The 288358-nt window shown below is 43.7% G+C and overlaps 7 protein-coding genes and 2 long non-coding RNA genes across 18 annotated transcripts; 5 read left to right on the top strand and 4 right to left on the bottom strand.

Annotated features, from left to right (window-relative positions):
• Window positions 1-23969: 23969 nt before the first annotated feature.
• LOC309342363 lies at window positions 23970-44640 on the bottom strand. Its single transcript, XR_014156726.1, has 2 exons — window positions 44221-44640; window positions 23970-24883 (listed from the first exon to the last, which is right to left on the bottom strand). It is a non-coding gene; the product is annotated as an uncharacterized lncRNA (long non-coding RNA).
• On the bottom strand, window positions 43292-43983 carry LOC309342433. Its single transcript, XR_014156809.1, has 2 exons — window positions 43759-43983; window positions 43292-43507 (listed from the first exon to the last, which is right to left on the bottom strand). It is a non-coding gene; the product is annotated as an uncharacterized lncRNA (long non-coding RNA).
• A 205-nt stretch (window positions 44641-44845) lies between the features above and the next one.
• On the top strand, window positions 44846-51875 carry PFN2 (profilin 2). The gene is made up of 3 exons (XM_081862889.1): window positions 44846-45220; window positions 48188-48380; window positions 49841-51875. The coding sequence occupies exons 1-3, from the start codon at window positions 45089-45091 to the stop codon at window positions 49936-49938; spliced, it is 423 nt and encodes a 140-aa protein (XP_081719015.1). The 5' UTR covers window positions 44846-45088; the 3' UTR covers window positions 49939-51875.
• A 6657-nt stretch (window positions 51876-58532) lies between these two features.
• On the bottom strand, window positions 58533-115559 carry RNF13 (ring finger protein 13). 5 transcript variants are annotated; one of them, XM_081862686.1, is made up of 10 exons: window positions 115402-115559; window positions 100317-100443; window positions 97181-97261; window positions 87126-87251; window positions 79537-79624; window positions 76467-76554; window positions 76165-76270; window positions 72306-72399; window positions 62475-62555; window positions 58533-60006 (listed from the first exon to the last, which is right to left on the bottom strand). In XM_081862686.1, exons 2-10 carry the CDS (start codon window positions 100428-100430, stop codon window positions 59636-59638), a joined length of 1149 nt encoding a protein of 382 aa, XP_081718812.1. In that variant the 5' UTR covers window positions 100431-100443; window positions 115402-115559; the 3' UTR covers window positions 58533-59635. The 5 variants fall into 5 exon arrangements, with proteins under 5 accessions (XP_081718812.1, XP_081718814.1, XP_081718813.1 ...); XM_081862688.1 differs by lacking the exon at window positions 115402-115559 and adding an exon at window positions 114920-115014; XM_081862687.1 differs by lacking the exon at window positions 115402-115559 and adding an exon at window positions 114068-114201.
• ANKUB1 (ankyrin repeat and ubiquitin domain containing 1) lies at window positions 114947-137710 on the top strand. Of its 2 annotated transcripts, none has more exons than XM_081862541.1 (7): window positions 114947-115079; window positions 120840-121020; window positions 123391-123534; window positions 126081-126297; window positions 130015-130129; window positions 131085-132014; window positions 136930-137710. In XM_081862541.1, the coding sequence occupies exons 2-7, from the start codon at window positions 120931-120933 to the stop codon at window positions 136949-136951; spliced, it is 1518 nt and encodes a 505-aa protein (XP_081718667.1). In that variant the 5' UTR covers window positions 114947-115079; window positions 120840-120930; the 3' UTR covers window positions 136952-137710. The 2 variants fall into 2 exon arrangements, with proteins under 2 accessions (XP_081718667.1, XP_081718666.1); XM_081862540.1 differs by lacking the exon at window positions 114947-115079 and adding an exon at window positions 115794-116074 and having other exon boundaries at window positions 120936-121020; window positions 129976-130129.
• A 1658-nt stretch (window positions 137711-139368) lies between these two features.
• Window positions 139369-149110, top strand: COMMD2 (COMM domain containing 2). The gene is made up of 5 exons (XM_081862870.1): window positions 139369-139542; window positions 142132-142209; window positions 143572-143654; window positions 146081-146254; window positions 148580-149110. Exons 1-5 carry the CDS (start codon window positions 139476-139478, stop codon window positions 148775-148777), a joined length of 600 nt encoding a protein of 199 aa, XP_081718996.1. The 5' UTR covers window positions 139369-139475; the 3' UTR covers window positions 148778-149110.
• Window positions 149111-153354: 4244 nt separating this feature from the next.
• WWTR1 (WW domain containing transcription regulator 1) lies at window positions 153355-243222 on the top strand. The gene is made up of 6 exons (XM_081862718.1): window positions 153355-154867; window positions 207083-207219; window positions 223025-223230; window positions 233669-233805; window positions 235437-235549; window positions 236588-243222. The coding sequence occupies exons 1-6, from the start codon at window positions 154443-154445 to the stop codon at window positions 236770-236772; spliced, it is 1203 nt and encodes a 400-aa protein (XP_081718844.1). The 5' UTR covers window positions 153355-154442; the 3' UTR covers window positions 236773-243222.
• Window positions 243223-245062: 1840 nt separating this feature from the next.
• On the bottom strand, window positions 245063-253185 carry TM4SF4 (transmembrane 4 L six family member 4). Its single transcript, XM_081862869.1, has 5 exons — window positions 252820-253185; window positions 251688-251777; window positions 250990-251126; window positions 249285-249471; window positions 245063-246926 (listed from the first exon to the last, which is right to left on the bottom strand). Exons 1-5 carry the CDS (start codon window positions 252988-252990, stop codon window positions 246909-246911), a joined length of 603 nt encoding a protein of 200 aa, XP_081718995.1. The 5' UTR covers window positions 252991-253185; the 3' UTR covers window positions 245063-246908.
• A 6502-nt stretch (window positions 253186-259687) lies between these two features.
• LOC309342156 (glutathione hydrolase-like YwrD proenzyme) lies at window positions 259688-288120 on the top strand. 5 transcript variants are annotated; one of them, XM_081862451.1, is made up of 13 exons: window positions 259688-259960; window positions 261906-262011; window positions 262999-263096; window positions 263501-263654; window positions 267623-267776; window positions 268275-268481; window positions 274692-274844; window positions 279575-279662; window positions 280618-280789; window positions 283402-283564; window positions 284732-284902; window positions 285635-285719; window positions 286391-288120. In XM_081862451.1, the coding sequence occupies exons 1-13, from the start codon at window positions 259735-259737 to the stop codon at window positions 286627-286629; spliced, it is 2016 nt and encodes a 671-aa protein (XP_081718577.1). In that variant the 5' UTR covers window positions 259688-259734; the 3' UTR covers window positions 286630-288120. The 5 variants fall into 5 exon arrangements, with proteins under 5 accessions (XP_081718577.1, XP_081718576.1, XP_081718578.1 ...); XM_081862450.1 differs by having other exon boundaries at window positions 274662-274844; XM_081862453.1 differs by lacking the exon at window positions 261906-262011 and having other exon boundaries at window positions 259853-259960; window positions 274662-274844.
• The last annotated feature ends 238 nt before the right edge of the window (window positions 288121-288358 follow it).

Raw genomic sequence — 288358 nt, 5'->3', positions numbered from 1 at the left:
GCTCTCCTACACCACACCGGGAAGCTGTTTTATATCTGACCAGACCATCATCTAGCTTAGTATTGCCTACTTTGACTGGCAGAAGCTCTCCAGGGTTTTAGCCAAGTATTTGTTCACCAGCTACCGAAGACTGAACCTGAGGTCATCTGCATGCACATTGTGTATGTGCTTTACTACCGGGCAACAGCCCCTCCATGCTATTCTAAGCAACAGAGTTGAGAAGCAGCAGATTTTGTGAAACAATGATTTCTGCAGTGCTGAATAATGCTATTTGCATGTCCAACTGACATATATTTGTCATCCCCGATGCAGCAAATTCAGTGGCGTAGCGTGGGTTGTCAGCACCCGGGGCAAGGCAAGTAATTTGCGCCCCCTAACCCGTGGATTTGCGCCCCCTAACCCTACCCCTAACCCTAACACCCAGATGTTGCGCCCGGTGTGGCCGGGCCCCCCTGCACCCCCCACGCTACGCCACTGAGCAAATTCATACCCATTTCCCCTTCTGCCTTCATATCAAAACCATCCATACTTTGCAAATGTGTTTGCCAAAGAAAGCCATTTATTATCCTTGGTTTGAACACTGAAGGTTTGGTCAGCCAACATCCACATTAGTGAAATTGCTTTGCCGTGTTAGATGAACATACCCAAATGGAGACTCTTGTCATTTCTGCCAGTTGTGTTGCTTTCCTTTTCTCTCAAGTGTCTAAGAAGCATAATGCATAGCACAGGCACAAGGAAAGAGGACCAAAGCCTTTGCGGATACAGTTGGGTCGCATTCTTTAATCTTGACAGTTTTCTCTTCCAGTGTAAGCATGTTTCTCATTTGTGGATTCTAGGTTGGTCTCAAGGCACAAGGGAACCGAGCGAGATGCAGCCTGCACACCGGCTGACGTATGCATCACACCCCCCCCCGCCCTCAAGCGAGCATGCATAGATCTAGGGCAGTGTGTGTGTCACTACAGAGAGAGGTGATTCACAGCCTTGTAGACACACTGCGTAACAATAGCCAGGCACTTACGGTTCACCCACACAATGCAATTCACCCACATGTATAAGAATTATAGTGAGAAGTACAGATTATATAGGGGATCATCTGCTGAGAAAGGGATTTAATCACCTAGTAAGACAGATGTAGTGGGTAAGCGGCCTTTTTTCTTCTGGGCTGTTGCCTAGGTTTCAAAAAAAGGCTGCTTGCTTTTGATGCAATGCTCAGGCTGTGGGTTAGCTTGACATTTGAAGGGCAGATAGATCTCGTGGATGGAGGAAGCACTTGGCGTCCGGGGTGACAGATGTCTCTGGGAACAATCAGCTTGCTGCCCTTCTTTCAGATTTCAGTCTAAAATTGAGTCAACAGATCACAAGTAAAATACACAGAAAAGGAGGGAAGGTCTACATCCAGAGTAGTTCATGCTGAATTTATAGCTCAAGGGGATTTAATAAATATCCCAAAAAATTCATGGCTCAAGGGGATTTAATAAATATCCCAAAAAATGAGGGCGGGGGGCATTTGAAAGAGCTCCAATGTACTTCTATGTAGTTGCATATAGACAGGCACTGTGGTTATCCTGTTACTTTATTGCGGAAACTGCACTGCTACAGCATCAAGATCAGTTGATGATTAATTTCCCAAATGGCCTCAGCCCAGTATACCTGAAGAAGCATCTCCACCCACATTGTTCAGCCCAGACACTGAGGTCTGGCTCCAAAGGCCTTCTGTCAGTTCCCACAATGCAAGATGTGAAGTTACAGGCACAGGGCCTTTTCGGTAGTGGCACCCTCCCTGTGGAACGCCCTGCCATCAGATGTCAAGGAGATAAATAACAACTATTAGAATACATCTGAAGGCAGCCCTGTATCCAGAGGTTTTTAATGTTTGATGTTTTATCATATTTTCATATGTGTAGGAATCCACCAGGAGTGGCTGGGGCAACCCAGCCAGATGGGCGGGGTATGAATAATAAAGTTATTCTTAAATGACAGAAAATTCTCAAAGCATATTGTTTTAGTACGCTAATCAACCCCCTATGCAACACTTTTCTTTTTAATGTCAGAATGCTTTGCTGGCAGTATCCTATCCATCTGGGATCTCCTTGTGACATAAGTCATTATTATTTCCTTTTTAGAGAAAACCACCTTGAGTTACTCAGAGTTCACAGTTGAGATGAAATGAACGCAGGCCTCTAAAATTCAAAACTGCCACTAGGCCCCTCTAACTTTTATTCAGCTTGGCCCCACTGGTTTTTTTTAAAAAAATATCTGGCCAGAGGAGTTAACTCTGGGAAAACTCTGATGGAGATTAAGTTTGTTGGCTATTTGCAGATTAATTGCGCTGCAGAAGGCGTGCTGGGGAGACCACACATTACAAGGAACGCAAAAATAACTTTCGCCAGGTTTTAATAACAAAAACAAAAACTCCTTTTACAATATATCAATAAGCATGATCCACCAGGGTACTGAGAGAGCTAGGTGCTGCTCTTTATATACTATACCCAACAGCTTAATTAACACAACTTAACAGCACCTGCTATATTGCTTCACAGCTGTAAAACTAGGTCACGTTATTTGCTCTGGCCCTTAAAGAAATACACATCTTGTAGAACAATAATGAACCTTCAAATTTAGAGACCATTCAACAAAGTTAATCACTCAATTTTGATCCATATGTCACCTTCCAGTGATGAGCAATCTCCCAAAATTACTATTCCTTCTGGAAACTACAAGGAATAAATACCAAAACTTTCTGCGTATACAAGTTTCAGTTCTGTTATGGCATCAGCAGCCAAATTTGACTTACATTAAGAACACAAGGGCACAGGAGCCTGCTTACTCAGGTCAATGGCTCAACTAGTCCAGCATCCTGTTCTCACAGTGGCCAACTAGATGCCTGGGATAAATCCCAAAGCTGGACCTGAGCATAAGAGGACTCTGCCCACAGGCAAATCCCAACTGGTATTCCTTCTTCCCACACATTGCTGCATGAATCTACCGGTAACTGAGCAGCAGTTGCTAAACCAACAGTTTGCTTTGGGACAAACAGGCCCTTGGCTATCACTCGTGCTCTCAGGCAGCCACTGGCATTCAGAATAAAGTGGCAGATAAAAAAGAGAACCTTTAACAGGTAAAGGTAAAGGACCCCTGGACAGTTAGGTCCAGTCAAAGGCAACTATGGGGTGCAGCACTCGCCTCTCTTTTCAGGCAAAGGGAGCCGGCATTTGTCCACAGACAGCATTCTGGGTCATGTGGCTAGCATGACTAAACCACTACTGGTGCACAGAGGACCGTGATAAGTGCCAGAGTGCATGGAAATGCTGTTTACCTTCCCGCCGGAGCGGTACCTATTTATCTACTTGCACTGGCCTGCTTTTGAACTGCTAGGTTGGCAGGAGCTGGGACAGAGCAATGGGAGCTCATCCTGTCGTGGGGATTTGAACTGCTGACCTTCTGATTGGCAAGCTCAAGACGCTCAGTAGTTAAGACCACAGAGCCATTTGTGTCCCGCACCTTTAATATTTGTGTGGAAGTGATAATTTCAGGGGTTTATACAGGTGCGAGTGCCCTGTCCTCTTTTCCATCTGATCACTCTAACTCAGATGGATTTTCATTTCTTTATGGTATTTTTCAACTGCCTATCATCCTATGGGTTTAGGGTAGTTTGGGGCGATAAACCACCAGCATACAAACTAGTAGCAAATGATTACTAGTCAATATGCTGAAAAGTCAGGGGGGAGAAACAAATAGCACTGCTGCCACCAAGACATCCAAGTAAGTTACAGTTTGGACCCATTCTCCAGGGTTTGAGTAAAATAACAGAAATGATCAAACTGTGTTTATTGTAACAAACAGCTATTACTCCAGTTTGCATATCTGGTTCTTCTGCAAAGTGATTCCTTAGCTGTAGATAATAATATCCAAGTGCCAAGATCTTTGTGTAAAGAAATACCTTATGGATAGTCATAGACCATGGACAAAACTCTTACACTGGTTTGAGAGATTGATTAGGTTGAGCTATCTTTGCTTCTATGATTTATTTATTTTTTCATTTTAACATGGCAGCAACACTCAATTATTACTGAGCAAGCTTGGCATTCTAACCAGCAGAGGGCAATAGTAACCCAATTCACTACCGGGCAAACAGGTCAGTAGAGTTAAGGAAGAAGACAACTTTTGCTAGCTTGATAGTTCTGCAAAAGTTTGAATACTAACAAGCTGCACAAGCAGAGCTTTGTCTGTATTCAGCTTTTAAGTGCACTTGGCAGAGCATCTTCAGAGAGTGAATTCACATCCCAAGACCGCACGCCTGGCTACTCTAGTTTTCTGATGCTGGATTTCATTTATGCTCTCCGTAGCCCAGCTAATACTCTTAATCAAGGATCCTTCCCTATAAAATAGAACAGGGGCCTTAAGCTTGTACAGCTGGAATAGTTTCGTCCCCATCAGATCTGTGTGCATTTGATGAGCTGACACATGATTACTTGCACACCTTTGCTTAATTTCTTGGAATTAAATGTTCGTGTTATGGAACACTGGTGCAATAGATGCAAAAGAGGTTGGAATGATTGGTTGATTGCATGGCAAATCAGGGGCCTGATCTCTGAAAGCCATCTTGTGACATCCCTCAAGGATCCATTCTGTCCCTTCCATTATGTTGCTCAATATTGACAGTGCTTTTTTTCTATAAAAAAGTTTAAGAGTACTCTCATTTTCCTACTCATATTGAAATACTGCCCCTCAGTGAGGCCAAACTTAGATTCACAAGATGTTTAGGGGTATGTGTACCCCTGCATCCCCCCAGAAAAAAAGCACTAAATATTGATATGAAGCCACTAATAAAGGATGGGGAATTTGCTAAAAGAAAAAAGAAAAAAGGATGTTTATTAGAGATAAATCTGTAAAATAAGCAGCATGTAAAAGGGAAAGGGACGCGGGTGGCACTGTGGGTTAAACCACAGAGCCTAGGACTTGCTGATCAGAAGGTCGGCGGTACGAATCCCCGCGACGGGGTGAGCTCCCATTGCTCAGTCCCTGCTCCTGCCAAACTAGCAGTTCAAAAGCACGTCAAAGTGCAAGTAGATACATAGGTACCACTCCTGTGGGAAGGTAAATGGCATTTCCGTGCGCTGCTCTGGTTCACCAGAAGTGGCTTAGTCATGCTGGCCACATGACCCGGAAGCTGTACGCCAGCTCCCTCGGCCATTAAAGTGAGATGAGCGCCGCAACCCCAAAGATGGTCATGACTGGACCTAATGGTCAGGGGTCCCTTTACCTTTACCTAAAAGGGGAAGGATTGGAATATATCTGAGAGAGTGGGAAACCTGTTTTGATAAAAAAAATGTATTAAAATAATTTTGATTTGGTTTTGATGTGTTATAAATTTGAAAACGAATATAAATTAATTAGCAAGAAAGATAGAGAGATAAGAAGCCACTGACGGAGGTCATATGAGGATGTGGAGTTGGGTGTCAACAATATCATGATGGGACAAAACTAGAATTCGTTGGTTCTCCCTGCCTTCTGCCTTACCAGTCTCAATAGGCACCAGTCATCACTGTTCGTAGGCACCACCGCTGTTTAGATTCTGGTGTAGTTTTCTAGACAGGGACATCTCTATAAATTCCTATGCACTAGTCTATTTGGGACTCTAGCCCAGCTTATTTTCACAAGGATGTTCTATATTCAGCTCAAATGGTTAGAAATTATTGCTTTCATATTAAGTTGTACGTACGTTGCCTTTTGGCAAACATGTCAGCTGCTGCGGCATGGAAACTGTTGAGCAATGGAAGGCAATACAACCAAGGTAGATTAGAAATGACGAACTTGACCATAGCCCTTGCTAGGCATTGGAAGGGTGTCATTCATCACCCTTACTGCCTCTGTCTGCCACCTCTAATTGCTTTGTTAAATTAGAATAGCTCAGGCTCTCTTCATCTAACAGTGTGGGTTGCAACCCAGCAGCCGTCACTGGGGGGAGAATCTAATTTAACACCAGAGATCATGCCTATCTAATTCATTAAGGATCAATTTTCATTAAATTAAGTACTTCACTAGCATGAAACAATTGAGAAGCATAACAGTGCTAATTAATGTAACATACATTCATGGAACATGTGCCCCATGGCTTATTCCTGGCATATCTGGAAGGTACTATCCTGAGAGCATTTCTCCACCTTCAAACCATGAGTGGTCCATGTCTGTTTGCTTTGGTTAATTACACAGCTTTAGGTAATTACACTGGAAGTTATATCTCAGGTTCTCCCCCCCCTCCCATCCCACCCCAAAAAACCACCCTCTGTATTGAGAAATTGATGCAATGTCTACTTGCTTAAATTTAAAGAGCAGATGATGAATCGTCTAAAACATTTGTAATCAAATGTTAGCCCTAAAAGTGCTCATACATGATTCATCACAAATAATGTGTAACAAGCATTTCAAAATTCACTTTCAGAGTAATGACCACCATCAGATAGCATGTTTCAAAATAAAACGACCAGGACAAATTCATGGAAAATATGTCTATTAATAAATATGTCTATCACAAACCAAATGGAGCCACTGGCATTCGTTCAGAAGCTCTGATTGCATCAGAAAAGTATTGATACACTGATCTCTCATAAAATATCAGCATACAGCAATATAAATATAAAACATCAGCATGCAGCAATGTAAGAACCATTAGAAACAGTACTAAACCATCGTTAAAATGACTGGATATCCAAGAATTTTTTCAGCAACTGCACAGGCGTTAAAAGAAACTCAGGAGATGCTGACAAGTCCAAAGTGATGTTGCTTGCTGAACCTCAGCTAAAAGAGTGTTCCACAGCATGGGGCTAGCAACACCAGTGGTGTGTGGTCAGTGGACTAGGGGACTAGGCTAGTCTCCCTAAATGTTCTGGTAAATTAGAGTACAGTCAAACCTCGGTTGACGAACATAATCCATTCCGGAAACCTGTTCGGCTTCCAAAATGTTCGGCAACCGAGGCATAGCTTGCGATTGGTTGCAGGAGCTTCCTGCACTCAAGCGGAAGCTGTGTTGGACATTCGGCTTCCGAAAAACGTTTGAAAACCAGAACACTTACTTCCAGGTTTTCAGTGTTTGGGAGCCAAAACGTTCCAAAACAGAGGTGTTTGGGAACCAAGATTGTGCTGGGCCTAGAAATCATGGGTCTAAGAGGTTTTCCACTACGCCCATATTTTCTAGGTACAGGTCGGAGTGGTTTTTCTTTTGTCCCACCGCTTTCCCCTGGGAAAACCTGCTGTTTAATGCTGAGTTGGGACACAAGTCAATTCGCAGAAGTGTGGACCAGCCCTAAATATGCAACTTCTACTTGATGCCAACTGGGCTTCTTTAATGCAGTAGGAAACTACCATACTTTTCCGTATATAAGACGAGGGTTTTTAATTTTAAAATTATGTTAAAAATTGGGGCTCATCTTATACACGGATAGTGCATAGGGGGGCGTGTGATTGGTTGCTGCCGCGAGCTGGAGATTGCCAGTGGCTATTGTGCGTGTTCTTGGTGGCTGCAGCAAGGGGTGGTGCTGATTGGCTGTTTCTGCGGCAATTGGGCAGGTGATTGGCAGCTTCTGCCGACCAGGGGACAGATGATAGGTGGTTCTAGCAACGCATGTGGGTGAGCGATTTTTGGCAATCCCCTCTAAAGTAAGCTCCACAACTATGGGCAATCCTCCCCCCAAATAGCTCAGCAACTCTGGGCAATCTTCCCCCATTTTCTTAAATTGGAGTCTCCCAAAATAGGGGGCATCTTATACACAGGGGCCCATTATAGATGTAAAAATATGGTAACTGGGCCCCTCCAGATCATCTCAGTGACTGAGCTGGGATATAAATGGCTGGTGCAAAGAGCAAGTCACCGTGGGGCATCTCTGAAGTAGTCACTGCTGAAGCCAGAGAACCAGAATAGACGGACCTTTGTTCTAATAAAGGGATTTTTGAATCAATTCTGCAACCACGTACCAATCTATTCATAGCCCTGCTGTGCAAACCCCACCCCACCCAGAAAGAATGCAAGATGAGTAAAGATGAAACATTTGCCGAGGTTTTTCATAGCGACTCCTCCCCACAGCCCCTACAAAAGAACTGGCTGCTGGAACTTTCAAGCTTGTTTATTTCTAAACTTGTAGTGACGAAAGAGCAAAGCCTGATTATTATTATTATTATATTATTTTTTCTATACCTTTTGGCGCTGGCAGTGCTAAACAGCTGGCAGAATCCAAATGGACTGTTGAGGGTATATTTGGAGAAAGTAGCTCCATTGCTGAAACATGCTGGCATAATGATCGTAGACGCCTCACATTCAGAGGGAGCCAGCGAACTCGTGGATAGGACTCCTGTTTATTTGGTATTCCAGGGCGCTTCCACCGTTGGTTTGGGAAGCAATGTAGGCACAATGTTAACCACAATCCACATCTATCCTGTGCCTACCCTGTTGCTTCTCGTGTAATATTGCATTTTGGTGTGTTTTCCCCACCAAACCAGCTTAGATCTGAATTGTGAAAAAGAACAGCCTGGTGGATAGTGAAGACACAGCCTTAATGAAGATTGGGGGATGGGATAAGAGAGACGTCACTTAGGCAAGATGTCTTCATCTGTTGCCTGTCATTCATTCATTTGTTCGTTTTGTTTTGCTTTCTTTTCAGATGAGTGGCATTCCTGGCAACAGGGCATAATTTCAGGTCTTCCAAAAATGTCTAATATTGGAATTGTAAGCAGCTTTACTCTGAAGCCTCGCTTAGCTCAACAGGGCTCAATCCCTAGTAAAAGTACGTATATTTAGGATTCCAACATAAGGCTGACACTCTTGACTTGGGCAAGTGATAGAGATCTAGCCCATTTCCTTACTCACATGGTTGCAACTGCTCATTTTGAAGGCCAACAAGGCAACAATCAAGGTTTTCTTGTGTTTGCATGCTTGTCTCAAGTCAAAAACAAAAATGAGCTCTTTTATTACAGGACAGGAGAACTAAGGAGCTTCCAGACTAGCAGTGAGTAAAGCAGGTTTTTACTTATCAGACTTTCCATGGTAAGGGAAAATCTAGATTAAGCGAAGAAAATGTATGGGCTGGTGATTCTATGATGATGACAACATGTGGACCCTGAAAAATATATCTTCCTGTCATGAGTAGCACTGAGCCCACAATAAACAGCCCTGTGGAATCACTCTTGGTCTGTTACCTCCATTAGGGACACATTTTCACATTTACTGAAAGTGCCATTGTACCCCTTTTGGTTTAGTGTTCAGGCAGGTGCAGCAGCTTATAATGAGTTGTTTTATTGCTTCTGTGGTCTGCTAGCGAGCTCCCTTCCATATGTTCACAGAGAACAAGCAGATCAACCAAGCAGGCAGAAAGAGGAGAAACCAACAGCAGGTCAGTCTTCAAGCTCTTGTTTTGTTGCCTCTAAAGTACAGTGGTACCTCGGGTTACAGACGCCTCAGGTTACAGCCTCCGCTAACCCAGAAATAGTGCTTCAGGTTAAGAACTTTGCTTCAGGATGAGAACAGAAATCGTGCTCTGGCGGCGCAGCGGCAGCAGGAGGCCCCATTAATCAAAGTGGTCTTCAGGTTAAGAACAGTTTCAGGTTAAGAACAGACCTCCGGAATGAATTAAGTACTTAACCTGACATACCACTGTAGTTTTCATTGAGCTTAATACTTAGTAGTAACATTAAACTGACCGGCTTGTAAATTTTACATTATCCAGCCATCTTGGCTAGTCTTTCTTTTCTGCCTCTAAATCCTTGCACCCAGCGCTGCTACATCCCCAGGGCAATTCTGTCACGGGCAGGAAAACAATCCAATACAGAAAAGAAAAACAGGACTACTCATGCTTCAAGAATCCACAGAATGATTGACAACAGCAAAGGATCAGTTTCAAACACTTTTACCTATCTTTTACTGGCATGTTGTGTAGAGCTATGACAGTTTGGAGGGAGGTGGACTTGACAAGCCTGTCATTAAACTATTGCAGGCAGAAAAGTGGTGGGGACTACTCTCAGCAAATTATGCAATTCCCAGGGTCCCCCTCTATCCTCCAATCAAAGCACAGGATGCATCTTTAGGAAGCCTCACTATAGACTCAGCTACATTGGCAAAGAAAAAGCACTTTATATGCATTGTTTGTGCATTCTAACACTGTGACACCAGATGGCGCTGTGGAGTTCTGCTTTTGCTAACTCGATTTCTCATGCAAAGTTTGCAATGCATTTAACTGTAACACTTCTTTGATGTGTCTAGATCCAGCCTATGACGAAAATTAAAAGCCCTTGTGTTAAGGTCAACTCTGACCCAAAGTCTCTTCCACCACCTTCTGAAAGCCCTGAGCAGTAGTGCTCATGCCTACCTGTAGATTAGGGCTGCAATCCTAAATTTGCTTACTTGAGAGTAAATCCCACCGCACATAGTACAAGTAGGGCACACTTCTTGCACGTGCTCAGAGTTGCACTGTGAAAACACCAGTGCTGGCACCTAACCAATGATGCAGTTAGATAATGTCAGGTTCAGGGCTGGATTTAGGTTTGATGAGGCCCTAAGCTACTGATGGTAATGGGGCCCTTTATATGTCCAGCTGTCCTTTGTCAACAACAAATTCTCGCTGTTTATTGTGTTGAATATATGCTATATGGTAATTTATAGACCTAATAGGTATCTAAAGCTATTTTCACATGCAGAATGTAGGCACCCTATATATAGAAATGAGCAAACAGGGAGCAGGCTAGCAGGTGGGACCCATTACTTACATCATAGGAGCCTACAGAATACAAAACACTGTTGCTGTATGTAGGTTTTATTTTATTTGTTTTTTATCTTACTTAATCCTCTTATTGAAGAAGGGTGTTTTATGTGTATTAATTCACTTTTAAAATGTAGCAAGCCAGCCATGAAGTCTTTGTTGGGCCCTCCGGCTCATTTTGCTGAACAGGGTTCTCGACTTCTGCCCCAATTTTTTCCACTGGTGTGGTATAGTGGTTAAGAGCAGTAGACTCGTAATCTGGTGAACCAGGTTCGCGTCTCCGCTCCACCACATGCAGCTGCTGGGTGACCCTGGGCTAGTCACACTTCTTTGAAGTCTCTCAGCCCCACTCACCTCACAGAGTGTTTGTTGTGGGGGGGGGGAGGAAGGGAAAGGAGATTGTTAGTCACTTTGAGACTCCTTAGGGTAGTGATAAAGCGGGATATCAAATCCAAACTCTTCTTCTCCTCCTCCATTTAACTATACACATACACACTGTTGTCCTTTGGTGTCTTTCTTTTTGGTTTCCTCCTCCCCTTGTAACCCTACAACCAATAAAGAGAGGCAGAACTCGTTCTTCTCCCAACAATCTCCTATCTATTTCTGTATAGGAGGTGGAACTGGTGGTTGTTGCTTTGCTGTCCTAATGCCTAACCGGACTCTGGGGTTTAGGCAAAAGCTGGTGAATGTTTCTTCATGACTGTGGACAGCCCATGGATTCGCAGTTAATCTGTGGCTGTGTGCTGCGCTTGGCAGACCGTATGTGAAGAAGAAACAGCAATTTTCGGAGCAGGAGTAGAAGTCAGAAACTAGAGAAAGGTGCCATCCATCCTGTACATTTAAGTCGCATTCAAAGCATACGGTTTCTCCCAAAGAACCTTGAGAACTGTGATGGCTAAACTGCAGCTCACAGATGAGAGCTGAAAACTGGGAGCATCTCAGTGATGTAGCAGCCTGCCTCAACTACAGCTCCCATGACCCTTCACCATGAGTCATGCTGGATAGGGCAGATGGGAGTTGTAGTCCAAAACTCTTGGAGAGCACCAGGTTAGGGAAGGTTCAGAAATCTCACTCTCTGGGGATTTGTAGTAGATCTACACACACATATAAAAAAAATCCACTGTGAAAATGCTTTTTAAAAAACAACAACGTTGTTATATATATATGGAATTTGCCATTAGCTCACCAGTGCCTCTAGGATATAATGCACTTGAAACATTATATTTGCAGCTGTATAGCTGAGTCCCTGATGTAGAGTAGTGGATCTGCTTCCTGAAAGAATTGCCTCTTGCTAACTTCCACTTGGGCTCTCTTTGTATATGTGTAAACAAAGCAAATATTGCAAAACGTCACAAGTCTCCATGCAAAACCTGGGTTTTGCTGTCCCTGGAACATTTTGCCATTAACAGAAGTGAAGAGTGTACCACTCTATGAACCCTGTGTCACAGAATATAAAATCTAGTTTTCTCAACACAACCAGTGCTAGAATCTGCAGCAAATGAGGAACTTGGCAACCTGAAAGGTAGGGAACAATCTGTCACAGAAGCTTTCATTAAATTAAATATTGACACTCTTAATACAACTGTATATCATTTAAAATTCAGTGATCTCATTTTCTTAGTCTCTGCCTCTCAGCATGCTGTTTGCCAAATATAGAAGTTGGCAGCCACAGAAATTAGAAAGCTTTTATAATTAAGATTTAGAAAGCTCCTATCCAGGATCTTGGAAGCTGGGTTGAAGAAAGATATATACCAGCATTATTTGAGATGGATATATATCCATTCCCATCCTGTGCAAACTCTAATACTGGGGTTTGTTTGTTTTTAATGGATGGACTGTTAGACACCTAAGGTCCATCACATTTCTCCAATGTGGAACTGCAATGTAGCGCCTTGGCCAAATCAGTGTTTTCTATTATTCTTACACTGCAGGCTACAAGTCCTGAAAGACCCGCTCCCTGCCTTGCAGGCCTTTTCCCACCTGGGCTGGGAGAGCGAGGCCCTGACTGACTCCAACTACAAAAGCTGAGGCTGCTGAACAGGCTCTTGGGCTGGGGTGTTGTTAGGGGGTTTTGTTGGGGAGTGGGTTGTTGCTGTTATTGAAATTATTCTTTTACTCTTTATTTTAGTTATTATGATTTATGTGAAAACTGTTCAATTTGGTTATGCACTTTTTGCTGTTTTCTTTCTTGTTCAATACTACTTTTGTTATGTTGTAATCATATGCTTTTTATGTGGCATGCTGCCTTAAGCATGGTTTGAACTATGGAAAGGGAGGTCTACAAATAAAATTAGGTATGCATGTACTGGTGAAAGCATGGCAAAATAAGGGCCAGTGACAGCTTGACATGCAAGGTCTCCCTCTCTCATGTGTGCATGCGTGCGCATGCACACACACACAGAGTACATGCACATCATTTCTTTTTCATAGGCTTTGGGTAAATGCCGGGTTCTGCAAACAAATCAGAACGGTCTCAATAAAGACCAGATAGAATCTAAGCGCTGTGTAAGCAAATCAGGATGGATGCTCAATAAATAGGTTGTCTGGAGGAACCCACCATATGCCAGTGAGTGCAGCTGTAAGGGTGAATTGATTTCTTTTTTTTATATATATAAATATTTATTAAGGTTTTTAAATATAAATGCACACATAATAAACCATCTTACTTCTTTCACAACAATTTCATCACTTCTTTGGACTCCCTCACGTCTCCCGCTCCCATTTACATCGTTAAAAAAAAATTTTTTTTCCAAACAAATTATCAACTTGTTTACAATCTCATGTCCACTCATTCAAATATAATCTAGCACTTCTTCCAAAAAATTTTATATTTTCTTTAGTCTCACTTATCATCAAATTTAAATCTAGTTTAGTGGTGACCAGTTTTTTATAATCTAGCATCCTTCTTAACATTCAACCAAATTACAATGTTTTTGTAGATACATCTTAAATTTCTCCCAGTCTTCCTCCATCTTCTCTTCTCCCAGATCACGGATTCTGCCGGTCATCTCGGCCAGTTGCATATAGTCCATCAGCTGCATCTGCCACTCTTCCAGTGTGGGTAGATCTTGAGTTTTCCAGTTTTTTGCGATGAGAATCCTTGCTGCCGTTGTTGCATACATGAAAAATGTTCGGTCCTTCTTTAGCACCTTCTGGCCGACAATACCCAGAAGGAAAGCCTCTGGTTTCTTAGCGAAGGTATACTTAAATACCTTTTTCAGCTCATTATATATCATTTCCCAGAAGACCTTCACCTTAGGGCATGTCCACCAGAGGTGAAAGAATGTTCCTTCATTTTCTTTACATTTCCAACATTTATTATCAGACGAATGGTATATTTTGGCAAGTTTAACTGGGTTTCATCCTTTAAAAATGCCGCTAGAAAGAGGGAGGCTGCTGTTAGAGGTGAAGGCATGTGAGTAATTGTCAGTGCAGCAGCATATCATTAGCCTAAAGCTAGATAAAATGAATTACAGCGCATAACAGAAGCATAGTATCACAGAGAAGATCTTGTAGGACATCAAGTCCAGTCTTCTTCTTGATGTAGGGAAGCAAAGACACGGTCAGGTTTATATTTATCCTGCATTTTCCATAAACGCATCTGTGCTCAAAGCAGTTCATAGAAATTAAACAGGCTCTCAAAATCAGCTACTAGGTGTTTGGGGGATGGGCTTGTCTGTTCGCTTAAGTGATGTCTAGACGCATGGCAATCTTAGCCAATCTTTGCATGGTACTTCCTGAGATCAAGGAGCAGGCTTTTGTCTGTGTCTGGTTACAATTGGATGCAATTTGGAATAAAGATCATGGAATAATGGACTGGATCTTTCAAAACTGCACTGATTTTAACCCATGTTACAAAAGCTGCGGGACACAGGTGGCTCTGTGGGTTAAACCACAGAGCCTAGGACTTGCCGATCAGAAGGTCGGCGGTTCGAATCCCCGCGATGGGGTGAGCTCCCGTTGCTCGGTCCCTGCTCCTGCCAACCTAGCAGTTCGAAAGCACGTCAAAGTGCAAGTAGATAAATAGGTACCACTCCAGCGGGAAGGTAAACGGCGTTTCCGTGTGCTGCTCTGGTTTGCCAGAAGCGGCTTAGTCATGCTGGCCATGGGACCCGGAAGCTGTACGCCAGCTCCCTTGGCCAATAAAGCGAGATGAACGCCACAACCCCAGAGTCAGCCACGACTAGAACTAATGGTCAGGGGTCCATTTACCTTTACCTATAAAAGCTGCAGTGATCTTTGTGGAATAACCAGCTTCATAATAACGAACATGCTTAAGTCTGATTAACACATGAAGGTGATGATACCATTGAGTAAGCTGTCTTGCCAGACTCAGCTATGTCCACTTGCCTCATCTTGGGAGGAACTAGGTAATCAAGCATTTTGCTCTCCTCCAGCCTTCTCCAGCTTAGCTGCCATTCTTGTGTTCTATACCAATAATTCAGGAACTTACCCCAAGTTGCAACTGCCTGTGTTTTCTGAATGCCGTATGGAAAAGCACATGAACCTAACTTTGGGAGAGTTTGTAAGTAATCCATATCTAACTTACCAAACATGTGGTCTTTTCCCATGCTAGAGGAAGTGGCGCCTGCAAACAACTGACTTCTGTTCTGCCCTCTTCATTTCTCTGCCTCTTCTAGGAGATCACCGGGGAGGGGAGCTGGGTGCAGCAGGAGGGGGAGACTCCCTGGCTTCTTCTTCCTCTGTGTCTCCTGGCACCACACCTCTCCACCCCCCTCTTCTGCCACAGAGCCTGAACTGTCCTCTGCCACCAACTCTGCTTGCTCACTAAACCCTGTTACCTCCCCTGCTTATGGCACCACCTCCTCCTCCCAGTCTTCTCTTCCCCTCGCTGACCACCCGTCGTCCTGCTACCACCAATCCCTAGGCTCTTCTTCCCATGGGGACTCCATGGCTGGTGCCTCTCAACCCTCCTCTGCATCCAGCCACTCCATGACACAATATCAGGGGTTGATTTGATTTGTCATATTTCTATGCCAGGCAAAGACACTCAAGGAGGGTGCAAAGCTGGCTTGGTGAGAGCTGTGGCCTACAGAGAGTCATGAGGGACAGATAGAAAGGTTTGGAGGGCCAGAGGATACCCATCCCTGGTGGAGGGCTTTCACAGGACTGGGACTGCCAGTATCCCTGGCAAAGCAGATCCCACTATTCCTACAGGTAACTGGTTCCTTTTCACAAGAACGAAGAGTATTTAAGGAATAGCTTAAGGTCCAAAGAGTTTGTCACCAGAGCTTTGCTTATTGTGTCCCAGCGGTGAGAAGCGAAACAAGCCTGCTATAAGAGCATGGCTGGGTGAGCTTGAAATGCAAAGGCAGGCGGCTGATTTATTCCTGTAGCAGCTGAATCTTCCCCCTTAGCTACAGAAAAGGTGACACTGTTTTAGGCATCGTCACAATATGGTTGGTTTGTTTTATGACACAGCACACTTCACTGTCTTTTCTTTATTTTATTTTTTATTTTGAGAAAGTAACCATACATAAATAAGAATAAAAATGTGCACCCCAACACCGAGACCATTCCATTGTAACTATCCAACCTTCCAAAATATCAACACCTCTCTCTCTGGTTTGACCCCTTTCCATTTTAACAGTTCCACAAACACCCTCCATATATCCTCAAAATAATTTCTGCTACATATCCCCCATCTTACCTTAATGGCACATATTAATTTATCATTAACAGCTATTTCTCACACCTCTTTATGCCATTCTTCCATTTTGTATTCTGCTTGCCCCTTCCACTTCCTAGGTATAATCATTTGTGCTGCTGTCAATAAATTTGTGAACAAGTCCTTCATAGCCTGTGAACCTTCCACCTCATTGTAAATTGATAATAATGCTACCTCTGGACTTTTGGCCAGCTTTAACCAAGTGATTTCTGTTATCTCCTTAAACAACCTTTGCCCCCAAAATTGTGCATATTTACACTCCCACCACATGTGAACATAATTCCCTGTTTCCTGGCATCCCCTCTAACATAACACCAAATATTCCTTGTTTATTTGATTTAATCTGACTGGCGTTAAATACTATCTCCAAACTAATTTATAATAAAACAAATTCCTTCCAGTAGCACCTTAAAGACCAACTAAGTCAGTTCTTGGTATGAGCTTTCGTGTGCATGCACACTTCTTCAGATACGTGCATGCACACGAAAGCTCATACCAAGAACTGACTTAGTTGGTCTTTAAGGTGCTACTGGAAGGAATTTGTTTTGTTTTGACTATGGCAGACCAACACGGCTACCTATCTGTAACTTAATTTATAATAATTTTCTTTTAATTCTTATACTTCTTATTACATACTCCAGGATGTGATTAAATGATTTGATATTATAGGATGACATCATAAGAGAACGTGGTTGGTGGTAACCAGATACCAAAATTTGTGTTTTTAAGTGAGGCAATAGCCCACATTGACGTTTGCAACATGCAAGCTTGCCAGCAGTGCTACATTTTCTATGAGAAGGAAGAAAAAGGGGAAAGCAAATTCTCAACTGTAGTACATAGAGAAAGATGACCTACTGCAATGATGGAAACCTAGGAGAAATAAAAGTGCCCGGTTAATTGGGTTTTATTTGCTGTTTGTGACCTGGTTGCTGAGCTTTCTTTCGGACCAGTTTTGATGGTTGTAGAGTAAGCATGTAGATCAGGGCCTCTTGACTACACAGTTAATCTTCACTCAATTCAACATGCCCAAGCAAATGGTTAAAAAAACAACCCAGAAAAGAAGAAATGCATCTCCCTCCTGGCACTTCAAACTTTTATTAGAACCAATTTAAAATGAATAAAGACACTCCAAAATCCTGAACACCCCTGGTATCTGCTGAACTGATGATTCAGCCTTTTAGTCTGGCTGAGTGGTGTGTGTGTGTGTGTGTGTGTGCGCGCGCGCGCATATAAGCTAAGAAAGAAAGAAAGACTGCGTTGCCAACCACTGCCCTATGATTTACAAATAAAAGATGATCCCATGACTGGCAGTATTCCCCTCAGTGCGGGACAGCTACTTCTTCCTCAGTAAAGAGCAGCATGGCGTGCTAAGACTGGGAAGTCACAAGGGAGTACTGTAAAATTTGAAGGGGCCGTAACACATGAGACCCACAGGAAAAGAAAAACTTGGCAAAGAGTAATGACTCATGAGGCAGACTGACTGATGTAATGAATACCATTCGTAAAAATAAGTAGGTAAAATAATTGCCACTTTTTAGGGGTTTTTTGGCTGGGCCCTTATGAGCTGCACAGTAGCCAGGAATTCAACAGGTGAAACAGTACAGCTCATTGCATCTCAATGCAAGGAAGACTGTACTTGTTGAACAGAGGGCCATTATAACAAGCTTTGAATAACTCTCTCTCCTTGTAAATCAGAGGGGCAAGGTTGCAAAAACAACATACATTTAAAAGCAACCCCCCCCCAACCCACGAATCCTAGGAACTGCTGTTTGTAGTTCTGATGAGGGAAAACTACAATCCCCAGGATCCTTGCAGGCAGTTTTGAATATGCTTTGGATACTTGGTGTGTACACAGCCCAAGGCAGAATATTTAATTTGTATTGGTAAACCTTCTCCCTTTATTCTTTGTACAGTTTCTGCTGGCTCCATGACGAATCTTTTCTTCCCACTGAATGTTCTATGCAAAGACTCTTGTAAAGTTTGCTCTAAAATGGACTCCATTCAAAACCCTTTTGTACTTTGGTAAAAGAGCAAGTTATGGAGAGTAGATCTTGGCTGCTTTGCTTAATAGGTAGAAGTTTCTCTTGACCCAGAGAACACTCAATTAAATAACTCTAGACTGCTTGTTATTTAAAGTGGATCGCTGCTTTAAAAGAGAAGTTGTTTCTATTTGAGGGGAACGTTTTCCTTTCAGGACCTTTTCTTCTCCTTCTTTAGGCTCTGTTTGAACTCTGCTTATGTCGTTCTCTGGCAAATCTCACGCTAGGATTGATTCTTCTTCCCACTCCAGTGTAAATGCAAAGGGAAACCCAGTGAAGTTAATTGAGCTAAACCGGTCTAAACCTGGAGAAAGGCAAATTACCGAGAGCTTTACTTGAGCAAGGAACAACCCTTCACTGTTGCTTCTCGAAATTGTGACACGTAAATTATAGACTACAGTTTTACAGGAGAAAACAGGATTTGAGGGCTGGTAGATTCTATTCCTGGCCCTAGAAGAGGGTGTGTTCTCTAGGCAAAGCAAGGAGTTCCAGTTCTGAGAGGTCAGCTCTTCATTTCCAGAGTCTAACCTCTAGTCTTGTAGTCTTGTCTGTGCATTGGGGCAGGGATAGAACTACACCTGTTGGCCAGCCCCTAACACCATCATCATCATCATCATCATCATCATCATCATCATTATTATTACTATTCTGCCCTCGGTCAGAAGATATAGAAGCATGATTAGTCGCACCAACAGGGTAAAGAACAGCTTCTATCCATGGGCTGTTAGGCTGCTGAATGAAAAGATAACAACAGGGCAACTGACTTTCGGGTTTGGTGTGTGTGCGTCAGTAAACGAGGTGAATTAAGACTAAGAGCGCTGAGTGGGAGGTGCTCGTGTAATCTCACTTATACAAGTTGTACAAGTGACAATAAACTATTTCAATTATGCACCCAACCTCTGACATCCGGGGTCATCCAATGAAGCTCAATGGAAAGCAGTTAAGAACAGAGAGAAGGTATGGTGAGACAACGTGGTGCAGTGGTTAGAGTGCTGGACTAGGACCTGGGAGACCAGGGTTCAAAGCCCCACTGAGTCACAGATATCACCAGATGACCTTGGGCTAGTCACTCACTTTCAGCCTAACCTACCTCACAGGTTTGTTGTGAGGAAAAAACGGGGAGGAGAAGAGCTATGTATGCCACTTCGAGCTCCTTGGAGGAAAGGTGGAATACAGTGGTGCCCCGCAAGATGAATGCCTCGCAAGACGAAAAACCCGCTAGACGAAAGGGTTTTCCGTTTTGGAGGTGCTTCGCAAGACGAATTTCCCTATGGGCTTGCTTCGCAAGACGAAAATGTCTTGCGAGTTTTTCCGACTTTCCCCCCCTTTCCCCCCCTTTTTCTAAGCCGCTAAGCCGCTTATCCGCTAAGCTGCTAAAAGCCGCTAAGCCGCTAATAGCGCTAATCCGCTGATCCGCTAATGGGCTTGCTTCGCAAGACGAAAAAACCGCGAGACTCGCGGAACGGATTCTTTTTGTCTTGCGAGGCACCACTGTATTATAAAGGCAGTAAGATAAATAAACAAATGGAAGTCATTCATCACACAGCACATAGTTCAGTATGGAATTGACCCAAGCTATGTTCACCAGCTAAGGTGACTTTGAAACAGGACTGGACAAATTCACAGAGGATGAAGCCATCAATGGCTATCAGACATGATGGGTATCTACTATGTATACCAGGAGCAGAGTACCAGTTGCTGGGGAAGAACAGCAGGAGAGGGCAATTGTCATCATGCCTAAATATGAATGGTCTTCCCATATGCATCTGGCAGGCCAATGTGCAATGCAGGATGCTGGACTAGATAGGCCTTCAGCCTAATCCAGTAGGACTCTCCCTCAGGAAAGAGTTGAGTCAGATCAGAGGGCCCGTTCACTCACAAGTGGAACCTCAAGCCAATGGAGAAGCTCTGAAGCCCTGTTCTGACTGCACCGTACCCCATATGGAAATGTAGGTTGAGCCCAGAAGATGGAGCTGCTTTTGTACTAGAATGGCAATAGAATCAGGAACCAATTAACTTCTGAAAAGAGAAGTGTCCGTTCTAGCCTGGTCAGGAATATCTTATATCATGGGTAGGCAAACTATGGCCCGAGAGCCAAATCCAGCCCAATTGCCTTCTAAATCCAGCCCGTGGATGGTCCAGGAATCAGTGTGTTTTTACATGAGTAGAATGTGTCCTTTTATTTAAAATGCATCTCTGGGTTATTTGTGGGGCATAGGAATTCATTCATTTTTTATTTTATTTTTCAAAATATAATCCGCCCCCCCCCCACAAGGTCTGAGGGGACAGTGGACCAGCCCCCTGCTGGAAAAGTTTGCTGACCCCTGTGTCAGCATGCGGTCCCAAATGTGTGCATCACTGGTGGGCGCATTGTTTAATCTGGTGAAAGAATCCCTTTTTCTCTCTTATCCCACTTCCAACCCTCTGAAACAGGCAATGCTTCTGTGTCCTAAGGCTCCTCCCTTGAAGACAGGAAGGAACTGTCCTTGCCAGAAGAGGTCAGGGAGGCGGTCCTTTTTGTGCGACACACAACTGTTTAGGTTGCTAGCTCCTGGAGGACAGGAATGTGTCTTTCCTTTCAGAATACAAGTAATAATTATTGATTATTATTTTTTAAAGGAAGAAAAATGCTGTTTGAACAATATGCTGGCACAATGTAGTTAGTGCTAGAAGCTGCAAAAATTGAAAAAGTTTCTTGTATTAAATCCTTTCTTGGAGAGCAAGGCCTCCAATGAAGCTGAATATTGGAAGATTCTGGATGGTTAGTATAGAAATTTATTTATGTATGCTACTACAGCAGCAAGAATACAGCTTGCCCCAAAGTGGAAAGATGCAGAAGTCCCAGCAAAGGAAGACTGGATACTATGAAGACTTATGGAATATGCAGAAATAGTGAAACTCACTGGAAGAATAAGAAATCAAGATAACAAACATTTTATAAAAGAAGGGGAAATGGTTTATTGAATATTTACAGATAAACTGCAAACAGATAAAAACATTGGCAGGATTATTGTAATAACCTGCAGTTTCATAATGTAGGTAATTAAATGAGCAAAAAAGATATTAAAAAATAAATTTAAGGGACCGCAGAAAGAGAGGGAATGGAGTCAAACTTTGAAATGTTAAATTGATTGTAAAACTACCATGTCTCACAAGCATATAGTAAGGTTGGTAGTACAATAGCTTTGTAAACAAGCATTTTGGTTTCCCTGCGAATGTCCAGCATCCAGCTGGCCACTTTTGAGTATAGGATGCTGAACTAGATAGGCCAACTGGCCTGATCCTCCAGGCTCTTCTTACAAGGGCCAGCCAAACGCCTGTGGAATTCTCCCTGCTTCTCAGGCAATATATTGTGGGAATGGGTGAGCCAGCAAGCAAATCCGGTTTGACCTTAGTTTTGTTTTTGCTTGCTGGCCCTATCAAAATACCTACTATTTTTCTGGGGCAAAGTTCTTTGAACAAGAGCAATGTTGTCATCTCAGATGGGACAGAGTCAATCTGATGAGGCTGTTTTTTTCCAGTCGACAATGGGTTAACTAACATACCACTGAAAAACCAGAAGAATGGCAAAGGGGCCAAAAAGTCTAGTTAAAACTGGCCTAACATCATTCAACTCTCCCTGAATACAGGTATCTGTCAGGGCAGTTATTGTTTGGTAAGCTGATAAGTAGGGATGGGTGTATTAGTGTACAGATTGTTCCCTCTGTTTTTTATATTTAGGGTGTGAGTGCTATTGTTTTCTTAGCCAGAGCGCTGCCACCCACACAGACGAGGTATTTTTGCCAGGCTTGGCAGAACCTGAAGATTTGCAGAAATACCAAAAGTATTTTCGGGGGAATACACCTAAGGGCGGGCCCCTCCCCAAAAGAGCTCAGAAAGAAATGAAAGTGTGCAGTGGCTACAGAATATTGACTGCCTGGAAGAAAGTAATAAAAACTGGGTGATAGCGGCGGCGGAATGTAGAATGGGTAGAATACTGAAAAGAAGCACTCCGCTCTGCAACATTTTGTTGTAGTTCATTTGTATCCGAAGTCCATGACGCTGACAACCCTGACATTAATCTTCTTCCCCATGTAACGGCTGGGAAAACAGCCCCATTTCATGCCTGCAACCCATGTCCCAACTATAACCCCCTTTTAATGCAGAAAAAGACTGGATGCACCCTTGCCAATTCTCAAGTTTTCTCAAATGTACACCACAGGGTTTTCTCAAGCACCCACAGCTTCCCCTCATTGGTTAGCAGTTGAATGATGACATCATCTGCCAATCATGTTTACCTTGATTAAAGAAGCATAAAATACAGCATGACGTCTGTGTGATTTATCACTCATGCTTCGGCCAGGGGCTAGCAACTGCTGAGCTGAGTCTTTTGTTACGTTAGGTTGCCCAATTCACAGGTTGCTGGTCTAGATGGGCATTTGGCCTTCTTATGCTCTTTTGCTATTCTTATTTTTTCTTCTTACAAATTCGTCTGGTTTAAAAAAACCCAAGCAAACCACCAATGTACAGTGGTACCTTGGTTTAAGAACAGCTTAGTTTATGAACAACTTGAATTAAGAACGCTGCAAACACGGAAGTAGGTGTTTTGGTTTGTGAACTTTGCCTTGGAATAAGAATATGCTTCGCTTCCTGTTGAGTGTGTTCCATTTGTAAATTGAGTCCCCCGCTGCTATGGGAAAGCACACCTTGGTTTAAGAACACTTTGGTTTAAGAACGGACTTCTGGAACGGATTAAGTTCGTAAACCAAGGTACCACTGTAATATTGCTCAGTACAGATACAATGCCCTTTTCACCTTCTGCCTCACCTTAACTGTTAGTAAGAGCTTAACTGGGAGGCAAACCGAAAGCTGACACATAAAAAGGAGTTTTCCACAAAAAGTGGATAACTAAGTTTTTAGTTATAAGCTTCTTTCTTTAGACGTCTGCTGTTGCTATTGCTACTTCTACCTTGAGTGCATATCTTGTGTGTCTTCTGTCCCATTTCAGTTCTATCCTTGCCCTGGGAAAAAAAAATCTTGGTGCATTTGACATACACACAATTCTTCCACGTCTAGGAACGGTGGGTTCAGTTGCTGAACATTTTACCCCTTGAAATAGATACTGATAGTGTTGCCAAGAAGAAAAAAACAGCAGCAACAACCCAGTTTGGCCTATTCCCCCACTTTCCCTTTTAAACAGAGGTTTGCCCTGCAGGAAAAATCCTCCCAGGAAGCTTTTCAGTGGCACTGAGGTAAACGTTTATTGCTTGCTAATTACTGCAGATCAAACTGCTCTTAAAGGGACAGTTACAGTGGCCAGTTCGAAAGCTGACAAGGACTAAATGCTGAATGTGCACAACTGCAGCCAGGGATGCTCTGATAATTGAGATGTGCTGCACTTGGTGGGAGAGGGGAGAACGCTTGAGACTAGATAATGAGGCAACTAAGTTCCCAGGGCATGAAATATATAGGCTTAGCTTATCCTAAAACCTATTAGTAAATAAATGCAATGAGACATATTCACCATTCTTCTTTAATGTTGTCAGAATGAGGAATTAAAGAGGCAAGACTATGGCCAGAAAAAGAAACTCAGTCCATAACTGAGTTAGTATCTCTTTTCTCAGCATATTATCTTGGAAAAGGGGCTTTTAAACCCATGTTTGCCCAGAGATTGAAACTCTGAGGGTGGGCACCTGCCGGACAGAATCAGCAAACCCCTCTCGTGACTGCCATTTCTCCCATGCTAATGTCCACCCTCCAGTCATTTCCCCTGTCAGATTGGCTAACTTGAGAATTTTTGAGCCTGGCAGTGGCAAGGAAACATAAAGTAAGTGCAAAGTGAGGGCGAGGTTTGGTGGCATTTGCAGGTGAGAATATGCAGACAGAGGAAGAATTAGGCATTATCTTCCTCCTGTTTATTTTGTCCTGCAAGTACCCCCACTCCACAGCGCTTCACATTAGTCTTAGGAGTGAAAACACCAGATTCCCCTCGTCATATCTAGTTCCACATCAAATATTATGCTTTCTGTTGTTTATGAATCTTGATGAACCAGCAGGTATAGCATAAGCAAGCTACTACACTCATGAGACAGTGTGCCAGTGGTGTCATAGGCAGATGCCTTGATTCAAATCATAGGAGTCCTACTCTTAGTTTTCCTCCCACTTAACAATTTTTGGTCATTCTACAAGGAAAACATAAATGGAAATATTTTATTTTATGCAAGCAGGTGAGATCAAGCTAGCATGGAACTGGATTGAAAACTGGTTTAGAACAAGGAGCCATCTTACAACACAATTCCAGAAACAGAGAGAAAGAATCGGCAGCACACACTGCAACACATTTCCAAGGAACACGGAGATCACTCATTGCATTGCCAAGTCCTTCTTGAAATTTTTAGGATTTTGTTATGTTCTCCGAGAAAGGAGAAAATCTAAAAAGAAGAAACAAAAGAGGAGCAAAGTGAGCCAATTGTTTCATTTAGCAGAACATATTAAACATTTTCAGCAAGTTTGTCACAACAGAGTGTTTGGCAGAGGACATTTTTGCTGTAAACAACCAAGCGACTCATCCAGCTTCACCTGGTTACAGCATAACCTACAAAATAAGCTTCTGTAAGATGAAAAATTGTCTTTCCTTACATTGTATCTTACATACCAAAATCTTGAACCTCCTCACAGATTCTGCATAGATTAAAATCAACAACCTGACAGCTGCACTCTATAGCCACTTCCCTAGGAGTAAGTCCAATTTAATTCAGTGGAACTTACTCCTCAGCAAACATATATGGGGGTACATTGTAAAAAGGCAGAAAAGGTGTATATCTTAAAATAGCGACTGCACACCTAAATAAGGTCACCAAAGATTCAGGCAGAAAGGAATATAAACATAACCTGCAATTATAGTTTACCAGAGATAATCTATAGCAGGGATGTCCAACTGGTCGACCACGATCGACAGGTTGATCCCCAGGTGATAGTGGTAGATCGCAGGGTCACTTTTTTCAGTGGGGGAAAAGGGGCATCTGGCCCCGTCCCTCACTCTGCCCTTCATTCGCGCACGACCGCAAAAACGGAAGACGGAGTTATCGCTGCCGAGTTTTCTACTCAGTAAGCAATTTGTGCCTTTATGCCCCCCCCCAAGAAGCGGCTTGCCCCCCTAAAAAAAAAAGCTCAACAAGTTTGGGATCCTGCCGCAAATGGGTAGATCACTTCTAGGTTTTTTTTTATCTATGAGTAGATCATAGTCTCTTGAGAGATGGATGTCCCCGATCTATAGTACAGATTATGGTTATAGTCACAAACATATGCTAATGATCAAAACAAAACAAATTCCTTCCAGTAGCACCTTAAAGACCAACTAAGTCAGTTCTTGGTATGAGCTTTCGTGTGCATGCACACTTCTTCAGATACTGAAGAATCTGAAGAAGTATCTGAAGAAGTGTGCATGCACACGAAAGCTCATACCAAGAACTGACTTAGTTGGTCTTTAAGGTGCTACTGGAAGGAATTTGTTTTGTTTTGACTATGGCAGACCAACACGGCTACCTATCTGTAACTGGATATATGCTAATGATGTCAACAGGTGAACTTGTATGATTAGTACCGGAAGTTGAACAAAATGCAGTTCCAATGTATTACATCATTCCACCAAGAGGAAGGTCTAATTACCTGTTTCTAACATACATCTTAGTGATGAGCATCATTTATATGAAACACCTAATTTGTAAAGGAAGATCTCTTTACAGCAAGGGATACCGAATGATTTTCACATGCGGTTCCCATTTAAACAGTTGCTTCAACTTCATGTCGCAATGTGGCATGAAACAGAAAAGGACTATGGAACTCCTTATCATCAAACAAGGCAAGAAGGATGAACCACAGAATTATTTTATGGATTGTGCTGGATGGATTTATTGAATTGTCGACGTGAGATAACGTCTGATATTAATTGCAGGAGAGATATGTCTGCACCACTTTGGATGCTATAAAGATGTGGAATGAATAGCAAATGAAATGCCCCTTTACTTCCTTGCTCCTATGCTTCCGCATAACACACAAAGCAGAGCTGTCCCATCGCTTTGTGTGCAGAGGGTTCCCACATTAGAAGTATCCACATCTCACCATGAAGAAGGGCAAGGAGGGGAAGATACAAGGACCACTTCAGATGCTAAAAGTGAATTGCAGGGGGCAAGAGCTCTTCCTTCCCCTCCCACCAAGTCCTTGAATATCCAAAGCCAGGTTTCCCTTTTGCAGGACTGAAACTTGGGCCAGTTGCTGTTCTCCTGCTTTATTTTCAACTCAAAATGGTTTTCCATTTTACTGCAGCACGGGATAAAACAGGGGGTGCTTCCTCTGACAGCAGTGCAAATATGAATATAAAAAGCTGCCTTATACCACCAGGTCATTGGTTCATTTGGTCAAGTACTATCTCCTTGGAGGGCCTCCGACAGGTTTTTCCAAGGACAACCCAGTGTGGCCTATTCCCCCACTTTCCCTTTGACCCTTTTAACTGCAATGTCAGGGATTGAATCAGGGCCCTTTTGCATGCAAAATTTATGCATCATCACTGATCTACGGCCCCTCCTGTCTAAATGCTAGAAACAAAGTGAGGACTGTAACTGGACCAGCACTAAATATACTGCATGTGCACAGAGCAAATGATATGTGACTCCACTACAAAATTGTCTTCTTCTTTGGCGATCACTCGTAGCTGAGTAAGATTGTCTTCCATAAACACAGTTTTAACAATGAGTCTGTAAGTGACTGTGGAGGCCAATTCTGGATCCACACGTCCTTCCACAGTGGAGTTGAACACGGTATGGATTTGCCAAGCATGCCTTCCTCTTAGCACATTTCTCCCTTGCGTTCTGAGTTTGAGTGTCTTCAAAGTCCATGACACCTTTGATAAAGGCTGTTCTCCAACTGGAGCCAGTGTTTCCCAGTTGTTGGTGTTTATACTACATTTTTTTAGATTTGCCTTGACAGTCTTTAAACCTCTTTTGTTGACCACCAGCATTACGCTTTCCATTTTTAAGTTCGGAACAGAGTAGTTGCTTTGGAAGACAGTCATCGGGCATCCACACAACATGACCAGTCCAACAAAGTTGATGTTGAAGAATCATTGCTTCAACACTGGTGATCTTTGCTTCATCCAGTATACTTATATTAGTTCGCCTGTCTTTCCAAGTGATGTGTAAGATTTTTTGGAAACACCGTTGATGGAATCTTTCGAGAAGTTGGAGATGGCATGTTTCACAAGCATACAGTAAGGCTGGTAGTACAACAGCTTTGTAAACAAGCATTTTGGTTTCCCTGAGAATGTCCCGGTCCTCAAACACTACTGTCATATGAAAAGTAAACTTCAGAGAGGGATTAGAGAATGACAAAGTAGCTTGTAATCCCTGATTTGCTCATGAAAACCTTACCAAAACAGGACCAGCTGCTCACCTTCCTAGAATCTCTGTCTTCACAGAAGATGGCTACTCGCATTGTAAGAAGTAGTGCCAAGAATGAATACCTTTTGCACACCCACAAAATGTGATTCTCTTGAATTTTTTTTTAAGTGCATATAGGGACATAGGAAGCAGCTGTACTATACCAAGTCAGACCTCTCTTCCTTCCACCTCTGGGTTGTCAACCCTAACTGGTACCCACCATCCAGAGTTTGGGATAAGAATCTTCCCTAGCCTTGCCTAGAGAGCCCAAGGACTGATCACAGTACAGTATCTTTTGCATGCAAAAGCATGATTTCTAATACTGAACCACATCCCCTTTCCCCTAGTGATTATTTTTTAAAAAAATTAAATTTATACCCCATCTATCTTCTAAAGGGCTCGAGGAGATGTATAAGCTTTTTTCACCATTTTATCCTCATAACAACCCTGATCAGGCTAAGTGACTGGCCCACGGTGGGCTTCATGACTGAGTAGAATTTGAACCCTGGTTGCTATACCAAGTAGCAATACACACTCTCAAGAGTTAGAACCATCCTTGCAGAAGGACCATTGCTGACATTTCTGCAAATGAAGCCTAGATTTTTCAAGATACAGGAAGGTGGATCATTAAGAAGAGATGGAATTTCCAGGTGAACTGGTTATGGCAGAATAGCTTAGCTGAGGAGGAGGAAAGTTGTTTTTTTTTTCTTTTTCATTATCTGCGTGGTATATGTGGTAAGACTGTTTTGCCAGTGGCAGAGTACAGTGGTACCGTGGTTTAAGAACAGCTTAGTTTATGAATAACTTGGATTAAGAACGCTGCAAACCCGGAAGTAGGTGTTCTGGTTTGTGAACTTTGCCTTGGAAGCAGAACATGTTCCGCTTCCTGTTGAGTGTGTTCCATTTGTAAATTGAGTCCCCCGCTGCTATGGGAAAGCGCACCTTGGTTTAAGAATGCTTTGGTTTAAGAACGGACTTCCGGAACGGATTAAGTTCGCAAACCAAGGTACCACTGTATTCCCCAAACCACTTTCATTTAGCTCTTACTCAACCTCATTGCTGATAACTTCTTCCAGAATAATAGTAATTATTATTTAAAGGGAATTTGAGAATTCAGGTTTGTTGAGAATGGATCTAGCCAAAACATTAGTCGGAAGAGCGTGAGACTCTCCTTGAGCTCCTTGAAGATGGGATACAGGTGCAATAATACATACATACATACCTACATCCCAGGTAAGCATGCAAGGGACTGCAACTGTACCTAGGAATATTCCTCATTGAGTTTAGAAAGATTCCTCTCCCCCCAGCCCAAGTAAACATGTACAGGACCAGCCTTAATATCAGCTTGGGGAGGAGAATTTGCACAAGAGGACCTTGAGCACTCAACAAATTGCTGGCTCAGGCACTCACTTTGGAGAAGATTGTGTGGGTGCAACATGTGCTCCTTATTATTAAGCTTCATTTTATTCTGAGCACTGGAGAATATACCTTGTGGTTTTCTCCCAAGTACAGTCCTTTTCTTGCAGGGTAGGTTTTAATCAAATGGGAAAACAGCAAGAAGGAAACAGGGCATCAGCAGCAGGCTAAGCTTTCAATACTCCAGCAATTTGAACCATGCCTACAGCTGGGCTAGCTTTTGTCACTTGAAATTATATGCAACAATATACCTCTGCTCACTTTACTAGCACTTTCCATCCCTTCTGCATAAGAGGGGGACAGTGATTGAGCAGCACTCAACACCCAAGCAGCCATAAAAATGTATTGTTATTGTTGTTCTTTATGCTGAACGCGTGTTGGGAATGTTGACTGACTGATTAGAGATGGATTGCTGGTTTCAGTGAGGCTGAGCAGAACTGCATTAGCCATGGGAGATAAGCATAATGATCTGCAGAGCTGCCTCAGACCTTTAACTCTGAACTGCAAGCAGAAATTCCGATTGGAATTTGACATTATCTTTGTTCAATAAAGCTTAATTACATATCCAAGAACGCACTCACAGCGCCTTCCATTCACCGGAGGTATACAGAAAATGCCTCTCATGAGCATGGAGGGCTGAGGGAGAAAAAACCCAGCGAGGTGCCATGATGAACCAGGCAAATGTACCACCTGAAGTGAAGTGAATTTCACACCTATGCTGTTTGTTGGCAAAACCCTCCCAACTGCTTAAACAGAAGCAAGATGTGTGTGCCATTTGTCCTTGGTTTGAAAGCTCAGGCAAATGCAAAGCATTTTATACAACTCTGGGCTGGTTAACACTAGGACCTTCCTGTTAAGGAAATATTTTGGTGCCACTTCATAAATAACCTCCCTCCCTTCCTCTGCATCAGGGAAGAGGAAACTGGTGATCTCCAGAAGTTGCGCTTCAAACTCCCATCGTGCCTGACCATGGGCTATGCTGGCTGGAGCAGATAGGAGTCCAACAGCACCTCGAAGGCCACAGGTTCTCCCTTTCTGTTCTACATGGTTCCCCATCTACTGAAACTTGGTACACTTTAATAAAGATTATATCTTCTACTGGGACGCGGGTGGCGCTGTGAGTTAAACCACAGAGCCTAGGGCTTGCCGATTGGAAGGTCGGCGGTTCAAATGCCCACGACGGGGTGAGCTCCCATTGTTCGGTCCCTGCTCCTGCCAACCTAGCAGTTCGAAAGCACATCAAAGTGCAAGTAGATAAATAGGTACCGCTCCGGCGGGAAGGTAAACAGTGTTTCCGTGTGCTGCTCTGGTTCTCCAGAAGCGGCTTAGTCATGCTGGCCACGGGACCCGGAAGGTGTATGCCGGCTCCCTCGGCCAATAAAGCGAGATGAGCGCCGCAACCCCAGAGTGGGCCACGAATGGACCTAACGGTCAGGGGTACCTTTACCTTTACCTTATATCTTCTACTAAGGAGATAAGAGCAGCCATGTGGGAAGACATCTTTTTTTAAAAAAACATCCTTGCTCTAGAATTTTGGAAGCTCCTTAAAGGAACCCAGAGCAGGTATCTTTAAGATAAGAGACTGGAATATAGGAAGCTGTCTTGCACCAAGCTACATTATTGCTCCTTCAAGTTCAGTACCACCTACATTGATCTGGAGAGGCTTTCTAGGTTTCTAAACAGGGGTCTTTCCCAGCCTAACCTGGAGTTGCAAACTGACTTTTTGTATGCAAATTGGGAATTTTCTCATGCTACCGACTTCCTAGGTACTCCATATGTGAGAAGCACTGCTGCTGGGATAGATGGCCAGCCTCTTCACTCTCTAGAATGGGTCCTACGCTTTATCGTTATACAATAACCCTGTGAGGTAGGTCAGGGAGAGAGATCGTGACTGGCGCAAGATCACCAGCATGCCTCATGGTGAGTAAGGATTAGAATCCATGTTTGCCCATGCAACATCACACCAGCCCTCAAGAGAATGGCTCTCTTTGCCCTCTTTCACAGGATTATTATTTGGGGATTTGAACCTGAGACATCTCTACCATCAAAATCAAGAATCATATCTTGGGGCCAACATGCTTCTCTTGTTCCTTGTTCAGGGAAGTTTTTAATGTGTGACATTTTAATGTATTTTTAATCTTTGTTGGAAGCCACCCAGATGGGTGGGGTACAAATAAATTATTATTATTATTATTATTATTATTATTATTATTATTATTTTCAGTTTTGTTGATGGGCTCCTCAAAATAATGAGATTTGAAAATGGTAAATGTGAAAGTGATTTTATAACTTTTTTTTACTTTCAGGCCTACTACCTATATGTTTTTTCTGTGAGGTCTTAAAACCTGTTGAAAGAAAGAAAGAAAGAAAGAAAGAAAGAAAGAAAGAAAGAAACCCTAAGAATGTTGCTTTCTAGCAAGAGCCAATAGGCCATGAGTAGGTGTCTAGGCTAAGGCAGAAGGAGAGTAGAGACATACGACCGGTCACTGTTAACAGTGTGTTCTGAATTATCATGATTCCTACAAAAAATATTGCTCAGCAACATGGTTCAAAGAAACGGGAGATTTCCTCTAGCGATGGCATTGTTCAACAATGTATTGCGAAATGAATGTTGACACAGTCTCCGCTTTATTTTCAATACTTCTGCCGTTCTGTTGACATCAGCAAGGTTTCTGGGAGAGAAACAGACAACAGAATTTGACCCTAACGAAACAACTCCACTTGGAAGGCACACAATCCTGCTCCGATGCCTCCCATTTAAAATAACAACGTATCAAATATCTGAATGGATAAATTTGTGTGCCAGTTTCTCCTCTTTTCCAGCAGAAGGTATTTAGTGCCACCACCAGCTACAACCTATTTCCCTAATTAAAAGGGGTGTTTTAGTTAGTGCCTATGAAGCGCTCTGCAGTGTGTGCATGCTGCCAAACGACGGTTCATATTATTAGCTAATGTACTTTGCTCAACGACAATCATAGTAATAATGTTCTGAATTCTTATTACCTCCATATGTACTTACTATGGACAATTGCTCATATCAAAAGGTGAGCTGCGTCTTACTCATCGACATCACAAGTTAGATGACCTGCAATGTCATCACTTCAGAATACAGGGTGGGGAACGTAACACAGTGTGTGATTTAAATGCTTTTTGTAAGCCAGGGTAATGTTAGCCTTAACTTTCCCTACAGCTGGAATTAAAGAATAATGTTTTATGTAGACCTTTTAATAAGCAAAATGCTTTGGCATCTATCGCATTTTCAAAACCTTACAATTTGGTCGAGAGAGAGAGAGACTGCAAATGGGTGCTCTACACTACCCCTAGTAGAAGGTGGGTGGGTGGGTGGGTTTCAATTAAAGGAATCATTTCTTGTTAAGATGATGCATACAAGGAACAAGGGTCTATTTGGATCAGTGACATGCCTGAATATGCATTCTCAGCAGGGCGAGAGAGCAAAAAGTACACTTTCAGCATAGGTACCCACCAGCCACCATTGAACACTTCAAGAGAAATGAGTCGTTTGGTTTAACTTGCTTTTATTAGTGTGCTTCTTTGTTACAGTCTTTTGCTTGAACTCCAATACAGTGGTATCTCGGGTTACATACGCTTCAGGTTACATACGCTTCAGGTTACAGACTCCACTAACCCAGAAACAGTGCTTCAGGTTAAGAACTTTGCTTCAGAATGAGAACAGAAATCGTGCTCCAGAGGTGCAGCAACAGCGGGAGGCTCCATTAGCTAAAGTAGTGCTTCAGGATAAGAACAGTTTCAGGTTAAGTACAGACCTCCGGAACGAATTAAGTACTTAACCCGAGGTACCACTGTACTGTATATCTAGATGGAATTTGGTACACAAGATCAGGGCACAATTCTGTTTTCCATGTCTGAACATCAACCCAAATCCCATCTATGCCTGATTTAAAGAAGAAGTGATCAGGGGCACAATAATTATATTGTAATAATATACCAAGGGACACGGGTGGCGCTGTAGGTTAAACCACAGAGCCTAGGACTTGCCAATCAGAAGGTCAGCTGTTCGAATCCCCGCGACGGGGTGAGCTCCAGTTGCTCGGTCCCTGCTCCTGCCAACCTAGCAGTTCGAAAGCACATCCCAAAGTGCAAGTAGATAAATAGGTACCGCTCCAGCAGGAAGGTAAACGGCGTTTCTGTGTGCTGCTCTAGTTCGCCAGAAGCAGCTTAGTCATGCTGGCAACATGACCCGGAAGCTGTACGCCGGCTCCCTCGGCCAATAAAGCCAGATGAGCGCCACAACTCCAGAGTCGGCCACGACTGGACCTAATGGTCAGGGGTACCTTTACCTTTACCTTTTTTAATGATATAGCATGAAGAATAGCATGAACATTCAGGACCCAATTCTATGCTTCAAGTTTGAACCCTACTTTGATGCCTTCACATACTTTTAAGGGAGTCAGGAAAGCTTTGACAACATACTGGCCAGATTTAAATGTAACAAAACAAACCATTCGCCATTATGAGCATGAGCAGCCTCGAGTTCATACATTCTTTCCTCTCCTTCTCCCGTGCATGTAAGAATAAGTCTAGAAGCTGGTTTGTGCCAAACCATCACTTCTTGTTCAAACAAAAGGAGAAACCATGGTTTGCCACAAAGCCAGGAATGGGAACTTCTAACCTATTCTGTTCACGTGCAGGAAAAGGTGCATGAGATCAAGGCTACTCATGCTCATAAAACAAACTATGGTTTGCCATTGCATTTATAGCCGCTATAAAGGAAAATCTCCTTGGGTTTTGAGAAATAAAACTTGGTAAGTGTGTGCATCTGTTTTCTGAGATAAAAGATTAAAAACATGTTGGGTGATATCCAACTAAATCATGCACAGAGGAGACCTATTCCGACTATGACTAACTCTTGATATCACTCACTCTAATGTAGTATCTGAAGCAAAGCTTCTTAAACATTCCAATTTAATATTTTTGTATTAGGTTTGGTGCAAGTTAGATGATTTCTTCCCCCAGGTTTTGCTTCCAGTCCTAGCGTAATAACCCTTAATTATGAAATTAGATGTGAGGAGACATCCTGAAGAGCCTTAAAATACTGTCAGTCTTAATTCTTACATGGGCTTACAACCACAACAAAGCAAAATCTTCTCAAGTTAAGCATAAACAACTACAGTCACTTGAAGCTGTTTCAACCAACGTATTTCTATAAACCACTTGTGGTAAAGAATAGATAGGAAACAGGAAACACAATGTGGTTTAGAAAGAAGTATTTAAAAGCATCACCACAACTCACACAGGAAATAATGAGGGAAAAATTGAAAGTATGTTGGCTTAAAGGCAGGGGTGAGAAACCTCAAGACAACGGGCCAAATCAGCTCTTCCAAATGTCTTCTGGCTCCTTGGAAATTTAACTATTCCCATTAATTTGGTATCACCATGTCATCTGTCAGTTTCTAACCTATCTCCATGGGCCAAGTTCCTCAAGGGTGGGGTTTCAAAGTGATCTGGGAGGCTTGACTTAAGGGGGAGAGTTACAGTGGTAAAAAGCAGGGAGTCGAACTATTTTTAAGGCTTTCTGGGAAATGATATATAATGAACTGAAAAAGGTATTTAAGTATACCTTCCTTAAGAAACCAGAGGCCTTCCTTTTGGGTATTGTTGGCCAAGGGGTGTTAAAGAAGGATCGAACATTTTTCATGTATGCAACAACAGCAGCAAGGATACTCGTTGCTAAGCATTGGAAAACCCAAGATCTACCCACACTGGAAGAATGGCAGATGCAACTGATAGACTATATGGAACTGGCCGAGATGACTGGCAGAATCCGAGACCTGGGAGAGGAGACGGTGGAAGAAGATTGGAAGAAATTTAAGGACTATATGCAAAAATATTGTAAATTGTATGAATGTTAAGGAGGATGCTTGATCACAAACAATTTGGCACCATTGAGTTAGATAAAGTGAATTATGAAGACAAGTTAAATTTAGGAAAAAATCAATTTTTAGATAATGATTAGGCTAAAGTAAACGTTTTAAAAAGTGAAATGAATATATCTAAAATTCAAGATATAATATTGGAAATTTAGATTGTAAGGTGGGGATAAGGTGATAAATTGCTGGATTAATTTTTTATATTTTGGAACGTAGGAGCGGGGGATGTGAGGAAGTCCAAAGAGGATAAGAAAATATGTTATAAAATGTGATATTTTTGTTTGTTTGTGTTGTAATAAAAAAATAATAATAAATATTATAAAAAAAACAAACAAACTATTTTTAAAACTTGATTCAATTCTGGCTCAGGTTCATCAGCATTTCTAAACTCTGTGATTCTGTCCTGTGCAATTGTTTGGCACCAGTTAGTTCGTTTGCTTTCTCCCCCCCCCCCTTTCTCTACACTACAGTGTGGTATACTGGTTAAGAGCGGTAGTCTCGTAATCTGGTTCACATCTCCGCTCCTCCACATGCAGCTGCTGGGTGACCTTGGGCTAGTCATACTTCTTTGAAGTCTCTCAGCCCCACTCACCTCACAGAGTGTTTGTTGTGGGGGAGGAAGGGAAAGGAGAATGTTAGCTGCTTTGAGACTCCTTAAAGGGAGTGAAAAGCAGGATATCAAATCCAAACTCCTCCTCCTCCTCCTCCTCTTCTTCTTCTTCTTCTTCTTCTTCTTCTTCTCTCTCTCTCTCTCTCTCTCTCTCTCACACACACACACACACACACACTATATAATTGCAGTGTGACTCTTATAACATGACTACAGGGATATTTAATGCAGGAAAATGGTTGCTTTCTTCCCTAAACACATGCATACATACCAGATCTTTATGAAGTTCACTCTCCAAACATACTTTTTACATTGACTTCCATCCCAGAAAAATATACAGTGGTGCCCCACAAGACGAATGCCTCGCAAGACGGAAAACCCGCTAGACGAAAGGGATTTCCGTTTTGGAGGGGCTTCGCAAAACGAATTTCCCTATGGGCTTGCTTCGCAAGACGAAAATGTCTTGCGAGTTCCTGCGGTTTTTCCCCCCTCCCCCCCTTTTCTAAGCTGCTAAGCCGCTTATCAGCTGATCCGATAAGCCGCTAAGCCGCTAATAGCGCTAATCCGTCAATGGGCTTGCTTCGCAAGACGAAAAAACCGCTAGACGAAGAGAATCGCGGAACGGATTCTTTTCGTCTTGCGAGGCACCACTGTATATGTTATTTTTAGCTTACTTCGGGCATCTTTTATTTGTTGGCTTCTGTAATGCTACTATAGTTCAAATCACCCTACCTATTCTCAGAAACATACAGAAAAGCAATTAAAACGGGGGGGGGGGGGAGCTTAACCTAGCACATCTGGAGACAAGACAGAAGCTTTAAAAACTATACATTGTTGGACGCATAACACTGTTATGTGAGGGCTTATGGGATTGGAATGCTTACACAGAAAAAAGGACCCACTTCTCTGAATGCTTTCTCATGATCCTGTATTTACCTCACAGAACTACAGTTCCCAGCACCCTTAAACTACAGCTCCCAGGATTCTTTTTTAGAGAAGGGACGTGTTTTAAATGTAGAGTGTGGCTCCCCCCCCCCGCCTCTTTCCCTATTATTAGTCAAAAGAAATAAATATGGTGTGTACACAGCCTTACTGTTTGCCCTCATACACCAGGTCAAAGCATATGCAAGATACAGGAGAACAATCCCCAAACTCTTATTTTTCCTCCTCCTCCTCCAGTTTGGCCTGCCTGCCTAACGTTAGAGAAGAGAAAGGCCCTATTCACCCCCCTCAAAAGGATCCTTCGGACTATTGGTGAAGCACTTATTTTGAACTGGTTACTAGGTTTTGTTCTGGGGGGCTCGGCTCCAAGCTCAGGTTCAAAGCAACCCAACGAGTTCTGCGCCAGCTAAATGAAAAGGAGCAGGGTGGGAAGAGACAACCATCTGAACTGCTGTGCTTGATTTGACCTCCACATTTGGCAGAATGACTGCAAAGAGAACCAAGTGTTGCCAAGAGACCCCTGAAACTTCAAGGTTGGCCCTGCTGCTGGAACGAATTCCACTCAGCGCCACTATTTTTTTAGTCAGCGGCCAGTTCACATATTCCTTAGTTCCAGGGCCTGTAGAGGCACATCCCACTTACCAGGGCTGGCCCAAGACATTTTGGTACCTGAGGCAAACCACAAAATAGCACCCTTCCCCCACCAGGGAAAAAGGGGTGAATGAAGATCTACAATGGGTTATCAGTTCCTTGGCAGCCAGATCTGCTACACCAGTGGATCTTGCTGCTGGAGGCAAGGAGCTCGTCTTGCCTGAGGCGGGGGAGCAGCCCTGCCATTCATACTGCTGACCCCCACTGGGGATGCATAGGGTCTTTTGGATATGATCTGGCAGAGACCTGTAAGGGTTACGAGTGTTGCATTGAAAGAAGGGAATCAGAAGTGCAGATTGCTTGTGTTTCTAGAAGCTCCACAACTGGGAAATGTATGAACTGGCTTTAAGCCTCAAGGGCATTTTGAAACAAAGCTCTCCAGAGAGAAAACTGCTGCTGGAAATAAACAAGCACAGGACAGGCTCCTGTTCTTGGCTATCCAGAGCAAAGGAATAGAAGCTTCTTTTTTTGACCATTACTTTGTGTGTGTTTGGGTGGGACAGAGCGTGCATATAAGGAAGCACTGAGATGCACAAGTCATCATTCTTGCATGTGAATCCATGTGTGCAAAGAAGAAAACATGAAACCGTCGAAACTGAGCACAGATTTGCATGGTTGTTATTTTCTGTTAGCCTTGCTGGGCAATTTAAAATTGGCAACGAGGTTTCCTTATCTAAAATAGTTTCCCTAACCCTGGCTTAAAGGCACCATATCATTAAATCAAAAGCAGTAACCAAAACAACTCTAAAGAGTGTGGAATTTCCTGCATTCCTTTGTGTTAAGAGTCTCTGTATCAGTTGTTGGAATCTATGGTTCTTTCAAACGAAATACATTTTAAAGAAAGAAAGAAGGAAAAAAAGATCTGTTTGAAAAACCCACAGAGTGCCCTTCCAGAGTTAGAACACATGTGTAAAATTCAAGTTTGCAGAAATGTATCTTGCCCGGATTCAAGTTTGCTTTTGAGCATCAATGACATTTTGAACATAGCTCATTGCACTGAACACAGAGTTTTGGCACCATCACAAAAGCTACTTTGGGGAAAGTGCTCCATTATCCTTCTCTCTCTCTCACTGTAGGCAAACACTTCTGTGCATTGTCTTCCAGGCCTGGCTTTCATTCTCCCTGAATTAGGTTACTTGAACAGCACATTTGCAAAAGCATGCTTTTATTTAAAGGCACTGTGGAAAGTTTTTTTTACAAAGACTTTAATACATGGTCAGGAATTAAAACACCACAATTCCAAGTTGTTGTTGTTTTTAAATGTACCCTAAATTACAACACAGCTACTATAAATGTATCTTTGGCACGGCCATGGTTTAAAATTATGTTAATCTACTCTTGAAACATGTTTCCAAAAGTACAGCTCAAATAACTGTGTCAACATTAGAAAGAAAGCCTGAGGCACTGGCACCGATATAGCCTCTTCCCCTACTCCTTCCATTTTTCTGCAGGATAAGCTCACATCACATTTTTAATGAATAATGCTTTACTTGGTTTTGCTCTCTGTGTGTGGTTGTCTTCACTCTCACCCGTTCCATTTTAGGTGACTCCTTGTTCAGGATTATAAATATCCTCATGGACTCCACAGGTCTGTGCATGAAATTCTGGGTCTCTGGTTCTGCTTGTAGGTGGGATAGGACCTCTTGTCAATTCTGCTTCAGGGAACACTGTGCCTCTGTCTGTCACCCTCTATCAGGGTGGTGGTGGTGGGGAGGCAGACAGATATATTACTGTCATGCCAGCTACACTTCAGGAGACAAGAGGATGAGTGAGACCCCTTCCAGCTGGCTTGTTGTGACCATTTGTTCCTAGCTTTGAGGGGTTTTTTTGTCCTGGTGAAAAAGGCAAGCTATAAATGACTATCATTCAATCCAGTCGATTATGGATATGGGACCCAGAGCCCACAGGTCTCAATAGAGACTGATTTATCCCAAGTCAGATAGTATGTGCACCTAGATCAGGCTTCCTCAACCTTGGCCCTCCAGATGTTTTTGGCCTACAACTCCCATGATCCCTAGCTAGCAGGACCAGTGGTCAGGGATAATGGGAATTATACTCTCAAAACATCTGGAGGGCCAAGGTTGAGGAAGCCTGACCTAGATCAGCCACTCTCAAAAGGTTCATACATAAGTCTTTCCCAGCCCAATCAAGAGACACTAGGGACCAGAAGCCTTCTTTCCCTCCATCTTCTCTCTCTCCCCCTCCCAGCACTGCGAGCGCCTGTGCAAAAAGAGGTGATGCAAGGAATGGGAGGCCCACACACCCATCCCACGTCAAAATCTGGAGCCCTGTAGGTTACGCATCCTCTGGAACATGAGCGACTTGCATGGCACATGGCAGGAGGGCTGAATGAGGGTGCATTAAGGGTTCAAGGATATCTAATTTCCCATAATGCCCCTTGGCGCTGCTTATGTGCATGCCCTGATGAGCTTTTGGGACTCATCTGGGGGTAACGCACTGGAGCGTTTGACTTTGGCACTAGTAGCAGTCTGCCTTCACCTACTCCATCCTCTGCATTTCCCTGTTTGAATGTGAGAGAGCTGCTGAACAGCCACATCAACTTGTTTGGCAGTGAGGGTGAAAACAAAAGGGTTGTGAATGCCCAAGTGTTTGTTGTGTCGGATCATAGGCATCTAAGTTTAATGAAGGGGTGGGAAACCCTGGGCCCAGAAGGACATTCCCACCCCCCCAAACCATGCCTACTTGCCCCACACCTGACTTATGTGTAGGGCAGGTAAAAACATGGCTCCAAATAAGGAGTTGGGAGCTCCAAGTCAGCTCCTAATTGCTCCTTTGCAAGTGGGGCTCACTGGCAGCCCTGATCAGCTGACTGGCGGTGACAGCGAGCCCCAATCTGATCAACTGCACTGGGCATGCCTTCAAAGGGGCTTGCCTGGATTTAAGCCATGCCTGCAAACAGGCATTCTTCCTTTGCCAGCAGCCTGGCAGTCTATGGAGGGAAAATGTCTACTTGCAGGTATGACTTGAATGCAAGCCACACTTGCAGACTGACTTCCAAAGGGCTTGCTGTGAGAGTACTGATTGGCAAAAGAGCCACACTGGTGTGTCTGAGAGAAAACTACATAGGTGGCTTAAGCATCACTTCCTGTTTTGCTGCAGGATTGTAGAGCTTAGGCATTTTTTAAACAGGACAGGAAGATGTCTCTTTGGTAGGGATAGTTTCTAGGACTAGTGAAAACAGCAAGTGAAGTGTCATCTATGTAAATGGTTCTCTTCATGTGCCACGTACCTTTGTTGGAGCTGCACATTAATCCATAAACTAACAATACGTGATGTTGTTGTTGTTTAGTCGTTTAGTCGTGTCCAACTCTTCGTGACCCCATGGACCAGAGCATGCCAGGCACTCCTGTCTTCCACTGCCTCCCACAGTTTGGTCGGACTCATGTTTGTAACTTCGAGAACACTGTCCAACCATCTTGTCCTCTGTCGTCCCCTTCTCCTTGTGCCCCCCATCTTTCCCAACATCAGGTTCTTTTCCAGGGAGTCTTCTCTTCTCATGAGGTGACCAAAGTATTGGAGCCTCAGCTTTATGATCTGTCCTTCCAGTAATATATGAGATAGCAGTTATCAAATGGTTAAATCTCAGTTGGGACATATTTATCCCTAAGGAAATCAGCCCTGAGTGCTCACTGGAAGGACAGATCGTGAAGCTGAAGCTCCAATACTCTGACCACCTCATGAGAAGACTCCCTGGAAAAGATCCTGATGTTGGGAAAGATGGGGGGCACAAGGAGAAAGGGACGACAGAGGACAAGATGGTTGGATAGTGTTCTCGAAGCTACCAGCATGAGTTTGACCAAACTGCGGGAGGCAGTGGAAGACAGGCGTGCCTGGCGTGCTCTGGCCCATGGGGTCACGAAGAGTCGGACGCGACTAAATGACTAAACAACAACACCATAGGTCAGGGGCAGTTTGAGGCTGCCCTTTATTGTTATCATCTGGGCACACCTGTGCACATGCACCATACTGCAAACAGTAGATCTGAAGCAGGGCAAGTTGCTCAGTTTTAATGTGATCTACTAAACACTTATATGGATGGGAACAGGGTAGCCTGATGGCCATTTTCGGATGCAACATGTTCTCGGGGTTGCTGTCTCTTTTGCGTTTTCTCCCACTTTCTTGCCTATTGGTTTGGAAGGCAAGGATTTTTTTAAAAAAAAAAACAAATAACAAAACTCAGCTTTAAAATTCTGCTGTTATGATGAGAAATTACATAGAACACACCGAAGACGCTCATTTACAAGCAGGTGGCTTACTACATGTAAATGCACTAATTGCACAATACTTGAAACAGATTTGTGAGATGCTGAGGAGGCAGTTTAAGACATTTTGATGCTTCAAGCAAAACAACCAAGTGAGAGGCCTCACATGGTGGCAAAAATAAATGAATGAATGAAAGGATACCCTTTCATGGGTGCTGCCTGGGGTGAATTACCTCACATTGCCTAATAGTAAGATCAATCTAGAGATAGTCCATACCTTTTAAAAATGAGGCAACAATATTCCAGGTTAGCTGGAAAACACACCCAATAATCTTAACCTTACTTCCAGGAATGTGTGTGTGTATGGGGGCTGGCTGCAGTTACTCAGCGATGAATGAAATATCTCTGCACATATTCAAAGGGTGCCTCACCTTATTATTCACATATTCAAGGGCATGTGAACTGCCACTGAATAGAACTCATTTCTGTGCAGAGATGTGTATGATTGCACTGAAAAACCAGGTTGGTTTCTGCTGTCACTTCAGCACTGTGATGGGAAAAGATTTAACAAGGAAGGTTCTCCCTTCTTGGCAATTCTCGAAGTTGCAGCCTGTGGAGGTTTGGGGACCAGTAACCAACATGTCAAATGGAACCTCTGCATGTCACAATGCTGGTTTAAATAGTATATGGATTCCACAACACACATCATTTCGATAAAGAGCTGAGGCTTGAAAAAACTCCTGTTAATTCCAATGGGCCTGACTGCCAAACAAGTACCACAGCGTTAAAAGAGCAATCCAATTACAGTGGTACCTCAGGTTACAGATGCTTCAGGCATTTTTGGGTTGCGCACTGTGCTGAACCTGGAAGTAGATGAAACGGGTTACTTCCGGGTTTCGGTGCTTGCACATGCACAGAAGTGCTAAATCGTGCTTTGTGCGTGTGTAAAAGCACCGAATTGCAACCTGCGCATGCGCAGATGTGGCGCTGCAAGTTGCGAACGTGCCTCCTGCATGGATCATGTTTGCAACCCAAGGTTCCACTGTAGTCTATAAAGCAGCCTGCTCAAGTTTCATTGAGGGCTATGGTATTCTCTGGGATTTCCTGAGAGTAGTCACTTGTGGGACTGCTCTGAAGAAAAATTGAGTCCAAGTGCAACAAAAAGTGACACACCCACACCCACGTTTTTCAGTGAGGAAAAGAAAGTTTCAGTGAGGAAAAGCGGGAAAAGAAAGTTATAATTTACTCTCAGGGAATTCAATGGATGCTTCTTTTCAAATGCAGGCACATAACAAAATCTGCATAAATATAAGTCTTACAAACATCCAGAATTCTGGGCTGGTTCTTATACAGACCGAAAAGTTTAACCTGCAGCAGAAGTGATAAAATTACATGTGCCAAGCCTCTGCTCTCCTCCCATCTAAGAGGTGCTGAAGGGAAGTAAGCAAACACTCAAAACTTATTAAGCCTGCAACCTTTTCTCTTTTATTACAGTATGGTCAGATAACCATCTGGTGATCCCAGCCAAGAATATGACAGAGGCTCCAATTTACAAACTACTTACTCTTGCAGCCATCTCCTTGAAATCTCTCAGAGATGAAACTAGATTCAGTGCCCAAGGCAGCAAACCCTAGATGCTCTTGCTTGGAAGGAATTTTATTGAAATTAACTGAACTAAGTAGACATGTTTGGGATTTGCAGTGAAGGACTGGGATCCTGACCTGAAGTTCAACTCTTCACTTAAACCAGTTAAAGCTAGGGCATCAGCCTGCAGGGCAACTAATTTAGCAAAAGGGGGGGGGGTGTAATTCTTGTTCCACACATAAGCGTGTAGCAAGGCCAGGAAGAAACACCTTCTTTCTGCAGGACTCTAGGCAGCAGGATCCTTAGCAGGGCTTCAACCCTAACCCCACATATCTGGACAAAATAAAAAAATTCCTTCCAGTAGCAGCTTAAAGACCAACTAAGTTAGTTCTAGGTATGAGCTTTCGTGTGCATGCACACTTCTTCAGAGAAGAAGCTCATACCTAGAACAAGCTCATACCTAGAACTAACTTAGTTGGTCTTTAAGGTGCTACTGGAAGGAATTTTTTTATTTTGTTTTGACTATGGCAGACCAACACGGCTACCTATCTGTAACCCACATATCTGGGAGTAAGCCCCATTAACTCCACAAAACCTACTTCCCAGTAGACCGTGGTTAGGACTGCACTGTGTCACTAAACTTGAAAGAACTCCCAAGAAAACACGTGCAGCATCTCAGCCTGGGTACCAGTCGCATGTGAACCACCAGAAATAACGATTCACACGTCTTGCCCGCTTCCCGCACCTCTCCTCTACCCCAACACCTACACTGCAGGCGGAAAAGCCAACAGGTGAAGCTTCACTCGCCTCCGCCACTGCATCGCCACGCAGGGAACAGCTGCAAAGCGTTGACTTTTGACTTGCCTCATCTTTTTAAAGAAAAAAAAAAACTTAACGAAGCTTCAGCAGACCGCAAAAGTAGGAGGGGGGCGCCTAGCATTTCTCACCTCTCTTCCCCTCCCTCCTGCCCACCCCCCCCCGCGGGGCCCCCGCACATACCCTTGCTCTGCAGCTGCCACGACGCCTCGCCCCGCCTGAGCCCACCAGAGCAGCCACGGCGAAGAAGAAGAAGGCGCCAGCTGGTGTCCAGCAGCCCCCGCGAAGGAGGAGAACAGCAGCAGCAGCAGCAGCAGAGCGGCCCCCTCCTCCCCCTCGTGCTTGGGCCTCAGCACGCGGCAGCGCAGCGTATCCCTCCGCCGGGAGGACCCACAATGCCAATAGGCGGCGGCGGCAGCGGAGGGATCCTGCCGCGAAGAGAAGCGTCCCCGGCATTGAGCGAGCGGTGGAGGCGGCGGCGGCAGCAGCGGCCCCCCGCACTCTTTGGCTTGCCCTTCCCCCTCCTCCTCCTCCCTCTCGACGCCTCCACACGCGCCGTTCGTCGCTGCGGGTCGGTTGGGCGCTGCCCAGTGGCCGCCTCCTTCCTCTTCCTCGCCTCCCTGTGGGGGAAGCTGCCATTTAATAATAATAACGATAATAATAATAATAATAATAAAGGGAGAAAAGCGGGCGGGCGGCCATCGCGGCAGTGGTTGCCGCCGCAAGCGCCTCAGGTGGACCCACCCCCTCGGTCCCCTCCCCCGCCTGCCTTCTCCTCAACCGCCGCCGCCGCCGCCGCCTTCCCGTCCGTCAGAGAGTCTCGTCCGCTGCGGGGCTGCTCTCCCTCTCTGCCTTTTCTCTCTCTCTCTCTCCCTCCGTGTGTCTCTTTCCCCCGCTTCCTCTCGTCCTCGCCGCCTTTCCCTCCCGCCCGCCCGCCTCGAGTCCCGGCTTCCTCTCTCTCTCTCTCTCTCTCTCTTCCCCCCTCCCTTTCCTTTCCTTCCTTCTTCCCTCCTTCCCCGCCAACCCCCCATCCGCCAGGCGCGAGCCGAAGATGGCAGGCTGGCAGAGCTACGTGGATAACCTGATGTGCGATGGCTGCTGCCAGGAGGCCGCCATTGTCGGCTACTGTGACGCCAAGTACGTCTGGGCAGCGACGGCCGGGGGCATCTTTCAGAGCATTACGGTAAGGGCGGCCGGGGGTGGGGAGGTAGGTAGGTAGGTAGCGGGGGGGGGAGGGGGTTCCCGGTCACGGAGAGAAGCAAGTGGCGGGGGGTGGGGGAAGAGAAAGAGGGATGGATGGAAGGCTAACCCATGATTTGTAACCCTCCCCTTTTAAAAACACCAAACCCGGGCGGGCATATTTCGGCCCTTGGAGGAGAAGCGAGGGCGGGCGGGGGGTGTCGGCTAGGCTTGGGCTTTGGGGGAGGCGGCGGGTGAGCCCCACGGAGTTGCACCTAATCCCACGAGGGGCGGATTGCAAAGTGCAGCCTTTTTTCTTTTTTCCCATGCATAGCGCGCGCGCAGGCGAGGGAAGAAAAAGGAGCGCCGCGTGCGGCGGAGGCGACTCTCCTTTTCTCTCCCGCAACTAGGGAGTGGGGAAAGGGGGCTTTCTGTGTTTCTTGCCTCTCTCCCTCTTCTCCCCAGCTAAAAACAATAATTATTACTTATCTCTTGGCCCCCCACCTTGGACCAGTGGTGGGGGGTGGGGGAGCCGAGGCTAGGCGAGAAATCTGGGGGCGGGGAGCGCCCTCGTGCAAAAAGCTTTCTGCCCTTTTGCTGGCTTGCATTATGTGTATGTGTGCGCGCCCCCTTCCCAGCTTTGGGCCACGGCCGTAGCCCCCCCTCACCCCCCAAAAAAGAAACACAGGGGGGTGCGAGAAAAGGGAATAGCAGGAGAGGCCCAGCTGGGTGAAGGTGTAAATGGCAGCGAGTTTCCCTCCTTGCGGTGTCTCCTCTTCTTCCCGCCCACCCGCAGCTTACGATGGCCGTAAAAGCGCCTTTAATGGGAAGAAAGCAGCAGCCCGCGCCAGTTAGGCCCCGGGCATTGCTGCGCCTTTCCCCCTCGGATCCAAGGCTCCTCTCCCAAGTAGTGATTTGAGGCAGTGGGAGAAAAGGGCCCTTTATTTGGTGGCTGGGCGGGCGAGGGAGGAGGGGGCAGGCTGGCGTCTTGAGATCCCCTGCTGCTGGGCCACCTTGCAGCTCGCCCTCCCTAGCCTCCGAGGCATGCGGGGCCAGGTTGGGACGGGAATAGCCTCGGGCTTCTCGGGGGACCATTTTGTATGCCAGGCTGCGGGGCTCCTTAATTGCCACGGCAATTGGGCTGGAGCAATAGCCGGCAATACGGCGGCGGGAGGAGGAGGAGGAGGAGGAGGGAAAAGGCCGGGCGCGGGGAAGGGAGGCGATGATTCTTGGAGAGGCTTTGCGTAGGATTCCCTCGTCTCTGGTCCGCACTGCTGGGGAGAGACTTGCGAATCCAGCGTAGGAGGCTTTTGTGAATCCATTCCTCGCCACTGGTTCCATGTTTTTTCACCTCCAAGATGGCGCACTGCCGCTGATTTTTTTTTAACCCCTCCTTTTCTCTTCTCTCCCGAGATATTAATCACCCCGTTTCTGCACTGCAGTCTTTCTATCTCCTCTGTTTTTCCCATCTCTCATCTTTCTCTTGCCATAAAGTTTTCTGATCATTCGAGATAAGAGTTTATAAAAAGAAAGGGGGAAAATTTCCGTGAGAAGGTTGTGTGCTTGCCTGCTTAACTCACCGACATGGTATCGGTGTGAGAGTGTTGAAATGTGTATTGAAATTATATAAATTCTGTTGGCGCTTCCCCCTTTATTTACCCGTGCATTAGGTGTGCAATGTGATCTTGCATTACAACAGGGGTGGTGGCTGGCTGGTTTTATCCCCTTCCACTCCAAAATGCCATTTTGGCTGGTTGCCTGTCTATGCAGGCAAATGTCATGAAAAGCGAGCTCCCTTATTCTAAACAGCACTCCTCGCCCCTCTTGTCAGTGCCCCTTATCGGGAATAATACTGAGGGCTCTGTCAGCAGTATTAAAGCATGGCTTAGCTTTGTCCTGTCTGTAGGAGGCATAGGAATGGGTTAAAAGAAGTGGTGCCCTTGGTAGCTGCTGAGCCAGTCTCTTTGCTGCTAAGATGTTTATGGGTAGAATCTTGGCTTATGCTTTGGGAATGGCTGGGGCCTGCTATGACTCTGCAGTTCTACTGGAACAAGATGCCTATTCCATCATACAGTGCCGCGGGAGCATGTTTTCTTGCTGGACTGCCTTTTTCCATTTTGCTACATGAGTACACACACCTTGCACTATTCCTGAGAAAAGGGGGCTAATATGTAGCCACCATGCTCTTCTTACTATGTTACACATTTTTTTGGTATTTATATTGCAAATTCCTCTGCGATCATCGGATGAAGGGTGGCATAAACATGTAAATTTAAAAAATAATCAATTTCCCCCCTGCTTGTCTAACATTGAGCTACCATACCCAGTTTTTGAGGGTTCTGCAAAGCACGTGCATTTTCCACCTGAATGGCCTTATTAGCATTGGAGAAGCTGTAATGTAAAGTTTGTAATCTGTGTGGGAAAGAACAGAAATGCACAGTGTTAGAAACAATAACCTTGAGAACACTGTATTTTAAAAATATGGCTTAATAGCATCCCTGAAACTTACTGACAGCCATGTAGCTATAAGTAATGGAGGCTATTCTGCATTTTGTGCCTGTGTTGCATGTAGAACATAGACCCTTTGTACTTCTGCTTCTGCCATAGTGCTTTAGTTATTTGGCACATTGCAGGGAGTGGTCCTGAAGACAGCATGAAGCTCTAATATAACTTTTTTTTAATCTTCTCTCCCATAGATGTATATTCACAATCTAAAATCAGGGTCTCATCATTAATTGCATACTTAATGAAAAACATATTTGAAGACTACATGGGTATCATCCTACTTTGTAGTACTCATAACTACTTCATTAACTTCATACAGTGTTAGACTTTAGAAGCTACAGTTGTTTCTGCTAGAGTTATGTTCTCTTTTTGCTATTACATTAGTACATTCAGTGTGTACATTGACTCTTCAGAATCCAGGTATGAGAGCTTGCTCTAAAACTCTATGGACTTCTCTTTTTGACAGCCTGTAGAAATAGATATGATTGTAGGAAAAGACCGCGAGGGTTTCTTCACCAATGGTCTAACTCTGGGTGCAAAGAAGTGCTCTGTGATCAGAGATAGCCTCTATGTGGATGGTGACTGTACAATGGACATCAGGACAAAGAGCCAAGGTGGCGAGCCAACATATAATGTTGCTGTAGGCAGAGCTGGTCGAGGTAAGCTTGGAACTTTCACTAGTGTTTGATCTGGTGTTTTGTTTTCTACTGCTTAAAAAACATGTAGGCTTTAAATTATCTCAATTGATCTGTCCAACAAGATCTGGATTAGGTGACTGGCTGTCAAAATAGCTTTGTGGAGAATAAGACCATATTCTTAAGACTAGGCACCCAGGATGTTAATGTTTTGGCATTTGAAATTAATTGCTTCAGGTAGAATAAAAATGCAAGTTCAGGCTTCTAATTTTGGAGGTTATTGTACAGCAAAAGTATATGACAAAGAGCACATGTACCTGGTTGCTTATCTAAGCAGTTCATAGATGATTTATGCATATATCAGTTTATAAATATGGAATATCTGTTGCTTTACATTCCCAAGACATCCTCAATACTTCAGGATGCCAGTCCATGCAGACTTCTCATATAAACCTTCCATTAAATACGAAATGCATGTTGGATGGTGTTCCAAAAGGAACTTCTAACAACCTGATCCTATACAACAGGTGTGGGGAACTTGTGGCCTTCCAGTTGGTTTTGGACTCCCAGCTCCCATCCATCTTTGTCAGCATGGCCAGTAGTCAGAGATGATGGGCGTTGTGGTTGGCAACAGCTGAGTGCCACAGGTTTCCCACAAATGCTGCATACTAGTCTATTAAAAACCCAGTGCTTAGGATTTTACTTTTTAATTTGATATATGGTACTGATCATCATTCAGCTTGTTCAACTTCATATGTCCTAAAACTGCAGTTCTGTACCTATTTATGTAGGAGTAAGACTCATTAATTCTGTAGAATTTACTTCTGTGTTGACATCTATAGGATTGTGCTGTTTGATTTCTTTTTTTAAATTTACATAAAACGATGGCCTATTGGACTAATTACAAGTTACTTTGAGGCAAATCAACTAGTATAGAAGTAGAAGCATCAAAAGTGAGAGGACAGTGAGAATGTAAGATTGTTTTGCGCACAGAACTATAACACATTTTAGTGACACCTACTGGCATATAACAGTACATGCACTGCTAAAGGTCTTCAGGACTCTGCTGTTTTGGCATAAACACAATTGGATTATTTTTGTACTGTGAACAACTTTTGACTTATGAACTACTAGAGCAACTGAATATGAAACAGTAGGTTCATTCCAGTTATTCCAATTCATATTACCCCACATCTGCTTTATTTACTTTGCAAGAAAATGTAGCCAAAGCTTCCTGACCCCACAGTATACCCCATGTGTCTCATTTAAAAACGCTTGGTCATACTAAATTAACATCTGCGTCTGCCAAACATTTTTTTTCAATTAAACAAGGTAAATGTTCAAAACAATATAGTAATGCTGTGCAGGTAACTGTTCTGATATGCCAATATTTGAATATGCTTATTGTACTGCTTTATTAAAACCTGGAATATTTCCTTGTCTAACACACTCCTTTGTAAAACTTCTTTTCTTTTCTCTTTCAGTCTTGGTCTTTGTAATGGGCAAAGAAGGGGTCCATGGAGGCGGATTGAATAAGAAGGCATACTCAATGGCAAAATACTTGAGAGACTCTGGGTTCTAGTTGCTAGGCAGACTGTTAAGTATTAGGGGAAATTGCTATTAAACTTTCCTGGCCTCAAGCTACATTGTGGAAACTTTATTAGCAATGCAGGGTGATGGGGTATGAACCTGTGTCTCCTTTGTATCCCTCTATTGGTGGGGAAAGGTGTTATTCTTTCTTTAATTCTGTTCATCCTTGTTTCCTTGTGTACTCCAGCATTGGTTATGGCCATGGGAAAGGGAAGGTGTCCATGGAGGGACACTCAACAAGAAAGCTTATGAACTGGCTTTATACCTGAGGAGGCCTGACGTCTAAGCAGCCTCTCCCCATCCACATAGCAACTGTTTTCACCACCACCTCTTGTGTTAAAAGTACTACCAGCCTATAGATGGCGGTTTTATTTACACATTTCCCTATTGTCATGGCTCCAGTTACCCTTTTCATTTGTATGTTAATCACTGTTGTACCCATGTTCTGTATCTGGCACCATCTATTGCAACACAAAAGATGATATGCATGATACGTTGAAGCCTTGGGAGGGAATCATGCCAAGTCCAGGCGTTACTTGTCTTAGCAATTAGTGTGACATTGAGAACTAAACCAATTTAAGTTAAACTAAATAAGGTGCCGATTGTACAATCCAGATTGATCAATGCCTCCTCAGCACTTTGAGCATTTACACAGCTCATTAGTCTTCCTTTTGTAGAGCATGGTTGGGAGGGAAAAAGTGCATGCATATCTCTACTTTCCTCCCCCTTGTCCTTACCTTTAATCCACTCTTCTTTTTTGTTTGTTTGCTTCCATCTCTATCTATCTATATATATACATTTTTAAATACAGTGCCTGGTTTGTTTAACCAATTTGCTGCTTGAAAGCTGTCACAAGTGTTGCTTTAGTTTTGTTGTTGCTCTTCTGTGTAGACTTGCAAAACTCTTCATGGTGTCTGAAGCGCATCCTGCTTTTAAAAGGGTAACTGCAAAACTATGAAAAGGTGCCGATGCTCTTCTCCCCTCCCCCTCACCACCATCCCTATCTTGAATGAATCCCCAGGGACATTCCATCACCGCAATAGCTCAGGCACGTAATTTTGTTTTTGTTTTTGCCAGCTCCTGTTCTGTAGTTGAAATGTAAAAAGGCTGCCATCATGGACTTTAGATATCCCAGTGTAACCATCTGGAGTGTGTCCGGTTTCATTTTTTCATAGGACCAATTTGATTTGCAGCTTGGGTTTTTATATGAAACTGCACTGTCATTGTCAACAAACTACCACCTCCAGCTATAAACCTATAGCCTAGTCTGAGATCAGTCTGTCAGATCATCAACTGAGAAATAAGATTTGCTGCTCTGATATCAGTGTATGTTTTGAAGGTTGGTAGTTGTAAGATAAAATGGTCCAAACGGATACCATTTCAAATCTAATCTTCATTTGGCCTGTTATGCCCTTGCTGCAGAAATTGTGGAGTGAACTGCCTTGTGCACTAGTCATCCGAAACATGTGTAACCAAATTGTCAGTTTGAGCACAGTACTAACTTGTATGTCCATTTAAAAGAGAACTGCAGAACTCTGTATACAAAAGAGAAAATGGAAGATGGTCTTGGTTGGAATAACTGAGTTGGCTGTCTTGTGATGAATTTTTAATGTATTCTGTGCCATACTAATGTTTTAAAAAAATGAACTGTTGCTATTGTGAGATGGATTTTAACTGACAAGAAAGATTTCTTCTGAATGGCACTACTTTAGGGACACTAGTATTTGCTTCTATTGTTCGGGCCTTTGTGGATAATGTACAGACTTAAAACAAATTCTTGTTGCTGATTTGTCCATTTATTTCCCTGCACTTTGTTACATCTGGGATACAGTCTAACTCATCTGATTTAATATGCATTTCAAAAAATGCCATAACTATTAAACACCTTGTTTACAGACAGATGAAATAAATTTATTCCAACCAAATAAAGTATGAGTTAGTGTGTTATGTGGTTCTGATCTGCCCCTTGCATCTGCCCCTTATGAAGGTGTGTCATATTGCAGTGCCCTTGTGGCGACCTGACTATGTTAAGGGTGGGTTTAATGTTGTATTACATTTACTTGGGTCATGTCTTTTATTAATAAAGTGCATCCCATTCATTGTAATGGAGTCACTCTGGTGTAAAATTTGAGTATAATTCTTTATGGACCTGAACCTATAAAGATTACTTCTTGAACTCTAAAACTGTTGCATTAGCCTTTAGTAATAAAACGAGATGTTCCTATACCAGTTAAGATGCATTTGTGGGAGTGGGGTACCCTGAGGCAATACCCCTGGTATTATACAAAAACTTGTCTTAAACAATGTTATTTTTAGAGACTGAGTATAGCCTAGGATGGTGTTGCTCTGCTGAATTCTGCTTATGTTACAAATGAGAGAACTATGGTCTTGCACCCCTCAAGCTATTCCTTCTTAAAGGATGTACCATTTTTAAAAAGTAAAATTATGTAGATTTTCCTCTTTCTCTTATTGCTTTCCCCAAATTGCTGTAAGGCTGCTATAGATATCTTTCCACTGCAGCAAGCACTTATTTAGCCTGTGTGTCTCTTCAGACTAAGTGGTTATTATATCTGCATGTGGAGATCCTTTTCCCTTGTAGCCAGCAGCTCTTAGTTTGGAAGGGAGAGTTAAGAGTTGCACATGGAATCACCATATTGCAGTCCTATGGCACTTAGAGATTGTGAATAATGTTTCTTTCCAGAGCAGAAGAGTATCTGAAGGTAACAAACCATAGGCAAGAGCTAAATTATCATTTGTGGTCTGTTACAACTTTTCTCTACCCCCACCTTCCTACATAATTTTCTCCATGGTGATTTGTCAGCTTGGACTGAACATATGCATACTGTCTAAGACTGTCATTACCTATCCTGATCACAGCCTTGTGTGGCATGGAAAATCTGGAACCACTTCACAATGCATGTTACAGCTGGGTTAGGGAAATTGCCACAGCTTAAATATTCTTGAAATGGGCTTAGGAGTCAGCTACGTGATGTGTGTTTTTTTTTCCTTTTTAAAAGTCTGCCACCCGATTAAGAACCTTAATTGACAGTTGTGCAAAATTTGCATATAAAAATAGTTCTGAAGTGGAAAGCATACTTTGTTTTTAGATATGCACATGTGCTGTGGTAAGCATTATCATGAAAGTGGTATTGCTTCCTGAAGGGGAAAAAGGGGATTTCTCAATATCAGGGAACCGTTTTAGTTAATTACTCTTAATTAAATATTGCAGTCCTAGTTTAAAAACTTAGCTAAAGCTTTGTTTTTAGAAAGTTCCTGGTGGTATATATGAACTGTTTCATCACAAATTTTGTTTTTATGAGAAGTAAGTTGAAATACGAGTGGTGAGAAGTGAGTCAGCACGGGGAACAGCTATAATACTACCCCCCTTCCTCTCAAGGATATGAATGAGCCCTTGCAATCCCTGTTTGAAGTCTGCCTGTCGTTTCAAGAAATGAGTCTGATTTTGTCTAACTGATCAAAATGAGTTGATTCTTTTAAGCTGGGTGAAAGGTTGGTGAAGAATAGAAGTTTTATACACACTTTTGTCTTTTAACTTCACAATCTTTATTTTGTTAATAGCATTCCCTTTATTTTTAATATTATTCACTCTTCCTTCATAAATAGAAATAGATGATGACTTCAGTAGGTCTCAGATGTTTTCTTTTGTGCAGATGCTTCTCAAGCTCTTCTGTGAGGAATATATGTGTTACTTCTACAGAATACATGCAAAAATGTGTGGCTCAGATCCTTGCATTAAGGCGCGCTATAATTTACACCCTGATACAAAAAGCCCTGAATGGTTCTGGCTAGCGTTCCTAGGCTGCTGCAATATTGTAGCATGCAACATTTTTGCCTTCAAAATGTGTGGAACAGGTTATAGAATAGAAAGCTGTATCCAAACTGGTTGAACTTGCTGTTGTATAGTATCAGGGATATTTTCTGTTCTCAATGAACTGCCATTTTCCTAAACTTGCTTGACTATTTATACTAAAGAAAATAAAATGGGATAGCTAATCAATAGCAGGGGAAGGGCAGCAGCTCAGTGGTGGAACACCAGTGTTGTATGCAGAAGACCCCAGTTTCAATCTTGGTATCTCCAGATAAGGCTAGGAAAGACTTATTTCTGGAATCTTGTAGAGCTGTTCCCACTCATCATATAGTCAGTGCTGAAGTAGATGGGACAATGGTCTGACTTCTATATTACTAGGATGGCCACTGGGTATAGACAGTGCTAAATGAAGAAATCATGCTGGTTTTGGAAGGAATTCAGCGAGTCTCTGAAAGGATCCATCAGGTTGCTTTCCTTCAAAATAATTCCAATGGGGGAGATGCATTTACGTTTAAATTTGTACTAAGCAGCCACCTCAGTTACTTAGCAGTGGTTCATAGAACTGCTGGTCAGCTGTCTTCATTTACCCTTTTCTCAGGCGAAACAAATATGGAGGCAGGGAAGCCATTTGTGCACAATAATGCCTGGAGTGGAAGGACTTGTGTGTGCATTTTAGCTAATGCATCTAATGACAGGGACTCCACCATGCTGGCATATGACAGGCGTGACCTGACTGGCAGTCTGAGTGATGAATGTTGAAAAGGGCAGTTGAAGCAGCTTCTGTGTGGTTGGTTTCTACATGAGAAAATGTGTGGGATAGGCCACACAGGATTGTAGCAAAGCAACAGCTTGGTAGTGAGTGAGAGCCTTGGAAATGACTGCAGAAGTCAAATCTGCATAGCACAAGGTTTTGAAGCCCCAACTGTGGCACGTTTCATTCCTGTGTCAGCAATAGATTTACCACTTTTCTGATCAATTTTCTGTAAGTTGAAGTGCTTGAAACAGCTCTATAAAAAACCCCTTAACCGTCAGGACAGAGACCAAAAATATTATTGCATTCCCATTGTGAAGAAGTCTGTAAGGACAGTGAACAAGGGACTGTGTGCATGCATATGAGAGAGTGCAATCTTAGATCCATTTACCTAGAAGTAAGCTCCATCAAACTTACTACAGTGGTACCTCGGGTTACAGACGCTTCAGGTTACAGACTCCACTAACCCAGAAATAGTACCTCGGGTTAAGAACTTTGCTTCAGGATGAGAACAGAAATCGTGTGGCAGCAGCGGGAGGCTGAAATAACAGTTTCAGGTTAAGAACGGACCTCTGGAGCGAATTAAGTGCATAATCCAAGGTACCATTGTAATTGCTTCTGAGTAGTAAGGTTTTTTTTAACGTGAGTGTAACAAGGGCCATGTGCATGTTTGTTGTGGGGAAAATGTTAAAAAGGCTGAAAGTGGAAAGGAGAAGGATGTACAGAGAAGCTATGGGGCAGGGGACCTGCTCTACAACATTTTTAGTAGCTCTCTATATATACATTTAGTATAAAAACTTGCTTTTGCAGCCACTCTACTGCTTGTTGCATATCTCTCAAGAGTTAAAACCACCATAACCCTAAGCATTCTTAAACTCAAGTAGTTTTTGCTGTTCTGATCTTACTTTCATTCTTTTCCTGGTTTTCTCTAGATCTTCAGTACCTGACTTCAGTCTGTATTAGCCATTCGCTCTATACAGCACCACCTCCTGAAATCTTGCTCTCCTATAGCTAAAGGCTTGGTGCTGTTCTGCCATGTTCAGTATGCACCCTTTAAGTGTGTGAATATCTACCATATTTTCTCCTGCACTTTTTGTGGTTTCTCATAGCTCATACTCTTTGACTGCATAGAGATCCTCTCAAAGAGTCATAAAGATAAAACTCCCTCCCTGCCCCTCCATCAAACCCTATTACAGTCCAACTATGTTGTACTAGCTGGTGTGTTCTGTTGAATATTCTACACATTCCCTTGGGGCAGTGGCTGCTGTCAAACCATTGGTGTAACTGATAAACAGCTACATTTAATGTAACTGATAAACAGCTTCTGATGGGTGTATTCAAAGTATGCACCTTCAGTGACAAAGTAGATCAACATTCTCTCTAGTGCGTACACTTTAGTTTGATGCTTTGACTTCTGCTTATGACTGGGTTGTGTACTGATTGACTTTGATCAAACTTCCATATCTCTACAGAGGGTTCTTGCTGGGTAAAAAGTGGTTTTCAGCTCATAGTTAAGCTGTCATGAGCAGCGGTCAGCAAACTTTTTCAGCAGGGGGCCGGTCCACTGTCCCTCAGACCTTGTGGGGGGGGCAGACTATATTTGGGGGGGGGAGCAGGGGGAAATGAACGAATTCCTATGCCCCACAAATAACCCAGAGACGCATTTTAAATAAAAGGACACTCTCTACTCATGTAAAAACACCAGGCAGGCCCCACAAATAACCCAGAGGTGCATTTTAAATAAAAGGACACATTCTACTCATGTAAAACATGCTGATTCCCAGGCCGTCTGGGGGCCGGATTTAGAAGGCAATTGGGCCGAATCTGTTCCCCGGGCCTTAGTTTGCCTACCCATGGTCATGAGGAAGGAACCTGATTGATGGTTATTCAGCTCCTCTTCTGTTCCTGTCCTTATAAAAGAGTCCTATGTTATGGTTTGCAATTTCCACTTAGGCTGCAGCAGGGGCTCAGGAAGATTGGGAAGACATGTACAAGTTGGTAAAAGGCTGCAAAAGCCATTTCCCAAAATTGTCACCTGGCATACAGCATCTATCTCATGAACCACCTACAGCTATGAATTTTGTCAAAGTTTTTGATGTCTCTTTAACAGCCAACATAATGAAATGATGTAAATATTAGCCAGAACATGTAGATAACAAACATTCCAAAATAAACTTTGGATCATCAGAGTTCCAGGAGCATTTATGCTATGAGATGGTGTTGAAGCACATGTAGCTAGCTGTCTGCTACTTTCATGTGCCTATATACCAGTAATAGCCAAAATGCATTGAACATCATAAAGAATTAAACCACCCACACCTCTGTGAGGCTGCCCTCCTATGAGATAGTATTGAACCTCACCTGTGCCATTTGCCAAAATATGCTTTTTAAAAAATGAATTGGGGATATGCTCCCCCACTGTTAAGGTTTTTGCCACTCCAAATGATTCACTCAAGGTCCAGGAAAGCATCCCCTGCAAGACATTTGACCTGATGCAACCTGCACGTGAAGAACTATTGAATTTTCCCCCCTGACTAAATGAAGGTGTTATTTAGAACCACTGGGCCAGGGATGGTTATTATTGGTTAACTTTATATCCCACCCTGCCTACCAGAGGAGCCCAGGGTGATAAAAACACGAGTGATAAAACTAAGATATTTAAAAACATTTAAAGAGTTTATATGCAGTGAAAGATGCAGTGCAGAGCTACTGGTGTCCTCCAGCTGTTTTGGACTACCCCTTCCATAATCCCTCACCATTGGCCATGCTGGCTGGAGCCGATAGGCATTATAGTCCAAAAATCTGGAAGGCATGTCAAGATGGGCTGCTATAAGCTTTCATGGTGAAGAAGCACAAGACTTGAAATTAAGGGCTACAATCTATATTATTACTGCCCATTAGCTTTAATAGGGATACTGTGCACTGAAAGCTTTAGGACTTTAGTGATAATCTTTTATTTTGTAAGCAGGTTGTGTGTGTATGCATGTGTGGCGGGGGAGAGAAGAGTCCTTCATCTAATGATTGTTGACTCATTTGTTTGTCGTCGTTGTCTTCCCCCCACTATCTTAATTTTCCTCCAGTCATATTGAGTGACCTTTCCTCAGCTACCACAGTAACACAACTTGCAGAAATGATTTCTCAGCTGCTGTGAGAAGACTACTGACAGCATTTGCATTTCTTTTAAGTTGACAGAGGCTTCCCTAAGACAGGATATTTGAATATGATGAGGGCACTGATGCACTCAGGCTAAAGAGAGACTTATATTTATGTGTTGTTGTTTTTAAAAAACTGAACAATGCCTAACAAAGAAACTGCAACAAGTAATTTAGAATTGAGCATATTATAAATGACAAACATATACTGTTCATTTTCTTGGTTCTATATTGGTCACTGGACATGAAAAGCAAAATACGCTTTTCAATAGGGCTCTTGATTTCAACAGGCTTGCACAAGTAATTCTTGATGTGTTGTGCCCTAAAATCTATTTGCTGCAATGTGAGTGAATACTTAGGCATTCAACAGTTGAACTAGGTTAAATCTTCAGCAGGTAATATGGTTGATGCCCTCAAGCATTTCTCAAAAGTTGACTTTATTATACTGGCTCACAGCTCCCACTGACTGCAGCCTCTGCACCATTTCTTGCTTGAAAATAACAGAGAACAGCTATGTGACACTCACTATAAACAGGGGGTGGAGACTCCAGATGTTGCTGAACTACTGCTCCATCACCCCTGAGCCCTGCCCATGATGGGAGTCATAGTCCAGCAACACCTGGAAGGCCAGTTTCTCAATTCCTGTTGTAACTACTCGGAGATGGCAAAGTGTCTGTTCATGGAATGCTGCTGCCTGAAAGTGAACACACTTTCTCGCGCCTCCCCCACCCACCCCCCTTTGGATATCCTCTGGGAAGATTGCTTTTGTGGTTCTGTGTTCACAGCAATCCACTACATTTTGGTTCAACTGTAGTTTTTAAACACTCAGTTATGTAGTTCTTTCACAAACAGTATTAAAGTGGAAAACATGTTTTATTAACATCCTTTCAAACTTTCCTATACAAGGCCATATAAAAAAATCTCTGCAGTTTAATTATACAGAAGTGTGGCTACTTTCTACATAGTTACAACTGTATATAATTTATCTTTTTCCATGATATACTGTAAGTAGAATTCTGTTAGATATTTATAAGCACTCATTTTTCAAATCCAATACTTAATTTTTCTATGTGCATAGTTGTAGCAGACTAATGGATCTTCAAATGCTCTGTATAGAGGTATATATCCTTTGAGAATCAATAGCGCACACACAAAATTCCGTATTTCTATATGTGGTGTGGCCTGATGGTGCCTTTCTGCATTGGTCCCCACCCCTGTCTTAAGAATAAACTGAGTTGCTTTTAGCGAAGTGTGCCACATGAATACATTTGTATCCTGATTATTTTCCTCAGGAGATGTTTAAGCCTAAGTGATGCTGAAACTTCTTTCACTACTTCCAGCAGTTCTTGCAAGCACAATAGGATAATGGGAAGGGTAGGCAAATTGCTTTTCTACGGAGATCAAAGCCCATCTCCCTCATCTGTTGGAGAAGCTCTTGATAAATGAATACTAAAACAAGCCTACCTTGTTCTTTCATTGAGTACTAGCTGTTCTAGGAAAAGCCCTCACAGACACATAACCATATACTTTTTTTTGGTTGGATTTGCAGGGTAGAACGTACCATACATGTAATAAATAACGTCGTCAATATAACCTCTGCTTACCAACACACTGTAAGCAAGAAAAAATATTTACTGTCCTGGCTAAACTCCATTTTAACAAGGTGCTGAAATAACATCTCTTTCTGTGTGCATTGTCGTCTCTAGTGATGGGAGTGCCCCATGTTACTCATTACCATTGTGAAGTCCAGTTAAAACGCTTGTCTTCAAAAGACAAATGGGAACAAAACAACAACAACAAAGAAACCTGTAATGAGATTAAACTATATAGAACACTATATGAACAGCTGCTTCTACTGAAGCAACAGCAGGGTCACAATGTGCTTCCCTATGTATGTGTACATAAAAGTAGAGCTCTCTGGACAGAGGAGTTCAGTTAACACCATTTGTTCTGAAGTTCAAACGGTATTTGCCATTCTGTAATCCTGTTCATCATTGGGCTGTAGCTGGACTACTATACTCTCTTCAGTCATTCCATTCTCTGCATCGCTACTGTCGATATCTTCATTGTCGTCGTCATCTTCGTCCTCATAGTCTGAAGACTCGGTCATGTTCGGGTGAGAATAAGACTCTGACAGCGCCCCAAAGGACTGAGTGCTGACAGAAGCAAGCGGCCTAAGCAAAGGAGTGTTCTCGGAGACTTCATTTTCTTCCTGGCTGTCCGTTTCAGAGTCTGAATCTCCCTGGGAAGGGACCACTTTCTGTTTACAGACTGGGCATGTTTTCTTGGTTTTAGTCAACCAGGGATCCACACACTTGCAGTGGTATGCTATTTGAGGGGAAAGAGAGAATCACTTAACTTTATCAGTAGTTTTAGAAAGAGGGTGGTTTATATTTAATGATAAAACATACACAACACTGCCCCCAAACCCCTACCTGTTCTATAGCAGGTAGCTTAGTGGGGTCCACTCCCCCCCCCCCCAAAAAAAATCAACCATGTGCTGCTTAGGTCTTTGCTTAGGTGTTATCCTCAATGGAGGAACAGCAATAGAACATTTGTCAAGCTTCAATTAATTTTGAAAATAAGGGGATAAAGCTGAATATTAGGACATTTGGGTGTTCATCAGTATGCGGATGATACCCAGCTCTACCTCTCTTTTAAATCAGAACCAGTGAAGGCGGTGAAGGTCCTGTGTGAGTGTCTGGAGGCGGTTGGAGGATGGATGGCGGCTAACAGATTGAGGTTGAATCCTGACAAGACAGTACTGTTTTTGGGGGACAGGAGGCGGGCAGGTGTGGAGGATTCCCTGGTCCTGAATGGGGTAACTGTGCCCCTGAAGGACCAGGTGTGCAGCCTGGGAGTCATTTTGGACTCACAGCTGTCCATGGAGGCGCAGGTCAAATCTGTGTCCAGGGCAGCTGTTTACCAGCTCCATGTGGTACGTAGGCTGAGACCCTATCTGCCTGCGGACTGTCTTGCCAGAGTGGTGCATGCTCTGGTTATCTCCCGCTTGGACTACTGCAATGCACTCTATGTGGGGGTACCTTTGAAGGTGACTCAGAAACTACAACTAATCCAGAATGCGGCAGCTAGACTGGTGACTGGGGGCGGCTGCCGAGACCATATAACACCGGTCTTGAAAGACCTACGTTGGCTCCCAGTACGTTTCCAAGCACAATTCAAAGTGTTGGTGCTGACCTTTAAAGCCCTAAACGGCCTCAGTCCAGTATACCTGAAGGAGCGTCTCCACCCCCATCATTCTGCCCGGACGCTGAGCTCCAGCTCCGAGGGCCTTCTGGCGGTTCCCTCATTGCAAGAAGCAAAGCTACAGGGAACCAGGCAGAGGGCCTTATCGGTAGTGGCGCCCGCCCTGTGGAACGCCCTTCCAGCAGATGTCAAAGCGATAAACAACTACCTGACATTCAGAAGACATCTTAAGGCAGCCCTGTTCAGGGAAGTTTTTAACGTGTGATATTTTACTGAATTTTTGGTTTCTATGGAAGCCGCCCAGAGTGGCTGGGGAGGCCCAGCCAGATGGGCGGGGTATAAATTTATTATTATTATTATTATTATTATTATTATTATTATTATTATTTACAAGCAGAAGATTTTGGGTTCAAGTTTTGGCATCAGTGGGTAAGACTGGGAATATCTCATTTCAGAAATTCTGGAGAGCTGCTGCCAGTCAGTGTGGATAATACTGAACTGGATGGACCAAAGGTCTGACTTGGTATAAGCTCCCTTGTACCAAATCAAATAATTGGTCCATCTAGCTCAGCATTGCTGCTACTTTTAGAAGCCCTATAGAAATCCCTGATCCTGTACAGAATTCTAGGTGGCACTGGGTATCAGGAAAATACTTTTGTCGGACTGCTTAAAAGCACAAAGTGCTGTATAACATTAAAAGTGAAAGGGGGCCCTGTCTGCAGCTCTCAATCTAATCAAATGCATGTACTGCCCTCATTTAGATGTATACTTCAGCCTATTACTGAGAAAAGTTATTCTGGATTAAGGCAGACATTACACTGTCAGTCTCTCAGGTAGCAGAATTAATCAGGGAGGGAGCAAATTATGCAAACACCACTTTCTAGCTGCAATCAAGGCATTGATGTGTGTAACACTTCCTAACTTTTAGCTGACCTACCTGTTCAAATAAGTAAGAGTGCATAGATTTCCTCAGATTAGCATTTCCAAATGCAAGTAGGAAATAGCATATTTGAATGTGGCTCTATTCCTATATTAAAAAGAAAGCTCACTAGACAGGACTTCTATCTGGCTATTGCTGTTGGCCATTGTTGTATGCACTCCTTGAATTTGCTACATGACTTTCCTGGCATGCCAGTTTTTTCATAGGAAAGGGTTTTTGACATGGGAGAGCAGTCAAACAGAGCATATGCATGATCTGGCATATGCATTTGGCAGTGGTACAGACTCCAGGGGAGGGGAACCACCTGCTTCTTTGGATAGTGTTGACTGCCATTAGCACTGGGCTGCCTGGAAAAGTTACCATTCCATCTGTGCTTTTGCAGCAGTCTGCTGAACAAATAGAATTTTATTTGTCTGTTATAGTACTTTCAACTATTCTCCTGCTTAACTCCACATACTAAACAACCTGTTGAGTAGATGAAAGTAGGAAGGGGTGGTCCCCCCCCCCCGTTTTATTATTTTCAGAAGTCCCAACAATACCCTTGTATTTCACTGCATCTTGGACAACTAAAAGGATTTGTTAACAAAAACACGGGTTTTGATTTCTTATTCGTTGCATTTTTACATCAAGCCCAAATGAAGTTACTTGCCATGAGAACAAGGAAGGATTCTGAGCTTGTCCCCATCCTCATATTCATCCAGGCAAATGGCACAAACATCATATTCATCTCCTGCAGCAGAAAAAAAATGGAATAAAAGTTGCATTACGAAAGTGGAAACTCAAGTATAAGATAGAAAACTGGCTCTACGGGGAATTTCTCCTCAATCCTGCAAGGCTGTTTTAGAATGCAGGACAATTAATTTGATGAAATGTTGTCTCTTTTGTTTTTATTCTATTATTGTGTCTCATCTATTCTTCATGTTAAGCTATTTAATGCTATTTTCTCACATTCTTACAGGGTCACTTTCCATAACATTTTAAAATACTGCTAAAAGCAGGCTTCTCTCATAGAGTAATACTGAGAATGCTGAACTTTTGCATCGTCCTTGGAACCTCCAGAGAGTGCTGAAATCCCTGTATGAAATGGAGCCACAGCCAGTCAGTATTATAATGAAGCAATGTTTCGAGTGGGTTTAAGGTAGCTTCCAGTGCTGCTACCCCAATTATGGTAAGGTGTAAGAAAAATGGGTGACGATGGGCCCAAAACGCAGTAGAGAATAGTCATAAAGAGAGCCCTGTATTGAGATCTGCATAACACTAGGCTGCAAGGAAACTAGAGCTCTTGTTTCACTAGATGATGTTTCTGAGCTGCCAACAATACCAAAATTATTTCTGATCTTTTCTCAGAAAGAGCAATGTGTATCATTTCTAGTCCTGGAGAGAAACTATAATTGTAGAGAAGTTAAGCAATCTAAGACGTAAAAATATTACAGAATAGTAATTTGTTAATTGTTGGAGTCACGATTCCTAAAATTATTAATAAATAATAACAACATGACTGTGTGTGTGTGTGTGTGTGTGAGAGAGAGAGAGAGAGAGAGAGAGAGAGAGAGAGAGAATAAGTGTGTGTGTATAATATAGACATAAATATAAAAACCAACAATTTGATGAAAATACACAATTTGAAAGGGAAGATACCTATGGGTGAATTTATATTTGCTTGGCTATTAATTTATCAGGTTAGATGATTACCCTTTGGAGTTTACTAATTGTTAATGGGAATCGTTCTGATTCTTTTAACATAGTAAGACCAGGAAGTATGCATCCTTGTACACCAAGCCAGCATTTGTTATAAACATCCAAGCTCAGACACACGTACACAATTCCTCTATATACAATAGTTCTCCTTTCCCTATTTATTTCAACGGATGGGTACCTGACAAATACATGCACAGACTTGTTCAGAAGCTTTGTGTGTGCATCGAAGTGCACACAACACTTTGCATTGGGTGTGGTTTAGTATTTTGCAACGTTTTGTGTAACATGGGATGGAAACGCCAAAGCGCCTTCCAGGAACTTGTCTGGCGATCATATAAGAGTTGCAACTGTATGGTGTGCCGGCACGTACTGCTTCAAAAAAGAGAGCACTGGTTAGAATCAGAATTGTAGAGTTGGGAGGGACCATGAGGCTCATCTAGTACAACCGCCTGCAATGCAAGACTCTTTTGCCCAACGTGGGGCTTGAACCCACAACCCTGAGATGAAGAGTCTCATGTTCCACCAACTAAGCTATCTGAGCAACACAAGCAGGGGCAGCAGCCCCTAGTAAACCTTATATTGCTAAATGCCTGTATAGTTGAAGTGTTTTAAGATACTAACAATGGAAGCCATGAAAATAAAATTACTAAGACTTGAACCATATGAGGAGTTATACAGTATTGTGAAGTCAGGCAGATGGGCCAGTAATGGACAGTAACAGGATAAAGGACAATCCCATTTGAAAGAATAACACAAGTTCTAAATGACAGAATTGTACTTATATTACTTTAGTTTATAATAACACAAACTGTACACAAATCACTGTTTTCCTCTTTGTCAGCATCCTTAATATGACTTCCATGATAAACTATGTTCAACATTTCTTCTGATTTAACTATACCAGTTAAACCAGTTATATGAACATACGGAATTCTTCCCAATCTTGCCACATAAGGTTTACTTAGCGTAGAATTTTCAGCCTACCCTAGGCACCTTCAAACACCACCTTCTCCTAAAATTAGTTGTAGGTCTCAAAACCATGAATCCCCTCAGAATGGCTTCCCTATTGAATCCAACAGACATGATCAGCGTGTCTCTTCTTTTACTTCTACAGACAGAGCCTTCTGTTAAAAAGGTGGGCATGCGATGGAGACACCTGGTGCAGAACTCAGCAGCCAGGCTGCTCACTGAGACAAAACTGCCTAGCACTTAACGCCAATCCCGGCCCGAATGCACTGCCTACCAAACTGGTTTCTAGACCAAAGTCAAAGTACTACTGGCTTTGGCTTATAAAACCTTCTGTAGCTCAGGAGCCTAACACTTCAGGGACTGCCTCTCAACACATGAACCAACCCAGAACCTGCGTTCTTTACCTGAGACCCTTCTCAAAGTGCTCACTCCAAGCGAGGCACAGAGGATGGCAACACAAAAATGGGTCTCTCAGCTTACTGAATGCTCTCCCCAAGAAGGCCCACCTGGTACCATCACTATGTGTTTTTAGGTGCCAGGCAAAACATTCTTATTATCCCAGACCTCTGTATCTTAATTTTTCCATATTACTTGTGTATTTTAAGTTGTTTTATCCTTGTTTTTAGTGTTCATTTTTTTGCAAGTCTCTGAGTTTCAAAAAAAGCAACTAACAACAGCAATGGCAGTCTCTACAAACACTTCACAAGCTCTGTCGACAGGAAAAGCTGGCTTCAACAGAAAATGCCTGACCAAGTCTTCAGGCTCTACATCCTAAATGCTAAGAAATGCATCACATATAATAAAAGAAAGGTCTGATTCTCTTCCCTTATTACTGTGAGACAGGTGTAAGGCCATCCCTGCACAATACCCCTCATGCCAAATGCAAGCTACCAAGAACAGCCAAGAACTGTTGGCTCAGAATTAAAGTAAAAATCCAGCGAAGGAATAACTGGATCCCTCTCCCTTTCTAAAAAGTTTGACTAATTAGCCTCATCTGAATGCAAGGAATCACACAATGCTTTTTCGGCAAGCAGAGTAGGCTGCAGTTGAAAGAAAACCCAGGAATGCCTAATACCAAGATTACAATCCTCTGGAGCTGCTGCTTTATTTCCTATCCAAATAAGTACTAGGAAAGCCCTGAAAGGTTAATCCTTTAGCATCAACAGGGCTGAAGCTGTTGTTATTGGTGCTAATGGATTTTGCATTACTGTCCTGGGAAATCTTATCTAGCAACAATCAAGCCATTTTTATTCCTCTCTTGCCAAATCTGACAAAGAGCCAATATGGGTCTAGAGTTGGCCATCACACAAGTTTCCCTCTGTAGGCAACACCAGGGATAACTCAGGCTTGCTCTGTCTAGACGCCAGCATACTCAGAGCTACCACATTGTTTAAAGGAGCTTTGAAGAATAATGAAGACTGAAATGTGCCCTATTCCCCACCTCCCCCAACAGGCTTAGAGCTTTTTCCTTGGGTCTTCCTACGGGAAGGTGACACAGTTTTATATGCAACTTAGCAAATGGCATTAACAACCAGTGAAATACTAGCTTCTATCTTGATGCTTTTGAACTAAAGCAGTTTGAGCGGGGAGGGGGGTCACACTAAAGATGGCTGTTTTCCAAAATATCTATAAGAAACCTTGCACACACTGAAAAGTGGCAAGAAATATGTCTGCCTGTACATACAAAAAAGTTGTGTTCCTTAACAACATGCACGGGGGGGGGGCAGGGGTATGGCTCACTCAAGCACAAGCAAATATGCAAGGAGAAGCAGGGAGGAAGGGCACTGCCAAGTCTTAATAGTTTTGAGGGCGAAGGTCTATAGCAGGAAGCCTCCTCCACCCCGGAGACTCTGCCATTTAGAAGCCAACTCAATCCATGTTCTATTTTTTGTTGCCCTTTTCTTCACATTTTCCAGCTCTTCAGTATCCTTTTTGATGTACACGACCAGAATGCTACCCAGTATTGCAGCTCAACCATAGATTTGAGTAACAGAATTATGCTACTGGAAGTTCTATTCTCAATCTCTTTCCTAATGATGCCTCACAGGGAATTTTCTTTTTCACAGCTGTTGCACATTTGTTGCAGCGAGCAATCTACTACAATTCCAAGGTCTCATTCCTGCTCAGTAATGGTCAATTCAGGCCCCATTAGCATTTCCTTGAAGTTATGATTTTTTGCCCCAATGTACATCACTTAACCATTGCTTTTTCTGAATTGCATTTGTGATTTTAATGCCCATTTCAACCAATTTGGAGAGATCCTTTTGGAGTTCCTTGCAATCATCCCCCCCCCCTTTATCACCTTTAACAATATGGTGTCATCAGCAAGCTTGGCCACCTTACAGATCACTTCTAACTCCAGACTATTTATGAACAAGTTAAAAAGCAGAGGTTCCTAAACTGATTTTTGGACGAACCCACGTCTTACATCCCTCTGTTGTAAGAACTGTCCATTTCTGCTCTCTGCTTCTTGCTCTTCAAGAAGTTACTGATCCATAACTCCTAAGCTCACTTAGGAATCTTTGTTGAGAGACTGTATAGAAAGCATATTGAGATTCTTAAGTATACATGCGCTTATTGACATTCTCAAATAACTCTTAAGAGGCTGGTTAGATGGGTCTTATTCTTGCAGAAGCCATGCTGGAATTGCCCAGTGTATTAATTTAGTAGATGTTTGGTCCCTGTGTTCTAGATGATGAATTATATGAAATAATAAATGCATGTATTCTGCACCTCTAACCTGGCAGATTAGGGAAATATAAAGTATGCAACCATTATTTGAGAAGTAATGGCCACCATGTGATTGTAAAAGTATGCACTGGTTATAGGAGATGGGGAATTAATGCCAGCAAATGGGATGAATGCTGAATCTGAGATGAAACCTTTAACATCTGATTTCACAGAACTTTGCACACAAGCACATTACATTAGAAAGACAAGACTACATTTATCAAAATATGACTTCCATATATATATATGCTTTGATTTGTAAAACGAATTAATGAATGTGGCGGTCTACTAAGACCCATACCAAATCGTGCCATTTGAGAACTGCTGGTCTAAGTGGAGATCTACTCTATTTTTCACACACACTCTCTACTCATTTCACCCTCAGGAAGTTAACATTTCAGACTGAAAAATATATTTGTGGTTTCTCTGGCTTTTACCATGATGGAAAAGAGTCCCCCCCCCCCCAAGATGCTCTTCCAAACCTGTGAAAGACTGAATGATTTGAGTTAGCTGTGATTCTGCCTATCATGGAAGACCAGAATGAAGAGCTCTATGCCACTGTCTCCATCAATAATAGATTCAATACAGCACCTACTCAGTTGATTCCACAAAGGCCCCTTGATCAAATATTTATCACTTTTCCAGCGGTTTGTACAGTTAAACAATAATTTGGCAGTGTGTTTGAGTATAAATGGACTGCACCTTAAATGCCACACATTGGAGAGCTCCAGTGTAATTAATTAGCATTGGCAGTTAGTAATAGCCTTTACAATAAAAAAAAATGTAGTTGTTTACAAGAGTTCAGGAAAAGATGAGCAAGGGAAAGCAACAGAATAATCCAAAAGCTTTCCTTGGAGTTACGGAAGATTTCTGGGTTGTCGTCTTGCCTCCAAAGAACACAAAATATCAGTGTTGTAAAGCCTAGTCTATTTGCTGTTTTAAATCAATTGGCATTGGAATTTAATTTTTTTTATAGTAATTTGGAATGTGCTTTCCATTAGAAGAGTGCAAATATTCAAATAAAGTGGAAACAAATAAAAATAGGATGTGCCTGAGGACTTTCAGCTGGCACCCATCTCAGAAGCCTGTGGCTGTGTTCATGGGGACAGCTAATACAGCAGCTTATATGTGCCTGAAATTAGTACATAGAACAAGAACTGCCTGGAATCTAGCCATTAACTTGTGGCAAACCTGTCACCATGACAGGAGCACTACTCTTGTCAATGGTTAGACAGGGAAGAGAGTTGTGCCCTCCAAATACCCTCGCAGCAGCTCTGGCTGTTTAGGGCTAAACGAGATGTGACATTGGGAAGTGTGTCATGGGATCTCCTGCAATTGTTATTTTTTTAAGTTTAAAGGTCACCTGATCAGGACTGCAGCACCAGGAGGGGTATGTAACACATTATTCTATGCCACTTTTCTGATTAAAATCACAACACTCCAAAGCTACTACTTGCCATGTAGGGCAAAACACGCAAGTATTTACAGCGCTAGTAACACGTCAGCGTTTGCCCTGTAGAGAGAAAAATACCATATGGGCACCTGTGTGGCAAGTAACTTTGTCAGACTATTTTCATCAGAGGAGATGGGAGAAATATTCTCTCCCCCCGCCCCAAAGGCTGAGCATTTGCAGTGTGCCCCTCCATTAAGCCCCATGGATGTTATTCTTCAGAAGTGCTTAGGAGAATGTGTTTCTTCCACGATAAGTAGTGTTATTCCACTCATATTTCAAGTGTTCATATGTGTGCCTCCGGCAATATAAAGTACTAGACAGATTTTTTAACTTGAAGAGCCTTACACCTTGTCTTCCTTCCCCCATTGCTTTCCTCCTCAGTCAGTTCTTAGGCAAAGGGTTGACTTCCTATTCTAAGCACCCAGCAACAGCTTTAAAGATTTAACAGACTTGCCTGGCTGTCAAAATCAGCACTTACTCTAGAACTCAATTCCATATATAGACCTTCTACAGTTATATGTGCAAACTCGTGACAGCAGTTTGAGTTTTTTTCTACAATCAAGTGACATATAAATTTTGTGAAATAAATAAATAAATAAATAAACAAACAAACAAACATACGGTACACTTCTCAGAAAGAGGAATCTTTCATCTCCATGCCTCCCAAATTTTGGAAAAGCTATGTTCTCGTGACATTTCTATACCACTTCACATTTTGAGGTACCTCCACATGGCAGCAAACACATGCAAGGTGACTCTAGTTGTCAGATCTCTGCTAATGAAGGTGGTCAATTAAAAACTGGCAATACCTTAGGAGCAAAGGTTTGATCAGAGCAGTCTCCAGGTTTGAGGGGACCCTCAGCATGGGGCTCCCTATGTCAATGTGGCCTCCTGAACATCAGTGGGTGACCCTGCTCCTATTCATTTCCACCATGACACAGTGGCAGATGGGCAGGCATATAAATGAGAGGACAATGACTGCACTCCTCTCAGCTAAGGCAAGCTGCCATTATCAGCACCCACAATGCCCTGCAGTGAAATAGCATTATGGCGGGCAACTTTGAGCAATTGCAGTGGGGGCTGACTGGAAAACAAGGCCTGGGTCAGCAGAGGTCAGCCTCAGCGATGGTCCAAACATGCCACCTGCTGACATCAGCCTTGGGTATGATATTGTGGCCTATTAGATCTCTTCCACTTTTATGAAGCAAAGCAAAAAGCAACATGCTTACTAAACACATACATGGATACCATAATTCTACCACACCCCTCCCAGGCTCCATAAGCAAGGCATACTGGCAAACCCAGTAAAATAACATGCAATACGACAAGAAGAAAATAATGCTCCTTGCATATGTCCTCTTTAATTCATCTCCATCAGAAATCCTTATTAGGAAAAGAAATTAACACTCCTTTCTATTAAATTTTAAGCCCGAGAAACAAAAATATTCAGCAAATATCAGCCTCATTAATTTTTTTATGAGAAACTAACTTTGTATATGACACTGTGCACTCTTTTCAGCGGAACATCTGCTTTGCAATAATGGAAGACGGCAATCAAGGGCGAACAGCAAATAGGGTGCAGCTCTGCCCCGAAATCCAAGCCCATGTGTAAGCCTCATATATTCTTCATGTTGCCAATGCCAATGTTGTAGTTATCTTAATGTCAGTGAAAATCTCCCCCTCAGTTGTTTGCATGCTACAGGTTAAGGATGAAAGTCCAATGAATTAGGCAAACATGTAGAGCAAAAACATGGGCAAAAAGATACATACTCTTCCTCCCCAAGAACTGAAGGGCTTCATATTGGTTCAATGAATGTTGGAGTTGGGGAAAGGGTTGCAGATTGTGCCTGACTAATACAGTCATCACAGTCGTAATGGAAAGGAGAGACTGAAGGGAAACATGAGCCAATTCAAGCATAAGCCTTCAGTTCTTGACTTAATAACTGATTTGTAAAACACATACAACAGTGTGTATACAATGATTAAACAGATTTCCTTTTTTCAAAAGCAAAAAACCAAGACTCTCGTGTCCTCATGTGTCCAAACTATTAGGCTACATTAGCAGTCAGGTCATACTGCAACTGGCTCACACGCAAATAACTGCTTATGCAAGCTACTCATGCAAACAATGCTCTGTGGGAGTCTGGGACTCGCAAGCGATCATGGCCGTGCTGTTGTAAGTCACAGACTCACGGAAGAGGAACCGAAATCACACAAAAGTTTCCTTTTTTAATACCACACTGCTCATGTCTTACTCGGCTACAAGTGATCACCAAAGAAGCTCATGTGAATAGGCTACTTGCACAAGTTTTAATTTTAATTTTTTAATTAGTTTTAAAATACACAACACTGATCTGCAACCAACGAACTTGCCCAACCCACATAAACCAGTTGCTAGTACTAAGGTGATAATTATGTTATTCTTTCCTTTCCCCTCCCAACAGTAATGCAACATAATGTGTAAGTACAGTCCAGGAGACTCCAGAGGTGATTCAATCTGTCTATACAGATGATCAGGAGCACAATTAGTATATACAAAATCCTGAAGATCATATTTGTAAAGATGCAGCTGGCAGAGTGTTTTTCAACCTTGTGCCATTGCATTTCCACCACATAGCATAAAACTTTTTGTCTCCTGCCCCAGTTGCTTATTTCTACTATGGTATATGCTAGACACCATTGCCACCACTTACAAAAACCTTAGTAAGTCCTTCATTCTAATGCCCTCATTTAGCGCTGTGGTCTAAACCACCAAGCCTCTTAGGCTTGCCAACTAGAAGGCTGGTGGTTTGAATCCATTGGTGGTAAGCTCCCATTGCTCTGTCCCAGCTCCTGCCAACCTAGTAGGTCAAAAGCATGCCAGTGCAAATAGATAAATAGGTTCTGCTGTGGTGGGAAGGTGAACAGTGTTTCTGTGTGCTTTGGCACTCGTCACAGTCCTCTGTGCGCCAGTAGTAGTTTAGTCATGCTGGCCACATGGCCCAGAAAGCTGTCTGTGGACAAACGCCAGCTCCCTCATCCAGAAGCGAGATGAGCGCCACACCTCATAGTTGCCTTTGACTGGACTTAACCGTCCAGGGGTCCTTTACCTTTACCAATATGAATAACAGGGATAGTTGCACTGTAATGTCTATTGGTTCATGTAGTAATTTAGCATTTCAACATGCAGTGCCCTCAAAAATTGCACCCTGTACAATTTTTTAAAAAGTATAGCCTGCTTTTTTCCACAGTGGAACTTGGTTATTGTTAGTTAATGAACAGATTTAGCCAACTCCAGCAATATATGACCTGGTTCAGTAGTAATAACCTATACACTATTGCCAGCTCAACTACACAGAGATCTTTTCCAGTCCTGAGTGTCTTAACCAGAGAAGCTGGGGACAGAACACAATGTCTTTGTAACATCAAGTATGTGATGCCATTCAATCTACATCAAACCTGCTCCGGTTTGAAAACTCAATGTAGAGTTCTTCATTGCAATCCTATACCGGTTTGCACAGAAGCAAGCCCCACTGAATTCAATGGGACTTACTCCATGGTAAATATGCAGCCTTGGCAAAATTAGCCCATGTCATCTGTAGCTCTAAAATGGCGTAGATTATTCAATCAATTCTAAAAAGCCACACTTACCTTTCTTGAACTTATGTACCGGAAGCTTCTTAAGCTGATCTTTTTGAAGCCGATTCCTTCTTGCTCTGTGTCTGTCCTGGACAAATTTCGTGATCTTGAAAGAGACAGAAATAGAAGACAGAAACTTTTAAGAGTAATACACCACACAACTCAAGTCTCCTTTCATTCTGAGAACAGTTGTTCAAAAGAAGAAAGACAAAATCAGCCACACAGAAAACATGACTCAATAGTGGGAATGAAAAACCTATGTACATATCCTTATCCCGCACACCAACACCTCCACAAGGTTATATTGCTTCATCTTCTCTGAAGTCATCATAGTGGCCACTACTCAAGGCTACTATAAGACCAAAGCAGCTCTAGTATAGCTATTGGACAAGTGACAAGCTCTAAAGAAGTCTACCTAGTGCATTTAGAAGAACCAACAGGGTCACGCTCCCCAGTCTCCCTCCTACCATCAGGCGACCAAAGCAATCTCTGGAACAAACCCAGGCTTGAAACCTGATTGACACAGATCTACACAATTACTATAATTTGAGAGTTAGGGGGTTGTACAGCAACCATCTGCTCAAGCACCTTGCCTAGTGAATGGTTCTTACCCACTAGCCAAGCTGTTACAATCTTTTATGCCCAGGGATGACTTTTCCAGGAGTGTTTGCACTCCTACCTCCTTTAATGCAGGTGGGACTGACCCGCCTCCCTCAAAACAAAGCATTTATTTCTTGAACCAAGCTGGTCAGCTCTTACCTACACAATGTCATGTAGGAAAGATCTAACTTTGCCCATATCCTCAGGCCTCAACAAAATAATCCATCAGAACCAGATGCTCTGTGGATAAATCACAGACTGAACTGCCTCAATAGTGGCTTCCAGGCTGCGGCTGATGTGAGCAATTCCACCCTCAAAGTGCATATCCTATGAGGAGTCTTTCACTTCTTCTGCTGGGTCAAAATGCTGGTGTTGTGTAGTGGTTACAATGTCAAACTAAGACCTGAGAAAGCAAGGTTCAAATCTCCACTAGGCTATCTGGGTGATGTTCGGCAACTCACTCTCAGCCTAACTTACATCACAGGGTTGTTGTGGGGATTAAAAGGGGTGGGGGGAGAAACCATGTACAACACCTTGAGCTCCCTAGATAAAATGGTGGGATAGAAATGCATTTTTTTAAAAACAAAAAAAAGAGGAAGGACCTAAAGCCACTAAGAAAAGCTCAGCTGGACAGAACTATGAAGATGAAATGGCAATAGAGAAATAATGACCCTTCACCATCATCACTGCCACAGAGCAGGTTCAATAAACAGCTCTCACCTGTGTTCCATCAGATTCATTGCAAGTTTGTATTCAAGCCATCTCCCCATCTGCTTTATAGCCTTTAGCTATGGTTGCAGGAAAATAGAGCCACTGTGCTGTGGCCAGATGCGACAAATGACTCTGTTGCTCCCATGTGTTTAGAGTTGCTATGCGCTGAGTTTTTAAGTGGCTACTTATACTGAAAATGAGAATGTGTACCCATCCTTTGTGGAAAGATGCCAAAGAGGAGGCTGGGAAACTGCCCTTCTCTGCTACATCTCATGCTCTGGGCTCAATTGTGGCCATGGAAAAAAGTTGGGAGATGGAGCCTGCATAATCTTTACTGAAAGTTCAACCCTGGGTTTATCATCTTTGGGTATCACCTCCTCTTGCTTTGCCTCTTTTCTACGATTCAGATTGATACGTACATTAGACAAACTAGACATAGCTGTGTATTCCACAGAAACATTCTCCAGAGGTTTGCAATTCAGTGTCTTCCTTTAATTGTACATACAATAAGCTTATCAAAGGCAGCGTCCCCAGGGTTACAATTGTTTTTAAATAACATGTGGTGCTTCTTCCATAGGGAGTTTGAATTCCATTGTATTTGACCAGTTGTCTCCTAGCAGCTCTATTCTATGTTCTATGGTGTTACTCTTTGAGGCCAGCATTGTTTCTGGTTGTTGTTCTTTAATGTATGATAGAAGAACTGAAAGTGTAATTTCTAAAGTAAAAACATCTTTGTCCATTCAACTTCAGATGGCCAGCTCTGCTTCAAGAAATCCTCAGAAAGTTGAGGATTGTGTTTATCGCTTACATCCAGTACACTCCCACCACTGGTTTGGGAAGTGGTGGACACATGACGTTAGCCACAATCCAAATCTATCCTGTTGTTTCTTATTAAATACTGTATTTTGATGTGTGTTTTTCCCAACCCAGCTTTGATCTGAATTGAAAAAAAAGAATGACCTAGCTGCATTTTAAGCGAGTAAATGAGTACACAGCCTACTTTTTTTCCTTTTATAGATGAAATAAATTTTTAAAAAAGTAACTATGACATTGTAAAATCAGAAACGGAAGATCTAAAGTGTGTTCCTTTGTACAAGCAGATGTTTACCCCAATGAAATGAACAAGAACCCATGCATGGGCTACATATATGTGTGAGCATCTGCACTCACATAATTCTCTTAACTGGGGATATGTTGTTTAGGCTTCTTAAAAACCTATTTGTTTCTAGCATTTCGCTGTTATTCTGGCATTAATTTCTAAGCTACCCCAGCAAGGCCCAAAAGGCAAGGATTTTTTACATTGTTTTTAAAATCAAGGCATCACATGAGCATCTAACAAGAGCTGCAAGCACTTTAGGGACCACATGCAGCTTCTTTGGAAATTCTCTTTTGATGAAGGACTATTAGGAGAGTTGTAAAGGTTCCTTCTTTTTTTTCAAAATTACATACAAGGAAGACACTGAACCTGCAAGGAATCAATCTAATTAAAGCTGCTGTGTCTTCAACATAACAGCAGTACTCAGAAAAAAATCACTGGGTGTAGCCTAAAACATGGTATCTTCAAAGAATTTTATAAAAAAAAAGTTAGGTCTAAAATGAGTAAAAGAGTTTTGTCTCTGGAGCATCTGCTGTCATCTCATCCATGAAACTTGCAAATCAAGCATGGCATCAAAGTAACATGCTTGTGTCAACTGTGATGCAGAAAACTATCAATTTCACCTGTAGCATAAAATAATACAACTCCAACTGGCTTTATGGAGGGATTGCCTCAGCAGTCAGATCCCTCAGCAGTGATGTCAACGGATGGGCAGGTAGGTGTAGTTCGGGGGAAAATTCCTTGTGGGCCAAAGTGCACCCACTGATGGGTCATGACAGGCCCATGTGCTGGAGGTTCTCCATTTCTGCTCTACAGGATCAACTGCAATAACAATCCCTAAGTTCTAGAAGCTCACATGTCCTTGTTGTTCTGGGTCTCTAATTCTTTAACATTTTAATTTACCTATGTATGAACTTCCTCCAACCTACAGAGTCCCCCAAGTAAATCATTACTTTATTCTGGAGCAGCACTGTTTCACTTCCAAACTGATAAGCACTGAGTGGTGGGAGCGACAGCGTTGAATTTTGAGAAAAGCACCATTTAAACTTTCAGTAAGAAGGAAAGAAGGACATGCACTTTTGATCTCTTGTGGGCACCGAAGCAGATGCGCACAAAGAACCTCCAGACCCACACCAGCTTCCCTTTTCATATCGACAGATGCAGAACTTCATGTCTGCAGCTCGTTGCATACATATGAATACCCATTCCCACAGAATCTCTTATTGAACTGGTGTATACATGTCGGGGATCTCAATTGGCTGACAGCTTCAAAGCCATTTTTGGATATTTCTTAGTGTAGGTCTTAAGAGCTTTAGTGTGCACAACACCATAAAGTCTGATTTCATTTTTAAAAAGAAGAAGCACCCTATCAAGTAAGTCGTAGGCTAAACTGATTCCAGCAATATAACAGCAGTATGTTTATATCACTTGAGGAAGGGGAGCAGGAGAGAAGGTAATACTTACCATAAAAATAACAATAAGGATGAGACAGATTCCCACAATAATTAGGAATGGTATTAGGTAGTACTCCAAAGGAAGGCTGAACTCTGGGATTAACAGAATATGGCCTCTGTTAAAGGGGAAAAAAGGAGGATTGATTATGAAATTCATGTTAAGGTATCTGAATATAAATCACTCTTGCATATGTCCTATACCCACATTCTTCCCCTGACAAAAAAGGTTGTATTTAAAAATCCATATAAAGTTTGAAAAATCACTAGATAACAGTTCACAAACAACTAAAATAAAAGTAAATCTTTGCATACCCTTTCTCATAGGTGAATTCTTTAAGAGACTTAGCTGATGTTTCACCAATAAAGACAGATGGAATGTCAATCTTCTTTAAAACTTCAACTGTTCAACGAGAGAGAACAGAAAGGGAGAAAAGATGAGCAACAATATACAATTTATGAGTGCTGTATACTACTATATATGGGTATAATACTAGTGATAATTGGTGAATATAAGCAAATCACTGTGCAAAGGCACCTTTAATAAAATACCGTATTTTTTGCTACATAGGATGCACTCCCCCCCCCCCTAAAAAGTAAGGGGAAATGACTGTGCGTCCTATGGAGCGAAGCCAGCAAGAACCGCTGCTGCTGACATGCTCTGCGCAGCTCTTCCGGCTCATTGTAAAGCCAGAAAGAGCCACTGCTGCTGACCTGAGCCAGGGAGGAGCAAGGGAAGGGGATTCCGTCCGTCCCTCCCTCCTTCATGGCTCGCTTTGAAGCAGCAAAGTGGGAGGGGAGCCACTTTCACCCGTGTAAGCAGCTCCTCTCCCACTTTCCTGCTTCAAAGCAACCACGGAGGAGGGAAGGAAGGGGACCATGGATCCTCCACTGCTTGCAGCTGCAGCGGATTCCCTCCTCCTGGGCTCCCTTTGAAGCAGCAAAGTGGGAGGAGGGCAGCTTACACTCATGTAAGCAGCTCCTCTCCCACTTTCCTGCTTCAAGGCAACCACGGAGGAGGGAAGGAAGGGCATCCATGCAGCGGATTCCCTCCTCCCGGGCTCCCTTTGAAGCAGCAAAGTGGGAGGGGAGCAGCTTACACTCGTGTAAGCAGCTCCTCTCCCACTTTCCTGCTTCAAAGCAACTATGGAGGAGGGAAGGAAGGGGACCATGGATCCTCTGCTAGCGAAGGCAGCGGATTCCCTCCTCCCGGGCTCCCTTTGAAGCAGCTTACTCGTGTAAGCAGCTCCTCTCCCACTTTCCTGCTTCAAAGTGGAGGGAATCCATTGCAGTTGCGAGCAGAGGATCCATGGCTCCGCTTCCTTCCCTCCTCCGTGGCTTGCTTCGAAGCAGGGTGCGGGGGTGCAGGGGGGAAAGAGGGCAGGAAATAGATGCCGGGCAGGAAGACACAACCACACTTTGACCACTGGAAAGTCCACCTCAGCCTCCCCAGATTTCCACTGAGACGGCCAGGCTAATCTCAATGGCCATAAGTCAGGCTCAGCATTATTAACTGAACTTAGATAAGCCATGGTTCCCCTTCCTATCCTCCTCTGCGGCTCAATTTAAAGCAGCAAAGCGGACAGGAGCCGCCCGCTTTGCTGCTTTAAATAGTTTAGTGCAACATTTGATTCAGAATATTTTTTTCGTGTTTTCCTCCTCTAAAAACTAGGTGCGCCCTATGGTCAGGTGCACCCTATGGAGTGAAAAATACGGTAATTGTTCAGGTACTTTTTGCGTGGGTGTGCTGTGAAAAATCCATTTCCTTCAATAGTATTTCACATGGACACAGTAACATGTAAATGATCCTTACCCCGCATGACCACATAATAAGAATGTGTCCCTCTGTGGTCTGGAATATCCTAGCAATAGCCTGCATACAACTGTGCCTTGCAGTGGGTAATGAACACCCAGGTGCAATTGCTTCTGTGTGAACAGCCACAATAAGAAAGAACTTTCTGGTGGTGTGCAAGTAGGTAAAGTAATTTCTGAGCTCGATCAAAAGTGACTCCAAGTGTGATGGGAGATGCAGCAAGGAGGGGCTGCACAACAAACATGTCTCTCATGTTTCCTACTCCACACCACCTCTGTTACGTGTGAAATAGTGTGCTTTCATATCTTGCAAAAAGCTCTAATGTCAAGTGCAAATACAAGTCTGCTGCTCACAACTGCTTTTCTTGTTCCTATGCAGCCATTTTCCAATCACTTACAAAACCACATTTTAGGAATGCAAGATTTGATGACGTGATACACCAAAAGCAGAGTTACAATCTAAGACGGAGTATCTTGTTCGTCCCTTGCTTCAATACTTCCAAATACAAACACAGTTGGGAGTGGTCATAAGAGATTTTAGAGCAAGGTGTCCAATGATACTCAACTCTTAATTCTCTGTAACATCCGAACTGGAAATGGCTGCCGAATACTGGACTGGTGTCTGGATGCAGTGGTAGGCTGAATGAGTCTGAATCCTGGCAAGACGGAGGTTCTGTGGCCAAGTGGTTCCCAGGTTTCTAAGATTTGCTCATTTTATTATGTCCGTTACAGGCTATGCTAGTATGCCCTCTAGTGGTATTGCTAGTTGACTTACACCAGCTGTATGTACCTGCTCTGCAAGCTCATGGGCTTATAAGAGCAAAAGTATTGATCACTGCATAATGAAAGAGCATTAAATCTGCATTTATAGCAGCGTGTCAGGGTGTGAGAAGTTCTAGTATTTGACAGAACCCCAGTTACAAGGACTATTGATGGAAATGTGGGTGTCCTTTATGACCTTCACTAAAGCAAAACAGAACTGACATTCCAGGCCTAAAAGTTTTAGCAGCATTTTTATTATGCATCTGCTGGAGCACTTTGGCTGTGTAAAATGCTTGGTATTTGGCTTTGACAAGTTACTGTCTCCGAACTAGCCTTCTTACTGCAAAAGCTGGATTCCACACTTTACACGTTTGTACTCTACAACCACCACTACTTTTAAGAAATTCATGTCAATTAGTTCCCTCCACCCCGTTGAATTTTATTGTGATTTTAAAAAACCACTCAGAACAAAACAAAAAAAGTTTTAAAAACATGAAAGGAGGAAAATAAGTTATGGAAAATGGCCCTCAGGAGAACACAGCACTATAAAGAGTATTGCAATAAAAATAGCATATGGTATATATATATATATCTTTGGCATTTATATACCACTCCGTCTATTATGCCCTCTTGTCATACTGTTATATCTTGACCACCTTTACTGATTTCAGTCCTTTTTAAGGAGGAGGACTAAACGTCTGACAGGCTTACAATCTTCAAAACATTAGCAGGCCCGAAAATGTTCCTTCAACTGGCTGAGTTGGAAGTAAATGAATGGGAGAATGTCATCAAGCAAGATACCTGTACTTACTGTCTTGAGATCCCATGCTAATGAGGTCATCGGAATCAACATTGTGAACTATGGCTGCCTTATAGCCAGCTCTTTGTGCGTTCAGAACCTGTGAGCCAAACAAAATGCCTGTCAACAAAAAAACTGCACAGAACTGAGAAAATAACTCAGAACATTTTGTGCATAAGAGCATTAGCAAATTTTAAAGATATTAGCAAGTTCCCTTTCATTCATGCAGTATTCAAATTGCTACACAAAATATATCCATATATCCACCTTCCCTTCTTCCATTTTATCATCACTACAAGCTTGTGAAATAGGTAAGTTGGGCTGAAAGATAGTAACAGGCTCAAGATCACCCAGTGAGTTTATGAGTAAGGAGGGAATTTGAACTCTGGTCTCAGTCCAGCATTCTAATCACACCACCACACCGGAAGTATACTGTCCTTTGTGCACTAGTTGGTCTCTAGGGTGCTACTGGAAGGAATTTTTTTATTTTGTTCCGACTATGGCAGACCAACACGGCTACCTATCTCTAACTAGAACCGTTAATAATGTACACTATTCAGTACCCTGCATTTCCAACTGAAGTTGACTAAGTATATAGTTTATATATCAATTTGTTAACTCTGTAGAATACTTCCAGGAACTTCGTGAGGTACCGTATTTTTCGCCCTATAGGACGCACTTTTTCCCCTCCAAAAATGAAGGGGAAATGTGTGTGCGTCCTATGGGGCGAATGCAGGCTTTCGCTGAAGCCTGGAGAGCGAGAGGGGTCGGTGCGCACCGACCCCTCTCACTCTCCAGGCTTCACGAAGCTCTGCGCAACCCTCGGGAGACCGGCTCCGAGGGTTGCGCAGAGCTGCCTGCAGTCCCGGGCTCAGCGCAGCTCTGCGCAGCCATCGGGAGCCGGGCGCGAAGTCCCGCCCGGCTCCCGATGGCTGTGCAGAGCTGCCTCCAGTCCTGGGCTCAGCGCACTTCTCCCCATCGCCAGCCCCACAAGCTCGGGGGACAGCGGGGAGGTGGAGTGCGCCTTCCCGCTGTTCCCCGACCTGGTTCTTCCAGCCCCGCACCTGGGGGGAAAATAATATTTTTTTTCTTTATTTCCCCCCAAAAAAACTAGGTGCGTCTTATGGGCCGGTGCGTCCTATGGGGCGCAAAATATGGTATGTTACACTGTCAACAGAATTTGGTGTCCTACTTTTATACTACTGAACTAAAAATAGCTAACAGTGATCCTAGTAACAGTCTGTTTCTGCATAATCATGCAAAAACGTTAGGCTTGATCACATTCTTCTGTTAAGAGCTTTCCACTGGTGTAGGGAGGGAGGGGGAACTCCCTAATTTAATCACAGACATAACCAAATAAAATAAGCTGGTTAAAACATAAGCGTAACCAATCTATGGCTTAGCACAATTGTGTCGGGGTTCCTGGAGTCACCACTGAGTTCTTCCCACAGTTCACCTGCTGCTCCAAGCTAAGCTACAGTTTAATTTAGCGTGTCATCCATACCCAGGCTCATGGTTTGTCTCCTTCAGACAAGCCATGAGTCCTGGCTCGGACAACATACTAAGTCAAAGCATGGCTTAGCCTACAGCAGTGTAGCAGGTCCAGGGGAAGTGCAAAATAGCTGTAATATCTTCCTTGGAAGCTTGCACATTCGTGTCAAACCTCACACTCTCAAACTGTAGATTATTTCCTCCTCTTTCATGTGCACAGTGATAAATGGGTTAAAAATCCCTCCAAGCCTCCTCAAAATCTAGTCCTAAATCTTCATCACATGTGGTGATCTGAATTAGAACTATAAGGATTCAATGTAGCAGCATAGTAAAATTTTAAAAAATAACAATTGCAGTGTGTAATGCTCACTGTGCTAGAACAGAGCTCCCGGAAGGCAATGATGCTTTTAAATAATTTCTGTTTTCCTTTCAGGGTTTTAAAATGCTCTCGCAGCTCCAATGCATTATACTGCAAGTGCCAACTGATACCAAGGCTGACCCCAAATTCCATATCAAAACATGTTCAGTAAGGCTTGTGCCTCTAAGAGAGCAGAGGAATCTCTCTACACATGAAACCATCTCTCATTCTGAGCCACGGCCACATAATGTGTCTCCATCACATCCCGCAAAACAGGGGAAAATGTGTTCTGGATAAACCACCCTCTCTTACTCAGCAGTTATAGTGATGTCTCTCACAAGGACAACACAGGTTAAATATATGCTGTACAGAGCTGTGGTTGCTCCCCCCCCCCCAAAAAAAAACCACACACAACAACAACGACCTAGCTGGTCTAGGTTTATAGGCCAGCTAAGTTATGGGGTGCTGAAGGTGCCCATTAAACACCAATGCAAGGGGGGGGGAGGCCCTTTTTCCACCCCCAACAGTATATTCTTATGGTAAGCATTTGAGCCAGAGAGGAAAGATGCACCATGAGGTTAGCTCACTAACTTAATTTATACAGCAGGAGTGGAAAACCTTTTCCATCCACAGAACCAATTTCTATCCCACAATGCAAAAAGGTGGAGGTTTCTACACTCCATCTCTACCACCTTCACCATCACCTCTCTCCATCCAGGCAAACAAGATATATTTTCACAGTTGAAGGCCAATTCAAGGCAGCCAAGGAGCAGAACATGTGAGGGGTGTGGTCAGGGGAGTACAACCTGGGGAGATTAAGGGCCCCCTGACCTTGGGGTTCTCCACCTCTGCTATACCACAAATAAAAGTATTAAGGTTCAGGGCTGGCAGCCTGCCCAAACCATGAAGCCTTTAGCATCATTAAGCACAGCGAAGGAAGCTTTCAGCAGTTTTCTGTGAACCCTAAACAGCACTCCAAAGCTCCTGCTTCAATCTAGCTAGAGCAGAAACAGAAGCACTCTTGGTAGGGGCTGGGGATAAGATTGGAACACTTTGTTTCCAAAGTCCTCACAAGTAAATACATAAACACAAAACTGAACTGCTTAGATTTTGATGTCTAAACAACCATTTGATCTACCAGGCAGACATTCATGGATATTCATAACCTGCTGATCTACAAAAGAGGAAACACGCACAAAAGGAGCCAGCAAAATATGCTGAAAACTCACAAGTTCACTTACTGTTTATTCAACTTAATTCCCATATTTGTTTTCTGAATATTTCCTCTCAATAGATTGAAAGAGCTCTAAAAACAAAACTTTGTGGAAATGTGCTGCCTTTAAAAAAAACAAATCATGCAGGTTTTCCATTCAGGAATCAGAATTGATTGCAGTTGTTTTCAGTCTATTGTTTCAGTTATTAGACACACAACTTCAGGAGACTTTGCCCATGCCCAAGTTCTGTGTCATCCCCAATTGCCTGCTACTTATTCTATTAGTGGATAATTTACAACCTGCTTGGGGCTCAGTAGGCATTTCTCAAGCACAAATAACCCAACTCTCCTGGCAACTGTGCTCTGCAAAGTCAATAGCATTTCTTTAGGCGTGGGCTGTCTAACTGGATCCATCAGTAGAATCTGTCCTACATTGGCGCCTCGTCTGTTGCAGTAGGTTAACCATACTGCACTTTTTACCACCAGGTCACAGCAATTATCTCCCCTAAAGGAAACTGGCATTTACATTCCTACAGCTCTTGTTGCTACAGGCATCCAAATCCTTTGGGAGATGCATAGGTTACACTTCTGGATGCTGCACAGAGAAAGCTGTCATCTGTTCCCACGGCTTGCTTTTCCACTGCAGCAAGAGATCAAATGAATGAGCTACAGGCAGTTCTCATTACTGCATTCAGCTGTGAAGTTTTGAGGCGAGATCTGTTCTATGCTGATGTCACAGGATCAGAAAGCACACAAGATATGCTTCATACTTTTTCTGATTTGCGTACCACAGAACATTTTAAGTTGAGCTAATTGTAGGATAAACTATTACAGGAATATAATATATTATTCATTTTGTACAACACAGAATATTTTAACACAGCTATACGGAACACACAGGGTTAGATCAATCCTCCATCCAAGACTGGCTCCTTTCCGCTGGATAATGGGAACCGTTGGATGCAACTCACTGGCCCCATTTGGGCAAGCAATCACACCTCAGCATACTAAAGCTGAGATATTGGCAGAACTGGCACTTTTACAGGTGCCACATAGTACCTGCACTGCATCTATAAAAACTCAGTAATTTAGTGGCAGCACTGACACTTTGGAACTCCCTGCCCTTCACTGTATTATTTTCGGTGCCTTCTTACGTAGATGTGTCTACCCGTATGTTTAGAAAGCTTGTATGAGTTTTGATTTGTTTTAGTCTATTCTACTGTGGTTTTAACTTTCTGTATGCTTTAAATTTAAAGCTACAAACATGAGTCTGACCAAACTGCGGGAGGCAGTGGAAGACAGGAGTGCCTGGCATGCTCTGGTCCATGGGGTCACAAAGAGTCGGACACGACTAAACGACTAAACAACAACAAATGCTTTAAATTATGGCTGTAAATTTTGTAGTGGTCATTTTATTGTTGTAAACCACAATCAAGTGGTATATAAATTTAATGAAATAAATAAATATGAACATGCCTCACATAGCTTGGTGAGAAGGAGCTGGCACAATGGGACATCTCCATTAACTACAGCTTCCCATTAAGTCTGAACTAGGCATCAATGGGGAATGGTTTCCAAAAAAGCTAGAATATGAAGCCAACTTTAAAGCATGGCTTAATATTCTGGATAGTTTAGAACCATCAATAACCAGTTTTGGTGCAGCTGGAAACTATTCTTAACTAACTAACACTTCCTGGCTCATGAGAATGGAAAAACAAATCAACTGTGTGAGTGTGCAAGGCTCGTTCAAACGTAGCTACTATTTAGTAAGTACTTTCAATTAACAAGTTTTTTTGCCCAAGTAACTAGAACAGTACAGACAATGATAATAGAAGAGAAAATATGTGCAGTGTGTCTATATGGGTTGTTTGCAACTAAGTTTGTTTATACACATTTATTCTGTTTTAGGGAGATGTGCATGCATACCTTGGAGGTCCACAGAAAGTTTTGTGTAGTATGGTGTATGTAGTAGTACTATAATCCCAGAACACCTAGGTAATTTACCCAAGATTTTAAGCACTGAAAATTAAAAGGCAGTGGTGGGCCACAAGTTAGCCACTCCTGCTCAAACCCAACATTTCAGGCTTTGATTTGACAATGCTGTTTTGCTTTCCTGCTCTCACTTTCAGAGGTGACATTAGCAATGCAGCATTATAGTATTCCTTCCCATCTAACAAAAGCAACCCTAAGGCTGTCAAAGCTCCTGCTGTAAAAATGCATGCCATTCCTTCATCTACTTGTGAAAATTTATTCCAAGATTGTTCCAGCTTCAAAGTGGCTTGCTCTTATAACAAAAATAAAAGGAGTATGGGAATCAGAAACCTATTGAATAATGAATAGCATGCCATAGTGTTAATGGTATTCAGCCCCAGAAGGGAAAGGATAATACTACACAAAACTAAAAGAAAGGGGGAAAGTTACTTTCCTGTGAGACATTTCTCTGCTGTCATTAAAGTTTTTGTAAATTAGGATCAGCCTTCTCCTAATACATTGCATCTGTTGGAATTATAGCCACCAGTGTAGTACCTAATGCAAAGTGTTTATTTCAGTTTAAATTATTTCTAGAATACCGAGATGCTTTAGTTTTCCATCTTGCAACTGCAAGGATGGGCAGATGATAAGAGCATGTCTAAAAACACGAGAAGAGCTCTACTGTATCGGACCAAAGGTCCACCCACTCTCAACATCCGGTTCTCACCGTGGCCAACCAGATGCCTATGGGAAGCACACAAGCAGGACCAGAGTGCAAGAGAACTCTAAGCATGAGTGCTCCCCAGCAACTGGCATTCAGAGGCATACTGCCTTAAACTGTATTCAATGTGAACTAAGCAACAAAGTTTCGTTCCATGTATCTTAAAGTGGAATCTTTAGATAATGTTACATTTTATCTTTTATCCTAAACACTGTTGTATACTGCCACACAATGGGATGCCCTTCAAGCGTTTCTGAATTTTAATCCCCATCCTCCCTTACCATTGGCCATGCTGGCTGGAGCTGAGGGGAGTTGGGAAACCAGTACAGTCATACCTCGGGTTGAATGTGCTTCAGGTTGAGCGCTTTCGGGTTGCACTCCACGGCAACCCGGAAGTAACAGAGCGCATTACTTCCCGGTTTCGCCGCTCATGCATGCGCAAACACTCAAAATGACGTCACGCACATGCGCGGAAGCGGCAAAACGCAACCCACGCACGCACAGACGCGCTGTCACGTCTTACGTTCCATTCAGGATGCGAACGGGGCTCTGGAACAGATCCCGTTCGCATCCCAAGGTACCACTGTATATGGAGGGCACCTCGTTGGCTACAATAACATCCCTACAATGGCAGCATAACTTCAGGTGATTTGGTTTTTAATCAGTGTATGCCAACAGTAAGTCATTTAAATGGACTGCTAGGGGCACTCCACTCAAATATGGTACTCTCATTTTATTTTTTCCATTTGGGCGTGCACAATTTTTCATTAGGTTCAACTTTGTCCACAAAAAATAATAATGTAATATTTCTACCCACACTCCCAATACTACAGATGAGGTGAAAGCTATACAATATTCAACAAAAACATTTTATATATTATATAAGAACCTATCCGGATCAGGCAGGCATAAGAGGAAACCGTTGTTTCCTGCTACATCAGGGCTGGAGGATCTCTTTCAGTCCAAGGGCCACACTGCCTCATGAACAACTTCAAGGGGTCACATGCCAGTGGTGGGTGGAACGAGAACAACCAGATATAACTCTTTCCTATGTACAGTAAGCTACACTCCATCAAGTATGCCCTCATAAATGTGCTTCCAGGGAAATCATATGATCCTACCCTCTAATACAAGTCAACCCCCCACAACCCCACCCCCAGCACTGTTCCTTCTTTACAGAACAGAAATGTGGGGTCCACAACAGCAACACTGATAATACTGATTTTGCTGAGGGTAAGTATCTGCATGCAATCTTTTTTAGGACACAAGCCACTTTGAGGTTTTATTACAATCAAGTGGTATATAAATCTTGTGAAATTAAGAAAAATAGAGCCGATCAAAGTAAAGCACAAAATGTTACACTTTAAATGACATTCAGAACATTAATCAATGATGCAGAAAATGACTAAAAGAATATTTGTGTAGAACCCAAGCAACTACCACAAATGGTGAAAATTGGTAACACGTTCCTAAAGAAATGTGTATGTATACACCAGATCTGCATGGCTCTTTTTTAAAGAACAAACTAAAGATGATGATGAAGAAAAAGAGTTTGGATTTGATATCCCGCTTTATCACTACCCAAAGGAGTCTCAAAGCAGCTAACATTCTCCTTTCCCTTCCTCCCCCACAACAAACACTCTGTGAGGTGAGTGGGGCTGAGAGACTTCAGAGAAGTGTGACTAGCCCAAGGTCACCCAGCAGCTGCATGTGGAGGAGTGGAGACGCGACCCGGTTCCCCAGATTACGAGACTACCGCTCTTAACCACTACACCACACTGGCTCTCAGATTATTCTGAATCCTTAGAAACACTGTTCAGAATCCTTACGTATGAGAAATTACCTACCTTTATATCAAAGTTGCAATCAAGTCTTCTGATTAATACAATGAATTCATGAGATGTGTTGTCCTTCAGAGGTGGAGGAGTTATGGGCTCACATGCATTCTCGGGTTTTGAATTTATTAGAAAACCCTGAAAGACATTTTCAAAAGCAAATCAATCAGTTCTCAGTCACAAAATGGCTGCATAAGTAGAAGCTACTTGCCTCATATCATTGAACTCCAATGCAAGTTGCGAAAATTCTTAACACTGCAGCTAGTGAAAATAATTTTGACCAGATTGATACATGTAGCAGTGGTAGAACAGACTATACTATTTTAAGATGCTGGTGACAGCACACTTTTTTTCAGTGCCCCTGTATTTATTTTAAAGACAATTCCTTTAACTAGAAAACTAGTATGGAGGGAACAACATATTATATGTTGGTTTTGTATCCACAAGTAGTTGGTTTTTCCTTTATATGCTGTTCTCCATATCCTTTGATTAGAAGACGGGATCAGCACCCATTTGGTTTCAAATTTAAAGTAGGAAGTGAGCTGGGGGAAAAGTCAGCAGCCAGCACCAGTTCTGTTCAGCTGATTGCAGCCTTTGGGAGCTCATGGCCAGGACTTGTAAACGGGAATGCTGTCTCACAGTGTGCGTATGACCAGGATACACTGGTGGTGAGGGAGCTGCTGCAGTGACCTGCAACACCTGTGCCAGAGAAAGTGCAAAACTATACCTGCAGCAAGTGCAAGATGGTTGCCTTGCTGGAAGATACAGCAACTTAAGGCCCACCTCTCCACACTTGGAGCTATCGGAAAAGATGAGGAAATTCTTGCTAGAGCAGAGTGGACTGTCCTGGAACAGTGATGCGGGGCGAGGATGCCCCTAGAGAGGGAGAAGATCGCCCAGTGTAGGAGACAAACTCCTGGAGGAACGTGACACACAGAAGCAGGACTGTCAGGGGCCATGCTGTGTCACTGGAGCTGCAAAATCGATTCTATGCTCTCACCTCGGATACCAATTCTGGGCCAGAGGAACAAGGACAGCAGTTGCAGATCTCAGAACACACCGAGGTATACTTTTTAATAATAAATAATAATGTAGAAATTGAGAGGTATAAGCTATTCAAAAGGAATTGACCAGACAGGAAGGGAGGAAGAGGAGATTGGCAACTGGCTGGTAATTATTTAGATTTTCCGAGTTCAGGGTGGTGCAAATTGTTGTCGTCTCTCCATTTTATCCTCCTAAGAATGTTGTGAGGTAGGGAAAGGCTGAGGGACAGTGGCTGGCACAAGGTCAACCAGGGAGCTTCATGGCTAAGTGGAGATTTGAACCCTGGTCTCCCAGGTCATAGGCCCATCCTCTAACCCTTACACGACATTGGCCCTCTTACATTTGCCTATTTTTAGAAAGTTCTCGCCACAATGATTAGAAACATGGTAGATCATTCTATGACACCAGGAAACGAAGAGTTTATAATTTAAATAAAGTAGTAAGGGGGGCTCAAGTTCAGCAAAACCTAAAAATCATCAAAAGTCAAAGTATGGTACAACTTGTAATGACAACTTGTCAAGTATGAAAGAGATATGTTTCTAGTACCACTCCACCTGGGCATTAATCCAACAAAGCACTTAAGTGTTTACTTCGTTTTAAACATGCACACTGTCTCATGAAAGCTAAAGTTTAAAGTTAAGCATATGCTGAAGTGCTCTACTGGAGTGAAGCCTGCCAATTTCAGTGTTTTAAAAGCAGAACTCCACTAATAAAGCTTTCAGCTACTCTCACGGGCAGCATGATGGTAGGATTTTTATTGCAATCTGCATTTAAAACATCGCAGGTACTGGGTAGCATTCATTTCTATCACCTTGTTCAAGCAAGCCTTTCAAATCTGGAATAATTGCTGGATTTTTAAAGGAATCACTTTCAAGTGATTCCCTGCCTGCCCACCCCAACAAAGGAAAGCCAGGAAATGAAATATTCAGAACACCCAAGGTCACTTAACAAGGATAAGCTATTTCGCCAAATAAATGTAACCAAATAAATGTAACCAGATCAAAGCACCTGGAATTTAAAAAGAACATAGAATCATAGAATCATAGAGTTGGAAGAGACCACAAGGGCCATCGAGTCCAACCCCCTGCCAAGCAGGAAACACCATCAGAGCACTCCTGACATATGGTTGTCAAGCCTCTGCTTAAAGACCTCCAAAGAAGGAGACTCCACCACACTCCTTGGCAGCAAATTCCACTGTCGAACAGCTCTTACTGTCAGGAAGTTCTTCCTAATGTTTAGGTGGAATCTTTTTTCTTGTAGTTTGGAACCATTGCTCCGTGTCCGCTTCTCTGGAGCAGCAGAAAACAACCTTTCTCCCTCCTCTATGTGACATCCTTTTATATATTTGAACATGGCTATCATATCACCCCTTAACCTCCTCTTCTCCAGGCTAAACATGCCCAGCTCCCTTAGCCGTTCCTCATAAGGCATCGTTTCCAGGCCTTTGACCATCTTGGTTGCCCTCCTCTGGACCCGTTCCAGTTTGTCAGTGTCCTTCTTGAACTGTGGTGCCCAGAACTGGACACAGTACTCCAGGTGAGGTCTGACCAGAGCAGAATACAGTGGCACTATTACTTCCCTTGATCTAGATGCTATACTCCTATTGATGCAGCCCAGAATTGCATTGGCTTTTTTAGCTGCCGCGTCACACTGTTGGCTCATGTCAAGTTTGTGGTCAACCAAGACTCCTAGATCCTTTTCACATGTACTGCTCTCAAGCCAGGTGTCACCCATCTTGTATTTGTGCCTCTCATTTTTTTTGCCCAAGTGCAATACTTTACATTTCTCCCTGTTAAAATTCATCTTGTTTGTTTTGGCCCAGTTCTCTAATCTGTCAAGGTCGTTTTGAAGTGTGATCCTGTCCTCTGGGGTGTTAGCCACCCCTCCCAGTTTGGTGTCATCTGCAATTTGATCAGGATGCCCTTGAGTCCATCATCCAAGTCGTTGATAAAGATGTTGAATAAGACCGGGCCCAAGACAGAACCCTGTGGCACCCCACTAGTCACTCTTCTCCAGGATGAAGAGGAACCATTGATGAGCACCCTTTGGGTTTGGTCAGTCAGCCAGTTACAAATCCACTGAGTGGTAGCATAGTCAAGTCCGCATTTTACCAGCTTCTTTACAAGAATATCATGGGGCACCTTGTCAAATGCCTTGCTGAAATCAAGGTAGACTACATCCACTGTGTTCCCTTCATCTACCAGGCTTGTAATTCTGTCAAAAAATGAGATCAGGTTAGTCTGACATGACTTATTTTTTAGAAATCCATGTTGACTATTGGTGATCACAGTATTCCTTTCTAGGTGCTCACAGACTGTTTGCTTAATGATCTGCTCCAGAATCTTCCCTGGTATTGATGTCAGACTGACTGGGCGGTAATTATTTGGGTCCTCTCTTTTCCCCTTTTTGAAAATAGGGACAACATTTGCCCTCCTCCAGTCTGCTGGGACTTCGCCTGTTCTCCAGGAATTCTCAAAGATGAGTGCCAGTGGTTCTGAGATCACATCTGCCAGTTCTTTTAATACTCTTGGATGCAGTTCATCTGGCCCTGGAGACTTGAATACATCTAAACTAGCCAAGTATTCTTGTACTATCTCCTTAGTTATTCTGGGCTGTGTTTCCTCTGCTGAATCATTTGCTCCAAATTCTTCAGGTCGGGCATTGTTTTCTTTATCGGAGAAGACTGACGCAAAGAAGGCATTGAGGAGTTCAGCCCTTTCTGTATCCCCTGTTTGCATTTCACCATCTTCTCCTCTGAGTGACCCCACTGTTTCTTTGTTTTTCCTTTTGCTACGAACATACCCATAAAAGCCTTTTTTGTTGCTTTTAACCTCTCTAGCAAGCCTGAGTTCATTCTGTGCTTTAGCTTTTCTGACTTTGTGTCTACACGTGCTGGCTATTTGTTTGAATTCCTCTTTGGTGGTTTCCCCCCTTTTCCATTTTTTGTACACATCCTTTTTTAATCTTAACTCAGTTAAAAGTTCTTGATAGCCACCCTGGCTTCTTTAGGCACCTTCCATGTTTCCGTCTCATTGGTATTGCCTGAAGTTGTGCTTTTACTATCTCCCTCTTAACAAACTCCCAGCCATCATGAACTCCCTTTCCTTTTAGTATTACTGTCCATGGGATCTCACCCAGCACTTCCCTAAGTTTTATGAAGTCGGCTTTCTTAAAGTCAAGAAATTGAGTCCTAGTATGCTTGGCTGCTCCTTTCCGCTGTATAGTAAACTTCAGAAGAGCATGATCACTCGTGCCTAATGATCCTTCCACTTCTACCCCACTAACCAGGTCATCAACATTGGTTAGGACCAGATCTAAAATGGCTGTTCCTCTTGTTGCTTCTCCCACTTTCTGGACAATGAAGTTGTCTGCAAGGCCAGTGAGGAATCTGTTTGACCTTATGCTCTTGGCTGTGTTTGACATCCAGCAAACATCCGGGTAACTGAAGTCCCCCATTACTACTATCTCCCTTCCTTTTGCATTCTTGGCCATCTGTTCCAGGAAGGCATCATCTATGTCCTCCGTTTGGCTTGGGGATCTATAGTAAACTCCCACAATGAGGTCCCTGTTATTCTTCTCTCCCTTAATTTTGACCCAAATGCTCTCACTTTGGCTTTGAGGTTCTAAATCTTGGATCTCTTCACAGGTATACACATCCCTGACATATAACGCCACTCCTCCTCCTTTCTTGTCTGGTCTGTTTCTCTGAAATAGATTGTATCCCTCCATTATTACATTCCAGTCGTGGGACTTATCCCACCAGGTTTCAGTGATGCCTATTATGTCATATTTAGTTTGCTGTACCAAGAGCTCAAGCTCATCTTGTTTATTACCCATGCTTTGTGCATTAGTGTACAGACACTGAAGTCCATTAATCATTCCCCCGTGTCTCTTATTTAAGGATTTTTTCCTCCCATCACTAGGTCTGCGTGCTGTTTGCTCCATTCGGTCTATGACATTTGGATGATCATCTTCATCAATTGATAGACTCCCACCTTCAGGAGCACTGTCTCCTTCCTCCACATTAGTCAGTTTAAAGCCCTCCTGATGAGGTTTCTGAGATTTCTGGCAAAAACATTCCGCCCAACCGTTGTGAGGTGCAGCCCATCGCTTGCCAGAAGTCCATCTTCAAGAAACTGCAGTCCGTGATCTAAGAATCCAAACCGTTCCTGTTTACACCATTTGCAAAGCCAGCTGTTCACTTCCACTATTTTCCCCTCTCTCCCTGGGCCACGTCGTTCAACTGGGAGGACAGATGAGATGACAATTCGTGCATTTAATTGCTTCAATTTCCTGCCCAGAGCCTCATAGTCTTTTTTGATCTTCTGGAGGCTATTGTTTGCAGTGTCATTGGTTCCCACATGAACCAAGAGGAAGGGGTATTTGTCAGTGGGTTTTATGATTCCTTGCAGTCGTTCAGTTACATCTTGGATCTTAGCCCCGGGGAGACAGCACACTTCCCGAGACATCTTGTCAGGCCCACAGATCACTGCTTCTGTTCCCCTCAGTAGGGAATCCCCTATCACCACTACACGCCTCCTCTTAGGTTTGGTCGGGGTTCTTCCGTGAGCTGTCCGTTCCAAGGTCACCTGCACGTTCCCTGAGGACTGACTTTGCTGCTCGTCTTCATATACCTGATCGACTGTAATGAGGGAGAGATCTTCAAATGGAGTCTGCTCTTCGTCTTCCATGCTAGGGGAGAGGACCTCAAAGCGATTGTGTATTTCTAAACAATCAGAGCGAACCCTGGGCTTCCTACTTCTTTGAGTCACGTTTCTCCATATATCTGGCTCCTGTGTTGGTGAACTAGCCTCCTTCTCAGCGGAGTCCCCTGTCTCCTCCTTGGTGGAGACGGTGTGCTCTGTTGCTTCCAAGAAGAGCTCCAGCTCTCTAATTCTTTGGAGCGTAGCTACACGTTCCTCCAGTTGCTGGACTTTGTCTTTTAAGAGGGCAATCAACATGCAATTGCTGCAGGTAAAGCTGCCTGCAACCTTTGGCAAGATGGCAAACATCGTGCAGGAACCGCAGGCGACTGCAGCTGTTCCCTCACTCTCCATCTTGAGAATGTGTCGTTGGGGGTGGCTACAGCGGTCCTCCATCATAAGAAGCGTACAGACAGGACAAATAACTCCCCCCCAAAAAATACCCTAGGTCTCCCCCAACAAACGTTTGAGACTAGCTCCCCTAAATCTGAAAGATGGATCAAATTGTGCGCGCTGCTAGGCGCGCGCTGCTGCCCTGCAAGCTCTGATAAGCTCCTCCCACAGCTAATCACCTACCTCAACAGAAACCCTGCCCCCTCTGACCTTTGCACAGGGAGAGCAGCTAATCAGCCACAAAGAAACACACACAGGAGGAAACCCTTTTTGCTCCTTCTTCAGCTGCTGCCCTGCAAGCAACTTGCTCTCTTTCAACACAGGTTTAGGTGCAGAGTAAGGAATCTTCTCTTATTAGCAATTTGGTGACAATAGCTATTGTGAATCCGTATATTAGGAGCAGCATTATGGTTTTAGGAATAAAAAGCAAGCAGTGCATTTAGCCTTGTTTGCACATTGTCTTCACCCAAGTTTCATTGTTCAGCAGTTCTGAAATAGTGTGACCAGAAAACTTTATGCACTCTAGTGCTAACATGGATCTCTTGCATGACTGTTTCCATAGTCACTTAAACGAAGTGGAAGCTTCACCTAGAGCAGGCATCCCCAAACTCGGCCATCCAGTTGTTTTGGGACTATAATCCCCATCATCCCTGACCACTGGTCCTGTTAGCTAGGGATCCCAAAACAGCTGGAGGGCCAAGTTTGGGGATGTCTGACCTTTAGCAAAGCAGATGGAGCCATCTTCTCTATCAATATGAACACCAACAGTGATGAAATTCCAAGTGTCATCAGAGAACCCACTTCGACGTGTCACTACTTCAGCAAGCAAGCGTTTCCAAGGATATCTTAGAATCCTCATACAGATAGGTAGCCGTGTTGGTCTGCCAACACGTTGGTATCTGAAGAAGTGTGCATGCACACGAAAGCTCATACCAAGAACTGACTTAGTTGGTCTTTAAGGTGCTACTGGAAGGAATTTGTTTTGTTTAGAATCCTCATGTTATTTATCTACTGTGCTTTGTATCAAGTTTCGTATTCACTATAGGCTAACATACAATGGATACCTACAACCATACTTCCACAAAGGAGGAACATGTCTTCCAGGTGTATGACTATTTCATTATAGAGCAAGGAATTTCTATAAATTTGAATACTTCTGTCCAGTCTGTTGTACATTCTACATTCGGAAGTTCAGCTGCTCTCAATGAATTTAATATCAATATACATCTTACCATTCTCCACTGCTTCCCAGTTTCCCACATTAATAGCAGAAATTTCTGTGTAGCTTTCCTGAACTGCAAATCTGAATAAAGACTGGCACTAAAGCAAATGCTCTACTGATATATGGAAAAAAAATGAATACCATTTGGCTGTTGCGTGGTATGTTGTTTTGAAATTAATATAGATAGAATCTTCTCATAATAGCAAAATGGCAATTATCCCAATACCTCTATTTTTTCTTGCAATTCTTATTTCTTGCCTCAAAAATAAAATGAAAACACAATAAAATTACTGCAACTGTATTTCTACCACCTTCCTGACTATTAGGGCACATGATAAAAGCTTCTTTCAGATATGTCTGGATTTTAGATTTCTTCAGCAAAGCCCCTATATTTTGTAAAGTTACTTTAAAAAAATCACTATTAGAAAATATATGTACAAGACTCTCAGTAGCGAGGTTTGAAAAACACTGCTAGCATTTAGCATTCATACCACGGCATCAATAGTGACACAATCTGGTGTTTGCAACTATCATGTACTGATTTTAACCTTGAGACACTGAATGCTGCGGCTTGCTGCAATTACATTAGCAGGCAGAGGAGGCAGACCTCAGTCAATATCCAGAGAAACCAAAATGCTCTTGGAATATGTTGCACTACAAACAGCAGTACAATATACTGCTGCTTCCTAGTTCCCTTACGTACTGTTACACATCAGAAACTGTGAAGGGCTAGATGGTATCATATATACGGTGGTATCAAGTCAAAGATACTCATCAAATCCTGAAAGTCTTTGCATTAAATTCAACAGTAAATCAGCTCTAGGTGTTGCAGAGACATCTGAGGAGGATCAAAGTTGTGGGAAGTGTTCTCACAATCTCCAAACCACTTATTCTCAGAACAACAATACTGTCTTTGAGGAGATGTACAAGTGAGTTCAATACTGCAACCGACTGCCCGCTATTCTCTGCCCTAAGTCAATAGTACCACAAATTCTGGAGAAGACAACATCAGAAGAGGAGACCCTATGGCCCTCAGATGCTGCTGGACTACAGGCTCCCCTTTCCAGGTACATATGGTTGTGTCCATGTCTATCAAGAACAACCTGCTTCACAAGGATATATGGCCAGAACATGTGTCACCACAATTCTAAACAACAGCTGAAATAAACTAAAGTATGATTTTCCTATGTGCTTTCATAATTCAAATTGCCAGGGTTTGGGTGGGAGGCTACTACAGCTCTTAAACCAAATTGTTCCAAGAACATTGTTTGTCAGCATTGTTTAAAAAACTTTTTGCTAAGTTTTTGTATTTTGTAGAGGTCCTTGAGCATACACATTCATTAAGGCTATAAATGTTTAGAATCAACTGAAAGAAACACAAAAGATGACTCACGGCCATTGTTGGACAAGGGCATATTGTCCAAGAATGTCTAACTAAAGAAAGTGTTCAAAATGCAGAAATCACTTATATTTGACTAAGAGTCACTGGCTACAGCAGAGACCCTGAATCAAACTGCAAGAGATATTGGGGTATTGCAACAAGTGTACAATTGTTATGGGACAATCAAATAAGAGAAGAACTGCAAGCATGCATTAAAATATAGTATGGTTATTTATGCTAAGGTTTGTTTTAGACAGGATCAAACTTGGCTGTTACGTTTTATCAGTTTTAAAGCTAACTAACTGATAGCTTAGACCAACTTCATTTGAGGAATAGTTGCATATCAGAAGTATTATAAGCAAAAGCAGGAGCAATAAAAACATTTCCTAACAGGTCAATCTTTGCAGATTTCCTCAGGATTCAATCCCACTCAGTTACTGTCAAGCAACTAAGCACAGGACAACCACAGGACAAGAAATAAAGCCTGTGGAGTTAATAGGAGGACACTTATTTCAGGTAGGTTTAGAGTTGGGTCTTTGATGAAAGGAAGACCTACTGTTTGCCACAGAAGGAAGGAAAGGTGATTGCTCCAGAGGGAAGATCTAGAATCATTGGGTGAAAACTGCAGGGAAGCAGATTTTGATTAAACATTAGTAGAAGCTTCCTAACTGTAGGAGATGTTTAGCAATGTAAAAGGCTGCCTTGGAAGGTGGTGGAATCGCCTTCATTTTAGGTCAGAGATGTTGCAGTTGTATCCTGCACTGCAGGTCCAACATTGAGCAAGGGCTGACCTCCCACACTCCTCCCAACTCTGTGATTTTAGAGAGCCAGATACTAGATTAGTATCATTCTAAAGCCAAGCCTTAGTTTAAATGTTCTGGGCTCAGTCTTTTACTTGACTGCTTTCTAATAACATCTTCACATGGAAGTCCAGTGGTTGTCATAAATGCTTTTCTGCAGGTTTATCTAAGGGTTTATATCTCAAAGCTTTATTCCTCAACACCCTGTCCCTTAATTAATCACCAAGGATTATAAAAGTATTCTTGAAATCCTCCACACTAGAAAGAAAAGTCTTTGCATTGTCTTCTGTTGCTCTAGGCAACACTATTGGCAGAAAGTTCTTTCTTTTCTTTTCTTACTATAGGGACACAGTTTTGCCTACCAGCTTTTCCAGCTGATTTTGGATTAAGTCTGTTGCACAGTTGTAAAATCCATAGAGCCAACTGAGACTAAGCTACATATTAAGAACTCACAAAGCACCATGTTAAATTTTATTTATTTGCTCCTATTCTGTTACTTGCTGTTGCAAGCTGTTGCTTCTTACCTTCAAGCCTTCCGTCGGGAGTCTGTAGCCAAACCTTGCTGGCAGGTCATCAAATGTTTGTGTTACATTTTCAAAATTAAACTAAAAGCAAAAGGAAAGTGAAGGATTATATTATGTACTAAACTGGAAAGGGAACCATATAAAACCATTGTCATACTACTAAGAAATAAGATACCAATAGCACAAATCATTCATTTCTCAAAGTACAGTTCAACTGTCTCAACAAAATCTTGTCATATGCCCCACATTGTGCCCAGGACCAGCCCCTGAAGTTCCTTTCTTCACCTATTGACCTGCTTCAGTTTCAGTTTATAACATAGCTCAGCAATATTTTAATTCCCAAGGTTCTTCCACCTTCAAACATTTTTGCAATGAGTTAAATGCTGAACAACTCTTTGGAAGTGTTCCAGTTCCTTAAATTTCACTGTAAAGTCTGCTTTTACTGTAAAAAGAATGCACAGTAAACAGCAAAGAGTGGTTTGCAAAATGTTTTAACATTAAAGTTTTTAATCCTAAACAGTCTTTGCTAATTTTTCTACAACAGACTAACACGACAAGGCCCTGGAAATTGTTACAAAGCAAAATCAAGACTATGTCTTTAAAACAGACAAAACAGGCAGTATGTGTTTTGAACTTAAATTAGACATTGTAAAATGCTTTCTTCAGAGTCTACAACCGTCAGATTGCAGAAACCCGCTAAAATTATGTAATCTGGATTCTTTTGCCTGAGCTCTTTTTATGCTTCTGACCAGAGTCAAAAAAAAGGCCATTTTAAATGCAATTAAGTAAAATAAAAGTTATGTTTTCAACATATTGCAAGGAAGAAAATATACTATTTGTGAAAACTGAACTAGAGCCAACTAGAGCCCAGTGTGTTTGTGATAGTGAATCCTTGTCATAAGCGGAGGACTTTCTGGTCAAAAGAAATAAGGGACTCTTTTATTAAATACAGATTCCTGGGTTGACCACAGGCTTAATGCAGATGTGGGAAGAGCGAAGAATGGAGAATTTGCTAGGAGAGAACAGCTATCAGAGAAAAAAACACTTTTGTAAGAAACTAGTAAAAGGGGGAAAGGGGGAAAACAGAGGGGAAGGAGTAAGTTCTGCAATCACACATTATTGCTGGTAAAGATTTATTTTCTTTATAAATCAAGAGAGGCACTACAGCTCAAGGTTGCATGACAGTAATGTTATATCCAGTCCTGTAAGCCTGGATGACCTAGGAGGGGAGAAAGCTTTATTGCAGTGTATATGTTAGGGAGAAAGCAATGAGAGATTCCCCCTCCTCTCTTTCTCAGTACAGTAACTAAGGGCGTTGATTGGCAGGAGTTTCAAGACTAACAAAAGAACGGACGTTTCACATTCATGAATTTCTTGCCACAAGTGAATGGAGTGCAATGGTCATACAAAGGGAAGTGTGGGAGGCTGTAGATTAGAGAACACTTAGAAATGGCCAAAAGCAGGGACCACCATCATGTTAAACCATAGTTTGTTTTAAACTATGCTTTAATGTGAACAAGCAACATATTAGTTATATTTAAAACTTATATCCTTCCCTCATCACAAGACGCCTGTGTGAATTGCACACACAGAACAAGGTAATAAAACCAATAGTAGCAACAGTTCTTACTACACAAGCCAATCTTGCAGCTTTAAAAGGCCTGTTCAAAAACACAGGGGCTCAGGAGGTGCCTGAAGATATAGAACGTTGGTGCCAAAGTAACGTCCAGAGGAAGTATGTTCCAAAACTATGGTGTTACTGCTGAGAAGGCTCTCCGACAGGTCAGTGACCCCCAGATTCTACTTAAGCCTGGAACTACCAGCAGTGTTTCCACAGGAGTTATCGTGCCCCAGGCTGGATGGTATAGGAGAGGCATTCTGCAGGTAATCAGGTCACTAACCATTTAGGGCTTTATATATCAGAACCTTGAATTCACATTAAACCATTGTCTAACATAAACTATAGTTGAATTGAGATGCAAACTGGGCCCCTGACTAGAACTGATCAGCCCCAACAGACTGCTAGGTCACTATACACAGTAACTTAATCAAATGGAAACAGGAGATCAAAAGCAATATATCACCCCATGCAGGCATTCCTACAGCAATTCCTCTTTGCATTGGAGACATTTTACTACCTTCTATGCTAAATAATGCATGTTTACAAGTTCTAAGTGAGACTATTGCAAGTAGATGAACTAATGTAGTGAAGTCCTTTGATTAGAGTTTTACTATCTTAAAATAAGTGTAAACTGCCTAACCCCATACTCATAAGCAAGCATGTGAAAGAAAACAGGAAATGCATACAAATTTGCATTTTTTTGCACCCACTGCTTGTAACCTATTACTGCTTGTAACCTATTACATCCCAAATCAGTTTCCACCCGTTTAAAAAAAGGTAAAGGACCCCTGACAGTTAAGTCCAGTCGCAAACAACTCTGGGGTTGCGGCGCTCATCTTGCTTTACAGGCCAAGGGAGCCGACGTTTGTCTGCAGACAGTTTTTCCAGGTCACGTGGCCAGCATGACTAAGCCGCTTCTGGTGAAACCAGATAAGCGCATGGAAATGCCGTTTACCTTCCCGCCGGAGTGGTACCTATTTATCTACTTGCACTTTGACGTGCTTTCGAACTGCTAGGTTGGCAGGAGCTGGGACCAAGCAATGGGAGCTCACCCCATCACGGGGATTCGAACTGCCAACCTTCCGATCGGCAAGCCCTAGGCTCAGTGGTTTAAACCACAGTGCCACCCATGTCCCTATTACCTAAAAGCTAGCTCAGATTTTTCAAAGATATTCCTATGTCAGTTTAAGGGTTGAGAGCCCCTTGGATCCTTTGACAACCTCATTGTCTCTTTAGGAATGCTTTACACACCCATGGTGTAATTTAATGCTGCACTATGAAGAACACTCCATCTGCACAAGTATTTCAGCTTGCCAGATGGAAGAAGCCCCCCTTTCGTCTCCCCATGCATTGCTGTGATGCTTATCCAGCCCCTCTCTCAGCCAATTTTGGGGTGCTTTGGGGGGGAGAGACAGCCCTGCTGTACAAGCAGAAGTCCTTGCTAAGTGCTTCCGCTGATGGGGGCCCTTTGGGTGAATCCCAACCATAGGGGGAAAAAAATTAAATAATACTTACGGCTAAAATATCTGCTTCCACAGGCAATAGGTTTAAGAAAGCAAACAGCTGAACTGTGAGAATGGTGTAGATTTGAGTGGCAGACAACATTAACATTCCTATTGACAGCAGCATTTTAATTAAATTCCTGCAAGACAAAAACAAAGAAAGTCAAGACTGGCAGAAGGCATTAATACTCTGATCCAATAAATACACATAGCTGCTACTGCACATAAAGTTACTTAAGCAAGTGCAGCTCAATCAAGGTTTGGCAGCTCTTCTGCCAGATTCTACTTCACCCAACCCCAAAAGATTGTTCTGTTCATCAGGCACACAGGTTTGTTCTGATGAAATGCTCAGATAGAAAGCATGTTGTACTTTATCCTACCCCATTCTGCATTTTCCTCATCTTCAATACATACACTTTCTGCTCTATGGCTTCATATCACATAGTTATATCATACTTGGGGATGGGTGCAGTGACAGGCAGCAGAGGAGTGCCATTCTGTCCTCTGAGTTAATGCAAAGTGCTAATCCCAAGCCAAAGCACACGACAAGTGCAAAGATGAATGCTGTGGTGAGTTGCTAGAGCAGCAGACACTAAGCTGCACCCCAAACATTGTTCTACCAGTCCAATGGCTTATAGAAACAAGATCATAAACAGAGTCAGTCACCCAAGGACTATGCTGAAATATTTTGCTTTATTAATATGCAAGAATAACTTTGAATTTCAACTCCTTTATTATTTACTTAGAATTGCTAAAAGTTGCTAAGGAGTTGTACCAGACTTTGGCAGGTAGGTGAGATAATTGTTTTCTGCACACAAAGCACAATGGCTTCTAAAACAAATCTACTGAGTCATTTACAAGTTCTATCAATCAAGTGACACACACTCCTCCAGCCTTCTGCTTTCATTTACATTAATGGTTTCAGTCTTCCAAACACTGATTTATTAATTGAAATCTACTTGTACTAATAGAATTAGAAGGCACCACTAAACCATACTGAAATTGAAATGCTCACTTACATTCTGCTTCACACCTGAAAACCTGCATGCTGTACTTGATTGCCACAAGTCATTGCAAAATCGAAGTAAAGTTGGCTAACCTGCTGCAATCTGAGAGCCAATATAAATGCCCCTACATGTATGATTTGCCAAATTGTGGAACACAAAATGTATTGAAGAAGAAAAGTGTGATCCTCATAACTAGCCACACTGTGGCAGCTAGAACTTGTGCTAGCCAGATGCTAGCCTAGTACACAGAAGCAGTCACACGCAGGCCAACAGCGCACACAAAAATCTTGAATTTTAGCACATCCTGCAGGGACTACAGGCTCTTGCTTAATTGGATTGTGCCTCACACAAGTGAAAAATTCCAAAAACAGATGATGGATCCAAAGATAAACTTCGCTGGGCTTTATTATGGCCTCACTCTTGATTCACATTAGAGAAACTGAATGCACACAAATTCCAACATTTCTGACTGGATACATAGGTGCTTTTGTGTTTTACATGTTTTTATTATTTAAAATATTTCTTTTTTTTTAAATGATATTTATTGATGTTTCAAATAATACAAAAAAGAAAAAAGAAAACGGAAAAAAAAAGAAAAACAGTCAACCTTAACAATCCTTTTTTTCCCCAATAACTTCTTTTCTGCGACTTCCCCTCACCTCCCCTTCTTGTATTCCTTATCCAGATAATTATTCAACAAGTTCTTGTTCTTAAATTTTTAACCCTAATTTGTTATTATGTCTAATTCAATTTATATATCAAATTTTAACTTGTATACATTAATCATTATGCTTAAATACTTTTTCTAAGGTCGACCCTGTATCCCTTGCACGAATTCCCCGTTTTTACACTAATAGCAATACAAAAAAAAGAAACAATAGAAAGAATCAAAAACATACTTGTGCACCCTTCGGATTTCCAGATCCCACCCTCCCCTTCCCAGTTTCAATCCCCAAACCATTGTCCATTTGTCCTTATGCTGTCAGCCTGGGTTCCTCACATCAAAAGCCCTTAAATCTCTCTCAGTTCCTTTCTGCCGGTTTTTTTGAAAGTCCTCTGTAATAACCACCGAGTCTCGGAAGGGCTCTATCCCAAAAATGTCCATGTTCCATCCGGCCGGGCCTCCAGATTTAAAGGTGGAACTCAAAACTTGTTTCCTAATCTTTATAGGTCCAAATGTCCCAAATTCTTCAGCTCTCCACAAAGGGAGAACTTTCCATTCTTCCTTCTTCAGTTCAAACCAAATTTTCATCATCCAGTCCTCTTTTTCTTTTATATCCTTCTTAACAGGCCTCCGGTTCCCTTTTGCCTTCTGCAACATGTCAGCCCCTCCTTCCTGATGCTCCTGTTCAGCAAATATCTCTTTCTGCACTTTTTCTTGTTCAGCTGCCTGGGCTGTAGACAAAACATGGCTCTGCTGTACCAATTTTCTCACGAGAAAAGCAACCTCTTCCAGATCAGCTAGTATTTTTCGACCTATTTCCATTCTTGTAGTGTCCCTGAATCCCCTCTAGAGGGATTCTGGTTATTATGTATTCCTTACACTTCCAGCCCCAAAGTCCAGTTAGCTTGTTTCAATTCTTCTTTATTTTCAACAATTTCTCACTATATTGTAACAAATGTAGCCAGCAAAAGCATCAGAAACAAAGTTCTCTACTTTTCCCCACTTTGACAGCTAATTTGACAGCTGTCAAAGTCTTCTATGTCTCCTCAGCAGGCTCCTCTCACGGATCGCTTGTTTACAAGACTAGGGAAACGGACTTCCTCTTTGGTCTTCCCCGGTCGTGCCAAATTCAAGAAGATTTTTTCTTTTAGAAGTCCAATTTCCGTATTACTCACGGGTTGTTGCTTTTAGTCCAAATGTTCATAGGAAAAAGTCAGCGCTCTCGGTCGAACGGCATGCGGCTTCGCTCGTCAGGGGAAGCAGAGGACTCACAGCACCACGCCGCTCCCGTCCCCCGCTCCGCAGCCTTTAAAAAGGCTCTGTCGCGGGTCGGGGGCGCAAAACGGTGCCCGCCGAGTCACCAGGTCCACGGGCTTCCGTGCCCGTGGTTTTTGAGGGTCTCCACGTCGCCGGCGCGGCAGGACCCGACCCCTGTCGAGCAGATTCCCTCCGGAGCTCGGAGGGAATCCGCCATTCGGCTGTGGCGCCAACCCGGAAGCTCCTAAAATATTTCTAAACTGCCCTTTATCCAAATGGAATTTACACAACTTAGGTCCAGGATACCTCAGGGACCACCTAATCTCTTATATACCTGTTTGATTACTATCTTTTCTGAGGGAATCACTAGTGGTACCCCATGGCTCAGATGTACAGCCTGTATCCACAAGGGGCCATGTGTTCAGTATTTTGTGGAATTCCCTTCCAGTTGAGGTCAAATAGACTGCCTCCCAGTTGAACTTCCGGTGCTTACGGAATACTTTTTAATTCCAGGAGGCTTTTAAACTGAGTAATTTTATAATTTTTACTCATTTTAGTCTTAATGTTTTGCAGTTCCTATATGCCACTTAAGAGACAAGTATGATTAAGTGATATAAAATTATTCAAATAAATAAGATTAAAACAATTAAAAACATCAATAAATTAAAGCTTGGAGGCAGCAATAAACAACTGTTAAATGAATAAAAGAAAACCCTAAAATGCCAGGGTAAACAGAAATGTTTAATTTGTTTCTGCAAGGACTAATATTAGCACTAGTTGTACTTCTTGGAGAGGGCATTCCAATTTGGGACACTACCATTAACTTTACAGATGTCATTTGCCTCTGGTGTTCTGTTCTGCCTTAATTCTCCCACAAAATAAACTGGTCATTGGTGGAGTAGGTTCTTTGATTCCTTGGAAGATGATGAGACATTCTTCATCAGTGAGAAGAACAGCAATGGCTGTCAAACTTTCAGTTGCAGGATACTGCAGAAATTTACACAGGTCCCACTTTCAGGCTTCCCACAGACATCTGGATGGCCATGATGAGAACAGGGTGCTGGACTAGATGGGACACTAGCCTACTCTTGCAGGATCTTCTTACGTTAAGCTTCCCTGAAGAGTACTTTGCCCACCACTACTGATCTTCCCCTATAATGCAAAGTCACAGAGGTACACTGGACATTTGGGGGGGGGGGGCTGTTAAAACACACCTCTGTATGAATTGTGGAAATATTAGCAGAGCCCCACCATCCCTGATTTTCAAGAGATGTCTGGAATCATCAACACTGCCCAACTATCCACTTGGCAAGAGATGGCAACTGAGAGTTTCAGTAGTACAGTACTATGCTGGGTTGGAATGCATAGTTAATAGCATTAATTTCTTATCATTTCTTATTAATGTTCAAAGGCAAAGTCTGACTTTCAGGAAGAAGTTACACTCTGAGCAGTTGAATCATTCACACGATACATACTCACTTTTTTGGCTCTTGTTTAACTATTTTCCAAAAACTAATTTCAGGCCAGAATCTACTGCTCAACAATGCAAAGATCCTTTAGATGCGTTAACCACCTCAAATACTACAGCGTCCACTATCCTTACACTTCACCAAGTCTAGAGAGCCCTCACTTTTGAAAGCTGAAAATCTGCATTTCCCATTTGTCAAGGCTTCATACAGTGATCTCACAGATGTTCCAACTATCCTGCCTGTAGAAAAATCTCTCTTTGGAAATGGGACAGAGTCATCACATACATGAAGTATTGCACCAGAAATAGGTAAGGTAAAAAGGTAAAGGACCCCTGGATGGTTAAGTCCAGTCAAAGGTGACTTTGGGGTGCGACGTTCATCTCTGCTTGCAGGCCAAGGGAGCCAGTGTTTGTCTGCAGACAGCTTTCCAGGGTCATGTGGCCTGCATAACTAAACCGCTTCTGGTGCAATGGGACACCGTGACAGAAGCCAGAGCACACAGAAACACTGTTTACCTTCCCGCCACAGCAGTACCTATTTGCTCCACGACACACCTGTTAGCACCCATGGCTGTTGAAGTCCCAACCTCAGCTGTCATCATTAGCATCACAACACACCTGGAATGGACAGTTTGTGAATTAAGTCTGATTGGCCCATCTGAACCTCACTTTCTTTCCACCATCTTCCCTTAAGCTTACTATCCAGCAGTAGCTTAACAGATCTCCTAGCCCTGAGACAACTGAACAAATTGCCAGGTCACTGATCTTGCCACCTTATTTCTTCCTATACTGTTGCAATTCATCTTTTAAAGTAGGGCAAGCTTCTTCACGTTTGACAGCTATCAACTATCAGATGCAACCTATTTTCAAATCCCAGTTGCCTCTGAAACAAAAATCAAGTCTAATTAATATTCTGAAAGAGCCCCAAAGCATTCCCCTTCTCCAATACTCATTTTCACATACTTCTGTAAGTTACTTTTCTGAACCCTAGCCCAGTTACAGAATATAATTGAGGCTGTAGCCAGATGCGCTTCCTCATGAAACGTTGAACACAAGCAAAGTCAATAGTTTAATGACTCCACTTTACATGAAGTCCCATTTTTAAAAACCACTTACATTGTTTATAAATGCTTTTAAATACATAAAACTGACAGATCTCTGAAGGTTCTGAACTAACTTGTAGAGTATGAAAGAAAAAGGGTAAACTGAAATCACAAGAACTTTGACTGCAGAACAACTGTTTTCTGTATTAAGGAATATATGCTATTGCAAGTGTCTGGGCAATCTGATGATGTGTTCCTATTCCAGTCGAAGAAAGAAATAGATGCAAGGAACAAGAAAATAAAAGACTACAGTATAAGGACTTCATGAACGTGACAGCTCCAACTTCCCATTTTACAAATGCTACCACTCATTTTGAAAACAAAGGTAGCTTTTAATGTTTATTAGTTTTGGAAATCAAAGTATAGAATATTCTCCAACACAAATCTTGCAGCAGGAATGAGGAACTTCAGGACTGGGGACCTTCTATTTCTCCACAGCCCACAAGACTCACTGGCCCTTTTCTGCTCCTTCCTCCAGTTTTTCGGCCTGGCTGGAATGTGACCTTCAACTGCTTGCCTGGATGGGCAGATTCATACATACAAAACTCTGACTTGTGTGACTGGACTACAAAGATAAGAATCATATTCACTGTACCACCACCACTGGCATGTGGCCCCCAAAATGTTGCCTACTAGGGAAAGTGGCCCTCAAGTTGATAAACAATTCTCAACCCATCTTTCAATAACACAGCAGCATAGAAGAGTTCCTATCCTGTTGGAAATATGAAAGATAGATTAAAGATGTACAGATAAAAGAAGTACTGACAAGATGGGACACTATTAGTTGGCTTTCTTCCTAAATAAATGAGAGAGAAAAAGCCACAGCAGTTTCACCTATGAAAGATAACTGCTATCTTTGTTCTCAAACTAAAGGAAAAGCAGCCCACATTTTACGTTAATAAAAAAAAAAATCAAATTTGGGACAGAAAAGAAGTAGTTGGCATATCTGTTAGCTTTGGGTTAAAAAAAAATCACTGGTGGTAGGGAAGAATGGGCTGTGCATGCAAATTTTAATTTGCGATTACTATTTTAATAAACCAACCTACAAATATACTGATTAAAACTGGAGAGGCCCAGGAATAGTTATACAAACTCATTTTGGATCTTTTTCCATTATTAAAAATGCATGCATGCCTTTTTAAAACCTCAAAGGTGGCTAATAACCAAAAGCAAGAATATTAGAATAAATAAGAACATCTTAGCAATTTAAAATAAGCTATATCTATAATCCATAAAGCCACCAACCCTGTCAGACAAGGTCAGTCCTCAATAATTCAATGGTATACCTTTTACTATATTTAGTAGAAAAGCAAGCATCTTTATGATATGTGGGAGAGTAGTGCTATCCTTGAGTATGAATAGCACTTTACAAAGCATAAAAGTCAAATTCCTGCCCAAAGGAGTTACAATCTAAAATACAACACAAAGGAGTCAGAGTATGATGGAGGCAGTGTAAACAGTGGGAGAGTGTGTATTATTTGAGTTATATATACTTCAGGTTAGTTACAGTGGGATATGTAGACTACAGGGTACAGTGGTGCATCGCAAGACGAAATTAATTTGTTCCGTGAGTCTCTTCGTCTTGCGGTTTTTTCGTCTTGCGAAGCATGGCTATTAGCGGCTTAGCGCTATTAGAGGTTTAGCGGCTTAGCGGCTATTAGTGGCTTAGAAAAGGGGGGGAGAGGGAAAAAACTCGCAAGAACTCGCCCGACGTTTCATCTTGCAAAGCAAGCCCATAGGGAAATTCGTCTTGCGAAGCACCTCAAAAGACGGAAAACCCTTTCGTCTAGCAAATTTTTCGTCTTGCGAGGCATTCGTCTTGCGGGGCACCACTGTATATCAAATGTTCGTAGAAAAGTGAGTTTTTGAGAAAAGATTAGAGAGTTAGCAAGTGGCATCACAATCAGGAAGGCCAGATGAAGACTGAAAAATATTCTCTCCCCCACAACCACACCTCCTTCTTCCAATTAGGTCCTCTCCTCATCCAGCTCTATATTGGCTTGATCTCACTACCCTTACTGGGCACTTTTTTGTTGGGGCAGGGGAAGTTTAGAAACTTGACACTCCACTTTACACCTAGATAGAGCAGCCAATACCTAATTTTTGAGAGCAGCGCTTTATTTTCCTCCATAGGAATAACTCACTTCTTATATGAGAGAAAATAAAAGGCACATACTCAGGAACACTTAACCTACCCCCTAACCCAATGCCTAGACCAGGGGTCTGCAACCTTTAAGACAAAAAGAGCCATTTGGACCTGTTTCCGAAGAAAAAACAACTGGGAGCCGCAAAACCATTGCAACATAGAAAATTAATCAAGGCCCCAGTGTACCATAAATCATAATCAGTGCCTGATGTAAATAATAATTAATAATGAGGGCCCAATGTCATCCTCGTCATTATAAAAATTACTTTTTTGTCACTTTTTTATTATTTCTTTGTTTGACCCCTCAGAATTACTCCTCCTCATAGAAATAAACGTTAAATTAACAAGTTACCTTTTTGTGCGTGTGTGTTCTTCACTCCCCTTCAAAACAGTGACCTGCGTACATGCCCCTTACAATGTAGCGGGCGGGCGGGAAGGTGACGTCGGGACGGTGCGTGACTAACGCATGCACCGCCCCCATGCGACGTCACAGCCAGTACAGCGCCCGCCACAGTGGGGAGTGTTGGGGCGCACAATGCGCCTCCTCCCCTCGCTAGTATCTGCCCCGGAGCTGCGGCAAAGGTGTAAAAGAGCCACATGCGGCTCTGGAGCCGCGGGTTGCAGACCCCTGGCCTAGACCAACAGCAGGCTCTCCTTCCTCTTGATTGTAACCAGATGGAAGCCTGCTTACCCTGCCCTACAGAACTAAAAACAGACCCATCCCTTGTCTACAAAGTCTCATTCTGACTGCATAGACATTCCCTGACTCAAGCTTCAATATGACTCAATGTGACTTTGTGAGCACCTGCCAGGGATATTTGAATCCAAGTATTGGAGCATGTTTAGGTTCACTGGGCCAGGCACCTTCCACCTGAAAGGAAAGGTGGGCCAAGTATTTTGGTCCTGTCTTTTCCACCCCAAGACTTAAGTGCACCAATGGAAGGGACATTGTGCAATATTTGTGAAGCTACAGGAACTGCATCTACAAGCCGCCTAAATACAGGGGTGCTGTATTTTGCTTCTCAGTACACCTTTCCCTAAGGCAAAGCAATAGAAATAGATACTGTGCCTACACCCCATTTAGAAGGCCAGGTAGCTTCACGATACCCACTCAGAAGCCAAGTCACTGGCTCCTGAAATTAGCAAACCAAGGAGACTGCAAATTAGGTTAGGACATGACGAAAGCAACTGGAAGATCAGGCTGCTCAATACCATAACTAGGGAAACAGCTTAATCATTTTGCTCTCAGAATTTTCCTGAGCACCTGTGAAAACACAGGGAGCTGCCTTATACAAAGCCAGATCATTGGTCATCAACTCAGTATTCTCTACAGCAACTGAGAATCAGATGTCAAGGGTTTCAGACAGTGGTCATTCCCAACCCTATTAAAAGCTCTGAGCTCCAAGAATCATTCTTACCAAGGAACAATTATGTATGACACAGGAACACAGGTCTTCAGACTGTTGGGGACTCAGAAATGGAGGGTCATATTTGAGGCTAAGAACTGCCCACGCCTCTAGTGCAATTTACATATACCTTTAAGGGATTGATGTTTACTGACCTCCTCTTCAAATGATTTTTATATATAAGATAAATGCCCTGGCCTTATTCCATACTCTCCTGGTTCATGTTAGGCTGCTTCAGGGTTGCCTACTGAACAGGCAACAAAGCAATAGGGAGGACTGTTGGGGAGATGGAAGTGTTATGGACCTTGAATCCTTGCTTCAGGCAATATATACGGTATACCCAAACTGGTCCAATGCAGCTTGGAGCTCTAGCTAGAAAACTTGTAGCTTCCATCTGCCAAGTCAGAAGATCAGCTGACTCACAAGCTCCAGTATAGAGACATTTCTCATTTTAGAAGTTATGTACCGTAATTTTCGCTCCATAACATGCAGTTTTTTCCTCCTAGAAAGTAAGGGGAAATGTCTGTGCGTGTTATGGAGCGAATGCAGGGGAATCTGCTGCAGTTGTGAGCAGTCCATGGCTCGCTTTGAAACAGCAAAGCGGGTGTAAGCGGCTCCTGTCAGCGAGCTGAGCCGGGAGGAGGGAGAGAAGCAGAGCGGGCTTGGCTGCTTTAAAACAACCCCGTGCTCTATGTCCCTCTCTCCTCCCCACTGAGCTCGCTAAGTAGCAGCAAAGCTTTTCAGCCAGCCTAGCCGGGAGGAGGGAGAGAAGCAGAGCAGGGTTGGCTGCTTTAAAACAACCCCATGCTCTCTGTCCCTGCCTGCAGTTTTTTGCTGTCCGATTTTGGATTAGCCACTATAGGGGCTGTGTATGTGTATGTGTGTGCTTGAGCTATCGTTCTCCTCCTGCTGCTTCCTGTTCACTCTCCCAGCGCCCCTGCGCTCTCTTGCGACTTTAGGATTGATACTCTGTGTGTCTCTCTCTGTGTGTGTGTGAGCTATCGTTCTCCTCCTCCTGCTTCCCGTTCACTCTCCCAGCGCCCCTGCGACTTCCAGCGCCCCTGCAACTTTAGGATTGATACTCTGTGTCTCTCTCTCTCTGTGTGTGAGCTATCGTTCTCCTCCTCCTGCTTCCCGTTCACTCTCCCAGCGCCCCTGCGACTTCCAGCGCCCCTGCAACTTTAGGATTGATACTCTGTGTCTCTCTCTGTGTGTGAGAGAGCTATCGTTCTCCTCCTCCTGCTTCCCGTTCACTCTCCCAGCGCCCCTGCGACTTCCAGCGCCCCTGCAACTTTAGGATTGATACTCTGTGTCTCTCTCTGTGTGTGAGAGAGCTATCGTTCTCCTCCTCCTGCTTCCCGTTCACTCTCCCAGCGCCCCTGTGACTTCCAGCGCCCCTGCAACTTTAGGACTGATACTCTGTGTGTCTCTCTGTGTGTGAGGGATCGTTCTCCTCCTCCTGCTTCCCGTTCACTCTCCCAGCGCCCCTGCGCTCTCCTGCGACTTTAGGATTGATACTCTGTGTGTCTCTCTGTGTGTGAGGCATCATTCTCCTTCTCTTGCTTCCCCTTCACCCCCCCCAGCGCCCCGGAGACTTTAGGGTGACTTTAGCATGGATCCACATGGATCCTCAGGATTTTTGCATTGGGCTACCACAAACTCACCATCACATCACATGCCTGTGGCCACAGCATGAACCACAAAAATCATACATCCACTGTTTCGTTTAGAATATTTTTTTCATGTTTTCCTCCTCTAAAAACTACGTGCGTGTTATGGTCTGGTGCGTGTTATAGAGCGAAAAATATGGTAGTTGAATAAAAGATCCAATCTTAATTCTCCAAGTGCCTGACAGCTGTCCCAGAAACCTTCTCTCTTCCTGTGCATCTGATGGGTGAGCTTTAATCTGTTTGTCTTTTTATCCTTCACAGTCTCCCACAGGGTGCTTTTCCAGATTGGAGTTCCCTGCTCTTCTAGCAAGTGATAATCCTCTCAAACTGTTGACCAACTCCCTGAAACCCAAGTGCCTACAACGAATTAGATCATAGCTGGGCAGGGATCTTCCTCAGTTTGGTCAATGTTCCATTAACACATAAGGAGGAGGAGCTAGTCACCCAATACACATTTAACAGTAGAAATAACACTTAAGCTTATGTTTTGAGAAACACATCTGCTATACTACTTATCTAATAGAGGCAGTTTAATCTGGAAAGTATGAAAAGAGCATGTCCAGAACTTCTTTATTTTTGCTCTGACAGATTTAGTTGAAAACAAAGTGATACTGAACAGCTGACCTACTGTGTGAGAGACCTGTGGCTTCTTCACCATTTACAAGTTGATCAGCAGTGTGTTGAACTAACAGTAGTCTACCAAGCATGTCCCTGGCAATCTGTAAGAACTAAGAGCTCAGTGCTCTCTGAATTCTAAAGTGCATTAAATGCAAATAAAAATCAAAGTATCTTCTCAGTATCACATTTCCATCTAAGTAACAGCAATGCCAGGTGATTGGGAAGGACTATATAATTCATTCTTTAGAAAAGAAAGGATGCAGTGCCACTGTATTCTGCTCTGGTCAGACCTCACCTGGAGTACTGTGTCCAGTTCTGGGCACCACAGTTCAAGAAGGACACTGACAAACTGGAACGGGTCCAGAGGAGGGCAACCAAAATGGTCAAAGGCCTGGAAACGATGCCTTATGAGGAACGGCTAAGGGAGCTGGGCATGTTTAGCCTGGAGAAGAGGAGGTTAAGGGGTGATATGATAGCCATGTTCAAATATATAAAAGGATGTCACATAGAGGAGGGAGAAAGGTTGTTTTCTGCTGCTCCAGAGAAGCGGACACAGAGCAATGGCTCCAAACTACAAGAAAGAAGATTCCACCTAAACACTAGGAAGAACTTCCTGACAGTAAGAGCTGTTCGACAGTGGAATTTGCTGCCAAGGAGTGTGGTGGAGTCTCCTTCTTTGGAGGTCTTTAAGCAGAGGCTTGACAACCATATGTCAGGAGTGCTCTGATGGTGTTTCCTGCTTGGCAGGGGGTTGGACTCGATGGCCCTTGTGGTCTCTTCCAACTCTATGATTCTATGATTCTAATATGAGCCCATTTCATTAGATGTAGTCTACTGTTGTTTATTATAACAGTTAGCATCCTGCCTTTCTGAAAATGAAATGAGATGAAATGAAAAGAACAGATAACACCAAAGAGACCAATACGTTATCATAGAATCTCAAATGTTAGAAACTCAGATATATAATCTAATCACCAAAAATTGCACCTTAAACCTGGGTTCCAGTAGACACAATGGAATGTTTAGGAACCAGAGGTCCCCCCCCAGTGGGATTTATAATCATCATTCTTCATGTCGTTTCTATACTGCTTTATATTTTAAAGAACAAATCTCAAAGCAGTTTACAACACATTAAAACAACAAATAAAACAATCCAGAATAAAACAATTTCAAGCTTTAAGGGAAATATTTCAGATCCTTCTCTACGTGACATTATGCTTTTCCCAGTCACCACCCTGGCATCCAGAGATCTCCACATGGTCGCAATTTGACCCATGCCAGGAGCAAAACATGCCTGGCTAATTTCTAGCACTGCATAGAATCTGAATTGTAGAGTTGGAAGGGACCACAAGGGTAATATAGTCCAACTATCCTATGTCTACTATACCTAGCATAATTCTAGTATTTTTTTAAAAAAAGAACTCAAACAGGTTTTGAATCTTATTCTATTGCTTACAAATTCTGTAATTTATTTTCTAAACTAAGAAGAGAATTCAAAATTATTCTGATTATATTCTTACCATGGTGATTTCTTAATTATCTTGAACAAATCCCTTCTACTGGGGGACAGCTGAAGTCTGATATTCAGCAGATGATTTCTTCAAGGCTTTGAGTTCTTATCATGGCAATTACCATTTGGGAATTAGAAAAACAGAACAGCAGGGCCCACTCAATGGCTCAGGCTGCCTTTTGATTCTTCCAAGAGATAACACCAGTGTTTCCTTGCTTTCATCTTCCCTCACCATATCTTTACCACATGTGTTCTCTCCGATACTGCAGGCCTGTGTGCAGCATTTAAGTAAACTTTAGGCACTTTATCAATGAATGTTTTTAAAGCCTATTCTCAAGCTGCACAATCAAATAATGTTTTTAGGATATGCCATCACAATGACTGTTTCAGCTATATCAGTGCCACCAACAAATTTCAAATTGAACAGAAAAATCTGCTGTGCCAGCAGCTATCTGCTACAGCACAGAAACAAAAGCAGCTATAGATATAGCCTTCAGTGGCCACATAGTGGGATCCCTGTGTTTAAGATAATCATAACATCACAATAACATCACAAATAAGGCTCTTAAATTTATCCAATGACCTGGGAAAGGGAGAGGTTATACTACCAGTATAAGCAGCCAATATATTATTGGTTGTAACATCTCACAGCTACTACTATCTGCTACTACCATAATAGTACAGGCAGGTGCAGGAAGCACCCAAACAATAAGTATATTAAATAGAGGTTTTTAGTAGCAAAATTACAATGCAATGCTGAGTAGAATGGGAACTGCTTCCAGGGTGCAGTCTTAGCTGCTAAACAGCAAAAACTCAGGACAAGTGACAAAATTAGAAGTCAACTTGTCCCAGTACAGCCAGCACATTAATAAATGGTAAATCCCAATGTCTTAGTGCAATTGTAAAACTACCTACCCAAGTAAGCCTACAACACACTTGTAAAGGCATGCTCAGCTTTTACAAGATTTCCAGGAAGCTTGATAGTTGCAGAGCAGTCACTTTAAAACGCTTCCCCGCATATCCTTGCTGTCCAAATAGGGCATTATTGGCTACACAGAGGAAGGAAAAGCCCTCACAAATTGGTCCCAAGCCATTTATGACCTATCTCTAGCAGATAACAGGATGCGAAGGTAAACACTGCAGTATAATCCCATCATCTATTAGGCTTCACATCAATTTGGATGCACTCAACGCTAGCTAATGTTCCTTGAGATCATCCAGAGAAGCCTCACAAAGTATTACACAATTGTGGAACACACCCCAGCCTTGAGCACGGACACTCATACATATACAATGCCGGCTTAGGCCACTAGCACCAGAATCAGGCCATGTGGGTGAGATTTGGGGGGGGGGGGTAACACCTACCCAGCATGCTGGAAACAAATGACATTTACAGGATGAAGAAGAGGAGGAGGAGGAGGAGGAGGAAGAGACCCATATTGAATTTCTAACCCACTTCATGATTCAGTACGACCAAAGCGCAGAACCGGGCAGCAAACGAGACTCGCACAGCTGAGTGCCGCGCAAGCAGCAGCTACCCCATATCTGCTCCCCCATTTAACAACGACTAAGAGGAGAGCGTGCAGGATATATACATCCCTGCGCCTCCAGCTCAACCCCAACAGAGGCTCTGAAAAACCTAAGTCGTGTCATCACAAGCACCGGCTACATCACAAAACCCAGCTGACAAAACTACAAGCCGCCACCGCGAGCCCAGTTCCACCCCAGGTTAAGAACCAAGGCAGATGCAGCACACCTTTTACATACCTGGCACGGGGCCGCGTTAAACAAGGGGAGCGATTTTAAGGCCGGCGCATCAGACGCACTTTTGCGCAGACGAGCGTCTCGAAACCCGACGCTGCGTTGCGCGAGTTTCGACCCAAAGAGCAAAAAAAAAAAAGAAGAGGAGGGAAACGAGAAGTTGAAAGTAAGGCCTTAAAAAGTGAAGTGCAACTTGCCAACTTGGCTCCTCCCGATTCCTGGGTTGTCAACACGCGCCCGCCCTTCGCCCCATTCAGACGTGCGCGTATGACGCGTTTCTTTTTCCCCCCTCGCGAAAGCGGGCTCTCGGTGGATCAGGTAGGTGAGGGGGGGAAGAGGCGGCAAAGGCCCGCGAAGGGCGAGAGGGTCCGTTGGGCTCTCCGAACGACCCCGCGCAGCAGACGCCGGAGCCGGCAGAGCCCCGAGCCTCCGGCGCCCGCTTCCTCTCAGCCCGGCAGTGGCGGCGGCGACGCCCGCCTCTCGCTTACCCGGAATCCGGAGGCAGAAGCCGGCGAGGGGAGAGCGGGGTTTGCCCAGCGAGGGAAGAGCTTCAGGCGGAATCCATAGTCTAAAGACCCCTCTCTCTCGACCCCTCAGACGAAGCAGCGGCGGAAATCCCGCCCCGGGCGGAGAACGCGCCCACGCATAGGCGGAGAGGGAGAAGCGGGCGGCGGGGATTGGCCGCTCCCGGATGCCCGTCGCAGGGGGGCGGGCGGTGTTTTGCGCACGGATGCTCGCACGTGACGGCCGCCGGAGGGGGCGGGGCCCGAAGGGAGGAGGAGGAGGAGGGAGGATGCGGCGGCTGGTCCTGGCAGGAGGCGAAATGGGGTGGAGGGCGGGTGGCCTCAGGAGCATAGCTGTCAACTTTCCCCTTTTCTTGCGAGGAATCCTATTCGGAATAAGGGAATTTTCCTTTAAAAATGGGAAACGTTGACAGCTGTGCTCAGGAGCCTTTATTAAAGCAAAATGATGGCATAAAATAGACTTATGTCATTTGTTCTATATACGATATTATGTGCTGGAATGAAGCAGTTGCAAGCGATAGCAGAGCCTTTGAGCATGTGCAGAGTGGTTTTGGTTTGGTTTTGCCCTCATGAAGGCAACCATCAGGAAGCCACGCTGGTCCCTCGACAATGCATGGGATGGAAGCCCTTCTTGCAGGTGGGAAAAGATGGATTAAGATGCAAAGAAAGAAAGATAGACGCACCTTTAGTGACAAGGCAAAGAAGTGAGAGAGGCAATTGTTGAAGATGCTTGAAGTGCAGAATAAGGGATGGGAGTACTGGTAGAGTTTTGTGCAGGGGAGAAAAGCTAAGCGCTAATAATATAAAGGAAAACAAGCCAATGAGAGCTTCTGATAAGAGGAAACAGAACTCTGCAAGATGGAAGAAACACATATTGTGCAGGGTGGGAAGCAAAAGGAAAGAAGCTCCGTGTGGTTTGAGAGTAGGAAAGAGAGAAAAGATGCTGCAAAATTAAGACTTCTGTTGTACATCTATTATACATCTACATCCACCCCAGTTGGATGTAGATTCGACTGAATAACATTTGATGTCTACTCTGAAGTTATGCAAGAATAGTCTATGATTCTCATGCTAGCACTTTTCCATATGAAGCCCTTAGAAATGATGTACGGAATGTAGCGCGGGGGGGGGGAATAAATGACTTTTTCTTCTTTTCTTTCCATGCCTACCAGTCATACAAGAGGCTTTTAGGCAAGCCGTTACGAAACTTCCTTAGGTTCCCTCTCACCCCTTGACAGGAGTGGTTTCTGGGGATCCAAGGTACATACTTTGGTGACCAGAGAACATATAGCTTACCTTGGCTTTCCCCAAGCCCAAAATGGCTCCCAAATAGTCTAGGCACACAAAGGGTTAAAATAACCCTTTGAGGCTGATACAGATACACCCAAGACCAATTTTATGAAGCTTATTAAGAATTAAAGACAGTAAAAAGACAAATGGAAGCGACAAAATGTTGCTTCAGGAAAATAATAAAGAAAATGTTTTTAGTCTATTTTGCCTGTAGTAGCTACTTGCAAACCAACCTGGTCTCCTCACATGTAACATAGCAATGTAGATGCTCAAGTTGTTGCAATGTAGATGCTCAAGGGGTTGTTCAGCATTTCACTTGCAGAAAAACACCTCTGGATACAAGCCACTATATCTGCATAATGTGAGGCCTTTTCAACGCAGCTGTTTCTATGAAATCAGTTCACTCTTCAGGAAGGGGAAGACCTGCTTTGCCCCATCTATTGCTTGAATCAAGGAAGGGAGCTTCCTTCCTCTTTCACTGCCAGATATAACTCTGCTCCAGTTACCAGTTGCCGTGTGACTGCAGAACAGTTGAAGTACATTCTGAGTAAAAGATCACATGCCATTGTTATTACCATATCACTCCTTAGTCCTCTGACTTTCCCGTGGTGTGAACTGATTTCATAGAAAAGTAACAGCTCAGTTGAAAAGGGCCTTACATTATGCAGATAGGGTGGCTGGTATCCAGAGGTATTCTTCTGCAAGTAAAGCGTGTTTCCATCTCCAAAAGTTGGAGCCTCCAAATTTACACTAAGCCCCTTGAGCCATAGCACCCACTAAAAAGTTGATCTTGCAGGAGGGGGAGATCCTCTGATACATTATGCAAAGTGGTGCGGAGGCAGCAGTAGACAGGTGGATTGGTGAAAATAGGGAAGCCAGCCTTGTGTGAGCAGATGTGTTTTCTGTTTTTGCCAAAGTATTTTCCCCTCCATTCAAGACATTGTGCTTGGTATGACAGAAATTTATAATTCTGTTGGATATATCGGTGCTGCCCATCAACATCTTTAAGTGATCGTTCAGTTTTGGTAAAGAAAGTAGTAGTATGCATAGAAGTTCTCACTTGGTATTACAGTCGTCCGATGATAAAGCAAACCTGTGCAAACCAGCCTGATGACATTTTAAATGCCATTGGTGATTCAGGGTGTGACTGTGTGGTTAGGGCCCGATTCTTGCACCACCAGGAATCGCAGAAAGAGATTAACAGGTGACAGATGTAGGCTGTTATTGATCCTGACAGTGATAACAAAGTTGTGTGAAGGTTATCTGACTACTCCTTGATTGTTACATAGATTTTCGGCATAAATAGAGGTGTGTCAGTACAGCATTTAAGTTTTCTGATTCTGTTCTTGGAGGCAAAACCTACACTGGGCAGAACTTTAATAGCAAAAGAGTACTATGCTTGAATGTAGAAGATCTGAATTCAGTCCTAGAAAAGGAGAAACGCCATGGCATATAGTATATATATATATGGAAAGGCAATATTCTCAGTGGCCCATCTGTTAAAAAAACATAAAAACAAACAAATAGGGCCTCGTAACAAAATAATGTGTCGTATCTGTGGTGTGTGTGTGTATGTGTCCGTGTCCAGATGGCATTTTATTCCATCTTCACAATGTTTCCTTACCTGTTCATATTCACATTTCACATGATTTTTCAGACAAATAAAAGCCACCTCTGGGAATCTACTGGCATCTAGTGAATGTGCATTGCTCATTTCTGTGCTAACTGTTACTAGACAAAAATCCAATGGCAACCCCATTGGCTCAGAAAAATGCTGGAATGTTGCATTGATTAAATTTGGGTCAGAATATTGGCATACAGTTTTTCCTGCCATTTAAAATTTAGCAGAACATGGAGTCATCAAAAAGCCACCATTCCATAACACAACAACTTACTGCAATACAAAAGGAACATTAGACATCAGGTGGAGGAAGCCTGCTCTCGAAGTACCAGCTAGCTTACTATTTTAGGAATTGTTAGCCAGAAAAAATATTTTCAGTTTAAGATCCAGAACACAGGATTTGCTGTGTTGCCCTGTTGCAGCAAAACCAACTAAGAGTCTGGTGTACAGACAAGTTGTCAAGCATTTCAATTGGCTCTGGTTATATTTTATACATTTAAAATTTAAACATATGCATGCCTCTTGAATTCCATTGTCATTTGGCCACCTGATGATGACAACAACACTGATTTATTACAGTTATCAGTCACTTTATTAAAAAAAAAAGTCTTAAAGTGACTTGACAGGATAACATGCAACAAATAAAAGCAATTTAAAACAAGAAAAAAATTAAAGCAATGAACAATACAAAATACATAAAATGCTGATCTAGTGAAATTAATAAGGACATGTCCTTTCTACCCCACGAAAAGATGGGTACCACCCAAGGAGCCTGAGTAAGCAAAAAGGTCTTAGAATGGCACCTGAGGACTGACAAGGATGGCACCAGGTGCTTCTCCCTGGAGAAGTCATTCCACAGACGGGGTGAAGGGCGCCACTAAAGAAAGCCCATTCTTATGTAGCTACCTCTGCATCTCCTCTGAATGGCCTTTTGAGGGCACATGGAGAAAACATTTCCCACCTCTAATCCTATAAGTGCATTTGCAAGCATCCAACTAGGGACAACATGTCACACACCTAGTCCATGGCTCTAGTCCATGAAAGCTTTTGCCACAAAAGATTTGTTAGTCTTTATGGTGCCATAAGGGATGCGGGTGGCACTGTGGGTTAAACCACAGAGCCTAGGGCTTGCCGATCAGAAGGTCAGCGGTTTGAATCCCCGCGATGGGGTGAGCTCCCGTTGCTCGGTCCCTGCTCCTGCCCACCTAGCAGTTCGAAAGCACATCAACGTGCAAGTAGATAAATAGGTACCACTCCAGCGGGAAGGTAAATGGCGTTTCCATTTGCTGCTCTGGTTCGCCAGAAGCGGCTTAGTCATGCTGGCCACATGACCTGGAAGCTGTACGCCGGCTCCCTTGGCCAATAAAGCGAGATGAGCGCCGCAACCCCAGAGTCGGCCACGACTGGACCTAATGGTCAGGGGTCCCTTTACCTTTATGGTCCCATAAGTGATGTATGGAAGTGAGAGCTGGACCATAAAGAAGGCTGATCGCCGAAGAATTGATACTTTTGAATTATGGTGCTGGAGGAGACTCTTGAGAGTCCTGTGGGCTGCAAGAAGGTCAAATCTATCCATTCTTACGGAAATCAGCCCTGAGTGCTCACTGGAAGGACAGATCCTGAAGCTGAGGCTCCAATACTTTGATCACCTCGTGAGAAGAAAAGACTCCCTGGAAAAGACCCTGATGTTGGGAAAGATTGAGGGCAGAAGGAGAAGGGGATGACAGAGGACGTGATGGTTGGACAGTGTTCTCGAAGCCACCAGCATGAGTTTGACCAAACTGCGGGAGGCAGTGGAAGACAGAAGTGCCTGGCATGCTCTGGTCCATGGGGTCACAAAGAGTTGGAGACGACTAAACAAACAAACCTGGTGACATTAAGACATGCCTTTCCCAAGCTTGAAAGCGTATGAAATAACACAGGGATATTAAATAGTTCTTTGCCCAGTTCTCATGCACTTGCTTTTCAGATACCTATAGTTTCAAGCGATTAAGCTGTCTGATCCTTGTTGGGGGGGGGGGGAGAGTACAGTTGGCTTCTGATCCAAACTGGTGGAGCTGGCTTATAAAGTTGTTATGGTAACATGAGTGCTGAGATTAGATTTGTTTACAGAAAGTGCAAAGCTTACCATAAGCAATAAAATAAACACCAGACTCACTTATGTTCTGGCGCTCTGTGGTTTGAGAAGTGCCTGTTGAGCAAATACGACGGGTGTGATTAGCTTGGAACATGCATGCACATGCCTTGATCAATACGTGGTTTGCTGGTTTAATTAAGTTTATGGGTTGGAAAAGGGAACATTTTTTTTGCTTTTCAGTGCAGCCTGGGAAACAAATTCCGCTCATTGTTTCCTGCAGGGTCTACACTGCCTGCTTGAGCCTGGGTTTTCCAGGCTGCCTTTTGGCTTTTGGGAGGCGGGGGCAGGGTGGGATGTGCACATTTTGCTTGGATGTTTACAGCCTGCTTTAAATAGTTTTTCTTTTGCCTCCAGCGTGGAGATAAGATTTGCATCTGACATGGAATTTGATGGAGTAGAAAGACGTTGGAGGCGTTTCTAAAAAGCTTTCCCCCCCCCCCCCAAAATGAGGATTTTCATCGCTTTTGAAGGACTTTGGGAATCCTTTGACATTTCATCAGAGAACACAGTGAAAGATCTAAAACTGATGATAAAGGTAAGGGCTTGGCCAAGTTGCTTCGTTCTCTATTATTTTGATTTTAAGTGCTTGTGAGAATCTGAATCAGATAATATTCATTGCCAAAATGAAACTTCTAAGGAACGTCTTCCTACGCGCTGGGTTCTTTAAAAAAAGGAGAGTTCAAATTTAATGGAATTGTCTTCGTTGTATTTCATTTCAAGAGTCTGGTTTAAATTTATATTATCTGTTTTTATATTAGAGTATAATATTTTACATTTTAATCCATCTGATTAGGGCTGCATATACACCATACATTTAAAGCACATGACTTTAAAACCTTGGGAACTGTAGTTTTTAAGGGTGCTGGGAATTTATCCCTGAGGGGTTAACTACAGTTCCCATAATTCTTTTTGGAAGAAGTTATGTGCTATAGATGTGCATTAAATATATGGTGTGAATATGACCTCAGCTTCACTAGGTGGTTTTGAATCTGCATATATTTTCATGAGGGATGGTTAGAATAGTCTCTCTGAGGGATGAAAGCTGAGTAGACAAATAACTAAGGGCTCTGCTGTCTTGTAAGGTTCAGCTAAACCCTTCCAGTTGCAGTATGCAAAAGAGAAAGTTTAAATTTGTGTACAAGGATTTATGTATTTTGGCACAACCACCAAACACATTTGAGGGGGGCTTCAAATTCACTCCAGGGCACTGTAAGTCGATATGAAACAACACAAAATAAAAATACAGTTCAATATGTTTTAATTTATCAGAGTTTTAAATCCATTTTTACTATTAAGTATGTCCCATTGAATTATAAGGTGCTTATCCTCAAGTAAGTGTGCATAGGATTGCAACCCAAACACATTTACGGTCCAATAGTATGACTGTTTACTTGCAAGTATATCCCAGTGAATTCAAAAGGACTCTTGTTCTCCATCAGGGAAATAAAACTGAGATAGATAGATATATTTTAAAGCCTATTATAACCTCAAGCCATGAAGAACAGCATGAGAGAACCTGGTCCTGGTCCTGGTAAACAGAGCACAGGATCTGGCACTGAGTTGGGATAAGCAGCTTGTGGCCTCCCAGAAGTTATCGGGCTACAACTACCATCTTCACTGACTGTTGACCATGCTAGCTGGGGCTGATGGGAGTTGGAGTCCACTGGCGTCGGGAAGGTTGCCGGCTGTCCACCCTACACTAAGTGTCTCCCTACTGCAATGGGACCCCTTACACCAGTGTTTCTCAAACTTAGATCTCCTGCTGGTTTTGGACTACAACTCCCATCATCCCTAGCCAGCAGGACCAGTGGTCAGGGATGATGGGAATTGTAGTTCAATAAACAGCTGGGGACCCAAGTCTGGAAAACACTGCCTTACAGTCTCTAATACTGGGCTCAAGCCCTGCCTCCTGTACTGAAGCAACAAGTCGTCGCCAAATGCTATGTGGGTTAGTCCACATAGCTGTGGAGGAGGCAAGGATGGTGAGGGGGTGGGATCCACATAAATAATTATTTCCCATTTTAATAGGAAGCTGGCATTATACTGAACCACACCAGTGGTCCATTTAGCTCAGCATCATCTACACCAAGGTGGAGAAACTCGGGTCCAGCGACCAACTGTGTTCCTCCAGACCTTTCTGTCTGGCCCTCAGGACTGTGACAACCCCTTGTTTGCGTGGATGGAGGATATGCATGTGGATGAATGCAGAGAGACTTTTGCAGGGTTAGGATGCAAGTCTGCTGTAGAAAGGTCCAAGGCACATCCATGGCTCCACCCACTTCTGCCTCTCGCCCTGCCCACTGCTGCAATGCGGCCCCTGGAAAGTTGCCTGCCAGGGAAGGTGGCCCTCAGGCTGAAACTGCTCCCCACCCCTTGTCTACACTGATTGTCAGTGAGCCTCTGATTTTTTAGACAGAGATGCCAGGAACTGAGCCTGGGAAAGGTACCGTATTTTTCGCTCTATAGGACGCACTTTTCCCCCTCCAAAAATTAAGGGGAAATATGTGTGCGTCCTATGGAGCTCCTTGGCTTCAGCGATAGCAAAACGAAGCCTCCGAAGCGCAGAGGGAGCACTCACTCCGCACTCTGGAGGCTTTGTGTTGCTTTCGCTGAAGCCTGGCTTCAGCAGAGAGGTAGAGCTGCACAGCGCCCCTTCAGCCAAGCGGGAGGAGAAATGGAAGGGGCTCCGTTTCTCCTGCCGCTTTGCTGAAGGGACACTGAGCAGAGAGGGGGAGAATTTTTTTTCCTTGTTCTCCCTCTCTAAATACGGTACTTTGCACTTAGCAATAGGCCTTCCCTGTAGCTCCCTCAGTGGTGGGTATTGACTTGAATGCTAACAGGTTATTTGCCCTGGATGTAAGTGTTTACGGCTATCTCTAAAATAATTATTTCCTCCCCCTTTAAGGATTATTTTCACGTTCCTCTCTCGGAAGATAAGCAAGGCAGGCGGTATTTGGAGCTAATTTATGCAGGAGCAGTGTTAAAGGACAGCTGGATACTTGCTGATGTAGGCATATCAGTTTCTTCGACCATCAAATGTGTTGTTAAGGTATAGTACGGTTTTAAAACAAAAAACCTAGGCTGCCTAATTAGCACGGAAAGTCTCCATGCATGCCGATTTCCTCACTTAATTATAGATCTTGGGCTAGGATCACTCAGCAGGAATCAAAAGCACCTGATCTTCCACTGAGATGCAGTCACCTTCAGATAATGATGGCAGGAAAGCGCTAATGCAAGGAGAGTTAAACTTTAGGCTGTGTACACAACAAGGTGTTTGTAGCACAAAAATATGCCTTTTCTATCTGGAATTGTACATGCTTATCCTCAGCGTTTTGCTTTCAATCTGGATTGATTCTAGACCCTGCCATCCACAAGCATGGGTGTGGTTTCTTGATATTCCTTTGAAAACCCTCCCCTTGATTGAGTTATTATCCACACCTTGTCCTCCCTGCACATGTTCTAGGTGAAAGAGGAAGGAGGTGGCGATTGTGACCTAGTTAGATGCCCACCCACTATGTCATTGGGCAGTTATGTATACACACCCTGTTGCCAGGGCTGTCGACACTTGTTTTCAAAAGAACACTGTGTGGGGTAATCTATTGTGACTTTTTGGAATGAAATCAGTTTCTCAATACTTGCTTTTCAGGGGCAGGAAAATACGCAACAGATATTGATTGTGTGTGGCCTACGTTGGGGTGAGGGGAATACTCAGTCTCCACTGATTCTAGAATAAAATGCCACATGTACACAGACTTTAGCCTCACACTGATTTTTAAGGAACTTTGATTGCACAACACACACACCATACACTTCAATTCCTGCAAAGAATCATGGGGACTGTAGTTTACTCTTTGCAGAGCTATCATTCCCAGCACTACAGTTCCCAGGATTCTTGGGGGGGGGGCAGTCCTGTGTTTTGGATGTATGGTATGAGCACAGCCTTTGAAAGATTTCAAGGCTCTCTTTTAAAATGCAAAACCTTGAATATTCCGTATTGCTTAGTATCCCGTATCTTATACATTCTGTAGTTCTTCAGAAAAATGGAAACGATAGATCTGTACAGAAAGTACATTAATATGGTAGCCAGCTCCTTGCCTGGATGTGAGTGCCTGTGATATCTGAAAGGATGTTCTGCCTCAAACACTGTTCCTCTTTGCCCCTACCTGCTGCATCCAGCAGTATGCTTGTTGTTGTTGTTTAGTCGTTTAGTCATGTCCGACTCTTTGTGACCCCATGGACCAGAGCACGCCAGGCACTCCTGTCTTCCACTGCCTCCCGCAATTTGGTCAAACTCATGCTGGTAGCTTCAACAACACTGTCCAACCATCTCATCCTCTGTCGTCCCCTTCTCCTTGTGCCCTCAATCTTTCCCAACATCAGGGTCTTTTAGCAGGATGCTAGTTTTGCCCTAAGGGAGGCAGAGGAGCAGGGTGTTGTTGTTGTTGCTAATACTACTATTATTATTTACCCACCCATCATCAGCAGGTCTCAGAGCTAGTTAAAACAATTTAAAAATTGAGAATTAAAAAGAGTTGAAGCATCTTACAGTCACAAGAGTAGGATGAGTCCCAGAAACATAAATCTCAGGTGCTAATGGGGTGGCTGGCTGCAGTACTAGCTCTAGGCTTGAGGACAGCCAGCCTCTTGGCAAAGTTGGAAGGGGCCCTTAGTGACACCAGGTGGACTTACCTGGTGGCAGCGGCGGCAGCAGCAGCAGCAGTGCACTGAATCAGTACCAGGTGACTTGTAATCCGCCATTTAGATTTCCCCCAATGCCCAGAGGCAATTTTGAAGCTGATATGCAAACAGAGAGAATTTCTGAATTCAGCTTGGCTGTGGTTTGAGAATCCTGAAACAATTTATCTCAGGTCGCTTTGTTTTCTCAGTTTGAGAGTTAGTTTGCCAGAATTTTTTATTGTTCCTGGCACAGCATTACTAAGATCACTGAAGATGAGAACAAAGCATAGAACATTGAGAGCCACAATTCTCTGCCCAGTTACCTAGGAATGCAATCCTCTGATCTCAGTTGGAGTAAACAGAATTGAACTGAAAAAGGACTGTGCTCATATTGGGGCATCTACAGAGATGGAGAAACATAGCCAGACATTGTTCTCTTGGCCTGGAAATCCTGTATTAGAAACCATTATTTCCATTCAACAGGACCTTTAATCGTGACAAGTGTTCTACAAGTCCTGTTTTGTTTTCTCTCTGAACACCTCTACTTTGTGAGGTAGGTCAGTGGTTATTCCTATTTCACAGATGGGAATGAAGGTTGCAAAAGAAGGACTTGCACTAAGTTGTAACTAGGCTGATCTGGAATTCAAATCCAGCTCTTTGTATATAGGACAGTGCTAGGTCTTCATATCTTCCTGTATCTCCCCACTGTAGAGATTGTAAATTAAATTGAATTGAATTTTATAACAAAACTGATTGTTGCTGTTGTGGGCTATAGCATCATCCACAAGACCACATTCTATGCATTGGGAATGGATGCCCGCATGTCTTATAGTCAGAATTCTACATGGGCTATAAGCAGAATTTTACAAAGGATATTACCACTGGAATATTGATCTCATTGTTGGGTTTCCTTTCCAGGAAGAAGATAAGCCAGTTTTCTATGTTTACAATGCTGTCACTCGTGAAAAAGTGCCCATCATGGGGAAGATTTATCTCCTGGGGTTAAAGGTTTCCCAGCTCAAAAGCCTGGTAACCCTGAAGTGCGGCTTTCCAAACAGCATTTATTGTCTCAGGACGCCAGAGGGCAGAGAGATGTACGACTGCAATACCTTGAGTGATTATCAGTTAGATATAGGTATTAAGGCTGTTTGTGGGTTTTTATCTACTCCCATGTGATAACATAGATCTCCAGACTTTTCTAGAAATATCTGAACTTAAAAAATAGGTATCATTTTGGACTGTTTCCTTGAATAAAAATATTTTTTGTGTATGTTGGACAACACCATATTTTGCAATATTATTGGGCCTTCCCACGAGTGTCTACTTAACATCTGCAAGTGATATAGAATATTTGGAAATGTTAAAACAAAGAAAGCTGATAAAAAGCTAGTTAAGTTTAACTTTTTATAGAACCATGCAGTCAGATAATTCAGCCTTTGTTCAGAGATATTGCTGCTGCAATTTGCACATTAAAAAAACAACAACACTTTGTAGCAAGCAATCTATATCTAAGTAGCCTATGAAACGACCAAGACAATTTGAAAGGAAGCATTGTTGATACACTGGTTTGCCTCATAGAAAAGCAAAATAAGTAGTCATAGAGTAAGGCTGCAAGCCTATGCTCACTTACCAAGCTGTGAAGCCCATTGAACTCTGTGGGGTGTAATTCTGAGCAAAGATATATGTATAGAATTGCAGTGTAAGGCTACAGTCCAGTGCATACCACTCAACTATCCAATTTTAAGCGGGGCATTCCAGAAGGCATCTGATCCCAATCCTGTATGTCCCAGTCCCATGCTCTGGCCATGCCAGAGTGCAGGACCAAAACATTGGTGTATTTTTTGCTTCCGTGCTGTGATGCAAGTCAATTGGCTCACACCCGAGCACGGGGTCAAAAAACGACAACCCAGAAGCAAAACCCACCTTTTCCCCTGCACGTCTCTGCTCTTCTCATTTCTTCTGACCTGACACTTCTGGAAGCCAGTTTCCGGAAGTACGTCTGCAGTGCTGGCAGAGGAGGAAGAGGTGGCAGGCCAAGGGAGGAGGGCAGGGAGTAGGAGCAGCCTGAGCGAAGGAGAGCAGAGATGGCTTGGGCAGGTAGCGCCAGGATTGGGTTGGTGAGCGAGCGAAGGAGTACAAAGGTGGGACAGGTGAGATGGTGGGGGAAGGGGTGTCCTGCTTTGCCCTCCAATAATTTTGGAATGTATGCCATTGTACGCTCAGCAGAGAAGCCATTAAACATACAGTGGTACCTCGGGTTAAGTACTTAATTCGTTCCGGAGGTTGTTCTTAACCTGAAACTGTTCTTAACCTGAAGCACCACTTTAGCTAATGGGGCCTCCTGCTGCTGCCACGCCACCGGAGCCCGATTTCTGTTCTTATCCTGAAGTGAAGTTCTTAACCTGAAGCACTATTTCTGGGTTAGCGGAGTGTGTAACCTGAAGCGTATGTAACCTGAAGCGTATGTAACCCGAGTAAGTAAGCGTATGTAAGGAAGTAAGCGTATGTACTTACTTCCACAGAAACCTGCACATAAACTGGCCGCAAGATGTACAAAGTGTCACAGAATTCTACTCAGTATTGATCCAGAGTAGATTCCATTGTATAGTTAGCAGAGTAACAACTTAAACATGTTGCAGTATTCCCCAAAAATAGACCAGAAGCAGAGCTTTATTGGTCACAAATCCAATACATTCAGGACTGGCACTGTTGATAAAAAATCCAGTTGCAGCAGACTTAACTTAAACTTACAAGAACTTATAATAAGTCTAAACCTTCACTCTAAGCATACTATGTACATAACACCACACCAGACGGAAGAGAGATAGAAACAGAAAGTGAAACCCAGGCTTCTTCTGGCCCTACTTTTATAGTCAGCATGACCATGACAGAAAGAGATAAGAGAGCCAGTTTAAGTCAGCTATGCTCAGCTTCTCTGAAGGAATAACCTAAACAAGAACCTTCTGCTTGTTTCTTTGACACAGAAAGAAACCTTCCAGAACCCTCTTGAACTAAGACTACAGGAAAGATCTTGTAGCACCCTGCTTGTGGTTAACGCTTAGCTGGAATGAAATATTCAACGCAGCAATAGAGAAATTAAAATAGTAATTTATTTGTCAGACAAATAAATGAGAGGCTCAGTGGTACATGGTTACCAAGCTCTGGCCTGGCCTCCTGCCATTCTGGCCAGCACTTATATTTCCTTAATCCAGCCCCCTTGCTCCTCCTTTGGCTGCCTCTGTCCAATCAGCCTAGTTGAAATTCCTATTGGCTGTTTGCTAGAACCAATCACAAGAGATACACCCATTTCCTCGCCCTTTTATGGAACACAAAGAGCTATATATTGTTACATCTATAAATGACAAATAAGTAGTAATATATCTTACATATGTCTCAACAAGGAATCTTAATTACCAGCTCACCTCTTGCCCTCCTTGCCCTATTGCCTTCTAAAACAGATGGTTAATCTTAAATTTTTATCTTCAACAGATGTCAAGGATCTTGAGTTCACATCAACATTGAAAGATCTCCTTCATTTGATGGTTTCTAAACAAAAAGGCCTGACAACTATATATCAGGAGTGCTCGATGGCGTCTCCTGTCTGGCAGGAGGCTGGGCTCATTTGCCCCTCTGGTCTCCTATTGCAATATGACTCTATGAAATAAGAATCTAGCATTTCTTAAATCCTTTGCATAATTACATTTAAGCCAATATATTTAAGCTAATATATTTCATACATTATCATAGGTAGCCTTTTAAAAGGAATAAGGCCTTTGTAAAGTAAAAAAAGAAACTCAGTAAAAAACAGCTTTAAAAGAAGCCTCTTCAGTTTACACCCCTCCTTTCACAGCCAGCTAGATGCTTCTCCATTGCTCTTGGCCTTTCAACCTTAGGAAGAAGATATGGCTCATTTTACTGGGAGGCAAATGGTATTATTTTCCCCATTCCTAATGGTGTTTATCTCTGCTTTTTTTATCTTCTGTAACATGTAGGATCAGTGTCCTCGCTCTCAGCCTGTAATTTCCTTTTTTTTTTTTTACGACTTTGAGAATTGTTTTCTGCTATAAATCAGGGGGCCCCTTTCCTAGGAGGAAAAACATTGCCAAGGCCTTTTAGGCAGCTGGTCTTTTGCCTGGCATGAAACATTTGAAAATCTTTAAGCTTATTTTAAAATGCAAGCCCTGATTAAACATATAGAAGCTTTGATAAAAATGCAGGCTTATGATTAGATGCCTCATTCTCTGCACATCAGATCAATACTTTCTGTACAAAGAAATGCAAACTAACACAAAGAGTATACCATACTGGCCTGAATATTAGCCTCACTTTTTTTTTCCAAAAGCCGACTCTGAAAAGTTAAAGTGCGGCTTAAGTTTGCAATCTTACAAAAACTGGCTTTTACGATATTGCTGCTGAAACAGACATACGGTAAAACAGAATGGGTGTGAGTGCCTGCGGGAATTTAAGGGAGTGGTTTATATTTAGGTAATGTCTCTCCCCCCCCCCCTTGAATTTTAAAGGTGCGGCTTATCTTTGGATACAGCTTATATTCAGGCCAATACGGTATTAACGTTTCCCAACCTGATGCTCTCTCAATGTTTGGACTAAAGCTCCCATTGGCTATGCTGGCTGGGGCCGATGGGAGTTGTAGTTCAAAGCATCTGGAGGACTTGCAGGTCGGGGAAAGCAGAACTATATAGAATTCAAATAGGACACTTCGGTTGTGATGGCATCTAACAACAGTTCCCGCCAGCAAATTATCTTGTGAAAAGTCTATTGTAATATGTGAGATTTTAAAATTTTCACGAAAAAGCTAGAAGCAGAGCAAAGGACTGGAACTTTCTGTTGGCAGGCACAACTCTTCACCTGGATGTTTGGGATGGGTGGAAAGAATTCCTGACCGGATGTCTCTTAGGAAACAAGCCCAAGGTCCAGCGCTATCTTTCAAAGGAGGAACCAGTGCTCAGGTACAATCAATTTAAAATAATAGTTAACTTTATAAAGAGGTTTTCCATTTGAGACCGAGACGGTCAGTTTCAAAATGCCCCTCCCCTTAAAGAAAAAAAAATATTATTTGACCTAGGTTCTAATCTTGCTTTGACACCTTTATGAAAGGTGCTTCTCAGGCAAATTAGGTGCCTCCCTTCATGGATTGCAAACGGAGGGAGGGAGAGAAACAAAAACAAAATGTAAACCCCCAAACTACTTACCGTAGGACTCAGCTAGACTGGTAAAGAAAAAGCCTTTTATATGCGTTGTATATGCGATATAACATTGTGCCACCAGATGGAGATGTGCAGTCCCATTTTTCTCTACCCATTTTCCCTGTTTAAATTCACAACGCTTTAAACTGAAACGCTTCTTTGGTGTGTCTAGATCCAGCCTTAGATGGAGCTTGATCTGCACAGCCCTAGTGAGCAGTTGCTTTTACAGTCAGAAGCAATCTGCCCGGACGCTGAGGTCCAGTGCCAAGGGCCTTCTGGCAGTTCCCTCACTGAGAGACGCAAAGCGACAGGGAACCAGGCAGAGGGCCTTCTCGGTAGTGGCACCCGCCCTGTGGAATGCCCTCCCATCAGATTTCAAAGAGATAAATAACTACCTGACATTTAGAAGACATCTGAAGGCAGCCCTGTTCAGGGAAGTTTTGAATGTGTGACATTTTAATGTACTTTGAATCTTTGTTGAAAGCCGCCCAGAGTGGCTGGGGAAACCCAGCCAAATGGGCGGGGTACAAATAATAAATTATTATTATTATTATTATTATTATTATTATTATTATTAACTTTTATTCAGGGGTTTTCAGACTCATGACTTAAAAAAAAATTGTTACATTATCCTCTCTCTACTGCATTCCTAACTATGATTTTTGCAAAGGACTTGTTTTACTTTTCACTACTCATTCATGTTCTCTCTCTCTCTCAGATATCAAAAGAGGGTAGCTCTTTATATGGCAGCCTTTTTCGGGCACCTTCAGCTTTTGGCGTGGCTCCTGAAACAGGGTGTGAAACCCACTGAACCAGTTGGCATACATCCCTATCGAGAGTGGTGTCACGAAAGCAGCCAGCCGGATGTCACCAGTTGTCCAGTTCATGCAGCTGCTGAAGCAGGCCAGCTCATGGTTCTGAAAGCCTTTGTCAATTACAGTGTCTTATGCCTGGAATGCCAGAACTCTGCCGGACAAACTCCCTTGCAGCTATGTATCCAACACAGACACAAGAACTGTGTGCTGTATTTAGTCACCAAGATGTGGTCCGTGGTTTCTTACCCTAATTCCTCCCTTCCCATGAAAATCTACATCAGGTTAAAACTGTGGCTGCTTAAGGCTCAAAATAACATCTGTACGAAGAAGCGGCACAAGCAGACATCAGTCTTCAGGACTAGGGTTGGGGACATTGTCCTTGTGGATGGTTTCACAGAACCCAAAATGTCTTCCAAAAGTTTTTATTCGGCCACAGTCAAGGGCACAGGCCGCAGAGGCTATGAACTACCAAACATAAACTCTCAGTTCCAGCACGGGCAGGGTGACTGTTGCTTGACGATTTCAAAGGGGTACCTAGGGACAAATGTCAAATTGCCCCTGGTATCAGATGCATACAACAATGCTAATGCGGGCAGACTGGCACAGAAAAATAACGCCAGGCGGAAGATTCTGCACATTAGCAGTGAAGAAAATATGGACCAAAATATGTGTTTAGCAAGAGTTCCTCTACCCACTGTCTCTGTTGTCAAGCCCGTTTCTCGTTACTCCATCTCCAATGCAAAAATTCTGCTCAATTCTTCTGTCAAGTCATTTTCAGAACACAGTGGAAGATCACCAAGGGAGAATGCAATCTACTGCTTAGCCATAGCCAGGTATGTTTATCTTTGTTCTTACCAAGGGTGGGCAGTGCACCCAGAAACACCCCAGTCTAAAAGGCAGCAGCTAACCACACTATTGGTGTTGTATCCTTTTTAATTCTGCCCCCACCCCACCGTCAAGACTGAATAAAATATAAATAAATAAAAAGTGACATTTTAAAGTACATGGCTTCCCCCCAAAGAATCCTGAGAACTGTACTTTACCCCTTGCAGGGCTATAATTCTCAGCAGCTTTAATAAAATACAATCCCCAGGGTCCTTTGGGTGAAACATCATCTTTAAACTTAGGTGTGCTTTTGAGGACGTGGGTGGCGCTGTGGTTTAAACCACTGAGCCTTGGGCTTGCCGATCAAAAGGTTGGCGGTTCAAATCCCTGCGATGAGGTGAGCTCCCATTGCTCGGTCCCTGCTCCTGCCAACCTAGCAGTTTGAAAGCACATCAAAGTGCAAGTAGATAAATAGGTACTGCTCTGGCCGGCAGGTAAACAGCATTTCCGTGCGCTGCTGTGGTGTCGGTGTTCCGTTGCGCCAGAAGCAGCTTAGTCATGCTGGCCACATGACCCAGAAAAACTGCGGAGTGGACAAATGCTGACTCCCTCAGCCTGTAAAGGGAGATGAACGCCACAACCCCAGAGTCATTCGCGACTGGACTTAACTGTCAGGGGTCCCTATACCTTTACCTTTTAGGTGTGCTTTAAAGGCATATGTTTTATGCATTTTCCTGATCTGCCACAATATATTTTATCCCATCGATTCACCCAAGTCTATGTATCTTTCCAGTAACAAACTGCACTGATGTTCTTTACAGTTTTATTTAACATTTACCTCCTGTATTTCTATGGTGAGCACAGCAGTCAACTTAAGAAATTTCCTGGAAATAAGTTCCATCTAGCCATTAATCATAGTAGGATATCACTCATTGGAAACAATGGGACATACTTCTTGATAGGTAAGTGTAAGATTAGGTCCTAAATCATAAAACAAAAGCACTAGAAAAAGCGAGATACTATCAACCATACAGTTGTGAAGTATCATAAAAACAGCACAGCATCCAACAGAGAAAACATGCCAGCCTGGACTGTGAATTGAAAACACCTGTCAACATAAAATGTGCTTGATCTTAAGAATCTTCTGAAAAGAGGGGGCCAGATACACCTGATTTGGCAGGGTGTTCTACAACTAAGGCAGCACAACTGAAAAGGCTGGGCTGTCAGGATCTCTTCCAACTCAGATCCTGGGGAGAGCTGTTCAGAGAAAGAGGCCTGAGGTCTCACAGATAACTCTGTTCATCTGAACACCTGGAGGGACCTACAGTAGGTTAAAAGCAGCCTGAGCAGCCCCACTTCTACACCCCTGGCCTTATTTTTTGGAGTATGTACCCTGCGCTGAAATCAGTTGATATAACGCAGGACTGAAGTTTTTTTAAAACAACAACAACAACAACAATTAAATACAGTGGTACCTTGATTCTCAAACTTAATCCGTTTTGGAAGTCCATTCCAAATCCAAAGCATTCCAAAACCAAGGCGCGCTTTCCCATAGAGAGGAATGCAAAACTGATTAATCCATTCCAGACTTTTAAAAACAACCCCCTAAAACAGCAATTTAACATGAATTTTACTATCTAACAAGACCATTGATCCATAAAATGAAAGCAATAATCAATGTACTGTACTATAAAATATTGTAGATGATAATTTTTTTTAAAAAAAAAAATCTTACCTGCACTGATGATAGCCATTCTTTGGATGGGGGGGGGGGCTTTATCCATTTCCACAGTCACACAATCAATCAATCAATCAATCAATCAGTAGCTGAACTGGGTTCCACACAGTCACAAAAACAAATTAATTGAAAAAGCCTCAAAAACAAAAACGCAAAATAAATATAAAAACAAAAGTGCCAACCTTAATCCGTCTCGGAAGTCCGTTTGACTTCCAAAATGTTCAAAACCCAAGGTGCATCTTCTGATTTGTGCAGGTGCCCCAGAAACAGTAGCCGACAACCACATTGGATGTTCAGCTTCTGAAAAACATTTGAAAACCAGAACACTTACTTCCAGGTTTTCGGCGTTTGAGAATCAAGGTACCACTGTAAATGAAGTCTACAGCTTATTTAACAAATGCATGACAGCTGGATCTGAGTCAGGGTCTGGGTAGGCTACTTTATTCTGAGAAAAAACACAGAATACATAATCTCCCACTCTTAAAGATTTTATTTTTAATTGCATATGCAAGAGAGAGGTGCAGATGCAGTAACTGAATCTTCTTTATTAGCTGTACAGTGGTGCCCCGCAAGACGAATGCCTCGCAAGACAGAAAACCCGCTAGACGAAAGGGTTTTCCGTTTTGGAGGCGCTTCGCAAAACGAATTTCCCTATGGGCTTGCTTCGCAAGACGAAAATGTCTTGCGAGTTCCTGCGGGTTTTTTTCCGCCCCCCCCCTTTTTCTAAGCCGCTAAGCCGCTTATCAGCTGATCCGCTAAGCCGCTAATAGCGCTAAGCCGCTAAGCCGTCAATGGGCTTGCTTCGCAAGACGAAAAAACCGCTAGACAAAGAGAATCGCAGAACGGATTCTTTTCGTCTTGCGAGGCACCACTGTAATATTTATTTGGGGGAGACTCCTATAAAAAGGTGTCTTGGATAGACTTGAGAGTGAGACTCTCGCTGATGAATGCATACTGCCACCATGTGGTGGTAGTGATTTAAGCAATAGTAACCCTGGTGTTTCCATCTGAAGAAAAATACCTTTTTGCAGCTACAAGCTAAAGGATGGTAGGAAACAGCAGGAAACTGCTGAGTAAGCTGACAGCTGCTAAACTCTCCAGGGAAATAAAACAAGCAAAGAACTGGGTAATAAGCGTAGACAACATATAAAATGGAAGAGACTGATCTGCATCAAATGATGACCCAAACCATGGTTTTAGGTTAGGCTGATTGGGAAACAACTATCATCTACCTTGGCTTCTACATAACATCTGAAGTCTGGGAACGGTGGCTTGTTCTAACCAAAGGGAGTTAAAACCAAGCAAGAATCATACTGTGATTTCAGTTCCTGGATTGTTTACTTACTGAGGACATATCTACCTACATTTCCATGATGGACCTTTTAAGAGCCATACTGTTCACCAGTGGATTTTCCAGACCAACACAGGGATCTTTATTAGCAAGGGGAAGGAGGGCCAGAGGCAGATGCTTTGTGACATTCCTAGGCAGCCAGTGGTTAAGAGCAATAGCAGAGCCCTGATGGGTCAGAGCAAATGTCAATCTATTCCAGCATACAACCATATACCCATGAGACGTCTACAAGCATGACATGAGTGTAATTGCCCTCTTCTGGTTATGGTCACCAATAATTGTTATGCAGAGGTATATTGCTTCTGGAGGCAATACAGTCATATCTCGGGTTGAATATGCTTCAAGTTGAGCGTTTTCAGGTTACGCTCTGCAGCGACCCGGAAGTAAGGGAACGCGTTACTTCCGGGTTTTGCCGCTCGCGCATGTGCAGACGCTCAAAATGACATCATGCGCGGAAGCGGCAAATCGCAACCCGTGCACGCGCAGACGTGGGTTGCGTTCACTTCTAGTTGCGAACTGGGCTTCAGAACGGATCCGGTTTGCATCCAGAGGTACCGCTGTATAGCTATTAAGACTTGTAGTCATTTGATGTCCTCCATGAAGATATATGTTTTGCCCTAGTTTAAATGATTAGAGATTTCTGCAGCATAATCTGTGCCCATCTTAGGCGAAAGGTAAAAACTGTTATCACTGCTGTGGTCTGTGGTCTCTCTTTGATGATGCATGAAGCTGAAACAGCCTAATGTTTGCCATGGAAGTTTACTGAAATAATCTCCACTTGATAATCGGTCCCTATCTGACCACCGTATTTAGAGTTGTATAGATTAGGAGAGGGGATCCTGTGGCCCTCCAGATGTTGTTTGCCTGCAGCTTCCACATTCCTGATCATTGGTCATGCTGGCTGAGGCTGATGGGAGTTGAGAGTTGAGCATCTCATAACACATCATGTAGCAAAACTGTTCCCGGACTGCGCCACCTCAAGTTGCAAGTGGGGAATTAATAAGTCTGAATGTTTTCCCCGTTGGAAATGGGGTGGAATCCTGCACACAGGAAACCAACAGATCGTGGAGGTTGCTCCTAGACACTTTCTGTGTTCGGTAAATTATGAGGCAATGTAGGATCCAGTTCCCGTCAGCCCCAAGCAGTACGGTCTACGATCAGGGATGATGGGAGCTGTAGTCCCAACAACATCAGGATGGCTGCAGACTAGCCACCTCAGCATTAAGCCTTTGGTTTAATCACTCTGTGTTTGTCTCTTGCAGAAACAAACCCTAAATACATCTGAATGTAAATATTCACATTTATCCCTTTATCACCTTGCCTCTTTTTTCCGCTTTCCCCCCTGGTATCTCTCCCTCTGGATAAATTCCAATTGCAGTCCCTTTGGGGCAAGGAATTATAATTTTGCTTAAATTAATCTGCAAAGCTCTACGTACATCTACAGTACTACATAAATAAAAATAGTACGAGATGGAAATGCATCAACCAACTATAGCATTACTACATATTTACCGTATTTTTTGCACCATAACACTCACTTTTTTCCTCCTAAAAAGTAAGGGGAAATGTCTGTGCGTGTTATGGAGGAAATGCCTACGGGTAGCATGCCTACGGATTTCCCTCCTCTAAAAGCTACGTGCGTGTTATGGTCGGGTGCGTGTTATAGAGCGAAAAATACGGTATGTTTCCTTGATTTAAAACAGGGTGTTTGGGTTTGTTTGTTTGTTTGTTTGTTTTTATATATATTTAAAACTAGGTGTGATATGTACTTATTCTCTGCTTTTTCTTTGACAGTGAAAAGTAACATACATCATATCTAAATCTTCTATTGCAGTGCATTTAAAGAGAAACCTTGACTCGAACAACTTGGCATTGCAAGAACCCTGGCTAAAAAAAGCATATACAAACCTGTGTGCTTACCAGCCTCCATTTGAAAGAAGCATTTGCTGGAGATGATCCATCTTGAAAAGTTGTGTTCAGAGATCCTGACACATTTGCTGATAATTTTAAGCTATATTTCCCACCCCACCTATTACATATAAAGAGGATTACATCATGGAATATTAATAAGACAGATATATTGAAAATGTAATATATAATTTGTGACTGTATATTTTTGGCTCTTAGTATCAGGCACTGTAAATTGACAGGCCTTGTAAGTAGTCAGCATGCTACTTTACATAAATTTCATCTGAGGGGAGTAGATTGAGAGGGAATCATTTTTGAAGGCTAGTAAATTGGAACTGACAGCTGAACTTTCTCCCCCTGAGGACTGAAGTCTGGTTTTTTAAAAAACTAATTGCAGGGTTTTTTTAATGCATCAAATAAACCTATACAAAGTTGACGAAGACTTGCTTATATAAAAAACAAAATTAGTTAAAAACTGAAGAGTGAAGCCTCAAGAGAGATTGCGTGTGATTTTCACCTTGGAGCCTTTGGATAATGAGGACTATTTTCAGACTATCCAGTGTACTCAATGTGTACAACAGGTGCTGTCTTTGGAGAATTGGATTGAGGGTTAAATTTGTAGATTAAAATTGAAACCTTCTGTCTCATGTGTGGGAGAAATACAAAAAGTATACGGGCTGTGAAACCTTTCTAGCAGAGTAAAAGCACTTGCACATTTTGCAGCTTACTGAATCTTAGAAATTAAGCAGTTGTGCCTTTTTATCTCCTTTTTTGTTGTCTCTGGCCTTCCCCTCTTAACCACTGTTGTAGAGAATGAACCACACATGTATAGTAAGATAAACAAAAAAGGTCACATTTGGCTACAGAAGGAGCCCAAGCTTGGTGGAAGAATTCAGGTCCCACATGCAGGAGTCCTAGGTTTGAATCCAGGGTACAACCCCAAAGAAAATATTTCTTGGGGGTTGTGGGTGTCTCCACACTTAGCCACAGCTGAGCCAATCAGCAGAAATATGGTCCCTGTATGGAGCTCACCTAGGGGCAGCTGTGGGCAAGATTCTTACACTGCAGGGAGTTGGATTAGATGATCCTTGGGGTCCCAACTCTACAATTCTGATTCCATGGGCCAAGCTGCCATTTTGGCCTACTTGTTCCCTTGGCAACCCATGCGACCCAAAGCCCTCCCAATCAGGGAACTTACGATCCCACTTTCAATATCATTTGTACCTGCAAAAGTTTCAGGGCTGGCATGTGCTGCTTCATTTTCCAGCTGGTGCATATCCCACAACTTGCAACAAAAGAGCTGCAACTTCCTATGTCACAAATGTCCAGGGCAGGTTGTTTGCCCCACATTCGTTGCTCTTCAGAAGGCAGCAGTGCAGCAACACTGCAGATGTATCACAGAACAACTTATAAAGGGGAATGATGTGTGGTCCATTTTTCTGCTGCTCCAGAGAAGCGGACACGGAGCAATGGTTCCAAACTACAAGAAAGAAGATTCCACCTAAACATTAGGAAGAACTTCCTGACAGTAAGAGCTGTTCGACAGTGGAATTTGCTGCCAATGAGTGTGGTGGAGTCTCCTTCTTTGGAGGTCTTTAAGCAGAGGCTTGACAACCATATGTCAGGAGTGCTCTGATGGTGTTTCCTGCTTGGCAGGGGGTTGGACTCGATGGCCCTTGTGGTCTCTTCCAACTCTATGATTCTATAAATCCACCTCTTAATGCACTATTACCGCATCAACTGCATTATAATAAATTATAAATAATAAATTAATAATAATAAATTATTATTATTTATACCCCGCCCATCTGGCTGGGTTTCCCCAGCCACTCTTGGTGGCTTCCAACAAAACACTAAAATACAATAACCTATTAAACATTAAAAGCTTCCCTAAACAGGGCTATTGTTCTAGGATCAATCAGACTCACTTCCACCTGGAGCTGGATTGGGTGGCTCCTGTGGACCAATCAGACTGCTGCATTCTGAATCCTATTGTTCTAGGACCAATCAGACTGCCGCATTTGGGATCCTATTCAACTCAGTACTCCTATTCAACTCAGTACATAACAGCTCCCAAAATCAAGTTAATAAAAAAACGCATACCTAACTGAGGTTCCTCCACCCCCTGCGCGCGCGCAACATAAATCCTGGCTACGCCCATGTCCACATGTGTTATTCACAGCAGGCATTAATGAATGCAACTGAGGCAGCTGTCAGCCGCAGGAGGCCGCTTGACAACCGCCTAGCGATTCCCAAATGCCCCGCGAGGGGACGGATTGAAGTACAGTAGTACTGCGTGGGGACAGAATCAGGAGGCGGAACGCTTTGGCGCGGGAGTTGATTCCCGGCCGGGCAGCTTTGACTGAGGCGCCGCAGTGGCTGCGGGGGAAGCTTCCGCCTGACGCGCAGCCGCGGCGCCGGGGTTACGGTCGGCGTCGGTTTCGGTCGGCGGGGGGCGCCAAGCTGCGGAAGATGTTGCTGGTCCTGTCGGAGGAGCATAAGGAGCACCTGGGCTTCCTTCTCCAGGTGGAGAGCTCAGGTACGAGCTAAAAGACCTTCAGGTTAGGATTGCAGCCCAAACCTACCCCCTTTTTGGGGATGCGCGCATTTACCTGGTGAGACATCCCACCGAAGTCAACGGGGCTTGCTTCTGACGTGACTTAGACACGGGTCAGGATTGCCCTGTCGGTGTTAAGCCCCGTTTCTTTCAACGGGATTTGCTCCCAGGCAAGCGTTTAGGGGATCGAGCCCTAAAAAGTCAAAAAACCCAATTCGAGATTAGGGGATAAAAGCTGTAGTGCTTTTCTTTCTTTCTTTTTAGGGGTGGTGGTGGCAAATAACACCTATTAGTTTTCCAAATTTTTAACAAACCAACGCCAAGTTACATCGAATTTGATACAATGGATAAAACGCTGTAGCCCTAACCCCATTTATTTATATGTCAGTATTTGTGTAGGTCAGCTGCATGCATACACAAACACGCACACTGTAAAAACCACTTAAAGAAATTAAAGCAGGTAGCCCGCCATGACTGAAAAGGCTTTTCTTGAATGGTCGGCATAGGAAAAGTTTTCAGCAAATGCTGCAAACATTTGGGCTGAGTTAAGGCCATTGAATTCAGTGGGATTTGCTGTCTTAGAAGACATGGTTGGGATTGCAGCATTATCCTCAGTGGTGGACTATGGTCTTTCAAATTTCAGTGGCATCCTGGGTGATGCCAAAATTCGGCATCTCTTCCCCCCCCCCCCGCTCCATCTCTCGCCCTCTGTGGCATCATTGTGGCAAAGGTAACCGCCAACCTTCTGATCGGCAAGCCCAAGGAGCTCAGTGGTTTAGACCACAGCGCCACCCATGTCCCATTATATCATTGTCGTACCCCTTGTGGTGCCTTCTTGGTTCGTCGCCCAGTGTGGACAAACTGGTTGTGCTCCCCTAAATCCACCTCTGTTATCCTATACAGCACTTAAGGGTAGTTGTACCAAACTGATACAGTTTGCACAATAATTCTAGCTTCATTTCCCCTACAGTACTGCAGTTGTATGTAATAGAAATCAGCACTGATTTGTGAATAAATTTGTTCACTTTACAAGATGTTTCAGGTTTGGGCCTGTGTGGAGCTGAGACTCGCTTCCTCCCCACCTCTATATGTTTGCTTTATGCATTTTATGTGTGAGCTTATGATTAGCTACAGCTTTTAATAGTAAATATTTAAGTAGGACTTTTGAGTGTTTCACATACTTTATCTTAGTAGTATTTACAGTAGCCCTATAACATAAAAAGGTAAAGGGACCCCTGACCATTAGGTCCTGTCGTGACCAACTCTGGGGTTGCGGCGCTCATCTCGCTTTATTGGCCGAGGATGCTGGCGTACAGCTTCCGGGTCATGTGGCCAGCATGGCTAAGCCACTTCTGGCGAACCAGAGCAGCGCACGGAAACGCCGTTTACCTTCCCGCTCTATAAAGGTAAAGGTACCCCTGCCCGTACGGGCCAGTCGTGTCCGACTCTAGGGTTGTGCGCCCATCTCACTTAAGAGGCCGGGGGCCAGCGCTGTCCGAAGACACTTCCGGGTCACGTGGCCAGCATGACGAAGCTGCTCTGGCGAGCTAGCACCAGCGCAGCACACGGAAACGCCGTTTACCTTCCCGCTATAAAGAGGTACCTATTTATCTACTTGCACTTAAGGGTGCTTTCGAACTGCTAGGTGGGCAGGAGCTGGGACCGAAAGACAGGAGCTCACCCCGCCGTGGGGATTCGAACCGCTGACCATGCGATCGGCAAGTCCTAGGCACTGAGGTTTTACCCACAGCGCCACCCGCGTCCCGTCCCGCCCTATAACATAGGTCTTTATTATACCGCTCCAAGGCAGTCCAAGGCAGCAAACACGCAGCTGGGCTGTGACCCCAAATTCATAGAGCAGAGGTAACATTTCAGTTAATAACTTCCCAGTTCACATTCTCAGATTCTTAACTAGATGTTATTGGGCAGGCAGGTGTGGCTGTCACTGGCATGTATCTCCCTGTTAAAACAAGCTGAGACATCATCTCACTTGGTATTTCCCTGCCACAATTCACTAGCTCCTCCTGCCTGGTAGTGGGGAGATGTCGAACGTGGTGACATCATATGTTCTCAGGCAAATATTTATAGATGCGGGTCTTCAGCCCCATGTCCCCTGTAACAGCGACTTGGTATTTATATATTTTTAGTAAGCAAAACCTATGTGCCAATCAATAAATAAGTGGTTTACGTAAAATATTATAAAATACTAATTTTTAAAATAGAGATTAAAACACATAATAAAATTATCCAAATATAGGTAAAACCATCTATCCTTAGCCGCTACACAATGGAAATCTCACAACTGTAATAACAAAAAATGCATTTCTTTACATTCACAAGGACCAGAAATTTAAAAACTTCAATAAAAATTAATAATAATAATAATAATAATAATAATATGCTTATGCAAAAAAAAATTGCCCTGTGGAAATTAAAAAATGTATTCACAATTTACCGTAGGCTGAGATAAGCAGTATTAAGTTGAGCTACTCCTAATGAAGTCTGGTTTTCTACAACCAAGCCATCATCTAGTTTCCTGGTTCTGCAAACAAATCTTTTTTTTCTTTTCAGTTGTCAATGAATTTGGCCGTATTGCGCTGGAGTTCCTAAGAAAAGGCACAAACCCAAAAATCTACGAAGGAGCAGCAAGTAAGAATTTGAGAAGTGTGATTGAAGGGCAGTATTTTCCAAGGGCCTTGAATCAATACACTGCTAGACATCGGTCTAGTTCAGAGATAACAGTGTTGGTCCAGCAAAACTATATATTGGACCAAGAATAGCTGTGTTTTCACACAAAGGTAAACTAAGGTACTTGACTCAGTTAACCAAACTGTGCGTTGCTCCTAATGACACTTGCTTCGCTCCTCCCATGGTAAGAGCATGTATATAAACCAGGAGGGGAATAGCTTACTGCTTTAGCCATGCCTGACATTGTGGTTTGTTTAAAGCAGGGATGGGAAATCTTTTTGGCTCCATGGGTCAGATCCTTATCAGCCTCAGTGACCAAATTTGAAAGGTGAGCAGGGCCACCCACCTGTCAATTACACTGTGTCATTATGATGTCACATGGTTGACAGATGGGCAGTCAAAATCCTTTCCTGGAGTGATGTTAAAATGAGGCAGGTGAGAAGCACTTCAGAAAGCAATTTGCCTTGTTGAGGGCTTACTGATTAAGAATTTTTTGGAGTCAAATAAATCATCATCTTTGATTTGAATGGAACATGATGACACCTGTAGCTTCCTCCAGTTATTACAAAGCAGCAACAAAATTGAAATAATTCCTTGCAGATTTGTCAGGCTGTAGTACCTGTGTAAGCTCAACTGAAATGAACTGAGCTTTCATTGGTGCATGCAGATGCAACAGTTTGCGGGTTGCTGATGTACAAGTTGATCTGTGCCTTTAGAAAACAAATGGTGCCATCCTACCACTGTTTGCCATGAGAATGTAGAGGAGGAATAGTGGCATTTTTGAATGCTTCTATGTGAATTTTTTTTCTTTTAGACTCCTTCTCTCAGACACAAGTTTTCCACAGGTGTGGAATTTTGACAGAGGGAAACATGGAATTATGCTGTCTCCAAGTGGCGTTCTTAAGTGGCACAGTCCTTGGAGCACTGTGTCACTTACTTTTCTGAACATATAGGTTGGTCCTGGGTCTATGTTGTTTTTCTCAAATATTTGTTAAGATTATGCTTGTTTACGTTTTTTTCCTGATAGATTCTAAAGAGACAGCAGCTGTAGTACAAAATGCATCAAAGATTAGTTAAGTCTAGAATACAAGCACTATTTACTAAGGCCTCTGATCTCCCATAATCGTCATGTACACAAGTGGAATATTCTAAGCTAGAGGCCTCTTTTTGCCTCTACTTTCCATTATTATATACCATATATAGTACAATGATATGCAGACTAGGTGTGCTTAGATTTGCAACCTATTTTTATTTGAGATTTATTTGCATGTATATTGTATTGGACCAGATCCCTGTTTGATGTTTTCTCATTCCATTTTTCAGGAAAACTTAATGTTAGTAGTGAAACAATTCAGCATGGTGTAGAAGGATTAACATACCTTCTCACTGAGAGCTCAAAACTCATGGTAAGTTTAACTCACAGTGCTCTTAGTGAGCTAGGCAGATGCTTTGAATTTCTTACTTTCTTGGATATGTGGGTTGGGGGCAGTGGCGGGGGGGGGGCGGTAAATAAAGGTCACAGTTACAAGATGTGGTGTTTTAGATGAAAGCTCAGAAAAATTAGTGCAAACTCCTATTTTGCTGCATCCTCCTTATAGTGTTGCCAACTTCTTTTATATCAGCCCCTTCTGCTGCTTCACCTGCTGATTTCTACCAATGTGGGGTGGAGGCGGTGAGAGAAAGAAACACTGATAGGACCAAGACTTAGTGCTGCTTTGGATACCAGCTTTCAAAAAGATAAAAGCCATTTTATAAAACCTTACGCATATTAAGAGGATTAAATCTGAAAAATTCAGTCGGTTTCTTCTGTATGATTAGGTTTATATTCTAGTTTCTGCCCAGTGTATCAAAATCATCATCTGACCATGAATGTCATAAATGAGATGCACCATATACACATTTGGAATAGGAGGGCATGTACACATGGTAAACTAGGGGTAATATCCAGTGTTAGATATAGAATAGAGCTGTTCAAACAGGGTGGATTTGATTTAAATCGATTTAAATCATAATTTAAATCACTAGTCAGTAAGACTTGATTTAAATCATTTTTTTACAGAAAGACTCATTCTTGCTGGTATAATCTTAATACAGTGATGCCTTGCAAGACGAAATTAATTCGTTCCGCAAGTTTTTTCTTCTTGCGAGTTTTTCGTCTTGCGAAGCACGGTTTCCCATAGGAATGCATTGAAAATCAATTAATGCGTTCCTAGGGAGACCGCCTTCAGACCAGGTCCGGGGACAGTCTGTCCCCGGACCTCTTCTGAGGGCTGGCGGGGGGAGAAGGACTTTTCTCCCCACCGCCAGCCTTCAGAACAGCCTTCTGAAGGCTGGCGGTGGGAAGAAAAGCCCTTCTCCCACCGCCAGCCTTCAGAAGAGTTCCTGCAGGGCTGCCTAGGCTGCGGATAGCAGCCTGCTGCCCGGCGCGAGGGGCGCTCTGAAGCAGAGCGCCCCTCGCGCGGGGCAGACATTCGCAGCTTGGGGAGCCCTGCAGGACTTCCCCGCAGGGCTCTCCAAGCTGCGGATAGCAGGCTGCTGCCCCGCACGAGGGGCGCTCTGCTTCAGAGCGCCCCTCGCGCGGGGCAGACATTCGCAGCTTGGGGAGCCCTGCAGGACTTCCCCACAGGGCTCTCCAAGCTGCGGATAGGGGCAGCAGGCTGCTATCCGCAGCTTGGAGAACTCTTCTGCGGGGAACTCTTCTGAAGGCTGGCGGGGGAGAAGGGCTTTTCTTCCCACCGCCAGCCTTCAGAACAGCCTTCTGAATGTTGGCGGTGGGGAGGAAAGCCTTCCTCCAACCGCAAGTCTTCAAGACAGGTCCGGGAACAGAGGAGAAGCGCTGCCGCCTTCCCCTCTGTTCCCGGACCTGTCCTGAAGGCTTGCGGTGGGAGGAGGGCTTTCCTCCCCACCGCCAACATTCAGAATGCTGTTCTGAATGTTGGCGGTGCGGAGGAAAAACCCTCCTCCCACCGCAAGCCCCGGGAACAGAGGAGAAGCGCTGCGCGCCTTCTCCTCTGTTCCCGGACCTCCCACCGCAAGCCTTCAGGACAGGTCCAGGAACAGAGGAGAAGGCGCGCTGCGCTTCCCCGCTGTCCCCGGAGATTTCCCTATGGGCTTTCGTCTTGCGAAGCCGCTAAAAATTGGAAAACCCTTTCGTCTTGCGGGTTTTTCGTTTAGCGAGGCATTCGTCTTGCGGGGCACCACTGTATTTACAACCAGATGAAAGTTTCATTTTTGGAATGATAAATTTTCAGAGTAGTTTTTACAGTTATTTCAAAAATTACTGATTTGGTTATACTATTAGAAATACAATTTTTTTAAAAAATCATTTATTTTTATCCACCCTGCATTCAAATCAGTGGACATAAATAACCTTAGAGTATGCTTTAATTGGATACCACCCAAAATTTCTGTAAATGGTGTTGCATTATGAATGTTGTGAATTACTTTCTTTGTTGGCCTCTGCTTCCTTTTTCTATTTGGTATTAATAGACTGCAGTTAATCAATTCTTACTAAATGACTTCCTTTCACACATATTTCACAGTTGGAAATGCAATCCTTACACCAATTTACAAAGACTGTGGGCAGAGGAAGGGCCATCGCTCAGTGGCAGAGCATCTGTTTTGTATACAGGCTTAATCCCAGGCATTTCCAAGCAGGGCTGGGAAAAGGCTACTATTGTCTGAACCCTGGTGAGCTGCTGCCAGACAGTGTAGGCAATCTGGAGGCAGATGGACCAGTGGTGCAACTCACTATATGGGAGTTTCCTATGTTCATAAGTAAAACAGTAATAGAAGCAACCAGGAACTCAAACATTCTATTTTTTATTTTTAGATATCGGAGATAGATTTCCAAGACTCTATACTTGTACTAGGATTCTCTGAAGAATTGAATGCCGTATTGCTTCAGCTGTATCTTGACAATAGGAAGGAGATCAGAAGTATTCTTACTGAACTAGCACCGAAGCTGCCTAGTTATCACAGTCTTGAATGGAGACTAGATGTGCAGGTAAGGGTGAAAAGCTTTAGTTTATAGTGTTGTTTACATTTGGCATGACACAAACTGCTAAAGGCAATGGTTTCAAAATTGCAGCGGTACACATTTTTGCATACAGTTATTCATGATAGAACAGTAGAAAACGACCTGCACAGTTAATTGCCCAGTGATTTACCAGCACAACACAGCCTACTTAGGCTTCCATGTACTTTGAAGCTGTACTTTAATATTAAGACAGAATTTCCCATCTCTGGATCAGAACTAGCTCAGACAGTACACCAGTGTTCTGTCTGGTTACAGACAATTGTATTGACATTTTATGGAACTGGGACATTGATTTTGAAAGCAGCAGCTTGTTGCTAAAATTTGCCATTAAAAAAAAAAATGGAAAATTAAATCAGAGGACATTTAATAAGCTATTGAAAATGTAGCTTAACAAAAAAAAATTAAAACAGAATTAAGAAACTAGGAAAAATGTCAACTTTAACAAAGCCAGTAAGAAGTCAAGTATGCAAACTAGTCTGTATAATAAAAATCAGCAAACAAATTGTATGGAAAGTTATTTGTGAGCTGAGTGCAAAGGTGACTCGCATACATGTGCAAGCACATAGGTGTACACACACACCCCTTAAATGTTCACTACCACCTTAAGCATTTTACCCTGCTCTTTAGCTGAAAATCTTCCAGAATTTCATACATAAGGTCAGTAAAAGCAAGAAGGTTCCCACCTGCATATGTAGGTACTCTCAAATAAGTCCCCCAACCATATGAAAGGGCTTGTGATTTTCCTCAAATCTTCTCATCTTCCATATCCTCCTTCCCACCTCCTTTATGTTACTGACTCCATGCTAGTATACAGCCTTTTATGAACCTGTGGCAACTAGCTGGCCAGGCAGGTGAGGGGAACACATCTTTAGTGATCCGTGTTCCAACCTTCCCTGGGCTGAGTTTAGTCTTAAGCAAGAAATTGCCAACCAAAGGCACTGATCTGTTTTTGAAATGTTTATCCGTTTCATCTTGTTCCTCCCACACCAGAAGAGCCCTGATAGGGAGCATTTCATGTGGTTATTCAAGCTCAAAAAATAACACTAGTTCCTGGAATCCCCCCCCCCCCCAGTTTAGTTTATTTGGTCTACAGACCATAAACTTCAGATACAGCATAGGGTTATCAAGACAGCTGCAGTGGGGTGGGAGACTATTTGCATGTACACCAGTTGTGCCTTTTAAAATAGGAGTGTTACAAAATCCATGAACAATCAAAAAGTAATATTTTAAAAATGCAGGCAATTTGACTCAAAATTCATCCTCTCTTTGTGGCCTAGTTTTGATGGCTACGGCAAGGAACTTGGCTATATTTTCAGTAATCATGGGGTTGGAGTCTGCCATGAAAATTAAAACATAAAATTAATCTGAATTCCCCAAGTATAAGGAAAGTAGTGGGGAAGTAAATCCGGATCTTATATTTCTATAAGCATTACAATATAGAAGAAAGTTTTCAATGTAGGCAAAGCCTATTTACCTTTGGGGATTTCGGCTGCCCCTGCCTTTGCTTGATAAATATGTCGCTTTTTGCTAAAATTTGTTTATAAAAAAATTTAACGTCTTTGGCTATTTACTACCCCATCTTCTGCCACTGGGATTAGAAAATGCATGCAACTAGTAGCATTAAACAGAGATTTCTAGATCTCAATTTATAAATTTCATTAGCTTGGGCAAAAGGGATTTCTTCACTGTACCCTGGGTCTACAACCTAGCACTGATTTTCTTCTAGACACAGAAGTGTATTTTCAGCAGTTAGGCTCAGTGGTTTGCCACCAGCTGTTATGGAAGTTCTATTTACCTGGCTGCCTTGGCATTTAAGAATTTGACTTTGCAAAAGTGGCTCAGTTGAAACATTATCCCATGTAATGTTTATATAAGACCCTGATTTATTTCTCCAGTATTTCCCCTACACTTGGGGAACTCCAAAACTAGGCAACTACTGTTAAAGTAAAGGTGAGTTAGGAATCAAAATTGTTGGTATTTTAAATTTATTTTTAAAATATATTTGATTGTTCATGGGTTTTGTTATATTCTTACTTTAAAAGGCCAAAATTACAACAATGATAATAGTGTTTGGTTCTTATTTTAGTTCTTAACCCAGAATATCAATTGTCCTTCTGAATAAAGGGGTGGATATCATAATGTAGTAGGTACACACTGTAAAATATATCTGCATTTCCCTGTTGAATTATGAATGCTGAGAATTAGAATGCTTTTGTTAATGGCTATTCTTAGCACATCTCTTCGTTTTAAATCTCACTGAGTTTTCTTTTCCTCACCTCACTATTTACATAGCTTGCTAGCAGAAGTCTGAGACAGCAAATTAAGCCTATTGTGACTCTGAAGCTCCACCTTACTCAGAATGGAAACCAAACTACTCAAATATTACAGACCGACCCTGCGACGTTGCTTCACCTGATTCAGCAACTGGAACAAGCTTTGGGAGAAATGAAAACAAATCATTGTAGACGAATAGTGCGTAACATCAAGTAGTATTTTCCATCTCAGTAAACTTATGGAAACCAGTGTCGCCAAACAACAGTGCGTCTGGACCAGTCAAAAACTTTTCCTCGGCCAAGTTCTTGAGACTGCATTTAAGGGCTGAATTTGCTTGGGTGCTAATCTAGTAATAATGTCAGATGCAAGTTAGAATAATCATCATAATCTAACCAGACATCAATATTAGTTGAACATGTGAGCTTTTCTAATTTTATGTACAGCTGCCTTTTGCATAATGTGCTGTACAGCTTATTGGTATAATGACCAAACATTTTTCCTTCTTATCTTTTCTGATCTGAATAAAGAAGCATATACAGTAATATTTTATATGTATTTGTATTCAGGCTAATTTCTTGTAATTCCTTTTTTTATTTTTGGGCCAGCCGCTACTCATACAGAGGAGAAATTCTTCATCCCCTAAGTGCTGGCTGATGTTACTATGTAAAAGGAAATAGCACCAACCTATGGTCAAAATTGTTGTTGTGCTTGAAAAAGCAACCATGTTTGGTTCATACAGGATGTCACCTCCTGTGCGTGAACTGACTTGAGAAGGATGCCCTTGGATAACATAACATTGCAACAGGAAACCTGAAAAAATATCACTATACCGAAAAATATTGCGGTTGGGGATTTGCTAGCTTTATCTATGGTATAAACACCACGTTATTCACGGAAGCACACGGGCAAGGCAACTGGGACTGCTCACATGTACAGGGAAATGCATTGTTATGAATCAAAGCACTTAACAAAAAAAGTGCCACCAACTTGCACAGATTGTTCAGGAGGATACTATGGTCACAGGGCTGGATTAACCATTAAGCAAAATAAGCATGTGCTTAGGGCATCTAGGGAAGGTACAGAAGTTTTCCATTGCCGGATTTACCATGGACCATCTGGCGTAGCTAAACCAGGTTCCACAAATAAAGGCTCCCATGATAAATGAAAAAATTGCATACATATATATGTAATAATAAAAATAATACTAAGATAGTAATACTAAAAATAGTAATAATAGAGATTAATGATATACCTTGATCTTGGGAACACAACAAAATGTAGAAATTTGCTTTCATTTTTTTTTAACATTAATGATCACAAATTGCTCAGCAGAGCATTCATTTTCTCAGCTGAGGTATATTGAAAACCCCAACAGAACAACTATGCAACAAGGCAGGCTGCGTGCCTTAACTCATATTAAGTATAGAAGCAGATGTGTTACATAAGATTTGTTTCGAGGATCTGATCAAAGACTGCATTTAGACAAATTAGAATTCCCCCCCCCCAAAAAAAAAATTAAATAAAGTGGAGGTATACACAAAATAAAGATCATTTCCCATCTTACCATAGGTTTTGTTTAATTTCTAAAAACAAAAGTTAATTTTAAGGTTTATTATTGTTTATATTTTGAATTATATATGGGGGCACCAAAATCTTTTAGGTGCTTACAGCCTCTAAAGGTCTTAATCTGGCCCCGCATGGCCAGTGGTATTAAACATTCTCAAGAGATCAAATAAGAGCTACAAGGTCATACACAGCCCACTCCTGAAGGCCATCAGGGTGGCTAAAGCTGATTCTGTCCCAAAACAGTGCCTGAACCCAGAAGGATAGAAACCAGAAGGGTTGACAAAGTTCTCAGGAAATGGGTAGTAACAGCATTCCTTTTCTTGGGGAGCAAACTTAGTTCTAAAATCATACCTCGGGTTGAATATGCTTCATGTTGAGTGCATTAGAGTTGCACTCCAAGGCAACCCAGAAATAATGAAGTAAACAGAGCGGCAAAAAGCATCATGCACAGACATGCCGTTACTAGTTACGTTTGCTTCTGGATGCGAACAGGGCTCCGGGATGGATCCTGTTCATATCCCCAGGTACAACTGTACACTTTTGATTGGCTGAAGGCAGGCCACAAGGTTTTTCTATGCAACGTTGCTCGGGACAGAAAGCAAAGAAGCAGTGCAGTTTCTATTTGTTAGCTATGGATATCCTCAACTACAATGGTACCTCGGGTTAAGTACTTATATCGTTCCGGAGGTCCGTTCTTAACCTGAAACTGTTCTTAACCTGAAGCACCACATTAGCTAATGGGGCCTCCCGCTGCTGCTGCTGCTGCTGCTGCTGCACGATTTCTGTTCTCATCCTGAAGCAAAGTTCTTAACCCGAGGTACTATTTCTGGGTTAGCAGAGTCTGTAACCTGAAGCGTATGTAACCTGAAGTGTATGTAACCTGAGGTACAACTGTACTTAAAAAAGCAGAAGGCAGCTAGCAACCCTCAACCCCAGACTGAAGATTCAAGAGATCATTGGAGGTTGTGCAAGTACAGTGATACCTCGGGTTAAGAACTTAAATCGTTCCGGAGGTCCGTTCTTAACCTGAAATGGTTCTTAACCTGAGGCATGCTTTTGCTAATGGGGCCTCCTGCTGCCGCTGCGCCGCTGGCATGGGATTTCTGTTCTTATCCTGGGGCAAAGTTCTTAACCTGGAGCAATCACTTCCTAGTTAGTGGAGTTTGTAACCCGAAGTGTCTGTAACCCAAGGTACCACTGTAGTACCCGTCTGCTTCAAAAGAGAAAGAAAATATCCAGGTACGTACAAACGGGTGGGGCATGAGAACATCCCAGTTGTGAATACTGAAGCAGATACCAGTTACTGCACAACCTGAACAAAACGAAAACTGGATATAGGGAACGACGTACCAAAAGCAAATTCTCTATAGAGGTGTTAAAATCTGAGCTGCTTACACAATGCTTGATCCCTGCAGAAAGCTATATCTGGGCAGGTCCCAGAGCTTTTTTGCCACGCACGGCTTTCTCAGCATTCTCCTTGGTTAGCATTCTTCGCTGTTTTGAAAAGGCCTGTATGCCGTTGTTGCATTTTATTTCCCAAGCCAGGTCCCATTCGTTACCAAAGTGGATGACAGGGTTTCACTTCTGACTTCCTTTCTGTCATGAACAGGAAAGAGGTGTCAATTGAACATCAATAAGTACAGTGGTACCTCTGGTTACGTACTTAATTCATTCCGGAGGTCCGTTCTTAACCTGAAATGGTTCTTAACCTGAAGCACCACTTTAGCTAATGGGGCCTCCCACTGTTCTGCCGCCGCACGATTTCTGTTCTCATCCTGAAGCAAAGTTCTTAACCCAAGGTACTATTTCTGGGTTAGCAGTGTCTGTAACCTGAAGCGTCTATAACCCGAGGTAACACTGTAATATGCAAGAGCTCTAAAGGAAAATAAGCAGAAGCTGTACTGCATTGTACTGTGTATTGTGAGTTGCATTACTTTGTTCTTTGTGTTAAGACCAGCACCACAGGTAACATGATAGACTTGAGTCAAATAAATAAAAGAATATGTTTCATGGGCCAACACAGCTATTTTGGACTTGAGAGAGTGCTTGCCATTGCAGTTTTTAAAAGGCACAATCTTAACCATTCAATTGCCCTATTTAATTCAATGGCGTTTACGCCCAGGTAAATGGGGTTAGGATTACAGTTTTAGTAGATGAAATCCAATGGACTGATTAAGCACGGCAGTATGTGGCACTGTGGGTTAAACCACAGAGCCTAGGACTTGACGATCAGAAGGTCAGTGGTTCGAATCCCCGCGATGGGGTGAGCTCCCATTGCTCGGTCCCTGCTCCTGCCAACCTACCAGTTCGAAAGCACATCAAAGTGCAAGTAGATAAATAGGTACCGCTCCGGCGGGAAGGTAAACGGCGTTTCCGTGCGCTGCTCTGGTTTCGCCAGAAGCGGCTTAGTCATGCTGGCCACGGGACCCGGAAGGTGTATGCCGGCTCCCTCGGCCAATAAAGTGAGATGAGCGCCGCAACCCCAGAGTTGGCCACGACTGGACCTAATGGTCAGGGGGTCCCTTTACTTTACCTTTATCTTTGCAATGGGAAGGGGAAAGAACAGTGGTGTAGCATGGGGGGTGCAGGGGGGGCTGGCCGCACTGGGCACAACATCTGGGGGTTAGGGTTAGGGGGTGCAAATCCACGGGTTAGGGGGTGCAAATTACTTGCCTTGCCCCTGGTGCTGACAACCCACGCTACGCCACTGGGAAAGAAGGGGAGAGGCTCCCAATCGAAGCTTCAGCACTGACGAGCTATAGAAACCCTCCACATATCTTTTCCTCTCACAGTCACCAGGCACCTGTGGGAACCTGCAACGGGTGGGGGGGACGGACACGGGGGGGGACGGACACATTCCTACCATGCCAATTGCGATGCAACTCTCAATGCAGGATCTGTCAGAGCCTAACCCTGAGCTGTGCTCAAACTCCTTTTTGCATATGAAAGCCCCACTGAATATCTCAGGAAAAAGCGGCCAAGTTGCTCCAGGGAAGTATTTAATGGTAGTTTCGGCCAGTCTGATTAAGGCGAGGCCGCCCCCAAACGAGCGACAGGGACGGACTGGTTTTCTGCACGGTATTCCCCCCCCCCCCGTTGTACGATTCCTTATTAGGGAGAGTCCCGCAGGAAGCGGTGGCACGCTTCCTTCGCCCCATGTATTAGTCATAACCCCGCTGGATTTCCGTCCAAGATCCCCGTAAAACTCCCTAAACCCACCCCCAGGAGGCTCCTCTAGCCCAGCTGGGGGGGAAAAAAATCCAGCAGGGTCCGGCTCTCAGCTGAGCCGTGGGAGGACTCTCAGTGGGTGTACCGTGTAATCGGGCTGGTCCCAGACACTGAGCTCATGAATAATGCAGCTGCCAAACTTTCTGCGCCGCCCTGAGAGTTTTGGGTAACTTTGTTTGGGATAGTCCGAAAGCAGCCGCCGCTGCCGCCACTACCACGGCGGGAAGTACTCAGCTCTTCAAGATCCGGACCATGGGTATGTGAACGGGAAAGGGGACCCCCTTCCCCTCTTTCTCCCCCGCAAAAGATCGGTTTTCTGCCCACCCACCCTTTAAGAAAAATCAAAAACTTTTTTTTTTTTGCGCTCGGTCAGGGAAAGGGAGGAATCTTCGGTCAGGCCTGGGAACCGAACGCTGGCGAGACCCCCTGGAAAGCCCGGCGTTCGAAATCGGAACGTTCGCGGGAGCGCCAGCGTTCCAAATCAGAACGTACAAGCCCCCCTCGGAAGCTTTCACTCGAGCCTCAGGCCTCCTCTGGAATTCCGGGCGGCGAGGCTGAGCCCTCCTTTCCTCCCTCCCGTGACAGCCGCGGCTGCAGATCTACCCCCCCCACCTCCCCAACACACACCAACTAGTCCTTTAAAGGAGCTGCTTTCTTAAGAGGGAATTGTAACAAATCTCTGCAGTTGCAGCGGGGAGGGACAGCAAAGAAAAGAAAAGTTGCATAACTTTCCGCCGGGGCCTGACTTGGACGTGCTTCATGTGTACTCTGGAAGATCCTGCGAGATAAAAAGTTTTGGGAGGGAGGGGACGGCTGCCTTGGAGCCGCCGGGGCCTCTGGGGAGAAGGGGAAAGGGGAAAAAAGGGCGCTCGGATAAGTTTAGCTTTGGAAGGGTTTGAAGAAGCTTATCATCATCATTATTTGGATCTCGGATGACTTTCGGGTCTCTTTTGGACCCTCACTGCTAAATACTTATTTTGTGCGACGGGGGTTGGAAACTGGCGATTTAAGAGGGCGAAACCCCAGAGATCTGCTCCAGAGACTCGACTTCCCCGCCCAAAGAAAAGTTCGGGAAAAGGTGGCGAAAATGAACCCTGCTGGCGTCCCTCCCCCGCCGGGGCAGCAGGTGATCCATGTCACGCAGGATCTGGACACCGACTTGGAGGCTCTCTTCAACTCGGTCATGAACCCCAAGCCCAGCTCGTGGAGGAAAAAGATCCTGCCAGAGTCCTTCTTCAAGGAGCCCGATTCGGGCTCCCACTCCCGGCAGTCCAGCACCGACTCAGGCAGCCACCCGCCGCGGCTCAGCAGCGCTGCCGTCGGAGCCCACCACGTCCGCTCGCACTCGTCGCCCGCCTCCCTGCAGCTGGGCGCCGGGGCCGGGGCCACCCCGAGCCAGGCCCAGCAACATGCGCATCTCCGCCAGCAATCCTACGACGTGACGGACGAGCTGCCGCTGCCTCCCGGCTGGGAGATGGCACTCACGCACACGGGCCAGAGATACTTCCTCAAGTAAGTCTGGGGAGGAAATAGCTTGGGGGGAGGCGAAGCGAGCAGAATGAAGGCTTGGGGGCTGCTCTTGAGTGCAGGGAGGCGACTCAAAAGAGTCAGGGGCAACGCTATGCCTGGCTGGGACGTGTAAGATCAGTGGTGGGGAAAAGGACGGGTCTGGGAGAAGACAACCCCCACTTCAGCCCGAAGCCCCAGAGAGTTGCTAAAAGTCAGCGCAGACAATACTGACTTAGTGGGGCCAAAGCTTTGACTTGCTATAAGGCAGTTTCTGAGTGTAGTCCAGTGTTGAGAAAGACAGGTGGGCATGTTAAGATATACAAAGACTAACCAGTACACCTGAGCACTCTCATCCGGTGTAGAGTTTTGTGCTATTTCCTACATGGAAATTACCTCACACAAATCCATGTGTGTTTCATGGACTAGGACTTTGGGGACCAGAATTTGAATCCCCACTCGGCCATGAAGCTCACTGGGCCGGTCACTCACTCGCAGCCTGACCTACCTCACAGGGTTGTTGTGGGGATTAAATGAGGAGGGGGAGAACTATGCAAGCAATCCTGAGCTCTATGGGGAAGAAGGTGGGATATAACCTCAGTTTTTTCAAAAAATAAATAAAAATACACAAAAGTGACCATTGTTGGTGAAGGAGTTTGCATCCGCTCAGAGGAGCTTACCTTTATCATTTATTTTCCTTCCTTTCCTCCAAGGAGCTCAAGGTAGTGTGCATCATTCTTCCACCACCCAGCCTCATTCAAACACCTCCCAATTTTTTCCAAGCTACAACCCCGTGTGATAGGTTAGGGCGCTACAATGGTATAACAGGCCCCAGGTCACCCAGTGAGCTTCATGGCTGAGTGGGAATTTGAACCTGGGTTTCTCGGGGCCAAGTCTGACATGCTGACTGCTACACTGCCCTGGTTCTCAGTGCAATATCTTTGATACTTCAACCTTGGCACAGAAAACAGGGCTCATCCCCCTAGGGCCAGACTTGAATCAACTCTTCATGAACCTCTTCATGCTTCTTTTAATTCCTCTGCGCACATAAACTTGAGCAGGTGTGCAAAGTTGAAACTGGGAGTGAAGGACCGCCTGAGAAAATGCCCTCCTGTGAGCCCCCTCCGTTGCCTGCAGGGCCATTCATATGGCGGGTTTACTAGGAGCAAGCAAGAGGCAGCCTCTGTGATGGGTGCTTCTGAGTCACCTTCCATTTTCATGTCCTTGTGTAATGTTCCTCTGGGGCATTGTGGGAACATGAAAATAATGGCTTTACAACGGCCACAGCTCAGGTGGGCATCAGCACTGGTAGGCCCTGCTGGGATGGGATGTGCAAGCGAAGGCCTCTTTCCCTGCTAGGGGGTCTCAGGTGTGTGAGGACTAGGGCTAGATGCTGCTGCTTAGTGCATACTTAGGGACACTTTGGCTGAGTTGTACCACTGAAAATTAATTCTGGGCTTAAGGTCCTTGGGGGTGAGCCCTGGAACAAATCAAACGCCGCAGTGTAGCCCATTGGGGTTTAACCTCTTTGGAAGCAAGTCAACGGAAACAGTACATTTGACTTTACCGCCAGTATAAGTTGAGGTGCTACAACAAAATCGTGTGTTCATGTTGATGTCTCCAGTGGCTCCACTCTATTCCATTCCCCTTCCTCTCATGTTATTTCCTTGCCCTGCCTCCCACCAGTCAAGCCAGCATTCCATACCCACTTGAATTGATCAGTTCTCACTAGATTTCTTTTTTGAGTGGGGTTTCCTTTCCCCCACCCGCCACTGCCGTTGCTGTTTGGGGGGAGTGGGGTGATGGTGGACAAGCTTGTTCAATTCTTTAATTTCCCTGTTGATGTCGATGGGCAACTCCTCCTGCTCCTGGGAATGTCTTAAAAATAGCTTCTCAGAGTGAAACAGGAAGTGGCCTATCCAGACAATAGTTTTATTTTACACTTTATATGTGTGTGTATATATATGTTTGTGTCCCTATCTTCCTGTTCCAGACACTCTATTCTGTTCTCACTCCCCACCCAGCTGGCAGGGATGTTTCCTTCCCACCCTGCAACCTCCTGTCTCTCAAAAGTCTATGCTACAGTTGTTATGGATTTGTTCCCCCCCCCCCTGCAAATTTTTTCATATGCATTTCGGGGTTATCTTCAGTCTGCTGATAATTGTCACTTTTGCATAAATTGTCCAGTCTTCCTTACATGAACACCAGAAGGCTCAAATCAGTATTATTAAATAGAAAGAACTCTTTGCGCAGTACAGGTTCTCCACTACTTTGTAAAGGCAACCAGGAAGATTGCAAAAATAATATTTAAAAGGATATTTTTTAATCTGTGGATTAAAAAAAAAGGAGTAAAGAGAGAACAACACTATTGCTGTTATTCCTGATAAATTATTTTAGATAAAGGAGAAGAGGCTTTAAAATATGCCCTGAAATATACCAAAGAAGGGGCTAAGGGTAACCCTAGAAGCTCCTGGCCTGTTTCTAACTGTGTGCTAAGCCGTGGTTTACTGCAACCTGGACAAACCATAAGCTGTTAACCATAGGGCATACCTTGGCTATACGGTAGTGTGTGGTTAGTCTGGAGAGAGTTAACCCATCAGCTAGAATTGGCTTGCTAGGTGGAGTGGAGTTGCTATGCTAGCTTTCTGACAGGAGAGTTGATGTTGCTTATCAGGAGGGAAGGAGAGGGAGGTCAGTGCAGTGCAGCGGCACTGGCAGGAGCACTGGGTTGGCTCTGCTGGTGCATTTGTGCTGCACCAACCATCCCATTTCCTTACTGCTCTCTGTGCCAGGAAGCAACAGGGACCCACCTGTCTGGATGCTAGTGTGATGGCTCTTTCCCACCTGGAGAGCCACTTCTTCCACCAGCCCAGGTTCGGATGACAGGCTAGGCCAATCCATGGCTTGGCTCAGCACAGCACAGCACCAAAATAACCAGGGCAGAGCAAAGCAGCTGCAAGCTGCTCTCCCAGAGACTGTATGCCTGCAGTTTTCCCCTAGCATCACCTGCAAACAAGGCCACAGTGTGATGGGAAAATGGATGAAGGGGCCTTTCCCAAAGCCATCTGTGTGTGGGTAGAGAAAGAGGAATCTAAAACATGGGCAATCTGTATGGCCTTCAGGGCCTGTGTGGGCCCCAAAGTCAGTTTACACATTGAGATAAACAAACATGGGAGGAACATGTTTATAGAGAGCATCGCTATGCTGCAGTGAGGGAAAAGAAGGGTGAGATAGGGAAGGGATGAGAGGAGTACAGCTTGAATCGCACCCTCGATGCTAACACATTGCTCAGAAGTAAGTTGCTTTGAATTCCATCATGGAACAACAGACTGCCGACGAATGCAGCAGAAGAATCACAGGATCCTTGTGAAATCAAGGATCCTTCTGGGCTAGGGGGATGCACACCATAAATCAGCAGTAGAGCCCATGCTGTATATGCAGTGGGTCCCAGTTCAGTATCTGGCCTTCCCAGTTCAAAGGACACTGGGAAGCCAATGATGGGAAAGGCTGGAGAGCCACTGCTAGTCTGAGCTAGTTCCCGCTCCACATGTAAAGGTATGGAGCTCACTCGCAAGTTGTAGTGATGGCCGCCAACTTGGATGGCTTTAAAAGGTAAAGGGACCCATGACTGTTAGGTCCAGTTGTGGCTGACTCAGGTTGTGGTGCTCATCTCACTTTATTGGCCAAGGGAGCCGGCGTACAGCTTCCGGGTCATGTGGCCAGCATGACTAAGCCACTTCTGGCGAACCAGAGCAGTGCATGGAAACGCCGTTTACCTTCCCGCCGGAGCGGTACCTATTTATCTACTTGCACTTTGATGTGCTTTCGAACTGCTAGGTTGGCAGAAGCAGGGACCGAGCAACGGGAGCTCACCCTGTTGCGGGGATTCGAACTGCCGACCTTCTGATCGGCAAGTCCTAGGCTCTGTGGTTTAACCCACAGCACCACCCGCGTCCCATTAAAAGAGGCTTTGACAAATTCATGGAGGTTAAGGCTGTCAGTGGCTTACCAGGCATGATGGCTTTATTCTGCCTTCACTGTTATTCCTCTCAACGCCAGTCGCTGTGAATCACAAGCGTGGCGCATAATCTTGCACTTGGGTGCTGCTTGTGGACTTCCCACATTCATCTGGTTGGTCACTGGGGGAAGAGGAAGCTAGACAAGATGACCCTTTGGCCTGACCAAACAAGCCGCTTCTTATATTTCGGACTACAACTCCCATCATCCCTGACCTTGCTAGCTGGAACGGATGTGAGTTGTAGTCCACAAACACCAAGAGGGCTCCAGTTTGGAGAAGGCTGGTTCAGTAACTTGGCTAGATGGATTCACAGTCTGACCTGAGATAAAACAGCTGCCATGAGGCCGGGTGAAGCAGCTGCCTCAGGTGGCAAGTTCCAGGTGCAGCAGATTCTGATGTAGATATTTCTTCCCGCCTTGTTCCTGATGTAGATCTTCACTCTCCCCTTCTTTCCTGGCAGGAAGCGGGGTGCCATTTTATGGCTCGTTCCCCCCCCCCAAATGTCATGGGCCAGCCCTGCTTCCTGTATTTCTGTACTAAAGACAAATGCTACCGGCCATTAAGGATTTCTGCAGTGCAAGGAAATCTGGATGTTAGTAGACAAAGCTTCTTAAAGAAGGGTGCTACCACTTAGGAGACTGAATAGGAGGGGTAGATTGGAAATTACTGAAATGTTTGCACTGTTGGTTCCCTCCTCCCTTTCTTTTTGATTTTCCAATCATCTTGATTGTGAATTCCGGATAAACTGAAATAGGGTGTTGCAGTGAGATTTATTGGGTGAGATTTCTCTAGCAGTGGCTCTGAACCTCTGGAGTAACAAGATGAGCCTATGCTGGTGCACACAGATCAGTGACTGCTCATAATATGGCCATTCTTCTCAGATTTGACAGCACCAGCTCCCTGTTTGGTGCTGCATACATGGTCCCAGAGGGACGCGGGTGGCGCTGTGGGTTAAACCACAGAGCCTAGGGCTTGCCGATCAGAAGGTCGGCGGTTCGAATCCCCACAACGGGGTGAGCTCCCATTGCTCGGTCCCTGCTCCTGCCAACCTACCAGTTTGAAAGCACATCAAAGTGCAAGTAGATAAATAGGTACCGCTCCGGCGGGAAAGTAAACGGCGTTTCCATGCGCTGCTCTGGTTTGCCAGAAGTGGCTTAGTCATGCTGGCCACATGACCTGGAAGCTGTATGCCGGCTCCCTCGGCCAGTAAAGCGAGATGAGCGCCACAACCCCAGAGTCGTACACAACTGGGCCTAACAGTCAGGGGTCCCTTTACCTTTACCTTTTTACATGGTCCCAGATTTGTGCTGGGATCTGTGTGTGCACTTCTAAGTACATACCCTGTACCACACAGCGTGCTTTTTTTTACTTGTGCAGCTCCTTTCCAAGCAGAGGATGTGTTGAGGAAATCTGCTTTCCGCCTGTGCATCGCTCTTGCCAGATGGTGGGCATTTGTGGTAGTCTGTCAGCATTTGTCAGTGCTTTGCGAGGGGATGATTTCTGGAAACAAATATCCTGAGCGTGATATTTCAAGAACACATTTGCTAACTCCCAAGTGTGCCGTCGAGAGTGTTTTCTCGTTGTATCTCCCAAACTGGATTGCTACGTTAAAAGTGTCTTTTGCATTTACTGTGCGTATTTTTAAAAATACAAATGGCAGCCACTGGGGAACTGATGATGATGATCAAAGTTGCAGCTGGCAGGGAGATGAAGTTTAACTATTCCCTCCCCTGCTGTGGTCCTGGGAGAAATTGCCTCTCCGGAGCTGCTATTTGCATTGGGAAATCTCCCCTCAGTGCAGCTGCCATTTGCATTTTAAGTGCACATTAAATTAAAATACATGTTTAATGTTGTGTTGGCTCCATGTAACTGCCACACCTTCTCCTCCAGGGCTGCTTTGGGTGCTTGAAAGACCCGTGTGGGAGTAGAATACAATGGCGTCTGGCCTCTTGAGTAGAAAGAGTTGGCTAAGATGCAATCCTATGCATTGTTACCTGGAAATTAGGGCCATTGTGCACAGTGGGATTCACTTCCAAGTAAATATAAGGAGGATTCATTGGTTATTGTTGTTTTCTCTCCCAAAAATAATGTTCATAGTGTCATTCAACAAATGTTTCTCCAGGACTATTTGCAAAAAAGAAGCAAGTGCTTCTGTTGAAGGGTAGAAGCATCCAGACTTGACAACTCTGGGATGGCTATTATTTTTCAATATTTTTCAATATTCAGAACCAAAGTGTCTTGTGGCAATTTTAAAGATTTACAGCATAATCATATCTACTCAGAAGTAAGTCCTGTTGACTTCCATAGAGCTTACTCCCTGGTAAGTGCAGTATACACACTTTCCCGAGAGTAAGCATCATTGGTTCAAAAATGTATATGACTGTACTGTAAGAAATTTATTGTGGCATGGACCAGTGGCTGCTTCATCAGATGGTAATGAAATCCAAAAAGTACATGGTATCAATCAGAGCACAAAAAGTGTGCAAAATAAAGCACAGCGAGCATTCACCTTCCCTGTTCACTTCCCCCCATGCCCTAGCACCACTGTATTTATAAATTTCTTCCAGCTGAGAATAAGGCATCAGGCATCTAATGAAGTGGATTTGTACCATCGGAAATGTGTTAGTCTTTAAGGTGCTGCAAGACTCCTGCTTATTTTTGTTGCAATAGAATAATTCTGCTACCACTCTGGAGGTTTTCTCCAATGGGAGACAAGCTCCCACTGGAAGAATCAAGAAGTGGTGGAAACAACAACAACAATGGCCATTCTGGATGGCTTCCAACACATAAAACATGAACTCATGCTGTTTGAAGTGGTTGGCGTACAACACGTTGGGATAGATCCAGTGGTGCAGCCTAACCATTTGCATGCTTACTCAGTAGTAAATTCCTCTGTGTTTAATGAATCTGACTCCCTATTAAGTGTGTTTAGGACTTGAGCCTAAGTTAGTTGAAATGAATGAATCAAGTTAGGTCTGACTAACAGCACAGTCCTAACTGTGTCTACTCAGAAGTAGGTCCTACTGAATTCATTGAGGCTGGCTCCATCAAGTGGGGTTAGGTTCGCAGTCTCGGTCGCCTCTGAAATCTATAGGCGTCAATTTTGCTGAACTCGACAGTTGTGCAAACCAGTGCAGGTCTACTCAGAAGTAAGCCCCATTGTGTCCCGTGGAACCTGTTCTCAAGTCTGTGTGTATAAGATCCAACCCATTGGCCTTGAAAAAGGTTTTAAAGGCTTGTAAAGCAATTTGTGTTTATATTAGGACACTGGTTAGTTCTCAAATGGTATATATTTCCACTTGCAAATAGAAGAAAGTGGAGCTGGAACTTTGTACTGACAATAAGTCTTGCTTTGCTTTGTTTACCCGGGACCAGCTGTGACTTATAGAAATCACAGTTTTGCATGTCGGTTCCTGTGGAGATTTTTTGGCGATGACTGTTAGAAACCTAAGTAGCCCCAGGACCACCCTAAACTGTAACGCAACACCGGGTCTCAAAAGTGGGGGGTGGAAAACAGACTTACAACAAAGCTGCATGTGTTTACCAGGAACGATTCTCCATTGGTTTTGGCTGTACTTGGCTGGAGATGTTTAGATATTTAACAAACCTTGAACAGTCACTGGTAAAACAATAGTGACCGGCAAGAACTGGAGGAAAACAAGATTGTCCTTACGTTTGGCTTACCTGGCGCAACTCCAAAAGGTGCAACTTGTTTTACATTCGAGGGCTGGGAGCTCAGTATCGCCTCTGCCCCCCTTTTGAACATGGTAAACTTGGAAAGGGGTGGTTAACACACCTAAAAAAAGGAGACCTGGAAGATCTAGGAATGGTTGGTCCCATCCCAACTTTATTAAAGACATAATTGATCCAGATGCTTTCTTGTGCCAGCCCAAAATATTTACACAAGTTTTCAGTAGAAGGAAATCACTGTCAGAGTGTATTATAACAATATTTAAAGCATTCTACAAAGGTCACAGAATTTTTGCTTCCTGAGAATTTCAGTTTTCATTTTTTTAAAGCAAGTTTCTAGTCCGTAAGAGTGTGAAAACAGCCTTGTACAGTGAAAGAAGAAATTGATAGTGCACCTCTGTATTTTAATTGACTACCATGTGTGCATTTCATCAGAATGTTTGCCAGTCAATAAAACAAAAACATCATTGTATAGTTAGTCTCAAATTATAGTAAACATGTATACATTAGAATAGCCTCAGAATGACATCTTACCCAGATTTTGTGGCCCATATAAATGTTGCAAATTGAACACAGTTCCTTTGAACATTGTTTTGCTTAATCTGTTTTGGTTTGAAGTACTGAGGTACCTTGGTACTCGAACAACTTGGCTCCCGAACAAATTGGCTCCCGAACGCTGCAAACCCGGAAGTAAGTGTTCCGGTTTGCAAACGTTTTTTAGAAGCCGAATGTCCAACGCTGCTTCCGCTTGAGTGCAGGAAGCTCTTGCATCCAATTGGAAGCCACGCCTTGGTTTTCGAACGGTTTCAGGAGTCAAATGGACTCCCGGAATGGGTTAAGTTCGAGAACCAAGGTACCACTGTACTGGTTTTAAGCTATAAAGCCTGAAACTGCTTGGTAGCTGTTTGGCTAGTGACACCCCCCCTTTTTTTTTAAAAAATATATTTTTATTAGTTTTTTTAACAAATCGTTTTCCTGCTTGGCAGGGGGTTGGACTCGATGGCCCTTGTGGTCTCTTCCAACTCTATGATTCTATGATTCCAACATTCATATAACATAATTTCTTATCTTATACAATATTTTTGACTTCCGTCAGCTCCTCTGGTGATATTGTGCATTTCCTAATTTTTCTATTACTCTTAATTATCATTAACTAATCATTTTCTTCATAGTCTTTTTTGCAATATTTCAAATAATCCTCCTTACAAAACTTCTTGCAATCCTACTAGCGTAATCTGTTCATTACAATTACTTTCAAATAGTTTGTGTATTTACTCCAGTCTTCTGAGAATCTCTGGTCCCGCAGGTTTCGAATCCTTGCTGTTAATATATCTAGCTCTGCATAGTCTGGCTGGTGGCACCCCCAACAATCGAATACCCCAGAGAGGCTCACCTAGTCAGGGGCGGAGGAAGGGGGGGGTGCGTTAGGGGGGGGATCCACTCCGGGTGTCACCACTGAGGGGGGTGACAAAATGCTGGGCAGCACTCACCGCAGGGCCTGCAGCGCAACCGAGCCACACATATCTCCTGGCTCAGGCGCGTGCAGGGTCGGCGTTGTCCCAAACTGTCCGCCCACTGCCTCTCCCTCAGCTGTGGGGCGGCTGAGTGGGAGGAGCCAGGTAGATTCCTCGGAGGTCCCACGGGCCGGTGGCCCCGCCTCTACGGGCAGCTGGCCCCGCCCCTGGACACACGCCTCCCCAGGCGCCCAATCAGCTTGCTCTGCCGCGGCATCTAGTATTTCTCTCTGGTCTTTGGGGCACCAGTCGAATACCTTTTTCTTCACCCCCGCCTTCTAATTGTATGTTAGGCCACAACAGCCCGAGGTGAATTTTAAGTAGCCTATTCTGATCTGTAAACTGTTTTGCTGACACTGTGCAAAGAAAGCCCTACCCCATTTCCAAGGACAGCATATTGGTTTAATGATCATGCACTGTGCTTTTAATACAGTGGTGCCCCGCAAGTTGAACGCCTCGCAAGATGGAAAACCCACTAGACGAAAGGGTTTCCCGTTTTGGAGGCGCTTCGCAAAACGAATTTCCCTATGGGCTTGCTTTGCAAGACGAAAATGTCTTGCGAGTTCCTGCGGGTCCCCCCCTTCCCCCCCTTTTCCTAAGCCGCTAAGCCGCTTATCAGCTGTTCCGCTGATAAGCCGCTTATCAGCTGATCGCTAAAAGCCGCTAGACCTCTAATAGCGCTAATCCGCTAAGCTGTCAATGGACTTGCTTCGCAAGACGAAAAAACCGCTATACGAAGAGCCTCATGGAACGGATTAATTTCGTCTTGCGAGGCACCACTGTATTCTTTTGTTTGTAAGATGCCCAGGGGATACTTATTGATGGACAGCTATTTACATTTAAACAATGCATGTGTTTAATAACCGACAAAAATATAATAAAAAAATTCCTTCCAGTAACACCTTAAAGACCAACTAAGTTAGTTCTAGGTATGAGCTTTCGTGTGCATGCACACTTCTTCAGATACCAAGTATCTGAAGGTATCTGAAGAAGTGTGCATGCACACGAAAGCTCAAACCTAGAACTAACTTAGTTGGTCTTTAAGGTGCTACTGGAAGGAATTTTTTTTTTTTTGTTTCATAATGTTGCAAGAAGGAACATAATATTGCAAGAAGCGGGGAGGCAAATTTTTATTCCCCTTTTGCATGCTTGAAATCTTTTTCTGTGGGTCCGTGTAGGAGTTTGTTTTGTCCCCCCCGCCCCCAATTTTACCTTCCTGTGACAAGGAAGGGTGTGAAGCAGCAGAAATGTCCCCGTTTTGCCTCAAGCAGTTTCCAGACATTGCTGCTCCTGTGGTTGGGAGTTGTCCCTCTGTCTGAATCTGCAGGGCAGCTTGGCAAAGGAGTCCGTGGCTTGTGGATTTCTGCCACAGCGGCTTCCATGCTTCTGGAAATGTTGGCAGCTGAGTTTTGTGACCGAGCAGCTTGCCCGCTGCTGTGTTGCTCCTGTGAATGTAGAGCTTGGTATGACCGCCGGAACTGCAGAAATGCTTGCCAGTATAAAGTCTGGAAATGGCCTTTGGTTGCAGTTCAGAGGCTCGGCCTGTTTGCTTAAATTCTGCCAGTCTCTCTATACAAGATCTCATGTAGCAGAGGGCTTCAGTCAGTCTGTACTGCAAATCTACAGTGGTACCTCAGGTTAAGTACTTAATTCGTTCCGGAGGTCTGTTCTTAAGCTGAAACTGTTCTTAACCTGAAGCACTACTTTAGCTAATGGGGCCTCCTGCTGCCGCCGCGCCGCCGGAGCACAATTTGTGTTCTCATCCTGAAGCAAAGTTCTTAACCTGAAGCACTATTTCTGGGTTAGCGGAGTCTGTAACCTGAAGCATATGTAACCTGAAGCGTATGTAACCTGAAGCGTATGTCACCCGAGGTACCACTGTACTGGGTTCTTTAGAAGGCCTGTAGAAGCAAGGCCTAGACTTGGAATTACAGAATGGTACAGTTGGAAGGGATCCATTATCTAGCCCGCCCTCTGCAATGCAGAAATCACAATCAAAACATTCCTAGCAGATGGCCATCCAACCTCTGTTTAAAGACTTCCAAAGAGTACACCACTTCAAAAGAGAGTCCATTCCACTGTCACACACACACATTTTTGCATTGTGAGGAACCAGAATCTCCAATAAGAAAAGCTGATTGCATACTGTTAAGAGGCCTTTGTCCCCCTTTTTAAAAATTACTTCCAAGGTCCTTGAACTTCTTGTTATTGCACCTTAAAGAAAAGTTGACTTTCTGGTACTTTAAAAGTATTTTGTCCCTGAAAAGCTGCTTTTCTGGTAGTCCTGAGTACTCTTCCCATCTTACACTGGCGTTTAAAGGTCATCTTGATATATCTTGCAAACTAGCAGGAGTACATTGCCTTGGTTGCATTCAGGGCTTGTATAAACATGTAGCTTCAGCAGGAGTGGTCAAGAATAATAGAGCAGATGAGGCACTAATTCAGCTTAGCTTGGTTTCCTAAAGGCATGTTTTAACTTGGGGTAGCGGTTGTAATACTGAGGGTGAGCAAACACACAACTTTTAACAGCCTCATCTCATTTCCTTGCTTTACCTGCAAATCCCAAGGCAAGTCTTTGAAACAGTGTACAGTGTCTGTGTATGTTTACTCACATGTAAGCCCCATTGCGTCCTGTGTAGCTATGCGTGGGATTGCACTGCACATTTGCTATTGAGTGTTGTCGTAAAGAGGCCAATTTTTGATAAATGTGATTTTTTTTTAAGGTATGTTCAAAGCAGTATTAGCAACTGGGATAGAAAAGCTAGGAGCCAAATGGCTTCTGGGACCTGGGCTGTGGGCGCCAAAACAGAATGCCAGGCCGTCACAAGCATGAATTAATCCACAATACACATAAGTGACACGTTGTTAATATCACATTTTTAACAGAAATTGTTCATACATGTTTAATTTGGTGTTTACAATAAAAATATTGGTACCGTACTTCAGTTTTCAAAACACACTACTCTTTCTTGTTATACCCTTTAACACAGTGTTTCTCAAACTTGGGTCCCCAGATGTATATTGTCTATCCTTAACATATACTTCGGGCTTTCAGAGCACATACATTTCAGTGATCCTTGAGTGTCAGCCAGACGCAAAAAAATGGTAAATGGTTATTATTATTACTACAAAGTAGGCTTCACCTGATCCTGATGAAGACTCCATAAAATGAGATGCTTCTAATTTCTCTTGAGGCTCTTGCTAAATCCAATTGCCGGCGCTTGGACGTGTTGTGATAATACAATGCAGGGCACCTCCCAGCATCCAATCATACGTGCGAACCTTGGAAAAAACTGTATATGCAGCAACGTGTTGAGGCAGATATAATCAAGACTTCGTATAGTAAAGCAATTGTGTTTTGTATTTGCTTTTCACTTATACTTAAGTAATAATTGATTGTGGGTGATTATTAACTTAAGCTGCTTTGTGCCTGGCCACAGATTGAATGGTGGCATTCATGATCGTGGGTAGGAATGTATGGAAGACAGTGTGGAAAACAGGGTTGCCATATATCCAGGAATTCCTGGACATGTCCTCTTTTGGGGGTCCTACATGCCCATCTGGGGGGGGGGGTTGTACATTTTAAAGCAAATGTCCTGGATTCTGGGTTAAATAATAATTTGGGGGGGGCGTGGGCAGCTCGGTTCAGTCTCTGGGTCTGGTGCGGGCTCGGCGGTGGCTGTAGGGCTATCAGGCAATTGCCCTACAAAAGCTCAACAACTTTTTGTGTCTGGATTTGTACCTTTTGAAATATGTCAACCCTAATGGAAAATGGGGGATATATATATCCTAAACATAAGGAGAAACTTACTGAATGAAACTAAGGGCCAATCCAGTCAGCTTTCTGATCTCATACTGGCCACTCAGATACCTATGGGAAGCCCACAAGACCTCTCTTCTGTTTGTGTTCCATGGCAAGTATTTAGATGACCTAGTAGCCCTCGATATAGCCTTCATAGGTAAATCCTCTATGAATTTAGTAGCCCTCGACATAGCCTTTATAGATAAATCCTCTATGAATTTATCCTCTATGAATGGCTCCATTTGGAGAACTTTGGAGAAAACTTTGTAGGATTTTTCTGAAACTTGGATATAGCTCACTTACACCCCATTAATAGCAGCCATTGTAGAAGTTCCATAGTTTCTGTGCAGAAATGACACATGGACTGTAGGCTCCTGACTTCCAGGTTTATATTCCTTGTGACAAGAGACCATTGCTGGGTTGTAAGATTAGCATTTCTCTATCTGTGTAAATGTTGCCTTCTCATTGCACTGCTCAACATGGATGGAAGAGATCAAAAGGATTTCTGCGGACCAAGAATGCCTTATTAATGACCGCAAATTGACTCCTGAGTAATGGCCGCTCATTTTGCACTGCTCATTATTAAAAGTAGCTCTCCTTTTCAATTAAACTGTTACCTGCTCTGGAACACAGCCCAGATACCCAAGCGAGGAGTGCGGGAGGGAAGGTTTGGGTTAGCTTTCTCCAACCGGTGCCCTACAAATGCTTTGGTTCGTTCTTGGCTTCCTGGTTGTGGTTTGTTTGGGAGAAACAAACGATGGCCCCAGGGTCAGATGTAACGGCAACCCCTCACTGAGCTACTCCATGGTTTGTTTCTGGGCTCAACAATGGGAGGAGCAAAGCACAGACTTGTTGGCTAAGGGACTTCTTGTTACTTTCAGTTGCTGCCAAGGGGTAGCTATGTGGAAGAACAGTCAAATCAATTGTGCAAAACAGAACAGTAAGTACATATGAAGATCCCTGCTGCAGCAGACAAAAGGCATGTCTAGTCCAGCATTCTGTTCTCAGATGCCTGTGGGAAACCCGCAAGCAAGACTAGAGTTAGAGAGCACCCTCTCCATTTGTGATTCTCAGTAATTGATGACATACAGATGCATGGTACAATCTGACAGTGGAGGTAGAACAAAAGTCATCCTGGCTAGTAGCCATTGATAGCTTTATGAATTTGTCTAATCCTCTTTTCTTTTTTTCTTTCAAAACCAAAGAGAATTACAAGCATCAAATTCAAAATCCATATTCGTTTTCTAACATAAACCTATTACATAATTTACCTAAATTGAAATATACCTAATTACTCTAAACTTCCCTTTGCTGTATATAAATACAACGCAATTGGAAAGTTCATATTATAAATAATATTATAAATTCCCCTATACCCCCCACTTCCCTTCATCCATGCGTGGTCTCCATTTTTACTTCTTCCGTCTTGTTGTGTTGTTATAATTTAATAATTGTCCAATTAATTCTGTTGATATTTTCTTGCTTACCCCTGCACATTTTACACATTATCTATTTGTATTTCAATTCCGGAACCATATTTTTTCATGTATTCCTTCACTCCATCCCTCTCTTTAATTATTCTTTGTTTTGAGTGGCCTCTAATAATTGCCATCATTTTTGCCATTTCTCCAAAGTCATAGTTTGTTTTGCCATTCTAATAATGATGGGATCTTCTACCCCTTCCAATTCCTTGCAATCAATATTCTGGTTGCTGCTGTTGCATAGAGGAATACATTTTTCTTGTCTAATCCTCTTTTTAAGCCATCCGAGTTGGTGACCATATTCTACATGGTGAATGAAATGGCATAGAGTTTTGGGGGTGGGTTTTTTTTGATGGGGTAGGGAAGTATTATATAGTTTTTGGCACCCTGCGGAGTGTTATCTATGAGCCCAGATAAGTAGGAGAGTTTTAATTAGGGTGGCTATTCTCATCCAGCAGAAACTGGGCTGGAAGTGAAGAAACAATTTCTGGAGTTCTGAGAAGGCCTGTTCGAGACTTGCTTGGACTGATGGGTATCTATTTCGGGCCTTGGCTTGAGAGGGCCTGAAAAGAGCAGAGTAGGCACTTCTAAGTTGGTGTGTTGTAAACCGATTCTCTCGAGCTGCTGCAGCTGAAATGATAGATCGTATTTATGATGATTTCCAGCGGGCTGTTTTAACAATGTCTGTTTTGTATATGAAGAAGGAGGTCTGCCAAGTGTGAGGCTTATAACGTAATTACAATTTTAGAGTAAAATGAAAGGCGGCTAGGGTGGCGGAGTGAGGAATATGTGTAACAATGCTCAGTTCCATTAAAATACTAGGTCCTCAGGAGAAACTTGGAACAGGTAATTTCAGAATCAGTTTTATTCACTTGAGAAATAGACAAGTAGGTGGGCTGACTAGATAATTCAGGTGTTGTTGTTGTTGCTATTTCCTTAAAGAAACATGGCAGATTTTCAAAAAAAAGTTTCAGAAGGCTTTCTTAGCAACCTGCTTGATGTGGTAACAGCAGTTGAAATGAAGTTAGGAAGGCATGGAGTAAAATTAATTAAGTCTTTGTTTGTTTTGCCCAGCATAGCTGGGGCTGATGGGAGTTGTAGTCCAAAACATGAGGAGGGGAACCAGGTTTGCCAAAGGCGGATGTAGACTAGACAGTGTGCAGTTAACGCTGTTACCCAGTTTTCTTCTAACTTCTCTCTAGATCCTGACAGAAGAAGTAGCTGTTAGGGCGGACTTGCTTCCTGACAGAAATGTGCTTTTGAATGCAGTTGGAAACCTGTTTATTTCAATAACTCTGGCTGTTCTGCCTTACCCATAATTCCTTCACTTTGATTGCCGAGGTTATTATAGGACAAGAGCGCCTTTGTAGCAGGGTGCATGGAGCACTCTGAGGCCTGGCGTGACTAGCAGATATAAACTGTATGGAAGCAATTAAAGTAGAAGGAAATGTCATACAGGCGGAATTTAAATGTACAGGCTTGTGGCATTGATTCCCTCCCTCCTCGTTTTTATAGAAAGAGATAATGACTATTTTTTTAATGTTCCATCCAAACTGATCAAATATTATGCCGTTCTCATAGAATATCCAGTAAGATAATTCCCTGGAGCGATTATATTTATCCTGAAATGAATGAAGAATGGCAATAGAAAGAGTAAAAAGAGGGAGGGAGGGATCTTTGAAGAAAATAACAAGAGGGAAAAGTCCTTCAGCCTAGCAGCTATGGGGAATTCTCACAGAATTCCTTGTTATATTCTTCGAGCCTAGGCCAGATCCTGATTCCATCTTTACTTTGCTTTTACATCCTGTAGCTGTGAGGAGGCTGCTTCTCTAGTACAGTCAGAGGACTGCATTATCTCATGGGCTTCCTTCCTGGGGTGGCGTGCCACGGGTAGGTGAGCCCCAGAGGCAAAGTGGGGCAGAGCAATACTCTTACCTTTCCACAATGGACTACATTCTAGCCACGCAAAACTCAGAGATGTCTAGGCACCCAGACTCATGCACATCTCTCCATCCTGGCAAGCAAAGTGTGTTATCTCAGTTTGAAGACACGTTTCAGCCAGGCAAAGCTCTCAAAGGGGAGCAGAGCTGAAGAGAAGGCATGACCTGGAGTTCGACAGAGAGAATAATAGAACTGTAACCTTGTGGTCAACTAATGCGCCTCGCTCCCAAGTCATCTCTTGTTTCTGATTCAAAGCGATTTGTGGTTCCGTTCATTCTTTACCCCCAGTGGATCAGCAAATACCTGTGCCCTCGGATGAAGGAGTTTTGATACTCTAGTTTTGACAGACCTATATTAGAGCATGAACTTGTACAACTGGAATTGGTGAAGGAAGCAACTACCCAGTCTTATTTAAGAAAAACAAATCTGCATGCAATGGCAACCTGAGGTCTCTGAAGAGCTAAGATTGTGTATAATATGCTGTGTGTGGGTTAGTGGAGAACAAGAGAGAGAGAGAGTCCCAGAGTTCCAGGAAGTTGATCCCATATTGAACTCGAGGCTTTAATCTCTGGATAAACTTCTCTAGTACAGTACAGTTGTTCCTTGGTTCTCGAATGGAATCAGTTCTGGAAGTCTGTTCGACTTCCAAAAATGTTCAAAAACCAAGGCACAGCTTCCGATTGGCTGCAGGACCTTCCTGCACTCAGTCAGAAGCAGCGGAAGCTGCATCGGACATTCGGCTTCCAAAAAGCATTCACAAATCAGAACACTTCTGGGTTTGCGGTGTTCAGGAGCCAAAACATTTGAGTCACCAAGGCGTTTGTGAACCAATGTATGACTGTACTGCTTTTGCTTTTTGGCCAAAGTATTGACACCAGAAAATTAATTATAATTTCCCACAAGCCCTTCTGTTTGGTTAGAGCTGGGACAGTGATGTTGCATCACGGCTGCACTATTGCAAGATGGCCTCTATCTCCAGCCATGTTTGAGTTAGTGGGTAAAGAGGATGTGAGGGTCTGCAGAAAGGCTAAGAGGGCTTCAAATTAGCCGCAGCTGCTGTAGCCCAGATCTTTCACATGTTGGAAATTGCTGGCTCCTGTAAGTGTTAAAGAGTTTGCATGATTCGCCCAAAGGAGGAATCCTAAGTGTGTTTTACTCTGAAATTGACTCCACTGGGCTAAATCATACTTGCTTTCAATAAGGAGGCAACAGGGTAAGTGGAACCTCAGAAACAATTAGCACTGTGAAGAATAAGATCTTTTGTACAGAAACTCCCACACTAGGTTTCTGGTCCTCTTGGCTTGGAAATGTTGACCTTTAACAATATTCTCAGACAACGGTTCACAGTTCAAACCATTCAGCACCAGCTATGCAATGTTGTAAGTTCATTTATTGCTGGTGAGGCCAGCTCTGTCTTCCATTAGAAGTTTTGCGTAAGTAATGCGAGAGATCAAGGCTCTGCAAAAGGAAATGCCAGTAAAGATACGTTTTACAAATAGTTTGTGTTAGGATAATTTTGTAAAAGGCCATCAAACCTCAAGGTTCCCCCACCACTGTTGTACAGGATCAGGCTTGTCTTGACGCAGAGTTGTGGTTATAGGCTGCTATCCTTATTCGTTTACACAATGGGACTTCAATCAATCAATCATTTTATTTGTATGCCACCTTTCCCAAGTTAAAACCATTCTCAAGGTGGCTTACAACAATATTACAAAAGTAGTCATGAACAAAACATCAGCAAGTACACAACAAAATAGAACAATTTCCACATAAATCATGATACAAAAAAATAACATCAACAACTTTTCCCCCCCCAACAAACCCCCACTAATCAATGCCCCAGTCCAAGATTTTGTTCAACTTTTGTAGTCTCAGCTTTTGTAGTTGGAGTCAGTCAGGGCCCCGCCTTTCCAGGCCAGGTGGAAAAAGATATACAAGGCAGGGAGCAGGTCTTCCAGGACTAACAGATGGACTTACTTCTGAACAGACATGTATTGGACAGTAATGTAAACCTTTTAACCATCTGCATACTCATTAAAACACTGCTTTATGCTCATGTGAATGATAGGCTTAGAAACAGCATACAAAACATCAACTGTGTCAAATGCAGATATTTTACTACAACAGAACACTTCTCAATATGCATTCTTGTTGTGTCTCTTGTTGCTGTTAAAAGTAATATAAAAATGCTTTTTTTAAAAAAGCAGGGGGGGGGGAATAGATCCCTGACAGAATCTTGTAGCTTTGCCAACCTTGAAAAACCTGTACGTTATAATGCAGTTTCTGTCTTAAAAACAATGGCTGCCAAACAGAGATAAGCTTTTAACAGTTTTTACTGCCTCTTGTTTAGTTTTGGTAATGTTTGCTACACAATAAATCTACTGGAATGTTCAGTTGGGAAAAAATGAAACATTATCCCTAACAAAAGCAGAAGATCGTATTTGTAATTCCCAATGTTTTCAGGGTGAAGATTCAGAAAGAATCTCTTGCTAATATTTTCCCCCCAAAAAGGTCTGCAAGCAGATCCAATTTAAGCCCCCCCAAACACCCACAAAACCTTTCTAAGCAATCTTCTTTAAAGCTGTGAGTTTCTATTACTTATCATTGCTTAGAACTTTTCATTAATTTCGCCCCCTTGCAAGCCACTGTATGAATTCCTCAGTACTTGTGAGCAGCTTAAAAAAAAATATCTTCAGAATGTTTAGAGTTAAGTCTGAGAGTCTTGGTTTGAAAGCCTTCTAATTTTTTTCCGTCAAGGCCTTCTCAGAGAATTGTAAGCTCAAGGAGCATTGACGTCACCCCAACAAGAGAGTCTGTCGCATCTGAATCAGTAGGAATATTGTGTACAGCAAGATAACTGCAGTCTTATACCCTGAGGAGTTGTTCTTTATTGTTCCTTGCCTTAAATTTAAATATTCTGTCAGGATATGTGATATGTTTAAGGCATCACGTGATAAAGCAAGTTTCTGAAACCTTTACTGGCTTCTCACTTATTCATTAGCAAGACGACTTACTTTTCAAAACAAGTTAAACTGAGAATGTTTTTGGGGCATTTCTTAGATTGGCTCCACCAAGTAAATAAGCACTTACAGAGAGCAAGTCTTAACTGTGTTGCCAGCCCAACGTCATAGTGAAAAATACTGCATTAGCACTGCAACGGCATTATGATAACACTACAGGCAAATATGCCAGAACAAATGTGCAGAGCCGATTAAAAAAAAAAAAAAAAGTCAGTAGGGGGCCTTTGTTAGCTCAGTGGTTTAATTCCCCCAGTTGTTGGTGGTTCAAAAAGGCACTGGAAAATAGCAAAAGCATGCAATAAAATATACTGCCTGACAAATTACTTGCGTAGGCTTTAAACTTTCATTTATCATACCTACAATCTTATTAAAGTACTGCTAAAAGCTCTGCTGGAGAATTTCCTGGTACAAAGGAGGATTAATATTAATTATAAAAGGATTGTGTTGTTTTAAAAAACAGGATGAAGTTTTATAGTCTTCTGCGCACAGTCTTCTTCTTTTTAATTTATCTTTTTAAATGCATGTGTGTGCCACATTCCATCCTATCCGTATTCTCTTGGCTGTTAGCCTCTTTTTAGACAAGCCAGTCTTCTTCAGAAACGTAATTGCAAAAGGGTGGGTTGAGCCGGATGAGAGTTCAAGTCCAAAACATCTGGAGGGCACCAGCTGGAGGAGGCTGGTGTAAATCATGAGTGTGAATGAGGACCGCTTGTTAAGTTTGGAAGACTTGGGCACATTCTTAAGAGGAATTCCCATATACAGGGAGAGTCCTTTAAAAGAGGCCCCGTGCATACAGAGTACACGTTCCTTTTAAAAGACCCACTGTGTGAAAATGTTGGGTCAGAACAAAAATCAAGATGTCTCTTTGAGGGTGAAGGTATATGTAAGCAACCAGTCTAAAACTGGTTGTAGAGTACTTTACCTTTCCTAGAAGATTCTGCTCTTTGAGAAATTATTTGCAAGGTATCTCAGCCTAGCCCCTTTAAATATACTGCAACAAGCTAGGGAACAATTGACTGTAACTGTGGGGGAATGGATGCTCAGCAGTTGCTCCTGCAACTCAAGTAACAAGGCCTTAGAGAAGAAGACCTGAAGGTCGAGAGATCTATTTAAGGCACCTGAATTGAATAACTTTAAAGCTTGCCTCACGGAACGTGTGTGACGCTGACCTACAACACTTGCTTAGCATAATCTGCAAAGCAGCAGTTGTGTTTCCTTCCCGCGTGCTGAAAATGTATTGGGAAGAAAGATTCCCAGATTGTAAATAATGACTCAATAGCTCTCCTATTCAGGACGAGGGGAAATTAAAGAAGGCACAAGAGATTTGCAGTCCACATGAAGCCGAGGTATAGCTGGGGCCTGAGATAGCATAGAAGTGGACCTTGTTGATAAGGCAGGAGAGCTGAAAATAATGCCAAAATATTTCACATTTGGCAACCAATGTGCTGCTTGGGTTTCAGATAGTACATGGGTAGATGAGTCTAAATAATCCGGGACACAAATTTTCATGGCCCTCTAGTGACTATGGTGGCTCATTTCTGTTTGCCAGGTTCCCTGTAATCATCATAGCACTGTGGAGGAATGGTGAAGAGAGGTGCTGGATTCGTGCCAACAGCATGTTGAAACAGAAGTCCAGGAATGTGGAGAGTTTAATGGCAGGCCACTAGCTCTTAGCGCATTATAATCTGTGAGTGCCCCTGCAAATTTGGATGCTGTGTGTGTGTGTGGTGTGGTTGGGGAAGGAGAGGAGATCTTAAAAATTCTTCTGATTTCACACGGAACCCCAATGAACAAAGACCTGGTTGCTGTTCCCTTGAGTGGCGGATTTGACTGATCCCAAGATAAATTGTCCACATGCTTATAAAACACTAAAGTACGTTTGAACTGAAACTTGTTGGAAAGCTATCCCCTTGCCCCATTTCATAACCATTACTAAAGTGTTCTGCAAATCTTGTGTCAGCAACGTACAGGGAATACGAGAGGGAACGCTTGAGTTATAACATGAAGTCTAGATTAAGTGTTTGATAGGCGAAGCTGCACTGTGTACAGCAAACAATATGTTTCTCCAACAGTTTTGCTGTGCATTTCAAGCTGGAGTGTGTTCAGAGACCAAGAGTCTCATTTCAAATAATGGAGGCAAGAAGGGAGGAGAGAAGTCAGCCATATAATACATTAATAGTTAACATGTGGAACTCAAAAAACAATGGATTTTCAATAGGGTAGCCGCTTTTGCATTGCCAAGCAAGAGAACAAAAGAGGGCATAGATTTGCATAAAACGTGTGTGTGCTAAATCTAAAATGTGCAGGCAAAACATTAGGATTTAATTAGGAAGATGATGCATCTCACCACCATAATGGGGAATAGTGTGTATTAGTAGGCAACGTGCTGCTCAGTCTACTGTGCTCAATAGGCAAGGCCTTTGCCTCTTTCTCTTATGCATATGTTTAAACAGGACTTGTGCTAGGCAGTCCTTCAAACAGAGGACTGTCCTCTGTAAAGCAGGACACATGGCCACTCGTAATTTTAAAAAGCATTTTTATGCACTTCTGTGCTTCATAATTATTTGTTGAATTGGTTTGTTGAATTTATTCTCTGCCCTTCTCCCCTAAGGAGCCCCAAACAGCAAGTAGACCCACAACTTAAAAAACAAATCAAAACATTCTGAAACAGTGAAGAACATTCCAAAAGCAGTTTCAGTGGAAAACATTACTCCATGCAATGATAACAGGGTTGCCAGAAGCAGTCCTACAGCAGCGTTTCCAGTGCAAGATAATGAGGCACACTTCTATTAAGCAGAATTTGGTGGTGCTCCTCAGCCAATGGAAAGTGCCATGATCTCTAGTGGAAGATTCTGTCAATGAAATGGGGAGAGAATTCTGTCTGACTCTCTCTGCCCCTCATCTCTCTCCTCCAATTATGCTGAAAGGGGTTGGAGGACCTTTTGGGTGGGGAAAGGGGGAATTGATGAAGATTGTCTCCTTTTCTTTTCCAAATGGAAGTCTTTGGTACATCCAAAAGTCTTCCCACTGTGGAGGAGACACCATTGGATAGAACCTAAGAATTTGTGCATATCTAACATATGAGCGAGAAAGCTAGAGAGTTCCAGAAAAACATCTACTTCTGCTTCATTGACTATGCAAAAGCCTTTGACTGTGTCGACCACAGCAAACTATGGCAAGTTCTTAAAGAAATGGGAGTGCCTGATCACCTCATCTGTCTCCTGAGAAATCTCTATGTGGGACAAGAAGCTACAGTTAGAACTGGATATGGAACAACTGATTGGTTCAAAATTGGGAAAGGAGTACGACAAGGCTGTATATTGTCTCCCTGCTTATTTAACGTATATGCAGAATTCATCATGTGAAAGGCTGGAATGGATGAATCCCAAGCCAAAATTAAGATTGCTGGAAGAAATATCAGCAACCTCAGATATGCAGATGACACAACTTTGATGGCAGAAAGTGAGGAGGAATTAAAGAACCTCTTAATGAGGGTGAAAGAGGAGAGCACAAAATATGGTTTGAAGCTCAACATCAAAAAACCCAAGATCATGGCCACTGGGCCCATCACCTCCTGGCAAATAGAAGGGGAAGAAATGGAGGCAGTGAGAGATTTTACTTTCTTGGGCTCCATGATCACTGCAGATGGTGACAGCAGTCACGAAATTAAAAGACACCTGCTTCTTGGGAGAAAAGCAATGACAAACCTAGACAGCATCTTATAAAGCAGAGACATCACCTTGCCGACAAAGGTCCATATAGTTAAAGCTGTGGTTTTCCCAGTAGTGATGTATGGAAGTGAGAGCTGGACCATAAAGAAAGCTGATCGCCGAAGAATTGATGCTTTTGAATTATGGTGCTGGAGGAGACTCTTGAGAGTCCCATGGACTGCAAGATCAAACCTATCCATTCTTAAGGAAATCAACCCTGAGTGCTCACTGGAAGGACAGATCCTGAAGCTGAGGCTCCAATACTTTGGCCACCTCATGAGAAGAGAAGACTCCCTGGAAAAGACCCTGATGTTGGGAAAGATGGAGGGCACAAGGAGAAGGGGATGACAGAGGACAAGATGCTTGGACAGTGTTCTCGAAGTTACTAACATGAGTTTGACCAAACTGCGGGAGGCAGTGGAAGACAGGAGTGCCTGGCATGCTCTGGTCCATGGGGTCACGAAGAGTCAGACATGACTAAACGACTAAACAACAACAACATATGAACCCACTTAATGTATAATAGCTGCCCAACCACCACGCACCACATTGGCTGGTTTTCCAAAGGGAGCAGGTGATCTCTTGTGAGTTCCCTGCTCCTTTCTTAGCCAGTGTTCTTGTACAAGTTTGGCCTCTGCTGTATTGATGGAACAAACTCGGTGGAAGCTTCTGCAGCGAAGGCACCGCAAAAAAAAAAAAAATGTGGTTTAAAATAAAAATGCACGATATGCCTACAAGGTTGTCATTTTTATCCATTTGAAGAACACGCACACAGATCAGTGTGTTCTGCATATATATGGGCAGTTCTAGCAAAGGCAAAAGCGGCCAATTCTAAGTGGACGTCTTGCCCACTGAGGATGTTGTCTCATATACATTTCCTCTTTGTATCAGGATGGCTGCTATTATAACAATATTGTTATCGGGCTTCTCTCTCTTTATCTCCGTGAAACACAGATGTCTGGTTCATTTTCCTAGGAAAAACAGGATGCTGTAAAGCACCCCAAGTGACAATGGCTGTTACTGACAGTAATATTTCTAAAAGTACCAAACAATGAGGGAATCAAAGTAGTCTAATCATAATACGCAATGATGCAGTGGCCTCCTTTTTCTCCATGTGTTTTCTGAACACTTGTTATTATTAAAATTTATTATCCGCCCTTCACACCTAAGGCAGGGGTCAGCAAACTTTTTCAGCAGGGGGCCGGTCCACTGTCTCTTAGACCTTGTGGGGGGCCGGACTACATTTTTTGGGGGGGAATGAATGCTTATGCCCCACAAATAACCAAGAGATGCATATTAAACAAAAGGACACATTCTACTCATGTAAAAACACCAGGCAAATAACCCAGAGATGCATTTTAAATAAAAGGACACATTCTAGTCATGTAAAAACACGCTGCTTCCCAGACCGTCTGTGGGCCGGATTTAGAAGGCGATAGGGCCAGATCCGGCCCCCAGGCCTTAGTTTGCCTACCCATGCACTAAGGCCTCAGGGCAGGTTACAATAATTAAAACACAACTTGAATATTAAAACACATCATTAGAACAACTTAAAATGCAAATATTTATCCTCGGTGCAGTTCTCCAGTTTTGTTCTGCTTTAAAATGTATTGCACAAAGGCAGTAAGAACTAGCATCAAATGGGTGAAAATGAAATATACTTGTGGTTCCTGATGCAGTTCTGTCTTTGAAATGTGGCTGATCTTGGCTTGGCCACAGCTAAGAAGGGAGGCCTGTTTTGCCTGCCTTGGAACAAGTTTTCTGCTCTATCATTGGCCAAGCTGTGTCGATAGTATGGTTTGCCCATGAATATTCTGAAGGGACAGCCGTGTAGACGGAATGTTGACAGACAATACAGGTTCTGTGAGGGAAGGGGAAAGGTCTGTTTGACTGGAGATGGATGGTATATAACTAAATTTTACTCAGAGCAGACCCACTGAAATCAATGGACCTAACTTAGATGTGCCTGTGAATTTTAATAGATCTACTCTTGAGTAATTGAATGCCACCCAGAGTTTCTGGGAAAGAATGGCTGTAAACTACTGACAGGAATTGGAAGCAAGCAGAGATGTTGACGTGGATGAGGGCTGCGGGTTGGGCTGAAGTGCTGGGCAAAACCAACAATAGTCTTGACTAGCACTGGCCCAATGGGAATAGAGAGTTAAAGCAGGCAGAGGGCCGATATAAAGACAAACAGAGGAAACAAAGAACTGAGGAAACCAAGGGCTAATGGAAAACAGGAGCTGTGGGAAAGCCCCTCACAGAGCTAGAGGCAGGAAGTGTCATGTGCTTTGAGTGTAGAGCAGGTGAGACAGGTAAGGCAAGACTAAGGGACAGAAGGTCAGGGAGGTCCTACCTGAAGGAATGACGTTGAAGATCCATTGAGCTAACAAGCCAGATTCTAAGTCATACCTATCTAGAGTATGAGTCGGGAAAACTTCAGGCTTGTGAGGTCTACTTTGTTTCACAGCTATCACCTGGTGGAAAAGGCTTACCTTAGAATAAAAGGATTGTAAGTCCAGGAATTAGACTTTTTGAGTGCCATGAGTTCACAGTTCTTCCACACACAAAAGCACTCTCCTGGTTATTCCCCTGAGCTTTCTTAATTTTGGCAAGGAGGGTTATTTAGCTGCCACCATTGTTCAAACTGAGGAAAGCCTTGCTGATCTACTGCAAACCACCTGGAGATATGCCAGCAGATCCAGACCTACCTACTGCCCACCCTTTAGTGAGAATACCCAGGGACATCCATCAGATGTTTTTGTTGGCTCTAAGTAGTGGCATTGCAAATTGTTTAACCAGTTGGTTTCTGCCACTGAATCTAAAATTTGAAGCCACCTTTTTAAGGTTTGTCAGATTTGCTCAGGAATTGAAATGCCATTCTGTAGCTCTGTGGATGCTTTGTGTGTATTTGTGTGTTGTTGAGTAAACATCAATACACATAAAGTGTTTCCTTACTGTGGTGCAAAGACATGTGTCTTTGCCAAAGTCTTATTGGTGTTTCAGAATAGGCAGTCTCAAATCAGTTGTGTGCTTGGTTTTGCTCAGCTGTGTATCAATGTGCTTCTCCACAGGTGCTCTCAATATGAATAATGTAATACATTTTGGTCTCAAATAGTATCATGCACACACACACAATCTACACCCTCACAAAGGTTGTATCCAATGAAACAATCTAATTCACACAGTAGTGTTTCCCCTCCCTCTCCTCTCCTCACGCTGCCCCCCCATCTGCTCCAGAAAGTTTGGGTTAAACCCAGAAAATATTTTGGGGTTGAGCACACAGGGAGAGAAGACAGAGAGGAACACCCATTGTTCAAGCAGAAGTCCTTGAACTTCTAGGATGCCTTCATTTTATATACAACCCACAAATGCCCTCCTTTGGAGGCAAGTCCCTGTCATGGACTGGCTGGTTGCAGAGGAGTGGTGGGGTGGGGTACCAGCTGGGGAACCCCCAGGGGAAGAAGGCTCAGAGCCAGGGAATTGGTGGTGGGACCACGATGAGAGGGAGAAGACTGGGAGGAGGAGCTGTCAGAAGCTGAAGAGGCAACAGGATTTAGTGAGCAGGAAGAGGCTGTGGCAGAGGGCTGTCCAGATTTAGAGGCAGGAGAGGAGGCAGGCCAGGAGGCAGAGATGAGGCAGGCTGCTGAAGAAGCCAGGGAATTTCTCCCTCCTGCTGTGACCAGCTCCCCTGGTCTCCCAGAACACACACAGAAATGAAGAAATGGAGCAAAGAGAGAAAAGACACAGAGCATTAGGCTGCCAGGGAAGGAGAGCAGTGGAAGACAGGGACCTTAGGCCTTGAAACTGTCACTGACACTGGGTGTTTTATTGCTGACCTGTTCCTGACTCCGACTGCTGACAGCCCCCCTGCACTTGGTGGGATTCCTTCTGGAAAAATACAGATTGGATAAGTCTGCACATGGAAAAGACTCTTCTAACAAAGATGTTGCGTTCTCCTGCTTCAAACAGCCTGTTGTCGGAGATGTGAAGAAACTCTCTTTATCCATTTAGTCTTTGGGAGTTTGCACATCTCTACCTAGCATTTGAACTGAGGGCAGATTTACTGGTTTCAGCAAACATTCTTCCGGTGCAATGCAAGGTGGTGTGGTGTAATTTGAGTGGCAGTATCAGGAGCAGCTGCCCTGGACGCAAACGAATAAAAGTCGCCTTTAAGGTGATACTGGGGAAGAAGGAGGAAATCTGGGAAATCTGAAGCTTTCTCATTTAAATAAACATTTTAATGTTCTTTTTTAGATGTGGTGTACAGTATAGGCAGTTGCCATGTTGATTCCAGAGAATAAGAGTGCTGAATATAAAAGATTGGGTGAAATTCTTGAATCATCATAGAATTGTAAAGTTCGTTGTAGAATCATGAGAGTTTGCAAACCCCTGATGATTCTTTGCTGGTTTGTGCTTAAAGCACTAAATATTTTGCAATTGGGCAACTATTGGTCCGATGTCAAAGCACTTTCACACCCAGTTGTGGCAGGGAAACACCATTATTGCCTCAGTGCATCCTTCTGTAGTAATTCTTACTGTATTAAGAAGATTGCACAAGCCACTTAATTGCAGGCAGCGGTAGCCAATGCCACTGCTCCGTTAGCTCAAAGATGCTTCGGCTACAGAAATTCCCCGCCCTCTCCTCCCTTTGTGCACACCCTGTGCCCTCCCCATATATGCTGTGGAGGGCTGGGGAAAACCCCCAGAACAGATTTAGTGGGGTGCACAGAGGGAGGAGAGCAGTTCCATGGCATATGTGGAGCAATATAAAACAATTATTGACACACAAATAAAATCAGCTGTGTTTAAAAACAGAGAATGCATCACTGGTTTACATGTTTACGGGCTTGCTAAAACGAAATGATTTTTAGGCTCCTGGAACGGCACCACAAGGGTGCCTCCCTCATGTTAATAGACAGGGAGTTCCAAAGCACACGGAAAGCTTGATGTCTCACAGATGTGGAGCGAACGTCATAGGGTGTTTGCAAGAGTACAAGCTCCGTGTGTTGAAATGGTCAGATTGGCCCATATTGGGCAAAGTGATCCTGCACATCAACTGGTTCCAAGGTGTTAAGGCATTTAAGTGCCAACAAGAAACCTTCGACTTGGCCTGATGGGAAAATGACAGCCAGCACAGATCTTTGTGCGGAGGTATAATATGCTGTTTGCAGTTGTACTGCAGCTTCCAGACCCAACTGCAAAGGAGCTATAAAAAAAGACACACCAGCTGATGGAAGAATGCTTTCGTTGCTATATTTTTAAAATTTCATTTCTTGCCAGCAAATGCTGGCAATTTTACCTGGAAGACACACGGCCACACATGTTTTCCTGCTGGTGTGCAAGCTTTATGTATGCAAGAAGATCTTGATGTGGCCACTTTTCCAAGCAAATGATCGCCAGGGTGCATTTCCAGGTGGGACAGCGGCAAGGCAAGGCCCTCTCTGCCTGCGTGAGATTGGGTTGACTCACAAGGAAGGCTGGAGCTGATGGTACTTGTAGTTCAGAAATACTTAGACAGCACCAAGTTGGGCAAGGCTGTTCTAAGTGAGCAAAACAGGATACAGGAAATAATGTTCCAACTTAAACTGAATCTTTGGAAAGTTCAGTTCCTAAGGATCAGTGGAGTACATGTGCAACAAGACATGGGCAGTAATTAACTATACCTACTTGAAAGCGCAAATATTTGGGTGGTTGTTGCCATGGGAAACTGTTTAAAATAGCATGTGAACAAGTCTCTGTATTTCAAAAAAATGCCTTAAATATGTCCTAATCTGTAGCTGTGTGTGTGTGTGTGTGTGTGTGTGTGTGTGTGAGAGAGAGAGAGAGAGAGAGAGAGAGAGAGAGAGATGTTATATATAGATATTTTATCTCTTAACATACGCATAAAATGCCAGTTATTGTTCCACACCCCTGACAAAGTAAACCAGAAAAACTGCGTAATATAATGGTGCCTATGTGGAATATGTTTTAAATAAAAGTTCACTTCTGACTTCATCTGTAATGTAGGTCATGGCCTCCAGGGCACAGAAATGATATAGATTGAAGGTCATGGCACTTTAACAGCTTGAAAAAGAGAGACTTTATATTCTTAACCCTGCTTGGCAAAGACAAATTGCCCTTCCTTTAAACAAGCAAACAAAAAAACCAATAGCAGAATGGCTCGTAGAATGGCTGCTCTGTGTTGATCTGTTAGAAATTATTATTAAAAGTAATTTATAACCTGATGTTCATTTATACGGATACCAGGGCGGAAGTATTACATTTATTATTTAGTATTGACATAATGCTGATGAGCAGGGGTGAGCCGAGGCAAAAGTAGGTGGGGACAACTCAGAGGTTTCCTCACATGCACCCTCAAACGGCCTCTCCAGCCAAGAAAGCAAGGGGGGCTATTGCAGTTAGGCACATTTCAGCCAGGCGAAAGCTCTTAAAGGAGGGCATGGAGTAAGTTTGGTTGGGGGTGGGGGGAAAGGTGCAGTCTGAGGTGTAGTCTAGGGAGAGACCCATGGGTCACATAGGCCTGGAGGGCTAACTTTGGCCCTCAGGCACGAACTCCTCCATCCCTCCTTTAGAGCATTCACAGAACTTCACATACATTATTATCTCAGCAATCTGTATATAACCAGGTCAGTGTGACTATAGATTGGAGGAGGTGAGATGTGATGGGAAAGAGAGAGAAAGACTGACCTCCAAACGACAGAGGTGAGATTTAAACCAGGTCAGTCTTTTGGATCCTGCCCTCAATTAACATGGCATATAGCTGGCATTTTAAAGAGAAAATTGAGAAAAGCAAGAACTTCTTTTTGAGTTCTGCCATCAGGATGCGCAAGCAGTCAAAGCTCCCCCCAACCAATGCATCATTTCAATGGAACGGACTGTTGTGTTTTCCTTTTCCACCAAGTGTTTGCTTTAATTTTGAAAAACTGAAATGAATTCACTGTTACCTAGGCTGTGTACACACCCGCTATAACCTTTAAAGCACATTCTTTCCCTCAAAGAATTCTGGGCGCTCTAATGTTGCCCCTCAGAGTTCCCAGTAACCCTTAACAAACTATAGTACCCAGAATTCTTTAAGGGAAGGAGTGTGCTCCAAGTGTGTGAGAGAGGTGGGGAGGAGAGTGTACACAGCCGCAGTGTGACTTGCTGGCTTCCATGTTGCGTATGTCCATGTTCTGTTGGGTTTGGGGGGGGGGCTCTTCATGGTGCTGCTTTCCAACTTTGGTCATGGAAAATATAAAACAATATACACAGCACTTTCCCCCCTCCACTGAGAAACTGCAGTCTGTGCCCCCACCCACAGGCCTGTAACCTGCCACGCTGCTCTTCAGAAGATTGTTCCCATCTTCCTTCATAGCATGACATTTTGAAACTTCTCAAGCTTAGATTTTCTGGTGGTACCTCTGTACAACCATTAAAATTTAGTTCGGGGTGGGGACTGGGCAGATTTCAGGCTTGTGGGGTCCCTTAGGTTGTTAACTACAACTCCCATCATCCCTAGCTGCCAGGAACAGTGGTCAGGGATGATGGGACTTGTAGTCCATAAAACAGCTGGAGACCCAGGCTTAGTTTTGTAGTCCATAAAACAGCTGGAGACCCAGGCTTAGGAAACCCTGCCTTATAAGAATACAGTGGTACTTCAGGTTAAGAACTTAATTCGTTCTGGAGGTCTGTTCTTAACCTGAAACTGTTCTTAACCTGAAGCACCACTTTAGCTAATGGGGCCTCCTGCTGCCGCTGCATGATTTCTGTTCTCATCCTGAAGCAAAGTTCTTAACCCAAGATAATATTTCTGGGTTTGCAGAGTCTGTAACCTGAAGCGTATGTAACCTGAAGCATATATAACCTGAGGTACCACCGTAAAAGACGGCTTTGCTTTAGAACAAGGGTGGTAGTCGGCTAGAGAGCCTGGTGGGGGATTCACCAACCCTTCTTTAGAAGGAGGCAGTTTAGGGCTGGGTCTCCACCGCAGTGTCAAAGCTGGCAAGAGCCTCCTCGTCTCTTTGGTACAAGCCTTGCTTCAGCTCCTTCTCCTCACGCTTTAATTAGGTAAGGCTCCGTGTTGGCACAGACCCGTCGCCCTCCTTCATTTGAGGTCAGCTAGCAGCCAGCAGACACTCTCTTTATTTTGGAAAGGCTTCATTTGGGCAAAGGCTTGGTCGTTTAACCAGAGCCTGCCTTTCATCTGTTTTCGATGGCAAGAGACCATATTTCCCAGCCGTTTGCAAACAGTGACTGTCTGGCAGGATTTCCTGGATACACAGTAGTTTTTGAGATTGTGAAAGGCTAACATTCTGAACTTCGCAGATTAGTCTAGCTATTTGTACTCCCTCTTCTCTCTCCCCCTCAACCCCACCCCACATGGGAATCAATCAGTTTATCGCCAGGGAAGGCAGATGTGTAATGCAAGGAAAAGCCATGGGCTACTTTGTACCCTGGTTCGCTAGCTGCCACCACAGCTTCTTCCATGGGGAACTAGACCAATTACCCCTTGCAAAAACTGATTGCCTGGGCTGCTTCTGCCAACTCATCCACCTCCTTGGCAACTGCAACTCTCAGCCAGGTCCTCTCACTTTGCCAGCTTGCAGGGTAGACTTTGGAGCCAACCCCATCTCTGTTTTCATTTCCCAGACTGAGCAGTTCCAGCTTCTCCATTCCCAACCTGGATGGGCCAGGTGTGCATTTCCTTTACCTGCCGGTACATAGTCCCCCAGTCTGACTCTCGAGACGCTCCCTATACCATGCCAGTCCCACACCCTGTCCCCAGGCTATGCCCTTCTTCATGGGCTCTGTTTCACAGCCTCATTTTGTTGTTGTTGTTTGGTCGTTTAGTCGTGTCCGACTCTTTGTGACCCCATGGACCAGAGCACGCCAGGCACTCCTGCCTTCCACTGCCTCCCGCAGTTTGGTCAAACTCATGCTGGTGGCTTCGAGAACACTGTCCAACCATCTCGTCCTCTGTCATCCCCTTCTCCTTGTGCCCTCCATATTTCCCAACATCAGGGTCTTTTCCAGGGAGTCTTCTCTTCTCATAAGGTGGCCAAAGTATTGGAGTCTCAGCTTCAGCCCAGTGAGCACTCAGGGCTGATTTCCTTCAGAATGGATAGTTTTGATCTTCTTGTAGTCCATGGGACTCTCAAGAGTCTCCTCCAGCACCATAATTCAAAAGCATCAATTCTTCAGTGATCAGCCTTCTTTATGGTCCAGCTCTCACTTCCATACATCACTACTGGGAAAACCATAGCTTTTACTATACAGACCTTTGTTGGCAAGGTGATGTCTCTGCTTTTTAAGATGCTGTCTAGGTTTTTCATTGCTTTTCTTACAACCTCCTTGGACTCTGATAATACCTTTCGCTTGCCCTGATGGAAGACAGAGAGCGTAAACTGTTCAAAGCTAAAAAAAACTACTTCAATTGCTCCATCTGCTTTTGCCTTTGCCCAGCCCCTCTGGCATGTGACCTTGCTCAGAAGGGAATGTGGATCTCAGAAGGGGAAAAAGGTTTCCCACCCCTGCCATGGATCAACAACTCTTCATAGAAAAGAGGCTCCCCACTCTTGGTTTAAATACTGCTGTGCAAATTGCTAAAGGTCAACATGTTGCAAAATATATATTTTGTCGGGGAAGGAGGCACGCTTTGCAGCTTAGTTTTTTTCAAAATGCCTAACTCTCTTGCTGACACCACTGTTAGAGCTCATGAAAAATGCTTTTCTAGTTCAGAGGAATCCAGAGCAGAAGTGCGGTCTCTCCCCTTCTCCTTGCCCCACATTTTCTCAGTTAATTATCCTGAAATCTGGAGCTGCATGAGAAGGACTTGCTGGCAAAAGCGGAGCTCTGGTTAGTACCAAGACCTGTTTTGCACAGCTGCTATGGCTCTGGAGCCGTCGCGCTGATCATCTAAGGAAGCAAAACTGTTTGTGAAAGAAATGGAATTCCTGAAAGCCCATTGTGTTGGCATTTGGAAAATCTGAGTAGAATGGGGAGGAAAGGAGGATTTTGTCGCAGGAAAGTCTGAGCAGTGCTCTGCAGCCTTCTTGCAGAAACGGCGTTGTGGAATCCTCTGGAGTCTGTTTTGTCGTTGCCCCTCTCTGACCAGGCCTGTGCAGCCTGTGATCCAAGTAACAAAGTCACATATTGTCAAAGGCTTGACAAAAGCAGCCTCCTCCAAAGCCCACACAGTTAAAAAGGGCAAGAGGACCATGGCAGCTGCCCGGAGAGGAAAGTTGCTCCCACCAGCCATGAGCTTGGTGCTGCTTCACAAGTTGTATAGCAAGCCTTCTCTGTGGCTTTCCTAACAAAGTGAAGATAAATGTACCCTCAGGATGAAGCTTTAAACAGACTTTTGCAGGTCATGCCTCCCTTCCAAACCTTCGTTTTGCAGGAGTTATAGAAAAATACAGTGGTACCTCTAGATATGAACTTAATTCGTTCTGGAGGTGCGTTCTTAACCTGAAACCGTTCTTAACCTGAGGTACCACTTTAGCTAATGGGGCCTCCCGCTGCCACCGCACGATTTCTGTTCTCATCCTGAAGTAAAGTTCTCAACCCAAGGTACTACCTCCGGGTTAGCGGAGTCTGTAACCCAAAGTGTTTGTAACCCGAGGTACCACTGTACTTCAGATTCGCAAGTCTGAATTTGGTAAACATAGGATTGTGTTAATGTCTACATGGGGTCATCGACCTTTAGGTGCAGCCTTAGTCAGGAGGTGGTGTGGTTGGGGTTTACATTCCCCCCTCCCTCTGGGCGTAGCCAGGAGTTTTGTTTGGGGGCCAGGAGTTTGTGCGGGGAGGGGACAGGACTTTTGTTAGGGGGCAGAATATACGTGATTGGTCAGTTAAGTATTTCTATTGTTTTGCTTGATGGGGGGGGCAGCTGCCTCCACGGCCCCCCTTGGCTATGCCCATACCCCTCCCCTGGAACAGTACACAGAGCTGAAGGAGGAAATTGGAAGAGTGACGGTCTTTCCCATTTCCAGCTCTGTGATTTTTAAGGCTCAGATTAATTACTAGATCTGACATTTCACACCCGTCTTTTGAAAAAGTGAAAGGTGTGGGTGCACTTTTTTGTTGTTGGACTGTGTGCCAGGAAAGGGGGAGGGGGTCAAAAAATCCAAATGTGCACACAGGCCCAAACAGTTGGCAACCTCTCGGGATCATTCATTGGTCTCTAGACAGGCAACCACAAGGCCATGAAGGGCTGGTCAGCAACTACAGTGGAACCTCGGATGTTGAACATAATCCGTTCCAGAAGACCATTCGACTTCTGAAACGTTCGACAACCGAGGCGACAACCAGTCGGCAAAATCCACTGAAAAAATGGAGAAACATGCCTTGGAAGCTGTTCAATTTCCGAGGCGTGTTCGAAAACGGAAGAAATTACTTCCGGGTTTTCGGAGTTTGAAAACCAAAATGTCCAGCTTCTGAAACACTCATAAACCGAGGTTCCACTGTAGCCGACAGCCAGGCCTCAGGATCTTGCACTCAGCGGAAGCCGTGTGGCAAGTTTGACTTCCGAGGTGTGTTCGAAAACCGAAGCATTTACTTCTGGGTTTATGGCGTTCAAAATCAAAATGTTCGTCAGCTGAGACGTTCGAAAACCGGGGTACCACTGTCGTTACAAAAAGAAGAGACGTTACTGATTCTCTCATGTGCAGCAGGAACATAAGAAGGCTTATATCAAGACTCTGTGTGCACCATACAGTACATATAAAGCATATGACTCTCCCCCCCCCAAAAAAAAAATCCTGGGAAATGTAGTTTACCTATCACAGAGCTACAATTATCAAATTACAGTTTCCGGGATTCTTTGGGGGGGGTGCCATGTGCTTTGTCGGTTTCAGACAATTGGTCCATCTTTTAATCTGGTTCTTGCTGTGAGATGTGAATGTATGCTATAAAGACAGCAGGTTCCCTTCACCTCAGAACAATTGTTTTGTTCACATGCAAATTATTATTTTATTTACTGTTTGAAAAAGGCTCATAGTGACCTGCAAATATACTTTTGATAATATTTTTCAATAAATAGTGGAATGATCTAAGGACGGCTGAAACCAGATAAAGTAATATCAGAGGCCGCTGAACACTTGAGTACACAAGATTGATTTTTTTTAGGTTTATATAATGTGTGTGGATTAATTATATGAGTTTTAATTGATTTATCAATCAAGTGACAGCTCTAATGATGGTAATAAAGCTTCATTCATCATGTATTACACAAAAAGCAGTGGGCCAAAGAAATGTATTAAACTTATGTGCTGTGAGCATTTAACTTTTAACCCCCCTGCTACAATGCTATATAGTGTCATTCAATACCCTTTTCCTCCTCTTCTCTGAAAAATTGGGATTTCATCCAAACTTTAAAGGTTAAGTTGTCAATAGAACTCAAAGAATGTTTTGTTTCCATTTGTATAACTAGTTTAATGTTTTTAAGTCCACAGCATTGACTAACAATGAAACCAGTAAATTACTGAGGCATTCTTTAAAAGTTCATAATTGCAGATGCTCTTAAAATTAGCTCAGGAAAAGAGCATTTCTTTCGGAAAAGCAATGGTTTTAATTAGTAGTCTGTGTAGGAGAATAGATGCTGAAGCAATTCAATAATGTTCCACTTCAGAATAAGAACTTGTCATGACAGTTAATTGAGTGAGAAATTGGACTTGTGACACAGTTGGTTAAATAGGCCCAGCAGCTTGTGACACAAAAGGGGCTCTGACGTTCAGAGTGCGAAGATGGCAGGAGCGAGCAGCAGCAAATCGCTCTGAGTGAGTTGTAGTTAACTCTTTATTAGCAAAACGGGGTCCAGACAGGAGCGTGAGGCCTAATGAGCACAGCAACTCATTTCCATGTTCTTGCCCCTGTGAAGCAGTTGCTGAGTCTTAAAGGTCCCCATCTCCCCACAGTTGCCTATGTCTCTTCTCCAGGGTTTCCTCCCCAAGCAATTGGAGACTACACCGGCATGTCTGTATTTGCTCCTCCCATTTCATGCCTCTCCTGGTTCTGGGATACCAGGGGAGAGGAGAGCTTATCACAGCAGAAGGAGGAGACACCTGCATTTGTTCACCAGCCTGACCCATCTCTGCCTCTTGGCCTCCCTCATTGCCCTCTCCTGCTTCAGCTTCTGAACTTCTCTCTGCCACAGACTCTCCCTTCTCACTGAGCCCTGTTACCTCTTCAGCTTCTGACACCTCCTCTCCTTCCTGTGGCCACTCACAGTCATCCCACCCCCAATCCCCTGGCTTTAAGCCTTCTTTCCTTTGGGGTTCCCTGGCTGGTTCCTCTCACCGTTCCTCTGTGTCCAACCAGCTCCTGACAGAAAATACCAAAAGTTCAATTGTTTCTCCTCAGGCACCTTTCTCTATTCTGCTTAAATATGCCTCATACGGAGCAACGAATTTCAGTAAAATACAGTTATATTTTCCTTTTAAATTGCTTTGAGTTTTCTTTTCTTAAAAAAATATTTTTATTTGATTTTTCAGCTTCAAATTTTACAGAGGTATCTCAAGCATAAATCACAAATTTTACAGAGGTATCTCAAGCATAAATCACAAAAACGAGATTCGAAGGAATCTCCTAGACTTCTATCCTCTCCTATGTGGGTCCTATTATTAATCAGTTCCTCCTGCATATTTTATGATTATCCAAACCCTTTACTTCTTCCATTATGTCCAAAATCAAACTATTCCAATCCTACTAATGATTTCAAGTGTTTACAGTGGTCTTTAAGTTATAAATTTTCCCCATTCCTTATTAAAATTTTGGTCTCCCTGATTTCTGACTCTTCCGGTCATTTTTGTCATTTTAGCATAGTCCATTAAATTAATCTGCTGTTCTTCTCCGGTAGGAACTTTATCTTCTTCTCATCTCTGGGCCAGTAACATCTGTACAGCCATGGTTGCATACATAAATAGTCTTTCCTGCTCCTTTTGAGTTTTCTTCCATTTATCTATGTGAATAATTTCAACAGATGGTCCTTGTTTGGAAGGCCATATAGTCAACCGGCTCACGATCAAATTCCTAAAAGCATAAAGGGCAGAACCTGTCACGGAACGCAATCGTTTAATCAAACTCGATATAACGGACGCCACATCCCCACAGCATTTGTCTTTGCCTGAAATCCTTTACCCGCTTACTTGGGAGTAAGGCTCACAAAGCTGAACGGGACTTAATTCAGAGTAGACACATATAGGATTGCACTGTTATTTTGGGAAGTTCTAGCTTGCACTCCTAACTGTGAGTGATGTGTTACCAGGAGATGAATAGCTGGCTAAAGTTAGCAAATAATAAGAACTAGCAGCTGTCTTCTTTTCTTCAATGCTTGGGACTTGGTTTCCCATCAGTTGTTCCGCGGTATTGAGTCAAGCCACCCACAGTGCTTTGCCGCAGCTGTGACTATGAACCATGAGAAGGTAGTTAGCGTTGGTGTGTGTGTATTTATTATCACATTTGTTATCTTGACCTTCCTCCAAAGAACTCAAAGCAGCCATGGATTAGTCTGATGTGGTGACCACAGCAAGCTTTAAGGATGGGCAGGGATTTGAACTCGCTCCTCTGTCTGCTATAACACCCTGTCTGGGGCCGACAAGTATTTTGTGATCATGTGTTAAGGACAGACATAATCAGACAGCTCCTTTAAGGGGCAAGGAAGCTTCGGGCATATACAGAAGGGCAAACCAGTGTTCCTCTGTGACTAGGAATTCATAGGGATGTGAGACTGGAATTGAGGTCTCACTGTCGAAGGTTATTTGACAGTGGAACCGTCTCACTCTGGAGGTTGTGGACTCTAGTCCTTGGTGGTTTTTAAGCTGAGGTTGGGTAGCTATCTCACAGATGCTTTAGCTGAGATTCCTGCATTGTAGGGGGTTGGACTAGATGACCCCAACTCTTAAGATTTCATGATTCTATGCGGTTGCATGAAGAGATTCCTAAGATTGTATCTAATGAAGTGGTTCCATTAGTGCAAGGACTCTTGATTGTACGATGGACCTTGCCTTCCCTTTAATTTCATTTCATTTTATTTCCATACACCCCCAGATCAGCTCTTGGGGGTTGTGGGAACCCCCAGAATAGATTTGGGGGGCGCACATAAGGAGGAAGAAAGGGAGAGCAATTTCATTGCACACGTGAAAGTCCTTGTGCAAATGGAATGACTTGGTTGGATATAACTATTAGGTGATAGTTAAATGTGTGTGAGCAGTTTGAAGGCCTATGATTACAACCCTCCAGATACCACAAATTGCAAAAACAACCAAATAAATTCTCTATGCAGAGTTGTTACAGGTTTTGGCAAACTATCCTCTCTAATTGAGTAAAAGAGGTTTGGGGTGGTGTTTTTTTTACTTTGGCTAGAATGAAACTGCAGCCACATCTCTTCTAGACTGCGTTTCCACTTGATTTTGTCTTTGTTTTTTGTTTTTTTAAACTTGTCTTTTGTGCACAGCGTTTATCCCATCTTCAGCTAAATCCCCTCCCCTCTTCTCTTCATTTGCTTTGTAATCGTGGACGTACCATTGTGGCGACTGTAACCTAGGTTTAAGGTGCCATTTGGCTTTTACATCTTTGTTTCTAATACTGCAACCAGATATATATATATATATATATATATATATATATATATATATATATATATGCGTGCTTGTTGATATTCCCAAAGAACTCTAACAGGTTTGTAAGACCAGACAAGCCCAACCACCCAGCTCCTGTGAGATGAGAGGGGAAGGGAAGAAGTGAGGGAATGAGAGCCTTCTTCAAAATGGCTCTCACATTCCATGCATTCTTCGTACACCTCAACCATTAGCTGTTTTTTGTTTTGTTTTTTACTGGTTGTGGGGGGCAAGCTCTTGAGCCATTAAAGAAGTCATTAGCATTCTTTTGCTGGACATAATGATAAGGCCAAGCCAGCCTTCATAACAAATCTTTCTTCCTGTTTTGGAGATTATTTTTATCTTATTTTATATTGCACCTTTCCCCCAAGGAGATCAGGGTGGCATAAATGCTTCTCCCTCTCCCTGTTTTCTTTCTCTTCACAATAACCCTGTGAAGTAAGTTGTGCTGAGTGATGGTGCCTGGCCTAAGGTCGCTCTGTAAGCTTCATGGCCAGAGTAGAATTCGAACCCTGTCCTTCCAGGGCCTAGATCAAAGATGTGACAATTACACCATCCTGTTGTCACATTACTTACCAAGCAATGCCAAGGTTTTGTAGGACTGGTGGGTGTGGCAGAAGAGCCCCCACTTCCCAAGTCTTCCCAACTCACTCTCGCCAATTTCCCAGTGGACCCAAAGTCTTCTATGACTCACCCTAACACATCATCTTCCAAGACCTATTGCCAGCGAAAGGCAATAGATCTCTACACATGGCGCTTTCCCAGTCCTCTCTTCCCATGGCCCTCTTCCTAAGCCCCCCCACCCAGCTGCCCCTTGGCCAGCTTTAGGATTTCAGCTTTAAGCAAGTATTTTCTCTTAAATGCATACTCTGATTTGGAAATGTTCAAACCAAGATGTGTTGACTTCATTCGTTTTGTTCTTAGTTGTCCATATCAAACATACCTGAAACCTGGACCTCTCCAGGCCCCTTATATTCTTTGTTCCATATTGCATTCAAAATCGTCACTTTACCAAAACTCAAGCGCTCTGGCCCGATTGAAATAGCACACGAGCACTCTTGAGAAGCAGGACAAGAATAGAAGCTGTGACTTGCTGGTGGAAGTTCACCAGCGGAATTCGCCTACACAACCCCTGTTATTTGCCACTGTCCCATTTTCCAGTCCGTGAAGCAGCTCACAGGAAGCGAAAGCAATAAAAATCCATATCAGAAAAAAATTGTTTTACATAAATAGCTATAAAACATAGCGCAACCAACCAACCAAACACAAACAGAAGCAACAGTCAATGAGCAATTAAGCAGCCAATCAAAATAGTAAAAACTCATTTACGAAGCGAGTCATCGTCGCTAACGATTAAAATCCCCAGAGAGCCAAAGAGTCACGACTTGACATCTAAATGTTGCTAGTCTTGGCATCTCCCATGTTTGTTTGGCAAGGCCATTTCAGAAGCAAGGCATTGCCACTGAAAGACTCTCCTCTGTTGCCAGCTGCCTAATCTCTGAAGGCAGCAGCACCCAGAGGAGGGTGTTGGATGCAAATGAGAGCTGGACCAGTTCACATAGGAGAAAACATGGATGTTTCCTCTTTGTGTTCGTTTATGGACAATTGCAGCTCTTGCATGGACTGTGCACCTCCATTATCCCTGTTTATTTCAGCGGCACCTTCACAGAAGACTTTCCCATCAGCTTGCGTGCATAATGAACTGTGTTTTTCGATCACGGGTAAGAAAGAAGCAGATCTTGATACCCGGGAAAACTTGATAATTTTTTGATGTGTGCCACCGCCATCATTACAGAGCTACTTTTACAATACAAATATTTTCAAACGAACATAAGACAGTCTTGGCCCTGCCTGGATTAAGACGATGACGACAATAATGGATGTGCCGACCAGAGTCTGTGGATTTAAAGAGACAGGTGGAGGATATAAAATGTCCCTGCAAATGCTGGAGAAGCAGGGACTGTTCTGAAGAGTGGTAGGCTGAATTTGATCCGGTCCGGGGGAGCGTTCTGAGCCAAAGTGGAAGCCCCCACCCACTTGAGCCTTATGCTGGTTTCAGCAGCTGTCAAAAAGGGTACGATTGTGAAATTGGCTCAGAATGCTTTCCCTGATCGGATTAAATGAAATGCAGAAAATTCTATTATTTCCACTTCCTTGGTGGATTTTTATTTCCACACTAACCATCCCATTCTATAGCCAACACCGCTTTTGTAATGAATGAATCGAGGTTATGTATTCATAGCAGCAGGCAGCAAATTTGTATGATGATGATTATTATTAGTAGTAGTAGTATAGTTTCTGTCCTAACCTTCCTCCCAAAGGAGCCCAGGATAGCAAAAAACCAAACAATAAAACAATAAAAACATCTGAAAAACAGTTCCAATACAGATACAGACCATGAAAGCTATTTGCCTGTCTTAGAGGAATTGATGGTTCTGCTGTGTCAAAGGCCCCTTAAATGTGGTAATAAATAAGTTTTGTTGTTGTTTAGTCGTTTAGTCACGTCCGACTCTTTGTGACCCCATGGACCAGCGCACGCCAGGCACTCCTGTCTTCCACTGCCTCCCGCAGTTTGGTCAAATTCATGTTCGTAGCTTCGTTAAATAAGTTTAATTGTGTGGTATAAGGCGCAGCAATATTCTGGGATGAGTATGCTTAGGATCCTATAGATCTTGGTCTTTCTGGCAATTTTTTTATCTGTTCTCAAAGGGGTGAGAACCGCTTGACTATATTGTCACTAGTGCCCTTTCCTCAGCTTTTAGAGGAGAACCCCCAGTTCATCCACATGCACACTGGCCAGTCTTGGGAAAGCCAGTTTTGTCAGGGAACATCTGCATCAGTGCTTTAAACACATGGAACATTCCTCTCCCCACTGAATCTTGGGAACTGTAGATGTAGGGATATAACACAGGGGTGAGGAGCATGTGACCCTCCCAATGGTGCTTGCCTCCAAGTCCCACCAGCCCCAGCCAGCATGGCCAATGGTTAGGGAGGTTGGGAGCTGTAGTCCCAACATTTGAGGGGCAACAGGTTCCCCATCCCTGCTCTTAGATAGTTGCTGAGACCCCACATCCCAGACAGTGCCCACAGGCCCAGATACCTGCCCTGAAGTCTGGGCCAGCAAGCCACCATTTAAATTTCCCACAATGCCCCTTATGCTGTGTCATCTACTGCACCCTTCCACCACAGTCCCTCCAAGTGTCCCTATTTTCCAGGGACATCCCTGATTTAGAGAAGCCGTCCCGGTTTCTATTTTGATCCTGGAATGTCCCGCTTTTCCTTAAGATGTCCCCATTTTCATTGGAGAAATGTTGGAGGGTATGGAGTTATCCGACCCCCGAGCCGTCTGAAGGCAATCCTGTACAGTGGTACCTCGGGTTACATACACTTCAGGTTACAGACTCCGCTAACCCAGAAATAGTGCTTCAGGTTAAGAACTTTGCTTCAGGTTGAGAACAGAAATCGTGCTCCGGCAGCGTGGCGGCAGCAGGAGGCCCCATTAGCTAAAGTGCTTCAGGTTAAGAACAGTTTCAGGTTAAGTACAGACCTCCGGAACGAATTAAGTACTTAACCCGAGGTACCACTGCATAGGGAAGTGGTTGTGTTTTTTTTAATGTTTAATGCTTTATTATGTTTTTATGTATGTTGGAAGCTACCCAGAGTAGCTGGGGCAGCCGAGTAAGATGTGTGGGATATAAATAGTGAAATTATCATTATGGAATGGAACGTCCCTATTTTCACCAGAGAAATGTTGGAGGGTATGCCACCACTGTAAGTAACCTGAACTGGTCCCAATAACAATGTACATATATTTCCAGTCTCACTCACTTCCCAGATACTATATACCTCTCTGAAGTGCTGTTAAAATGAAATACCAAAAAAAAAAAAAAGGGAGCAACCACTTAACATGCATTTCAGAAATGCAACGAATAGAATTCTAGTGGAGCCACAAATGCAAAAGGGCTGAGGTACTTGGAGGGGGCTATTGCTGCATTTTCCTGCCCAGCGAGGCCCTGATACCGTATGCAGGTGGAGAGGCAGAGATTAGCACTTGAGGTGAGCGAGTTTGTATGCCTTTCAGTCAAGGGAGTGGTCACAAGGGCTGGAGGGCATTGTATACAGAGCAGGCTGGAGCTTGCCTTGCAAAACTGAGAGCAGCAGTAAGCAAGATAATACCACTTTCCTCACCATCATCTTTGTCTTTCATCACAAAGTCCTGGGGGGAAAAGAGAGGGTCAGAAGGATATGTAAAAAAGGTAAAGGACCCCTGACAGTTAAGTCCAGTCGCAGACGACTCTTGGATTGCGGCGCTCATCTCACTTTACAGGCCGAGGGAGCTGACGTCTGTCCGCAGACAGTCTTTCTGGGTCATGTGGCCAGCACGACTAAGCTGCTTCTGGTGAAACCAGAGCAGCGCAGGAAACCAGAGCAGTGCACGGAAATGCTGTTTGTCTTCCTGCCGGAGTAGTACCTATTTATCTATTTGCACTTTTTGGCGTGCTTTTGAACTGCTAGTTTGGCAGGAGCTGGGACCTAGCAACGGGAGCTCACCCCGTTGCGGGGATTCGAACCGCTGACCTTCTGATCAGCAAGTCCTAGGCTCTGTGGTTTAACCCACAGCGCCACCGAAAGAAAGACCCCAGGTGTATCCTCATTTGATCCTGCTGTTTCGTTAAAAGTATTTTTTGAGAATGGGGGACTGGGTGACAACGATATTCACGTGGACTTGTGCATGCAGAAAAGTAAATGTTTCCAAATGCTATTTTCCAGGGAAGGCCGGTCCACAAGATCCCTCCTCTTCTTCCCACTCTCATCCCAGCTTGTTCCCTCTTGCTTTTCTCACAACTCTGCCTAATATATCTGTCAAGTGCTGGAAAGTCTGATAGAGAGTTGAGGCCTTTGACTCACAGCATTTGGCCTTAAGGTCAATTACCTGCTCTAGAGATGTTGCCTTTAATTGCCTGCCAACCATCACCATAGCAATACCATAGAACAGGCACGTCCAACAGGTAGATCACTCAACCACTTAGTCTCCCCTAAAAAAAGCTCAACATTTTGACCTGAACCTCAAAAAAGGGGGTAGATCACTGCCAGTTTATAAGGCTGTGAGTAGATCGCAGTCTCTTGGGAGTTGGCCACCCCGCCATAGAAGAAAGGAAAGCTTGTGTTGATGATTCTGAAGGAGAAATAGTGGGGGGGATGAACACCTCTTTTTTTTTCAGAAGGCAACAAGAACAACAAAAGCAGTTGAGCAATGGTTTTCTGTAAACAGATGTCCCAATGTTTAGTAATGGCTCTGTAGAGGTGGAAGCTGTTATTGTGCAGGACAATGTAAGCTGTCACCCTGTGAAGAGCAGTAAATGAGTGAAAACATGTGGGTTGCTGAAGTTGATGAGTCATCAACTTCCCACTTGCTCTAAAGCCGCCTTCCTTTGATGTAACCCAGCCGCAAAATCCACTCTCCCTTCCATCCCAGGAACACGGCAGAGCCCTGATAATGGAACCCCCGTGTGATAGCTGTGTACAATATGTACGTTTATAATAGCCCCTTAAACAAAAATAGGAGATTTTTGCAAATCTCTATGTTTCCTTTCTTCTTCTTCCTCTTCCTCTTCCTCTTCTTCTTCTTTTTTATTATTATTATAAAACAATTAATGCTTAGGTGTTGAGTGAGTATTCCAATCTGGTTTCATGAGCCTGTATAATATTAAATCCAGGAAACAGAGACTGGTGCAGAGAGATGGATCATTACAGCTGGAGAGTAGTGGAAAAGGACTGGCAATATTTTTCCTGCTGCTGCCTGCTGGTTGTGGGGAGAAAAAACACCAGCCCTGGTTCTTTTTCTCCCTCTCTTGGCTAGGATGCAGTGGAAGTGAGGGGTTAGAAGCTAGTCCCTCTTTTAAAAGATCTTGTGTGTGTCATTAGTACAAAATGCTGGAGGACATGTGATCTTTTCAAGTGGGAAGTTCAGAAAGGAAACGTAACCCCGCGGGGGAATGTAGCGCTTGGCCCCAAACTGCCTCGATTCTGATTCTCAGGCTCGCTCTGCAAAGTAGTCCAACCAGGAGACCCCTTGCCCTTAACTTGCACTAACCAGAGTCGAAGGGCGGAGAAAAAATTCTCATCCGGCAAGAGGCAGTGTCAGCCATCATTGCTGCCCCTTCCCTCCTTACAGCTGTCGCTGTAGCTGTTTAGTTGAACGGCTATGGGAGGGGGGGAGAGGTGACAGAGATTTAGCCTTTCGCTTATCCAACCCTCAGCTGTTCAGCCAAGCATTGGGGGACCGGGCAGCTTCGCCTCTCCCCATAGCGTGAGGGAGAGAAAGAGGGGTGCTGCTGTTGCTCCACGGCCCCCTCCCAGCTATGTTGAACATTCAACTGAGTGTGCATTAGGGACTAATGTGACACACTGACTTTCCAAAAAATATACACAAGTATGACTGACCCAACAGGAGTGCTCTTGTTCAGAGCTCAAGCAAGGCCCGTGTCTCACTGTTATCCACTTTCATTTTCCAACCTAAAGTCAACTTTCCATGGCTAGTGAGCATGTTCAATCCTCTTCAGTCTGTTTTGGCATGTCTCCACCACCTCCCCTTTAACACCAGTTATATGGAAATATAGGGAGCCGCCTTATCCCAAGTTGGACCATTAAAGTACATTGGTCTGCTACACCTACTGTCAGGGTTTCAGTGGCCCAGTTTGGGTTCTGGTCCTGTTGGCACAACAGTAACCGCCCTGAGATCTCCAGGTGTAGGGCAGGATATACTACTTCTACTAATAATAATAATACTAATAATATCTGCTTTAAGATCTGCTCAGGCTCTTCTCCAGATGCTTTCTTTATCAGCGGCAAGTTGTACAAGAGACAGGGCCTTTTCAGTAGTGACCCCCTCATCAGGGAATGTCCTTCCCAAAGACGATGATGATGGTATTTATTTATTTATTACATACATACATACCCCGCCCATCTGTCTGGGTTTCCCCAGCCACCCTGGGCGGCTCCCAACAGAATATTAAAAACATGACAAAACACAAAACATTAAAAACTTCCCTAAACAGGGTTGCCTTCAGAGGTCTTCTAAAAGTCAGATAGTTATTTCCTTGACATCTGATGGGAGGGCGTTCCACAGGGCGGGCGCCACTACCAAGGAGAGGCCTGCGTATGGTGCAAGTTTTTTGGAGTCAGGCCAAATTTTATTTTTTATTTTCCTAATTTAACCCAGGAATTTTAATCTTCTACAAGTCCTGGTCTGCTGAGGTGGTATTATTATTATTATTATTACATTTACATTACAGTGCAATTTAGTTTGCAAAATTATGTTGTATGCTACCCTGAAATCCAGATAGGATGAAGAGCAGTACAGAAATGTTTTGATAAATAAATGAATGAATTCACTAATAGAGGGAGCGCCGAATATTCTTATGTGACGAATAAAATGACAATAGGATGTTTTTCAGAATCTGCATTCTAGTTTAAGGATGCCAGAAGCTGCAAATAACTTTGCAGTAAGGTACTCTTGCATCCTGTCATTGTTGTTTTGAGACCCATCTACTGGCCTTCACTTACCTGGCCTAGAAGCCCCTTTTTGAGAACCACATGCTCCTATTTGCAACCAGGAACTCTGACAGAAGCCTGACACGCCTGCAGAGCAGGTTTGCCTAACCTGCTGCTGACACAATGGTTGCGGATTGCTGTCACCGACCAAACTTCAGGATTTACCTGTCTTAAGCTTTCCGTAAGCTTATGCAAAGATTTTGTTCTCTCTTAAAGTTTGCCATGAATTATGCTGGGTTCGTATTCCCCGTTCCCTGTTTTTACCCCTCTAAAGGATTTAATCCCTACAAACGTTTGCCTTCTTTTTCAATCAATAATGTGGCAGTTTCATATTGCTTCAGTGACCTCTCTTTTTCAGAGACACTGGCACGTCCTGGTTCCAGCAGACTTTGAATTAGGGGTGGGGAATCTTTCTCAGCCCCGGGGCCACATTCCCCTCTGAGCAGGCTAACAGGGGCCGCATTCCTGTGGCTGTAGGGATAAGAGGCAAAAGTGGCCAGAGCTACAAAAGTGAATTTTAGCTTGGTACAGTAGACTTCGCACTCGCATATCCAGACAAGCAATAAGCATTTTCAGCGTTTAAGGACATATTCCAGCTAGGCAGAAATACTCAGGGGGTGTGCATGATAATGGTCAGGTTTTGGGTCAAAATCTGTACATTCACAAACTGAAGTTGGTTTTACCCAATGTACCGATTTTGTTTATAACCGTGTATAGAATGCTTACTTTCGCCAAAGAAACCAAGGAGCAATTATTCTACGTGTCTGAATACATTGATAGTGAATGGCTCTCTTGAATCCAAGTATAAAAAGAATCTCTCTCCTTTTTTCATACTTGCCTCAGCTTTCTAGGCCTATAAAAAGCCTTAGACATTTTTTTCTAGGGATAGCTGAAATTTGGGGGCTAATTATAAACCAGTCTTTAAAAATAAATAAGCAGCTTTCCGCACCTTATGAAGTTAAGCCATGTTTGCTAAGTGCAGCTTTCCTTTGAATTCCTTGAACTAGGAGAACATTTAGATGTATCTCAGAGTGAGGCCAAATAGATTCCACCTCCATGCTCTTGAATGAAGTTGAAATGCTTTTCCTTCGCCAGGATGGCACCAGAAGGGCAATCCAGGGCACTCCCTGGCTTCTAGCTTCAGGCAGTTTGAACATCTAATGTTTGCATAGAGCATTCCTCTCTCTCTTGTGCAGCTGCAGAGTTTCAGATTTATGCACCCTGCACCTTTTGATCAGTTTTTCAGGCAGCGTCGAATACCTTCTGTTGCATCGTTTGGCATATTTGAGTCCCTGTTCCCTCTAGTTGAGCTCTGCATCGTATCTGGAAATCTCTGCAGCAATGCCCAGTTACTTGTTTCTGTCTGTTGTGCAAATCTGTTGGAAGTGAGCTCTCTGTGGATGAAAGCATGGTCATTGATAGATTGACTGCAACGCCAGGTAATGACTCTCACGTTGGGAAGAGGCATTGTGGTGCAAACACCACACTACAGATAGTTTTCTTCACCTCCCAGGACTTTTCAGGGAAGGCAGTTTATGTGCTTAACTATGAGTCACTCTGTTGACTAATCAAGTGAGGAGAGATTGAGCGATGCCTGTGCATGTGAAGAATCATTGCTTACACGCTTTCAAACTTTTCACGAGGCCACTGGAAGCTCAACAATTATGTGTTCGAGGTGGGGTGTTTGAAAGCTAAAGTTCTGAGAAGCCCAGTATACCTGACACAGAGTGTTGGACAAGAAGCTGGGAGATGAGGGTTCAAATCCCCATTCAGTGTTGAAGATCACTGGGTGGCGTTGGTCACATCCAAACCACACATTTAAAGCCTTCTCCCACCACTTAGACAGGCATGGCTTCTCCCAAAGAATCCCAGGAACTGTATTTTGTCAAAGAATCACTCAACAGCTCCTACAGGTCCTAGGAGTCTTTGGGGGGAAGCCATGACAGTCAAAGTTACAACATCTCTCATTCTAACAACCTGAAATCTATCTCTGTGTTTCATGTGTCCGCTCTTGCTTTTTCCTTTCTGTGTGACCTCAGCTTCAGTACAGTGGTACCTTGGGTTAAGAACTTAATTCGTTCTGGAGGTCTGTTCTTAACCTGAAACAGTTCTTAACCTGAGGCACCACTTTAGCTAATGAGGGCCCCTGCTGCTACTGCACCGCCAGAGCACGATTTCTGTTCTCATCCTGAAGCAAAGTTCTTAACCCGAAGTACTATTTCTGGGTTAGCGGAGTCTGTAACCTGAAGCGTCTGTAACCCGAGGTACCACTGTACTTTGTGTTGTTTTGCTTCCTTATTCCCCCCACCCCCAGTAGCTAAGGAGGGACAGGAAGCAGCTGGCAGGGCTCAGCATTTCAAATCCCTTTGCAGAAAACAGGGGCATTTCCAGTGGGTTTGGTCCAGATTACATGAAGGGTTAGAGTATTGGCTGGCAAAGAGGAGCAAAACAAAACACCAGGCTCTGCGGTTCCTTCCATTCTCAATTGGTGAGCGAGAAAGCAAATGCTGCAGCAAGGGAGTGCTGTGTGACAAATGTGTTTCCCAAAAGAGTAGATATCACTTGGCGCTGTGACATTTACAGCATGCCAGCAACCGAAAACAATGGCTGCTTTTAAAGTGGCAGCATTGTTAAAATAAGCCTTTGCAGTTGCTCCCTCTAGCATTTATTGAAGGTAGGTCTAGTATTTTGGACCTTGTCCAAATATTAATTGATTTTACTTATACCGTATGTTGCTTTCCCACAGCAAGCTGTGCTACAGCAAACATTCAATACATCAGAACACTGGAAATACATACTATATATGTATATCTAGGCTTAAATTGCATAAATACAAGGCAAAAATGAAAGTTAAGCAACAATAAAGTTTCTGGTACTGGCCAAGGAATGTTTCATAAATGCAGTTCAGAGGAGAGGGGTAGATGCCATACAGCTGGCATACAGGCTAGATGACATAGGCTCTCACATTTCTCCTACAATTACAGCAAAATTCAAATGGCAGGGTGGGCAATGATGGCAAGTCTTTTCCGCAGCCTCCTGGAAGTACCAACAGCTGGTGCAGGTCTTATTGCAATTATGCAGGTGAAACAATAAAACAGTGCTCACCCTTTTTTAAGGCCCATCAGCATATTTGGGTTTTAGGCAACACACCCTCTGGTCACTTACCCCTCAGATCAGCCCCATACCGAACAACAGAGAGAAAGTATGTGCATACTCACATTATTTTCCCCTAGGGATTGGGGTGAAAGTAAAATCTACTAGAATTAATCTAAGTCTTGGGGAACAGGTAGAGCTGAACAAGGAAGTAGGAAAAGTATTGCTCTTCCAGCTTCTCCTTAATCTCTACGTCCTTTTCTTGGGGGGACGGGGGCGTTCAGATCCTTTGTGGGCACCATGGGAAGACCTCAAGGGCACCATTGTGCACACGGGCACCATGTTGGCGGCCCTTGTGGTAAAAGGTTCAGCTACATTTTGGACCTCAGGAAGAAAGCTGAGTTTTGAATGGAGGTGCTAAGTTGGATTTTAAACAGCTTCCCTTTACAACTTGCAGCCAAGTTGTATGTTTTCAGTAACGTTCCTAATTTCTCCTAAAATCCCAAGCGTGTCACCACCTGCAGCTTTTATCTTTTTTATGCAGGAGAAAGGAAACTTATATCTGCTTAAATACTGGCTAAAACTAGTATGGCAAAAGAATATGGTGAAACACTGCAATATGGAGACTGTTGTATGTGCATCAGCCCTCAATGAATGGAATTTAAGTGTAAACCTGTCTTTATATTTTGAAACTACCAGTTTATCCATTCATTTCAGAATTTGGTTTTTGGAAAGGAGCTCCCAGGTTCAGTCTTTGGCATTCCCAGTTTTGGGGGCGAGCACTTAAATATGGGTGGAGACGTGGGTGGCGCAGGGACGCAGGTGGCACTGTGGGTTAAACCACAGAGCCTAGGACTTGCTGATCGGAAGGTTGGCGGTTCGAATCCCCGTGATGGAGTGAGTCCCGTTGCTCGGTCCCAGCTCCTGCCAACCTAGCAGTTCGAAAGCACCTCAAAGTGCAAGTAGATAAATAGGGACCACTCCAGCGGGAAGGTAACCGGCATTTCCGTGTGCTGCGCTGGTTCGCCAGAAGCGGCTTAGTCACGCTGGCCACGTGACCCGGAAGCTGTCTGCGGACAAGCGCCGGCTCCCGGCCTCTTGAGCGAGGCGAGCTCGCAACCCCAGAGTCGGTCACGACTGGACCTGATGGTCAGGGGTACCCTTACCTTTACTTAAATATGAGCAAGATCTCTTCTCCAGAATCAAGAGAGCTTCTGCCAGTCAGTCATTGCTGAGCTAGATGATAAAGTCTGTGTGATTTCTGATTCTAAGAACTAGTTTGTGGAAAAAATATGGGCATGGCTCATTTAAGGCACTAAGACCAAATGGGCAACCAAGGAGAGCTTCATCGCAATTATTCTCATAAACATGCCTTTGGGAACCTATCCTTTGCCAAATTTGTAAACTTTATCCAGCAGTCAAATAGATATTAACCTACTCTCATTTCTGCTAGAAGCATTCTCATTTAAGGTCGTAATGTGGGTGGTGCTGTGGGTTAAACCACAGAGCCTAGGACGGCGGTTCGAATCCCTGCAACGGGGTGAGCTCCCGTTGCTTGGTCCCTTCTCCTGCCAACCTAGCAGTTCAAAAGCACGTCAAAGTGCAAGTAGATAAATAGGTACCGCTCTGGTGGGAAGGTAAACGGCGTTTCCATGCGCTGCTCTGGTTTGCCAGAAGCGGCTTAGTCATGCTGGCCACATGACCTGGAAGCTGTACGCTAGCTCCCTCGGCCAGTAAAGCGAGATGAGCGCCACAACCCCAGAGTCGGTCATGACTGGACCTAATGGTCAGGGGTCCCTTTACCTTTACGTAATACAGTCGTACCTTGGAAGTCGAATGGAATCCATTCCGGAAGTCCATTCGACTTCCAAAATGTTCGGAAACCAAGGCACGACTGCTGATTGGCTGCAGGAAGCTCCTGCAGCCAATCGGAAGCTGTAGCAGACATTCGGGTTCCAAAGAACGTTTGCAAACTGGAACACTCGCTTCCGGGTTTGCTCCGATCGGGAGCCAAAGCGTTCGACTCGCAAGGCGTTCGGGATCCAAGGTATGACTGTACTGAAGGAATCGCACACAGGTTATTTTCACAAGGGAACTCTTTCAGCCCAATATATTATTCAAGTCTTTATTCTGAAATGAGTCAAAATCAGAGGGAAGGGGGTGGGCGGCTTGGGAACCTAAAGAATACAGGAAAGGCAAACATTGCATGGTGTCATACAAAGGGAGAATGAATTAGTATTGAAAGGAAACCTTGAAGTGAGGAAATGAGTCAGTTGCTGGAAGGAAGGGCATGTGAGACGTACAAAGTGAAAGTGACCTTGAGCTGCAAAGTTTGAAAATGTAGGGTAAAGGTGAAACCAAGCTTCGAATTACTTGTAAAAGTTGTGACAGAGTGTATATCTTTTCATATTCGAATGACTTCTGTTTTTTTTTAATTATTATTATTCATAAGGCATTTACATTAGGGGGCACACAAACCAATCCTGGTTGCAAACAGGATAGTGGGGGGAAGAACGATCAGAGTACAAAGGCATATTGTATAAACTGGCGTTTCCCAAACTTGGAAACTCCCAGCTGTTTTTGGACTACAACTCCCATCATCCCAAGGGAGCAGGACCAGCGGTCAGGGATGATGGGAATTTTTTGGATACTGATGAATATTACAGTTGTAAGACCTAGCAAAAGTTAGGGGGAATGGCTGCCGTGCACAGATGGACAATCGGAGCTCCGGGTCATATTTGTGGCTTGAAATCTCCTCAGTTCCTCTCAGCCTAAAATGCCTACGTTTCTGTTTTGCAGCCATATAGAGAAGATTACAACGTGGCAAGATCCTCGAAAGACCATGACCCAGCCATTGAACCACATGAGCCATCATCCTTCAGCCGCTTCCACCCCTGTATCGCAGAGATCCATGGCAATGTCGCAGCCCAACCTGGGTGAGTAACAGGATGTTCAGAAAGGGCATTGGACTCTGTGCAAACAGCAGCACAATTCCAAATAATAAAAAGCTTCCCTTTTGATGGACACTCAGTATGACAGGTGGGGGGATATTGCCTAACTTCTTGTGATTCATAAACTGATGTATTTTCCCTTCTGGGTTAAGGCCTTCATTGGGAGGCAGTGAGGGTGATATCAGAGGGCCGCCCCCCCCTTGATAGCTGTTCCTGGAAGTCTTTCTTGGTATCAGGTCATAGAAAATGTGCACACCCTCCAACAGTTTTCTGATGAAAATAGGGACAACCTATCTAATAATAATAATAATAACAACAATAATTTTAAACTATTTATACCTCACCCATCAGACTGGGTTGCCATTCTGGGCAGGTTCCAACATATAAAAAAACATAATAAAATATAAACATTAAAAAAACTTTCCTATACAGGGCTGCTCAGATGGCTCAGGGGGTCAGATAACTCCATACACTCCAACATTTCTTCAATGAAAATAGGGATGTCCTAAGGGAAAGTGGAAGGGACACAGGTGGCGCTGTGGGTTAAACCACAGAGCCTAGGACTTGCCGATCAGAAGGTCGGCAGTTCGAATCCCCGCGATGGGGTGAGCTCCCATTGCTCAGTCCCTGCTCCTGCCACCCTAGTTTGAAAGCACATCAAAGTGCAAGTAGATAAATAGGTACTGCTCCGGCGGGAAGGTAAACGGCATTTCCATGCGCTGCTCTGGTTCTCCAGAAGTGGCTTAGTCATGCTGGCCACATGACCCGAAAGCTGTATGCCGGCTCCCTCGGCCAATAAAGCGAGATGAGCACCGCAACTCCAGAGTTGGTCATGACTGGGCCTAATGGTCAGGGGCCCCTTTACCTTTAAGGGAAAGTGGGACATTCTGGGATCAAATCAGAAACCACCCTGGCTTCTGTAAATCAGAGATGTCCCTGGAAAATATGGACAATTGGGGGGTTCTTAGTTTGTGCTATGTTTTACTTTGATAGAGAAACCACATTAACTTGTGAGTTGATGGTATGCATAACCATACACAGATAACTTGGGAGTTAGTTCTTCAAGTTCACTTTGTGGATCTGCGTTTGGATTTGCAACGCCGAACCAAATGAGTGTTATTTGTGCTACGATAATCTTCCTTTCTGTTTGCTTTCTCTTGTCAACTATCTCAGCGACTTTTATCTGGAGCATAAAGGGGGAGTGTGGGATTGCTCTCTGAGTCACTGGACAGTGGCAAATGTATCATGAGAATCAAATATAAAGAATAAACCTGAGTAAACCCCCGAAGGCTAGGGGACAATTAAGTGAGTCATACCAAATGGTAATAGTGAGCTTGCTTCCGGCAATATCCTAAGGATCAGAGTGAGTAATACGTTGTTAAAAACTGAAATTAACACTCTTATTGCTTCACACCAATCATGACATAGCTGCCTATACAGAGGTTTGAATTGGCCTAATAAAACATAGTAAAAATGGTAAGACCCCAGTGGAAGAGAAAGCCCATAATTGACAGACCCTCACCCCTCAGATGCAGCTCTCGGCCTCCCTGACCAGATTGGTGTATGTACTTACTTAAGATACTTGCATACTTCTTTGCAAAGTGAATTCTTAGAATCACCTCCCATTTGAATTAGACTGATGGCACTGTGGTGTCTGCTAAAAATGAATTTTTCATAGGCCAGTTGACTGTAATAATTCTCTTGCTCATATGTAACCCTAAGCCAGACCATGATTTAGTATGAATTAGCAAACATACAGACTCCTGGAAAGAAGATTGCAGCTGCTTTTCTTTTCTTTTCTTTTCTTTTCTTTGGTGGTTTTCTTGCTGTGCTATGCTGAGTGAAGCCATGGTTTGGCTCAGTATATCATCTGAATTCAGGCTTATGGTTTATCTCTCTCCAGACAAACCACAAGCTGTAACCTAGGTGTGGCCAGGTATTTGGACCTAATGTTGGCTGCTATTGTGTTTATTCTTTAAGTTTTAACGTACTCTTTTTTTGTACACTGCCTTATGATGTTTACATGAAAAGCAGTACAGAGATTGTTTTAATAAATAACTAATACTGACGGAAGCATTAAGAGATTATGACAGAAAATCGCAATATGCTTCAGATTATGTGAGCCAAAGTTAACCAAACTAAGCAGATGAGGATGTATTCAAGTTTTTAGACAAATGCAAAGTTGTTATTTTGAATTAGTGAATATTAATACAGCACCTGAGCAGTTGAGATTGGGGAAGACTAGGCTGTAATTCACATAGGGCTCTGGTTGGTTGGTTGGTTGGTTGGTTCCATGTACAGTCCCATGCATACTCAGGTTAGACAATGCAATTACGAACTGTGATTCCAAGTGCACAGAAAGCCTGATGGAGAATGCTTCCTGAATGGTTTGCCTGTTGCATTGCAGCCTGGGCCAATGTAGTCATTGAGAATGTGAGAAGAACCTACTGGATTAGCCAATGGCCCATCTAGTTCAGCATCATGATCTCCCAGTGGTCAACCAAATGCCTATGGGAAGCCCAAAAGCAATTTCTGAGTGCAACGGCATTTCATCACATGAGCGTGCTATTTGAAAAAAGAAGTGACTTTCTCTTTATTAATCATAGCAGTTACAACCCTATTCACATTTACCCAGAGTAAGTCCAGTTGAATTCAGTTGGAGCTTGTTTGAGTAGATATGCATATAATTGCACTGCATGCTTTTCTTTCGGGAATCATAATTCTATGTAAAATCAGGATCTGAACTGGATTTATAAAACCTGGTTAAGAGGGAACCTGATTAGCATTAACCATGGTTAATACCTACATGGATGTGACTACTAAGCTAGAGATAAAGCTGACAAGGGAAGAGGAGATTCATGCTGGAGGTGGGGGACCACAGCATATATTCCCAGACATTGAAAACTGCCTTATACTGAATCAGACCATTGGTCCATTGGTCTACTCTCAGTGGTGGCGGCTCTACAGATAGGGGACACTCCCAGCTCTAGCAGGAGATGCTGGGATTGAGCCTGGGACCTTGTGTATGTAGAGCCTGTGCTCTACTGCTGAATTATGTTTTGTCTCCTAATTTGCAAATTCTGGTTTTCAGAGCACCGGTGTTTGCAGTTCAGTGGCAGTAAGACCCATTTCCCCCCAGTCATATCCCAATGCTATAAAATCTGTTTCGTTGAGTTCATGTCAGGTATTTAAGCAAGCAGATTTTTTGGAACGCTGCTTGAGCCCCGAAGCCAGTTCTCTTGTGCCAACATCCCACCAGACAACACAAGCAGAATGGAAACTGGATAAGAAGTCAAAACCACCCTTCTGGCAATAGCTGGTTCAAAACCTTTTAGTGAAAGCAGGCTACACCTCTGTCTGTTGCCCTCACATTATTCAGCACCAGAGGAATTAAAAAATTCTTTTGAAGTTGTGCCATGAACAAGGTGGGGGCCTAGTTTTTTTCCAGGTCTGTGTCCTGGCCTGCACTTCCAATTACAAACACGTGTGTCTGTGTGTTTTTCTCTTGCACTGCTTCCGATGATGAGATGGAAAGTTTGGCTCTTCCTGTACGGCGTGTTGCTTTTGCTTTATATCTCCCCTGCATCTATGTTTGCAGGGAAGCACACAAAAGTACCTGTGGAGGATCTATCAACAATAAAGCAACTAAACGGTAGTAACACTGTAGATAAGTCTTGAGGTAAAAAGTGATTGAAATTAACAGTTGTTCTGCCTGGTTTTGCTTCTCCCATTGCTTTCTAGTCCCTGACTCATGCCGTAAGTTTATGAGCTAAAGATCTCATATTCCCAGCTCAATATTTCTGAGATCTCTGCCGGTGTGTTTATCTCTTGTATTTCTTCATGATGTATTGACGTCTAGTGCTTATTATGGCAGGACCATCTTCTTAGCTGCGTGCATTTAATTTACAATCCATATTGATACTGACACTGTCTTACATTGGGTCTAGATTGATTCCTTCTCCTAATATGGTTATATGCAAAGAACAGTTTCCCAGACTACAAGAAAAAACCACCTGTGTGGTGAAAGTATTCCTTCTTAAAGAGAAAAATGGTATAAGAACACCAGAAGAGGTGGCCAGATCAGGTCAGCGGCCCATCTTGTCCAGCATCCTGTTATCGCAGTCGCCAGGCAAAGGACTATGGGAAGCCTGAGGCATACGACCTCTGACTGTGAAGGGAGAACACTGGCTGGTAGCCATTGATACTTACCCCCCCTTGAATTTGTCTCAGTCTCTTTTAAAGCCATCCAAAATGGCCGCACTCCTATGGGAGCGAATTCCATGGTTTATCTATGGAATGGTCTGTTCCTTTGAAAACGAGAACAAACTTGACAAGTCCGCAATAACTCCTTATGCAGAGAAACACAACAGCGCAGGCCTGGTGATCCCAGAAACTCTTCTCAGTAGGTTTTGCGCCAATGAAACAGTTGCAAGTACTGAAGGTCCCCACCTTCCCACCACTCTCTCCTCGGCTCCTCCTCCCCAGGGTCTTTCCCAAATAGTCACAAACTGTGTTTGCACACAACCCATCTCTGTCCTGCTCTTTTCATTTCTCTGCATGTTCTAGGAGATCTGGTGGGAGGGGAGCTGGTTGCGGCAGGAGAGTGAGACTCCTTGGCTCCTTCAGCAGCCTGCCTTATCTGTGTCTCTTGCCCCCCCCCCCCCTTCTCTCCAGCTTCCACTTCTGACTCTGATTCTGGACTGCTCTCTGCCACAGCCTCTTCCTGCTCACCAAACCCTCTGGTGCCTTCAGCTTCTGACACCTTCTCCTCCCAGTCTGCTAACTCCTCTCCCTCTGACCATTCATCATCATCCCAGCAACAATCCCCTGGCTCTGAGCCGTCTTCCCCTGGGGGTTCCCCTGGGTGCCTCCCACTGCTCCTCTGTCTCCAGCCAGTTCATGACAGAGCCTTCCAAGGGCCACGTGCTAATGCTGGATGGCGCCAGTGGTTAAAGAGGGTGGAGCCAATAGTGTAAATGTGCAATAAGCTAGTTTCTACCCACATGCACCTCTGTATCCTCCAGGACATGGGTGACGCTGTGGTCTCAACCACTGAGCCTCTTGGGCTTACTGATCTCCATGGAGAAACCTGGTCTGAACAAAGATCTTGGATTCTTATCTCATTATACATGACAAAGCCATTTTTCACCTTTTCACCCCTTGCTTTTTCCTGTAAGACCTATTGCAGTCGTTAAGAGTCGTCAACAGGCTCATCACAGCTATCTGCCAATCACCCATTCCTACCACCCTTCTGAGTAATACCCCTCCCCACCTTCTCACTATATAGAAGGGTCTGGAAACTTCTGTTTCAGTGTATCTGAAGAAGTGTGCATGCACACGAAAGCTCATACCAAGAACTGACTTAGTTGGTCTTTAAGGTGCTACTGGAAGGAATTTGTTTTGTCCAGGGGTCCTTTACCTTTACCTTTACACTGTATCATCCAAGCAGACCTTCGGAATGCAGAGCAGATTCTCTGCTGCTGAGCTATGGCCCTTCCTCTGTGTACCTCCTGGTTTCTTTTCCTAGAGGCCTTGCTGACACCAACATGTTCCCGCTAACGCTACTTTGCCTTTCCTTCCAGTTGGCAATTCCGCAAGAAAATAAGAAGAAAGTGCTCCCTCCCCCTTTCTATCCTTTCCACCCGAAAAGGAATTCCGATCTGACCTTCCTACTTGGCAGTCTGCACTGTTGGCTTGCCAGACAGGCTGTAGGCCTCTTCAATTGCTGTTGTGACGTGATTGATGGGCGGCAAGTAGAAAAGCTGGTCTGGTGTTTGAGCTGGATGCAAGGGGTAGAAGTGTCAAAGGAAAAAAGGCCCAATAAGTTGCCGTTGAGTCGAGAACCATGCCACACCGGTTCTCTGGGACAGCTTTCCATATCCAAAGTATTTTATCCTTTGGCTTCCGCCGGCAGTGTTGAACTAATGTATCGGCCACTCTTTCTCTGTCAGCCTTCTTGGCACAGCAGTGTAGAATTTTTGGCCTGGTTCTCATGTGCAAATGACAGCAGAGTGGCTCTTTGAAGTGCAGCCACTTGGAGAGAGCTCTGGTTGGTGAGCTCCCCTTTAAAAAGAAAAGAAAAGTTTTACAGTATCTTCAGGACTAGCGGCATAAGTTTCCATGGACTAGAGCCCACTGTATCAGTTGCATCAAGTGTTGCCCTCTGTTGGCAGATTGCATACACACACAGTAAGGGTGGTAACCAAAGAAGTCGTCCTATTCATGCAAGGACACCTTCTAGCACTATGGTAAGTAAAAGGTAAAGGGACCCCTGACCATTAGATCCAGTCGTGGCCAACTCTGGGGTTGCGGCGCTCATCTTGCTTTATTGGCCGAGGGAGCTGGCGTACAGCTTCCGGGTCATGTGGCCAGCATGACTAAGCTGCTTCTGGCACACCAGAGCAGTGCATGGAAATGCCGTTTACCTTCCCACCAGAGCGGTACCTATTTATCTACTTGCACTTTGACGTGCTTTCGAACTGCTAGGTTGGCAGGAGCAGGGACCGAGCAACGGGAGCTCACCCTGTCGCGGGAATTTGAACTGCCGACCTTCAGATCGGCAAGTCCTAGGCTCTGTGGTTTAACCCACAGTGCCACCCGCGTCCCATTAGCACTATGGTAAAGGTAAAGGTACCCCTGCCCGTACGGGCCAGTCGTGTCTGACTCTAGGGTTGTGCCCCCATCTCACTTAAGAGGCCGGGGGCCAGCACTGTCCGGAGACACTTCCGGGTCACGTGGCCAGCGTGACGAAGCTGCTCTGGTGAGCCGGCACCAGCGCAACACACGGAAATGCCGTTTACCTTCCCGCTATAAAGCGGTACCTATTTATCTACTTGCACTTAGGGGTGCTTTCGAACTGCTAGGTGGGCAGGAGCTGGGACCGAAGGACGGGAGCTCACCCCGCTGTGGGGATTCGAACCGCCGACCATGCGATCGGCAAGCCCTAGGCGCTGAGGTTTTACCCACAGCGCCATCCGCATCCCTAGCACTATGGTACTTCACTGCAAAATCTGCTCCAGAGAGTTGGGGGAACTCCCAGAACAGAACTGGGGGCATGTGGAGGAAGGAGAGGGAAAGGAGGTTCCATTGAGCAAGCTGAAGTCCTTGCATGAAGGACACAGCTCTGTGGATACAGCCCAAACTGTTTGTGAATGAAGATAGATAGATATACACTAGGGTTGGCATATGTTCCGAGTTTCCCAGACATAGCCGGTATTTGGCCCTTGTAAACAGCATCCGGGTGGAAATCGCTGAAATGGCCGGGGAAATCTGGACGTATGGCAGCCCATGTAGAAAGTGTAGACGGGTGAATTTCGTTTTTTTTTAAAAAAGCTCAAAACCTAATTATTATTATTATTTGAGATTTTGTGTCACTTTCTGAAATATGGCAACCCTATATACACATAACCACACACACACACGGGTATGTGGGGTAAGTGGAATCAGAAGTCCATGAAATGCAAAGGGCACCCTCTGTGACAGCTCCCTGCAGCAGTGTTTTCAAGCAACTGCGTTATGCTAGCACAAACTGCATTAAAAATGGCTGGCATTATCTTAATGAGAATCGGCGCACATGGAGCTGCTTCACACATAAATGCAATCATGACATAGATCTGCCTTCATGAAGCTGCATTTCAAGTGGCCACCCACACTGCTATTCATGTATGAGGTTTCCCCCCCAGCTAGGATTATGATTTGATGTGCTCGATTCTTGGCTGATAAATAAGAACTGAATTTGCAAAAAAAGCATTCTTATGAATGCAGACAAATGGAAATCTCTCCATTACCAGGTTTGCAGCAGCACAGCAGGAGAAGTGGAAGAAGAACGCTACTCCTGCCATCTCCTCTCTGGGAGGCAGCATGCTCACATTAGGCTGTGTGTGTGTGTGTGTGTGTGTACACGTGCACATGTGCAAGATATATGTGCTATATATTTGTGTGTGTGTGTGCATGTATGATGTGATATAGATCTTCTTCTTTTTCTTTGTTAATCACTCATAGCCAAGTAAGATTGTCTTCCATAAACACGGTTTTAACAATGAGTCCGTAAGTGACTGTGGAGGCCGATTCTGGATCCACACATCCTTCCACAGTGGGGATATTGGTTTCCGGGTGGGAGTTGATCACGGTGTGGATTTGCCAAGTGTGCCTTCCTCCTAGCATGTTTCTCCCTTTTGTCTTGAGTTTGAGTGTCTTCAAAGCCCATGGCACCTTTGGTAAAGACTGTTCTCCAACTGGAGCGCTCGCAGGCCAGTGTTTCCCAGTTGTCGGTGTTTATACTACATTTTTTAAGATTTGCCTTGAGACAGTCTTTAAACCTCTTTTGTTGACCACCAGCATTACGCTTTCCATTTTTAAGTTCGGAATAGAGTAGTTGCTTTGGAAGACGATCATCCGGCATCCGCACAACATGACCAGTCCAGCGAAGTTGATGTTGAAGAATCATTGCTTCACATAGGCACACTTTACAATTGCCTATGCTGTATTTTTCACAGCGGGTGGGAAAAAAGGAGATGCAAGGAAAACACAAGCCTCTGCTACTGCCCCTCCAAACTGCCTTGAAAGTGCCCACCTCGAGTGGAGGAGATAGGGCAGGCTTTCTCAGGCTTGGCTCCATCAATACTTTCCAAACATTCTGACTTATTTTTTTCTCTTTCTTCAAGTCACCAGGAAATCCTACAGATGAAAGCATAGTGCAAACCTCTGTTAACAACAATAAGTGGGTGAACCACACTTTCCATATCCTGCCGTGATAATATGGGATGTGACCTTCAGAGGTGGCGATTGTTCAGATCTGGGTACATTAGTCATGTGGAACTTCCAGAAATAAGGAGAATGAACTTACCTTTGCCAAAGCTGGTGTTCGCTACAACAGACCTGAGTTTTTGAGAGAGCACGCCCCAGCCTCAGCTCTATCGTAGCTTCACCTGCGCTGTGAAAGCTCTTCCGGTTTCAAGCTGTGTTTGATCACTGCAGATCCTGAAATGAACTGGCAGGTGCCAGATGGGGATTGTGATGAATAATACAGTTTTCAGGTGATGGATGTATAATTACTGAGGCACCTGAATCAACTTCTGCCCCATTTTGTAGAAAGGCTTTTCCTTTTCAAAAATGTTTTATTTTTCATTTTCACATTTTACAATATAATCCCACATCTGAGTTAGCAGATCCAATTAAAATATCCAGTCATCAATGACCCCCCCTTTCTCTGGTTAATTTTGTTACATCCTTCCCCACTGCATATTCAGTTCATATCTTATCCACTAATCATCCTTTATGTTCTATTTAAGTTATTCTCACTGCACATTTTTATATCAGTCCTGCTAGTGATTTCAGTTGTTTACAGTAATTCTCCAGATAATCAATAAATTTTCCCCATTCTATATTAAAACATCTCTCTTCTTGGTTTCTTAATCTTCTGCATATGCCATTTCTGCATATACCATCAGTTTTTGTTGCCAGTCTTCCTTAGTTGGAACTGTTTCTTTGTTCCATAAATAATTTCCTTTGTTCTTTGGGTATCTCCAAACCTAAAATTCCTAAGAAAAAAGCTTCTGGATTGTTGTTTTTTTTAAAACAAATATTATTTTCAACATTTTTTCCAGCTTAATATATATAATTGCCCAGTATGCTTTTGCTACCTTACGAGACCATTGTAGAAATGTGTTTCCTTTCACTCCGTTGATGGAAGACCAGGCTGAAAAGATGTTGCTTCACAATCAGAGGGTTGGCTTTAGACATACCTACTTTCTCAAATGTGATCCTCCAGATGTAAGTGGCAATATATGTGTGATGTTTAGTGGGTAGAGACAGCCCGAGAGAAAAAGGCCTGAGTTCAAATCCCCACTCAGCTATCTTGGACCAGTCGTCTTTTCTCTTGACCTAACCCCATCTCAGGGTGGAGACACCTTGAGCGCAGAACAAATTGCATAAATTTGAGCGCACCATACTGTAAGCATCAAGCAATTACATGAAGCCTATCCATGTCAGAACTGTCACCAGAGACAGGCCAGAACTGGTGTGCAAATGTGTACACAATTAGAAGGTTAAAACAGAGAAGGACAGACTTTAGACTTGTGGGAACTTCCTTCTTGATTACTAGAAATTCTGAAATTCACCAACAACGAACCAGGCGAGAAAAGGTCTCCCGGAGGACAGAGCCAATTATCTACCCCACTTCAGTGAGCCATACAAATACAAAATCTATAAATACAGATCTGCACCTGAAAACTCAACACAAAACACAACACAACTTAAAACACAAATCTTAAAGCCAACCATCAGAGCACCACACAGACCTGGCCAAAAGCAATATTAAAATCCATGTTTTGCAGGTGAGGGCCATAGAAGCTGACAGGTAAATGATTGGCAGAAGGCCATGACGGATAATCCTCCCCTCCTTTCAATTTTGTGTGTTAAATAATTGGGAGTAGGAAACTTTTTACTGATCTTCTTCAAATCTTCCAGAAATGTACCAGTGGATTCTTCAAAAAAACCCCTAAACTTCTACCAGCCCCTTTTGGAAGGAGGAATTGAACATTACACCACTTCTGTGGGGAACAGGTTTTTGGGTGGCACTAATTTGGCAAAGTAAGGTCTAGAGTAATTTTGGGTAGCAATTTCTAGTGTCTGCCACATTCAGGTTTGGAAGGGAATTCCTGCTTCCATCTTCCCGCTTGGCTCATTTACTTGAGTCATTTGAAGCTATGTATGCTGCATGTACCTTGATGTGGAAAATCATGTTTTCTCTTAGAAGGGCTATGTGCATTCTGTGACTCTGCAGCTGGACCTCAAGCTCTTTGGGGAGACATTTAGCATCCTGAGCACCTTGGTTTTAGAAATACATATTAAAAGCAGGCTGTTGATTAATAAGTCTGAAAAGAGAGGCATGACAGCATGTGGTCAATGCCTGGTGAAAATTTAGAAGCCAGGGTGGGAAATGGACTGAGTGGTGTTTTTTTTTTTCTGTGAGTGGGGCTCCAACACCCTCTATGTCTCCACCTTCACCATGGCTTGTGGAAGCAAAATAAGTTGTGCAGTATGAGCAGAATTATCTAGATTTCCAAAAGATGCGCATGCTCCAAAACTTAGCTTTGTTTGGCACAGAATCTAGGTCACCTTGTCTCACAATGCAGACTCTTATATAGGGTTTGCGAAGTCCAATCCAGAGAGTGCAAAAATACCATTCATAAAACTGCATGCCAGTGCCTTAGTCTCTACCCCCCTCACACATCCCACAGCTCCACCTGTGCAATGAAGACCACAATCCTTAAAAAGCTATGCTTGTTATAAGCCCGATTGAACACCCTGGAAGTTACATCTAAGTAAACGTGTAGGATTTTGCTGTCAGACCACAGTTTGCTATATGCAGGAAGCAGATGTACTGCAGAAGGGCAACTCCAAGGTGCACACTTGCACACTGATCGGATCCCTCCAGTTCTTGATGTGGCCTGCTGACCACCCGAGAAAGGTAATATGGCCGCAGTCTCTAAAAACCACCTGGTTAAAACTGTTTTGCAATTAATCCAAATGAGTGGCATTGCACCGGCATCATTTTAACAACCAAACACTGAGGATAGGAAATGGATGGTGTTTGCTGCGCTACACCTCTCTGCTGCTAATGGACGGGAGTTTTCTGCATGGTTATTATTCTCCGCCCAGAACTCCCGAGGAGAAGGTTCTCTGTGCACGTAGGACAGTGCAGTGTGTTTTTATTTAATACTTTACAGATTTTTGGACCATGGCATGCTCCAAACTGAAAAGCAGTATTTTTGCTGACCTTGTTGGAAGACTAATGCTGTTTCTGGGAAGTAAACGAAACAGGCAGTTCTTTGTTGGCAAGAGCAGAGAGAGAGAGAGAGAGAGAGAGAGAGAGAGAGGAGAGACACTCCCCCCCCCCCTCACAATGTCGTGACTAAGTCAAAAGTGTAATGTGGCTGGGTTTTGCTTCTGCAGACATGTGTTTTTCATCAGACAGCTCTGCATGACACTTGACGCTGGCCAGTTCGTAATGAACTATTCTGGGGGTGGGGTGGAGTACCTTTTCTATGGGGGCTAACCCACAACTGTACTTAGACTCTGCCGAGGCCAAAAGAATAAAAACTGCACCAGCCATTTTAACAAATGCGTCATTGACGTTTTACACCTGTGCTCATGGGTGTCTCCTCTGCCTGTAGCCTCCGCTTTGCGTATATCCAGCAAATAAATCGCCCCTTTCCATTGCCAAAGGACCATTCTTGCTAATAGTTGTTAACCCTGCTCTGTGGTAAATTTGTACATGAAACTTACAAAGAATATAGCAAGGGCCTGTGCAAGGCGTAGCTGGAAAGTAAGCGTAGCTGCGTTTCCCAGTGGACTGAAGAAAAATAATCTTGCTTCAGTTTACAGTGCAAAACAAAAACGCATATGGTCACAAATCACACGTTAATCCTGGGACTTAGAGAGGTCAAGGTTGTCTCGTGTGAAGGTGGTTGTGGCCTTGTGATCTCATTTGCGTGCCCATACTGATGGGGCTGAATGCCTTTGAATGCTCAGGTTTATCTTACTTTTCCTTCCTCCACTCCTCCATTGTCCAAGTAGGATTTGAATCCTAAAGCTGGACTTTTTGCAATAAGGAAGGTGATGAGAAAACACACTGGAAAGGGTCCGTACATTGTGCGACTCTCCCTGCGAATCAATGGGAACGAATGCCTGATAAATAGCCAATGTTGTCTGACTTCCCCACAAGCTTTGTGTAAGCAAGTCAGAACGAATGCTAAATAAATAGCTTATCTGGAAGTGGCCCAAGTGAGGTCGCTTTGCAGCTGGTGCCAAATGAGATCACTTCCCTGTTTCTTTTCCTTGCTCATGAGTCAGGGGGCCAGGAAGGTCAGAGGCAGTTAATGCTTCTGAAAACCAGTTGCTGGAAGTCACAGGAAGGAAGGAGCTCTTGTGCTTGGGTCCTGATTGCTGGTTTCCAACCGGCACCTGGTTAGCCACTGTGAGAACAGGATCCTGCACAAGATGGGCCACTGTGACTGGCCTGATCCTGCAGGATCTCCTGATGTTCTTAAAATACACTTGAAACTCATGGGGCTTTTGAGCCCCTGTAAGTCTCAAGTTGGCTTTAAAGCCATCTGTCCTGCTTCATAGCCTGCAAGAAACAAGGGCAAAAATGTGGGCAGATTTGCTGAATGCACCAGACTTAGAAAACGCAGCCTTCTTCCTGCAGTATGAGTGGTGGGTCCTGCCCTGAGGACGATTTCCACCTCGTAGCCTGCAGAAAGGCAAGGGGAGGACATTGGTCGCCAGCCAGTGAGATGCCCTCCATCATCTATTAACAATTTGCCATGCCGGCTGTGGCTCATGGGAGTTGTAGTTCAACATCTGGGGAGCACCATGTTGGATATCCCTGCAGTACACATATGGTATCACACAGAGTGTATCTGGGCCATTTCATAATAAGGCACACATCTGTGGGTTGTGTGGAAATGTGGCCCTTTTTTAAAAAAGAAGAAGAAGAAGAAGGTTGTTCTCACTGAATGAAGGCCTCAACTGCTCTCTGCTCCTTCCAGGTGGAATGATTATCAGAGGAAACACTCTGCTGTTCATTATTAGCAGCACTGCTTCAGCCAATTGCTCCTGGGGCAATGTCTGAGCTGCTGCAAAAATAGGATACCCAGTGGTAAGATAACTCACGAATGGTTGCTTTCGAGGGGTAATATTTGCATCTCGTCTGTCCTCCGAAGGTGATCGGGGTGGCTCATATCAGATAGTCTATCCAGGTTGCGGTTTAGCTTAAGAAATTGAATTGCACTGGGTGACTTCAGACCACTCTCACGTCCCACAGTTCTGTTACAGAAACCAGCCAAATATCCCACACTTTAAGCTAAATTTTAAAACCACGCCGAATCTTTCACAGTAGGCACGTAGAGAGGGATCTGCAGCTGTTATAACTGATGTCTCTGATGGCTCTGGAAATTGACCAGTCTAAACTTACCTTTTAACATGAGTGGGTGGGGAATAGTAGGATACCTAAGGAATTGCTGACATTACTGAAAAGGAATCGGTATGGCATACCAGCAGTTTGTCAAACGCACCATTCTGCTATTCATGCAGTTTCTATGCTGTAATCGCAGATGGGCAGATTTTTACCGACTGCAACCCAAAGTAAACCTTGTAGAGGCTATTTGGAAGGGAAGGCGCTCTTTGTTCAGATGGTATAGACAAGTTTCTTGGGGGAAAGTTGGCAAGAATCAGCCACAGAGCTTGTGTTGATTTTCCTTTCTTTTGCTTTGCTTCCTTTTCTTCCTTTGTTATTTGTGAAAGCCCTATAGATTCCAAGTCACTTCCTCACTCCACGTTCATTATTGTTTTACCCGCTTTGATATGTCAACTGTAAGAGAGATTAAACAGAAGCATTGAAAAGATGTCTAGCTTTCTCCAACACACTTAGTTTACCTGTCGCCTGCTAGTATGGATGCCTATGTTTCCATTCTTTGCTTGTTCTCCTTGAACCTCCTAACTCTTGCAATCTGTCCTCTGTTCTTTCTGCCTGTTCTGCTTACCGCTACCACCCACCAAGCAAGCCCATCAGCCAGGTGTCTACAAACTCAGTTGCCTGGATTGCTCAGTTGGCTAGAGCGTGGTGCTGATAACACCAAGGTTGCAAGTTCAGTCCCTGTATGGGACAGCTGCATATTCCTGCATTGCAGGGGATTGGACTTAGATGGTCCTCAAGATCTCTTCCAACTCTGAAATTCCATGATTGCATTTTGCTGAAGACACACACCCCTACTTACAAGGCTGTTGTTCTTATGTCGCGGTTGGATCTAAGAGGCAGCTGAGCATGAAAGGGGAGCATGGAGGACCTCAGAAAGAGGGGCATTCCTGAGCTCTGAGAGCAAAATATGTTCAGCTTTTTATTAAACTATTAAATCAGGAGTTCTTGGACATTGTGGATTTTTGACTTGGACATTGTTCGTCAGATTTAATTAACCACTTTGGGGGACTTTCAATTAAAAGACTGAGTCACTTAAGTTTGTGATGATTGTAACACCCCACTGAAAACTTGTCAATGACTTTTAATATGGCTTTCACAAAGCATTGGTTTTCAACATGGTTTGAAGTCGCAGTTCAGTTATGAATCCGAATAGATAGCTCGGGGCAAATCCACTGGCACTGGTCCACCAAGTTAAACCATGAAACTCGCTCCCACAGGAGGCAGCGATGGTCTCAGCAACTTGGAGGGCTTTAAAGGACAAATTCATGGAACATAAGGCTATCAATAGCTACTTGCCACGATGGCTATGCTCAGCCTCCACTGTCAAATACAGTGATGCTTCCAAACACCAGTTTCTGGAAACCACAGGAGGAGAACTGTGCTCTTGAGGTCAGATCCTGCTTGCCCTCCCAGTGGCATCTGGGTGAGAACAGGATGGGCTATTGGCCTGATCCAGGAGACCATTCTTCTGTTCCTATGTTCAGAACAATGCATGGGGAAGTGTCATTCATACAGTAGTCAGGACCTGTCAGTGTCGTTGCAAAGCTGCAGATTTTAAAACAGCTGCATTGCTTTCCAGCGTGTTTCTGGGCCAAATTCAAAGTGTTAACACTGGTGTTTAAAAGCCTAGATTAGAAGGGGGTTGTATGCTGAGGACATACCTCTTTGCCTTGGCCTGTAATTTATTTTGGACTGTTTTTGAAGCTGTAATTAATATTCTGTTGAAGGGCAGGTGCTAATAATAATAATAATAATAATAATAATAATAATAGTATACAAATAATTTTCTAAACTGTGTTTTCTCCTTAGTAATGAATCACCAGCACCAGCCGCAAATGACAGCCAGTACAACTATATCCCAGCAGAACCACCCTACCCCAAACCCTCAGGCCGCCTTATTGAACATGCCGAATGCCTTGACTTCCCAGCAGCAGCAGCAACAGAAGCTGAGGCTTCAGAGGATCCAGATGGAACGAGAGAGGATTCGCATGCGCCAGGAGGAACTCATGCGTCAGGTATTGCTATGTTTTTAGGCACACCCTGTTAGTGCTGTTGGATCTTCGGAAGATTGAAGAGGTCTGAATTCTGCAGAGTTGGGTGAACACTTGCGTTCAAATAACCATGGAGTGTCCTGGCTTGGGTGTTCACTCCTTCACACAGTGAGGGAGCATGCAGACTTCTTCCTAGCTTCTCCAAAAGGCGTATGAACAGACTCAGAGGAAGGGAGGGGGCAGGATGTATATGGGGCACTAATATTCCCATGTGCTTTGCACCTATTGGTGGCTAGCGCCCACATGACCATCATATGGACAGCCTCCCTGTGACAAAGGCTACAAATACTCCCAAGGGCTAGTTCTTAAGTCTGTTTCAGCAGTTTGCGGCCAGCTGTGGAACTGATGTCATTTTACATTTACAGATACCTTAGACTTAATGTCATTAGCAATTATACACTGCCTGGAGACTTTCTTCATCATGTACGTGTTGCACAATTTTGGACTTCACTTATGATATAAGATTTGACTTTTATAATGCCTCACTGGTGCTTCCTTTACAAGGCTTTAAGGAATTATTATTATTATTATTATTATTATTATTATTATTATTATTATTAACTAAACTTGTATATAGCCCTATACCCACAGGTCTCAGGGTGGTTCACAAGATAAAATCACAACATAAAAACACAAAATACACAATCAAAGGAAGAAAGCATTCTGAACCATTGCAAAGAATGCTTTTCACAAACTGGGGAGTATCTCCCTTTAGAAGATACTGTGTTTTGCCCCAAATATTAATCAGTTTCCCTAGATAACACAATTCACCACTTACTCCAAGGAGCAATGTGGGTAGGAATTAAATATAGTCCAGTTTTATGAAGGCAATTTCGGCACTGGGTGAAAGTTTTCTGCGTATGTTTTTCAGTGCTTTATTTTCCTGCAGTTGCGCAGGTCCATTTCTAAGAATGAACGGGTGCCATCTGTAAATACACAGTATTAGATAAGCTTGGCAGTTTCAAAGTTTTTAGCTTTGCTTACTAAATACAAGCAAAATAATAAACATAAGAATTTAGATCGCTCTCTAGGGCAAGGGTAAAGAACTACATCTACCTGCAACCTGCTAGCATGTCCAGTGTCTAACGATGATTGCAGTTGCAGTTCAGTAACATCTGGAAGGCCAAGCCAAATTATCCTAATTGGCATAGGCAAAACATTCTGGAAAATTTTTCCGATTCATTTTTTTAAAAATTGAAAACCCACATTGCTCCCTGCCCTCATAGCATACGCAGTTAAGCGAACTTGCAAACACATCACACCAATTCCCCATGGTGATCTGTCTACACTTTTTAAAAAAACCAGCTTAGGTTGCTATTCTGTGCTCATTTTCTTAGGAGCTCATCCTAATGAACTCGACAGGGTTTATTTCTGGGTAAATATGCATGGGACTGGGATGCAAAAGATCTAGAATGGGGGTGGGACTGGAATTCTCCTGCCTACAGTGTCCTTTTGCCTTTGGGATTTCTGCCTTAACCCCCTTTGGCTATTCCAGGGTAACATTTGTTTATACTGTATTTAGTAAGGCCATATCGAATTTCTTGGCAGCAAACAGAGGTATGGTTTCTATTTGTGCAGCGACACCAGTTGGCATGTCGCTTCTGGCGGGTTATTAACTCTCCGTCAGATGTACCAAGGATGCCACTGACCCTATCAGGACATATCAAAGCGTGGGCTGCAAAATCCCCCTCCCCCCTCCCCTGCATAGCCCCATCTTTTTTGCTTTTAAAATAACTAGCCCAAGATATATGTAGCTGTTTATGTCAAATCTCCCTCATCGGAAAGCTGTGTCCATTCAAAGGCCAATAATAGTAAAATGAAATATAAAAGTGGATTCCGTTTTATATTCATGGACATGAATGCAAGCTGGCGGCATTAGGTTCTTCTGTAGGCAGCTATCCCAATGGAGCAACTTTCTCAGTCTTTTGTTGTTGTTGAGAAGATAAGTGCCCCTGATCAGTTTATACTGAGTCTCTCTTACATTTTGATATAAATGTCTTCTTTGTTTATGAAATGATGCACAAGATGGCAAAAGGGATGCAGGGCATAGTCTCTAACCGGGTACCCTTCATATCAGCGTTTGAAATTCTCCAGGCGCATTTTGTTCCTGGCTTCCGGCCACTTGCGACCAAGTGAAGGTACCTGTGCACCAGGATGGCACCAGCCGTTTCCGCCATCTGGAGGAGCATGCCTGGGGATGCTTGGGTCTTGACTGTTTTCACACGCTAGCAACGCATCCTGTAGAAGTCTATCCGTTATATTTTATCTGCACAATCAGAATGAATTTCAGGAACCAAAAAGTCGTACCTTGGAAGTCGAACGGAATCTGTTCCGGGAGTCCATTTGACTTCCAAAACGTTTGGGAACCAAGGCACGGCTTCCAATTGGAAGCCGCAAAAGTCGCAACAGATGTTCGGGTTCCAAAGAACATTCACAAACCAGAACAATTGCGGTGTTCGGGAGCTGAAACGCTTGTCTTGCAAGGCATTCGAGTTCCAAGGCACGACTGTATTGAAAAATACAACTTTGGAGCCATCTGGCCCCAAAATGGCAAGTTTTGGTTGCTGTAACCATGGTTTATGGAGCATACAGCTTGCCCCAGAGAATACTGGGAACTGTTGTTTATGCCTCCCAGAGCCACAGTTTCCAGTTCACTGAACAAGCTACAATACCCAGGATGCTTTGGGGGAAGCTGTGTGCTTTAAATGCATGGCATGGAAATGACTTCGGAAGGCTTAGATTATTGGCTCGGCAAGACTGCTTCCAGTAACCCAGCATTGTCTTTCTTTGTTACTCCCTGGTCTGTGCCGCATTCAGTCGCTTGTTGGATGGAGGCCCCGCTTTTGCACCCTGAAAAAATCCTTAGCCGAGCCGTGCAAGGCAAGTCACTTGGTCTTGGGAGGACGGAGCTGTTCAAACCTTATGAGCTCTGCCATGTCGCAGTTGTGCGTGCTAATTTTAATGAGTAGCAGATTTTTTTTTTTGCCCCCGTGAGCAGCTTTAAAAAAAGAAATTGTGGTGCAATCCTTGGCCCACAGCCTTTAATCAGCAGGAACTTTTATGAACTTCCTGTCTGCAGTCTGGGCGGTACTGATGGTCGACTCAAGGTAGCAGACCCCACCCAACTGCCTGAATCCTTTACTGTTGCCTTTTCTTTTCATAGAATCATAGAATTATGCAACCCATTTAAGAGGAGGGAAAATGATGTGTGTTGGGGGGCGGGCGGGCTAGCTGCTAGGCGACTGAAAGGGGGGGGGAAGGGTTTGGGTGAAAGGGAGTGGAATTATTTCTCCTCCAGTACCGAGTCCCCAACTTGACAGCAGCTGCTGTTGCCTGGGTATTTTACGGCAGTCTTGCTCTGCAGAAATTTCCGACTCGGCAGCTGCCCTGCCTGGAGAGATACGCCCAGCAGCTCTCCGAAGCTGATGGGGTTTCTCCTTCCCCATATCCCGCTGCAGTTTTAGAAGGTTGGGACGATGTTTGATCACTAATCACTTAATTGTTAAACTATGGAATTTGTTTCCACCGAAGAGCAGTGACAGCCCCCAACTTGGATGGCATTAAAAGAGGATCACACAAATTCACAGAGGATAAGGGATGTCTGCTAGCCACAGGGGCTCTGGTCTACCTCCCCTGTCGGAGACAGTATGCCTCGCAATGCCCGCTGGCTGGGATTAACAAGTTGGTAGGGCACTGCTGTGCTCAGGTCTTGTTTGCAGGGTTGCCATAGGCATTTGGTTGGCCACTGTGAGAACAGGATATTGGGACTAGGTGGCCCGCTGACCTGACCTCTCGGGCTCTTCTTATGTGTTCAAGTAGCGTTTCCCAAACTTGGGTCTCCGCTATTTTTTGGACTAATAATAATAATAATAATAATAATAATAGTAACAACAATAATTTATTATTTATACCCTGCCCATCTGGTGGGTTTCCCCAGCCACTCTGGGTGGCTTCCAACAAAACACTAAAATACAATTCCCATCATCCCTGACCACTGGTCCTGCTAGCTAAGGGTGATGGGAGTTGTAGTCCAAAAACAAGTCTGGAGAACCCTGTCAGCTAAAGAGGTTTGGTGAGCTGAGAGAGCTGCCTTAGTTTCGTCAGTTAGCATGTGATTCATATTTCATGTGCACAGTTGTAACTTAATTTGATTTCTGCGCTCCCTGTCTGTTTCGGAAATGAACAGTGTCATCCCATGAACGTCTACCCTGACTTTCTTTGTTCCATGGGGTTTACTTCCTAGTAAGTACATTGAGGACAGCAGCCAATATGATCTAAAATGGGCAAACGGGCTTCGAACAGTTTCCTTGATGAAGCTCGCAATGGGAAGAGCGTCTGCTTCCTTTGCATGCCAAAGATCTCAGGTGTGATTCCCAGAATGCCCCCTGCTTGAAGCCCTGGAGAGTCCCTGCCAACCAGTGTGGACAATACTGAGCTCGATGGGCCAATGGTCTGGCTCAGTATAAGGCAGCTTCCTATGTTCCTAGATCATCATCTCACCATGCAGTCCTAAGGCTGGAGTAAATCAGAAGGATGGCTTAACCACCTAGCCAAAACCCATCAGGATTTCTAATATTAAATGACTTACCCCCTCCCATTAGGAGCAATGGGAGGGAAATCTGAGGGAGACATTCAGATCAGCTCCTCAGCTGGTATAATTTTCACCCCAGTTCAGTGGTGGTAATGGTGGGGTGTTGTTGGACCATAAATATTTTGCATCCTTTGGCTCCAATCAGTTTCCCAATACTACCCTGACAATCCACACCACCACCACTTTCATCTGCACACCTATCGCAGCTCCAATGTCAGCTGGGTCAGAGCATCAAATATTTTTGTAGTAGCAGGCAAGGGGGAATCTGATATCCAGTCTCTCTTTCTCTGGCATCAAAGATTTGGTTTATCTTAGGGCTCCCAAGACCCTGTCCAGGGACTGTAGGATTGCCGCATAAGAATGGTTTGCGTTTAAAGCACATAACCCTCACAAAAAAGTATCCTGGGAACTGTAGTTTACTTCATAACAGAGCTGCAGTTCCCAGCACCCCATGCAAACTACACCTCCCAGGATTCTTTGCTATAAATTTGCGCTGAATGAGTTTCAAATGTATGGTGTGGGTGTGACTTAGAGTGCTGCACTACAGAACAGGGGAAATTGAGGAATACAAATGCCAGTGTGGGTGGGGTGTAATCTGGATGTTTTTTGTTGTTGCTCTCCATCAGAGGACCGGGTGAGAAGGAAGTACAGTGAGGAGCAGCATGAAACCAGACCCTTCCCGCATTCTCAAAGGGGCAATTCAGGGGCTGGCGCATCTGCAGCTATTTCTGCAGGGAAAGGTTCCAGGAAATGTGGCTGGAGATTTCCAGAATCATTTTGCACGGAGTAGATTATGCCAGGGAAGGGCTGTAGCTCAGGGGTAGAGCATCCTGTCTTGCAAGCAGAAGGTCCCAGGTTCAGTCCCTGGCATCTTCAGACAGGGTTGGGAGAGAATCCTGCCTGAAAACCTGGAGAACTGCTACCAGTCAGTGTAAAGGTAAAGGTAAAGGTAAAAGGACCCCTGACCATTAGGTCCAGTCATGACCGACTCTGGGGTTGCAGCGCTCATCTTGCTTTATTGGCCGAGGGAGCTTCCAGGTCATGTGGCCAGCATGACTAAGCCACTTCTGGTGAACCAGAGCAGCGCACAGAAATGCTGTTTACCTTCCTGCCAGAGCGGTACCTATTTATCTGCTTGCACTTTGACGTGCTTTCGAACTGCTAGGTTGGCAGGAGCAAGGACCGAGCAACGGGAGCTCACCCCATCACAGGGATTTGAACTGCCGACCTTCTGATCGGCAAACCCTAGGCTCTGTGGGTTAACCCACAGCGCCACCCACGGCCCTGCCAGTCAGTGTAGACAATGCTAAACTAGATGGCCCAATGGTCTAACTCAGTATAAGGCACCTGTTCCTTCTGTTTGTGTGTGTTTAAAGAACACTGTTTGTGTGTGTTTAAAGAAAGAGGTGTGTGTGTGTGTGTGTGTGTGTGTGTGTGTGTGTGTGTGTAGAGACAGTGAACACTTGAGCATGCTGCAGCCCCTTTGAAGCATTTACAATGTTTCTACAGAAACTGCCGAAAGAGCAGGTCTCCAGCTGCTGCTGCAATGGGAGGCATTTAAATGCTGCAGCAACATCACACAGCTGCCTTGATCTCCCCTTTCTGTGTTTTTTTCCTTGACTCCTCTCCTCTTTGCTTTCTGGAAGATGGTTGTACTCACAGCACCACCACCAAAGAGAACAGATTGCAACGGCTGCCAAAGGTCATTTTTTTAAAAAGAAAAGAAGGTGTCAATGATTGAGCATGTCATGATTGGCCCGCAGGAGGGACTCCTTTTGCCAGATGACTTGCTGCTCTCCCAGAAGTGTCATGTCTGGTTCTGTGTGCTCACAGACCTGTCATCCGCTTGGCACTGCCGTAGCAGACCCGAAACACTCCTCATTAAAGTCTTCTTTTGCTGCAGAGCAGGGGTGAAGAAGGCCATTCCCTTCCAGAATAGGAGGTGGGAGACATTCCTGCGGTGCAAAAGAGGGTAGAGGAATGAACTTGAGTTCTACCTTCTGTACAGTAGGCTAGTTTCTTCTCTCTCAATCTCTTTCTCTCTCTCTCCTGAATCAGACCAGGCGTACAGTCCACATACTACCACGTACAGTCATACTACTGCAACTTCCCCCAAAGAATCCAGGGGTCTCCTAACAACACTCCGCACCCTTAACAAAAGCCACTCTGTGACTGGGAATTTCGAAGCCTGGTCACTTGAATCCTAGTCTAACACGCTAACTCACCCTTCTCCCAACAAGATGCTTTGGACTACAACTCCCACAATCCCTCACTGTTGGTTGCGTTTGCTCAGGCTGATGGGAGTTGGAGTCCAGCAACCTCTGGAATGACAAAAGTTGTCCTGTGGCCAGAGTTCTTAGACCTTGGCTCCCCAGATGTTGCTGGACTCAGACCCCCACCAGCACCAGCCTGGATAGCCAGCAGATGATGAAAGGTAGTCCAACAACATCTGGAGGCAGAAGATTGAAGGATGCTACTATAGGCAAGGCTTTCGGCCTAGTTCAAGAGTGCCACAAAGCTTCCACTGCTTGTATTACAGAAGGTACCTGAGCTTTATAGCCACGGGGGTGAGCAACCTGTGGCCCATGACCTAATTCCATGTGGGGGGTGAGGAGGGGGGGGAAAGGTTAGCAGAGAGAGGGGGGTGCCCTGCCCTATTTTCTCCTCTGGCCCCACCCATCTCCGGCATGTGCCCACCCCCTGAAACATCACTGCCTGAGAGAATGCGGCCACTGGCAGGGAAAAAGGTTTCCCACCCTTACTTTAAATGGGGAGCACGTAATAAGGAAGTCTGCCAGCTGAAATTTAGGTGGCAGCCTTTGAACATCATTGTGTGAAGCAGCCCCAGGCAAGCAGACTAGCCTTGCCAGCGATGCAAGCGAGTAACCCAGCCCTACACCACATTCCACGTGTTCAGTTGCAAATTATTTGTGTGTTCTCCAATTTTGCAAATCTACACAACGGAGGCAACAGCCCTGGTCATAGATCCTAGGCCACAGCTTCCCCGAGAGCTCCTGAGAAGAGCAAAGGAAGGGAAAATCAATGTGTGTGTTGGGGGTGGGGGGGTGGGGAGAGGCATTGGGTGGCTTCGGTTTTTCCCCGTATCGTGATTTTTGCCAGTCCCTGCTCTTGTGATTTGCTGCCCACTGCAAGAAGGCAGGGGAGAACTGAGCTGGTAGAGGGGCTGCAGAAATTGAGAGAAGCATTGGCTGGCTTCACGGTTTATCCCACATTGCGATTTTTGCAAAGCGCGCGCGCACACACACATCATGATTCGCAATATATTGCCAGGCCAAAAAATATGAAACCGATATCATGATATGGACTTCAAACTGGTTTGGATGATATATTGCCTAGCCCCCTTCAATTAAAACACAAGCACTTATTGACGTACATTAAGTGATTTTGGTGAAAGCATGAAAACGACAGGTTTTTCTGAAGTCTCAAAGGCACAGTTTGAATTTAGCCATCCGAGAGGAGGGTGCCAGATGTACCACGGCAGCATCCCAAACTAGGTTTGCTTCCCATTTGCATTCCAGAAGCAGCGTCATTAGATTTCCAGGGTGAGAAGTAATTAAATCTGCTTGGCTGGACAACAGGAAATAGCCAGTGATATTATATTTCATATACATACTGTGATACTTACTGCCACTTCATTAGGTGTAGTACACACAGCAGGTTTGAGCAAATGTGAGCCGTCTGATATTCCTTTGTGCTGGGAGAAAAGAAGGGGGAAGCGGGTTTTAATTGTTTGATAGTTACCTTGTCCTGAAGTGGCAAAGAGCTTGAATGTAAAGGTGCAGAGACACATGCAACTGCCCCCCCTCCAATGGCAGGTTTTGTGTTATTTCATGACTGTTGCTGCTGTTAGTCAACGGGTGCAAGCGTAAGATTATAAATGGAGTGAAGCAATAACAAATATTCAATTGCCCACATTCCCATCATACATTCACAGGGAACTCTGGGAATTATGAGTTTATGCAGGAGAAATTCCCAGTGGATTATGCCCACAGACAAACTTGCAGACCTGTAAACTTAGAATTGCAATGTGCTATATTTTTTAACTTTTCGTATTTTTTTGCTACAATCTGTAGTTGGATTAGTATGCAATCAGTTGTGTAGACGACTCTCAAAAGAAATAGGGATTCTCTGCTGTTTCCTATTACAGTGGTACCTTGGGTTACATACGCTTCAGGTTACAGACTCCGCTAACCCAGAAATATTACCTCAGGTTAAGAACTTTGCTTCAGGATGAGAACAGAAATCGTGCTGCTGTGGCGCAGCGGCAGCAGGAGGCCCCATTAGCTAAAGTGGTGCTTCAGGTTAAGAACAGTTTCAGGTTAAGAACGGACCTCTGGAACGAATTAAGTACTTAACCTGAGGTACCACTGTAATAGAAGTTCCTTTTGTATTTTTCCTTAGGGAATACAAGTACAAATGGGAACACACCCTGTGTCATCATCTTTTCCCCCACTTGGTGTCACTGTCACATTACAAAAAACAACAACAACACAGACATTCCTGGCATTCTGTCATGTACTTCCTGTATAGAAGTTTTGCATGCTTACTTCCTCCTTAGTCAGTTATTATATTCCGAATAAAGGAAAGGAAACAAGGTGTGCTGCTGCACATTAACTGTAGGTCATCCTGGCACAAATTGTACCCACTTGCTAGTTCCTGGGTATGAGCGGCAAACTCCATGTATTGAATCAATTGATGCATGCATGCTGCCTTAACTTTCGTATCATGGGCTTCCTGCATTGTCTTACATCACTGCAAATCAGCAGTCGCTCCGGGAAATAATGATGCACCTACTGAGATCAGTATGTGGACATTTTTTAAATGCTTCTTTGGGACTGCCTGTTGAGAAGCTTATGTCTGTGTTAGTGAAATTCTGTAATGTAATGAATCACCTCTTTCCCCAACCCCTCTGCCTTCCTTTTCTAGTCTGTGAAATAACAGAGGGTATTTGTTTCCAGCAAAAGGGGCCAGGGTTTGGAAAAGAAATTGGGCAGATCCAGCAATCCTACCTCATTTTGTTGTTGCATGTTTGTTTGTTGTTGTTAATTTGATTTATTACCCGCCTTTTGCCACACCGTCCCAGGGAAGGTCACAACGATTTAAAATGCAACATTAAACACAGTTTATGTGGGAGTAAGGGCCATTGAATTCAGTGGGCCCATTAAATTCAGTTAGGATCTCCACTTAAAATATTTGCAACGCCTTGTAACATTTGTGATCTGCAGGCCATTAGTAAGTCACGGCAGTTTTGTGTCTATGCATGTGTATGCATTGTACACTTGAGTGGTCGTTCCCATACTCCCCCTGTCCCCACGGATCACTTGGAACATTTCTAATGGACTGCTTACTGATTTTTTTTGCCTGTTGTAGCAATTGCAAGGTGCAGTGCTAGATCCTGTATGATTTTAAATGGTGCTTTTGCAAACAATGCCGCTGAACACCTGAAAGAAGTTTGTGGACCACTGGTGATCAACGGACCACCTGCGCTAGAGCTAAGGTGCCTTGGTTCCTGACTTAGACATTTTATCATCTAGAGGTTGGAGATGTGGGGCAAGCCGAACCCTACAGAATTCTACGGCACATATGTGTCTGCCAGCAGTTTTTTTATTTGTTTAAAGACATGCACAAAATGTCTCCCCAAAGCAAAAAAGACCATGCTGCAGGAAATAGGCACCATCCCTGGTAAATAGGGATGGATGGGGCATACATGGGACTCATACTTCTAGAAACCTGTTTTCCAGGCCCCCCCGGCCCCAGCACTGACAGTTATGTATTCATTTTCTACTTTAGGAAGCTGATTTGTACAGACAACTTCCCATGGAGTCTGAGAACATGGCTCCAGTTCAGACTGCTGTGAGCACACCTCCTAACATGACACAAGACATGAGGTCTGTTACAAATAATGGTTCGGATCCCTTCCTGAACAGGCAAGTACACTGTTTGCTCACAAACATTTTTTATGTTCTGCAGTGTAGGCCGCATTTGAAATTCTCAAACCTGCTAAGGCATGTGATTTCTTAGCAAAAGCATTTAGCTTTTCGGGTTGTAGTCTGAGACAGAAGCCACCAGCTTTGCTTGTAAGATGCAAACACTTTAATAAAGCAGGTGTTTGATCCTTCTGATCCAGTTCCCACGTCACATTAAGTCATAGTTAAAAGCAAACCATGGTTTAATGTGGCAGTGCAGTGTGCTCATGCTCAGTGCTGAAAAGTTCTCACTCTGATCCTTCCCCGCTCCTGTTGCAGCCACACCACTGAGAAGCAAGCCAGAGTCCGGCTTGTGTCATGACATTCAAACCTGGGTTTGTGGTCTGTTCTTCTCCAAACAAATCACAAGCAGTAGCTAAGGTTTGTTCTTGGCTTAGTACTTCAGGTTTGTTTGGAAATATACAAGCCATGAGCCGCCGTTTTGGCATCACAACATGCTAGGCTGACTTTTTCCCCAGCAGCAAGGGAGGAATGGAGTGGAGCGGGATCTTTTCAGCAGCGTCTACAAGCATGCTGCACATTCACAATAAACCATAGTTTAGTTTTAACTGTGGTTTAACGTTACATACAAACCAGGCCTCTATGACCAATTCTGATCTTACTGTGTATGACTCGCACCTTATAAATGTATATCAGCCGGAACCTGGCCAAAGATCCTTGTGATTTGGGAACATTCCAGTGTGACAGGACAGGACTGGCATCCGTTCTGAGGACAACTTTGGTGTAACTGGGGAGCATGTACACCGTATTAAGAACCTTGGCTGGTCCTAATAAGTTTGCTGGAAACTTTGCTTTAGCAGACCAACATGGCAGACCAACAGTTGGCATCATTTCGTATTTGTGGAGGTGTGATTCCCTAGCATGGAGATCATTGCTATTGACTCCCAGTTAAAGTACTGGGTGTGGTGTCCCCCCCAAAAAAAGCCTTTGTTGCTGCCAAGAGGAGAATGGCTGGGAACAGATTTGGTTACTTGCAAATCACCATGCACTTCTGCTTGCAATGCCTACTTATTCGGTGCAAAAGCTTTCTCCCAAGAATCTGGCTATTGATGAATTTGGAATTCTTGGCAAAGAGTGGGAGGGGGAGGGCAGAATATATGTCCATCTGGCCCAGAATGGCCTACTGCAGAGATAGGGATCTCCTGTGGCACTCCAGACATTGTTGGGCTGCCTCTCCCATCATCTCTGACCTTTGACTGTGGTGATGAGAGCTGGGAACGAGAGAGATTTCAGGGATCAGACCTGCAACCTTTTGCATGCAAAGCACCAAATTACGATCCTTCTCCTTAACACATACTTACAGTAGCTCCGTTTGGCTTCTGAGCTCTCGCCATGTTCTGCCCACCTGCCTAAACCACAGGGGTTAGAAGGTTTGCTTTTATCAGCCTATTCTGCGCTAGGTAGCAGATTTTAGGCTGGTGATCTGGAACCCACAAACAAATGGGAGTACATTCAGGCCTATCTAGGGCATTCAGGCCTAGCTGCAGGCTGTCCTTCCCTAAAGCCCTTCTGGTGACATATATCTGATGAGCGCTTCCTTGACCGAGGTTTCTTCATGTTTCAATTCATAGTGGGCCATACCATTCCAGGGAGCAGAGCACAGACAGTGGCCTAGGCTTAGGATGTTACAGCATACCAACTACACCTGAAGACTACCTCAGCAATGTAGATGAGATGGACACAGGTAGGAATGAGAAGCATTTTGATTTTGGGGGGAAAAAATATACTTCTTAGCAACGCCCTAAGAGATCCGCTTGACTGTCAATGTTACTTTTGCATTTGCGCAGAGCACATGCTTTCGTGTGGGCACAAGAAGAGTGGGGCTCTGGGGTTCAAACTTTCCTATACATTATTGGGGGGGAGAGGTAGGGAGGCCCTTAATAAAACCCACAAGTGTCCCTCCTTGACTCCCTCCAGTTTTAACCAAGCCATAGCTCCCTACACCCTTCTAAAACTGAGAGCAAAGGGGCCCATTGCAAAGGTGAAGCAACCCTATTCTGACCCCACCTGTAATTTGAGCTATCAGTCCTTCCATTAACCCCTTGGCATGGGTGGGGCTGGCACTGGCGACACAGGAGTGCAGAACAGGTACTCTGCACATGATCAGAGGTGCTCTCTTCTCCAGCTGGTCGTTAACATGAGAGAACCTGATTCCATGTTCAACAAGAACTTCTGAAACAGATTTGAGGGTTTGCCTCTGGAAGGTATTCTCCGGCCTACTAGAAATCAAAAGTTGTGATGGTCTTATGGAAATGTGATCCCCGACGGGTCTTCACAGATACCGACACAGGGAAACCTCTGTCCTGTAATTACATTTGTCGTTTGTGAGAAGTGAAGTGTGGTTTTGACATCCAAGCACTGATTAGGGTGTGAGCTATATCGTTTTGAAAGTTGAGCCCCACCAAATATTTCATCATTATTATTATTATTATTATTATTATTATTATTATTATTATTACATTGCCAGTCCACCTTTTCTCCAAAGAGTTCTCCCCCTCATGATCACCCAGTGAGCTTCATGGCTCAGTGGGGATTTGAGCAGAGGTCTCCCAGGTTGAACACTGTGACCACTAAGCCACACTAAAGTACCCAGGGCGTCTGGATTGGGAGATGGAAGCTGAGAGAGCAACAAAGTCTACCAGCGGCTGATTTGCCATCAAAGGCCGAATAATTTCCTGGTTAAGAAGCCCCCACCTCACTGATTCCTTCTCTTCTTTTGCAGGAGATAATGTAGCGCAGACTCCCCTGAATATCAACCCACCACAGACCCGTTTCCCCGACTTCCTTGACTGTCTTCCAGGAACAAACGTTGACCTTGGGACATTGGAATCTGAAGACCTGATCCCCATCCTCAACGATGTAGAATCGGTCCTCAACAAAAACGAGCCCTTTCTCACCTGGCTGTAACTGATAGTGCAACGTTTTCTTTTCCTCCTAGCAAAACAAAAAATAAGGGCAGAGCATCCTCAAGCCTCTCAGTTAGCCATCCTTGGTGCCTTACCGACGTCTGTGAGACCCTTTTAATCAGTGAATCTCAGTCTAGATTTCACTGACAGTAACTTAAGTATGAAATATATATATATATATTTAAAGTAGAACTGCTTATATACGCATCTATAACCTTTCCTCTTTAGTTACATATGAGCGGTTCTCTTTGTCTTTTGGTGCATAGCTGAACTTAACAGCCATCAGTTACACACAACAAAGTTTAGCAAATAGTAATAAAATAAAATAAATCTGACCAGAAGAAGCTTTAGATTGTAAGAAGGCAGCTTAGTTCCAAAAATCCTGCACGTTATCAGGTTGAGTGCAGTTCTACAGCTGTATTTATGACAATAGTACCAAATGCTTCTCATCTTATATAACTTGAGCTTTAAAAATCATTGCATTTTTAAAAGTGAACTTGTGCTGTATGGGAAACAGATTTTTTTTTAAAAAAAATCCTAATCAGCCACAAGGCTCCAGATCCAGATTTTTTGCAAATACACAAACAGTACTATTTGCATTTCCTCCCCACCTCACCCCCACAATATATTATTGAATGGTTTGTAGGTGAAATGTTCTAATTACAATTTTATTTTTACACTACTACAATATTGTAAAATAGACCAGTTTGGTACTAATTGCTGCCATTTTATATATACACACGCACAGACATATATATACCGTATATAAAACACTAAAAATGTGATTATGAAAGTGTTTCCCCCCCTAAGAAGTACACTTTATATGTAGCTGCTTAATATTCACTACAATTCTGCAACAGAACATGGTTTTCTTGCAGCTTTTAGTCTGCACAAAGTGGACACTCAACAGAACACCTTCCCCCTCCCCCTCCAAAATTCAGGATAAAAATACGGCACAAGTTTGACACTTCTGAATGCAGTAAGAATTAATTTTGTAAAGCCTCATTATCTCCTCTTTATTTTTAGTAATTATTTTGTCGTTGAAATTTTAAAGAAGCTAGAAACAGGAGTCTCACATTATCATGTAGGTGATAAGCCAGCATCTATTTGTCAGCCTGGCAAAGTTGCTGACGATTCTTTATCCAATGGCTTTTTTTTTTATTCTTGACTTAATGGGACACAAGGCACTATACATGTTGTACTCCATACCTATAATAATCATATATAGGGTTGCTTTATTAAAAACAGCTTGATATGTGGGACTGAGAATGCATCAAGGACTTCAATCTCCACTTCCCCTGAAATGCAAATGACGTCCTGAGATCCTTAAGTATTTTTAACTGATATTATTTATAATTATGAATTTTAAGCTTTTTTTATATTGAAAAAAAATCATCTTTTTATAGAAGGCATTATAATTTGTGCAAGCCTCTTAATACACAATAGGCAGGGCAAGCAAGAGGCATAGCACTTTGCTGTGCATTAGTTTTAAGAGTAAGAAACCATTGCTGTAGCGTACCAGCCTTTGCCAACTCATGCTGGCTGAGGCCGATGGGAATTCTAGTCTAAAACACCTGGCAGGCACCAGCTTGGCAAAGGGATGCTATAGCACAATGTTGGACAGTGGATGGGTCCCCTCTGCCCACCTCTCTCTTTGGACTAGTTGAAGAAAAAAGGCAGGTGAAATGGGTGGGGAGGTTGAAGTCGTCAGAATTTGGGCTTGGAAGGAGAATGGTTGTAATGGGAAATAGCAGTGCTGGAGTGTTTAGAAGTGCAGTTCGGGGAAACTGACTATATGTGGAACCACCACTGATCAAATCAATACCTGTGAATACTACCTTATGGGAGAATTGTTGCTTGAAGGTAGCTGATCTGACAGCACCAGGCTTGTTAGGTTTATTATTACTATTATTATTATAAATATTTTAAGATGTGGATGATGAAAGGTAAAAATCTCATTATTTGACTCATAGAGCCAGGGTGGGTGAGAAGACAGGTAGAAAGCTAGGCATTTGTGAGTTCCGTTCATTTTAGCAGATCGTTGCACCCACAGAGTATATTTTCAGTTAATGGGCATTCCCTGTGCCCTTCTCTTAAAGGGCTTTCCTCTCCTTGGCTGGCTTACCATATATAGTTGGTTATTAACAAAGTAGAAAGCACATCTTCAAACAGTGACCCTGGGTTTTCCTATTATTTATAGATATCGACCATAAAATGCAAATCAGGCAGTCCTAAGTTGTTTATTCTCTTAGTATTGTTTTTTTTTTGGGGGGGGGTGTGAAAATGCTCAGAAAGCAGACAATATCCAGGGCCAATGTAAATCATTGTTCTCCAGTTAGGGGCTTCGTGCTCGCTTACAATATGTGAAAACAACCCCATGGTTCCCTGCTGCATCCAAGATAAGATCTGGCCATACTTGGACGATCATATCTGAGATTTGAGGCTTGAATGAAGAGGGGCTGGCTTATCCATGGGGTGGGGATCTGACCACATAAGTTTAGACTTGAAAGACCAGCTCCAAATTTTCATTGGCCATAGGAAAAGGGGAAAGGACTTCACGTGCCGGTTTGTACATCCAAAATACCCACCAACGATTCGTTTCTGGGAGTACAAGCTGTGGAAATCCCCTTCGCTCATTTCCCAGAAAGTGTTCACATCTGTATAAAGCGGGGGTCAGGTTAGAGAAGGAACTTGGTGGCAGAGGAGGTGCTCAAGAAATTCCGGGTCAGAGGTTGCAACAGCAAGGATAATTAATGTATTGCCTTGTGCCAAGGACACCATCCCAAAGATTATAAGGGAGGCAAAATTCAGGACAAGTGGTGCCATTTCTAGAACAAACCTCGTTTAAAAGCAGTATATCCTGTGTGTGAACCACACGGTATGCACCAAAGTCTTTCCCATTCATTTCTGTGGAAGGGACATCTCTATGCCTGCATCCCTTTGACCCAGCAGAGCGAACTCCTCCATAGAAGTCAATGGGGATGTTCATTTTATTATTGGAGCACCTCCAAATCTTTGGACGGGGGGCTGTGAACATGGGAAAACCTGGGAGAAAGTAATTATGCTGTTCTTTGCTCCACTTCCCTCTTGTCTGAAGCAGCTTAAAGTGAAGAGGGGCACATTTTGATTAGGAAAGTATGCTTGGTTTAAGTTTGCAGTTCTAAGCACACTTACCTGGAAGCAAGTCCTGTGGAACTCAGTGGGGCTTATTTACTTTCCAGTAGACACACTTAGGATTGTAGAATAAGGAATATCTCCACTGGAGAGTTTAGAGCAACCTTCTCCATCCTCGGGGCTGTCAGATGTTTGCTCCAGTCATCCCTGAGCATCAGCCAGGCTGGCTGAGGCTGATGGGAGCTGGAGTCCTGCAATGTCCGGAGGGCACCAGTGGGTGGGGGAGTCTCATTCAGAGCTATACTGTGAGAGCAAAGAATCAGGCCTGAGAGGGGGACCTTCTGGGCTTCTACAACCTCTGGTTTCCTGTGACTGTGATTTAAAAGGCAGTGTGTGTTATGCTATGGTGAAAGCTGCAGCTAAAACATTAACTACTATTGTAAAACAACTGCCAGAAACTTGTTTTTTTAAAAAAATTAAGTAATGAACCAAACGATAGTGAAGATTTTGAGGGGGGTGTTGTTCTAATATTCAGAGAAGTGTGTGTGTGTGTGTGTGTGTGTTTTAGGGATGGGGGAGAGAACAGGGGCTTTCATTGAAGCCCTCTTTTCAAATACTTTTTTTTTAACTTTAAAAAAGGCTTGCAGACACAGGCAGCCTTGTTTCTAGTGGAATCTCTTGTTAATTATTTGACAAAACGTTGACATGTGACTTTTGGCTTGTGAAACCCAATTTTAATTTTTTTACGCTACACTACTTGTATCGACAATGAATGGATATGCGAGTGGCACCAAGTCGATCAGAAAGGTCGAGTGACTTCATATGTAAATGCTGATTTATATGCAAATTGTGAGGTGCTGATTATTTGCCACCCAGTTGTGCTATTAAAAGCAGTGGTTTTCAAACGGTGCTAAAGGGAAGCCAGGGGTACCTTTCAGGAGCTCCTCAATGAGACCATAAGTAATGGTGGATGACCCAGCATGAAAGAGAGAAGACCTGCCACCTTTTGTGTAGAGCCAGCGCAGCGTAGAGGTTAGAGTGTTGGACTGGGACTCGGGAGACCAAGGTTCAAACCCCCCACTCAGCCATAAGAACTGAAGAATTGTCCTACTGGATCAGTCCAGTTGACCATGTTGTCCAAAAAGCTGTTTTCACACTGGCCAACCAGATGTCCACAGGAAAGCAAAATCTTGACAGCAACAGTACTCTCACTTCCAGCGATTTCCAGCAACTGGTATTCGGAGGCAGAACATTGGGGTTTGTAGCCACTGATAGTTTTATCCATGAATTTGCCTAAATTTTTAAAGCCATCCAAGTTGATGGAGATCACTGCCTCATGTGGGAGCGGATTTCATAGTTTTAACTTTCTCTTATCTTTCAACATTCATCTTCGTTGTATGTCCAGAAGTTCTAGTGTTAGGAGACAGGAAGAAACACTTGACGCCATCTACTTTCTCCATGCTGTGCACTTCTATCATGTTGCCTCTTACTTGCAAACTAAGAAGGCTCTAATGCTGTAACCTTTCCTGGTGGGCTGTTGCTCCATCATCTTGATCATACCGGCTGCCCTTTTCTGAACTTTTTCCAAGTCTTTCGAACTTTTCCCAATCTTTTTGAGGTAGCAGCATTATTATAATGGCAGGTTTCATTTCGTTTCCTATTAACCTATTGGCATGGAATTTGCTTTCTTCGCAGCTGCCACACACTGGGTCAACATTTTCATGGAGCTATCCACTATGAATCCATAGTCCTGCTCCAGTTCAGACCCTATGAGGACATGCGTGAAATTAAAAAAAAATTGTATCTTTCCACTTGTTTACATTGAATTGCATTTGGCATCTTACCACGGAGGAGGAGGAGGAGTTTGGATTTGATATCCTGCCTTATCACTACCCGAAGGAGTCTCAAAGCGGCTAACATTCTCCTTTCCCTTCCTCCCCCACAACAAACACTCTGTGAGGTGGGTGAGGCTGAGAGACTTCAGAGAAGTGTGACTAGCCCAAGGTCACCCAGCCAGCAGCTGCATGTGGAGGAGTGGGGACACGAACCCAGTTCACCAGATTACGAGTCTACCACTCTTAACCACTACACCACACTGGTGTGGAGTGGTCCTTTTGGAGTTCTTCACACACACCCCCTTTTTGTTTGTTTGTTTTAACCACCCTGAACACTTAAATATCATCAGCAAACTGGCCATCTCACTTACTCACTCCTAACTCTAGATTTTATATGATCTTTGGAGGACACCACTTCCTACATCCTTCCATATGGAAAACTTGTCCATCTATTCTTTCTCTCTGCTTCATAAGAACTTAATAATAGCCATCTGGATCAGGTCAGTGGCCCATCTAGTCCAGCATCCTGTTCTCACAGTGGCCGACCAGATGCCTATGAGAAACCAGGGAGTAGAATGAGAGCCTTCTCCTTTCCTGTGGTTTCCAACAACTGGTATTCAGAAGCACTGCAGCCTCTGACTGTGCAGATAGAAAGCCCAGACATCATGGCTAGTAGCTTCCTGTTACTTAACCAATTCCTGATCCACAAGGGGATTTTGCCTCTTATTCCTTGACTGCTAAGCTTGCTCAGGAGTCTTTGGTGAGCTGTGAAGCACCAGCCTAACCTACATCTCAGGGTCATTATGAGGGAAGCTTCTTAAAAGACAACTGGGATGGAAGGGTAGTCAAAAATTAATCCTCCGTTTCCCTCCCCCTGTAACAGAGGAGTATTGGATGAGTTCTAGGGTTCGTTCTCAGGTCATGTTAAGGGGCAATGAGGTCCAACAGGCCTAGTCTGTGCCCCGTGTTCACTGAGTTTACACCCTAGAATGTTTCCCCAAAATCCTCTGCAGCAACTAGGGGTTATGTAGCAGGTTTGCCAGAGTCCCTCAGCCAACGTAAAAAGGATTCCCTAAAGGCAGAAGTTTGACAACCGCTGTACTAGAAGGTAACTATTCATGAAAACAAATGTGGTTTTTTGTGTTGTTTTTTTAAGAGTTGGGTGGGAGGGACTAAGTCTCTGTTTTCAGTAAGGGAAATGGGTGATGAAACACATGTTTCGGTTTTCTTAATACACTACATCCATGTTATGTGCTAATACTTTAATACTTTTTTTATTTTATTTACATCAGTTTGTTATGCTATATGCCATCTTGTGTGAGCATTTGTTTTTCAATGTAGAATGATTTGCATACATAGCGTATGCTTCAAAATTCAATCAGATCAAACGGTTGTATCCAGAGTTTGGTTCTGGTTTTTCTTTTTTTAAAAAAAAAATATTTCTTTTAATATTGTACAAGAAAAAAAATAAAAATAAAATAGAAATGGATTTAAACTTCCAATCTATGTACTTGTTAATGTAATGGCGTCCAGTCACTCTTGGGGATGGGGGTAGAACTTCATAGGAAACTCCCTTCTATCAAATCAGACCATTGGCCCATTTATCTTGGAATTGCCTTACACTGACCGGCAGCTGCTGCTCTCTATTGCTACAGACAGGTTTATTTCTTAACTACCTAGCGATGCCCACCAGAGATGTCCGGCACGCAAAGCCAATGAGGTCCAGTCCTTCCTTTCTCTAATTGAGCTTGTATATTGTGACTAGAAAGAAAACGAAGATAATGGTTCTTTCATTTGGCATGAAGCTAGGTCTGCTACCTCTATTTTAGCAACAAGAGCATGACGATTAAAACAATCGTCCGAAGTTTCTCCTGGCAGAGAGATGCAGAGGGGGAAAGCATCTCATTAATTTGTACGCGACGGGGTACCATTATAAAGGCACAGAAAATGGGAATGGGAGAGAAGAGTTGGCAGCCTAATATGTACTTGAAGAACTTGTTCATACTATTTTCTGTTTCCCTAATTCATCAAGACATGCCTGGAGATGGCTTTGTTCAAGCTGGAACGACTTCCGTGTGCTCTCAACAAGATACGTTCCCAGGGGTAGAACATTCAGGAAAGCGAAAAGCACCAGAAGATGCTGCCAAGCTAAAATTGACTTCATTTTTATTTATGGGGCCAAGTCACAAGAGGGCAGTACATTTCTTCCTTCCCAGCTGTATTGCAATTAAATGTTCGAAATGTGGCATTTCTGAGATCATTGTTGCTCAGTTGATATTTCTGGGAGCATTTCGGTGACTCTAGGTTATTTGCCTTGTGGCACTGTTGTTGTAAATGGTTTTGCTAGCTGCCTTTGTGATTTGAGAACTTGACAGAAGTCTCTGACTACAGACATTCGTGGCCTCAGATAACCCAGCTCTTAACCATGCAAAGAAAACCTGAGACCTGAGGGAATCTGCTTTTGAAGGCAATGGGCTTTCACCTTCCTGTTCAGGTCTGTTTCTGTGCTTTGCTTGCCAACTTGGATAGCTGTCCGAATAACACAGATGCTGGAACAGATTAAAAAATGGGTTGCTTTTCCCCATTCTTCTGTAGAAGATGTTGGATATTCACGCTTGAGCCCTAGACAAGGAGGATGGGCTTTCTCAAGATATCAGATCTCTGTGGTCCACTTTGATGTTAGGCTGAGCAATCCTGTGTTGGGGGGATGTGCGTGAAGTGGCAGAGAGTCCCATTACTCCCAAATCTATGCTGCCATGCACTAGCCATGGCAAGAATATTGTGTGTGTGTGTGTGTGGTCCCAGGAAAAGGTCTAGCAGATATTTGTTTTAAACACTACACCCCCAATGAAACCAGTGTGAGGAAAGTAACTATCCCAGCTCTGGTTAGGCATAGATGGTGGGTTCAGCCCTGGAGCCTTTTGAGTGAATGAAGGGGTTTCAGATCCAGCAAGGCCACCTCCAATCTACTCCAATTTCAGCCAGTTTTGGGGACCTACCATGGAGAGAAACAGAGCTGGCAATAAATCTGTATTGAACTTTCCATGCTCAGTGAGCGTGTGGTGTCAACAAAATTAGGGACCCAGGAACAGAGGCAACTGCCTTACACTGATTCAGATCATTGGACCAGCTAGTTCTGTATTGTCTACACTGACTAATTTGAATGGGAAACCAGGGTTGATGGAACTTCAGGCTCAAAGTCATCATCCCATGAAGACACTGGGTCTTGCAAGTAAACATGCATAGGTATGGGGTGCTCTCAGAAAGACGGATACCGAATGTCAGCGAAAAAGAAACCCAAGTTGCAACATTCAGAACACACACAAAGTTTATACCGAAAAAGAAAATTGAAAAACACTTTAATTATTTGCATATAATGCACACAACCCCACCCCAGCACAAAGGTCTTAATATATACAGTGAAATATTTGTGTCACAGAATTGTAATTCCATGAGCATAAAATAAATCGGGGGCAATCAATAAAATAACATTAGAACTTGTATTAGCTGCTAATAATCAACAGAAGCTCACAAATATGTTTGGCCAGAGCTGACAGCTTTCCCCCTTAGTTTTGCTCCCGTGTCTTCAAAGATGCAGAAAGCTGAAGCTTTCCTTCAGCACTTAAACCCTCATGCCAAAGAAGACCTCTGCTTTAGGATTGAGGAACCTATGACCCTCCAGATGTTGTTGGTCCGCAACTCCCATCAACTTCTGGCAGCATGGACCATGGCCAGGGAAGACAACAAAGGACCATAGCTTTCCAATCCCTGTGCTATTTCTAGAAGTTCTTTGCAACGCTGCTTTTAGAAGCACAGGAGCAAGCCCAGAAATTATCTGGTAACCCTTATGAGCAAAAAATCAATTCAAAGGAAGGTTCTGTGCCTATAACAGACATGTTCAAAAGAAGGAGCAGCAGCAGCTTTTCTCACTGCAATACAGCTGCCTCTGCTAAACTTCTCCTGACGCGTAGTAATCAAGAGCACAAAAGCCTCATTGGGATGTGGTGTATACAAATATTGGCTCTCTTGGCCACCCCAAGTCCAGTCAGGAAGTCTACAGTTATGCTTCAGTTCTGGAAGCATGGGGGTTGTCATCTTTCCACATGGCAAACAAGACTCAGCATAATTATAGCAGAGGTGGGAAACCTCAGACCTAGGAGGCAAACATGACCCTTCAGACCTCTTTCTCTGGCCCTTGGGACTCTGCAGGCCACAACCTTCACTGGGCCAGCTTCACACCCTCCTTTACTGTTTGTGCCTGGCTGGAACGTGCCCTGGACCTTTTACAAGGCCTCTTCCTCGCCTGAGTGGAGAACAGAGGGGTGGCTGTAGAAACTGTACAAAGACGGCATTTACATTCTTGACCCCACCCACTTTTGTCTCTGGCCCTCAACCCACTGGCGTTTGGCCCTCACAAGGTTACACAGAATAAAACACGGCCCTCAGGCTGAACAATGTTCCCCATCCCAGATTTATATTATAAGTAGTGATAGGGAGGTCAGTATTCACGTAAAAGTAACTCCCCCAGCTGGGGAGAAAGAGGAGCAGGGAGATGCTTCTGGGTTGCCAACATTTCAAGACCATAAATTCTAATTTTGGGGTTGTATCGAAGTAGACAAAAATCAACTGGCTGGCTTTTCATTTTTTAAAAAGGCTATCCAGGTCCTTACACAGCAACCCTAATTAGACCACTGCTCTTGCAAGCACCCCACCCAGCACCCCCCGTTCCCACTGCCTCTCCCTCACTGCAATTAGGCTTGGACAAAGCCTTCTTGCAGTATGGAGGGCGTAGTTGGGGGCAGCTGGGAAAGATTAAACCTCTTTCCCCAGCGGCAGTCCCCAGGAAGATTTCTGCCACGGGTCCAGCAATGAGACCTGAAAAGGGCTAAAATGTCTTTATAGGGTCGGGCGGACAGCTGATGTGTTTGCATGCATGTGTGTGTGGTTTGGTAGGGTTGGCCAAGAGGGAACGAAGTCCTTGGGCTGGACATTTTCTTCTCACCCCTGCTATATAGCCCAAACAGTTGCAAAACTCATTGGGAGATGTGAAGAGAAAATGCCGTCAGGGCTCTTTCTAACACCCTTCATTCTAGATGTGCTTAGTGCGGACTTGATTTGGCCCATCATATCAAGGTCTGGTAGGGCATTTTCGGCCTTGTAAGAGGTGATTTCTGCAGTCTCTGTATATTTAAACTGCTCCATCTCCCTAAAAGAAAAGATAAGAGGGAAATGAATTCTTATACACTGGTTGACAAGAGTAAAGGCTAATCATCATGATATTTGGTCATATCTTTCATTCTCTATTTGGCAAAGCTAGGAAGAGCCTTATTTTGACACTTCTCAGTCAGCCTCCAGTTATGCTCCCATGCTGTTAAGTCTTCCGGCAGGGTTCTGTTTTTTGTTTAAATGACTGTTGAGAGTTTGCAACAAACCTGCTTGTGCATATTTGCTATTCCTCCCCAGCTTACACTTTATACTTGCTTAAAGGTAAAGGTAAAGGGAGCCCTGACCATTAGGTCCAGTCGTGGCCCACTCTGGGGTTGCGGCGCTCATCTTGCTTTATTGGCCGGGGGAGCCGGCGTACAGCTTCTGGGCCATGTGGCCAGCATGACTAAGCCACTTCTGGTGAACCAGAGCAGCGCACGGAAACACTGTTTACCTTCCCGCCAGAGCGGTACCTATTTATCTACTTGCACTTTGACGTGCTTTTGAACTGCTAGCTGGGCAGAAGCAGGGACTGAGGAATGGGAGCTCACCCTGTCGCAGGGATTCGAACCGCTGACCTTCTGATCGGCAAGTCCTACGCTCTGTGGTTTAACCCACAGTGCCACCCGCGTCTCTTATACTTGATTGCAGTGAGACTAAACCACACGTGCATTTTAATGCCTATTCAACTGTTTTAGAAAGATCCTTTTGGAGCTCCTTGTGATCCCTTTTTAGTCCTTACCACCTTGGGACACTTTAGTGCCATTAGCAAACAGGGGCCATCTCAATGCTCACCCCTAGCACCAAGTCATTTAGAAACAAGGTGAAAAGCATGGCTGCAAATACTGATCCTTGGAGGACCCCACTTCTCACATCTCTCCTTTGGGAGAACTATCCCATATGTTCCTGCTCTCTGCTTCTTGATCTTTAACCACTTACTGCTCCATAAGAGGATCTCGGTTCTTATTCCATGACTGCTAAGTTTACTTGGGATGAGAATCCATCAGTTGAAGCTCCCAGCTTGTCCATAGTTTGGGCTCTCATACTAGGTTGCCTTAAATTTGTAGCTTTTTAATTTAAAGCTTTTTTGGGGGGGTTACTCTATGCTCCCATAGCTGATTTGGAAAGTGGTGTGCACATGACATTGGTGCATATTTATTCCGTATCTTTTTTGTTGTTGTTCCTTATGAAAATTCTGTATTTTGATGAGTTTCCCCCTAAACCAGCCAGCCATGTATACACAGCCCAAATCTTAAGCATACAGTGTATCTAATGGATCACCTCTATCTGAATGCATATTGACTTCATGAAGGGAGAAACATCTCGACGGTAAGAGCCGTGTGACATTGGAACAAATTTCCTAGCAAGGTGGTTGCTTGAGGTCTTCAAGCACAGGACAGGCAATTGCTTCTTAGGGAGGCTCTAGCTCTGGGTTTTCTCCATCAAACAAGGGGTTGGACTACATGGACAAGACCCCCTCCAACTGTTAAATGACGGATAAGTCTGCTTCCCATATAAAGGTCCACAGTATGCTGGGAATTAGAGAACAGCTTGTTCATCCCCTCCTTCCTTGCAATTTCAAGGCTATGGGGAACATTTTGTGCATTTGTTTGTATTGGAAAATGCATGGTTAATACTAACAAACACCATAGGTAGGGCCGGCTCTATTATTAGAAGAAAGGGGTGGGGAACCCCCCCCTTTTTTTTTTGTTCCATGGGCCATATTTTAACCCTTGTGGGCCATATTGACAGTTTTGCAAGGCCATCAATCACATGTCACTAAAATGGAGGAAGGAAAATTGTTTTATCATGGGCTCTGAATTAAACAACGTCCTGCTCCAGGAAAAGGATTTCACTAAATCCTAGTTGAACTGAGCAGGATGTAAACCACCACCACCTCAACCAGGAAGCAGGATTTAATCCCCCCATTCATCAGCTGTTAAGTGGGGGGGGGGAATTAAATCCTGGTGCCTTGGCTGCATGAGTCAATTCCCTCTGAGGAACTGGCATGCGCAACTTAAGAACTGAATCTCATCCTCTGCTCGTTGACTCTCATCATTCAGAGTGATGCCAGCTGATTGACAAGTTGGTGATGTTTTGAAGGGGGGGAAGGCACTGCAGGTGAAACTGGGATCCGTGTGGGTCAAGACTGGCCTGCAAGCTAGAGTTTCCCTACCGCAGGGGAAGTGCGAAGTAAGGTCAAATGGTTGGTTGGGTCAGCTTCAGTATGTCTACTTTGCCTCGGGCAGCAAAATGTCTTAGGCTGGCCTTGACTGTAAGCAGCTGGTTAACCCAATTGGCAAAGGGGGAAAGAAACCAGGAATGCTCATACATGTTGCTACCAACGAAAGCATCTTACCCCACAGCATCCGCATTTACAGTCCCCGCACAGCGTTCCGAGGAGTCCGTTGATAACTTGGATGCCACACAGCACCAATTGAGCTCCGCTCATTATCAGCAGTAGAGAGAACAGAGTCAAGTTCCAGGGCACGATCGACTCTGGAAATGTGCAGTCTTCCCATGACTTATGATCCGTCAGATAATTTCTGTGCCCGAAAAAGAAGTTTTATTGATTTTCTATTATATTTCTGTCAGTAAGGCTATCATTGTGAGGGAACACCTGGCCAGCACTTTCAGAAATGGACAAACCTCTCAATTTAACTGTCAGTTTCTCATATTCCCCCCCCCCCAGTCAATCTTTAATTCAGCATTCCACATTTCTGCAGCAATTTTTTCTTAATCCTCATGAAACTCCTGCGTTTCAGTGCAAATTTTCCCCGATAAACACATCTTTGTTCAGTTTCTCCTAATATACACATTTTGGCAATACGCTTTCCGTACCATAATGCATTCCTATATGCTATTTTCAAGCATGTATGCTTTTTATGCACGCTTCCCTGTAAGATATGCATTTTTGTACACATTGTTTGCCTTGGAGAAGTGTGCTGCAAAAAGAGAGAGAGAAGTGCGAATTTTGAAGGATAGCTGCTTTAGTTTGCATATCGTTTCAGGAAATGCGGAATTAAGTAGTTTCTCATTAAAATGCAAGCAAATAGTTATCCTGTAATATTCAGTGGTGTGTCATGTGTCTCAGGTAGGTTAAAGGAAATAAGAGGCAGGTTGCACTTCTAACGGAGACTGAGACACACACAAATAAGTGAGTTCTGGATTCTGGAAGGATTTGGGGTGCTGGCTGTCTCTCTCTGACATGGGAGCAGTGAACTTTGGCTGTTTAAGCTGTGCCTCAACTATACTCAAGCAGTACACTTGTAAATGAAAACAATATATATATATATTAATTGGGAGTAATGCTCCAATGATTTCCTCTCATAGGTATCCAAAGCTGGGTAAGCACTGCTCCTCTGGAACTTCTTGCCACCTGTAGGAATGGCTTGTTTCACCCTTGCACTGTAAAAACGCCACTCAAGGTGCCTTACAACTTCAAACACTACAATTTATGAAACAAGGATGGAAGAGACACAGGTTTTGCTGTCTTAAAATGTTTAAAAGCATTGGGTGGCATCTAACAAAGTAGCCCATGACAGAACTTTCCCTTCCTCTCCTCATGTGCCCTTTCAGTCTGTTCCTCAACCTTCTGGAGCAGACTTATGGGGAGGGGGGAAAGAGGGCACATGGGGACAGGAGAGGAGAAGTTCCATTGTGCAAGTAAACATCTAGTGGAAGCATTTTATGGATGCCGCCCATTGTCTGCTTCTTAAACTACAAGCCAGGTGGAATAAAATAGTCTTTAGTAACTAACTGGTGTGGGGAGAAGTGAAGGTGGGGGCCAGCTGCAAGGCATTTCATAATCTTGAGTGCCACCACTGAAAAGCCTCTGCTGACTTTGTCCACCCAGACTATGAGGAAAACTCCTACCGCCAGTCAGAAATGTGATTGCTCAGCCTTACAAGTTGCTCTTTGAAACACTGATGGTTGGAGGCCATCCAGTGGCTCATAATATTTGGTAAGCACTTTGCTGCAGGATTTATAGATCAAGACGAGAAAGCAAGAACCCTTCCAGTAGAGATGGAGAATCTATCCAGAGGTTGAAAAAAACATCTTACCCGTTTTCAAAGGGATACATCCAGGTGCTGTTTGCTACCTGACACTTAGGGCCTCTGTTCATGGCGACAGCCGACACAACAAAGCTGTATCCAGCCCCCACTACTCCAACTGCCGCAAATATTACGGAAGTAAACATCTGCCAAGAAGGAGCAAAAGGTCAAAGCCAAAGTCCATCCTAAAAATCCATCTGGCATGTTTGCAGTTTTGATGACTCACAGATGGCGCGCAGGGAAGTGCATCGGAGAGTCACCTTATCCAAATCCACAGACTTCTCCTGATCCTGTGGGCAGGAGTGGCTCAAGCACCAACCTCCTGGCGCCAGGAACACCAACGTCTTTCCTGCTTATCAGGAGATAAATGGTGTCGAGGCCAGGACTGTGCGAGCGGAACGAAAGGAGTGGCACCACCTGGGCACACACACAACCCTGATCTTACCCCTGCTCCCCCACCCCCTCAGTATGTGGCATTTGTGCCAGTCCTCTTGCCTTGTGTTTCCACCTCACCAGACCAGCTTCCTACGCTGGCAGAAGTCACAAGTGAGGTTCTCAACCCTTTGGCCTTGAGAGAGCTGCTTCGGTGATGTTAAGGGCCAGCCCTATCATTAGATAAGAGTTAGGCAGCTGCCTCAGGAGGCAAATGCTATGGGTGCGGTGAGGAATGACAGCGAGATGTTGGAGGGCCTTGCTTTTATACTTACCGCAAACCTCTTTCCACAACCTTCATTACCACAGCAGCCGCAGCAATCGTTATTCTTAAGACCCAGGAAGACTAAAGCAGGAAATACCATCTGATGACAACAGAAAATGCACTTTGAGGCTCGGTCGTTCCTAAGATCACTGTATTTCTTCTAAAATGTCTACCGTCTTTTTCCAGACCCAGCATTTGCATCTGGCAGGTCTACTCTCAGAGGAAGCAGCAGGATCACTGTAGCGCAACAATGGAATCCTTACCAAATTTCATTTAGGTATCGGTGCCGTGGAATACACTGGGACTTACTTCCAAATTTTACAAGATACAAAGCTCGGCTGCAAATGTCTCAGCACCCAAAGAAGTAATTTTAATTAAGAAACCTCAGCTGTATTGGCTATTGCTGTAAACTAAGTAATGCTGTACTGGTAGGAATGTAAGACCAGGTCACCTGAAAGACTGTCTCAGGATATTCAACTCTGTGCCCAAGAATGTTGTAGGGTGGTGGCCCAAAAACAGGCATTTTCTGTCATTGTCCCTGTACTATGGAATGCCCTTCCCTCTGCCATAGACAAAGAAACAACCATTCGTTGCTTCAAACCCCTAGGAAAGACATATATTTTTGCCTGACCCATAAGATCGGACCCTGATATTTGCATTTGAATACCCCAATTTCTTGCTTTTATTTATTTTCATGTGCTGTTATACTACTGTTTTACTGGTTTTATTTTGTATCATTTCTTTTAATGATATTGTTTATTATTTTTTACGTTTTCCATCACTTAGAAAGATCTTTAAAATATTAACATATAAAAGCTTTCAATCAATATCAATCAATCAATCAATCAAAACACTGGTCTAATCTCGCAGAGCAATGCTTATGGACTTATCAGAGGCAATCCAGCAGTACATGTCTGTCTTGTTTTTAACATAATAGGCAAGTGGTCTACTTTCGTAATAGACTATTCAATTAGTTTTCAAGTTAATCTCTTTGAATTTCCAGCTTGCCCACTCAACGCATTGGCAATCTAATTTCCAACACAGACTGTCCACCACACCCATAGTGTAGTCGGATTTCTGCTCACTGTAAAGCTCAAGGCAATAATAAAAAGGGGAAGAACATAATGCGTTGTCCTACTCACCAGTACACCAGAACCCAAGATCCCTCCAAAGTACCAAACTTCATCTGAAATATGGTCACTGCTTTCGACCTCTCCTCCGGGGAAAAACAACAAAATATTAGCAAGGGTACATAGCACGGCCAGAGGAATGAGAGTACCACCAAGGCACTTTGCACACCCTCCACAACACATGTTTCCAAAACTATAGCGCAGGCACCACTAGGGAAGAATGAGCAAAGAAATAAAACTTTCCCTGGATCCCTTTAGTATTGAAAGACAAAAACTTCTTGGTTTATTTTAACCCAATCCGCTTGTGTCTCCAATTCCCACTTGGTACGGTCTCCTTCACAGAGGTTGCAGTCTGCCAGCTAACTCGTGCTCTGATCATTTATATGCCGACATTGTCATGATCTCATTTTTCTGCATCTCCCCTCCACCCCCCAAATGAGATTACGTCCAGAACCACCTCTCATCTTGCCATGACAACCAGATACCTCTGTTAATATTTTACTAGCATGGACAAGACAGCCAGTGGTTTGGAGCTTGATTATTGGAAAATGCCCTTTCCAGGGATGCAGACTTCTTTTGGGTGATGTACTTTGACCCTCAGCCCCCTCCTTTAAATGCTTCGTCATGGCAGAAATAAAAATGAACAATTCATCGGTGTTTCATTGCATCACCCAGCCTAGGTGATTTCATAGGGAGTCCCCAATAAGTTTGCATGGGTGAGTGCCCTGATAATGAATCTATGCTACCTTGAGAGTAAGAACAAGATAAAAGCTGTAAATCAAACAATGCATGACTTTCAGATGAACCATGGAAATTGTGTAAGCAGAGCAAAGTTTCTCTGCAGGGTACATCATCATCATCTCTGCAGGGTACAATAGCCATTTTCTATTGGAAAGCATTCGCTCAAGGGCAACCTGCTACAGGCAATGGGCAACCAGGCACAACTATAACTAATTCAGAAAACGATGCTGTGATTACTAAAACCCAGCATAGGTTTCTCAAAAAAAAGTCATGCCAAGTTTCTTTTTTTGATAGGGATAGGGTTTCATGCTTGGTGGATCAGGGGAATGGTGCAGATGTAGTGTATCTTGATTTCAGCAAGGATTTTGGCAAGGTCACCCATTATATTCTTGGGAGGTAAAGGTAAAGGGACCCCTGACCATTAGGTCCAGTCGTGGCCGACTCCGGGGTTGCGGCGCTCATCTCGCTTTATTGGCCGAGGGAGCCAGCGTACAGCTTCCAAGTCATGTGGCCAGCATGACTAAGCCACTTCTGGCGAACCAGAGCAGCGCACAGAAATGCCGTTTACCTTCCCGCCAGAGCGGTACCTATTTATCTACTTGCCCTTTGACGTGCTTTCAAACTGCTAAGTTGGCAGGAGCAGGGACCGAGCAATGGGAGCTCACCCCATCGCGGGGATTTGAACCGCCGACCTTCTGATCGGCAAGTCCTAGGCTCTGTGGTTTAACCCACAGCGCCACCCGTGTCCCAAAAGGGTTATGTAGGTAGGATGGAAGCATGGGGCAGCTTCACAAAGGACACCTGCTGAAATTAAAGGTGTAGGGACCTTGCCCTCTCTTGCATCTGGCCACAGGCTGCCCACCCATGACATGACATCGTATTCTGTGGACTAATCTGTAGTCAATCAAACCTTTATTGCATTAGCATACAGCCATAGCAGGATTAAAAAAAAAAATGCTAGAGACAAACAACCACACAAAATTCAAAGCGATGTTGCTGGGGTTATGACATTTAAATTACCCTAAGACAGTAATGTAAAGATTTAGTTGCCAGCGCCGGGAATCTAGAATGCGAATGTATATAAAGCATATAATGGCCCCAAAATAGGCTCGGGACATTAGGTTAAAAAGGTAATAAAAGAATTAAGACAGGACCAGGTCTAGGACACACTACCCCGTCAGAGTAGCCCTGAGTTTCAAGGCCTGCACTATAAAGATTGCCACCCCACGTGAAACTTGGGGATTTGCGTCCACAAGAAGCGAGACTAATCTGTAGTGAATCTTTCAGATGACAGCTTTTAGCAGACTTGATGGGGCAAAGACAGAAAAATCACCACCTGCGGGGTACATCCTACATTATTTTGTTCCACTGCCACCTCGTCATGGGTTCCACAGGTGTTTGAAGCAATACAGAGATCTGTGAAACCTGTTTTCTAGAGGTGAGGGCTGGTTGAATGCATACACCCCATGAAAAAAGGTGCCCATTTCATACGTGCTTCAATTCTCTGGGGGCAAAAGTAGCAAATTGCATCCTATCTTTCACACCCTCCCTCAATGCTGTTCTCACCACCTTGATATGTGAAAAGAGCAAAACATCACCATATATAGTTAGAGTAAGGTTGCCAGATTTTTTTCAATGAATCCAGGGACACTTTTCAACTTCAATGGATTTTGTATAGGGACTGATTTGTAAATCTGGGGACTGTCCCCAGGAAACGGGGACATCTGGTAACCTTAAGTTAAAGGTCTTCCTTTTTGTATACTAGCTGACAATATCAATCAGTTCTGCTGTCTCGGAACAGTGTGGGGAAGAGTCTGCTGTAAATCATAATCATAATGTGATTCTTGGGAGGTAACAATGTGTTGTTTCAATCTTTGCAAGGTTTTATCTCTTGCATGCAGTGTTTTTTTTCTGGGGAGGGGATGATGACACAGGGGTATGCATACCTCTTAACATTTTGTGAATCTAAGTTTGGCCTCATTGAGGGGCAGCATTTCAATGTGAGTAGGAAAACAAGAGTACTCCTAAACATTTTTTTTAGGGGAAAAAAGCACTGCTTGCATGTACTTGGGAATCAATTCCACTGGCTGTATGAAATGCGTGGAATATTAAAACCCAAGGCCTTGTTACATGATACTGGATAGTGACCCACTATAAACATTAGATAAGGACAAAATGGAAAACACCCACTGATTAATGCATGAAGCATATATACTCTGATAAGGATAAGTGCTTTCTGATAAAGCAGAAAGGTATCTTCAAAAGATAGCAAACAAGCAACAGTGAAAGTCGAAGATCAGTGCTCTTTAGGTAACATTAAATAATGGTTGGGTGAACTTTCTATGTCACCTTTCATCAATGGCTGTGCTGGTTGAGATGGGGGAGAAATTTGTTCCAGTTCGTGTTTAAAAGCAAATTTATCAGATTTGCACTTTCCAAAACTGTGCAGGCAGAAACAAGAGTTATCCTTTGAAATTTCCACATACAATGGTACCTCGGGTTACATACGCTTCAGGTTAAATACGCTTCAGGTTACAGGCTCCGCTAACCCAGAAATAGTGCTTCAGGTTAAGAACTTTGCTTCAGGATGAGAACAGAAATCATGCTCCAGCGGCGCGGCGGCAGCAGGAGGCCCCATTAGCTAAAGCGGTGCTTCAGGTTAAGAACAGTTTCAGGTTAAGAATGGACATCCGGAACAAATTAAATACTTAACCCGAGGCACCACTGTATCTGAATTTTGGGATGCAGTACTCCAACCAATGTTTACACACATGAGGGAAATATCATCTGTTGATTCCCATTTTATTGTGTTTGCTCCCAAGAATACAACCGTTTTCTTAAGGTCACGGGCCTCAGTGCAACAAAGCCCAAGGAGACTTTCCTGAGGTTTGGAAAGTAGATTAGCAGATACGTTTATACTGGAAACGTTAGGGATCTGTAAATGGCCACGAAGACTTCAGTACAAGAAGCCTGCATTTAGAAAGCTATGATTCATAAATGAAATCATGATGCACACTCCCTGCCCTGTGTATTAGTTCTAGCTATTTAATCTGCTGCTGTGGTCTTCCCATCCTGGCAGCTGACATCAATCAATACAGGAAACCTCCCAAGGACTTCCAGCTTTGACCCTGTACATAAATGATGAGGAATGATATGGTTGCTGATAGCCTGCGATGACTCCCTGGCCACGCCTGGTAATTCCTGTACAGTGGTACCTCGGGTTACATATGCTTCAGGTTACATACGCTTCAGGTTACAGACTCTGCTAACCCAGAAATAGTGCTTCAGGTTAAGAACTTTGCTTCAGGATAAGAACAGAAATCGGGCTCCGGTGGTGCGGCGGCAGCAGGAGGCCCCATTAGCTAAAGTGGTGCTTCAGGTTAAGAACAGTTTCAGGTTAAGAACGGACCTCCGGAACGAATTAAGTACTTAACCCGAGGTACCACTGTAAACTTCCAATGTCATAGGACAGAATGCATGCTTAGAAACCCTGCTTGAAAAACACATTGCCAGTATGACACAGTTCCCTTAACCACGTCCCTGGAAGTTAAAATGAGACCTTACTGAGGGTTATTTGCAGGTGGGATTCAATCACACGCCAGCAAATTCAGGCCTCGCAATTATAGTGGTTGAGGTCTTGCATAGACAAACCCACTTCCAAAAGACCGGACTTCTTACAATTAACTACAGTGGTACCTTTGCACTATTAATGGAGAAAACTTGCAAATTGTATCCCTTCTGGTTTCTATTGGCAGAAGTTGTTGCATTGTTGCAAGAAAGTGTCAAAATTGTCTCCCCTTGTACTTGACCGCGCTGATGAAAATCACATAAAATCAATGCCATAACCAATTCTCCCCATTTCGACGACATTTTGCTTCAAAAGGAAAGGCAGACTTGGACATCGCCTTCCTCCATAATCCTCTAAGTGAGAGGATTGAGTAACTTGGATACCACCCTCCTCCATAATCCTTGGGATATACAGTCAAGTACAGAGCACCCCTCCCTTGAGGGGAACAATGAACATCCGTTGATGGGTTTCCTGAGGCCAGAAGGCAAAGATATGCATAGATTCTTTAGGTGGTGGGTTCTTAAGGTGTTGGGAACTTGATCTGATAACTGGGGCAAGTTGATTAACTTGGGTAACCTCACGACTCCCCTCCTTCCTTGTGACATGATGTTGATGTATCAGCAATGTATCAATGTTGGTTCTGGAAATGTATTATGGGCAGAGAGGGAAGGTCTTCAAAGAACTTGTAACCCATGTTTGGGGTTCTTACTCTGTGTGGAGACCTGTTGTGCAACAATAAAGATTGTGGTCTACTGACCATAGGGACCTGCAGGGACTTTCCCCCCTGACGAGCTGGGCTGTTGAGTATCCTCACACCCCAGAATTTTCCAACTCAGAATCCAGAGCCAGAAGGCCCAGAGCCAACAACCAGCTGCACAGCCTTCCCCACCTCAAGGGTCAGGTCAGTGGGAGAATGGGAGTTGGGGGCCGGCTGGGGCAGATAGACTAGGCAAGCAAGCTCTCACTCTCCCAAGTCTCTTCCATTCCTTCCCTCCTCCTTGGCTTGAACAGAGCAAGGCAAGCACATATGACTGGCACTGGCCTCACCCCTCCCAGGCAGAGAAATCACACTTCACAGAGCCCTGTTGGTGCCTGCAGCATGGTGCCCTGAAGATTGCCCACAGACAGAGAGAGGCCTTGGGGATCAGGGAAGGCAGCAGTGGGAAGGGATCCTTGGAGGGATCCAGAACTACCTGTAGAAGGCAGGAGGCCAGGCTGCAGGTTGGTATCTGGACCTCATCCTGACTCTGACATTAATGGGAAGGGGGAGACCAGGCTCCAAGCTAACAATCTTTTGCAGAAAATGGAAGAACTGGAATCTGTGTTTATGCTGCATCTTTGGACCCATGTGCTAGGTCATTTTCACAAGGTCAGCAAAGCCCTTCAAAAACCAGACCTGTTATTGAGTTCTTGTGCAAGTTTGTACAGTTCACTTCTGGATTTTTTAAGGAAAATTAGAGATAATTTTGATGAGCTTGAGAAACAAGCAAAAGTCACTTTGCCAAATGTCAACTACAAAACAAGGAGAGAAAGAGTGAGGGAACAGCAAAGAAATGACAGAAGTGCACCTGATGCCTTAGATGCACTTTCTTCGAGAGATAGGTTTAGGATAAAATCCTTTATTCCTGTATCAGATGCACTTGAAGCCAATTTAAAAAGAAGAAGTTCTGTGTACAGTGATGTTGCACAATTGTTTGCCATTCTTGCTAATTTGACAGCATCTAAGCAAGAAATTAAGCAAGGTGTTGAACAGTTGATGGAATATATGGACCTGAAACTTATTGATGAACTTTTGCACTTTCACCTGTACGTGACACAAAGCCATAGACCTACAACAGAGCACTCTCTGTCTCATACAGACCTTTATCAAATTAAATACAAGGAAAAAATTCAGATGGCCTTTCCTAATGTGGAAGCAATCTTGCAGCTATTTTTTAGCCTTATGGTCACTAACTGCTCAGGAGAGAGGAGTTTTTCAAGACTCAAAATAATTAAAAATGAATTAAGGGCCACAATGTCTGAAGAGAGGTTGTCTGCACAGAGCATTCTGTACACTGAAAGTGACAAACGTAGACAAACAAATTTTGATGAAGCTGTGGATGATTTTGCTATGAGGAAGGCTAGGGAAAAAACATTTTAGCCTTACTATATTTGATGGTTGTCGTTTACTTCTTAATATGTATTTTAAAACTGACTTTTTAATGACAACATAAAGAGGATTCTAAAAGTGCCACACTGTCAGGTAATCATGGTCATGTTATTTACACTTCCCAGGCAATATATTTTGTAAACTCAATGTGTTGCTGTTTTTTAAGAATAACATTACAACTTCATTTCCCTAAAAATCAATGCTTATTCCACAAAAGGTTTACAAAGTTCAGTTATTGCAAAAGTTTTTCAGTGTTAATTTTATGCATTTTTTAAATTCACCATGGTATTTAACAATAACATCTTATGTCCTTTAGAGGAAACTGAGAATTGCAGAATTTTAAATACCCACCATCATCCTTGGCTCCACTCAATTTTGTGGGGGATTGAGAGGGGTCTCACAAGTGGAGTAGCTTAGGGCCTCTCTTCATCTAAATCCGGCCCTGTCCCTACCCCACAAATAGCCCTAAATGTTGCAAAGCAGCGTCCATTCCTGCGCCCAAATAATAACTAGCGAAGGGACCAAAGGGATTCAGAACGACTCTCCTCTCCTCGTATGGTACCAAAGGTGCGAAGGGACTTTTGCTTCGGAGTCACGTGCTCCGCGGTCACGTGAGGCGAGCCCAAAGCGCTGCTCCTTCGGCTCCCTCAGGACAACGTTGCTGCTGCTGCTTCTCCTCTCCAAGCGCGCGCCAGGTAGGAGGGGCGTCTGGGAGGGCGAGGAGAGCGCGCGCGCGCGCGCATGAAAGGGACCCCTGGCGGCTGGCTCCGTTTTTGTTTTTGTTTTCACCCCCTTCTGTTTTCTGTCTCCTGCCGGAGAAGTGGGTCCCTTAAAGGAGACGGGCGCGTGGCTGGGGCTGCCTGGGCGTCCAGGCACAGAAGAAGGGGCAACCTTTGCCCTCGAGGCGCGAGAAGCGGCTAAGCCGCGGCAGCAGCTGGCAGGGCTCGGCTGAGCCTCGCCTTGGAAACCCGAGCGCTGCTTGCCTCCGCTTCCTCGCCGCCCCGTTCCTGAGGCTTCTCAGCTGCAGAAAGAAAACCCCAAAGCAGCACCTCAACATATCCAATTGAGCATATAGCCTGTCGGGGGATGCTGCCTTCGCCCCCCCCCCCAGCCCCATCTGTGTCCGCAAGGCGATGGACAGCTGCTATTTAAGCCGGAGAAGTTGGACGTTTCAACAACGAAAACGCTCTGCAGAATTGCAGAGTTGGAAAGGACCACGAGGATCATCAACTCCCAACTTCCTGCAATGTATATTTGCCCAACGTGGGGCTTCAACCCATGACCCTGAGATTAAGAGTACAGTGGTACCTCGGGTTAAATACGCTTCAGGTTACAGGCTCCGCTAACCCAGAAATAGTGCTTCAGGTTAAGAACTTTGCTTCAGGATAAGAACAGAAATCGGGCTCCGGCGGCGCAGTGGCAGCGGGAGGCCCCATTAGCTAAAGTGGTGCTTCAGCTAAAGAACAGTTTCAGGTTAAGAACGGACCTCCGGAACGAATTAAGTACTTAACCCGAGGTACCACTGTATTCATGTTGTACAGGCCAACTGAGATGCTTTGTCCAGCATCTCTCATGCACAAAACTCCACTTCTGGCAAAAGTCCCCAGGCAGGACTGATTGGCTGGACTGTCTAGTAGGGAAGCGGTACTGTTTCAGGGCAAGAGAAGCTTTGGTGCCGCAGATGCTGCCAGGCTACAACTCCCATGAGTCAAGGCTTAGGGATGATTAGAGTTGCTATTGAGCAACATCTAGAGCAGTGTTTCCCAACCTTTGGTCTCCAGCTGTTTTTGGACTACAACTCCCATCATCCCTAGCTAGCAAGACCAAAGGTTAGGAATGTTTGGAATTGTAGTCCAAAAACAGCTGGAGACCAAAGGTTGGGAAACACTGATCTAGAGGACCAAAGGTTTCCCACACCTGTGAGTGTAATCACTAGTTTCTAAGAGTGGTGTGTAGACTCTGGACCATCTGGTACGCAGGCTGAGACACTACCTGCCCACAGACTGTCTTGCCAGACTGGTGCATGCTCTGGTTACCTCCTTCTTGGACTACTGCCATGTGCTCTGTGTGGCGCTACCTTTGAAGGTGACCTAGAAACTACAACTAATCCCGAATGTGGCAGCTAGGCTAGTGACTGGAAGTGGCCGCCAAAACCACATAACACCGGTCCTGAAAGACCTACATTGGCTCCCAATACATTTCCGAGCACAATTTAAAGTGTTGGTGCTGACCTTGAAAGCCCTAAACGGCCTTGGCCCAGTATACCTGAAGGAGCGACTCCACCCCCATCATTCAGCCCTGACGCTGAGGTCCAGCTCCGAGGGCCTTCTGGCGGTTCCCTCACTGTGAGAAGTGAAGCTACAGGGAACCAGGCAGAGGGCCTTCTCAGTAGTGGCGCCCGCCCTGTGGAACGCCCTCCCATCAGATGTCAAGGAAATAAACAACTATCTGACTTTTAGAAGATGCCTGAAAGCAGCCCTGTTTAGGGAAGTTTTTAATGTTTGAAGTTTTATTCTGTTTTTAGTGTTCTGCCGGAAGCTGCCCATAGTGGCTGGGGAAACCCAGCCAGATGGGCTGGGTATAAATATTAAATTATTAAATTATTAAATTATTATTATTATTATTCTCTCTTCTCTTTAGGTAATAATGTGTATTACGTCACTTCAAAATGTGTTCAACCCTCCATACTGTGTTTGGCAGCCCCTCCTTATTCTGCTGAGTGGGACTGTGGACCTCTGCCCCCAAGGTCCTGTCTATATGGCACCACTGATACCTTCCTTGTCCTGAAATGAAGGATTTTTGGAGTGGTGGGGGTTGCAATTGCTTCCCAACAAGTACCTGCACCTTTCTGCTGGATCCCTGTGATTACCTGAAAGAAAGGCACTTTGGATACACGCATTATTACAGAACAAGTGGGGCCTGCTCTAACAAACCGTTGCAATGGGAATTGTTATTATTATTATTATTTGCATAGAATCAGAATTGTAGAAGTGTAGAGTTAGAAGGGACCATGAGGGTCATCTAAGTCAACCCCCTGGAATACAGAAATATTTTACCCAACATGGGGCTCAAAACCCTGACCCTGAGATTTAGAGTCTCATCCTGTACCCACTGAGCTTTCCCTCTGCATGGACAGATGTGCTGCACTATATCAAGCAACAGAACCACAATCCGAGCCTTTGGATCAGCACATATAAGCAACTGTGTTTGCACTGTGTTACTGCTAAAGCCCGATTTTGGTAGACGGAACACAGCATTCCCGTATTCAGAATTCTCAGGTTTGAATAAGAAGCCATCAGGATGGCATTGAATCTGACACAGCCTAACTTCGGTTGGTGAAAATTGTGTGTGTGAAATCGTGGATCAAGTTTGTTCCTCAACTTGAATTTTGAACCTGGGGGGGAAATTACACTCATTTAATTAACAGTTGTATTATTGTTGAATTCAAGGGAATTTGGGAGTAAGAATGATATTGCTTGGGGAGTTCCACTTCACTAGCCAAATGAAAACAAGGGATTTACATAAAATATGGTAACATGATGTAACATCAGTATATATAAGTGTAAGCTATACTGGACACAACAAGTTGAGTTATGCAGAACTCTGTGAAGTTTTATATGGGTCCATTTGCATCCATTTGATTTTGGGGTTCGCATTTATTTTTGAACATTAGTTCAGGTTTTCCTTTTAATACCCATTTCTTTTTGTGTGTGTTGCATATTCTTCCGAAAAGGATGCCACATCTTAATTTCTGTTCTCGGAGGTCCCCGGTGGTTTGCAGTAGTGCTTGCGTTGCGTCAAGCCAGCCTCTTGCAACAAATATAGGCCTCGGTAATTAGTTCCGCTGTTATTTTAATGGGTGAAATGTTGGTTTTTCCTTCGTGGGTTGTATCTGACATTCAGTAGGTTGTCTCCAGACTTAAGTCAGTGCCTCTTTAGATCCCTGTGACTAATCTGAGGTGCAGCGCTATACTGAAGATCTCCTGGCTGAGGTTTCCACAATTTAGGAAGTGTAACTCACTCGCGCTTCCTCTCTTCTGGCATACAAAACCATTCTCAAATCATTTCAATTACAGCTGAAAATCAGCATTCCCATATCTTTCTTTAATTCTTAGGACCCTGTGGTTCTAACACTTCCTAAAGTGGCACTCCCTGATTTGGTTTGCATGTCACTATTAGTTTAGAGTTGTTGTTGTTGGTTGCTGTTCTTTTTAATGAGCATATCTCTGTTGCAGATATCTTAAAGAATGGTGGCAATGCTGCAGATGCTGCTGTAGCTGTAGCAGCTGCTTTAAATGTTACTGAACCATGCAGTACCGGCATAGGTGGAGACTGCTTCTGCCTCTATTATGACGCAAGCACAAAACAGGTCCATGGTCTCAATGGAAGGTAAGTACCAGAGAGAAAAAGGAGAGAGCGAGAGAGCACGAGAGCACATGAGCAGTTGTTGTATTCTGCTATGTACTAGGGCAGAGAGTTGTTGTATTCTGTTACGTATTAGAAAATATAGTTGTATTCCGTTACATGCTGGTGTAAGCTGTGCATCTAGGATTTCTCTCTTTGTATTTTCTGCTCCCCCACCCACCCTCCAAAACCACCTTTTTGCTGCTGGTTTGAGAGTAGGGACCAAGAAATGAGAGGATTAAGGCTGGATCTAGACGCATAAAAAAAAAAACATTTCAGGAAAACGTGTTATAACCTCATAATTGCCAAAAGATGGAACTCCACATTGCCATCTGGTGTCAACAGTGTTATGACGTGCAGTATTTAAAACGCTTAACCCCCCCCCCAATGTAGCTGAGTCCTAAGACAGTGGTGGCGAATCTATGGCATGTGTACCAGAGAGGGCACTCAGAGCCCTCTCTCTGGGCATGCAGGGCTGTCACTTCTGTGCCGGGGGTAGGGGAGGAGGAGGAGAGGAGGGCTCATGCGTACTGTGGGGACGCAGGGGGACGCATACCCCTAAACATTTTGTGAATTTAACGGGAGAAGAAATTCACTGTATTTATTTTTCCCCTGGTGGTGATTTTCTGGAGTCAAAACGAGAGTATCCCTAAACTTTTTTTTTTTTTAAAGCACTGTTATACCATAAAATTATATATCAATGGAAAGATAATTTAATGAAGAATGTAATGCAATAACTTTTTTCAAGGATTATTTATTACAACATCAGTCATAAAGAAGAAGTGTGAAACACACAGAAAACAATGAGATATACAGGTAAAATTGCTGTCTTGGCACTTTGTGATAAAGAAGTGGGTTTTGGGTTGCAGTTTGGGCACTCGGTCTCTAAAAGGTACACCATCTCTGTCCTAAGAAAACTCCTCTGTCAATGGCAGCCAGGTTGTTGAGTGAAGAGATGCCACTTCCTTTTCTGACATCATACATTTTATTGTAGGTGATACTACTACAGGAAACAGAATGCTAGACTAGGGCTGCAGTCCTATGTACTCTTTCCTGGGGTTAAGCCCCACTGAAGTAGGATAGTTGGCCAGCCAAGATTATGTGACTTGCTTCATGGCACACAATGAATTCAAAGCACAGGTCTGAATCCAGGTTTTCCGGACTGAAGCTCAACCTTCTATCTGCTGGATCACACTGGCAACGATGGGAAGCTTGGGAAGGGGAGTGGCTGGAAACTCTGGCAAATGGAGAGTCATTAAAGCACAGCAAACCAGCTTGTTGCCACTAGCTCGGCTGCTGGAAAATAAGCAGATACAGATTACCGTACTTGGACAGAATTTCTCAATGGAATTCTACATATATAACGGGGCTCAGTTTAGTGGTTTTGTTCAGGCTTGCCACACTTATCATGAGCCTGTTTGCAATGTATACAAATGGTGTTTGTCCAGTTTTAGTGTGTGCCTTCAGGCTTGTGTGCATAATGTCACTTTGTTTTTAAGCTGAACTTGATAATGATTTTGTGCAAACATCCTGGTGGACAGAGTGTCTGCAGTTCTGGTTTCATATGGGGAAGACTTTCATTTTAACCAGGAGGTCAGAATCCAGCTTTGCACCTCATTTCCTTTTTGTTCTGTTCTGATTTTCCTACATTCATATGCTATTCAACTTTTCGCCGCTGCAGAGGAATAGCTGCCCTTTAGGTCTAAGTTGAATATTAATAGGAAGATGCTATAAAAGGATAGCATCAGGTCCAGGTGCTCTTCAGTTCCTGTTGCTGTAGTCCAAGGGCAGAGAGCAGGACATGCTGAAATTCCTCTGATTATTTTTTTCCTCCCAGGAACCTTTCACAAAGAAACAGGAAACTCCTTAGAGCAACATTGCACTAAGTGGCGCATGCATGTGGGGAACAAGGTCAACTTGTGCAACAAGACTTTTCCACCCTCTTGTCCCCCGTTGTTGTTGTTCTTTAGTCGTTTAGTCGTGTCCATGGACCAGAGCACGCCATGGACCAGAGCACGCCAGGCACTCCTGTCTTCCACTGCCTCCTGCAGCTTGGTCAGACTCATGTTTGTAGCTTTGAGAACACTGTCCAACCATCTCGTCCTCTGTCGTCCCCTTCTCCTAGTGCCCTCCCATCTTTCCCAGCATCAGGATCTTTTCCAGGGAGTCTTCTCTTCTCATGAGGTGGCCAAAGTATTGCCCCCCACACGACCCCTAAACCTGTTCTGGTGGTTCCCTCAAACTCGCAGAGCAGATTTAGGCGGTGCAGGGAGAAGTCTTGTTGTGTGAGTGGACCTCATTTTGCAAATGCAATAACTTAGTTGACTCCCACCCTTGGTTCGTGTGCTGTGACAGTTTCTGTATTAAGCCATGTTTCAAATATGAGTGTGCCTCCCTCCTGCCACACAGGCCCTATGCAAATTCTCCCTCCTCCCACAGCACTCATGCACCTCAAACAAGCCATAGTATGGCTTGTCATGTTGTCCGAACCCAGACCATGGCTTGTTTGTTTCAACTGAACCTTCAACTGAAGGTTCGTTTCTTGGTTTATTTCTGGCTTATCACTCATGATTTGTTTGAAACAAACCACGATCTGGGTTTGGGTAGTGCAACAAGCTGTATTGTGGCTTTTTTAATGTATACAGGAGCCATAAGGTAGGGCAGTGAAGGGCAGAGAAGCCATGTGGGGATCTGTGCATCAGGGGCAGACATTTCTATTAAAAGTTCATACGTTCTCTTCTTCTCTGCTAGCTGGAGTGTGTGTGTGTGTGTTTGTGTGTGTGTGTGTGTATGTATTGCCTTCTTCAAGCTTCTCATTCAAACACATGGGAGAGATTTCCCACTTATCAGCAAACCGCCTTCTATCAGCCATCGAAACTGGGCTATGTGCCTAACACAGGAATAGTCAGCCAATAGCCACAGTTGCCAGATCAAAGGACTACGGTGACAGAAGATACTACCATTGGCATAGTGTTCCCTTTTGAGCAGCTTTTAAAGCAGGTCAGCTCGAGGGCTGCATTCTGTCTTGACCAACCTTCTGGGAGCCTCATGCAAGTGGTGGGCATACACAATGCACTTTAACTCACATGCATACATAAGTAAGTACCGTTTCTCCCCCAGCAATTAGGTTTTGGGGTAAAGTAGTTTCGTTTCATCCCCAAGTCTTATTTCATGGGGAAGGGGTGATCTTCCTGGAGACTGTAGCTGTGGAAGGGAGACTTAACCACCCACAACAATGAGGCATGGGGAGGCAGCCCCCCCATCGGAGCCAATAGATTTGTTTTCAGGCCAACAGGGCATTCGGGAACTTGGTGGGGCATTGTTGGCAGCGTGAATAATATGGAGAGGATTACCTTTCCCCCCTTCCAGCTGTGACACACACTCTGAAAATGCCTCCATGCGCTTGAAAATATCTATTGGCTCCAGTCAAAGACTTCTTTTTTTTAAGTATAGAGGGGACACTGGGAGGTCCCAGGGGCAATGTTTGGCCCACAGGCTGGCAGTTCCTGACCCGTATATTACTGGTACAGAAGTTCTTTGGGGGTTTGGACCTAACAATTCTAGTTCGTAGGGTTAAGAGCATTGTATGGGTTAAGAACATCTGTTTCTGTGTTGCTGAATTAATGTAATATTTTGAGAATAGAGGTTTGATACAGACCATTTTAAGAAGAGCAATTGGTTGGTGTATCTAATAAGAGTTTCTGGAAATAAAGATGGCAGAATTTCAGCCTTTGATGAATCATTTCTGTGAAAATGCCATGGAAAATGTTCAACATTATTGCAGGTTGTTGCCAGGAGGCTTCTAAGGACTGTTACAGTGCCGTGCTGAGAAACTGTAGAACCATCATCAAACTTTTTTTTTTAATAAGGTCAAATGGATGCTCTTTTTTCCCTTTTATCTTTTCAGTATGCTTGTAATTCGGTTTCCATGTGGATCTCTGTTTGCTTTGCAGCGGTCGGTCTCCGCAGGCCCTGACCCTTGAGCTGCTAAAAGAGCATGGCTTCAGCGAGGCAAATCGTCCCCCTCCACTACATGCACACAATGTCACCGTACCTGGTGCGGCAGCTGGCTGGTGCGATGCCGTTGCTCTGCATGGAAGCAAAAAGGTGAACCCCAAATGAACATGCAGATTCAGGAATATAGCATAACCAAAACTGTTTCTTTTTGGCAGATTTTTTTGTTCTTTTAAAGCAACTATATTTTGCACTTTTTAAAATAAATAAATAAATCTAAATTTGCTAATTTAGTTTATTATGCACAATTTCTTCCACTCCTTCCAAATATACGGAAATGCAAGGAGAAATGGAGGCCACGGAATCTCCTCCCCCATCACTAGCAATGTTACCCCACCTGACTTCTGAGATTTTGCCAGATTGTCAGCTTATTTTCAAGCTTATATTCACAGTCGTAGAGACCTGGAAGTGTTTTGGTCGCTTAATATTTTCTCCCACTTTACTATTTATCGATAGTCTATTGAAAATCTTTGTTTATAGGGTTAATTTTTGTAAAGAGGAGGGCCTTGGGAATGTTTTTAATCAGACACACATACATTTCAAATGTTGCATCTAGATGGAAAAGTAATTGCGCGATCTTTCCCGGTCCAGCTTTCCATGCGGCAAATTCTGCAGCCAGCTATAGACCTGGCTGAGAAGGGCTTCCCAGTCTCAGAGATTGCTTCCTATGGCTGGAAGAAAAATGCTCATGCTCTTCAGGCGCCTGGCAACCCACACGGGAAGGACCTGCTGATTGATGGCCAAGCACCTGATCACGGACAAGTCTTCTGCAATCCCTTTTTGGCAGAAACTTTTAAGGTGAGCTGAACTGTCTTGAGCCCAGTGTCCTCAGCTCAGAACTATAGCTGCAATCAAACAGCAGGTTATTTAGTTTTCCCAACATTTCCCCAGCTGTTCATTTCTGCATTATATTTGAGCTTTCGCACAGTGTAAAATCTGCTTATAGAAATACAGCGGAATGTAGCACAAATTCAGTGTTCGTTTTCATGTTATTTGCTTCCAGAAAAAGATCTGTTCACAAATAACATGGAAACGAGTTCCAAACCAGATCTATGTTCCACCATATTTCCAGAAGTCGTTTTTAACGTCGTGCAGAAACTCAAATATAATGCAGAAATTAACAGGTGAGGGAAATGTCAGGAAAATGGAATAAACTGCCATGTACATGTAGCCTGAGTGCCATAATCGCAGAAATCCTGGTAGCAACCAATGCAATGGCAGCCCATTTAACAGCTGTTGCAATCTCAGGAATCGCTTTCAGGTGTCTCTGCTTGTATCCATGGATGAGATGGGATGTGTATTGCTGTACTTCCTGCAAATGTGTCTTAGGGAGCTATCAGGTGCCATGCATCGTGGAAACTTCTGATGTCAGTGCTGGCTGGCTGATATTACAATACTATACTGGCAACCCTTTGCAAGTGTGGAACTGCTGGTGGATGAACTCTTGGTGCCTGAAGTATTTCTTGGTCAATCGCTTGAGAGATTTCAGGGATCACGAAGAAGCTTTTCTTCCAAGCTCTTCTAGAACAGTGATTTCCAAACTGCCCCCCTCCCCAGATCTTTTGAAAAGTGCCGAGTGTCTTGGCAGACTACTTAATCATTTTCTGCCTCTTGTAATGTGCTTTGCTAGATGCTGTATGAATTCTAATTGTATCTTTACTCTTTCTTCTATTTCACATATACTGTGTTTTACTGTATGGCAATTTGAATTCCATATAATTCAGTGTGGTGTAGAGGGAATAAAGCTGTTTGGTGTCATGGAACTTAAGCCTACAAGGTGCGCTGCCTCAAATCTCAGTATTTTAAGTGCACGATTGGTTCAAAAAAGGAGGAGAGAATCAAGGGTCAAACTAGGTGTTGTACCAAATGCATCTACTGATTGATTGTAAAAACAAAAACAAAAACAACCCTCAAAGTGGTTATAATTAGAAAACACTGCATATATAACTATGTGTGTGTGTGTGTGTGTGTGTGTGTGTGTGTGTGTGTGTATAGGATTGGTGCAGAGGGGCCAGTTTTATTGGGACTGCAACACACAATGTGAGATTCAACCCTTTCTTCCCCAACCATGATTTTAAGGGAAAAACCACCCCACCCACGCTGCTATTAGCCTTAGAAAGAAAGCTGTAGCTGACACTGGTGGGGCCTCCCCATTAGAAGGGGGTAAGAGCAGTAAGGGGGTGAGGGAAGGACTAAATCTCCCCTCCGTGCATTCTGTGGTCTTAATTAAATTGATGTTTAATTCTCCCTTCCTCATACCTTGCATCCCCAATAAGAATCAGTCTCTTCTGACACCTATTACTATTTTTCTTTTTAAATCCTAATGTGATAGCTCAGTTGGTAGAGCATGATGCTCTTCATCTCAGGGTTGTGGGTTTGAGGACAAAAGAATTCCTGCATTGCAGGGGGTTGGACTAGATGACCCTCGTTGGTCCCTTCCGACTGTACGTTTCTATGATTCTATACAATCTTTCTAATGGTGCATTTCATGTTGTGTCTTCTTTGACCCTTCATTTCTGCCCTGGTGCAGGTAATTGACTCATATCCTTTTCCTGCTCTGATCTTGAAGGGATGTTGGGAGCATGCCATCTCGGAAGTGGTATTTTGCTGACATGTTGAACAGAGAAAGGATCAGATCAGGGCAGTACTCATTGTGGAATTAGACCCCATACTCCTTCCCTTGCCCCCTTCTCCATCTGTGCTTTTAGAGAGGAAGTGAGACGTGTTGCCCATGGGAATGATGAAGGCTGGTATTTATCATAAGAGAAATGTTTCACGCTATGCAAGGAAGTTAGTGGGGAATGACAGTAATGTACATCAAATTTAATTTTATTTCCGCAGCAATTGAATTTGCTTCCAGGTTAACTTGGTTTCCACTAAGCATAAGAGATTTGGAGGCTGTATCTGAATATTCTTCAGCAACATCTCCCTTTCTCATTTTTTCTGAAATGTCAGTATGCTGCAGGCTAACAAATACTGCCTCTTAATCTTACTGAGGAGCTAATGTAAGGCTGAGAAGCTGCTCAGAGTCCAATCTCATAGAAATCAGTAAACAGAACACTATAGGCTGAGAAGATGGATTCAAACTAATCCCTTGTCATGCTTAATTCCCTTCCATTGTTCAACTTGGATTAATGTAACACATTTAACCTATACTTCATAACCAATTTGGGTTGTTTCCTCCACCCACAATGTATTCATTTCCCTACACTCAAGAGTTGTGGGTAACATTTATCCACAGTTTTAAAACATGCAAATATAATTTAATATACGATTAACATATGCACAGACCATGGGTTGCAGGTATATTTGGTCTTCTCAAAACTGTTCACTTCTTCGAAAGACAGTCCCCTCTGTCTTTCTGTATCTCTTGATGCCATTGGCTGAGCTGCTTTGATGTTGCCTTGGGCTTTCACTGGTGATAGCAAATGGCCTCAGTAGCTGTTATTGACTTAGCTGCTGTGATGGAGAACTGGGAGGGATCTGGGTCAGGTAGCTGAATGCAAAGGGGAAATGAAAAGATCTTAGCATTTAAATTCTACGTTCAGCAAATTTAAACCACATATGGGCCTTGAATTATATGTTCTTGGTACAAATAATCCAGTTCATTGCAGAGCCTTACAGTGAACAGAGTCACCCAGCAGGTAGATGAAATCTTATGCTCAATAAAAACTCAAATCCCACAGATGTATGACCCTAAAACAGCGAATGTGTGAAGAGAATCGACATAGATCCAAAGAGCATGTCCAGTGAGATTTTTTGGGGGGTGGGTGGGATATTTTCTCTTTGAACAGAATTCCATGTTACAATCTCCTTTGGAAACTAAATGTGAACTAGAAGTTCAACATTGCTGTTGCCATGGCAAATGATTTGTGAGCTTCTTGTTTGCCGGCCATAGCCTTGGTCACATTTGCTTAGATCGATCTGTGCGGTGCTTGATACTGCTTGAATTCAGAATTGCTGTTCACTCACAAAAAGATGAAAGCTGTGAACAGTGAGCAACCTGGTATAAAACCCTGTTTTCATCTGAAAAAGTCAGCTGTCCCCTAAGGGAGTCCAGGCCTCCATCCCTGTTTTTGAATATCTCCGAGGCCGATTTTGGATCTCTTACAGAGAACTGTATAGAAATGATGAAATTAGCCTCTGTTGGATACACTTCACATGAGATAATTTCCTCCCAAATGAAGCTGGGAGTACACAAACTGTGCATTGTGATGTGTGTCGAACATATTGTCTATGCATGCTGAAATAGATAATTATACAAAGCAGTCTGCAGAGAACTCTTTGTTTCCAGCCAATAACTTCAGGTATTTCTGTTTCACTAGGGGGTGTTGTGTGCGTAAACAACAATGTCTTAGGCATCTACTTTCTGTCGCAGGAGGTGATGTTTCAAAAGTGCAGCAGGAAATACAGTGTATTTCTCTGCAATGTTGTTGTTGTTGGAATTTTGGAAACCACGGCTCTTGAGTACAACGAAAGACAAACATCTAACATGATAATAAGTGCACAAATGACACATAAACAACAAAGGATATATGACTTTCAAGAGTCAGTGCGTTAGATGAGAGAGATCCCTCTCCTACATGATTTATCTCACTTGAGGAATGAGCCTTTCTTGACCTGCCGATTTCATCTGTTAATATTTAACAAATTGGTGCCAGGTGGTAACCTGGTACATAGAGGATGGTACACTATTTGCTTAAACACGGGGAATGACACATGCCCTTTTGTCTTGTTGGTGCCTGGTACCAACAACTTAATATCCCCCTTTGAATGACTGGCGTTGAAGCTGCTCTTCTTTGAATTCGCGTCAGGAGTGACAGGCAGTTTCCTTTTGTGTACATAAGTGCCTAATTGTGCTCTCTTTACTTCTGAAGCTACTCATTTACTGTGCATGCTATAATTTTAAAGCGGCAGCTCACCCTTGCTTTCTACATACACCCTTCAAACAAATATAAAAATGCTGTAATATTTAATAAAGTTACTACATTTTACCGCCACATGAAAGGACGGTTCTGGAATAGTTGGTCTTGCCAGCTATGGCTTGGGCCACCAAACGTTCAGAGCACAATGGGCAGCATTCATTTAATGCAGCCCATCACCTCAAAGACTTCGCCCTTCTCCTCTGCCATGTTCCCTGTGCCCCTCCAGATTGTGGGGGTGGGTGGGCAGGAACAGCTTGTGGGAGGGAGAACGGGGTGGGGAGGATGATTGTTCTGTCTGGCAGTCTGTAACACTTGTGCAGATGGAACTTCCATAATAACGTGACGTTGAATTCCACCCTGAGATACTACTTTTGTAGTTATGGCTTCTCCCAAAGATTTCTGGAAGCTGTTAAGGGTGCTGAGAGTTGTTTGGAGACCCCTATTCCCCTCACAGAGCTTCTATTCTCGGTTCCCAGGGTTCCCTGGGAAGAGGGGTTGATTGGTAAACAACTCTGAGAATCGAATCTCCATGGTGGGCAAATTGCTTAACCCTGAGGGCCCTCTAGTCCAATCCCCTACAATGCAGGAATATACTTGCAGTCTGTGTGTGTAATGTGCAGTTGATGTGTCTTACAAGTGACCAAGGCTTTGCCAAGACAGTCATGGCACCCTTTTTGAACATCTCATCATTTTGGTATCCATAGTTATTTAAGCGCCTAACTGAAACAGCCGTACATGTACGTGCACACACACACACACACACACACACACAGTGCACAAGGATCGAGAAAAATGATTTCTCCCTCCTTTCCACTAATTACTAATTAGTGGATTACTAATTCCCGCTTCCATCTACATAGATTCTTGGTTAGTCATTGCCCTCTTTTAATGAAAGCCATTGATTTTTCAGAAAACACTCTAGAAATAATTATGATACCAATACCACCACCGTTAACTTCTTGCTCTCTTTTGCCAAAAGACTACAAAGGACTGCATAAGCAATATTTTGAGGAATATTTATTCCTCTGCTTATTTCTACATTGCTTTTTTAAAAAAACCTGACTACTAGTCATGATGGCTGAGCTCTACCTCTACAAATGCTTCTGAATGACAGTGGCTGGAAGTCCTGGGAGGGGAGATGACTCTTGCGCTCATGTTCTGTTGTCCTGGTTTCTCTCGGGCATCTGGTTGACCACTGTGAGAACAGGATTCTGGACTAGATGGGCCATTGGCCAGATCCAGCAGGCTACTCTTATGTTCTTAACTACCAAAGCTTTCCATTCAGTTACTTAATGGCTCAAATTATTTGTGGATTTAAGCCTTGACTATTTTGTGTGTTTTTTGTTTTTTTAATATATAATTTTTATTAGTTTTTCAACATATCATTTTCAACAGTAATTAAATATACTTTCATTTTTTTACTTCCATCAATCACATCTGAAAATTTTCCAATCTATTCACTAAATATACATTTCTTACTTCTACAATTACGTTTAATTTATAACTAATATCTCTATTCTTTCTCTACTTTGCAATGCTTCATACATTTCTCCTTACAAAACTTCTTGTAGTCCTACTAGGGTAATTTGTTGATTACAGTTGCTCTTCAAATAGGTCGTATATTTCTTCCAATCTTCTGTAAATCTTTGGTCCCGCGGGTTTCAAATCCTTCCTGTCGTTTTATCTAATTCTGCATAGTCCATTAATTTTGCCTGCCATTCTTCTTTCGTCGGAATTTTTTCTTAGCCTCGACTATTTTGATTAACCTTCACTACTGAACTGTGACCTAAGATGATGTTCAGGTCTGTAGTGCGTTCCTTCAGCAAACCAGATGCCTGAGAGCCAAATTACCCAGCTAATAAGCAGCAAATGGCACAGTGCAACTAATGTAAATTTTATCTTTGTTCATGTTTCCTGGTTTATATATACACTCATAGACACCCCGTCCCTGCTCTGCCCTCCACCCAGGCAAACAAGCGTCACTGTCAGAATCCAGGGTCACATTGTATAGTATTTCTGCCCCCACCAAAAACACACTTTTCTTTTTTTGCAGTTTCCAATCCAGATTATTTTCTTCTTCCAGGAGTTGGCAGAACTTGGCAAACGAGGCTTCTATGAAGGCCGTGTGGCCAAAGCTGTTGTGGATGTTATTCAGAGCAATGGTGGAGTGATGGATTTGGAGGACCTGAAAAGCCACGCCACTGAAGAAGTCAAACCTATTGTCACAAATTACAAGGTAAGGCGGTTGCTGCAATGTTCCAAAATGAATGGAGTTTGTAGAATTAATCACGGGCAACTAGAGCACAGACTTGTGAGTCCCTAACAGAGATATTGGTGAAACTTGGATACACGCTACCTAGATACAGTGAGCTCAGAGTCTCAGAGGCTTGTAATAATAATAATAATAATAATAATAATAATAATAATAATAATAATTTATTTATACCCCACCCATTTGGCTGAGTTTCCCCAGCCACTCTGGGCGGCTCCCAATCAGGTGCTAAGAGCAGTAGAGCCTTAAATATTAAAAACTTCCCTGAACAAGGCTGCCTTCAGATGTCTTTTAAAGATAGGATAGCTGCTTATTTCCTTCACATCTGAAGGGAGGGTGTAATGCTCTCTTCAGTGTGATAATTAGGAACTCTGAATTCTTCTCCAAGTTTCAATCTGAACCATAGAAGTATTCCTGTTTTGCTGTCCAACCTCACACTGGAAATGCCCATCTTAAAACACACACACACACCTTACAACTGCTACTTGAGCCTAAGTTTCCTTATTTAAAAAAAGAATCAGGCTCTAGCAGCCTTCATAACAAAGCATCCCATAACTAGGGAACAATGGCTGAGAAGCCTCTGTTCCATTCCCCAGTGCATCTGAAAGTACCTTTTAACAAGCTTTGAGCCGTTGATCTCTAATGCTTATATTAAAAATTGGACACAGCTGAATTCTTCCAGTAATGGAAGAATTGGGAGTATCCACTACAACGGTGGTCCAGCTTTTGCATTCTCTGTCCCTCCCACAGAATTTTCTGTGAACAGGAATGCCTTTTTACTCAATGTGTTTCTCTTTATACTTCAAAGCGGTACTTTCCAGTGGCACAGCCAAGGTTGGAAAGAAAATGGGGTTTCCTTGCCAGGTCATTCTTGGGATTTCCTCCCTCCCCTTTGTTTTGTAGCCTCTGTTTTTTTTCATCCTGTAATTTTCATACGGTAATAAAATTGCCTGGCAGACTCTTACCTTGCTCCCAGACCCACCCATGCCATGAATACAGGCTCTCAAAACTGAACATGGCTGCGGTTGTTTCCTTTGAAAATAATGAGAAATACATTGAGGGGTGTCCAGTTTTTTTGAGGGAATGTGTGCAGAGAGTGAGAGAGAAGAGGTCAATTGAAGTGTTTGTGAGAGGTGGACTTAAACACTAATTTGTGTCTCTAACATATTGGGCTCATGATTGAAATATCTGATGAGGTGGTTACTTTCTTTACTACATTAAATTGAACAAATTCAATTTAAGTGCCATATAATCTGGTGGCATACCATGTGAATTTTGTCCCTCTTTTTTCTAGTCAGTAGGTAATATGAAGGCACCCAGGGCTTGTTGACTGAATCACAGGTCTGTTAAAATTCATGGTACTTCCCAGAGAGCTAGGCCTCTGAAATGTGGTTCATACAGACAACCTGTTTACTTCACTTCCCTCTCAATTTGCTTATGTGGAGCTTAGACTAAGTCCTGTCCTTGTTAAGCATTTGTTCTGATTTGTTTTCAGGGAGTTATATGATAAGAACGTTCGTCTTGAATACATCTTGATTTGCTTGTGCAGTAGTTATACACCCCCTGTTAATCATCTGTTCATCTGCTTTTCAGCATATTTTCCCATCACTTTCCTAACTGCAAAGGGTTCATTTTTTATAAAGGGGATTTGCTTCTGTGCAAGGGCAACAGATCCACTTAGTTGCACAAGCCTAAATTTCCAGTACTTGTGTGAATCCTTACCACAAAATACTGTCTGGGAGTGACCATGATCCAAGGCACCCCAATTACAAAAAAGAAAGGTTTGGATTATTTTACATTTGTACATCCTAAAATGCAAAGGAAACAAGTTCGCATTATACTGAAGCCCTTTCACTATTGCAAAACTCCTTTGAAAGGCAGCCATTTGCACTGGAGAGAGGGTGGGAAGGAGAAGACAAGCTGAATTGGAATAGAGAAAGGAAACCAATGCTTAACTTTTCCTCTGGGAATTATCACCCCCCCCCCAAAGAAACATCTTCCCTCGCTAGCTGCTAGATTTGGGAGAAAGCCAAATTTCAGTAGCAGCTACCAATAGAAACATGTACTTCCCCACTGCAAGCTTAATTAGTTAGTTCTATAGATGCTCTGCACTAGGAGGGAGGGAGAATTTCAATTCTGTTCACATTTAAAGTCAAACCCGCACTTTCCAAAAGAAGATGCAAAGCTATCCTTTGACATTTTCACTTATTCAGATTTTGCGATGCAGTTCTCCAACCAAGCAGTGTTTACAAAAAAATCATATATTAAAGGGAAATGCACATGAAATGTAAACATTGGGGAAAATAATATAAAAAAAGCATTATACAGTATTTGGAAAGTTGCTTCCAAAAATGTGAAATTAGTTGTATATTAGTTAAAACTGCAGACAGAGAGAAATTTATGAGAAAAGTGCACCAAAATGCCAATGAATTTTTAAAAAACAAAACAAAACACCAAATTGCTGCAAAAATGTGGAAAACTGGTTGATGCTTGCTGTTGAAATTGAAATAAATTGGTATAGTCCAAGGCAACCCACTTAAGTGAAATGTTGAGTTCAATGGGTCTTTACTCCCCAATAGGTTTGTAGTAGATGATTGCAATCTAAAACTCCTGTAGTATTCAGAAGCTGGTGTTTAACCCTCTTCAAGCCTCTACCTGGTTGTTAAGAAGTCCATCTCTTAACACACAGCACAGGTGAGCGGTGGTATGGAAAGAGATCATGAATCAAACAAGAGATGTTTGCACATAGACATACATCACTGAGTGGCAAAACCTCTGGAACCCCTTTCTGACTGGGTAGCGGGGAAAGGAGAGAGATTGCAATCCAGCATTTATATAGCCTGGTCAAAGCTCTTCACACTGCAAGTAAAACGTCATCAGGTATGGATACCTGTGTGTCACTCACAAGTGTGTCACTCACAAATAATGTCAGGGCAGTTCTGAGAGTGTCTGTGCCTGAGGAACTTGTGATGCCAGAGTTCCCACATAAGAAAAGGAGAAGCTCAGATACCATATTATTTGTGAAGGTGTGTCACGTTTTGCACTCGTGCCATTTCAGTACTGCTAATAATAGTACCTTTCTAAGCCCATAGTTACTAATAAACCTATTAGTCATGTTGGATGTGTACACACACACAGAGAGAGAACAATGAGTAATGTGTTTAAACAAAGAAGCAAAAGTTAAATATACATGAGTTATTTATGTATCTTCACTCAGACCCATAGTCTTTCTAAAATCTTGTGTCATTGCTTTTACTCTAGTTAAGTATTTCTGAAACTTTTTTTAAAAGATATAGTAGGAATGTAGGAAGCTGCTGTATGCTGAGTCAGGCCATTGATCTGCTTTTGTCAACTCTGACTGGTAGCAGTAGATTTCAGTTCTGGGGCAGAATTTGAACCTGGGTCTCTTCTTCATGCAAAACAGATGCTTGATCACGGAACTATGACTTTCCCCTTATTGTTCTCCACCAGCAAATATACTATGCGTATGGAATGGTCTGGAATTGGTTTTTTAGCTTTAAGAATTGGATGTAGATGAGGGCAGTTGTTATAAGAAAGCATTTGTGTGGTGACGGTATGGGAGCAAATCAAACTTATTTAAAATAGTATATAGTCAAACCTTGGATGTCGAACATAATCCGTTCTGGAAGGCTGTTCAGCTTCCGAAATGTTCGACAACTGGGGTGCGGCTTCTCATTGGTTGCAAGAGCTTCTTGCACTCAAGAGGAAGCCGTGTCAGACGTTTGGGTTCCAAAAAACGGTTGAAAACCGGATCATTTACTTCTGGGTTTTCGGCATGCGGGAGCCAAAACATATGATAACGGAAGCATTCGGGAACCGAGGTTTGAACCACTGGATACTTAAGTGAAGTTGCTTGCCAAATTACAGAAGTCACCTCTGATATATGCTACTGCATTCACATACATTTAAATCATCCCCCACAAAAAAAAAAGAATTCTGAGAACAGTCAATGATCCTTCACAGAGCTACAACTCCCAGCACCCTTGTTGTTGTTGTTTAGTCATTTAGTCATGTCCAACTCTTCGTGACCCCATGGACCAGAGCACGCCAGGAACTCCTGTCTTCCATTGCCTCCCGCAGTTTGGTCAGACTCATGCTGGTAGCTTCGAGAACACTGTCCAGCCATCTTGTCCTCTGTCGTCACCTTCTTCTTGTGCCCTCACCAGTGGCGTAGCGTGGGTTGTCAGCACCCGGGGCAAGGCAAGTAATTTGCGCCCCCTAACCTGTGGATTTGCACCCCCTAACCCCCAGATGTTGTGCCCAGTGTGTCCGGCCCCCCTGCACCCCCCACACTACGCCACTGGCCCTCACTCTTTCCCAACATCAGGGTCTTTTCCAGGGAGTCTTCTCATGAGGTGGCCAAAGTATTGGAGCCTCAGCTTCAGGATCTGTCCTTGCAGTGAGCACTCAGGGCTGATTTCCTTAAGAATGGATAGGTTTGATCTTCTTGCAGTCCATGGGACTGCACCATAATTTAAAAGCATTCTTAACAAACTTTAAATGCACGGTGCTTTAAATGTTTTGTGCATACACAGTTTTGGTCTTGATTCAGCAATGCAGGAAAGACTTTTATACTGAAAATCATCAGTGTCTTGCATGGAAAGTTTTCCTTTTCTTTATTGTTCCTTTTCTGGTGTTCAGTGTGTGAGAGGTAACCACTATTTCTTCTCCAGGGTCTGAATGTATGGGAGATCCCTCCGAATGGGCAAGGAATAACAGCGCTATTAGCTCTGAACATTTTAGAAAATTTCAGCTTGAAAGGTATGACCAGCATCTAAAAAAAAAGTCCTATTACTTCTTGGGAAGGGGAAGAAACATTCCAATTGTTTCAGCTTTAGGAGAAGAAAAGCCTCCATTCGAAACTAAAGCTACTGTTAGTCACTGCACTAATTGTTAATTGTTGTTGTTTTTTAAATTGCAGGTGACTTTACCTTTTTTTATGTACCAAAATAAATAACAGGGTAGGAAGTGTGAATGTTTTCTGTTCACTCTGCATCACCATTTTGTCTCAAGACACTTTTAGCTGAGCAATCCAAACTCTGCAAATTTGTCACACAATAGCCCTCAAACAATTGTTTCCAGTGTATGCCCTCTAGCTTGAAGCGCTGGCTGCTGGAAGAGTCCCGGGGCCTTGGAGGTGGCATTGCTCAGGAGCACATGAGATGAAACATGTTCAGGTTGCAGAAAGGAGACTGGCTTGGGGAGGAAAAGGAGTGGGGGGGGCAGGGGGAGGGAGGGAGAGCAAGGCAGCAGTTGTGTACACACTCACATTTACTCTTCACATGACATTTGCCACAATCCACATCTATCCTGCAGTTTCTTGAGGAATACTGCGTTTTGATGTGTTCTATTAGATTTCAAAACCCGCGTGAACAGACAGTGGACGACTTGGAGGCACATCCAGCCAAACTGATATGCACGACAATGTGCAGAGGTGATTAGAAACACAGGTGACAAAATGGCCTCACTGCATTTTAAACCAATAATGTGTACATAGCCAAATGTGGGTGGTGAAGGAGGAAGAGAATAGAGGCAGAAAAAAAGTTATATTTCTCCCTTTGGCGCACTCCACATACTGCAATTTCTCTTAGGCCCCTATATCTAGAACATAATCTGTGAATGAATTCAATGCAATTATTACTTGTGTAGTCAATTGTAGTTTTCTTGGGTGAGTTGATTCTTTTGACCTGATGCTTGTGCTGGTTTACTTTTCTAGAAATGGGCCATAATACTGCTCACTATTTGCACATCCTCATCGAAGCTGTCAAAGTTAGCTTTGCCGATACTTTATGGTTCTGTGCAGATCCTGAAAAGGTAGCTGTACCCACAACAAAGCTCCTTTCCAAACCTTATGCCAGAGACCGTTCGAAGCTGATAGATTTACAGAGGTAAGGGGTCATCTCTTGACTGCTTGTATTTATTTCTTACTGCATTTATCTTCCACCTCCCTTCCAAGGCTCTCAAGGTGACTTAAATGGCTCTACCCTCACAACTACTCAGTGAGGTAACTTCAGCTGAGGGTTGGTGACTGGCCCAGTGTTATCCAGTGAGCTTCATGACTGAGCCGGGATTTGAATGCTGGTCTCCACGGTCAGAATCCGAAGCTGTAACCTGTGTACTTCTATAGTGTTCTGATCCTGAAATATGGAACAGTTGTTTTCTTTGGCCTTGGCTTTCTTTCAAAGTAGCTGCTGTCTTCTTGATGTTTACACATCAGATTATAGCCCTCTTTTATTTGCAGTGGCCAGGATCCAAAGAGTTAGTTCAGGCATTTGGGCACGCCCAATGGGATTTTTGACATTTTTCTTTGAACAGCAGGCTGCAACACAATATCAAAAGCTTGCTTTTGAAAACCCGTTCAGTTTGAAAGTGGCTTTTGTGGAATGGGGCACTCGAGCCCAAACTTTTGTAAGCATCCAAAAATAGTTGCACAGTTCTTTGGACCCCAGCCTATGAAGTCATGGCGATGCATTACCTAGTTTGGGTGAGGCATTCAGGCGAAAGATAAATTATTACAGTGGTACCTCGCAAGACGAATGTCTCGCAAGATGAAAAACGCGCAAGACGAAAGAGTTTTCCGTTTTTTGAGTCGTTCCGCAAGACGAATTTCCCTATGGGCTTGCTTCGCAAGACGAAACGTCTTGCGAGTTCTTGCGAGTTTGTTTCCTTTTTCTTAAAGCCGCTAAGCCGTTAATAGCTGCTAAGCCGCTAAGCCGCTAATAGCCGCTAAGCCACTAATAGCTGTGCTGCGCAAGATGAAAAAACCGCAAGACGAAGAGACTCGCGGAACGGATTAATTTCGTCTTGCGAGGCACCACTGTATAGGAGAGCCTGACAAAAACTGCAGAAGGCTTGTGGGCATTTGTTTATTTGTATGGAAGCAAGTGGAAGTGTGTATGTATGTGTGAGGGGAGAATTGCTTCTGATCGGGGTTCAATCCTGCTATTTATTACCTCCCAACTGGTGCATTCCACTCTAAATACCACCATTTTCCCTTTCCAACCAACACTCAACATTCTGTGGTTATTTCACAGAGTTATTTCACATGCACTATCTTCATTGGCTATTTGGGGTTTTATGCCTCTTCTAGGTCATTTCTTTTCTTTACTTCTTCCATGAAGCATACGAAAACCTATTTCTTGCTTCTCAGTGACCCTGGCTACATAAATATTGGCACTCTCCACTTGGGTATGCTGTTGCAGGGAGGAATGCCTATTCAGAAATCCATGCAAAAAATGTTGCTAGGATGGTATCCCAACGCAGGGCTCAAACCCACGACCCTGAAATTAATGTTAGATAAACAAACTTCTCATGGTTGTAAATTGGTGAGCCTTCATGCCCACAACACGAAGGTGGAATCTACACACATATAAAAAAAGTTCAGAAAATTTTATATATAGTGATTTAAAAAATACATTGAATTTTCCATAAGGCTCACCATTGCCATCTAGTGTCACATTGTATATTGCACGTAAAACACACTTAAAATGTTTTATTTGCAGCTGTATAGCTAAGTCCCGCCATGTCTTCAATCATATACTTAGAAAACAACAGGCCTTGAAAACCCAAGGGACTAAGTACCTAGAGTAGGGCATACCTGATTATATGTATGTGGCATTTTTAAAGTACCCATGTGCGTTAGCCTCCTATTGTGTACTTTAGATAAAAATGTTTGTTTAAATTTGTTGGCAGCGTTGTGTTTGGGTTTCACCTCATAAAATAATGCAGTAACCCCTTATTTGATCGGGTATTACCTGACCATAAAAAGACTTACAGGCACTGTGCCTTTCCTGTGTCGCTTTTGCCTTATCTTTCTGTGACATGCTATTTGCTGTTTCAGCTGAACATTACCAGGGGGAGGGAGCAGGGAACTTCACTAGGAACTTGATGCAAGGCTGCCTGTGAGTGAAGCTACAGTCTCTATCCTACTAACGTAAAACTTGCATGGTCACAGGCGTTACTGCATCTGGGCTCATTAAGAAAGTAAGAAGAAGCATCCTCCGTTCTCACAAAGGCCAACCAGATGCTCAAAAGAGAAGCCCACAAACGTGACATGAGTACAACAGGATGTGCACTTTATAAATAAGCACACCTTGTTTAACCCATCTTACAGGCGAACTCCCCACTTGTGGAGGGGTTAATGTTCTGGGCCCCCATATGCATAAGTAAAATTATGTGAAATGGGGAGCACCCTCTAAACATGTCCCCTGTTGCTGTGTCTTCAGTCCAAACCAAAATGGAAGCTCTGGGGCCAGCTGGAGGCAGCACAAGGAAGTGGCGGCTGCGGCTGCGCTACCCCAGATGTCAGCTCTTAGGTAGGGAGGCTGAGCAACTGAAACAAAGCCCTGCTGCTCCTTCAGTCTTTTGGGGGCTTCCTCCACCCTCACTGACATCCTCTTTGGGCTCTGGGGAGAGTCTTCTCAGAAAAAACCCCTATCAGATATTTGGGTTTGTGACTGTTTTTTTCTGTGTGAAGTTATTGAGTTGTTGTTTCCTTCAGGGCAACTGCCAAATATAATCAAGGAAATCCTTTCCCGGTTGGAAGTGACACTGTTTACTTCACAGTGGTGGATACCCAAGGCAATGCGTGCTCTTTCATTAACAGCAACTATATGGGATTTGGCACAGGGCTGGTACCAGATGGCTGCGGATTTACATTACAAGTGAGAAAATACTTTCAAGCGTGTGTGCATGCGTGTACACACGTGTGGAGAGCGGGAATGGAAAGATCTGTCACTTTTGCTTCTCCCCCTCTTAAATTCAGTTCTCCACATGTTGCAGCAAACTGCAAATATTTTTTTAATGATCTTCATGAAAATTCATGAGCATTTTAACATGAATTTCTCATAATAATAATAAACACATTTTTATATGCTGTTTCGTCTAATGTACACATGTTTGCAAGCAATTTCCCCTAATACCATGCACTTTGTATGTAATTTTTACTAATACACATTTGCCCCTGATGCAGTGGTACCTCGGGTTACGAACTTAATTCGTTCTTAACCCGAGGTGCACATTGCCTACACTGGCCTCCCACGGGCCTGGAAGCAGATTGCGTTCGTATTCCAGGGCAAAGTTCGCAACCCGGGACACCTACTTCCGGGTTTGTGGAGTCCGTAACCCAAAGCGTTTGTAAGCAGGACTGTTCATAACCTGAGGTACAACCATATATGCATTTTAAATATTGTTTGATTAGAGAGCTGCATTGAAAAATAGGGATGAGTGCAAATATCAAACAATAGCTGTGTTTCGGTTTGCACATTGTTTCAGAAAGTACAAAGTAGCTAGATTCATCTTGAGATAAAAATTGAAATGAATTTCTCCTCCATCCATAGTGGAGAGAGAGAGAAGATTGCTTTAATATTAATTGGCACACAGTGCTATCCAGTATATAATATTGCTATTTCATATCCTGGTTGGCTTTAAAATGTTATTTACATTAAATTAAATCAGATCAGATCAGATCTTGTTATAATAAGTAGAATATGGGAAGGGTTGTCCCTACATTAATGGAGGGAGTCATTTATCTATTTGCTGTGCAGTAGTTTGGGGAGGTATATTTACCTAGGAGGTTACACTAGGGAGGTGGTTCAAAGTTTGGCGATTTTTCACCTTAATTTAAAAACTGTCTATTTGGTATATTTTGCAGTAGTGTCTGCATAATTTGTAACTGGCTGCTATTTTACCAGTGTATGTAGGTTTATTTTGCTATTGCCTTTATTAACAGCCTTAGGTAATTACATAAATTGTTAGGGAATTGTCCTGTTAATGCCCACGGGGCAGTTTTGCCAACCTCTGCCTTTTACTGTATTGACTTGTTTTTTTAGAACAGAGGAGCCAATTTTTCACTACAGCCTGGTCACCCAAACTGCTTGGCACCTAGGAAGAGGCCATATCACACAATTATACCCGCTCTGGCTACTGATGCTGATTCAGGGGAGCTTCTGTGCTCCTTTGGAGTAATGGGTGGATTCATGCAGCCACAAGGGCATGTTCAGGTGAGCCTCTGCATCTTTCAACTACTTCTCTGTAAGTCTGTCATTTGCAAACCCCACAGAAGATCCTTTGCAGTCCAACTGCAGAATCAATAATTAAGACGCGTGTTTGCAAACGTTTAGAATTCATGTGTTTGAGGCTGTTTCAGGGTTTGGGGTTTGCTTGGTGGTGGTTGTTTTTTTTACATTGGCTTGCCCGACTGTATGCCTTCCTCTCCACCGGGCGCACCTGTCTCACCTCTGAGACCTGTACCTGGGTATGCAGTAATACCTGAATACAGCATATCTGGCATAAAATCCAGTGAACTTCACAATCGACATCCTAGATGAAGTCAGCTGCATGATCTGGGTGTACTCGTGTTCGATTTCATGCAATTGTGCCCTACTGAAACATGATGCCAATGAATGGGCATCTGTCTTGTTGAAGAGGGCAAGTCTTCTGTTGCCCTCTTCCCCCATGATTGGGTGCGTGTATCGTCTGATCCAGCTTGCAGTGCTGCTTCAGTACGGTGAAACCATCTTTGTTTTTCATAATGAAGATAAAATATTACTCATCTTCAGTTGCTTTGTCAGTCATGTTGTGATTTCCATCATTTATGTGAAGATATTCAAAAAAACCTATTTTGCCCAGGCTGTTGCTGCTCTGTGAATTGATGACTTCCTAAGGATGTATCAAATTTATGTAAGAAGCTTGTCTTTCCTTGTTCATCTTATCCCGTTCTGTATCCCTTCTAGGTACTGCTCAACATGTTGGAATTTGGAATGAATCCACAACAGGCTTTGGATGTGCCTCGTTTTTGTGTCGAATATGACAAAAAGGGTAAGACATGTTGGCCTCTTGAGTGAGATGGGCGCACAACCCCAGAGTCTGTCAAGACTGGCCCGTACGGGCAGGGGTACCTTTACCTTTACTTTAACGAGCATACAGACACCGTACAACCTCATCTTATTTTAATAGCTGTGGGAAATCTTAAAATATGTAGTTCATTAGATGCAGGAACACAGGGAAGTGCCTTATTCTGCATCTAGTTTGGTACAAATATGGACAGAGATGCAACAAATAACAAATGTCACACTAAGGTCTTTCTTTCTTTCTTTCTTTCTTTCTTTCTTTCTTTCTTTCTTTCTTTCTTTCTTTCTCACACATAGATACATTTCTTTTTTTGCAACCTGTGGAAATGGGTTGGAATATTCTTTTTGCCTTTCAAGGGATCATGATTTAGATCAGGCTTCCTCAAACTTGGTCCTCCAGATGTTTTGAGACTACAATTCCCATCATCCCTGACCACTGGTCCTGCTAGCTAGGGATCATGGGAGTTGTAGGCCAAAAACATCTGGAGGGCTGAGGTTGAGGAAGCCTGATTTAGAGCTATGAATTAATGCTTTCGTTCAATCCAAGTCATTTGGGTTGAATGGCATTTATGAAATTGATTAGTATTCCTGCAGTATTGCATGTCCAGTTAAATCCATGAATGCATTTCTTTTACACAGTGGATGCATGGCTCGTGTCCTTGGAAGATGGCATCCCTCAGCACATCACAGAAGCACTGATAGCCAAGGGTCATACGGTTGTGGCACCCGTAACTGGACACAACAGGAGCATGTTTGGACGGGGCCAAATTATCACCAAAGGAGACTGGTGGAGGGACTGGAGAATCCTACCTTCTTCTAGCAATGTATTCTGGGCAGGGTCTGATCCCCGAGCTGATGGCTGTGCATTAGGATATTAGCACGGAAGAAAGAATTAGCTGTGTTTTAAGTGGATTTAAAAAAATCAATGTCCAAATCGAAACTCAAATCTGAAAGGGTATAAACAATGACAATATGGGCAAGGGGAAAATGGATCAAAATCGGCTTGAGCCATAGCTTGGTAACAGAGCAAATTCTTTGCATGTAGAGAGCCAGTGTGATGCAGTGGTTAAGAGTGGTAGACTCGTAATCTGGGGAACTGGGTTCGCGTCTCTGCTCCTCCACATGCAGCTGCTGGGTGACCTTGGGCTAGTCACACTTCTTTGAAGTCTCTCAGCCCCACTCACCTCACAGAGTGTTTGTTGTGGGGGAGGAAGGGAAAGGAGATTGTTAGCCGCTTTGAGACTCCTTTGGGTAGTGATAAAGCGGGATATCAAAAACAAACTCCTCCTCCTCCTCTTCTACTTCTTCTTCTCAGGGATAGTCAGAGGCATTTCTACCTGTGACTGTGGAAGAGGGTTCTGCTGCCAATCAAGTTGGATGAAGGGTGGGGGATGTAGCCAAGGTCTGCATTCCCTTATAGGCAGCCTTCCAGGGGAGCTGATTGGCCAGAGGCCAAAGTGCTATGGACGGGACTCCTACAGGTGCCTATATTCCTGCTCTCAGTCACACAGCTCTGCAACCAGGGCTGCTCCTACCATTAGGCAAACAGAGGCATGGTTGGCATGGGTGGCAGTGAATTGCTGACCCCCCCCCCGCCGTCCCATCACCTGGCTGTGCTGCTGCCTGCCCACCTTCTCCCTAGCTCCAGGAAGGGCCAAAAGATTGTCCTTCCTGCAGAACAAAGCACTTTGGGCAGGCAGGCTATGAAAGTACCTGTTCTGACACGGTTTGCTCTGGCAGCTAAAAACGATGCCTAAAATTAGGGCAGAAAGTTTAGTGTTATTGTTGTTGTTTTTTTACAATAGTCCCGAGTTTTGCCTTCGTGGCAAGTGTGTAAACTTTTTAATAAAGACAGGAGGAAGGGCAGTCGATACCAACGTTATTAACACGGACTGGTAATTTATTCTCCCGACCTCTTAAACTTTTCAAAATCATGCTTAAAGCTTATATGTATTTCATAGAATCATAGAGGTGGAAGGGACCCCAAGGGTCATCTAGTCCAACCCCCTGCAATGCAGGAATCACAATTAAAGCATCCATGACAGATGGCCATCCAGCCTCTCCAGTGAAGGACAGTTCACAACCTCCTGAGGGAGTCCTACACTGTCATGCACTACTCATGCACTTCTATTGCATTTTGATACAATTTTGGTATTGTCGATTATTACACAGCCCTCCTTGTTTTGTTCTGTTTTAACTTAATGAATTTTAATATCTAAGGAACATCCAATCAGTCAAAAAATAATAATAATGAATCTGCTACAAAACCTTTCTGCATTGATTTGTCCATGATTCTTAACGCAACCTTTCTGTTTCATAGCATGTTTTGGCACAATTGTTACTTAATAAAGAACGTTCTATTAATAGTGCTGCGTGTATCTAGCTATTATTGCAATAAGCAGTTTGTTGTCCTTGTGTGGATGACAACAACGGAGTGGCTTAACCAGCTTTGTGCAGCCACAGGAGTGTGGGGCCTGAAATTCTCAAGCAGCAGCAACCATCCACAGTAGGAACCTTCCCCCAAACCATAATAATAATAATATAATTAAGTATTCCCATGTCTGAAGGCACACGGTGCAAAAATTTTGTTGAAACTAAGCAGTGTCA

This window comes from Podarcis erhardii, assembly GCF_964252035.2.
Source record: "Podarcis erhardii genome assembly, chromosome: 5".
Lineage (NCBI taxonomy): Eukaryota > Metazoa > Chordata > Lepidosauria > Squamata > Lacertidae > Podarcis > Podarcis erhardii.
The sequence above is the reverse complement of the archived record's forward strand: the minus strand, read 5'-3'. Positions and strand labels throughout refer to the sequence as shown.

What these genes read in the sequence shown, in the direction of transcription:
- PFN2 (XM_081862889.1), top strand. Translation starts at nt 45,089, where the DNA reads ATGGCAGGCTGGCAGAGCTACGTGGATAACCTGATGTGCGATGGCTGC. An exon ending in GCATCTTTCAGAGCATTACG is followed by an intron (nt 45,221 to 48,187) that starts GTAAGGGCGGCC and finishes TCTTTTTGACAG; the next exon opens with CCTGTAGAAATAGATATGAT. An exon ending in TGTAGGCAGAGCTGGTCGAG is followed by an intron (nt 48,381 to 49,840) that starts GTAAGCTTGGAA and finishes TTTCTCTTTCAG; the next exon opens with TCTTGGTCTTTGTAATGGGC.
- RNF13 (XM_081862686.1), bottom strand. Translation starts at nt 100,430, where the DNA reads ATGCTGCTGTCAATAGGAATGTTAATGTTGTCTGCCACTCAAATCTAC. An exon ending in TGGAAGCAGATATTTTAGCC is followed by an intron (nt 97,262 to 100,316) that starts GTAAGTATTATT and finishes TTTTGCTTTTAG; the next exon opens with TTTAATTTTGAAAATGTAAC. An exon ending in GGTACATAAGTTCAAGAAAG is followed by an intron (nt 62,556 to 72,305) that starts GTAAGTGTGGCT and finishes TTTCTGCTGCAG; the next exon opens with GAGATGAATATGATGTTTGT.
- ANKUB1 (XM_081862540.1), top strand. Translation starts at nt 116,007, where the DNA reads ATGAAGGCAACCATCAGGAAGCCACGCTGGTCCCTCGACAATGCATGG. An exon ending in ATCTAAAACTGATGATAAAG is followed by an intron (nt 121,021 to 123,390) that starts GTAAGGGCTTGG and finishes TCCCCCTTTAAG; the next exon opens with GATTATTTTCACGTTCCTCT. An exon ending in TACTGCTTAGCCATAGCCAG is followed by an intron (nt 132,015 to 136,929) that starts GTATGTTTATCT and finishes CTTCTATTGCAG; the next exon opens with TGCATTTAAAGAGAAACCTT.
- COMMD2 (XM_081862870.1), top strand. Translation starts at nt 139,476, where the DNA reads ATGTTGCTGGTCCTGTCGGAGGAGCATAAGGAGCACCTGGGCTTCCTT. An exon ending in AATCTACGAAGGAGCAGCAA is followed by an intron (nt 142,210 to 143,571) that starts GTAAGAATTTGA and finishes TCCATTTTTCAG; the next exon opens with GAAAACTTAATGTTAGTAGT. An exon ending in AATGGAGACTAGATGTGCAG is followed by an intron (nt 146,255 to 148,579) that starts GTAAGGGTGAAA and finishes CTATTTACATAG; the next exon opens with CTTGCTAGCAGAAGTCTGAG.
- WWTR1 (XM_081862718.1), top strand. Translation starts at nt 154,443, where the DNA reads ATGAACCCTGCTGGCGTCCCTCCCCCGCCGGGGCAGCAGGTGATCCAT. An exon ending in AATGTCGCAGCCCAACCTGG is followed by an intron (nt 207,220 to 223,024) that starts GTGAGTAACAGG and finishes TTTTCTCCTTAG; the next exon opens with TAATGAATCACCAGCACCAG. An exon ending in TCGGATCCCTTCCTGAACAG is followed by an intron (nt 233,806 to 235,436) that starts GCAAGTACACTG and finishes TTCAATTCATAG; the next exon opens with TGGGCCATACCATTCCAGGG.
- TM4SF4 (XM_081862869.1), bottom strand. Translation starts at nt 252,990, where the DNA reads ATGTGTTGTGGAGGGTGTGCAAAGTGCCTTGGTGGTACTCTCATTCCT. An exon ending in TCTTGGGTTCTGGTGTACTG is followed by an intron (nt 251,778 to 252,819) that starts GTGAGTAGGACA and finishes TGTTGTCATCAG; the next exon opens with ATGGTATTTCCTGCTTTAGT. An exon ending in GTTGTGGAAAGAGGTTTGCG is followed by an intron (nt 251,127 to 251,687) that starts GTAAGTATAAAA and finishes CCTTCTTGGCAG; the next exon opens with ATGTTTACTTCCGTAATATT.
- LOC309342156 (XM_081862450.1), top strand. Translation starts at nt 259,735, where the DNA reads ATGTTGCAAAGCAGCGTCCATTCCTGCGCCCAAATAATAACTAGCGAA. An exon ending in CTCTGCATGGAAGCAAAAAG is followed by an intron (nt 267,777 to 268,274) that starts GTGAACCCCAAA and finishes TTCCCGGTCCAG; the next exon opens with CTTTCCATGCGGCAAATTCT. An exon ending in AAGCTGATAGATTTACAGAG is followed by an intron (nt 280,790 to 283,401) that starts GTAAGGGGTCAT and finishes TGTTTCCTTCAG; the next exon opens with GGCAACTGCCAAATATAATC.